Source organism: Carcharhinus amblyrhynchos, chromosome 2 (genome assembly GCF_965287045.1).
Source record: "Carcharhinus amblyrhynchos chromosome 2, sCarAmb.v2.hapA, whole genome shotgun sequence".
NCBI lineage: Eukaryota > Metazoa > Chordata > Chondrichthyes > Carcharhiniformes > Carcharhinidae > Carcharhinus > Carcharhinus amblyrhynchos.
Genome location: NC_137325.1, coordinates 78,175,629 through 78,420,915, shown reverse-complemented (window position 1 = coordinate 78,420,915; position 245,287 = coordinate 78,175,629). Strand labels below are relative to the sequence as shown.

General features: G+C 41.5%; 1 protein-coding gene across 1 annotated transcript; it reads right to left on the bottom strand.

The window, feature by feature from the left end:
- Positions 1 to 16,615: 16,615 nt before the first annotated feature.
- dync1i1a (dynein cytoplasmic 1 intermediate chain 1a) lies at positions 16,616 to 239,985 on the bottom strand. The gene is made up of 17 exons (XM_080216678.1): positions 239,851 to 239,985; positions 219,679 to 219,796; positions 216,829 to 216,943; positions 213,270 to 213,360; positions 204,054 to 204,113; positions 203,547 to 203,659; positions 147,507 to 147,593; positions 135,557 to 135,719; positions 132,665 to 132,764; positions 126,566 to 126,691; positions 87,203 to 87,349; positions 85,545 to 85,658; positions 73,138 to 73,271; positions 56,537 to 56,681; positions 37,205 to 37,345; positions 23,775 to 23,900; positions 16,616 to 17,251 (listed from the first exon to the last, which is right to left on the bottom strand). The coding sequence occupies exons 2-17, from the start codon at positions 219,784 to 219,786 to the stop codon at positions 17,132 to 17,134; spliced, it is 1,890 nt and encodes a 629-aa protein (XP_080072804.1). The 5' UTR covers positions 219,787 to 219,796; positions 239,851 to 239,985; the 3' UTR covers positions 16,616 to 17,131.
- Between the last annotated feature and the right edge of the window lie 5,302 nt (positions 239,986 to 245,287).

Genomic DNA, 245,287 nt, shown 5'->3' with positions numbered 1-245,287 from the left:
CCATAAGCTTTCTTCGCAACCTTCTCCACCTGTGTTGCCACCTTCAAAGACTTGTGCAGTTGCACTCCAAGGTCCCTCTGCATTTCTATACTCTTAATAGGTCTACCCTTTATCATATAACTCCCCTCTACATTATTCCTTCCAAAATGGATCGCCTCGCATTTATCAGGATTAAATTCCATCTGCCATTTATCTGCCCAATATACCAGCCTATCTGTATCCTGCTGTGTTGCCTGACACTCCTCCTCACTGTCCACCAATCCTGCCATCTTTGTGTCATCTGCAAACTTGCTGATCACACCACATACGCCCTCTTCCAAGTCATTTATATATATTACGAATAGAAGAGGTCCCAGTACTGAGCCCTGCAGCACACCACTGGTGACAGACCTCCAGACCTCCTTCCACTACTACTCTGTCTCCTGTTACCTAGCCAGTTCTCAATCCATCTAGATACCTGTCCTTGTACCCCAATGTCTTATACAACTTCAACAAGACGTCCCAACTCTGTATTCAATGTTCTGACCAATGAAACCAAGCTTGCCAAATGCCGCCTTTAGCACTCTGTCCACCTGTGACTGCACTTTCAAGGAGCTATAAACATGTGCCCCTAGATCTTTGTTCTCTAACTCTCCCCAACACCATAACATTAACTGAGTAAGTCCTGCCTTGGTTCAATCTACCAAAATGCATTACCTCACATTTGTCTAAATTAAACTCCATCTGTCTTTCATCGGCCCACTGACCCAATTGATCAAGATCCTGCTGCAATTGGAGATAACCTTTCTCACTGTCCACCATGCCACCAATCTTGAGGTCATGTGCAAACTTAATAACCACGCCCCCTATATTCTCATCCAAATCATTAATATAAGTGACATATAACAGTGGGCCCAGCACTGATCCCTGAGGTACACTGCTGGTCACAGGCCCCCAGTTTGAAAAACAATTCTTTACAACCGCCCTCTAGCTTCCATCAAGAAGCCAACTTTGTATCCGTTTAGGTACCTCACCCTGGATCCCGTGAGATTTAACTTTATGCAACAACCTACCATGTGGTACCTTGTCAAAGTCCATGTAGACAACATCAACTGCCCTCATCTACCTTCTTGGTGCCCCTTAAAAAACATCAGTTAAATTTGTGAGACATGATTTTCCACTCTCCAAGCCATGCTGACTGTCCCTAATCAATCCTTGCATCTCTAAATGCCTGTCGGTCCTGTCTCTCAAAATACCTTCAAATAATTTATCCACCACTGATGTGAGGCTAACTGGCCTGTAGTTCCCATGCTTTTCCCTGCAGCCCTTTTTTTTTAAAAAAAAGGCACAACATTTGCAGCTGTCCAATCTTCAGGCACCTCACCTGTGACTATTGATTCAAATATCTCGGCTAGGGGACCCACAATTTCCTCTCTAGCCTCCCACATCATCCTGAGATATACCTCATCAGGTCCCACAGATTTATCTACCTTGATGCGCTTTAAGACTTCCAGCACCACCTTCTCTGTAATAAGTACACTCCTCAAGACATCAATATTTAATTCCCCAAGTTCCTTAACATCCATGTTTTTCTCAACAGTAAATACTGATTAGAAATATTCATTTAGAATCTCACCCATCTCATGTAGATGTGCACATAGATGACCTTGTTGATCCTTAAGAGGCTCTACTCTCTCCCTTGTTACTCTTTTGCCCTTTATGTCTTTGAAGAAGCTCTTTGGATTCTCCTTTGCCTTATCTGCCAAACAATTTTGTGTCCCCTTTTTGCCCTCCTGACTTCTCTCTCAACTCTACTCCTACGCCCCCTATACTTTTCAAGAGATTCACTTGATCCCAGCTGTCTATGCATATCATGTGCCTCTTTCTTCTTCTTGACCAGGGCCTCAATATCTCGAGTCATCCAGGGTTCTTGACTTCTGCCAGCCTTGCCCTTCGCTCTGAGGAATGTGTTTATCCGGAACTCTGGTTAATAAACTTTTTAAAAGCATGCCACTTACTAGACATCCCTTTTCCTTCCCACAGACCCCCCCCAAATTAACTTTTGAAAGTTCTTTCCTGATGCCATCAAAATTGGTCTTGCCCCAATTTAGAATATTAACTTTTGGGACAGACCTATCATTCTCCATAGCTATCTTAAAACTAATAGAATTATGGTCACTGGTCCCAAAGTGATCCCTCACTAACACTTCTGTCACCTGCCTTCCTTATTTCTCAAGAGGAGGTCAAATCTTGCCCCCTGTCTACTCGGGCCATCCACATACTGAATGAGAAATTCCACTTGAATACACTCAACAAATTTCTCTCCATCCAACTCTCCAGTACTGTGGCTGTCCCAGTCAATAGAACAAAGAAGAACAAAGAACAACACAGCACGGGAAACAGGCCCTTCGGCCCAACGAGCCCGCACCGCCGTCCCATTGTCTCAGTGACCTATTCATGATTTTAGTCTACGCCTAGTGTGCGAGGATCAGGGAGGTCCAATATAGGGACAATTTGTTACCCAATCAATCAGCCTAAAAGCGCATCTTTGGGATGTGGGAGGAAACCGGAGCACCCGGAGGAAACCCACGCAACCACAGGGAGAACGCGCAAACTCCCACAGACACAGACCCAAATCCATGTGTCCGCACAGCAACAGAGATAGTCTCTGAGCTGTCATGTTGCCCTCGAGATGGTCCAGTTTAAGCACACTAACGACATGAAGCAATAGGCAACTCCCGAAGCAACATCCAAGAGCAGCCCACTACAACCTGCCGCATGCATGCCCCTTGCTGGTCAACAAGGTGGACTTAAATGCCTGTGGAGACAAAAAATTCATTATTAAACAGGCAAAGACTGTAACGTCCCTGAGGCAAAAACAGAATCCCAAGCCTACAATGTTTAGTAAGGCCTGCTATATCCCCCTATATGTAGACTGCTCATGTGGCTGTCTAAGTGACTCTTAAACAACCCTAGCGTGCCTGCTTCCACCACCTTACTTGGCAGTGCATTCCACACCCCCACTACCCTTTGCGTGAAAAACTGCCCTCTAATATTTGTCTTATACCTAGCCCCCCTCACCCTAAGCCCGTGACCCCTCGTTTTATCCATTTCTAATAGCGGAAAAAGCTTACCACCATTTACTCTATCTATCCCCTTCATAATCTTATAAACCTTTATTAGATCCCCCCTCAGCCGACGTCTCTCAAGGGAAAACAGCCCAAGTTCGTTCAATCTTTCCTCGTAAGACAGCCCTTCCATACCAGGCAGCATCCTGGTAAATCTCCTCTGCACTCTCTCCAGGATCTCTACATCCTTCCGGTAGTACAGCGACCAGAACTGGACGCAGTACTCCAAGTGAGGCCTAACCAACGTTCTATACAACTGCAACATCAGACTCCTACTCTTATATTCTATACCCCTTCCTATGAAGGCTAACATACCATACGCTTTCCTCATCACATTCTGCACCTGCACCGACACCTTCAGGGACTTGTGCACTTGCACCCCCAGGTCTCTCTGCATATCTATACTCCGGATAGTTCTACCTTTTATCGTATAACTCCCCTCCACATTATTCCGGCCAAAGTGCATCACCTCGCATTTCTCCGGATTAAATTCCATTTGCCATCTATCTGCCCAATCTACCAGCCTGTCTATGTCCTGTTGCATTGCCAGGCACTGCTCCTCAGTACCCGCCAATCCAACCATCTTAGTGTCATCAGCAAATTTGCTGATCACACCACCTACCCCCTCTTCCAAGTCATTAATATATACTACAAATAGAAGAGGTCCTAGTACCGAGCCCTGCGGCACACCACTGGTGACAGACCTCCAATTGGAAAAGGAGCCTTCCACTACTACCCACTGTCTCCTCCTCCCAAGCCAGTTCTCCACCCATCTACATACCTGGCCTTGTATCTCATGAGCCTTCACCTTTTCTATCAGCCTACCATGAGGGACCTTGTCAAACGCCTTACTGAAATCCATATAGATGACATCAACGGCTTGTCCTTCGTCAACCGTTTTTGTCACCTCTTCAAAAAATTCCACTAGATTCGTAAGGCACGACCTCCCTGTAACGAAGCCATGCTGCGTATCCCTGATCAGATTGCAGCGCTGCAGATGTTCATACATCCTATCCTTGAGTATCCTCTCCATTAGCTTGCCTATAACTGAAGTCAAGCTCACCGGCCTATAATTCCCTGGGTTATCCCTCTGACCCTTTTTAAACAACGGTACTACATTTGCAATCCGCCAATCCTCTGGGACCTCACCTGTGTCCAAAGAAGAGACAAAGATTTGCGTCAGAGGCCCAGCAATTTCATCCCTCACCTCTCTTAGCAGCCTAGGATAGATGCCATCAGGCCCCGGAGATTTATCCGTCTTTATACTGTCTAAAAGTCCCAACACCTCTTCCCTCGTGATGACTATTTCCCTCAACGGATCTTCAAACTCCTCAAGCACAGCACCAGACATCAGGCCCCTCTCCTGCGTGAATACCGACGCAAAGTATTCATTCAAGATGTTGGGAAAATTAAAATCCCCGACTATTACCATCCTATTTTTCTTGGAGCTGTCTGTAATCTCCTTACATATTTGCTTTTCAATTTTCTGCTGACTATTTGGGGGCCTGTAGTACAACCCTATCAAAGTGATTTCCCCCTTCTTATTTCTCAGTTCTACCCACGTAGACTCAGTGGCTGAACCCTCGGGTATATCCCCTCTCAGTACAGCCATGATGCTTTTCCTAATCAAAAGTGCAACTCCCCCTCCTTTCTTGCCTTGTGTTCTATCTTTCCTATAACATCTGTACCCTGGAATATTAAGCTGCCAGTCCTCTCTTAGCCACATTTCAGTAATTGCTATAATATCCCAGTCCCATGTACCCATTAATGCCCTGAGTTCAGCTGCCTTGCTGGTCAGGCCTCTTGCATTTGAAATAAATGCAGTTTAATCTGGACTTCCCTTGCTCTCTGTCTTTCTTCTGTCTGGTACTAGGATTACTGACACTGCCTTTACTAATTAATGTGCTCTCTTTAATTTCCGCGTTGTCCTCAAACTTCTCTTCTGTCTCCCTACTGCTTTGGATCCCATCCCCCTGCCAAACTAGTTTAAACCCTCCTGAGTGGCTCTAGCAAATTTCCCCACCAGGATGTTAGTCCCCTTCCAGTTCAAATGTAACCCATCCCTCTTGAACAGATCAGCTCTGCCCCAGAAAAGATCCCAATGATCCAAAAATCTAAATCCCTGTCCCCTGCACCAGCTCTTAAGCCAGGCATTCATCTGCCTAATCCTCCTATTCCTACTCTCACATGGTACCGGTAGTAGTCCTGAAATTACTACCTCCAAGGTTCTGCACATTAGGCTTCTGCCTAACTTTCTATATTCAAATTTCAGGATCTCATCCCTTTTCCCACCTATGTCATTGGTGCCAGTATGTACAACGATCTTATATGTACAAGAGTTGGAAGTGGTTTTAATTCTTCTAACTCTTCTTGGGTAATTGTTCTGGTAAGACGGTCAGAACCATCCAAAGACAGGCTGATTTAAATTGAATGGTTCCCAATGCTGGGTAATAACCTGTTGAACTTCCTAGGCAATTCGATGCAGTCCTTGAGTAGAGATTTCTGCAGTGGGACCCCCGAGTGCATCCTCTTTGCTACTTGCCAAGTATGACCCTCTGATATCAGAAGCTAAAAAGAGGACCTTCAGCCCATGTACGCACCAGCCATCAGGCACCTATCTTCTACTACTTTCCAGCCCTTTCAAATGCTCACCTAAATGCTGTTTAAATGTTGAGGGCCAATATGTCCTAAAACTAACAAGGAGCATGCCACATTAACAAATTTATTTTATCCATTTAGATTGTTAAATCTGGGTTATCATTCATTACAAAATCTAATGAGTAAAATGTGATCAAGCTCTTGAAAGGGAGAAATGTGAAACAATTGCTGTGTTCTAAATTTGGGTACATATAGCTAAATTTAATGATTTCAATGCTGAGACACAAACTGTGCAAGTATGTTAATTGGCAAACAAAGGAAAATCCATAGAAGGTATTCTAAAAATTTTAATGTGATATAGAACAAGTTTATACCTCTGAGGCAAGAACTCTACTTAAAAAGTAGATTAAAGAGTTAAAGAATTAAAGAGATACAGTTAAAGTTTAACAGTTAAAGAGATACGAAACAACATAAGCGATAGCAAAAAAATCATTTTTAAATTCAAAAGATAGGCACAGATCCCAACGATTAAGAGACACAAAGAACATAAAGGCTGAAAAATAGCGCCACAAGAGGGGAATATGAAAACAAGTTGGCAAGGGATGTTGAGCGCAAAATATTTATGTTAGGAAAAAGAGGTAGTTAAGTGCAATATGGTGGTCCTTCAAAGTTGATAAGTAATATTATCAATGAAAATAAGTAAATGGACATGTAAGGCAAGATTTTAATTCATTGCAACCTATCCACTTGCACAGAGTTAAAATCGGGTCCATTGAATAATAACTTTGCATCAGTAGTTAAAATAGAAGAATACCAGGTGTCCTAAGGAAAAAAATTACTGAATGAGGGACATGGTCCCGAGGAGTAGTAATGAAGAAAATAATGGCACTAAAAAGTAACAAGTTGTTAGATGGATTCCATTCCAGATAGGATGGCATGAATTGGATTGAATGTTTTGAAGAGATTCCTAAAGTAGTGGAGAGGGGAATCTTTGATTGTTCTTTAGATGGACACAAGGCATTGATAAAATTACTCAGATACTATTAGCTAAACATGAAGCTCATGAAATTGAAGGCAAATTGTTGACCTGGTTAGGAAATAGGCCGAGTGGCAAGGAACAGAATAAGGATAATAATTAGTGGGCTGGAAATTTCCAGCTGTTCATTACAGCAGGACCAGGGAATCCCACTGGCTTGAATGGAGATTTGGCTGAGCGCCAAATTCTCCATCCTGGCAGCAGCAGCAGCAGAGCATGAATGGCCAGAGAATTCCAGCCATGGAGTCCGACAAGGATTTTAATAGGACCTTATCTCTTTGCATTTATTAGCAATATAAATGATAGGATAGAAGCCACATGAACAAATTTGCTGTTAACACACAGTCCCAAATCTTCTAGCCTCTGGATCATTGGAGGCCGAATATACTATCCCAGTTTGGAACTTTGAAAGAATCTGAGATGCTACAGTGCACCTTGTAGATGGTACACATTGCTGCCTCTGTGTCACTGAAGGAGGGAGTCAATGTTCAAGATGGTGGATGGGGTGCCAATCAAACAGGTCACTTTGTCCTGGATGGTGTCAGCCTTCTTGAGTTGTTGGAGCTACACTCATCCAGACAAGTGTAGAGCATTTCATCACATTCCTGACTTGTGTTGTGTAGCTGATGGATTAGAGAAGGAAAGCAAGTTACTGTCTGTAGAATTCCCAGCCTCTTACTTGTTGTTTTAATCTCAGTTTTTATATGGAAGGTCCAGTTCAGTTTCTGGTCAATGGTATTGCTGCTGAACATCAAGGTGAGGTAGTTAAACGCTGTCTTGTTGGAAATGGTCATTGGCTGACATTTGTGTAGGGTGAATGTTACTTAATAGAAATGCAAGCATCAAACATGGTGCCAGGACCAAATTACTTGCCAGCTATAGAGAGCTGAACTCAAAGATAACCGGGTTGAACGGATTCCATTCCTGTTATTTCTACTTCAGTGCTGGAGATAGTTGCGTGCTAGTTGCAGGTGCAAATCCCATAATGCCCTTTAAATCTCCAATAGGCCAAAAATAGGATTTATACCATCAAGATTTTAGTCTGGGTTCTCTCCCAACCTCCTCCAATGATGCTGTCAGGTCCAAGCCCAGGAAGGGTGTTAGCCTAATTAGCATATATAAACATAGATTATAATTTGCAGGCTTGATGCCGCTATTTCCACCCTTAACATATCTTCCCACCTAGTCAGCGTGATGCATGCCAGTACAAATCACTACTGATTTTCAAAAAACCAAAACCATCCTGGGGACGCACAGGTAAGTATAGCTGTTGGCTGATGAGGGACATGCCCAGTCTTTGCCGTGGCAGTCTGGCAATGCCAACTTAGTGGGTAGATGTCACTCCAATGCTTTGGGGAAGTTCACCTTGTCTGGGGTGGGGGGACTTTATTTTTTGTGCAGCTCAAGGTACCCTTTATAGATGGCGCCTTGATCTCTGCATTGGACTGTGCCAGAGTGACACTGCAAGCCAGCCCTCTCTTCCCCATGCCCCCCACCCAACCCCCGATTCTCTGTGCACTGAGTACTAGTGAATTAATGAATTTGGAGGTAAAACACAAACTGAAATTGACAGTGACAAATTTTGGCACAATTCCAGCTGGTGGCCTTGTAAAGATATTCAGCTAATGCCTCCATCCCCCTTCTGGAAGGTCTGAAAGAAACCAAAATGCATGCCCATTCTAGGAATTGGCACACTTCTGGGAATTTATCATTTTTACTTTAAATCATAAAACATCAATTCTAAGATGCTTATACATTATTAGATTTACATAAGCAAACAAAAAGACTGAAATGAAAAACATACAGTAGTATGATCTGAGTGTTTCTCCATTAGGTAACTTCTGGGTAAAAATTGTGACCAAAATTTGTTCACCAATAATTTATGAAAGCTAAAGTTTGAAATTTTGTTATGAGGACCCTAATCCAAATAAACCTATATTTAAGTAAACCTCTGTGTATTTGCCCCATTTAGCAATTATTAGTGCATTATTCACCAGTATATATTATCTGGCACACACTTCAGATTCATCAAATATATATTTCAACCTAAAAACACTTTTTCTTAATCACTTTTATTTCTAATTATTTCTAACATTGAAAGGTTTTCCTCTTTTAGACAAAGTACAGAAATAGTTGTGTAAACTTCTACATTTAATTTGTGCTATTCTCGATCCCAACAGTGCCCAAATCATCCCATAATTTAAATACTATGTTCACTTTTTGGCACTCACTTGATGAAGGAGCAGTGCTCTGAAAGCTCGTGCCACAAATAAACCTGTTGGACTTGAACCTGGTGTTGTGAGACTACAGGCATGAGAGAATCAGTCAAATCAAGAAGGTGACTAAGACAGGCCACAAATCCTCAGTATCAAACAATTGAGTAACAAGGAAGGAATGGAAAAACTGGACGATTTTTAGTTTTGTAAAGAGGAAACTTAGAAGGATACTTACAGAATAATATACAAGATGGCCTAGTGGTATTATCGCTCAACTATTAATCCAGAAACCCAGATCATGTTCTGGGGATCTGGGTTCAAATCCCACCATGGCAGCTGGTGGAAATTTGAATTCAATTAAAAATATCTGGAATTAAGAATCTACTGATAACCATGAAATCATTGTCGATTGTCGGAAAAACCAATCTGATTCACTACTGGCCTTTAAGGAGGGAAATCTGCTGTCCTTACCTCGTCTGGCCTACGTGTGACTCCAGAGCCACGGCAGCAACTCTCAACTGCCCTCTGAAATGGCCTAGCAAGTCGCTCAGTTGTATCAATTGCTACGAAGTCTCAACAAAGAAATGAAACTGAATGGACACCTCGCATTGACCAAAGCACTAGAAAAGACAACGGCAAAACAAACAGCCGTATCGACCCTGCAAAGCCCTCCTTACTAACATCTGAGGGCTAGTGCCAAAATTGTCTCTCAGACTAGTCATTCTCATGGAATCATATCTTACAGATAACACCCCAGACATCACCATGACCATCCCTGGATATGTCCAGTCCCACCATCAGGACAGACCCAGCAGAAGTAGTGGAATACAGTCAGGAGGGAGTTGCCCTGGGAGTCTGGACCACATGAAAGTTAAACATGGGCAAGGAAGCCTCTTATTGGTTACAATGTACTGTCCTCCTTTAGCTGATGAATCAGTATTCCTCTATGTTGAGCAACACTTGGAGGAAGCATGGAGGATGGCAAGGGTACTTAATGTACTCTGGGGGATTTCAATGTCCACCACCAAGAGTGGCTCAGTAGCAGCACTACGAGCTGATTGGATTCTAAAGGATATAACTGCTAGACTGGGTCTGCGGCAGGTGGTGAAGGAACCAACAACAGGAAATAACTTGACTTCATCCATACCAATCTGCTGGCTGCAGGTGCATCTTTCCATACAGTAATGGTAAGAGTGACCACTGCACAGTCCTTGTGGAGTTGAAGTCCTACCTTCACATTGAGAATAACCTCCATCGTGTTGTGTGGCACTATATCCATGCTAAATGGGATAGACTTCAAACCGATCTAGCAACTCCAGACTGGGCATCAATGAGGCACTGTGGCCATCATTTCTGGATACTGCAAACGCAGTGGGCCCTGATAACATTCTGGCAATAGCACTAAAGAATTGTGGTCCAGGGCTTACTGCTCTCCTAGCCAAACTCTTCCAGTACAGTTACAACATTGTGGAAAATTGTTCAGGAATGTCCTGTACACACACAGGACAAATACAACCCTGCTAATTACTGCCCAATCTCGATCATCAGTAAAGGGATGGAAGGGATCATCAACAATGCTATCAAGCAGCACCTGCTTAGTAATAACCTACTCAAAGATGCCTAGTTTGGGTTTCGCCAGGATCAGTCAGCTTCTGACCTCATTATAACCTTGGTTCAAACATGGACGAAAGATATGAATTCCAGTGGTGAGATGACAGTGAAAGTCCTTGACATCAAGGCCGCATTCGACCGAGTATGGCATCAAGGAGCCCTAGCAAAACTGGAATCAATGGGTATCAGAGTGCAAACACGCTTGAAGTCACGCCTGGTACATAGGAAGCCGGTTGTGGAGTGTCAGTTATATCAGTTCCAGGATATCTCTGCTGAAGTCCCATAGGGTAGTGTCCTAGGTCCAATAATCTTCAGTTGCTTCATCAATGACCTCCTCTCCATTAGAAGATCAGAAGTGGGGATGTTCACTGATGATTACACAATATTTGGCACCATTCATGACGACTCAGATATTGAAACAGTTCATGTTCAAATGCAACAAGATCGGGACAATATCTAGGCTTGGGTGGCAACTAACATTCATGCCACGTAAATGGCCATCAACAATAAGACACTCATAACTACTGCCCCTTGACATTCAATAGTGTTACCATCACAGAATCTCCCCACTGTCAACATCCTTGGGGTTACCATTGACCTGAAATCATCTGGGCTCAGCACATAAACACAGCGGCTACAAGAGCAGGTCAGAGACTAGGAAGATTGTGGTCAGTAACACTAACCTCCTGACTTCTCAAAGCCTATCCACCATCTACAATGCGTAAGTCAGGAATGTGATAGAATACTTCCTACTTGCTTAGATGAGTGCAGCTCCAACAACACTCAAAAGCTTGACACCAGCCAGAATGAAGCAGCCTGCTTGATTGGCACCACATCTACAAACGTTCAATCCCTCCACCACAAACAGTCAGTAGCAGCAGTATGTACTATCTTCAAGCTGCACTGCAGCAATTCAGAGAAGAGCCTTAGACAGCACCTTCCAAACCCATGACCACTTCCATCTCGAAGGACAAGGGCAGCAGATACATGGGAATACCATCACCTGCAAGTTCCCCTCCAAGCCATCATGCTGACTTGGAAATATTTCACCATTCCTTCACAGTTGCTGGGTCAAAATCCTGGAATTCCCTCCCTAATGGCATTGTGGGTCAACTCACAGAACATGGACTGCAGTGGTTCAAGAAGGCAGCTCACCACCACCACCACCTCGAGGGCAACCAGCGTTAGGCAATAAATGCTGGCCAGACAGCAATGCCCATATCCCACGAATGAATGAAAAAAAGGTGGCAATAAGTAACTTTTTAATCCGAAGCATGACTTTGAGATATGCCAAGATATTAAAGCAAGGGATATAGACTCAAATTGTTGGAAGGAAGTTCATGATTGATCCTAGAAAAGAATGATCAACACATTGAATGATATTCAGGATAGGTTAGTGGAAGTGAAAATCATTTCCACTAACCTATGATAGGTTTGGATGATAGCTAGAATGTATCAGGGAAGTTGAAGCAAGTTACTTGAATGGATCACTTGGCTGCTATGTGATTTGAAGTTGACATTCAAGCATATAAAAAGAACTCTAGCACCATCTCAGAACTGTGTTCTGAGTGAGTGAGATTTCTTTCCTATGTACCATAGTTTCTGCAGAGAGCATAAAACATTGGTTACATGTTAATACAGGACTTTTGCAGCTTTGCTGAATTTGTTTCTTGTACTTGGAGTAAAGATTGCATGGTGCTTAAAGCTGTAATTTACTTTGAAATTCATCTAATTAATACATGTTGTCTTTTATTTCACCTTTTCGTTCCTAAGCAGAAAGCATGAAAGGGATTCACTACCACAAACTAGATTTAGCTTAACTGGCCGTAATGGAGACCATATTGGTGGCTACAAGTTAGTCATTTCTACATTTTCTGGAGTTGAACGCAAATTTGGACTTTATCTACCACGATTTTCATCATCCAATCCACCATGATGCTGTGATCGCGAAGCAAAACGTAAAGACTTTGTGGCAATAGGTAGTGAAGGTATGAGGCAACACATTTTAGTTAACAGCTATTTGACAGCTGTCAACGTGAGATGCTTTTACTTGTCAATTTGATGCAAATCTAGTTAATTGATACAGATTACATGAATTGTTTCTGTTTTGTGATTTATTAAAAAAGCTTTACTTTTAACATCTTTATGTTTTATGTATATTTGTGTAAATAGTAACCTATTTGAAAGGATCCAGTTGCTGATTTAATCTAGAGTACAGTTGATTGGAATTATTTATTTGGTTTAGTATTGGATTAACATATACTTAACAGAAATTATGATCTTCAAATAAATATCCATTTTAATCAGTGGAAATTTTGAAATTTTAAATTTTTAATTGTAATGTAGAAATAATTTGATTGTATTTGAGCAAGAATTGTTCTAACCCTGACTGGTATTGAGCTGTGAAACCTGCATTTCATTGATTTGCAGTTTGATTTCTTTAGAATGAACCACTGGAACATCAAATATAGCGATTTATTAAATGTGAAGGAATGTTCACTGTTGAACTGAAAGTGATGTTGCTAAAGTCATTTGTAAAAATTGTGGTGGACTGCAATTATTTAAACATTCCAGTTGTGTTTGAAGTTTGTTTAACTGCTTGTTAGGTATATATATAAACACAAAATTTGCAAAAATTGTGCATGCTTTTTCAAAATGTTTTAATAGCGCAGGCATTTCTGGCATTCTTGTAACCAAGTTCAAAATATATGTTCCAGAATTTCTTATTATTCAAGGATTGTTGATTACTTCAAACCTCTGCTTCAAAATCCTCACAGCTAGCATGTGTGTCATTCAATTTAAGGACCTAAGGGATACTTACCAGAGCTTTATTTTTCTACTGCACACATAAGAAAACCCAGTTACAGTCATACTGACATCCTATCCCAAAACTTATGACATGACAAAATAGACCCTATATTCTTGTATTCATTTTAATTCTCTGCACAGACCAGTTTAAATGTTATATTTCTATTATCCAAAACTTCTAGCATTTAAGAGCCTGAATCATATTTTTGGAATAACTTCTATTTAAAAGAGGCCAAATTTTGCTCAAGTGGCCATCCTTTAGACTTGCATTTGATCATAAACTTTCTATAGATTTTTGCTCAGTAAGGTGCTGTCTGCAGAATATTCAAAGATTCTCTAAAATTGTCTGAAGAGATTCAAAGGCTCTCAAGTGGCAGCTGGGATCAAGTCAAACAATGATCAATGAGGTTCACTAATCAGATTGAAGAATTGGAAATGGCTCATGGTGTTACTGATTTCATTGTTATGGAAGATGAAACATCTGGCAAAATCTGCATCAGTTGCCACATTTTTGTCCAGTGCATTTGTGGAACTATGCAGGATGGGCTGAATCAGTGTTGAAAGAATTTGGTATAATGCCTGGCATTTTTGAATTCACAAGCCCTGTTAACATTCTTCCTTGAATACAAATAGCCAAAGAAAAACAAAGAACAAAACACCACAGGACACAGGCCCTTTGGCCCTCCCAAGCCTGTGCTGCTCATTGGTCCAACTAGACCATTTGTTTCTATCCCTCCATTCCCAGTCTGTTCATGTGGCTGTCTAGATGAGTCTTAAACGATCCCAGCATATCTGCCTCCACCACCACCCTGCTTGGCAGTACATGCTAGGCCCCCACCACCCTCTGTGTAAAATACGTCCCTTTGATATCTGAGTTAAACCTCACCCCTTCACCTTGAACCTGTGACCCCTTGTGATTGTCACCTTCGACCTGGGAAAAAGCTTCCCACTGTTCACCCTATCTATGCCCTTCATAATCTTATACACCTGTACTAGGTCACCCCTCATTCTGTCTTTCCAGGGAGAACAACCCCAATCTCTTGTCATAGCTAAGACCCTCCATACCAGGCAACATCCTGCTAAACTTTCTGTACTACTCTCCAAAGCCTGTGGTTAGGCCACATTCAGAGTACTGCATCCAGTTCTGCTCACCATCCTACCAATGTTCTATACAGCTGTAACATCGGACACCAATTTTTATACGCTATGTCCTATCCTGTAAAGGCAAGCATGCCATATGCTGCCTTCACCACCTTCTCCACCTGTGATGCCACCTTCAGGTCCCTCTGAGTGTCTATACTCTGATTCTGCCATTTACTGTATAGGTTCCCCCCTACATAGTTCTATTGAAATGCATCACTTCACATTTATCTGGATTAAATTCCATCTGCCATTTCTCCACCCAATTTTCCTGCCTATCTATATCCTGCTGTATTCTCTGACAATGTTCATTGCTATCTACAAGTCCAGCTGATCAATCAGCTGTTCAGATGCAAAAACAACTTGCATACTAGCAGAATTATTTAAAGAACTTGGTGTACAAATTTCAGCTGGTGTGTTTTTGACTTTGCTATAGAAATGAAAGTAGGGTGTATGGTTTTTGTAGGAGTTCACACAAGTTCCTTTACTCAAGGTTTTTGCTCAGTTCAATGCTACACTCTCTTCTCAGGCATGAACATTACAGTTAGGTTCTTTGGGACAAAAAGAACAAAGAACAACACAGCACGGGAAACAGGCCCTTCGGCCCAACGAGCCCACGCCGCCGTCCCACTGTCTCAGTGTCCTATTGATGATTTTAGTCTACGCCTAATGTGCGAGGATCAGGGAGGTCCAATTTAGGGACAATTTAGTACCCAATCAATCAGCCTAAAAGCACATCTTTGGGGATGTGGGAGGAAACCGGAGCACCTGGAGGAAACCCATGCAACCATGGGGAGAACGTGCAAACTCCCACAGACACAGGCCCAAATCCATGTGTCCGCACAGCAACAGAGATAGTCTCTGAGCTGTCATGTTGCCCTCGAGATGGTCCAGTTTAAGCACACTAACATGAAGCAATAGGCAACTTCCGAAGCAACGTCCAAGAGCAGCCCACTACAACCTGCCGCATGCATGCCCCTTGCTGGACTTAAATGCCTGTGGAGACAAAAAAAATTCATTATTAAACAGGCAAAGACAAGGAGATAGAGCAGAGGTAACAGGGAAGAAGCTGTTTACAGAAGATGTAGAAAACTCAGCAGCCATTTACACCCAAGATCTTCACCTTGAAGGATGTCAACTTCCACTTCAGGCAGAAGTGGCTGCAGCAACTACAATTCAGCTACAATCATGATTTGGGCATTTATGATTGAGAAATTAATAAAGGAATGTTGATGGACTTGCAGAATGCTTTTGATGAGATTAATAGCAAAACAAAAGCACGTGGACCAGAACACAACATAGTGTAGTAATAAATGGCCCATTCTCATGGTGGCAGGCTAGAATCAGTACTTGGGCCCTGTTTACAATCGTGCTGATTTTGATCATAGGAGAAAGGTGGAAGAGAAGCAGAAGGGAGATGAGGGAAAGAGAGAGAGAGGAGGGGAGAACTAAGGAGGTGGAGGGGAGTAATGAAGAATGGAGCAGAAGGGATGAGATGGGGTGGGGAGGGGAGTGGGGTAAGGAAGGGTGTGGAGTGGAGATTGGGGCAAGAGGGTTGGGGGGGGGGGGGGGGAAGGGTTGAGAGGGTCAGGGAGAGAAGGAAAGGAGGGAAGGATTCAGTCAAATGAATCCGCTTACTGCTTCTAATACTTTTATATCTTTCTTAAAAAAGGACCAAAAAACTGTACACAATACTATAATGTGGTCTTATCAATGCTGACGAACAGCAATCTGCTGAGTATTGTACAGTTTTTGTTGTATAAAAGCAAGCTTTGTCTAGAAGATATTGCAGCCAAAGAATTGATCGGATCTTGTATCAGCCACAAAATCAAGTTTCATTTAAATAGAAGCAGCTAAAATTGATTTTAAGCACATTTTCATGTCGCACAAGTATAAACTATGCACATCATAACAGAAGATGCATATTGTTTTTAGGAATGGACCTTTAAAACTCATTTGAATGAGACAGGCTACCATACCATTTGGGAACATGATCTTTTGGGAAATATTAATTTCTTTAAATGAAGGTCAACATGGCCTTTAATACCTTTAGTGGTGAAGAAAATAAAAAAGGTAAGAGACACAAAGGAGATACAGGCTTGTTCTAGGATAGTTTATTTTAATGTATTCCTAGTATTTTCCATGCAGTAGATTAATAAATATGGAACAGCAATGCTCATATAGTACAACCATTCATAATGTGCATTACCAATGTGAAAACACCACATTTGAAATTCTTGGCTCAGTGTTACTCACGACATCTGCACATCATCATATCTGGTGTCAAATGGGTTTAACAGATCTATGCCATACATGCATGTGAATTACAAGCTTAACTATGGGCTTCTAGTCATTAAATACAACTAACTAGTTAAAAGGCATCAATGAATGCATTATGCAATTTCAGTATTTATGGCACTCATTTAACAACAGAATTGATCAGTAATTTCATAATGCTATGTTGCTTTTAAACACACTTTACATATTGTTAAACATACTAGAAGTGTGAAACAGTAAAACTAATAATAGCAGCTTTTCATCATAAATGGCACTTTACACTGGCATTTCTTAGTTTAGCATCATTGGATTGGCATGGTGGGTACAGATACATTGTCTTACAGCTGTACAGCCAATTCAACAACATTTTCCTCCTCAGCATCTGCCCGGTTAGCTCGGATCTCCACCAGTGTCCTAGCAAAACGAGCCCATTCATCACTATGAGGAATTGCCAATTGCTGTGAATGAGAAGGAATGGAATTACATAATCTTTCTAACAAAAAAAATACCTAGCCCTTAATCCTGAAGCTTTCAAAGAGGTAACTCATCTCCTAATGCATTTATATGCTGACTGTATTAATCCATTATACTTTCCATTTTAAAAAAATGTTACTGGTCAAGATTATTTCATTCACATGTTTGTGTATATTAGGATTCTCAATTGGCACATAAATAGAATAACAGGTGTAAAGGCTCAAACATTTATTTGGCAATGTAACATAATATCAAAGTTTTAAAGCACTACCCTGTAGTAAATGTCATTTAATTATGATAAAGAGCCATTAATTGCAGACAGTCCTGTTGAGCAGTTTGGTTTTTTTTAAATATTTACACTACTGTTAGGAATTAGGTAGCCCATTGTTCTTTCATCTCAAGAAGTGGGTTTGAATTTAGCTAAAACACATGAAAGTCCTTGCAACAAATGTCACGTGGCACTGGTTTGGCCAGTCTCGACCCATTTCCAACGGATGTGGGCTTGTAGCACTAATTTATGAATTGGCACAAATTTAGGTAGATGGCACAAATTTAGGTAGATCCCACAGGATGGTTATTGTGGAAAATTAATGCAACGCTGGTGCAGTGGTAAATAGGGCTACATTTCCTATGACTAAACAACAAAAGATCTAGGTGAACAAAGGTTTTGTTATCTTTCATCAAATTTATGCTGGAATGAAATTTGAAGCATTAATTCTTGTTCATGACATCAGTTTATTCAGCAATTTCAAACCAAACACTGCAGCATCTGCATTTACAGCAACCTCAGCAGACTTGTAGTTTTGAACAATGTACATGGACCAATAAACTGGGGGTGATTTTCCAGCTCCATACACTCGAGTGCAGATTGCACTGGGGTCTCTGCAAGGTCAGAGAACCGCTAAGGAGACAACTAGTGCATTTACTGCCCGGAAAGAACACCATTTGGGAGTCTCCCAGCCCCTAGTAAGGGCAGAAACCAGATCAGCATAACTAGACATGATTAATCAGTTTCAAACCAGATTCTCTCTGCTCCCAGCATTCGCCAATCCTCAGGTCAGCGGGAATTCAGTGGAAATAACTATCGGTCTCTACAAATGGAGTCCAGGCATGATGGCCACACCAGGGGACTGGCAGGCCAGGCACTACCCCAAGCATGCATGCAGGCAGTGTGCCAAGGGGTCAGAGCAAGGAGGAGCGGAGCATATAGGGGAGCCCATTGGGAGGCCCCAATGCCAGTGATCTATGTTCAGGGTGAGGGGAGATCAGGTGGTGATTCAGGGGAAGGGGAAGCATGCCTTCAATGAGGGATGGGGGGGGTGGGGAAAGCAGGTGGGTTCAGTTTCAATTTCAGATAGGGCACCTTTTAAAACAATGCCATATATCTGTGAAGCCAGGTTTGTTGGCATGTTTAGCTCTGCCCCCTTTCCAAACTGCTACAAAACTGTTCTCTCCACGCCCCCCCCTCCAAAAAAATGATCAAGGGGAAGATGATTGCAATCCCAGTCCCACTGCACATGTAGTGTAAATTGCACCGGTTTTCTTGCTCAAAATGACAAGTCATTTTTTGGTAAAATTCCATCCTCAAGATACACGCCGATATATATGGAGTTTTCTTGCCTAATCCCTCAATTCACAATTTTAAAAAAGTTACAACTGTAGGGATACAGCACTGAACTATGTATATGAGCTGCCTTAGCGAATAATGGTAGACCATTCAAATGTGGAACGCCACAGCCAAGTCACATTCCATTCTCTCAGAGCCCGCACAAGTATTTCCCAGCAAGATCACTTTCTCTTTGACGTTTATGCAAAACAGGAAATGAAGCCATGGACTGTCAATCAGGATCAGAGTGTTAATGTTTGGGTCAGGATCAATGGATGCTTGAGGTGCACTCAACCATAAAAACAATGAACAGAAATGAAAATAAACATAGATGGCTGGAGGATTGTAGCAATCCATTGAGCTGGCAGCTGAATCTTTTACAAGGCACTGCACCTTGATGTTTTTACAGATCAAAGGCTTCAAGAGCAATTTCAGCTATGCAAACCACCCCCCCCCCCCACCCCGTGAAATTGACATCCCTCTGTTAGAGGACTTCAAAGAGGTCTGCTCTCATCTGCCAGGAGTAGAAGGGACAGTGCAGCCATGATACTCCCATCTCAGGAGAGTGGCGAGGTCAGCCCCTTGCCCTTAGCCCAAGTCCAACCAACTCCCAAGACTCTTGAGGGGCACTTCTGCTGCTGCCTGACATCAGCAGACTGGCAAAAGACCACTGAACTTACCTCTGTGCCCCCATGGAGCAGAAGGCTTTGTGTCAGTGCCAATGCACTATTGATACTACCAAGGTCCATGGCCTGAAGGGGTCTTGGGGAAGGGGCTCAGGTCAGACAAACCTCGTTCCTGTGTAGTGTGAGGGTGGGGTGTAGAATGCCTCTCATTGCTGAGGAGCTAATTACAAAGAACACCACAGCATGGGAAACAGGCCTTTTGGCCCAACGAGCCCGTTAAAGTATTGAATTTGCTATGGGCAGGGAACACAATCAGGGCTGGCAGTGTGACCTGGGAGGGTTGTAATGAGATTGGCAACTGGCATGGAACCTCTCTGTACTGACTCAATTTTCCAGGCCATCGCAATACTCCCCAGCAGCTAGTGGACCCGAGAATTATTCTCTCTAGCCCCCCCGACCCCACCATTAGTGAAAAATAGCCAACCGAAGTATTGGCCTAGCAGTAAACATGCACATAATTCTGTATAAAAAAACATGAACCTTGAGGAATATTTTAAAAGAATCTGGTTCATTATTTTTCAGCAAAACTGTGCAGATAATATGTGGGTGACTTTTGATTTATTTTAAAGATCATTTGACAGGTATTGTATTCAGGAGATTCTAGCAGAAAGATCAGTTTTAGCTGTCTAGTCACTTCTAAAAAATTCTGTACCAAGGGTTAAGTTTTCCAAAAAGAAAAAAAACACATGCTACTTAATGAGTTGCTGGGAAACATGCCATTAACTGGAAAGGAAGTTTGATATTTTGGTAAGACAGAGTTTAATCGTTGTGCGTATGATTTTATTGACAAACATCCAAATTGAAGTGCTTTGAGGACAGATTTAATGGGTTATTGGCATCTATGTCCTTCCTGATTTAAAAGAACCCTCCTGCATAATTTTAACTCAATCCAATTTTTAAATCCTATAATATTAGCAGGCACTTACCTGGGTCACTGAATACTTTCCTACAGGTAAGAATCAATTTAATTTAATATTTTAGTTAGTCCTGCTGACACTCTGGAGTTAGCTTATTAAAGTTGGGAACAGTGTGAGAACATTTGGCAACCAACTGGCAAATCAGGACCCTCAAGCTGGCAGGGCCACCAACAATATAATTAGATTCCTTTTTTGTTACTACTTGTCCCGAGCTATAGTATATCTTGAAAAAGGTAAAGCAAATACCATCAATTAACATTTAAATAGTCAACTCATCTGAATATGTGACAAGTAAAAAAATAAGCAATGCATGAAATTTATGAAGCAATAATCAGCAGAAATAAAATATTAATAATTTAATAGGATTATGAATCATAAGTATAATATAAACAGAATAAAGAAAAAATAATTAGCAGTAAAAGGTGTAAAGCAAATAGTCTTCATATTTATTTTGTGTCCTGTAGATAATTCTACATTAAAATTAAACCAGACTACTCAAAAATGATCTTTACAGTGTGATGAATCCAGTTTAATTACTCCGTTATACTTGTCTTTTCCCTATTAAAATCGGTCTTGTCAGAAGATAGTTTTAAACCTGGCTTTGAAAGTCATGCCAAATCTTTTACTGCAAAGAAAACATTTTGAATTCAAGGTTTAAAAAAATGCATTGGAAAGTTAAACTTGACATGTTAAAGTAAATTAGGTAAAAAGTCTGACAACACCAGGTTTAAGTCCAACCGATTTATTTGATAGTAAACTCCAACGCCGGCATATCCACATCAAAAGTAAATTAGGACAATGAGTACCCAAATGTGGTCCATTTATGCTGTTCCAGTGTTTCACATTGAGAAATGGCTACTAAAGTAGTAAAATATATTCCTAATTTGGAATGGTTTATTTTGTATGAACCTGCAAAGGTAGGATTAATATTTGCTGCATCTGTCTAAAGCTTGTTATTACGATAAATGGCAAATGGCAGAATAGTAACTTAGAATGATGCAAAATAAAAACACTCAATGGAGACAACAAAATTAATGGAAACATTTTCAAAATTTTGAAATTTCCCCTTTTTCACAGTCAAGAGATTGGCAAAATGGATTACTGATTAGGTTATTCATTACTTGGAATGGTATGCTTTTCCATTGCATTAATGATCAAATTAAATAAAATTCAGTGTTTGGGAACAAAAGGCCTTATGCCTTAGATGACAGACTCAGGATTTTTATTCTGAGGTTTCTATAAATCATTGCAAAATCTGAAATCAGTACAAGAACGTCTTTTTAAAAGATAGAGCAAATAACTTCTCATGTTTTAAAAAGTGAACAGCAGAGTTTTACATTGTTTACGTATGTATGGTTCTATTGTCCAATGATCAGTAAGAAATAATCTAGAGTGTTATTTGATATCCAACGTTTGCTCTTCCAATCAATGTTTCTATCATTGTTTGAAGAGTACAAAGCCTCACTAGTCATTGAGATTCAACTTAAATCTGTCAAACAGACATTAACGTGGTCAAGTTGAGCACACTTTCAAAATGTGGCAAGATCTAGCAGGAATAAAAGATATATAATGACTGATTTGAAATTGAAGATTCAACCTTTAAAACCTGAATTGACAAAATGAGAACTTGTAACATCTTGTAACATTATTCCAATATTCTGTTATTAATTGTGGCTGAATTGCACAAGCAAACATTCTATATTTCTATAATTATTTATTACATTGCATCCTTAAATGAATAAAAAAAACTAAGTGCAAATAAAGTACTTCAAAATGAAAAATGGTAATTCATATTTCAATTTTTGTCTGTTTATTCTCAGGAGGTCTGGCAGCATCTGTAAGAGAAAAGAGCTGACGTTTTGAGTCCAGATGACCCTTTTGTACTGATTTCAGAATTTGCAATGATTTGTAAAAATCTCAGAATGAAAATCTTGAGACTGTCATCTTAAGGCTCTGACAAAGGGTCACCAGAATGTGAAACGTCAGCTCTTTTCTCTCCTTACAGATGCTGTCAGATTTGAGATTTCCCAGCATTTTCTCTTTTGTTTCAGATTCCAGCATCTGCAGTAATTTGCTTTTGTCTGTTTATTGTTCCAATAAATTAATTTTTGACAAATGTACATAGGAAAACAGATACAATGCTGAAAAACTATATTTGTATTAAGGAGAAAATGAAGTGAAACATTATTGTAGCCTTGTACTGTGAATCTGTGCAATAGAGCAAGTTAGAAATAACTAGTTACATCAGCATTAAGGATTCTTCATATAAGAAACAAATCGAAGAAAGCATACCTTTGGAGAAAATTACTGGGAATGTTATCTGAGAAAGCAGCAGCAATTGGAATGACTAAGTGCCTTGCAGTTTGTGTCTTTTACATTTTTCTAGATAATCTAGTTTGTGGGAAAAATGTAGTCTTGAAATCCTGTGGAGTGAGTTAAGGGGCAGTACAGATTTACAGCAGTTAAGTGAAGAACCTTTTAGTCAGTGAAAGCAGCCAATTTCACAATGTTTATCATGTAGTTTTAATAGAAATACTATAAATATTAAATCAATCATTGGTGACATCTAATCAGTACTCTCCAAACCCTTTTCATTAAATGGTCAAATAATCACCGACTAGGCTTCCTTTTTCTTACAACTCAAATTTTATGAAGATTCTGCTTTGGCAGATGATTACACTGCAACATTAATTAAACAAAAGGGATTTTAAATGTTAAATAAAATGAACAGATATTATCAGAATATTTAGAACCCTGCAGGTTAAATATCTCAATTAAAAAATACATATTTAACTTAAAAATAAATCAGCTTGCATCATAAATACATTTCAAGCATATTTTTCATGAGCTATATCCTACTCAAGTATAATGGATAGAAATAATCATCACCTAATGCCAAAAGTTACAGATCTGAAATCAAGTCATGCCATCACTGATGGGATGAGGGCATTGTTGGCTGAGCTAACATTTATTGCCCATCCCTAATTACCCTTAACTGAGTGGTTTGTTCATTATCTGCATTGAGAATCATTAGCAGAAAATGTCAGTCAACACATACAACAAAATCAATGCTAAATATAATTAGTAAAAAAAAACAAAGTAATATGCAAACTCATATCTAGCTTTTTAAAAAATCTTCCAAATAGAACATTAAAATTAGTACAATAATTCAAGATTACATTTTTTTTTGAAAGATGATGTAAAATTTCAAATAGATACATGAATGGACAACCAATGAAATCAGATCAATTAAACAGATTACAAAAATGTTATAACAAATAACAAGTACGTTAATTACCTCATTAACATCATAAACCCACACATGTCCTTCTGAATCTCCCACTGCCACCTCCCTGCCAGTTGATGCCCATCTGACCCGATTTAATGCAGACGTTCCCTCAACAGTTGCACTTGCTGTTGGCACCTAAAAAGAAGCAATATTAAAAAGTTAAACCGCATTATAGGCTAAGTGACCAATGCACAAGAAATAGAAATACCAATACTCCACTAGTTACAGCCTGCTAACTTGAAAGTGCCCTATTTATCCCTACTTTCTGCTTTCTATCTATTAACCAACTCCCAATCCATGCTAAGATTGGGACTCCATAGGCCCTCAAACTTGCCTGTGTGGCAGCTTAGTATATTCATTATGACAATCCAAGTATATTAGTTCCCCTTTATCTATATCAAACATGATTTCCTTTCATAGAACTATGTTGACTCTGATCATACTTTCATTTTCTAAGTCTTTAATAACAAGATTCAAGCATTTTCCCAACGTGTGTGTCAAGTTAACTGACCTTCCTATTTTCTCTCTTTCCTTCTCTATTTTCGATCTCTCTATAGTAGTGAACTGCCCTCCATACTGGAGGGAGGCGAAGAGTGTTAGTTTCTCAAGGGCTAATATTAGTGCCACTGTTATTTTTGAATATATTAATGACCAGGATTTGGGTATACAGGGCATAATTTCACAATTTATAGATGAAAAAACACAAATGTAATAAACAACGAGGAAGGTAGTAACAGACCTCAGAAGGATATGGACAGATTTGTGTAACAGGCAGACACAGAATACCTTGAGACACCTTTTAGCAGGAAGAATGAGAAGATGTAATATGTGCCAAATGGCATAAGTTTAAAGTGGTTGCAAAACAGACTGGGTATATATACATAAATTGTTGAAGTTGGCAGAACAAATGAGGTTGTTTAAAAAGAATATCAGGTCCTAAGATTTATTAGTAAAGGAATAAAAACAAAAGCAAGGAAGTTATGCTAAACTTTTATAATATTAAGCCATAACCTAGACTATTCGATTCTGAGCAACACACTTTATGATAATGAAGGATGTTAAGGCCTTAGAATGGGATGCTAAAGTGATTTGTTAGAATTGTACCAGACATGAGGGACTTCAGTTATGTGGACAGACCAAAAATGCTGTTGCTGTTTTCCACAGAACAGATGCAGAATTTGATAGGTATGATTGGCAAAATCATGAACAATTTTGATAGGGTAAATAAGGAGAGATTGTATCCAATAGCAGAAGGGCCAGTAATCAGAGAACACAAACTTAAGCTGATTTGCAAGAGAATCAGTGGCACCATGAGGAAGCAATTTGTTTTCTTTTGCACACAGTGATCTGGCATGCACTGCTTGAAACACTGTTGGATCAAATTCAAGAGTAGCATTTGAAAGATAACTGGATAAATACTTGAGAAATACAATGGGACAGAACAAGAAAATCAAACTAATTGGATAGCTCTAGCAAAGAGCCATCACTGGCACGAGGAGTCACCTGGCATCCTTCATTGTTACAGTACGCTATGATTCCAATTGATATAAGTCATCAGCTCTAGGGACTACTTCTAAAAATTGTTTCTGCAACGATTTCCCTCTCATTTGCTGCAGGAGCACCAGATTGCCGTTGACTTATAGCTTTATAAAGGAATTGCCCAATATGTAGGGAACACAGATGAAATAGCAATTAATAACTCTTGTGCTGTGGTGTTAATTTCCTCTCCCAAACACTCTCTCCAGCTCCATGGAGGATGGTCATTCATGTGGCTAGGATGTTTCATGAGTGAAGCAATTTCACTTCACATTAGTCCTAAATGAGCAACCTCTTATCCTGAGATAGTGCCCCATATTTTTGTTTCTGCTGGTCATGGAATCTTTCTCACTGTCTGCCACGTCAAAGCCCTTCACAATCTTGTACGTTTCAGTGAGATCATTTCTCATTCTTCTTGTTTCAATTTTTTCAAATATCTTTTTATTGAAGATTTTTCAAATTTTTATAAATAACACAACAAAAACTGATGTGGATTGTTCATTGTAGCCCATGCCTCCCACCATATAAACAATGGAAGGATATGTTAGAGAATGGGGATGCCAGGATAAAGCCTAGAGTAAATGGCAGAGTAGTGCACAGCCTCACTTACAGCATTAGAGAGACATTTTTAAAGTAGCCATTGCCATTGCTTATTCAGCCAAAAAGAATACAGTATATTGACACAGGTGTAAGAAAGGCTGATTAGCCAGAGATTCTCACACCATGCTTGGGCATGCATCAGAACATACTTTCCCCATCTCCAACTCACTGGAGGCACTATCGATATATAACGGTTTATTTTCCCAGGATACGCAATCTGTCCAAGCCTTTACAGAAATAAGCCAGAAATTCTTAATCCCCAAAATAGAAATACAAAAAATATGCAACACCGTATTCCAAGAGGATTTTCCTCGAGGGGCCAAATGGCCTATCCTTGCTCCTAGTTCTTATGTTCTTTTATGTTTACCAATTTGAGGATTCATAGGACCATACCCACAATCTCTACATTAAGACGCTTGCCCACCTCGCTGCAGTGATGCTACTCATGTTCACCATGATTACAGTAAAGAATACCATATAACATTCTACCATTATAAATGCAAGGATTATAACAGATGGATAAATATCGCACAGCTGTAGTGCCATACAATCTATGCAGCACACTTCTCAAACAGAAGTTGTTCGTCCATCGTCATCAATAAGGACCTCGACACCATTAGTCATTTTGAGGCTGGCTGCGGTGCGTCTGAAGATGACTGATCAGGCCAATTCTAGCACGGAATATTCTGGCACATATTGAACAGACTTGTGTAGATACTGTAGTTGTTGCGCTGGTGGCTCTGGACTTGCGCAGCTCGCGCTTAAGTTGTGCTTCAGCAATACACCTTGCTTTGTAAGCTTGACAGCCTTTGTGGATGAGGCAGCGCCAGGTAGGGCGGTTTTGTGCTAGTATTTCGCAGGTGGTTGTGTCTATATCAAGCGACTTCAGGGATGCCTCGAGTGTATCTTTGAAATGTTTCTTCTGGTCTCATGCGAGCATCTTCCAGCAGAAAGTTCCCCAGAAAGGAGCTGCTTGGGTATGCGTTCTGACATACAGATGACATGACCTGCTCACCAAGTCTGCGCTCTCATCAGCAGTGTGTGGACTGATGTTAGACTTGATCTAGAAAGAATTTCAGTGTCTGGTACTTTGTCTTGCTATCTATGTGTAATATTCTGCAAAGACAAGTTATGTGGAAATAATTAAGCTGTCTTGCATGCCTTCGATACATAGTCCATGTTTCACAGGCATACAGGAGGGGAATGAGAACCGTGGCACTGGGGACCTTCAGTTTTGTTACTGGGCTGATTCCTCGACATTCCCATACAGTGGAGCGCAGTCTACCAAAAGCAGAACTTGCCTTTACTATTCTGCAGTTAACTTCTGTATCAATAATCACTGCTTGGGAGAGGGTGCTGCCAAGATATGTGAACTGATCCACTGCCTGTACTTTGTGATTATGGGTTCTGTGTACACTGCATGAGGAGCAGGCTGGTGCATGACTTCAGTCTTTCTAATGTTGATGGCAAGTCCAAAGTTGTCACAAACCGTGGAAAATTTGTCCATACTGACTTGCATCTTTGGCTCTGAGCCGGTATGCAGGGCGCAGTCACTGGCAAAGAGGAAATCTTTCAGAACAGTCTTTTTCTTTGGTAATAGCTTGAAGTCTCCTCAGATTGAAGAGCTTCCCATCCACTCTGTACTTGAGGCTGATTCCAGCAACACTGTCCTGGAAGGCAGCATGGCAGTAAACATCATGCTGAACAGTGTGGGTGCGAGCACACAGCCCTGTTTGACACCACTGGTGACTGGGAATGCCTCAGAGGATCCTCCGCCATCCAGTACTCTGGCCATTATGCCATTATGAAACTGGCGTACCAGCTGAATGAATTTGGGGGGCAGCTGAACTTTGACATGATTCTCCACAGGCCTTGTCGGCTTACAGTGTCTAAGGCTTTCACGAGATCAACAAAAGTTGTGTAGAGCTTGCGATTCTGCTCCTGACACTTATCCTGAAGTTGGTGCACGGCCAAAATCATGTCAATAGTCCCACAGCCTTTCAGGAAACCACAGTGTGATTCTGGAAGCAGGCCCAGCTCCAGATGAATGACCAGACAATTTAGCAGGACTGTTGAGGGTTTTTCCTGTGATGGAGAGCAGCGAGATTCCTCAGTGGTTGTCGCAAATTTGCCAATTGCCCTTCCTCTTGTAGAGGTGTACGATGGAAGCATCTTTTAAGTTCCTGAGGAATGGATCCTTGCTTCCAAAAGGACTGGAACAACTCCGAGCTTCTTGATAAGTGCAGGACCAGCAGCTTTATAGATCTTTGCGGGTATGGCATCTGCTCCTGGGGCTTTGCCACTGGATAGCTGGCTGACAGCTTTCGTGACTTTGGCTACTACTGGTGGGTCATCCATGGTGCAGGGAAATCCTGTCTATTGTCGGTTGAGGATGGCAAAGTGTTCAGCCCATTGCTACAGGATCTGAGCCCTTTCTGTAATGAGAGCTGTACCATCTGTACTCAGGAGGGGGAAACAGAAGTAGTTTGGTGAGGGATGTAGTCCAAAGATAAATCAACATCTCTGGTTTCAAAAGGATAACAGGTAAAATTTGCCTCAGTGTTCACTTACTAAATCCCCTCATCAATATGATCAGTAACAATAGAAGATTCATAAGGAAATGCAACAAGGGATATAGTCCAGGATTAATGATCAGTCGTTGTGTTTCCAAATCATTGCCTTAGAGTTTAGAAAGGCCAAAGCTTCAGTAGGATTGTCAAAATTCCTCAAGGATCCAATGTATGTAACCCTCAGGACAGCAGGATATAGCAGGGCATACTGCATTCTGAAAGCTTTCACACATTTTCTAACTTCACTGAAGCCTCTGTTGTATCGTTGCTCAGAAGTCTTGCAGAAGTGAGAACCGTTGCTCCATCATAGAGCAAGGCTCCAGCATGTCTGGCTACTTCCAATACTCTAATGATCTCTGAAGTTATGAAAATAGACCAGGTTGATGATCATCCCTGGGCCTCAAGTTCAGGATATGATGTGCTCCTGCAAGTTTCACATGCCTGGTTTTTGTGTCGAGATTAAGAAAAAGCGATAACCAGTTCTCAAACAAAATTAAATGGGATCTTACCCATAGCTCCTTCTGAAAAACTGATCACATGGATATTCTTCCCGCTCTTGTTCTCCAGATCGATCAGGATATCTGATGTACCATGTAGCTGTTTTTCCCAAGGACTGTAAACAGGCCTCACAGCTGCATTCTCCACAATAAGGATGCTTTCTTCCTCTTCGTGGTCAAATAATGGAGGAATCCATCCATGACATGAGTGGCTCCATATCTCTGCATTGTAAACACATGGCGTCCTTCATTGAGAAAGGGCGAGTAACGAGCCTTAAGGAGAGACAGATTGGATGTAGAGGTTGAAAGGGACATTCAGTCTATGACCTCATCCACAAGGTCAGTGGAGCAATAGGTAAATGAAATGGGCAAGGCACCCATCTCTCCATCACCAGGATAACTACTTCAGGTGACCACAGAATTTTAGGTGAGGCCTCAAAGTGCAGAGGTGTATCAGGCTTGAGGCAATGGGGTTCTTCTCAGGGTACATCCTCCATGTCTTCCACCATTACAAAAAAGCTGGGTACCACTCTGATGACTCAGCTGACCCCTGCATAAATGCAGATGAACCCAGAGGTACTGGCCCCAATCAGGCTCACAGGCACAGCAGATGAAGGCCACAGCTATCAAATACACCAGAGCTTGAAAGACAGCAGCCTGTCTCCACATTAACTCAATTTGCAGGAGACTTTGTAACAGTTTCTATAAGTATAAGCACACACCTCCTAGATGCATGGAGTAACAATGGGGATTCACTGAGTGATAATTTACATAAATACTTGAATTTAGTTTAATTAAAAAGTCAATGCTGTTGAACGGTGATTTTTTTTCCTTATAGCATCCATTATACAGATGTTTAAACCACCCATGTTATGTTCTGTAAAGGCGAGGAACTCAAAAGCACCTGTTCTAATGATGGTCTTTGTACATAGTGGTCACAAGAATGCATAGGAGGTGAGGGTCTTCTGTGGCAAATTAGTAACACAAGTCTCTGGGACAGAATGTGTTAGCTTCTCATCTCTTTCTGCTTGTGTTCAAATAAAACACATGAGGTATCTCCTTGTCACGTGTATCAGTCTGTTGCCTGGGCCGCCTAATTATCATTCTCCTCCTGAGGACATGGCTCGCTCAGAGTCTCTCTCATGCTCCATGCTACTCCCCTCTGCGCTGCCAGAATGATGCAGGGTATGCATAATGCAGGGCTCCCCCAGATCTATGATGGCATTGATATCTCATCTTCAATAGGCCAATGCTCTGCTTGATGGTAGCTCATGTGACTGTGGTTATATTTGTTTTCTGTCTGTTGGGGCTGCATTCAGGGTTCAGAAGCCACGTCTTCAGTGGACACCTTGTGCCCCAGGATCCAACACAAAGGCTCGCAATGACTTAAAGAGCTCAGGCAAACAGACTACTTAAGGATGCAACTTCCAAGAAACCTCTCACACAACAGCACAAAACACAGTAATCACACAGAACCTAAGCACTAAGCGAGTAAAATCCCTTCCTATTAGTAAAGGTGCCCAACTGCTGTAAGGGAGCTTTTGTATATCTGATGACCCTCTGCACCTGCAGAAACTCACCGTCACCTCAAATCTGATTAACCCCCCTCGGACTGACTGATCCCATCAATTGTGAACTTGTCTAGCCCAAAAGGTACATGACATCCAAAACCTTCTTGATGCAGCAATGGGTTGCTGAGAGGCCACATGCATTTTTGAACATTACCTGGAACAACCAACTGGATGTAAAAATTAAGTACCAATGTCACCTTTGAAGAAATTGGGATAGTGGCAATTGCCCAATGCCTATGTCCTCAACTCATGTTGCATTATTCCATTTTGCTTCAGCACCTTCTCCCTGGAAAGGTGCAGTTGGTGTAGGTGTTGTTGATTCAACATCTCACTGAAGCTAAGTCTCTGCTAGTAGAACTGCTGAGCCACAAAGCACCTTCTGTGACCAAGTTGGCTATTGCAGGTCCCCTTATCCCTGCAAATGCATAACATGGGGCTATATGTCTATCTCTGGGCCACTCACATCCCCTTGGAGGATGAGTCAGAGCCCAAAAAACACCCATCAGCTGAAGAGGCCACCATTGCTTTGATCCTTGTCCTGCTCTTTGACCCACTACCAGCAGATTTATAGGACATTGAAGACAGCTTTGCAGTAGCAGTATAGCTCTTCGGCCCCTTCCTCTGCAGAGCCAAACATGTGGCCTAGCTTAGTTGAGACAACATGCTGCAGCCAGGTTCACTGACCAATCTTTTATCCTGACACCACTGGCCAATTTCTCACCTACTTTCACTTGACTGGCCTCCAACGCCGTGTTCCCTGTGCACACCAGATAAGATCACAATTCTCTACAAAAGTTGATCTGCTGTCTCCTTACGTAAAGCTGATTGCAGGAATTTGTCAGAAATCCTAATTCCCCTCCTCCCCCAACTCCCTACCCTAAAAACCAAATGAAACAGGAAGAATTTTTTTTTTATATACAAAGTGTTTAGGATCTGGAATGCACCGCCTGTATGCATGGTGAAGACAGACTCAGAGTCAATCATGTTTTTCAAAAGACAATTGGATATCTATCATCTGAACAGAAAACATTTGCACGCAACAGAGCAAAAATGAGGAATGGCAATAGTTGAGATACTATTGCAGAGACTCAAAACAGATACGAAGGGCTGAATGGCCTTCTTATATGCTGTAACCATTCTATGATCCTATAAAGATCAGGAATAGAAATAATTGCTGACAGTTACACAGTTTTCAGTTCCATGACAGGACAGTTACAAAGCAGAGAGCGATAATTTTTTTCTGGATATTGATGAAATCGAGATAGTTGCATTGAGATAAACTATCAACTATTATCTAGTTGAATGGCAGAGCAGGCTTCAGGGGTCGAATGGCCTACTCCTATGTTTCTATGCAATCCCTCAAATACTGAACCAGTGTGTGCAAGACCAGGACAACAATCAGCCGTGGGCTGATAAATGGCAAGTAACATTTGTACCATAGAAGTGTCAGGCAATCACTACCTCAAACAACAAAGAATCTCCCCTTGATTAGTAACAATATTACCACTGTTGAATCCCCACCATAAACATCCTGTGAATTATCACAGACCAGAAACTGAATTTGACCAACCACATACATATTGTGCTTACAAGAACAGAGGCTGGAAATTCAAGTAACTCACCACCTTATTCCTCAAAGTCTTTCTAGCATTCACAAGGCAAGTCCGCTGTGGAATGAAATACTCTCCACATGTCTGGATGACTGTAGCTTCGATAAGAATCTCAACACCACCAGGATATAACAGCCCTACCTGACCGGCAATCCATCCACCACCTTAAACATTCACTCCCTTCACCACTGTGTCTGTAGTATGCATCTGAAGGATTCACCGCAGCAAGATGCCATGGTACTGGTCAAATCCACAACCTCTTTGGAACATTACCACTTGCAAGTTCCCCACCTAGCCACAGACCATCCTGACATAACTATATTAACATTTCATAAGCCTAACAGAAAAGAGTATCACTGTTCCTTCACTGTCTTGGGTCAATTCCACACAACATTGCTGTGGATATATCTACTGCATATCTGCAATGGTTCAGGAAAGCGGGTTGGCAGCACCCACTAAAAGGCAATTAGGGAAGGGTAATAAATGTTGACCCTGGCACAATGCCTACATCCCAGGAACTAATTAAGATAACTTGCTCGGGCAGGGCATCTTACGCCATATGTCTTCAGTTAAGCTTTTCCCTGGATCCATCAGTTTAAAATTTATTGGCGCCTCAATTTACTGGAAATGTGCATGGATACAATCATGGTAAGGGTAACATGGCATCTGGGACCATAGTGAACAATGCGACCAACAGTGTAGCTCCTTAACCTATTAGATTTAAGGACTGAGAAATAAACAGAGGGAGGGCTGCAAAGCAGTGTGAATTAGCGTCAAATCCAATGCAGAAAGTGAAACAGGAAAGAAAAAGATTGTATTAGAAGAGAAAAAAGTCAAAGAAAAAATTGAAAAGTTTTGTTTTTCAAACTTTCAACAATTCATTACTGAAAGGAATTAAACTTTACAGTTCAAATTTTTCACATTGACAGTTGTTAATTATTACATGAAGTGGGTACTTGCACTATTAATTATGAAATCAAAAACTTTGTCCAAATCCAGCAAAAGCATGAAACTTAGTGGGCATAGGATGAGTTGATATGAAGCAAATGACAGTGGTATAACTCAATCAGCAAATTCTGGATATTTATAATTTATGGTACATTTCTTAATCCCCTGGCTAATTTATACAGTATTAATGAAGTGTGGTTTTGATGTGCCTTCATTTTTTTTCCCTTACTGTGTTACCCTCAAGTGAAAAGTCTGACAACACCAGGTTTAAGTCCAACCGATTTATTTGATAGTAAACTCACTAGCTTTCGAGGTTTCCCTCCATTCACCTGAAGAGGAGGGAAACCTCGAAAGCTAGTGAGTTTACTATAAAATAAATCAGTTGGACTTAAAACTGGTGTTGTCAGACTTTTTACTGTGTTTACCCCAGTCCAATGCCGACATATCGACATCATTACCCTCAAGTGGCCATGAAGGTCAACAACTGCAACAGAAATGATTAATTTCATTTCAAACTAAAATAGATGGATTTTAAATTATGGTTTGAATGGACACCATGGGATCTTCTGGTCCTGCCACTATCAACGGGTTTTCCTGTTGTATGCACCCTTCATTGCCATGGCGGGAGGTCCCCACTGGTGGAACCATAAGATTTCGCCAGAGGGAATTGCCAGAAATTTCATCCCATGAATCAATAACTGACCTACTCCTGAATGTAGATCCATGGAGGAAAAAAAACTGTACCCAAAAAGGCAATCTTTCATTCATCAAATTAATCATCATAGATTTGATTAGTTTAAAATGTCAAATATAAATGATTTAATTCAAACAGCAGTATTTTCCAATCTAGGTAATAAAACATTTCTACTGATTAAGATTGATATTTGATGCAGAACAACAGAGAACAATAAGGCCTGCTTCAACCAGGTTCCTACTTGAGGAGCAGCAGATGTAACAGCAATTACGTATGAGGCTATTAACACAATGATCAGCAATGTTGTTTCCCCCCACACAAACGTGTACCTTATCTTCCAGGACAGTGAGATAGCTAGAATTGAAAGCTGCAAAATTAACATTTAAACAGTGGTGAATTCTTGCACATGCTCAGTTATTTCAAAATTGATGGTGTTGTAATTTCAGGTACAATGGATGCCAGGATTTTAAAGCATTCAAATCTTTACAATATGCAAATTATTACAAATTTTGTATAAGATTCATTAAAATTATAGGTCATTCTGACTGAGATAAGCTACATCAAAACTAGTGTCATTTTTCAGCCATTTGAATTTCAAATATACGGGAGGAACTCTCCCTTTTGGCTCACTGCGGGTTTGATGTTGGCGGGCATGGAAAATCTGGTGACAGCCAGGAAGTTGGAAGCATGCTGACGTAAAATCACATTGCAATTCTGCCAATGACAGGTTAATGGCAGTTTAGTTGTTCATTTGCAATGCCATTTGAATTCATTTACATCCCATGAATGCTCATTGAAACAGCTGCTTGCCAACATCCCATCATGAGAATGTGTATAAGGTAGATTGAGAAGAGGAAAAGATTAAAATTGAGATGTGTAACTAGAAATCAGTTGAGGGATAAACTGGTTATGGAAAGGGCCTGAGGCAAGGGTGACAAGGCTCACCAAAACTGATGATCACATTAAAGAAACTGCTAATAGGTTATTGTGGTTCTGGCTTCGGAGGGCAGGGCCTTACCGATTGGCCTTTTGTTCTTGAAAGTAATCTCATTAGAAACTTTAACAGCCACGTAAGGACATGGCTATCGCCTTTTGTTCTTGAAAGTAATCTAATCAAAACGTAACAATACAACTACGCCCTTATTGGCTAACAGAAGTACGTGGATGTATCTCCGTTGTGTATAACTGAAACTGTTTTGTAAGCCAGACAGAGACTCATGAACCAATGCTTGATGTGTTTGGTCTAATGATCTCTCCTCCGATGCAATAAAAGTTTGTGGAGAAGCCTGTCTCTCGTTAATTTTTGATCCAACTTTCAAAAGCGAATTCCACAATCAGGCCGTCCAAGCTTGTGTCACATCAAATCACACTGGCATCTAATCCAATTCATAAAGAGTGGCATGCAAAAGGTGGTCCTCAGTTTGTCAAAGACTTTGAGGTGAGTGCAAAGGCGGCTTTCTGCCGTAGTGCTGGCTGTTCACCATTCTGTCAGGGCAGACTGGTTCCTGACTTCCATCTCTATGCCAAGCTGGCCTTCAATGGATGGTGCTGTTTCATGGACCCTCCTGTGTCACCATCTCAGATCAGTACTGCACCTGGAGTTTGGAAATACAGGTGGTCTCCTTTCCTCCTTCCTCACTCCAAATAGCACATGTAGCCATCACAGCAAAAGGTCTAAAGTACGAGTGGGGTTGGATTTCAAGGAAGGGGTGAGGGTAGAACGAAGGCTCACAATGGCAGGCAGAAGAGAAAAGAGACGAATGGAGAGGACGAACAATGGGAGGCTGAGGGGAAGGAAGCTGGACCCCGACAAGCCTGCACAAAAAGCTTACAAAGGGGGTCAAGTTGTTTACAGGTAAGGGATAGAGATGGTGGGTAGGAGTTTAAGTGGGGCATGAGTGCCTTGCAAGTGATGGGCTCAGGGGGAAGGTGTTTGAATCGAGGAATCTGGAGGCTACGAGCCATTTACTTCTGGGTTGCTGACATCCTGCATGATTTGAAGATGGGTATGCTGGAGAGAGTGAGAGGAATGTGCTGGACTAGTATTTAAATATGGTAGAAGGGCCTTCGAATCCATCAGCCAAGTGATGGGTGAATTAGCCACCAGCCGACCAGGAGATTTGGACAGAAACTCACCAATGATAACTAATGAGGTTCCAAGTGCAGAATCTGGTACAGGAAAGACACAACTGGAGGCTCCTGCCAATACACTTGGGAGAATAGGATAATTCCACAGAGTGGAGGGGGAAAGTTGTAAATTCTGTAGTACTAGTTTGGAACTAATATGTCTATAAAATTGAGAGGCATAGATAGGGTTGATAGAATCTTTTTCCAGAGTTGAAATGTCTAATACTAGGTGGCATGCACTTAATGTGAGTGGGGGAAGTTCAAAAGAGATGTGAGGGGCAAATTATTTTGTGAGATAGGTGTCTGGAATGAGTTGCCAGAGTTGGTGGTGCAGGCAGATAAAATAGGGGCATTTAGATAAGCACATGACTATGCAAGGAATTGAAGGATGTGGACCAAGGGTAGCCAGAAGGGATTAGTTTAATTTGGCATCACATTCAGCACACATTGTGGCCAAAGGGCCTGTTCCTGTGCTGTACTGTTCTATGCTCTAACTGAAAAGGTTAAATATTTAAACAGTCAAGCATCAAAAGGAAAGGTTTTATCGAACCAAGAGATGACAAATTGAACTTCTAAATGTTCTTTTGCAATTGACATTTACTAGATTGGCACATTCCACAAAATATACCTGACAGTACTGTAATCTCCTCCTAAAACATGGTTGATGTAGAAAAAGCCTTTCCCACTCATATCCTGCAGCTGTGTGGTTCATAATTAAAAAGGCTGAACTGCTTCCTGCTGTGGACACTTCAAAAGATCTTTTCGTCTTTAGTTGGTTGACGTCCAGCTTGAAGCGACTTGCCCACATTTTTTATTTATAGTTGATGTAACATTAAATAAAAATCAAAATAATATTTACATTATAGATAAGTAAAACTAATATTAGGTTTAATAACAAATTGCTTGCTTTCAGCAAACACCATCACACCAAGAACAAATTCAGGTATCGTTGTGCAAATTTTTTTTAATTTACTGTATCTTGCAAGTTAACAATCCTAATATTGAATTTGAGAAAAGATGAGATTATAATATAATGCACATATTCGAATCTGTGATAGGAATTTGAATGCCAACTCTAATTTCTTTAAAATCCAGTTTTCAAATAATTTTGTTCTGATAAATTAGTCAAGTGTTTTCATTTTCTATAATTCAGTGAACAAGCAAAGAATGTTGTCGAGAATTACGACCCTTCACTAACACTTCAACACAAACTGTAAGAGTTCTAATATTTTCAAACATATTTTAAGAAGGTGATTAAATCACCAAAAGGTTCATTTCTTCCTCACCTCGGTGTCATTATTGAGGTTCCAGAGGTCTAATCGCCCCATCCCATCCACACAGGCAAATAGTGCAGGATGCACTGGTGACCACATGACGTCGTAGACATAGTCTGCATTGTCTTCAAAGGAGTAGAGAGGCTTGTTGTGCTGTAAGGCGGAGAGAGCAAGAAGACTTTGTGGCGCTAGTGTTGCCTGAGGCTGTCTGGCAAATCTAATTAAAAACTTTGCACATTTTCAAAGTGTCATAAACCAATGAGATGAAAGTCTGCAAAGGTGTGCTGTAACTTCAATACAACAGCTGTCCAGTAAGATAAATATTTTAAAAATGAATAGCCTAAAGACTGCATGAGCATTCCCAAGACAGGTAGATGTTTAGGCCTTTAACTCACAATTCATCCACGACAAGTAGGAGGTTACATGTCCAAATGAATCAAACTGTGGTAAACCTGCCAAGGATTATGGGATGCTCTAAATGAACCAGGCAGTGGAATTTTACTGCAGGCTTTCAGACAATAGCCTGCCATTATAGATACAGAGTGCCATCTAGTGAAAAAAGTTATGCAGCAGTAGCTGCTGTAATTGAGGTGAACCATTTCCCTGGGGGCCATTTGCCCTCTCCCCTGCTTATCTCCATTCCAGACATTTCATCTCCAGTGTGGAAAGCTGCAAAGACAAACTGGCCAACATCAAAGACAAAACGTTCAACTTTAAAGATCAACATACTGGCCACTGCTATTAGCTGTCATCTTCTCTCAAGACATTTGAATGAAAAGTGCTTCTCCTCCTCCTCTTGTGCTCACCCACCCCCACATCCCTCAATCTACCCTGCTATAGGTGAAAAACCTTTTGGAGTTAAACATGCAGTGATAGCATAAGCTGCACATTTTCCCTACCCAATAGGGTCTTTATTGCTGCACAGTACCTCAGATTACATTCATCTTTAGCATGAATTGCTTTCACATCAGCGATACAATTTTAAATTTTTTAGGAATAAACAGTAAATTACTCAAAATTTCATGTGTTATGGGCATTTATCCCAGAAAGATAAAAATTGACCATATTGTGTTGTGATGGTATTTCATTAGTCAAGTGCAAATAAGTTGCATTGTAAAGAACACCGGTGAGAAAATCACATCTCACATCAGCTTCTGCCACCTCAACTGGGGTCAGAAAGGTCACTGGCTCCTGAATAGTGTACAGTAGTGTTTTAATTTTATCTTTTTTTGATCGATAGATAACAAATAAACAAAACAAGCAATGTTAACTTTAGAATTGTTCAATTTAGAATGCAGTTAAAGTTAATTCTTCAAAATCCTGCCATTTCAGAAATTAATGACTGTTTGGATGTCATTCTCAAGTGCAACTGTAACGGCATAATGATAAATATATGAACAAAGCACTTAAAAGCTTTCCGTCGACATATCATCATGATCTGTATTAGGGAGTTGGGGCACAAGTTAACTGCTATTGCATTACCTACACTATATAAAAATATTTTTAAAAGATCCCATTCATTAATTGCAAGTACAACCTCACAAAAATCTGGTTTGCTTTGAGTCACATTGGGAAACATCAATAAGGTTTATAGCAACATATTAGGACTGTCAATGTAGTTCTTAAAAATAAAATTGCCCCAAAGTAAAATAATCCAACTTTAAATTCATATTAGGATTATGTCTGAGTATTCTATTGTCACAGTTTCCAGAAATGAAGCAGCATCCCCTGCCCAAGATAAATCCAGTTGCTTTATTACCACTGCAATGGAAATGACCAATCTCTGCCAAAGGTTTTGTTAATATCCAACTGGTCAGTAGAACACAGCTCCTTTATCAACAGTAGTTGATACAGTACAGGTGAAACACGTTACAATTTGATAGTGTACTCCGATTAAAAATACCCAAACGTTCAGTTTTTTTTTCACCTTTAAAAGTTTACTCACCTCGGGGATCCGGCCTCATTGTTCCGTGGGAGCACTGAAGAGAGGCTGCGATTTGCGAGTGGAGAGCTTGTGGGTGAGTACAGCGACTTTTTCTTTCTTTTAAAGACTAACTTTGTTTTAGTGGGTTTTAGTGAGTTCAGTGGGGTTTTTTTTGCTTGCTTTAAGTTTTACCCCGGAAGTAGTTGCGAGGGCACTCGGGTCAAGTTTTTTTTCAGCTACTATAAATTAGACCGGAGGGGATTCCTGATACTCTACATAGGTAGAGTATCCCAGCCCTCCCCCCTCCTCTAACCTAAAAAAGAGAGAGAGAGGGGCTCTGTCTGAGAGCAGGTAAGACTGCTTTTGTTTTTGTGTGTGCTATAAGGGCTTTGGCTCACAGGGCCAAAGAGATAAGTTAAGTTATAAGTTTTTTTTTACTTTTTCCTCTGGGTTGCTAAAAGGGGCAAGTATGGGTGTGAGACCTGTATGTTGTTGCCAATGCAACATGTGGGAGGTCTTGGAAGCTCCTGGTCTACCAGACATCCACACCTGTGCTCAGTGTGTGGAGCTGCAGACCCTACGGAACCAGGTTAAGGAGCTGCAAATGCAGCTCGAGGACCTTCGGCTCATTCGGGAGAGTGAGGAGGTTATAGATAGGAGCTATCAGCAAGTAGTCACACCAGGGCAACGGGAAGAGGGCACTTGGGTAACTATTAGGAAAGGGAAACCACGGGTGATGGAGAGCACGCCGGTGGATGTCCCCCTTCAAAATAAGTACTCCGGCCTGAGTACTACTGGGGGGGACAGCTCATCTGAGGGAGGAAGCAGTGGCCAGGTCTCTGGAGCTGAGCCAGTAAGTCAAAAAATCAAAAAAGAGAGCAGAAAGATAGTGCTAATAGGGTACTCCACAGTGAGGGGGGCGGACAGGCGTTTTTGTGGACGTAGACGGGAGTCGCAGATGGTGGTTTGTCTCCCTGGAGCTGGGATTCGGGATGTCTCTGGGCGCGTCCCAGACATCCTGAAAGGGGAGGGTGAGGAACCAGAGGTTGTAGTGCATATAGGTACTACTGACGTAGGCAAGAAGAGGGAGGCACTCGTGAAAAGGGACTATAGGGAACTGGGTAGACAGCTGAGGAAGAGAAAAGCGAAGGTAGTAATCTCAGGATTGCTGCCTGTGCCACGGGAGAATGAGGGAAGAAATGAAATGAGGTGGAGGCTGAATGCGTGGCTGAGGGACTGGTGTAGAGGGCAGGGATTTCGGTTCCTAGATCACTGGGACCTCTTTAGGGGTAGGTGGGACCTGTACAGTAAGGACAGGTGGCACTTAAATCCCAGGGGGACTAATATCTTGGCGGGAAGACTGGCTAAGGCTACCGGGGGGACTTTAAACTAGAAAGGATGGAGGGAGGGAATTGTGATGGGGAAACTGGGACGGAGGAGGTTAGCTCCCAGGTAGGGGAGGACCGCAGGCAGTATGGGAGGGAGGTTAGACAGGGGGTGGAGAAGGGAAATGCCCAGACTGAGGGGCTGAAGTGTATATATTTTAATGCAAGGAGTGTAGTGAATAAGGTAGATGAGCTTAGGGCGTGGATTGCTGCTTGGGAATGTGATGTGGTGGCCATTACGGAGACTTGGATGTCTCATGGACAGGACTGGGTACTTCAGGTGCCAGGTTTCAGATGCTTCAGGAAGGACAGGGAGGGTGGCAGAAGAGGTGGTGGAGTGGCACTGTTGATCAGGGACAGTGTCGTGGCTGCAGAGAAAGAGGATGCCGTGGAGGGACTATCTACAGAGTCTCTGTGGGTGGAAGTTACGAACAGCAAAGGGTCGAAAACTTTGCTGGGTGTATTCTATAGGCCGCCCAATAGTGACAGGGAAGTTGAAGTGCAGATAGGGAAACAGATTCTGGAGAGATGTATTAATAACAGAGTTGTTGTGATGGGAGACTTCAATTTCCCAAGCATCGACTGGAATATCCCTAGGGTAAGGGGTTTGGATGGGGAGGAGTTTGTTAGGTGTGTTCAGGAAGGTTTCCTGACACAGTATGTGGATAAGCCTACGAGGGGAGAAGCTGTACTTGACCTGGTACTGGCGAATGAACCAGGGCAGGTGATGGATCTCTCGGTAGGAGAGCATCTTGGGAATGGTGACCATAATTCTATCTCCTTCACAATTGCATTGGAACAAGATAGGATCAGGCAGGCTAGGAAGGTGTTTGTCTGGAGTAAGGGGAGATACGAAGAAGTCAGGAAGTTACTTGGACAAATAAACTGGAAGGAGGCGTTCTTAGGGAAAAGTACCGAAGGAAGGTGGCGGATATTCAAGGAATGTTTGTCTGGAACTATGCATGACAACGTTCCGATGAGACAAGGGGGTTTTGGTAGGTTGCGGGAACCGTGGTGCACGAAGGCTGTGTTGAACCTAGTCAGGAGGAAAGGGAAGGTGTACAAAAGGTTCAGGAAACTAGGAGAGGTTAAGGATCTTGAGGAGTATAAGGACTGTAGAAAGGAGCTTAAAAGGGAAATTAGAAGAGCCAGAAGGGGTCATGAGAAGACCTTGGCGGGTAAGATTAAGGAGAATCCCAAGGCCTTCTATAAATATGTGAAAGGTAAAAGGATGAGAAGAGAAGGGATAGGACCTATAAAAAGGTGAAGGGGGAAAGGTCTGTGTGGAACCAGAAGAAATGGCAGAGGTGCTTAATGAGTACTTTGCCTCAGTATTCACGGTGGAAGCTGATCTGGGAGATTTTGCTACGGATTTGCAGCAGATGGAAAAGATTGAGTTTGTGGATATTAAGGTGGAGGATGTGTTAGAACTTCTGAATCAAGATAGATAAGTCGCCGGGACCAGATGGGATGTACCCCAGGATACTGTGGGAGGCGAGGGAAGTGATTGCAGAGCCCCTGGCGACGATCTTTGCGTTGTCAATGGAGACGGGAGAGGTTCCAGAAGATTGGAGGATTGCGGATGTAGTCCCTATTTTCAAGAAAGGGAACACAGATAGCCCGGGAAATTACCGACCGGTGAGTCTGACCTCAGTGGTTGGTAAGCTGATGGAGACGTTTCTGAGGGACAAGATTTACGAGCATTTGGAGAGATTTGACATGATCAGGAATAGTCAGCATGGATTTGTCAAGGGCAGGTCGTGCCTTACGAGCCTAGTTGAGTTCTTCGATAATGTGACTGAACACATTGACAAAGGAAGTGCAGTGGACGTGGTGTACATGGCCTTCAGCAAGGCGTTTGATAAGGTCCCCCATGCAAGACTTCTTGAGAAGGTGAGAGGGCATGGGATCCAAGGGCCTTTGGCCTTGTGGATCCAGAACTGGCTTGCCTGCAGAAGGCAGAGAGTGGTTGTGGATGGGTCTTTTTCTGAATGGAGGTCAGTCACCAGTGGAGTACCCCAGGGATCTGTTCTAGGACCCTTGCTGTTTGTCATTTTCATAAATGACCTGGATGAGGAAGTGGAGGGATGGGTAAGTAAGTTCGCTGATGACACGAAGGTCGGTGGTGTTGTGGATGGTCTGGAAGGATGTCAAAAGTTGCAGCAGGACATAAATAGGGTGCAGGACTGGGCAGAGAAGTGGCAGATGGACTTCAACGCGGATAAATGTGTAGTCGTCCATTTTGGCAGAACCAACGGGATGAACGAGTACACTATCAAGGGCAGGAGTCTTAGTAGTGTTGAAGAGTAGAAGGATCTTGGGGTCCGGGTCCACAGGACTCTTAAATCGGCCTCGCAGGTGGAGGAGGTGGTCAAGAAGGCGTATGGTGTACTGGCCTTCATTAATCGAGGGATTGAGTTTAGGAGTCGGGAGGTAATGCTGCAACTTTATAAGACCCTTGTCAGGCCTCATTTGGAGTACTGTGCGCAGTTCTGGTCGCCTCACTATAGGAAAGACGTAGAAGCTATTGAAAGGGTACAGAGGAGATTTACAAGGATGTTGCCTGGACTGGGAGGCATGCCTTATGAAGTTAGGTTGAGGGAGCTGGGTCTCTTTTCCCTGGAGAGACGAAGGTTGAGAGGTGACCTGATAGAAGTTTATAAAATGTCGAGAGGAATAGATAGGGTGGATTCTCAGGGGCTATTTCCCCGGGTTGAAATGGTCGCTACGAGAGGACACAGATTTAAGGTGCGGGAAGGAAAGTACAGAAGTGATGTTAGGGGTAAGTTTTTCACTCAGAGGGTGGTGAGTGAATGGAATCGGCTGCCGTCAGTGGTGGAGGAGGCGAACTCGCTGGGGTCTTTTAAAAGACTTCTGGATGAGTATATGGGGTTTTATGGGATTGGGGGTTATAGATAGGTCTATAGATTGGTAGGTGTTGATGTGATCGGCGCAACTCATGGGCCAAAGGGCCTGTTTGTGCTGTAGTGTTCTATGTTCTAAAATGTGTTAGTATAAATTCGGTCTGAAGATAAGACAAACTGATTATATGTTTGCGATTTGTTTTTTTAAGGCAATGCATTCTTTATATCAGAGTTTGATAAATGAGACAAACAACAAAGAGATGATGATCAGTCTGGCTTTCTGTTGCAAGAAAATCAAAGCATCTGGCAGAGGAAAGAATGTGTTGTGACAGATACCTGAACAACCAGGATGTTGGTTAGTCAGCCAGTGAGAAAAGGGGTAGGTAAGGAATTTTTACTTAAGCTTTACTTTTACTTCAGTCTATTGGATCATAAGATCTAGCAACTCAATGTCAGAGGAAAAAAAAGACACCAAGTAAAACTTTGGGCTTTTAAATTAAGTTACAAAAGTCCTTAGCCAGATTGCAACACCAGTATTCTGGTTCTTTAAAACTCCCTCTAGCTCTTCAACGATGGGAAAAAAAAACACAATCTCTTGCTAACACACTCCTCCACAAATCAATTCTGCTCTGCAATGTTTTTGTCCAACTATAATTCTCCAGTATTGGACTGTGGTTATGTCACCATAATGGCCTCCAAAAACACTCAGCACAGCAGGCCAGATTCCCTGATTTGTTATTTCTAAGATGGCAAATTCTATCACTTAATGCAGCCTACTAATTCACATGCCTCAAATCTGTTAAAATATTTCCATGAAGATTTGAATCCAAATGTTAAATGATGGGAGTTAAAAACTATTGGTGGAATTATGAAAAATGACAAAGCATCATTTCTGACATGAAAATTGGTACAATGCCCAGCGGAGCATCCAGATCACTATCTTGAGGCACTTTGAAATTTTCTTTCCTCCTCACACAAAAGACGTCTCACCTCAGATGCAAACTACCTGATTCACCACCCTGAGGGTCATCTGAGCACTGCAATCAAGGGGATGCTGCATTTAAGCAGCTCCACAACACACACTCTCATTCAAGCCAGGATAATGGCAGCCAGATTTCCAGCTCCCACCTCATTCAATGACTGGATGTGGTAGAGAAGAGACGGGCAACATTCTACCCTCGGGTTAGGTGGTGGCCTCCCAGCAAGGTGATGAATCCTGTCTGGGATGCAGTGACAGCAGCAGTCAGTGCCAGCAGCATGATAAAAAGGATGGGGGTCCAATGTCAGAGAAAGTTGAATGACCTCCTCTGATTTGGAAGAGTAAATGCCCCATCTCCCTTTGGCATTCAACCCTTGGGTCATCTCTGGAGTGTCACTATGAACTTACAAGTTGCCACCTTGCTGGTTTCCAGCACAGAAACTCACAGCATCATCTTCAAACAGCCTTGGCATTCATCAGATCCCCTACCTGCCTACTGCAGTGCTCATACATGCTAGTTGTTCTCAACCTCAAATCTGCCAGGCATCTAACTCACAATATCCCTTTCAGTGTCCCTGCAGAAGACAGGCCATAACAGACACAAGAGAGAGAAAATGGGCAGTGCTATGTCCAAGTTGAGGGTTCTGACACCCTTTGAGGAAAGGGCTATGGAGCTTGCAGGGAAGGGCCAGAATGGGCCTGCACCAAGAGCTCAGTTGGTTTGCAACATCTTCCACACGAGCAGTCCCAAGTGACTTATTTACTGTCCAAACCCCTGACCAAGCAATGTACTGAAATCATGTCCCTTGCCTTGCAGAATCAGCAACCGATGAGTTTCAGGCATCAACAAGCAAAGCCCCCCTCCAGCCACCAGCTCAGAGGAGATCTGAGAGGTACGAAGAAGATGCATCACAGATATCACCCACACCATCTACTATCACAGATGAACCTAACAGGCAGATTTCTGAATCACCAGCTGGTGAGCACCACACTGCTGCTGATACACATTAGGGGGACACAGGAACATCCCAGGAATCGAGCAGTCGGAGGTTTGCTGGATCTCAGGACATAGCTATGTTCCAGTCAGGTGTTGTGCCTTTGGTCATATTCCTCCCTCCGCTACTAGATATGCAGAGGTGGAGCTGGAAATATGTGGAAGGTTTGTCAGTAATCCTGCGACTGTGAGGCCAAACAGGGGAATCCCAGAGCCTTCAGTCACAGGATATGTTGCCAGCGTTTCGTGACACCCAGGCCATCACTGCAAGGGTGGTGACTGCAGTGGAAAGCCTGGAGCAAGATGTCAGAGCCATGACTGGCAAACTCCAAGGCAGGGCTTAATCTCCGAGGACCATAGCTGAGGGCACCAAGACCATAGTGTAGACAGAGGATCATTGTTGACAGCTTCAACACCATGGTGCAGACACTGGCAGGCCTCCTGGACTGGCAGTGCCAGATGACATAAGAACATAAGAAATAGGAGCAGGAGTAGGCCATCTAGCCCTTCGAGCCTGCCCCGCCATTCAATAAGATCATGGCTGATCTGTCGTGGCTCAGTTCCACATTCCCGCCCTCTCCCCATAACCCTTAATCTCCTTGCCTATCAAAAACCTATCAACCCGCGTCTTAAAAATATTGAGCGAGGCAGCCTCCACCACTTCAACGGGCAGAGAATTCCAGAGGGGGCTTCTGGTGCTCACTCATGTTACCTCTCTGTCCCATGGAACAACCCCAGGGCTCATGAGCCCCCAGAAAGAGGGGGAAACACCGAAGACCATCCTGGGCCCTTTCACCCAGGAGACCCTGGAAGTGACTGGCCTTCTGAATCCCCCCCTTCCTCAGACCAGTGCTTCTCAGAGATAGTGGGCAGAACAGGGTGACGCAGCAACATCAGGGCCACCCAAAGTCAACCAGGTCCCTCCAAGTGCAGGTCCTCCAGGGGATGCCCACCAAGGGCATTGAAGGCAGCAAGTTGTGGAGGGCAGCAGGCTACCTCCACTCTTGATGTGCATCCTGGGAATATACTTGGATGTAGTGGGAGGGCTCGAAAGGTAAGGAGTTTTAGGGACACAGAGTGGGCATGAGTGAACTTAGACACTTATTTGGGGTTCAAAATCATTTGTCATGAAAGCACATCACCTTGTGAACAAAAGGTTTTAATAACATTTAAGGCTTCTGACCCTTCGCCCACTGTGATAGATCCTCACCCCATCTGGACACAATTTTTTCCAAAACCCTCAGTATAATGTGAACAGTAAGGTGAACTCAAATCAAAAGGAACATACATCTTGGAAGGATTCCGGCATTAATCAGTAAAGCCTAAGCCTAGCCCCTTATCCCCCTCTAGAGCTACAGGTCAGAGGGGTGTGGCTCTGACCATCACTTGCACATCGGGCAGTAAGTCAGCATGGTGGCTGCTGACAGACGGATATGAGCAAAACCTGAGGAACTTGAGCTTTCTTTGCTGACAGAATCATCACCACCCCAGTGCTAGGCATGCACAGGGTCTACCCAGCCCAGCACCCTGATGAGATGTTTCTTAAGTGGGCACCCTCCCATAGACACGGAGATGGTCACAAAGATCTTGGGTGGGGGGGGGGGGGGGGGGGGGGCGGCTGGGCAGTTGTAAAGCTACCAGACAACATGGTGGTCCAAGTCTACAAACTGGAAAGCAATGAGGGCATCCATGCAAACTTTCACTCTGCCTGGCTCCTCTTCAGGCTCTCTCCCAACTCACTCCTGGACTTCCTCCTCGTTACAGGAAACGTCCCACTCCTCCTGCTGTTCAGTGAGGATGTTTCCTGCTGCTGTGCTAAGTTATGGAGGACACAGCAGACAGTGACATGCGGGGGTCCTCGCAAGACTGTTCTGTAAGCACCTCCCCCCCGCCACCACTGTCAAGGCAGCAGAAGCACATCTTCAGCAGGTTGACGCACCACTCAGTAACAACCCAAGTGCCACTGTGAGCCTCATTATAATAGGTCTTTGCTTTGGTCTCAGGCCTCCTCATAGGTCTCATTGAGGACAGCTGATTGAAAATAGTGCAGCACAGGAACAGACCTTTCAGCCCTCAAGTTTGCACTGATTATGACGCCTGCCTATACTAAAACTGTATGCACTTAGAGTCCGTTCCCATCCTATTCATGTATTCTTCTAGATGCCCCTTAAATGCCACTATCCTACCTGCTCCCACGTCACCGGGCAGCGTTCCAGACATTCACTCTTAAAAAAAAATCCTGCCTCTCACATCTCGTCTAAACTTTTCTTCACACACCTTAAACCTATGTCCCCTAGTACTTGACTTTTCTACCCTAGGAAAGAGCATCTGACTACCTACTCTGTTCATGCCACTCAATCTTATAAACCTCTATCAGGTCTCCCCTCAACCTCCATCGTTACAGCGAGAACAAACCAAGTTTATACAACATCTCCTCATAACTAATACCCTCCAGACCAGGCAACATCTTGGTAAACCTCTTATGTACCCTCTCCAAAGCTTCCACATCCTTCTAATAGTGTGGCCACCAGAATTGTACATAATATTCCAAATGAGGCCTAATTAAGGTTCTGTCTAGCTGCAGCATGACCTGCCAATTTTTATACTCAATGCCCCAATGAAGGCAAGCATGCTGTATGCATTCTTGACTACCTTATCCACCTGCGTTGCCACTTCGTGATCAGTGAACATGTATGCCCAGATCTCTCTGCCTGTCAATACACCGAAGGCTTCTACCATTAACTGTATCATTACTACATGCATTGCACATTCCAAAACACATTATCTCACATTTGTCCAAATTAAACTCCATTTGCCATTTCTCCACCCAAGTTTCCAATTGGTCTATATCTTGCTGTATCTTCTGACAATCCTCTTCATTATCCCGCAACTGCACCAATTTTTGTGTTGCCTGCGAATTTAATAATCAGACCAGCTACATTTTCCTCCAAATCATTTATATATACTGCCAAACAACAAAGATTCCAGAATTGGGCACCACTAATCACAGTCTTCCATTCAGAAAATCACCCGTCTACTGCTACCCTCTGTTTTCAATGCCCAAACCAGTTCTGTAACCATCTTGCCAGCTCTAATCCCATGTGACTTCATCTTTCATACCAGTTTACCATAAGGTACCTTGTCAAAGGCTTTACTGAAGTCCTTTTTTTAAAATTTTAAAATCAAATTGTAAGTCATTGTTTAAAGCAAGGGTAGCACTATTTATTTTATGTAAAAAAGTGTTCTAAATTTAAAGGGTTTAGTCATGGCAGGAAAGCTCGAGGCTGTGGTTTGCTCCTCCTGCTTTACGTAGGAGGCTAAGCACATTTCTAGTGCCCTGGACCAGCATGTGTGCAGGAAGTGTGTCCATCTGCAGTTCCTGGAAGCTTGAGTTTTAGAGCTGGAACAGCAGCTGGAGACACTGTGGAGCAGCCACGAGTCTGACAGCATTACGGATAGCACATTTAAAGAAGTGGTCACACTGCAGCTGAAGGGACTTGAGGAAGGAAGGGTATGGATGGCCACCAGGCAGTACAAGAGAGACAGGCAGGTAGTTCAGGAGTCCCCTGGGGTCCCATTCATAAATCAGTATTCCGTTTTGGAGGCTGACGAGGACAATGGCTCCTCCAGGGAGTACAGAAAGAGCCACGCTTCTAGCATCATAAGCAGCCTGTCAGTACAGGAGAGGCAGAAGAGAGGAGAATTCTATTGTCAGGAGTACAGGTTGGCACTATTGTGGATGTCAGTGTGACTGTAGGATGGTGTGTTGCCTTCCTGATGCCAGAGTCCAGGATGTCACTGAATAGCTGCAGGGCATCCTGAAGGGGAGGCTGATAAGGCAGAAATCATAGTATGTGATCTTCCTGATTGTGTCACTGGGGGTGGGTCTGGAAACATTGCATTCTGAAATCTCAAAAACCGTATTTAACGTCTCGGGATATTTTGTAGCCATTAAGCAGGATTTGTGTTTGCAGCTAACAGAACTGCTAAATCACGTCCTATACATTTGGCATGGGAATCCAGCTTTCCAGCTGGTTTAATGCTTAACCCTTTTACGAGAACATCCAGCATCAGAAGAGATCTTGCTCAAAACAAGCATATTTTCATAAAAATGCCATTTTACAAAACAGACATGGCATCGCAAATACCTTAAAAGCTGTTGTATTTTTGTTAAATATATGAGCAATAAAATTGCTTATACTACACACACACACATACATTAAGGCACATAAGTGAATTGTAGGATGGGAATGCACCATCTTAAAAACTGGTGAAAGCAGACTCAATATTAACATTCAAAAAGAGCTTGGATAAGTATTTGAGGGAAAAATGTTCAGGGTTTTGGGGAAGGACAAAGAAATAAGATTTTTCTGAGAAATGGAATAGGCACGAGGGACCAAATGGTTTTTTTCTGCACTGTATCATTCTATGATTATTAATACATAATTGTGGAGATTGCCACATCTATTAGGCTTTAGTAAAAAAAAATGAATGAAACAATTTACCATATGAATTCATCCATGTGAATAACCCTCTCATTGTTCGTTGGAGCGAGCGGAATGAAGGTTGCACACAGAGTTAAGGTAAGTGATCACCTTTGTAAAGATTTTCGCGGGTTTTTTAACGATATTTCTGCTTTACAAGTTAGACAGGAAGTGGGCCGTGGGGCTTTGTGGAAAGGGATTTTTTTTACCGTGCGAAGTATAAAAGGGGGATTGCTGTAGACAGTGGGCAGTGGAGTGAGAGGGAAGCAGAGTGAGCTGTAAGGGCTTTGGAGAAAAGGGCAAAGCAAGTTTAAATTCTTAACTGTGTTTAGAAATCACTAGGAGACTGTGACGGAGGGGCATGTGATGTGCTGTTTCTGTACGATGTGAGAGCTGGTGGACCCCAAGGTCCTTCCCAGTGACCATGTCTGCAATAAGTGCTGGTTGCTTGAAGAACTCCAGCTCAAAGTAGACGAACTGAACTCTGAGCTCCAGACACTGAGGCTCATCGGCCGGTGGCCGGGGGGGGGGGGGGGGGGGGGGGGAGGAGAGAAGGAGAGGGGAGGAAGGAGGAGGAGGAGGGAGGAAGGAAGGAAGGAGGGAGGAAGGAAGGAGGGTGGGGGAGGGAGGAGGAAGAAGGGTGGGGGTGAAGAGAGTGGGGAGGAAGGAGGGGGGAAAAGAGTGTGGGGAGGAAGGAGGAGGGGGAGGAGGAGGGAGGAAGGAGGAAGGAGGGGGGAGTGGGGAGTGGGGAGGAAGGAGGGGGGGACCCAAACGCTGCAGCCTCTCAATCTGCACAACAGGTTTGAGGTTCTTGCTCCCAGTATGGACAAGAATGAGGGCTGTAAGGTTGACGAGCAAACTGCCCACGGTACAGTGATGCAGACACAGGACAAAGAGGAAGAGGAGGAATGTAGTGGTAATTGGGGATAGCGTGGGTAGGGGTATAGACACTGTCTTTTGTCACAATGATAAAGAATACAGAAGTGTGTGTTGTCTGCCTAGTGCTCAGGTCCAGGATGTCTCATCTGGCCTGCAGAGGAACCTGGAGTGGGAGGGTGAGAATCCGGTCATTGTAGTACATGTGGGTGCCAACGACATAGGCAAAATGAGGATCTTAAAGGAGATCTTTTTCGGTATTCAGCAGAAATATATTCCGATGGTAAAGAAGGAATGTAGGAGAAGGGATAACCAGCCATGGTTATCGACAGGAAATAAAGGAGAGTATTAAATTAAAAGCTGATGCGTTTAGAGTGGCTAAAAGTAGTGGGCGATTAGAAGATTGGGACAGGTTTAAAAATCAACAAAGAATGACTAAGAAGTTGATAGAGAAAGGAAGGATAGACTATGAAGCTAAACTAGCACTAAATATGGAAAAGGACAGTAAGAGTTTTTTCAAATATATAAAGAGGAGGAGGCTGGCTAGAGTGAATGTTGGACCCTTAGAGGATGAGAGGGGGGATTTAGTGGTGGGAGATGAGGAAATGGCTGAGGCCCTAAATAAGTTTTTTGTCTCAGTCTTCACGGAGGAGGACGCGAATAGTTTGCCGGATAATAAAGATAGAAGGATGGTAGGAGTTGAGGGCCTGAATGCGATTACTGTCACTAGAGAGGTAGTGCTTGATAGACTAACGGGACTGATGGTGGACAAGTCCCCAGGACCGGATGGAATGCATCCCAGGGTTCTGAAGGAAGTGGCACAGGTGATAGTAGATGCCTTAGTGATTATTTACCAAAATTCACTGGATTCCGGGGAAGTGCCGGAAGATTGGAAAATGGCTAACGTTATGCCGCTGTTCAAAAAAGGTAGCAAGCAAAAGGCAGGGAATTATAGGTCGGTCAGTTTAACGTCTGTAGTTGGAAAAATGCTTGAATCCGTCAAAGAAGAAATAGCGAGGCACCGAGAAAGGAATGATTTGATAGAGCAGACGCAGCATGGATTCGTTAAGGGGAAGTCGTGTTTAACGAATTTATTGGATTTCTATGAGGATATGACTAGTGTGGTAGACAGAGTGGAACTGGTGGATGTGGTGTTTCTAGATTTTCAAAGGGCGTTTGATAAGATACCTCACAAAAGGTTGCTTCAGAAGGTTAGGGTGCACAGAGTTGGGGGTAAGGTGTTAGCGTGGATAGAGGATTGGTTGTCTAATAGAAGGCAGAGAGTTGGTATCAATGGGTGCTATTCTGATTGGCGGTTGGTGACTAGTGGAGTGCCGCAGGGGTCGGTGCTGGGGCCTCAGCTATTTACCATTTATATAGATGATCTGGAGGAGGGGGCTGAGTGTAGGGTGACGAAATTTGCTGATGACACGAAGATGAGTGGAAAAGCAAATTGCACGGAGGGTGTGGAAAGTCTGCAGAGGGATCTGGATAGGCTGAGCGAGTGGGCGAGGATATGGCAGATGAAGTATAATGTTAGCGAGTGTGAGGTTATCCACTTTGGTAGAAATAATAGGAGGGATTACTATTTAAAGGGCGAAAAGCTGCAGCATGCTACGGTGCAGAGGGACCTGGGGGTCCTTGTGCATGAGTCGCAAAAACCCAGTCTGCAGGTGCAGCAAGTGATCAAGAAGGCAAATGGTATGCTGGCCTTTATAGCGAGGGGGATAGAATATAAAAGTAGGGAGGTCTTGCTGCAACTGTACGGGTACTGGTGAGGCTGCAGCTGGAGTACTGTGTGCAGTTTTGGTCGCTGCACTTGCACAAGGATATTTTGGCCTTGGAGGGAGTGCAGAGGAGGTTCACTGGGCTGATACTGGAGATGAGGGGATTGGACTATGAAGAGAGACTAAACAGACTGGGTCTGTACTCGTTGGAGTTTAGAAGGATGGGGGGGATCTTATAGAGACGTATAAGATAATGAAGGGGATGGATAGGGTAGAGGGAGAGATTCTTCCTGCTTAGAACGGACAGCAGGACTAGAGGGGGGCAGTTTAGATCAGAGTTGAGGAGGAACTTCTTCACTCAAAGGGTGGTGAATCTCTGGAATTCTCTGCCCGTTGAAGTGGTGGAGGCTACCTCGCTAAATATATTTAAGTCACGGGTAGATAGGTTTTTGACAGACAAGGGAATTAAGGGTTATGGGGAGAGAGTGGGAAAGTGGAACGGATCCACTTCAGATCAGCCATGATCTTACTAAAAGCAGGGCAGGCTCGAACGGCTAGATGTCCTACTCCTGCTCCTCTTACGTTCTTATATGCTGATGTACCTTAATGAGTCATGGTTTGGATAAATCACAAACCAAAATAACAATTACTTCAAAAAAACTCAATATATTCCACTGAACAAAACATACCTTTCATCATGAAAACCCCACTTACAGTACTGCAGGTCTTATAGCTTAGAATCCAGCCAAATAGGCACCCAAGCACTGACAACAGAGCGTGGTGATGACACATCCCTGCACTGGCAACAGCTACTGAGTGCAGACAAGTACTAAAGTTCAAAGGGCGTATCACTAAATCACAGGGGCATCTTCAAAGGCATTTGCGATTCTATCAGTCACCAAATTATTGAAACTGCCTTTCTGATTTTTACTTCTTCAAATTGCATGCTGGGTTTATTGAGGTTAATGCAGTGGTTTGTACATTTGCTTACAAGCACTCATAGGAATGTAAAATAATACTAAGTATGCTGGCATAGTATTATGTACTGGCATCAGGTCCAAATGTGCTACAAACGCATGTATTGGGGGAATCAAACTGAGGTGGTACAGTAGTCTGGCAAGAGTGATTAAAGGCTATTCTATGTAAATAGTGAAAATGTTGCATCTATTAGCAGGCTTGAGTCTCTAATCTGGATGGAGATGAGAGATGCAGACTCGAAGATTCAGAGGACTCATGTACAAGGGGAGAAATGGTTAATAGAGTGTGGTGGTCAGGGAGCCACTCGGCCAAGGTGAGAGGTCACATGCAGGTCAAGGCAACAACCGGTTGAATGGTTCATAGATAATTTTTTTCTGTAGGCTGGATTTCCTTGAGTGCAGAGTGAACATAAGAACATAAGAAATAGGAGCAGGAGTAGGCCATCTAGCCCTTCGAGCCTGCCCCGCCATTCAATAAGATCATGGCTGATCTGTCGTGGCTCAGTTCCACATTCCCGCCCTCTCCCCATAACCCTTAATCCCCTCTCTTATCAAAAACCCATCAACCCGTGTCTTAAAAATATTTAGTGAGGTAGCCTCCACCACTTCAACGGGCAGAGAATTCCAGAGATTCACCACCCTTTGAGTGAAGAAGTTCCTCCTCAACTCCGTTCTAAACCGCACCCCCTTTATCTTGAGGCTGTGCCCTCTAGTCCTACTATCCTTTCTGAGCGGGAAGAGTCTGTCCACCTCTATCCTATCCATCCCATTCATCATCTTATACGTCTCAATGAGATCTCCCCTCATTCTTCTAAACTCTAACGAGTACAAGCCTAGTTTATTCAGCCTCTCCTCATAGCTCAACCCCCTCAACTCCGGCATCAGCCTAGTAAACCTCCTCTGCACTCCCTCCAAGGCCAAAATATCCTTGCGTAAGTATGGCGCCCAAAACTGCACACAGTACTCCAGCTGCGGCCTCACCAATGCCCTATACAGCCGCAGCAAGACCTCCCTACTTTTATATTCAATCCCCCTCGCTATAAAGGCCAGCATCCCATTCGCCTTCCTGACGACCTGCTGCACCTGCAGGCTGGGTTTTTGCGACTCATGCACAAGGACCCCGAGGTCCCTCTGCACCGTCGCCCGCTGCAGTTTTTCTCCATGTAAGTAATAATCCTTCCTACCATTATTCCTACCAAAGTGGACCACCTCGCACTTGCCAACATTAAATTCCATTTGCCAGTTCCTGGCCCATTCGCCCAGCCTATCTAGATCCTTCTGTAGACTCTCCACACCCTCCGCACAATTTGCCGTTCCTCCAATCTTGATGTCATCAGCAAATTTCGACACCCTACACTCGGTTCCCTCCTCCAGGTCATCTATATAAATGGTAAATAGCTGATGCCCCAGCACCGACCCCTGAGGCACTCCACTAGTCACCATCCGCCAATCCGAATAGCACCCATTGACCCCCACTCTCCGCCTCCTATTTGACAACCAATCCTCTATCCACGCTAACACCCTACCCCCAACTCCATGTCCCCTGACCTTCTGCAATAACCTCTCGTGAAGTACCTTGTCAAACGCCTTCTGAAAATCAAGAAAGACCACATCCACCGGCTCTCCTCTATCCACCGCCCTAGACACATCCTCATAGAACTCCAGTAAATTTGTCAGACACGACTTCCCTTTAATGAAACTGTGCCGCGTCTGCTCTATCAAGCAATTCCCCTCAAGATGCCTCGCTATTTCCTCCTTGATGACGGATTCTAACATTTTACCTACCACAGACGTTAAACTAACTGGCCTATAATTCCCTGCCTTTTGCCTGGCACCCTTCTTAAACAACGGCGTAACATTAGCCATTTTCCAATCTTCTGGCACTTCCCCGGAATCCAGCGACGTCTGGAAAATAACCACCAAGGCATCCACTATCACCTCCGCCATTTCTTTCAGAACCCTCGGATGCATTCCATCCGGTCCTGGCGAGTGCCCCATGACAAGTCCATATTACAGCAAGAACATCAAGCAGGCATTAAGCTTCTTACTTGTACATACAAAGGATCTAATGCCCATTTCAGCTGTGGGTAAAGGATACCTTTTGATTTTGTTATTACCCTAACATGGCAGGTGACATTCTATTTGTGCGACAGTGCATGTACATTCTCCAGTCTATCATGTTGGGGACTTAGGCAGCAGCCTAGCACCTAGAAAATGGTTGTTACAAAACCCTATTTCTAGACTGTAAAATTTCCCTTTTTCAAAAAGAAAACCACAGCAGGCTTCCACCTTTTATGTTTTCAACAAATGCTTTAACATTTTCAAATAACCGTAGCGGTTTTCAAAATATTATACTTATTTCTTCTGTGGGGATTTTGTTCTAGCAATATTACGAGAGTCCTCTTGCCAGCACCATTTATCTTACCTGCACCCCACAACATGATTGCAACAACTTTTCGTAACTTATTTCTCTTACTCACTCACCCAACCCATGACAAAGTTTACCCTCACTTGAAGTAACATCTTTTCCACCACAGGAAGAGATCAAAGAAATTTGAAACAAAGTTAAATAAGTTACAAAATGAAGCCTGTATCTGCACTTCAAGACTGGTGTCACACTGATACAAAACCCACAGATGTGGGTTTTTGCACCATTATGATTCAAGTAGGAGGAGGTTTATATCTCACATTCGAGAAGACTGCAACAGAACCACATGGAAATTAAATTCATCATTTAAAATGGTTGGGGGGGGGGGGGGGGGGGGAGGTGGGAGGTGGGAAGAGGAGGAGGAGGAAACACATGCAGAGACCATTAATGTTAAATTTTTGCACTGTGGAGTTACCAAAACATCCTAGCTAAAAGAAACAAGCTCCAAATGCATGTTTCACAGAATATGACAGCTGGAAAATATTCATATGAAAGTGAAAAACCAAATATCCCAAATTGTTTGAACACCTGACAATGTAGGAGTTGCATAAATGTCTGATTTTTCAATTAATTAAAACATAGGAAAAGTGGAAGTCTCTAATTATGATGAACAATATCTTGGAAAAATATCAAGGCTTGGAAAAGAATCATGCAAGAATGTCATGAAACTTAGTTTCTAAGTTTTAGATACATGAATTTCTCTTACCTTTGTGGTCCACAATTTAACTGTCCAATCAAATGAAGAGGTGACAAACAGATGAGAGAAATCGATCTGTCCCACTGCCATGTGGCAATTGATACCGGTTACTGGACCTTGGTGACCCTCGAACATTTCACCAATACCAGCCTTACTGGAAAACAAGTTTCAGGCTCAATAACTCTCTTCCAGGTAAACATATACAAACTATAAGGCACACAGCTGTAATCTATCATCCATAAGTTATCCATTCATTGACCCAGTTTTGCCCATTTGGTTCAGCAGTTGAAGGATCAGAATACATAGTTCAGTTGCTTCAGCACATCACATGCATTATTCAAAGGTGGCTCAGTTTATTTCATTATACAGTTGATATATTCCACAATCCATCAGAAAAATTGTTTAATTGATTCTTTAAAAATCTCACAAATTATAAATAAGTTACTTTTGAGAGGAATTGAACTCTGGGAGGAATTCCTTGAGAAAATTCAACGATAATTTTTAATGCAAGTACTAAAGTCCTGAAAATATCCACCTTTTGAATATTGAGTTCATCAAATAGTTGTATTAAAATGAAAACAATCTTACCAGGACAAGATGGCAGTATGGGCTGGTGGTTGGCTACTGCTGGTGCTTGTTCGAAGGAAAAAACTTAAGGAAATACAGGTATAAAGTATTTGAACTTTCTATTGTATTTTAGGATGGGCATACTCTTTCTTTGCACCATCTTAGAAATGCCTAGCTGTGGAGTCAGTCTGTTAAGCTGAAAGGTTTAGAGCAGGGATATGGCAGGCAGTGCTAACAAAAATTGATTTCAGTCAATTAAAATAATTAATAACTTGGTAAAGGTATCAAGAAGATCATACTTCAATAAAAAGGTAGCTGACTTGCAAAAGTCTTAAGCACATGAGGACTGAGAGAAGACATCCATAAATAAATAGAAATAAAGGAGGTAGAGGAATTCCTTTCGAATTGCACCACTCGAAGTCAGCACTAATTCCTGTGAAAAATCATGAATGCTATAATGAGAAACTGAATCATATTCATAAGAACATAAGAAATAGGAGCAGGAGTAGGCCATCTAGCCCTTCGAGCCTGCCCCGCCATTCAGTAAGATCATGGCTGATCTGTCGCTGCTCAGTTCCACTTTCCTGCCCTCTCCCCATAACCCTTAATCCCCTTTCTTATCAAAAACCCATCAACCCGCATCTTAAAAATACTTAGCGAGGTAGCCTCCACCACTTCAACGGGCAGAGAATTCCAGAGATTCACCACCCTTTGAGTGAAGAAGTTCCTCCTCAACTCCGTTCTAAACCGCCTCCCCTTTATCTTGAGGCTGTGCCCCCTAGTCCTACAGTTTTTTTTGAGCGGGAAGAGTCTCTCCACCTCTATCCTATCCATCCCATTCATCATCTTATACGTCTCAATGAGATCTCCCCTCATTCTTCTAAACTCTAACGAGTACAAGCCCAGTTTATTCAGCCTCTCCTCATAGCTCAACCCCCTCAACTCCAGTATCAGCCTAGTAAACCTCCTCTGCACTCCCTCCAAGGCCAAAATATCTTTGCGCAGGTGCGGCGCCCAAAACTGCACACACTACTCCAGCTGCGGCCTCACCAATGCCCTATACAGCTGCAGCAAGACCTCCCTACTTTTATATTCAATCCCCCTCGCTATGAAGGCCAGCATCCCATTCGCCTTCCTGACCACCTGCTGCACCTGCAAGCTGGGTTTTTGCGACTCATGCACAAGGACCCCGAGGTCCCTCTGCACCGTCGCCTGCTGCAGTTTTTCGCCCCGTAAGTAATAGTCCTTCCTACCATTATTCCTACCAAAGTGGACTACCTCACACTTGCTAACATTAAATTCCATTTGCCATTTCCTGGCCCATTTGCCCAGCCTATCTAGATCCTTCTGCAGACTCTCCACACCCTCCGCACAATTTGCCGTTCCCCCAATCTTGGTGTCATCAGCAAATTTCGACACCCTACACTCAGTTCCCTCCTCCAGATCATCTATATAAATGGTAAGAAGCTGAGGCCCCAGCACCGACCCCTGGGGCACTCCACTAGTCACCATCCGCCAATCCGAATAGCACCCGTTGACCCCCACTCTCTGCCTCCTATTTGACAACCAGTCCTCTATCCACGCTAACACTCTACCCCCAACTCCATGTCCCTCGACCTTCTGCAATAACCTCTTATGAGGTACTTTGTCAAACGCCTTCTGAAAATCTAGAAAGGCCACATCCACCGGCTCTCCTCTATCCACCGCCCTAGACACATCCTCATAGAACTCCAGTAAATTTGTCAGACACGACTTCCCTTTAATGAAACTGTGCTCCGTCTGCTCTATCAAGCAATTCCCTTCAAGATGCCTCGCAATTTCCTCCTTAATGACAGATTCTAACATTTTACCTACCACAGACGTTAAACTAACCGGCCTATAATTCCCCGCCTTTTGCCTGGCACCCTTCTTAAACAACGGCGTAACATTAGCCATTTTCCAATCATCCGGCACTTCCCCGGAATCCAGCGACGTCTGGAAAATAACCACCAAGGCATCTACTATCACCTCCGCCATCCATGAGCAGTGAAAAGTTTTCAGAAAATTCAAAGATTGAGGCAGGTTGAATAAGATAAACAAGTTTCATCTATAATTTCACAAAAACATTAAATGCCGGAAAATCTCAGCAGATTTGATAGCATCGGTGGAGAGAGAATACAGCCAACAGTTCGAGTCCAGCTGACTTTGTACTTTTGTATGTTCATACATCTTAGTGAGAAACTTGCTGTGGAATTTGGACGGTCGATAGAGATCAATTATTCTAAATGAGAGGCAAGAGAACTGGAACTAAGATTAGATGCTCAAAGGGTGAGAAAGTATAAGAGTGGTAAATTTACCCTGGGGGGTAAATTTGCAAAGGCTATGCAGGGAGGTTTAAACTGATTCGGAGGGGGGGTGGGATCCTGAGTAGAGGGGGTGAAAGTGAGGGGGGCATAGATGGGGACTGCAATGCACGGCATCGCGGGGGTGGGGTGGAGCAGGGTTTGAAATGCGTATACTTTAATGCGAGGAGTATTCGCAATAAAGTAGATGAACTTGCAGCGTGAATCAGTACCTGGGACTTTGATGTTGTGGCCATTTCAGAGACGTGGATAGAGCAGGGTCAGGAATGGTTGTTGCAGGTTCCGGGGTACAAATGCTTTAGTTGGAGTAGAGAAGGAGGTAGAAGGGGGGGGAGGGGTAGCATTATTAGTCAAGGACTGTGTCACAGTGTCAGAGAGGAAGTTTGATGAGGACTTGTCTGTTGAGGTAGTATGGGCAGAGATTAGAAATAGGAGAGGAGAGGTCACCCTGTTGGAAGTCTTTTATAGACCTCCTAAAAGTTCTAGAGAGGTTGAGGAAAGGATTGCGGAGACGATCCTGGTTAGGAGTGAAAGTAATAGGGTAATTGTTATGGGGGACTTTAACTTCACTAATATTGATTGGAATTGCTATAGCTCTAGCTCGTTAGAGGGGGCAGTTTTTGTACAAAGCGTGCAGGAAGGTTTTTTGACTCAGTATGTTGATAGGCCAACTAGAGGTGAGGCTATATTGGATTTGGTGCTGGGAAATGAGCCAGACCAGGTGCTGGACTTGGAAGTTGGTGTGCATTTTGGTGATAGTGACCACAATTCGGTTACGTTCACCTTAGTGATGGAAAGGGATAGGCATGAACCTCGGGTCAGTAGTTTTAGCTGGGGGAAGGGTAATTATGAGGCTATTAGGAGAGAATTAGGAAGCATAGGTTGGACTAGGAGACTACAGGGACTGGGAACGTCCGAAATGTGGAGTTTTTTCAAGGAGCAGCTACTGCGAGTCCTTGATAGGTATGTCCCTGTCAGGCAAGGAGGAATTGGTAGAGCTAGGGAACCATGGTGCACTAAAAAAGTTGATTCGTTGGTTAAAAAGAAAAAGGAGGCTTATGTTCCGATGAGACTTGAGGGATCAGGTAGTGCACTAGAAAGCTTTACATTGGCTAGGAGGGAGTTGAAGAGTGAATTAAGGGCTAAAAGAGGACATGAGAAGACTTTGGCTGATAGGATTAAGGAGAATCCTAAGGCGTTCTATAGGTATGTTAAGAACAGAAGGTTGGTTAGGGCAAGATTAGGGCCAGTTACAGACAGCAGAGGGAAGTTGTGTGTGGAACCGGAAGAGACTGGTGAGGCATTGAACCAATATTTCTCTTCGGTGTTCACGCAGGGGGACATGAATGTAGCTGAGGAGAACACTGGGTTGCAGGGGTGTAAACTAGACAGTATTGCAGTTGATAAGGGGGACGTGCTGGATATTCTTGAGGGTTTGAAAATAGATAAGTCCCCTGGTCCGGACGGGATTTACCCTAGGATTCTCTGGGAGGCAAGAGAAGTGATTGCAGAGCCTCTGGCTCTGATCTTCAGGTCGTCGTTGGTCTCAGGTATAGTACCGGAAGATTGGAGGATAGCGAACGTTGTCCCGTTGTTTAAGAAGGGGAACAGAGACTTCCCCGGGAATTATAGACCGGTAAGTCTTACTTCTGTTGTGGGCAAGGTTTTAGAAAAAATTATTAGGGATAGGATTTATAGTTATTTGGAGAGTAATGAATTGATTGGAGATAGTCAGCATGGTTTTGTAGCGGGTAGGTCGTGCCTTACTAACCTTATTGAGTTTTTTGAGAAAGTGACCAAAGAGGTGGATGGGGGAAAGGCAGTTGACGTGGTATATATGGATTTTAGTAAGGCGTTTGATAAGGTTCACCATGGTAGGCTTCTGCAGAAAATGCAGATGTATGGGATTGAGGGTAATCTAGGAAATTGGATCAGGAATTGGCTAGCAGATAGGAGACAGAGGGTGGTGGTTGATGGTAAATATTCGTCATGGAGTTCAGTTACGAGTGGTGTGCCTCAGGGATCTGTTTTGGGGCCACTGCTGTTTGTAATTTTTATTAATGATCTGGATGAGGGTATAGTTGGGTGGATTAGTAAATTTGCTGATGACACCAAAGTCGGAGGTGTGGTAGGTTGTGAGGAAGGGTGTCGTTGTTTGCAGGGTGACTTAGACAGGTTGCAGAGCTGGGCCGAGAGGTGGCGGATGGAGTTCAATGTGGAGAAGTGTGAGGTAATTCACTTTGGTAGGAATAACAGATGTGTCGAGTATAGGGCTAACGGGAGGACTCTGAATAGTGTGGATGAACAGAGGGATCTAGGTGTATGTGTACATAGATCCCTGAAAGTAGGGAATCAAGTAGATAAGGTTGTAAAGAAGGCATATGGTGTCTTGGCGTTTATTGGTAGGGGGATTGAATTTAGGAGTCGCAGCATCATGATGCAACTGTACACAACTCTGGTGCGGCCGCACTTGGAGTACTGTGTGCAGTTCTGGTCCCCACATTACAGGAAGGATGTGGAGGCTTTGGAGAGGGTGCAGAGGAGGTTTACCAGGATGTTGCCTGGTATGGAGGGGAGGTCCTATGAGGAGAGACTGAGGGATTTGGGGTTGTTTTCACTAGAAAGAAGGCAGCTAAGAGGGGATCTTATTGAAACATATAAGATGATTAGAGGTTTAGATAGGGTGGATAGTGATAGTCTTTTTCCTTGGATGGAGAAAGCTAGCACGAGGGGGCATGGCTTTAAATTAAGGGGGGGTAGTTATAGGACGGATGTCAGGGGTAGGTTCTTTACCCAGAGGGTGGTGAGGGATTGGAATGCCCTGCCTGCTGCAGTTGTAAATGCGCCTAGTTTGGGGGTGTTTAAGAGATCCGTGGATAGGTTTATGGATGAAAAGGGATTGGTTTAGGTTAGAGGGTCATTGTTTTTTAACTGGTCGGCGCAACATCGTGGGCCGAAGGGCTTGTTCTGCGCTGTAATGTTCTATGTAAGGGCAGACCAAAGTGTGATTCCATGAAAAGGGTAAAGCTTTGGAGGACACATTACTGGAAGCATTTCCATGGTAACAAAAAGCAAAGTACATAGAACCATTTGTGGCTTCGAAAAACGGTGAAGTTGGAGGTCACCATAAAATCTACAAACAGTACAGAAATTGACTACACTGCAGCAGAATGAATCTCTGACCAAGAAGCAGGCCGTATATGAAGTTGAGAAACCAGTAGGACAGTTATATAATTAGCAGGTAACAGCAGCAGCAGGAGAAAGGCTGTAGGCTAGACAAGGTCACCTTAAAACATAAGCAACACTGCAGACATCTGGACTTTAAGTGCAGTTCAGTGGAGAAGAGTCGGGAGACATGCATTTGGGAGCCAAATTTGACCAAAAATCCAGTGCTCACTAATGAAAACAACAAGCATGTATGATCAAGGGGAGGGCAGTGAGCTCACATAAACAAGCAGTTAATTAGTAATTAGGGCTGAAATGCACCCATAATTAGAAGCTAGGGAGTGTAAACTGTGAAGGAAGGGTTGCACAGCAAAAAACTCCAGGGAGTTGTCAACTCAGCAGCTATCTTGAAGCAAACATTACATTCAGATATTCAAATATACAGGATAAAATGACAGAAAAATTCAGTTAATTTAGGACTGGCATATCTAAAATGTAAAAGACTGGACGACTGAGTGAGTTGACAAAAGAAATTCACTGGCAGCTGTTATTTGAGTTTTCAAAAGATCTTTGACATGGAAGGGACTTGGTAAACGCAAGGTAAATGGGATTAAGGGAAATATGATAACATCAAAGAGTTATGAGAAGGGCAAAAATCAGAGAACAATGATTAATGGATGTTATTCAGATGGTAATGATGTGAAAAGGGTTGTCCCCGGGGTGTCATTAAATAGAAATAGAATGACTCAGCAGAACACCAAAACTTGCAGATGACACATCTTCATATATTAGCATATCGCATCAGTTAACCCTTCTTTTCTAGAGCAGGAGGGCATCATTAAGAGAGCGATCAAGGACTCAGGAGAAATGGTAGAACGTGGAGTGCTGTCAGGAACACTATCTTCTTTGAGAAACCCAAATAAATATTTGAAGCAGAGGAAGAGATAGCAAAATGGGAACTGAGCAGAGTGGCAGGACAAGTTTAAAATTACTCAGATAGAGATGCTGTGGGTAAATGATCACTCTGTGTTGTGAACATTTTTCGTTTTGTCTCAACCAGAAACAAATAACGAATCAAATAATTTCAGCAATAGTGAAAAAAAAAAATGTAATCATTCCCAAAATACCCCAACCATCCCCCCAACCCACCAAATACTCTTCCTAGAATGAGGTGGGGAATTCCAGTTCATATGGAACTTATTTCCTTATTGACCATCAGAAAGAAAAAAAAAACACTAGACAAAAAAATGTCAAATCATGACTATATAGAAAATCCAACCAGAGATTTCTAACTGAAGATAAATGAATCCTTTTCCCTCTCCCCATTCAGGTCCTATGATTCTGCTGTTTCATCAGAGCACACCAGTGGCATGGTATCAAAATCAGATTTTGCATTGCATTTTCCTTAATTTTGCACCTAGGAAAATAAGCAGAAGTTGTATATGCCTCTAATAATGATTTATACCATATCACCCAATTACAATTGCTTCCTAAAAATTCTTCTGCTTTTTCATAAACTAAGGGGTCTTCAAACATTTCCTACCACGTTGAATCAAATAGCAGTTTTACACCATCCTCCCACAAAAAACTTGCAGTTCATATATTTGAAGATTTAGGACGGAAATGTTTGGTATGGTGGATTTACCGATTTTTTTTTTCACAAAGCAGTTTCCTTTCAGATTTGTGTCTTTGAGTTTCATTGTAAATTGTTACCATAGATTTGGCAAGAGATACAACAAAATTCTTGAAAAAAAAAACTAATGGTCAAAAGGAGATTATAAGTAATTCATGCTAATATTGTAAATTCATACATCAACATCTTGTGAAATGCTTTGATCAATATGTTATTCCAGCATATGCTGCAGTAAAGACTGGAACAGGAGTTCCTATTCTTCAAAATAATATGTGCACACTTCCAAATTCTTTTTGGTTAAGATGAACCACATTCACCATGGCAACAGAACATAGCTCAAGTCAAACAGGGCAGGGGGAAGTCAAAGATAGGCAGCTGCTTGACTTGATCCATTTAGCATGAAGTGCGGACATTGTCCTTTTGCTGCTGCTGTTATGGGATGCCTACCTGTAATATGTCGATTAACTCAGCCCTGGGGCATGAGCATTATTATGAGGAAGCCAATGTGGCGGCCAGTGCAGGAACATTTATATTGAATGAGACCTCAAAAATATTGATCGAGCTTGCATTCTGGTGAAACTTTGCAAAATTGACGGAGATGATAATGCCATTATGGAAAATGATTGCGATTAATGGATATTACAAATTTGGGTCCTGTCTTAGATTCCTTTAGGTTTAGAGTCAGTTTCAATAGTGGCTGGAGCTTCTTACATTCAGGAGTTTTCCAATACTGATCAATATCTAACAATATGATAATGTGAGACCGAGAGGAATGTGAAACAAGTGAAACACTTTGAAACAGACTGGAAGATTTCAATAAGTCTGGATCACTATGAAGCGGATCAGGATGTGGAGCAGGTCAGTGTCACTGTGAAGCAGACAAGGAGAGAGGATGCAATAAGTCAGGATCACTGAAGTAGACCAGGAGGAGTGTGGAGCTGGTCATTATCACTGAATCAGGAAAAGGAGGAGGATGCAATAGGTCAGGACACTGAAATAAGCAGAGAGATCATGCAACAGATCAGGAGTGTGAAACAAGAGTATAAAGCAGGTCAGTATCACCTTGAAGCAACCTGGGAGGAGTGCACAACAGCTCAGGATCACTGAAGTGAGAGAGAAGGAAAGAAAATCAAACTATAACATCAAAGTTGTAAGCTGCAGTTATTATTGTAGCTTTGCTTTCCTCTCACCAAACTTAGGAAGTTAGTCTAAAGAACTGAGAAATAAAACATTCAGATTTTTGGTAAAGTAAAACATTTCAATGAACCTCTTCATATTTAAGTGACAATGGAAGTGAAGTGAGTAAGAGTCGTTTCCTTATTTTTTTTCAAGATTTGAAATATATAAAAGTGTGGTAGGGCAGCCCCACCTCTAGACTCACATTCTGTTCTATGTAAGAACTTCAGGATATTTCATGTGCCCTGAACAATCATTTGTGTAGGAAGTACTACAGCTGCGACCAGATAAGCCTAGATTTTGGAGTCTGAGCAGCACCATATGCACAAGATTGAGACCTTTCGTTGTTAGCATGTTTATAGATGCAGTGAAGATAAAATCACCATAGTCCCCAGATGACCATAGGCTGCTTTGCTTATGCAAAGAAGGAGAGCTGATTGGTGGTGATTTAACCTGAAGATCACACATCTCACAGCAGGCAGCCCTTCGTGAATAACCTCAGCACGTACGGGAATTCAGCCTGCTTTGGTGTCGCTCTACATTGTGAGCCAGCCATTCAACAAACTGAGCTAATCGACTCTCCGCATTTCACCTTGCGGCATAAGATAATATGGGAGAAGAGGAAGTGGATGACCAACAAGCAGCCAAGAACAAATAGGCCGATAGTGCATTCAGTCAATTCTGAATACTGAGAAAAGTGATGATTTATCAAGGGAGTGCAGTTGGAGTCAAGTCACCACAACTGGCTCAGCTACACAGGGGAATTCATTGAATTGTCCAAATTATTTGATTTGGTAAACCATGAAGCATTGTAGATTATGCTTCTCTTGATCCTATAAATATTTTTGTAGATTATGCTTCAAAGATTTGGTTGTTGAAGAAACACAAGAAATAGGAGTAGACCACATGGCCCAGACAGCCTGTTCTGCCATTCTATACGATCATGGCTAATTTTGGGCTTCAAATCCACTTTCCGCATTGTTTCCGTTTTCCGCAATTCCCTGAGATCTCTAAGATTTGTCTCTCTCATGATTAAGTATAGCTAGCGATAGAACATCCACAACCCTCTAGGGTAGAGAATTCCAAAGATATATAACCCTTTGAATGAAGTCGTCAGTGAACAGTCCCTTATCCTGAGACTGTGTTCCTGTGTTGTAGATTCCCCAGCCAGCAGGAAGGATCCCAATATCCATCCAATCAAGCCCCTTCAGAATTTTGTAGGTTTCAATTGGACTATCTGTCTCCTAAACTCCAAAGCATATCCTAAACATTATAAAATAGACAAAGCATTTCTTGGGAAAAAGGAGCCTTTTTCCTCTTTTAGGAAAGTGCCGATCACCAAATCACAAACAGAATTGCAAAGATACTACTCTATTTTCAGTATTGGTTCAAATTTTGAGCATTATTATTACTACTACTACTACAAAGTTAATGCTAGCAAACCAATATTGTATGTTGCATAGATATGAAAAAAATACAGAAGATATCTGTAGCAATCATGATTTAAAATCTGTGCTAATTCTTTTCATTTTGCATGTTTTCTTTGAAAAGACAAACAGAAAATCTACTTCCAGACTTCTGTCAAAATTGCTTTGTAGCATGTTCCTTGGAAATACAACAGAGCAGCCTTCCTGATAGTCTCCCTATGGAAAAGCATTTTTGTTTTTTTTTTACAGACAGCTACAGCATTAAAACCAAGGACAATATCTGAGAACATATTGTGCTCTGCAACAAACCAGCAGTTATACTTTACCAAGGCAACTTGCAGCTGGAGAACTGACTGAAACTGAGTGTTGGATTCAGGGAGCATGTCATTAAAGTGACTCAATTGCTGCTGAATCTGAACAGCATCACATAATGTAAGCAATTATTACTGAAGTATTTAAGTACACATCAAAGTCTGACCTCTTAGTAGCTTTGAAGTATGCCTTTACAAAGCCAATTTTTTCAAAATCTTGAATTAGACAATCCAATAATGAATCACATAATAAATCATCAGTGTTGTTGAGGCCTTTCTATGCAGTTTGTAGAAAGCTTTTTGTTTATAATTACTAGATAGATATTAAACTTTTGAAACCTAATTTACAAAATACACTGATAAACTCAATATTATAATTGTATTAAACACGCAATAGATTTCATATTAGATGCCAAACTATTAACATAATGAATGCAATTGCTTCTGTTGTTACATATACTGTTATAGGGAACTTTGAGACACAGCTTGTTAGCACAGAAAGTTAGTTTATCCATCTTCATGTCATATTACCAGTCAAAGTACCCTTTGGTTTTCTTATCCAACCCCATTAATTTGTCTGGGTTTAAATCTAATTTGCTACCTCTTCCATGCACTTACATGGCTTTCAGAGGTAAGACTCATACGTAATGTGGTGCACAAGGCATCTCAGTCATGTAGGGCAAGTTCGATGGACCAATGGAACAGTTCCTGTCTGTCATTATTCATAATAGCTGTCTGTGCAGCCAAGCTATTCATTTTCCTAGTTGAATTAGGAAGCAGAGTTTCTGCAGGGGTTTGAACAAGATGACTTTATACCCAAACTGCAGAAAGTTCTGGTTTATCTTTGACCACTGATGTAGTGTAGGCAGGTACATAATGTGTCTTTGCTGAGGCACTAGAAAAGATTGGCCAGCATTCTACTGCAAGCAGTAATGGAAAAAGAAGCGTGTTTTCCAGCAGAAAAGGAGGGATTTTTTGCCCATGGATCAATGATAACATTAAACACTCAAGGTAAATAACAGCTCATTCCTAAAAAAAAGTCAGGTCTGCCAGGTGTTCCAAAATAAAATGAGACTCTTGGCTTCCACCTCAAACACCAAGTAAATTAAGGCATTGATGATATTTCAAATAATGCACTGTCAATCTACAACCAATTGAGATTAATAAAACTAGTATAATTTAGTAAAGGCAATACAAAAAATGGTGGCACATCGTTATTTTCCTGTGTGGAAAGCATTTTGAATATATTGTACTTTTCCAACAGCAATGTTATTACCATGATTGCTTTAATACATCTTCTGAAGATGTTACAATTCACAACCTATAAAGCTGTGGAGATAATTCACATCAAAACTCCTCAATACTCCTTACTACAATTTATTTCCTATTTAAAATTGACAAATTGAAATCAGTGACACAGTGTGTTATAAACAAAAAGCATAAAAAGGGTCATGATCTTTATTCCATGGGTCAGACAACAACTACCTTGTATTTACTCACCTCAAGTTCTAAGATGAGCATCCTCATGGAAGAGAAACTATATTCATAGTTCATTATGTACCTACTCCATCAGGGTAGGGATGAACCAGAAAATCCTGAAACCCAATAAAGCCATTATCTTCAGCCCCCACTTCTCAGCCATGGCTCTTTCCTGGGGAATTCCTTCTAACTTTTGCCTCAACAGTTTGCAATTTAAAATTCCTTATATAAACCATCACCAAGACTGCCTCCTTGCACCTTCAAAATATCACCGTTACTATCCATGACTCACTCCAGTAAAATAAACTACCCATTTATTCCCTCATCAGTTCCAGGCTCAATTCATCCAAAACATCCTTCAGACTCCAATCTTACAACTCTGGTCTGCTCGACTGATGTTCATTAAATCTTCAGTCATTACATTTCCTCTCTGAAATTCTTCCCAGTTGAAGCCTTGCTTCATCCATCTTTGAAACATTTCTCTTCAACTGCATTTTTGGATAAATCTTCCAATTTAAAACTCTGATTCCTTGTTTCCTATATGTAAGTGTATTGGAACATATTCTATACAAATCCATTGGCCTATAGAAATGGTGGCAAAACTGTCAACATCTGCTGGCAGTACTCTTTTGAAACTGACAACTTCTGAGTACCAGGATCAGGGATATCAAAGAACTATGCAGGGCATTCTGAAGGGGGAAGGTGAACAGCCAGGCATTGTGGTCCACGTTGGGACCCACTACTCTAAAAATTTGCATCGTACATCTCCTTTAAACCTTGTCCCTCGCACTTTAAACCTACGCCCCCTAGTAATTGACTCTTCCACCCTGGGAAAAAGCTTCTGACTATCCAATCTGTCCATGTCTCTCATGATCTTGTAGACTTCTATCAGGTCTCCCCTCAACCACTGTTGCTCCAGTGAGAAAAAAAAAAGAAGTTTCTCCAATCTCTCCTCATGGCTAATGCCCTCCATACCAGGCAACATCGTGGTAAATATTTTCTGTACCCTCTCCAAAGCCTCCACATTCTTCTGGTAATGTGGCGACCAGAACTGAACACTATATTCCAAGTGCGGCCTAACTAAAATACTGTAAAGCTGCAACATGGCTTGCCAATTTTTAAACTCAATACCCCAGCCGATGAAGGCAAGCATGCCATATGCCTTCTTGACCACCTTCTCCATCTGCATTGCCACGTTCAGTGACCTGTGTACCTGTATACCTTTGCCTATCAATATTCTTAAGGGTTCTGCCATTTACTGTATATTTCCTAACCGTATTAGACCTTCCAAAATGCATTACCTCACATTTGTCCGGATTAAACTTCATCTGCCATCTCTCCACCCTAGTCTCCAACTGGTCTATATCCTGCTCCATCCTCTGATGGTCCTCATCGCTATCCGCAAATCCACCAACTAATCAATTCAGTTACATTTTCCTCCAAATCATATATATAAACATATATAGGGCCGAAGGGCCTGTACTGTGCTGTAATGTTCTATATTAAACAGCAAAGGTCCCAGCAGTGATACCTGAGGAACTCCACTTGTCACAGACTTCCATTCAGAAACACACCCTTCCACTGCTGCCCTCTGTCTTCTTTGATCGAGCCTGTTTTGTATCCACCACGTCAGCTCACCTCTGGTTCCATGCAACTTCACCTTCTACACCAGTCTGCCATAAGGGACCTTGTCAAAGGTCTTACTGAAGTCCATGTCGACAACATCCACTGCCCTACCCTTATTGATCATCTTCGTCACTTCCTGGAAAAACTCAATTAAGTTCGTAAGACATGACCTCCCCTTCACAAAACCCATGTTACCTGTCACTAACGTGTCCACTTATTTCCAAGTGGGAATAAATCCTGACTCGAAGCATCCTTTCCAATAATTTCCCTACCACTGATGTGAGGCTCACCGGCCTGTAATTACCTAGATTATTCTTGCTACCCTTCTTAAACAAAGAAACAACATTGGCTGGTCTCCAATCCTCTGGGACCTCCCCTGTAGCCAGTGAGGATACAAAGATTTCCTCCCTTGCCTCTCTCAGTATTCTGGGGTATATCCTATCATGCCCTAGGCACTCGTCTACCTTAATGTTTCTTAAGAACCCCAATACTACCTCCTTTTTGATCTCAACATGACAAACTATACTGAAGGTCAGAAGGATCTTGGAGTGTAGATCCACAGATCCCCTGAAGGTGGCAGGGTAAGTAGACAGACAGGCGGTCAAGAATGCATATGAGATGCTTGCCTTTATTAACCAAGGCACAAAATACAACAGCAGTGAGATCATACTGGAATTGCATAAAATGCTGGTTAGGCCATAACAGAGGCATTGCATGCAGTTCTGCTCACAACATTATAGGACAGATGGGATTTCTCTGGAGAGGAATAAAAAGTGCTGATAAACAATGCATTTATATTTCTGGTTTGTTATACGAGAATATGTGAACCTCTGCTGACGGATGCTTGGAAACCTTCTTGATTTGATTCCAGATTTGAATTAATGTTAGGAAAAGGGATGCTCATGCCACAGGAGATGATTATATATTTTTGGGCAGCTTTCTTATTGTCAAACCATGGAAAACCATCCTCTTAAATTATCCCCGACTCCTCCATCCACTCTCCAACAATAAATGCAACGAGCTCATGGGCCCCTTCCACCTTCTTCTAGTTTAAATCCCCTCATGCCCTCTCCAGGCTCAACATGTTCGAACTCTAACGAACGGTCATTCAGACTTGAAATTTTGGCTCTATACTCTCTCCATAGATGCTGTCAGACCTGTTGAGTTTCTCCAACATTTTCCATTTTTGTTTCAGATTCCAGCATCTGCAGTGTTTTGCCTTTTTCTAAATCATGACTTCTTGCCTGCCAAAGAAACTCCAACTGTCTCTTCCTGATCTCAGTACATTCTTATGGTCTCAGCTCTTACTAGAGCTTTTCATTGGTAGTGTCACTTGTCCAAGATATCTTCAATATTCACCTCAAAAGTCACAACCCTGTATGCTTTAGTGATCGTCCAACACTTGCTTTTGCAAGTCAAAATTGGTGTAACGTAGCATTCTAGGATTTTCAGTTTTGTTTTCATGGCTAGTTTTGAATTACTCAATCTTTTTTCCTTTTTTGAAATACATCTTTGACCATTTCAATTCTTTTGAGTTATTTACGGTAATATTTTTCCTTGGTAACCAAATTTGTTTACCATTTGATTTTTTCATTCTGCACTATGATCTTACCTTCTGGTATGATTTTGTTTTTGCACACTATTAGACTTTTTGTTTTCTCACAATCTATGCTCTGTCCTTCTTTCTCACTTTTACTCATTACCATTATATCCAAAATCTTGTGTTGTTTCTGTTCAGAATTGACAGTAAGAACAGTGTCATCAACATCCCTTATATCATTATGGTTGGAAGCTCCAATTAATAATCAGGAAGGTCTTCAATCTCTCACATTTTCAATATAGAAACTGAGTAAAATCTGGGGACAAATGCTCCCTGAACCTTCTTTAACCATCAGAAAATTGCTTAGATCATTTCCAATTTTTATGTTTCCACATACTAATCTCTGTAAAATGCAGGTCAGTATAAACTTTGCTGACCACGTCCTCATTTGCACCAAGTCCTATTCAGTGATGTGCTCACGCGCCTATATCGGTTCTTGGACAAGCAATATCTCGATCTTAAAATTCTTATTCTTGCTTTCAAATCCCTCCATGGCCTTGCCCCTCCCTTTTCATTCTGCACTATGATCTTACATTCAAGCGTGGTTTTTTTCTTGCATACTATTGAACATTTTGTTTTCTTATAACTTATGCTCAATCTTTTCTTCTCACTTTTACTCACTACTATATCCAAAATTTTGTGCCGTTTCTTTTCAGAAGCGAAAATCCCTTATAGTATTATAGTTAGAATCACTCTCCAGCCCACAACCCTGAAATATTTGAGCTCTTCTGATTCTGGCCGCTTGAGCAATCTCAATTTTAATCGTTCCATCACTAGTGGCAGTGCATTCAACTGCCCAGGCCCTAATCTCTGAAATACCCCCCTAACCTTTTCTGACTCTTAGAGCAAGCTTTTGGCTATCTGTCCTAATACCATCTTTTGGGGCTCAGTGCCTAATTTGGCTTTATGATACTCCTGTAAGGTACTTTGTGATGTTTTATATTAAAGGTTTGGTATGAATAAAAGTTGTTGACAGGAGCGAGCACCATGGCTTTGCCTGCACAATATGGTGCGGTAAGTAATAGTTACACTACTTCGTTAAAACTAACTATTCTGATATTCCAGCATATTGATCTTACAGTTATTAGGTTAAAAAAAACCCATCTGCAAGAAAGGTTTCTGGTAATCAAAAGGATTCATTTTAAAAAAAAACACACTTATTAGATGGCAGGTTTGTTAAAAATTGTAATGCATTACAAGTTCCGTGCTTGTTCTTAATACAATCAAATGAGTGAAAAGGAATGTATGAATGCATATTAAACACCAAATAGTAATAAACATTACCTGCCATGCCGACACGCAGTATAAATCATTCCTTCCTCACTGCCTACAACAAAATTATTGACATCTCCTGTTGGGAACGCCATGCTAGTGACAGCCACAGGCTTTGACTTGTTGTAAACCAGCTCCATATTCTCCTAATTAAAAAGATTTTAAAACGTTAGCATATAGAATTGTGTTCTTTTTCCTTTCCTCAATCTTTCTCTTTGAAGGCTTTTTGCATGTTGAATTATGGAAGACATGTGTCGAGCTGTAATCATGTGTAAAACTTCCCAGGAAGGTGTGGAGGACCCAGATGACCCTATTTTTTGATGCCAAAATGGATGTTTAGGCCTACGCTTGACATTTTATGCTGTGTATAAATTGATCCCCATTTTTGAAAGATTTTTCAATTGAAAGATTGGGGACTGAACTTGTGTCTAATGACTAACCAACCACTAACTAGACTCAACCACAATATCTGAATTAAGTAAAAATTGTACAATTCCATATTTTGGAATGCATCCCAAATGCGGGTGGGGGTGGGGGGAAAGGATAAAAAGAGTAAAATTGTCAGCCTCCTAGAATATTCTTTAAAGTACATTTTATGCTTAATCCAAATTTAAAATGTTATATTCCAAGTTCTGCACTTAAATAGTAAATTATAGGACAGGAAATGATTTTACTGTGTACAGAGTTATACTAGCTTAAAAGAGTAGCCAATCTAATTAATGCTTGAATTTTTAAAAATATTTAAAAATTACATTTTTGTTAAACATAATGTTGCTCATGTAAAATGAAAAATGTATTCTACCAATAATGTTTATCAGGATGTCATCTCCTGCACTGGTGCTACAGTGGGAATTATGTTTGTTACTTTCTATATTTTTTTATCTATTACCTGGAGATCTTTTCTGCAAGTATTGCTGTTAATTTAGTGTTCTTTCTGGCATACCCAATATATTATTTTGCCCAATATTTACCATACATTTAAATGCTGGAGAAAACCTGCATAAGTTGTCCTGTCTATGACATTCTCCAAAGTTATTAATTGTGACCTTTCCTATCATTGTTACAAGACTTATTGGGCTTGTCCAGTTGTCTTGCAAAGCTTAGAGACCATTAAATGGGTAGACTTTTAATACTGTACTTGATATCATGATGTGTCAGTAACAGTGATGTGACTGGAATACAGATTGGCCCAAAAGCTTCTGAAACCTGTCAATAAACAGCATCTACTATTAGTTAAACTTATGCATGCCTGTTTAGTCTCTATATACATGGCAAATTGCTGGATGTGTGAACTGGAAACTGCAAAATGTTCAATGTGGCATCTGGGATCTGAAAGAATTGGGCAAGCAAATCTACATCATCTTAAATCAACCAGGTTGAAGGGTTGTAAAATAAACCATGCAAGTTAGAATGGATGAGTTCAATGTCAAACTAGGTACAGAAAGGAAGGATGGATGGATATTTGGATTAAGCAAGGGAAAGGACAAGGAGAAGATAAACTCTCAAAATCTCCAATATAATTAGAACCTGATGGAATCAATCTCAGTAGCTAACAATTATGGTATTAAAAGGCAGCTGAGACTTGAAATGACTTGACCTAGCTTTTCATGACAAACTGTTTCCTATCTATGGGGTCAGTACAGAACTTCACTCCGCTCAATGCATTTAAATGAGAAACCAGGCAGCAAGATGTCACGTTCGAGAAGCTATCAGTGGCATGACATTTCCCTGACAGAAACTTCTCCATTTCTATATCCAATAATGTTTCAGGCCTCACTCAAAGTTGCTGTGGCATTTGCAACTTAGAAATACAGTGAGCACTCTGAGCCTTTTAAGATATTTATCAGTTTTTGGCCAATATGTTCAACAAATCATTTACAAGGTAAATGAAAGAATCACAGAAGGATCCTTTCATGGAACACTGGAATATAATTGAAGATAATTTACATTTTGCACGAAAGTACAAAAAAGCAGCATACGACTCAAGTTGAACATATATTATGTTTCTTCAAAAGGAACTCTTCAAAATGCAGCTAATGAAAATACAACAACTTACTCCAACTTATAAACCAAAGAAAAGGTTTAATAAAGAAACATCATTACTCCAAACTTGGGACCTCGCCCCGGGCCACTCCAATTCTACACTGTTCCTTATGTATAGTGATTCAGCCGGTCAGCTGACTATTATGTCACTCTGTAATTGGTTCCATGTTTTACTGGGTCAGCTGACCCTTACATCTTGTTCCCAATCCAATATAAAATTGTCACCAGTTACATTCTAACACATTATCCATGCACAACAGAAAAACTAAGATCAAGATATAGCAATGGGAGCATTTGAAAGAAAATTTCATGGCCCTTTTACAAACCAACATGAGTTAGGAACAGGATTAGGGCATCTGCCTCTGAGTCTGCCCTGCTATTCCACATGAAGATGAATGATCAAACTGTAATCTCCAACCCATGCCCAATAACCTTTCACTCCCTTCCTCATCGAGAATCTATCAACTCTGCCTTGAAAACATTCAAATACTCTGCTTCCACTATCTTTTGAGGCAGGGAGTTCTAAAGACTAGCTCAAAAATTTCCTCTCATCTGTCTTAAATGGGTGACCGCTTATTTTTAAACAGTGACTTCTTGTTCTAGATTCTCTCACAACAGGAAACATCATCTTCACATCCATCATGTCAAGAATCCTCAGAATTATATGTGTTTCAATTAAGTTGTCTCTTCCTCCTCTAACCTGAAGTAGATTCAAGCCTAGATCATCCAATCTTTCTTCTAAAACAGCCCACCAATTCCTGGCATCAGTCTGGTAATTTTTTTCTGAACTATTAATGCATTTATATCTTCTGCTAAATTAAGAGACCATTGTACTTCATATGTGGTCTCACCAGTGTCCTGTGCAATTGAAGCTGAACCTCCCTATTATATTCAACTCCCTTCATAATAAATGATAACATTTTATTAGCTTTCCTAACTACTTGCCATACCTGCATACTAGTCATTTGTGATTCATGCACAAGGACCCCCAGACAGCCATGAATCTTGGGGCTCTGCAATCTCTTACCATCTGGGTACTATGCTCTTTTTTCTAATCAAAATGGACATTATACTCCATTTGCCAGACCTTTACCCCACTCACTTAACCTATGCCCCCTTGTAGCCTCCTTATGTCATCTTCACAACTTGCTTTCCTATCTACCTTCATATCATCAGTCCAAGGTCATCAGTTTCAAAGTCCAAAGATATGCGAGTTAGGTGCATTGGCTAAATTACCCTTTAGTGTCGGGGGAGTATATAGGGAAAATGCATGGGGTTGAGGATAGGACCTGGATGGGATTGCAATTGGTGCAGACTCAATGGGCTGAATGGCCTCCTTCTGGACTATAGGATTCTATGACCAGCAAATTTAGCAACCATACCTTTTGTCCCTTTATTCAAGGTGTTTATATAAATTGTAAAATGTTGAGGCCCCAACACTGCTACCTGTGGCACACCACTCATTACATCCTGCCAATCAGACAAAGACTCATTCATGGCTACCCTCTGTTCCTCGTGAACTAGACAATCTTCAGTCCGTGTCAATGTTACCCCCTACACCATGGGCTTTTATTTTCCACAATAACTTTGAATATGGCATCTCATCAAATGCCTTCTGGTATAGTACATCCATCAGTTGGCTCCCCTTCATCCACAGTGACTCCTTCAATAAATTAATTGGTTAAACAAGATTTTCCTTTCACAAACCATGTTGATTCTGCCTGATTGCCTTGAATTTTTTTTTAAGTGCCCTGCCATAACATCGTTAATAATACCTTCTAACATTTTCCCCACGACAGATGCTAAGCTAACTGACTTACAGTCTCTTGCTAACCGTCCCCTTTCCTTTATGAATAAAGGAGATATAGGACCAATGCTCACTTTGCTAACTCTCACTTATCTATAGAAACAATTATCCTTCCTTATATTTCAAGCTATCTTTCTCTTGCACTCTAAGTTTTCCCTCATTAATTTTTCATTCTTTGCTGTTCTTTATATTCCATCCAATTGTTACCCAATTATTGTAGAAATGATAGCATTAGATTCAATACACATTTAATATACAATTTGCATTTAACTAGGTTATGTACCAATGAAACATGGCTTAGTAGCATTAGGAAGACTGAAATGCTGTTTAAGGACCAACTTTAGGAAACAGATCATTAAAACAAAATAGAGAGCTTCCTTGACCATGCATCAAACATTCACTACAGATACACCATTGTGAATAATCAAGTGACAAATCATATTTAAATCATCAGAAATCTACTGATATTAGAAAACAAAGGGTGCAATAATTGGCAATGTTCATATTTTACTTAACCAGTTAAACTCCTCATGAAAAGAACTGATTATGTTGGAGATGGGGAAGAAAGACATGATGGTTAAAAAAAGCCATTTTCATTACTTCAAATTCACACTCAAATCATCTGTTTCAACATAAATTTACTTTTCTGTTGATTGTTGTTTACAAATGAAATTTGAATAATTTTTCAAACAATGTCCCTTTTTAGTTTCAACATATAAAAGGACACTATATAGAGAAAGTTCTGAAATATGGAAATCTGATCTTGCTTTTGTAAGCATTTGAATTGAAAATATTTCTTATAAAAGCTTCCCATCTGTTGTGCACATTTTATCAGCCTTTCATCTACCAGTACATATGCATTACATATCATACAACCTCACGGCACACATTGGTTGCCTCATTTGTAAGGGATTATTAGTTGATCTCCTACACATTTACACATGCTGGGTGGAGGTTGAGGTGGGGAAGGTGCCTGATCAGGAACAGCAGCAGGCAGGCTCAGCTGATTTGAAGCATCCAAATCTCATTTGCACACTGTCTGAACATAATACCCTATCTCTGAACTTGCACCTTTCTTTAGTCTCCCCAAATGCATTCTTTTAGATCATCCCGTTATTCTACTCACTCACACCAACGCCCCTTGTGGTCCTCATGCTAGCTGAGTTTGAAAACAGTTCGCTTTCCTCAGGGACTGGCCTGCTCCCATTCAAAACATCTGAAAAATATTATCTTGACCCTACTGTCCTTCACCAATACTGACCTCCTCTCGAAACTCCATTTCCCCGAACATTCATACCCCAAATCTGTGCCCTCTTTACTGCAACTCCATATTTGCATCTCATCCTTGTACCAGTGCCAAAGCAGCTTATTAATCAAGATCATAAAATTACATCCTCAGGCGATTGTGAACTATTCCTCCTTATCTTACATGAATGATCTGTGGACTCTGACACAGTTGGCCACACTACCATCTCCTTGTTCATTGTCCAGCTAAGTGGAATTGCCATCACCTTGTTCCACTCTTACCAATCTAGTCATAGCCAGAGAATTTCCTACAATGGCATTCTTTCTTGCCCCATGTCATTACCTTTGGGCCTACCCTTGACATTCTCCAATTTCTCATTTATATTCTGTCCCTTTGCAACATTACCTGAAAACATGTGGGTCCAAATATTCCACAAATCAGCAATCACTGACGAATTGTTCTCTGTTCGAACATTCCCATGCTTCAAAATTTTTCTGCACTTCTTGTTAGGTTTTAAAAGTGCAACTCCTCTGGAAGCCCTGAAATGCCGCATCCTTCAGAGAACTGCATTCATAGATACATAGCCCACAGGAAGACAACTCATCCCTTTTTAAATGGCACTAGCTGCCATATGATATGTTTTGAAGTCCAGTGTGAATGTTTGTTGTATGAATGGCTGAATGGATAGGTGGGTGTTGTGTAACGTAGATGAAGTGGCAGAAGGGGTAGTCAAGTCAAGAGCTAGTCTTGCGGTGGGGCTATTCAGGTCTGGCCAGGGGATGTAGCCAGGTGGGCAGTCTAAGTGATTGGGGGTTTTGGTGGGGGAGGGGGGGGGGGTCAGTTCTGTAGTAACCCTGAGTCTAACATTTTATGGTTAACTATTCATGTATGGCCAGAACTGTCCAAAGTCATTGACTTTAGCTCTGAGATGAAGACATTTGTAGAGGGTCCTGGGAAACTTCCCAGGCAATTCACACACAGGTGGTCATATCAGGATTTCTGTGCAGTATCAATCTACATCTTTGGTCATACAATCTGGAGACTAGAAGATCTGGACCAAGATATCAGGTCCCACCTATAACTGACATCCAACTTAATCTTACTACCACTGATCTCAGTTTCTCCATTTCCTCTGCGGTCAGAGTACTCATCTCACATCCAAGCCTGAATGAGCGGAAATATTCTCCAACTGGACACCAAGAACACCAAGCCTTGGTTTTTCACTCCCACTGTAAACTCCCTAATCACATTACCTTTCCTGGCCATCTCAAGCGGAACCAGCAGAAAAATGCGCTTTTTTCAGGAAAATTGGCATGCAGAAAATTAATGCATAATGAACTCTAAATTCTAACTGTAACATTTGCTTGTTTAAGCTCTTGTAACTTTGTAAATACATGTGTAGCTGTGAAGTCTGACAGAAGGGAGGAGCAGTGGAGGGAGGGTGCACGGGCAGAAGGGACCTAGGAATATGATGAATCCCTGGTTTGCAAGCTGTTGTCTGCACTGAGCATGTTTTAATACCCATTTCTCAGAAAATCCTCAACTGAAACAGAAAATGTTTGCAGATTTCAGGGAGGTGATTGTGAATTGAAAATTCTAGCTGAGATATCAGACTGCTGATGGATCTGGCTTAGGCTATTAGGACATTAAAGCTGATTGGGAAATAACTCAAACGCCACACTGTGGTGAAGCTAAGGTAGAAAGACTGATGGAGAAGGAGCCAAAAACTGGATTGACAGTCTATGTGTTCTAATATTTTAGTTGTCTAAAGTTCTCCCGGCAAGCACTGAGACTACCATAATCATTTCCATCCTGTTATAAAGTTAAGTGATTGGTCGAGCCGATAGGCAGAACCTACAGCAGTGTTTCCATGCATTTCTCTGGTTTATTCATTCTCTGGCAAACTTCATAACAGCTAAGCATGTTGTACAGGGTTGAGCCACAAGGAATGTTGGAGCAAGTTGTGCACAGTTGTCATTGGTGGTCCCTTGAAATCAAGAATGATATCTGTCAGGCTTGGTGAATTTTGATCACTGAGGAACCCAACTCTAGATTTATAAGTTCTTCCCAGTGGGGCATGTTGTACAGGGGAATGGCATTCGCAGCCCTGGGTTGGCTTCCCTCTCCTTCTTCTGCAGCCTCTGTTCTTTCTCACAAACCTTCTCTTGAGATGTTGAGATTCTTGAGTGTTGTTGGACTGCACTCATCCTAGCAAACGAAAATATTCCATCACACTTTTTTCTTCATCTTTTAGATTGTGAATAGGCCTTGGGAGTTGAGAGATGAGTCACTTGCCACAAACTATGCCACTTTTCATCTTCTGTTCTGTCACAGCTTTAGCTGGTAGTGATACCCAGAATGTTGAATGTGAGGGTTTGACTGGCAAAGGCAGCTGGTTAGATTATTTTGTTTGAGATGGTCATGTAGTTGCATACATTTGACTGCATTTGACAAATATCAGTTCTCAAAGTCTTCTACACTCTTGGATTTGATTTATTATTGTCACATGTATCAGCATACAGTGAAAAGTATTGTTTCTTGCACACTATACAGACAAAACATACCATTCATAGAGAAAGAAATAGAAGAGTGCAGAATGTACTGTTACAATCATAGTTAGGGTGTTGAGAAAGAGCAATTTAATGCAAGATAAGTCCATTCAAAAGTCTGACAGCAGCAGGAAAGATGCTGTTCTTGAGTCGCTTGGTATGTGACCTCAGACTTTTGTGTCCTTTTCCCGACAGGAGGTGGAAGAGAGAATGTCTGGGGTGCGTTGGTCCTTAATTATGTTGGCTGCTTTGCTGAGGCAGCTGGAAGTGTAGGCAGAGTCAATGGATGGGAGGCTGGTTTGCGTGATGGGATGGGCTACATTCACAACCTTTTGTAGTTCCTTGCAGTTTTGGACAGAGCAGAAGCCATACCAAGCTGTGATATAACCAGAAAGATGCTTTCTATGGTGCATCTGTAAAAGTTGGTGAGTGTCGTAGCTGACATGACAAATTTCTTTAGTCCTCTGAGAAAGTAGAGGCATCAGTGGGCTTTCTTTACTACAGTAATCGGCACAGGGAGACCAGAACAGATTGTTGGTGATCTGAACTCCTAAAAACTTGAAGCACTCGACACTTTCTACTTCGTCCCCACTGATGGAGACAAGGGCATGTTCTCCTTTATGCTTCCTGAAGTCGGTGACAATCTCCTTTCTTTTGTTGGCATCGAGGGACAGATTATTGTTGCTGCAATTTGGCCACACTGTCATAGGTGTATAAGGAGTATAGTAGGGGGTTGAGAACACAGCCTTGCGGGCACCAGAGTTGAGGATGATCATGGGGGTGTTGTTGTGGCCTATCCTTACTAATTGTGGTCTGAGAGTTAGGAAATTCAGGATCCAGTCACAGAGGTGCCGAGGCCCAGACCATGGAGTTTGGAGAGGAGTTTTGTGGGAATAATAGTGTTGGAGGCTGAACTGTAGTCAATAAATAGGAGTCTGACATAAAAGTGTCCTCGTTATCTTGGTGTTCCAGGTTTGAGTGCAGAGCCAGGGAGATGGCATCTGCTGTGGATCTGTTGCGGCGGTAGGCAAACTGTGATGGATCCAGGCAATCTGGGAGACTGGAATTGAGTCGTGCCATGTCTAACCTTTCGAAGCACTTCATAATGATGGATGTCAGAGCCATCAGCTGATAGTCAATAAGGCACGCTGCTCAGTTTTTCTTAGGTCCCGGGATGATGGCCGTCTTCCTGAAGTAGATGGGGACCTCAGATTGTTGTAAAGAAAGGTTGAAGACGTATGTCAATACCTCCACCAACTGATCCGAGTGCATGTCTGGGTACCCCATATGGGCCAGTTGCTTTCCATGGGTTGACTTTCAAGAAAGCTGCTCTGACATTTGCAATGATGATCCCAGATGCAGTTTCATCCAGGGCGGAGAGCGTGCTCTTGCTGACCTCTTGCTCAAAACAGGCATAGAATGCACTGAGCTCATCAGGGACGGGTGCATAGGAGCCAGCGATTTTACATGCCTTCATCTTGTAGCCCGTTATGTCTTGCAGACTTTGCCGTAGTTGGCAGATGTCGGTGTGGCTAGCCTGGGACTCTAGGTTGGTCCAGTATTGTCTTTTGACATCTTTGAAGGATCTCCTTAGATTGTATCCGGCTTTCTTGTATTGGTCAGTGTCGCCTGACTTGAACACCTCAGACCTGGACTTCAGCAAGCAGTGGATATCTTTGTTCATCCATGGCTTCTGGTTGGGGAACACGGATTTCCAAACTCTTTGCTATAAGGATACACACTCCTTACTTTGATAGCAGTAGTTTGCTTATCCCATTCAACTCACGTCAGACAATTATTTATACGAAAAAAGAGACAGGGCATATCACTAACTAAAATGTTGTCAATTTGAGAATTATTTACTTAGTCCTATTCTGCATTTTATCTTTTAGCCACTGCTCTCTGCATGCCACCACTTTGGATCAAAGACTTCACCCTTTGTAAATCTCATATACACTTTATCAAACTGTGAAAAGTTAAAATATACACATACACTGAATTCCCTTAAATCTATATTCTTAGTCATGGATAACAACACCAAAATCCATTTAAATATTCCTCTTTGGGAACTGAAACCATCCTTGGTGACTCAGGAAAGATTCTTCTCCAGAGGGAATGTGGAAGAAGTACGGGTTGAAGGAGGGTGAGATTGGTGTGGGATACAATGAAGTGATCAGATTCTGTCTTACCTACAGTTGAAACAATGGGAATACATAGGCCAGAAGACATGACAAGATTAAGAGGCTAGCATGGATGTAGGTGGGAGTTGAGGGGTTGCTCCGTGCAAGGGTAAGGGAACAAAAATATTAGAATTATGTAATAAATAAGTAGGAATAGGGCTTTAGTCTTTGATAGAGCTAAGGATTTAAGGTTTAGACAAAGTGAAGGGTCACAGGGGGAAGAAAGTGTTTCCTCTAAACTATGGGGGTACACGGCAATCAGGAACGTGCTTTACAGAGAACAAATTAACCATGCATGTACACAGCTGTGTGTCAATCTCAAAGGATCCATACAATGCAACAAACTAGCTACATATAGCAAACTGGAGTTGGGAGGAATACTGGTGCCAGACGAGTAGAGGGAGAAACAAGCTTAGTTTTCATAAGAATCAAATTACCATCGGCTGATAGAAGGTACAATTATCTCTGCCATTCTTTACTATAAAACACCTTCTTCCTTTGACTGCACATAATTATACTATTTGTTAAGGTGAAAGGTTTCTTAGGGGATAACATAATAGTATTTTGTTTAATAGGCTACCTTGGAAACAAAGCCTAGCATCAAGCTATCCAATGTAATGGCAATATTACCTAAACATAAGGTCAGGATGTTATCATTATTAGAATCTGTTAAAAGGAAAACACATTTATAGAGCCTAAAAAGTCCTAGGCGCTCACTAGAGTGTTAGGGGACAACATTTCATGTCAAACCACAAAGATATTTTAGGACAGGAGACCCAAATCTTGGTCAAAGGAGTAGGTTTAAAGGAGACACTTAAGAGGAGAGATATATTCAGAGGTTTAGGTAGAGAATTCCAGAACCTAAGGCTTTAGCAGCTGAAAGCATGGGTGACAAAGGTGTATAATGAACATGGAGATACTTAAAAGTGCAGAGGTTTTGGAATGTAATAGGGCTGAAGGAGGTTACAGAGATTAGCGTGTACGTCAGATTATTTAAAGAGATAGAATAGTTTAACTTAAGTACTTCACTTATACTGTCAGCATAAACGTTCAGTGCATGCTGACTAAATATGTATTTATCATGAATATGAAACAGATGTGCTGCAAGCAAAAATCAAGCAATCTTATCCTCTGCTATGGCAATCCCCTGTACAACATAAGTGAACATTTCAGTGACTCACTAATCAATTAATACATTCTGAACAACAGTTTTTAAAATGACAGATCTATTTAGGTAAGGACGTCTTTTTAAGCAATTGCTGTAAAGTGCGATTTTCTTTAATATAAAATTATATAGTCTTGTGGTTTTGATGTACACTTGAAACAGAGTATTTATCATAAACACATTTACACACTGATGACATTCATTTGACTTTCACTTGTTCATCCTTGACTGATACATATTTGGACATTTTAGATTACAACTCACGTCTGTCAAAAGGCAAAATACTATACATTAAACTGGACAGCACAGCAAACACTGATTTGCTGAACAGCAGGTTTTATTATGCACTATGCACTGAAATTACATTATTTTAAACAAAACCATCAAAGCACACAAAAACCAAACGTAGGGAGAGGTGGAAAAATATACTTTTGTCAGAAAGCATTGCCATTTCCATACTATTCGTCCTACAAAAACATTTCTGTTGCATGTATTTGTAATTCAATTCTTCTAATGACATGATGTGTAAATGCTTTGAATTAAATACAGAATTTAAAGATCAGTTACTTCATAAAAGAATCCCAGTATACCAGTGAGATACTGAAGCTCCACATTTCTGAAGAACTTGGGGTCAATACTTCCATGATGTGGAGGTGCTGATGTTGGACTGGGGTAAATACAGTAGGAAGTCTGACAACGCCAGGTTTAAGTCCAACCGATTTATTTGATAGCAACCTTTCAAACTTTCAGGGTTTGTCCCTTCGTCAGGTGAACGGAGAGTTCTGGCAGTCAATACTTCCAGCCAGAAATATGGAGCTCATCTGAAATGGAACTGTTACTTCCCCTATGGGGGAATTGTCAGGGGAAGACAAATCAAACCCTCTTTTTAATGGCATTAACTGCTGCAATCTGTCAAGTAAAGAGTTTAAATGTCCCAAAGCTACTTTGAAAAGTTAGGAAGAGAAGGTTGTAGAGTGAAAAAGGTAAGTGGGTAACAGGTCAGGGTGGCAGGTGAGTTGGGGAAGTACTCAGATCAGGTCTGGAAGGGTTATCAGATGTGGAGATAATCAGGTTACAGTTGGTGTTGGGGACTAGGTTGGGTAAGGGAGATGGTTAGGTTAGCTTGCTATGTCATTATGCAGAGGAGTCAGGTTGGTCAGTGGGGTTGTGTCAGAGCGGGGCATGAGGGGGAAATTAAACTCTCATTATAGTAAATGTTTTACAATGAATCTTGCCATTCCATATTTCATTCTATCACTTACCGTCAACAAACATTTCTTTCCCTGTCATGACATTATAAATTCACTAAAATACACATATTGATAAGAAAAAATATTCATGGCAATAATCTACTTGTTAGTAACAATTTTTCCTTTTTGTTTAAAATGAGCAGTTTAATCAGAACCAAACAGTTCAAGAATTAACTTACTTGTGGTTGAGTCAACATATCTAGGCTCCAGGAACACATTTTTCCATCTGTGGAAACTGTGATTAGATTGTGAGCATTTTGTGTTCCAACAACATTCACACAGTACACAGGATGCTGAAACAAAGCAAGTATGATAGTGAAAAACCATTGAAAAGTGAAGTTATACATTTTGATCTAAAAAATGCCATGATTTTTATCCTTTGGTGCTACTTCAGATCTTATGTTAAACCAGCCTTTATGCTAAGCACATTACCTTGAGTAAGTTAAAACCTAAAATGCAAGCAATGTTGGGAAGATTGAAATTTCATATTAAAGCTTCAAGTCACATTTTCTTGAATAAAATTCACGTCATCCTCATTTTTGAGCAAAGTTATTCACCAGATGTTATTTGTGTGTATATTGCATAGCTTTCCCTCTTGTTTTACAAAATCCTAAATTTCAGATTTCCCCTTGGGGTATTGAGTTTCAGAATCTTGCCTTTTTTTAAATTCACATGTAATTTTGATAATAATGTTGTAATCAATCATGATATTTGAAATGATCATGGCAAGAACTCTGATGTCATTTCTTGTATTTTATAAATGAACATAATTCATGCAGTCACATTATGTTCTGTACTATTAGTTATGGTTGCACAGAATTTTCATATATTTATTCCAACTATTTGACTGTTCATGGTGTAGTACAGAGGAGTCATGATAAAGGATAGTCTTCAAGTGAAATGGGATTCAAAGGTGGACCAAAATTGGACCAGAATGCAGAATCATAATTCAGTCCATTTTTAAAGCAATGGGTACTATGGTTATTTTTACATAATACCTTAATTTTTTTAGATTTGATCACCCATGGGAAGATGCATTCAGGGAATCAAGACTAAGGCCAAGGTCTTACGATCTCATACCATCCGACTTTTGGCAAAGTGAGGTGATAAGTTCAGACAGGATGCGAAAAATCAGGTTCGCGTCTGGTTTTCCACCTCCTTCGACCTTACTGTTTTGGGCATGAAACTGATTTAAATATTAATGACACACTTTGCATTTGCCTGACATTATCGTCCAGGCTCACTTACCTGTACTCTCTCACTGGCAGAGGTTCTCCCAAAGAGAGTCATGCATTGTCCCCAGCAGACCCGATTACCTCGCCTGGGGATTGGAGGCCACTGAAGCCCTCAAGGTGGTTGTGTGCAGGTCCTGGCAATACCCACCAAGCCAGAGCAGGGTCTGGCCCGGGGGGGGGGGGCAGGTTTTGCTGGAGTGGGAGGGGTGGGTGTTCAGGAGGGAGGGAGGGACCAACCATGTCCTTGGGAGGGAGGGTTCCAATGTCTGTGTGGGATTTATGAGAGGCTTGCAAACTGGGCAGAGTAGTGAGATTAGACCTACTGCTCATGTAGAAGATGTGTACTGATAGAGACTAGTTGGATCAGATGGTGGTGAAATTTCTGTTCTTTAAAGAATACATGCATAATTATTTGCTGAATGAAATGCAATTGGGAAATTTTTAAAAATGTTCAATAATAATTCTGACAAAAAGTCAAAAAGACTCAAAATGTTAACTCTGCTTTTTCTCCTTACAGATGCTGCCACATCTGCTGAGCTTTTTCCAAGTATCCTCTGTTCTTAATTCAATAATACATTCAAGTGCAAGAATATTTTACTCACAGTGTGAGCAGCAGCAGAAAGAGGTGTTCTTTGAACTGGAGTTCGTCGGTGACTGCGGTTATCCCAAAGAACTATTTGCCCGGAGTACGTCCCACCAACTACTAAGTTTGGGTGGAATCGGGCAAAGCAGACTGACATTACAGGAGACTGCAACAAATAATATATTGAAAAACAATTAGTTAAAATATAGTTATGATATTGAACTATAATTACTCAGCATTAACAGTCAAAATTACTCAAAATTAACAGTCCTAGCAGGATCATTGAGCATAAACTACGGAGAAGTGATATTACCAAATAAAAATGGACTCTTTCACCTTCAGGATGCCTTCTGGCCTCAGGAGTTATTTATTTCATTCTCTCTAATTATCTGTCCAACTGCATTTTTAAAAAAACCACTGGATTTTTAAAAAACATCTGAGCAAGCAATTATTCTACCTACCAAAACCAAGATGGTTTAAGCACAAACTTGACAGCCAACCAAATTTTCCTCAATTAACTTACTAACTATCCAAGGCAAGACTCAATAGAACTGTAATTCATGTTAAATTTGAATGGACAATTTTTCCATGTCCATTAAAACTTCAAGCACTAAATCCTTTCTAACCTTAAAGAAAAGTTGGTAAAATAAAAACATTTTCATGCATGGAGTTTAAGCCAAATTATCTTAGAGGTTACAATGGACAGGATTTTCCTGCTCTGCTTGCTGCATGGATCATCTGGTCCTGCTGGAAGTCAATGGACTTCTAGCTAGCCTGCTGCATACCCAGTGACAATGCCTGCCATGGTGGGGCTGGAAAATCCCAGCTAACAATTTTAGCTGGCTTCATATTTGTCTCTCTCAGTATTAAATGTTTTCTTCTCTATTTAGCTATTCTGGCACATCATAGCTTCCTCTTAAAAAGCATTTATGTTATTTGCTTCATGTGAGTAGCAAGTTCCATATTCTAACCACTTTCTGGGTAAATAAATTTTTCCTGAATTCCTTATTGGATTGGTTTGTGACTATCTTTACTTACAGCCCTTAGTTCTAGACTGTACCACAAGTAGAAACATCTTACCTTTATCTAACTTAAAAAGCACTTTTTTAATCTTAAAGACTTTTATTAGATCATCCCTCAAACTTTCCTCTTCTGAAAAAAAGGAGCCTTAGTATGTTCTGTTTAGGTATTATTTTTCAATTCTGTTATCCTTTTTGCCTCTCATCGATGTTTTTATATCCTTTTAACAATATTTGTACCAAACTGGTCACAGCACTCCATATGTGGTCTCAGTAAGGCTTGATACAAGTTTACGATGCCTTTTAATTCTTTTCTCTAGAAATGAACTTCAATCCTTGGTTTACTTTATCATTAATCTTTTATTGGCAATTTTAGTGAATTGTTTATCTCTTCTAATCCAAGCTGTATTGTGACCTCATTATTCTTCCTATTAAAATGCATCACCTCAACTATCTATATTAAATTTGTCAATTGCATGCTCATTCTGAACATTTAATAACTTGCATTTTGTCACAAATTTTTTCATGCTAACTTGTATTCCTCAATTTGGCATGATACAAAAAATTCTGAAACTGTATGCTGAATCTCAACCCAAAATAGTTCATATAAAAGAACAGCAGCAGTGGTCCATGCACTGAGACTTATGGTACACTACCTCTCATTTTTGCCAGTCTGATTAATTATCTTTAATAGTCTTACTTATTTTTGCACCCCATCCACAAATCGATCACAGTTTCCCAGTACTGCTGTCAAGAAATAAGACATAACATGTCAGATTTTTATGTTTACGCACTGCAAGAAGTAACCAAACCTTAAGATATTGAACAATATACTCAGTTGTTTAAATTTTAACTCGACATCCCCCAAATTGAATGTCACCCCAAATGGGATTCTCTGAAGTGATGTATTTTAAAGGTGCCTCTCTTGTCCAAAGTTGTCATCTTTCATTGCCTATATCATAAAATATTAATACAGGTAAAAAGAAGTTAAAGCAATAAAATCATAGAAACCCTACAGTGCAGAAGGAGGCCGTTTGGCTCATCAAACCTGCACCGACGACAATCCCCCCAGGCTGTAACCCCAAATATTTGTTTTGCTAATCTTCCTGATACTTTCTATTTTACCACTGTGTTGTGCCCGTTTTTTGGGTGCGGAAACGTGGTAAAGTCTGATGTGAGGCCATTACATTGGCCTCAATCAATGGCATTAGCAATACATGCCCGCGGCTGCGCAGATTGCCACTTTACTGGGAAATGGCCACAATCCAATTCACACCCAAAAATGAGAGGTGGTGTACCATAAGTCTCAGTACATGGACCACTGCTGCTGTTCTTTTATATGAACTATTTTGGGTTGAGAGTCAGCATACAGTTTCAGAGTTTTTTGTATCATGCCAAATTGAGGAATACAGTTAAACATGAAGAAATTTGTGACAAAATGCAAGATATTATTAAATGTTCAGAATGAGCATGCAATTGACAACATTGATTTAAGTGCATCTGCACGCTTTCAACTTGAATTAACGAACTGCCCACCCAACTTCATTAGCATTCCCCTGTACCATCGGAATTACGCTGAAACGAACCTCCTGAATAAAGTCTGAATCGGGCGTTCCAGTTGCTGAAGAGGCGAGTTCAGAGCTTCCAACGGCTCTCTAAGTCAGATCGGGGCAGGAGTGGGGTGGGCGGGTGGACGTGGGTCAGATCATTCTCTGTTTGGAGATGGGGGAGGGAAGCCCGGTCATTGTCTGGCTAGGGAATGGGGGTTGGGGGTGGAGAGGCCCAATCGCTCACTGGAGTCGGTGGGAGGCATGGGGTTGCATATAAATCTCTACTGGGGGCAGGGTGTCCACTGCCACTCTGTGGGCAAATCGGTAGGGGAGAAGGGAGCAGAGGGTCGCAATTGGTCTGGGTAACAGGGGTGTGGGTGGATAAGGGGGACAGTGATGTCTGTGGGGACCATCACTTCTGCTTTTTGTGGTCTGGGAGCGATCTGACAAGGTCATGCTTTTCCAAATTTTTTTCTAACTGCACACAAGCAGTTCAGAGCTCTGATCATTCCAGGTGCGCTAAGCCCCGCCCATAGCACAAATGGGGCTCACGATTTTTTTTCAGGCTGAGTGCTAATGGGGACGCCTGAAAGCAGATTCCCAAGTCAGATCTGAATTGCGCCCAGATTCAGCACTTAGAATGAAAATATAGGTTTCAAATGTTTCAGAAGGGACAGGGAGGAAAAAAAAAAGGTGGGGGAGTGGCACTGTTGATCAGAGATAGTGTCACGGCTGTAGAAACAGTGGTCGCCATGGAGGGATTGTCTATGGAGTCTCTGAGTGGAGGCTTGGGACAGGAAGGGGTAATTAACTTTACTGGGTGTTTTCTATAGGCCACCCAATAGTTACCGGGATGTTGAGGAGCAGATGGGAAAACAGATCCTGGGAAGATGTAATAATAACAAACTTGTCATGATGGGAAATTTTAATTTCCCAAATATCAATTGGAATCTCCCTAAGGCAAGGGATTTAGATGGGGAGGAGTTTGTTAGGTGTGTTCAGGAAGGTTTCCTGGCACAGTATGTGGATAAGCCTACAAGAGAGGCTGCACTCGATTTGATATTGGGAAATGAACCTGGACAGGAGTCTGATCTCTCAGTGGGAGAGCATTTTGGGGATAGTGATCATAACTCTATCTCCTTTACATTGGCATTGGAGAGAGATAGGATCAGGCAAACTAGGAAAGTGTTTAATTGGAGTAAGGAGAATTATGAGGCTATCAGACAGGATATTAGAGACACAAAATAGGAAAGAGATTTTCTCAAATGTACAGAAGAAATGTGGCAAATTTTCAAGGAATATTTGTCTGGAATTCTGTACAGCAACATTCCAATGAGACAGGGAAGTTATGGTAGACGAAAGGAACCGTGTTGCATGAAAGCTGTAATGAATTTAGTCAAGAAGAAAAGCTTACGAAAGGTTCAGGAGCTAGGCAATGCTAGAGATCTAGAAGAGTATACAGCTAGTAGGAAGGAACTTAAGGAGGAAATTACTAGAGCCTTAAGGGGTCATGAGAAGGCCTTGGCAGGTAGGATTAAGGAAAACCACAAGGCGTTCTACAAGTATGTGAAGAGTAAGAGGATAAGACGTGAAGGAATAGGACCTATCAAGTGTGATAGTGGGAAGGTTTGTATAGAACCAGTAGAAATTGCAGAGGTGCTCAGTGAATACTTTACTTCAGTATTCATGGTGGAAAAGGATCTTGGTGGTTGTGGTGCAGACTTACAGCCGACTGAAAAGCTCGAGTATGTAGACATTAAGGAAGAGGATGTGTTGGAGCTTTTGAAAAGCATCAAGTTAGATAAGTCACCGGGACCAGATGGGATGTATCCCAGGTTACTGTGAGAGGCAAGGGAAGAGATTGCTGAGCCTCTGGCAATGATCTTTGCGTCATCAATGGAGATGGGAGTGGTTCGGGAGGATTGCGGATGTGGTTCCTTTATTCAAGAAAGGGAGAAGTGATAGCCCAGGAAATTATAGACCGGTGAGTCTAACCTCAGTGATTGGTAAGTTACATAAGAACATAAGAAATAGGAGCGGGAGTAGGCCATCTGGCCCTTCGAGCCTGCCCCGCCATTCAATAAGATCATGGCTGATCTGTCGTGTCTCAGTTCCACATTCCCGCCCTCTCCCCATAACCCTTAATCCCCTCTCTCATCAAAAACCCATCAACCCACATCTTAAAAATATTTAGCAAGGTAGCCTCCACCACTTCAACGGGCAGAGAATTCCAGAGATTCACCACCCTTTGAGTGAAGAAATTCTTCCTCAACTCCGTTCTAAACCGCCCCCCCTTTAGAGACAGGATTTATGAACATTTGGAGAGGTATAGTACAATCAAGAATAGTCAGCACAGCTTTGTCAAAGGCAGATCATGCCTTACGAGCCTGATTGAATTTTTTGAGAATATATCTAAACACATTGACAAAGGAAGAGCAGTAGATATGGTTTCTATGGACTTCAGCAAGGAATTTGATAAGGTGCCCCACGCCAGACTTATTGAGAAAGTGAGGAGGCATGGGATCCAAGGGGACATTGCTTTGTGGATTCAGAACTGGCTTGTCCACAGAAGACAAAGTGATTGTAGATGGGTCTTTTACTGCATGGAGGTCAGTCACCAGTGGAGTGCCCCAGGGATCTGTTCTGGGACCCTTGCTCTTTGTGATTTTTATAAAATGACCTGGATGAGGGAGTGGAGGGATGGGTTGGTACGTTTGCTAATGACACAAAGGTTGGAGGTGTTGTGGATAATGTGGAGGCGTGTCAGAAGTTGCAGCGAGACATTGATAGGACACAAGACTGGGCGGAGAAGTGGCAGATGGAGTTCAACCCAGATAAGTGTGTGGTGATGTATTTTGGCAGGTCAAATAGGATGACAGATTATAATATTAAGGGTAAGACTCTTGGCAGTGTGGAAGATCAGGAGGATCTTGGGGTCCGGGTTTATGGGACGCTCAAAGCAGCTTCACAGGTAGAGGCTGTGGTCAAGAAGGCATATGGTGTACTGGCATTCATCAATCGAGGAATTGAGTTTAGGAGTTTAGGATAACGCTGCAGCCATATACGACCCTGGTCAGACCCCATTTGGAGTACTGCGCTCAGTTCTGGTCACCTCATTACAGAAAGGATGTGGAAGCCATAGAAAGGGTGCAGAGGAGATTTACAAGGATGTTGCCTGGATTGGGTGGCATGCTTTATGAGGATAGGTTGAGAGAGCTTGGTCTTTTCTCCTTGGAGACAAAGGATGAGAGGCGAACTGACAGAGGTGTATAAGATGTTGAGAGGTACCGACTGAGTGGATTCTCAGAGGCTTTTTCCCAGGGCTGAAATGGTTGCCACAAGAGGACACAGGTTTAGGGTGCTGGGGAGTAGGTACAGAGGGGATGTCAGGGGTAAGTTTTTCACTCAGAGGGTGGTGGGTGCATGGAATCAACTGCCAGCAGTGGTGAAGACAGACTTGATCAGGTCTTTTAAGAGACTTTTGGATAAGTACATGGAACTTAGTAAGATAGAGGGTTATAGGTAAGCGAAGTAGGTAGGGACATGTTTGGCACAATTTGTGGGCCGAAGGGCCTGTTTGTGCTGTAATTTTTTTATGTTTCTAAAATGGTAAAAATCAGGCCCTAAAGGTCAATTTAAATGAGGCCAATCAACCTGATTCTGCACATCTTCAGAGCAGCTGGAGGAAACCAATGTGGAAACAGGGAGAATATGTAAACTTCACACAGAAAGTTACTCAAGGCTAGAATTGAACCCAGGTCCCTAAAGCAGTGAGGGAGCAATGCTAACCATTGTGCCTCCCTCTATATCGTATCCTACTGTATCTTGACTTGCCGAAATTAAGAGAAGGCAAGCCAGGTACTTGATATGTCTGACCTGAAACTTGCAAATATTTTCTGATCTGTACAGTTTCCCTATCAAACAAGTACACTGGGACTTCAGACATTGATTAGTTACCAGTAATTTTACTTCGTGATTTTGAAGGGGAACAGTTCCACTTTAGCAGAATAGTACATTCTACTCTATACTGCTACCCTTACAAAATCTCAACTATAATGTATATTAGAATTCAGAGAGCAATAACTTTCAGACAATCTCCTAAAGTGAGGGCTTGCCACAACAGACAGTCCTTGAATACAAGTTTGCACTGACAGACTTCACAATTACCTTCAAAAATGTCTACCTCACCATTGCAACAATTGCATTTTTGAGTATTGTATGTGCTCCTCTATAATGCAACAGACAGAATATTGGGCACATGCGTAGCTTAAGGCATGGGATGTTCATGTTCTACTCCCATGGTTGTTATACTTGAAGTTGGTGCATTTAGACATTACAGAAAAAAATAATTTGAATCTGAAACACTTATCCAGAAATGCTATTGAAAAATAACTTATTTTGTTGTCTTGACGCAGTGGCCTGGATTACTGGACTTAATTCTGGGCATTTTCACCATTGCACCTAGTTTGGAGTTGCCAGCTTTTTCCTGGAAAAGCTGCCACACTATTCACAAATTTTTGAAGTTGGCATATGTATTTACTATGCTTGTCACCTACATTTAAGAAAAGTCAAATTACTTATAGCATGCACCAAATTTGTTTTTAAGGTTACCTTAGTAAAAGCTGAATAAATATTTCCCTGGTTGATGTTTTAAAACACATTCAAATGAGTTTAATATTCCAATCAAGACTTTATTCACGATGGGAAAGATTTTAAATAATTTTCTGTCAATGGAACAAATTGAATGAAAAGATGAACTTATAGCAGTGCATGCAACACAACATTTTTATAGAGATAGATCCTTCAAGAAACTTGGACCACACCAGGATAAAATACCAGGGGGTGGCAGATTAGGCAGGATGCAGATGGTTTGTGGCTATTTCTAGGTTTTTTTTTTGAAAAGAATTGGAGACCTAACAAACCTCCCTGATGTGGTCTGAGTAGCTGCTCTGTGCACAGAATCCCACAACATTCTGACAAAAGTCTTTCTATTGCATCCAGTTAATAGACTGGGTCTGTTATTCCTTTAAAACATGGATAACTGTATTTCATATTTATCCAAAGTTGGTATTACCCACATGTACTGACAAAAAAAAGACCACCAACATGCTCCAACAAATGAGCTTTCATGGTAACTAAATTAAAGATTTTATAAAAGACTTGATACGGGTAAGATACAAGGCCATAATACTGAAGTCATATACTTCTCATCATAAAACGTCATTCATCATTTTGATACAATACATCACCATCTTTAACAAAGATGGAGCCCAGCATACCTGAGCAAAAGGACAAGGCTGAAACTTTTGTAAATATTTCAGCCAGAATTGAGGGGAAGACCTACTTTGGCTTCATCTCAAAGTCCCCACCATTACAGATGCCAGACTTCAGCCAATACAATTTACTCCACGTGATAACAAGAAACTGTTGAGTGCACAAATTACAGAAAAGATGATGGACTCCAAAAACATCCTGATGTTCCAGAACTGGCTGCAGTTCCAGACAAGATGTTCCAACAGTGTAAGTCACTGGCATCTAGCTGATAATTGTGACACATTGTCCAGACTTGTTCTATCCACAAAAGCACACAAATTCAATCTAACCAATTACCAGGCCATCATACTCAAAATGATCAGCAGTGATGGAAGATGTCATTGTCAGTGCTATTAAGCAGATCATTGATATTCAGTTTGGTTTCCCACCAGGATCCCTCAGTTTTAGATACATTGTACACTTGGCCCAAAATGGGCAAAGGAGCCAAGTTCTGTTACTGAGGTGAAACTGACTGCCCTTCACATCATAGTAGCAGTTGACCAAATCTAACATCAAGGGGCCTTTGTCAAACTGAAGTGAATGGAAAAGGACTAAAGGAAGATGGCTGTGCACATGAGAAGACAATCCTCTTATCCCTAGGACATCACTGTTGGAGTGTCCCAGATCAGTGTCCTAGATCAGAAATGGAATTGTTTGTTGCTGATTGCATAACATTCTTTCTTTTGCAACTCTCCATTCAATGAATCTGTCACAGCTTGCATGCAGCCAGATCTGAACAGCATTCAGGTTTGGGCTGTTAAGTGGCAAGTAACATTCATTTCACAGAAGTGCCAGACAATCAGCACCTCCAGCAAGGAGCCTAACCTACTGACTTTGATTAGGTTGCAACAAATCAAAGAACGGTTATAGGAAAAGGTCATTTGGCCTGTTGAGTCTTTGCTGGTTCTCTGCAATTTAAATCATGTTGTTCTCCTGCAGTTCTCCAAATTTTCTGTCTTCAGGTGTTTATCTAACCCTCTTCTGAAAGCCATGATTGAATGTGCCTTCTCAAGGCTCTCAGTCCTAATCATACACTGCATAAAAATGATTTTCCTAATGTTGGCTTTGGGTTTTTTTTGCCAATCATCTTTAATCTAAGTCCTGTAGTCAGCTTAATTGGGGCTTGGAGAAAGCAGAGAGAACGTCTATCAGCAGCCATAAAGCAATTGTGAGGCCGAGAGCTGTACAGGAACTATGGGAGTCAACTGGGAGAAAGCAGTTTATTGTCTTTCAAAACCTGGATAAGTAGCATTGAAGCTAATAGGAACTAGAAGTGTTCCTGATTTTTAAATCTCTCAGCAGAAATGCAGTGGAGCTGAAGCTTGAGCTGAGAAGTCCACAATCGTGAGGTTTTTGAGGGAAGGTTGGAAGGTCAGTTAGCCAAAAGGCAAATGGGACAATTCCCTTCAAATCTCATCTCAGAAATAAGTTCTGAAGAGAAATCAAAGTGAATTCTAAAGACATGTGGCGTACTTGATAGTCTCAAAAGGAGAAGGGAACGAATGCACAAGATCATGTAATGGATCAGGGTACTCTTACGTAGAAATAAAAAAAACAGCACTGTCTTGTTGAGGTTTTGGGGTTTAAATAAGGTTTATGAAATATAGCGTTAAGTTTGTAGTTGCTTTGTTTAATTCTTGGGCAGTAAAAGCTTTGCTTAAACATGAAATCTTGTGGCAGAATTTTGTTCAGTTAACAACTGAGAGTTCAAAGTTCTTTTGGAAGTTAATGGTCTCCCGCAAGTCCGTAACACTGTTTAAGGCAAGAGCTCAATATGGTAGTGGGCATTATGTCAACTGTCTTTAGGGTGTAGAGTGCAAAATTACTCTATAGTCGCAAGACTTTAAACAGCAATTACTCCTCCTACAATTTTTACTATAATATTTTTAAGATAGTTAATTATACACAATAAGAAGGGTGAATAAATTTGAATTTCAGATGTAGGATTCTCCAAACCTCGTGATCAAATACCGAGTAGAGCGAGAAACCTTATGCTATGCATTAAAGAACTTGTCACATGCTAACATATTCCCCCTCAGACTAGCTACAGACAAAGAATTTGGGCTCAAAATTACCAAATTCTAGAATCCCCAGTCCTGTCAAAATTCAGTTTGTTTCCAATATGACCAAAGTCCAGGACTGTACCTTGGGCTAGCAAACAGAACATCCTCTTTTCAGCTAAACACCACTTCTTCCGATCCAGAACTTTCAAATAGCAGACATCTGATTCAAACTGGCATATCTCCTGCATGCTATATTGCTGTGGGTTCTCAGCTTTGGAAATGCTAGTCATTATGGATTGGAATATAATGAGCACTTCATAAGAAACTGCCAATTTTCCAGCTCAGTGGCAGGAAACTGATGGGGAGGCAGCAAGCTTCATGGTGGGGGAAGGGGAGGATCTATAGTTGAGGTGCAAGACAACCGTGATTGAGGCAACAATGAACAGAACCAGGGAGTGGATGCATTCAGGACCACAGAAATGCAAGTAAAATGTGTCAATATGTGAACAAACTCTACAGTTTAAAGTTAACACCCAGGCATGAAGAAATTAGCAAGATATCACTATCTTAATGCACAGAAAATGCATGTAATATGCAAAACTATTAATATATTTTAAATGGCAGGTAGCTTTTGGGAGGCAACAACAGTGCAATTCAGTGGATGCATCGACTTCTAAGAATAACATGTAAAGATTTTGCTGAAACAGAATGTGGGATTAGTTACTGCTCTGGTTGCAGATAAGAATGCTGCTTTGTATTATTGACAGGTCAGCTAAGAAGTTGGGAAATAGTGTTAAACAAGTATATTCTTAGAGGCATGGAGAGAGAAACAACATTTTAAGATAATTTTACACCTCAGATTGACAGCAGAGTGCTGAGATAGAAAACCAAATTTTATTAATTGAAAGCATTATTTTATAATGGAATGTTGGTGATCAAGAAGGCAAATGGAATGTTGGTCTTTATAGCGAGGGGGATAGAATATAAAAGTAGGGAGGTCTTGCTACAACTATACAGGGCACTGGCGAGGCTGCAGCTGGAGTAGTGTGTGCAGTTTTGGTCACCGCACTTGCACAAGGATATATTGGCCTTGGAGGGAGTGCAGAGGAGGTTCACTAGGCTGATACCAGAGATGAGGGGGTTGGCCTATGAAGAGAGACTAATTAGACTGGGTCTGTACTCGTTGGAGTTTAGAAGGATGAGGGGGGATCTTATAGAGACGTACAAGATAATGAAGGGGATGCATAGGGTAGAGGTAGTGAGATTCTTCCCGCTTGGAAAGGATAGCAGGACTAGAGGGCACAGCCTCAAGATAAGTGGGGGGGGGGGCAGTTTAGATCAGAGTTGAGGAGGAACTTCTTCACTCAAAGGGTGGTGAATCTCTGGAATTCTCTGCCCGTTGAAATGGTGGAGGCTACCTTGCTAAATATATTTAAGTCACGGGTAGATAGGTTTCTGATAGACAAGGGAATTAAGGGTTATGGGGAGAAAGTGGGAAAGTGGAACTGATCCACTTCAGATCAGCCATGATCTTATTGAATGGCGGGGCAGGCTCGAAGGGCTAGATGGCCTAACTCCTGCTCCTATTTCTTATGTTCTCATAACAATTGAATATATTCTTAAGAAAGGAAGTTGTTTATGATTTTGTCGATCCACAATGCTAAATGCTACAAGCCCATTTTAACCAGTGCACATCTATAGAACTTCTGTGCACGGTGACCCAGTCTTTATTGCAAGTCCTCTGTTTCACATTATTGAGTGTGATAAAGCTCAGGAGGGAAATTTTGTCAGATTAAAGAGTCTGCAATGTTTGATGGTGAATCAATATTTTTAATTGTTCAAAACAACACTGCTTGGATGATTCCAGCAGCATCCTGAGTAGCAAGCCATCAAGTTATGCAACATGAAGACCTTGAAGTCAGAAATAGGCTGCTGTAAATGCCAAGAGGCAAAACTGTGAAAAGTGAGCTCAAATGAGCAATATCTTCTACTGATAACATTCATAATAAAATCAGATAAATGACAAGTGAGATAACTGTTGGGCTCATTTAACAGAGATGACATCAACTGACCCTTCCTGTAGGTTCCTGCAGTCCTGCACTGAAGTAATGTTTTTTAATCCTTACAGGAAAAAACATTTTTTTTAAAGAAACAGACTATTCAAAAACATTACACATGAAAATGTGCACTTAAAAAAAAAGCAAATTCATGTTGAAAGTGAGATTGACTCTCCTAGTTCTCTTTTGGGTGAGGTTCAAAAGACAAGTTCTGATGGTTATGGATGACCAATATTTTCTCACAAGGACCTATTTGTATCTGCAAACAGGGCAAAAATACCTATACAACTTTTAACTGGAGCTAAATTTAGGCCATGAGCCCTTCTGCTGGGAATAGAAACTTGAGTGTGAAAGGGATCATTGCAGATGACAGACTCAGCTGTCTAACAGGGCAGTCAGACTCAATTGGCTTTCTGGCACCATATCAAACACTGGCTGAGCAAACAGTGAGGTTCAAAAGTGCTATCTTACTCAGTGAAAGCAATATGTTCCAATCTCATTGCACAACTGCTCTCTTCTATTTGATTGCAACTCAACAATCCCACTGAACTTCAGGAGAACAAATCTGTAGGAGCATTCAATAGAGTGGGCATAAAAGGTAAGAGATTGAGTTGTTAGAACTAATATATTAGATTGTATAGAGGACAGACTGGCAGAAGACAGAGACTCAGGATAAATACATAATTTTCAGGTAGAGAAACAGTAATTGGCAGAGTGCCACAAAGGATCAGTGCTGGAACATAAGAAATAGGAGGAGTAGGCCATCTAGCCCCTCGAGCCTGCCCCGCCATTCAATAAGATCATGGCTGATCTGTCGTGGCTCAGTTCCACATTCCCGCCCTCTCCCCATAACCCTTAATCCCCTCTCTTATCAAAAACCCATCAACCCGCGTCTTAAAAATATTTAGCGAGGTAGCCTCCACCACTTCAACGGGCAGAGAATTCCAGAGATTCACCACCCTTTGAGTGAAGAAGTTCCTCCTCAACTCTGTTCTAAACCGCCCCCCCTTTATCTTGAGGCTGTGCCCCCTAGTCCTATTATCCTTTGAGCGGGAAGAGTCTCTCCACCTCTATCCTATCCATCCCATTCATCATCTTATACGTCTCAATGAGATCTCCCCTCATTCTTCTAAACTCTAACGAGTACAAGCCTAGTTTATTCAGCCTCTCCTCATAGCTCAACCCCCTCAACTCCGGCATCAGCCTAGTAAACCTCCTCTGCACTTCCTCCAAGGTTAAAATATCCTTGCGCAAGTACGGCGCCCAAAACTACACACAGTACTCCAGCTGCAGCTGCAGCCTCACCAATGCTCTATACAGCTGCAGCAAGACCTCCCTACTTTTATATTCAATCCCCCTCGCTATGAAGGCCAGCATCCCATTCGCCTTCCTGATCACCTGCTGCACCTGCAAGCTGGGTTTTTGCGACTCATGCACAAGGACCCCGAGGTCCCTCTGCACCGTCGCCTGCTGCAGTTTTTCGCCACGTAAGTGATAATCCTTCATACCACTGCCAACATTAAATTCCATTTGCCATTTCCTGGCCCATTTGCCCAGCCTATCTAGATCCTTCTGTAGACTCTCCACACCCTCCACACAATTTGCTTTTCCTCCAATCCTGGTGTCATCAGCAAATTTCAACACCCTACACTCGGTTCCCTTCTCCAGATCATCTATATAAATGGTAAATAGCTGAGGCCCCAGCACCGACCCCTGAGGCACTCCACTAGTCACCATCCGCCAATCCGAATAGCACCCATTGAACCCCACTCTCTGCCTCCTATTTGACAACCAATCCTCTATCCACGCTAACACCCTACCCCCAACTCCCTGTCTCCTGACCTTCTGCAATAACCTCTTGTGAGGTACCTTGTCAAACGCCTTCTGAAAATCCAGAAAGACCACATTCACCGGCTCTCCTCTATCCACCGCCCTAGACATATCCTCATAGAACTCCAGTAAATTTGTCAGACACGGCTTCCCTTTAACGAAACCGTGCTGCGTCTGCTCTATCAAGCAATTCCTCTCAAGATGCCTCGCTATTTCCTCCTTGATGACGGATTCTAACATTTTACCTACAACAGACGTTAAACTAACCGGCCTATAATTCCCCGCCTTTTGCCTGGCACCCTTCTTAAACAACGGCGTAACATTAGCCGCTTTCCAATCTTCTGGCACTTCCCCGGAATCCAGCGACGTCTGGAAAATAACCACCAAGGCATCCACTATCACCTCCGCCATTTCTTTCAGAACCCTCGGATGCATTCCATCCGGTCCTGGCGACTTGTCCACAATCATTCCCTCCAGTCTGTCGAGCACCGCCTTTCTAGTAACAGTAATGTCATTAAGACCCTCCAGTCCTACCACCTTTCCATCTCTAACACCCAGCAAATTGTTCACATCCTCCTCTGTGAAGACAGAAACAAAAAAGTTATTCAGGACCTCCGCCATATCCCCATCCCCTACCACTAAGTCCCCCTTCTCATCCTCTAAGGGATCAACGTTCACCCTAGCCAGCCTCTTCCTTTTTATATATTTATAAAAACTCTTGCTATCCTTTTTTATATTAAGCGCTAGCCCAGCTTCATAGTTTCTCCTACCCTTCTTTATCATCTTCTTTGTCAATCTTTGTTGACATTTAAACCTCTTCCAATCCTCTTCTCGCCCACTACTCTTAGCTACTCCAAATGCCTCCGCTTTTAATTTAACACTTTCCTTCACCTCCTTCGTTATCCACGGCTTATTACCTCTCCTCCTACTGTCCTTTTTGACCATCGGAATAAATTTCCGCTGAGCACCAAGAAAGATCTCCTTCAAGATCCTCCACTGCTCCTCAGCAGACCCTCCCTCCAACGCGCTCCCCCAGTCCACATTCGCCAATTCTTCTCTCATCCTACCGTACTCCCCTTTGTTCAAACAAAGGACGCGCGTCCGGGAACCCACTTTCTCCTCCTCCATCTGCACCAGAAACTCCACCATACAATGATCACTCTCCCCAAGAGGATCCTTCACCGCAAGGTCCCTAATTCTACCCGCCTCATTACATAACACCGGATCCAAGATAGCTTGCTCCCTCGTCGGCTCCAACACACACTGTTCCAGGAAACTATCCCGGCAGCATTCCAAGAACTCTTCCTCGAGCCCCCCGCGTCCAACATGGGTCGACCAATCTATAGTAGATTGAAATCCTCCATAACTACGGCTGTCCCATTCCTGCACGCCGCACTTATTTGCGCGTTAACAGCCCGCCCCACCTCCAGATCATTATTTGGGGGTCTATAGACGACACCCACCAGCGTCTTCCTCCCTTTGCTGTTCCTAATCTCTACCCACAACGATTCCACCCTCTGCTCCTTGGCTCCAATATCATCCCTTGCTACCACCCTGATGCTATCCTTAATCACAGTAAAAAGTCTGACAACACCAGGTTTTAGTCCAACCAATTTATTTGATAATACTCACAAGCTTTCGAGGGGACTGCCTCTTCGTCAGGTGACCTGAGAAGGTGACCTGACGAAGAGGCAGTCCCCTCGAAAGCTTGTGAGTATTATCAAATAAATCGGTTGGACTAAAACCTGGTGTTGTCAGACTTTTTACTGTGTTTACGCCAGTCCAACGCCGGCATTCCCACATCATGGCTATCCTTAATCAGCAGAGCTACACCCCCCCCCTTTTCCCTCCTGCCTATCCTTCCTAAACACTTGATATCCCTGGACATTCAGCTCCCAGTCCCTTTCACCTTGCAGCCACGTCTCTGTAATGGCCACCAGATCATATCCATTTGTGCTGATCTGCACCACCAGCTCATCCACTTTATTCCGAATGCTTCGTGCATTCAGATAAAGTGCCTTCATCCCAGCCTTCACCTGGACCCTATTTGCCGTAACGCCACCAACCATACTCACGCCCCCTACTCCCTCTATTATTGGGACATCCTCGGCCTCTTCCCTTACATGTACCCTCTCCTCAACTTTAGCCCCCGTAACGTTACCTACCGTCGCACCCCCCCCCCCCCCCAATTAGTTTAAAGCCCTGTCTACAGTCCTCTTTACTCTATTCGCCAGCACTCTGGTCCCAGCACGGTTCAGACCAACCCCATCCCGCCCGAACAGGTCCCACCTACCCCAATACTGATGCCAATGCCCCATAAATTCAAACCCATTCCTCCCACACCAATCCCTGAGCCACCCATTCACTTCCTTAATCCTATCTACCCTACGCCCGTCTGCACTCGGTTCAGGCAGTAGCCCAGAGATAACTACCTTGTCGGTTCTACTCTAATTCCATTCCCAGCTTCTCATACTCCCTCCCCAGATCCTCAGTTCGCATTTTGCCTACGTCGTTGGCACCCACATGTACCACAACGACCGGATTCTCACCCTCCCACTCCAGGTTCCTCTGCAGCCCAGATGCGACATCCCGGACCCGAGCACCAGGCAGACAACACACCCTTCTGTGCACTTTGTCATTGTGACAAAGGACAGTGTCAATACCCTTCACCCCACTATCCCCAATCACTACTATGTTCCTTTTCACCTTCTCTTTGCCTATGTCCTGCTGCATCACTGTACTGTGTGCAGTTTGCTCACCAACCTCACCTCCCTCATCCTCGTCCACACTGGAAGCAAGAGCCTCAAACCTGTTATGCAGATTGAGAGGCTGAGGCCTCCTCTCCCCACCCTCCTTCCTCCTCTCCCCACCCCCCCTTCCTCCTCTCAGCAGCCCCCTCTTGTTCCTGACCCTTAGAGTTAGCCAGTCTAGGGGGGGGGGGGGGGGGGGGGGTGGGTGGATGTCACTTGCACCCCATTGACAATGGCACCCTCTCTCCCCTTGATATTAATGTCTTGGATGAAGGAGCCAATTTTACTGTCAATACAAAGAAAGATGGGAAGCTGGTTTGCGAGGAAGACACAGGAGCCAGGGATTTTGCCAGCAGTGAATCATTCCCATCACAACCAGAACCATGCACCACTTGCGCTTTCTTTTCCCCCATAACACACAAGTTTAATTAAAATTGAAGTGCTGCAGCATGCTTAGAAAACAGAGTTCAGCATGTTTTCATTGCTGAAATCAGACATCAGCTGACAATGCAGTAGGTACAGGTGGGCAATAAAAGAGTTAGAGTCAAACAACTACATTATCATTAACACAAGATTTGAGAGTATAAACATGGCATAATTTGTTGTTTTAATCATGTGTGTATCATCAGTATTTGTTGAGATTAAGTTGTCAGAGAGCACAGTCGTGGTAGCAGGGGAATTAGGGACATTTCCTTCATTATTGAAAGGAACAACATTGTTTTTTCACATTTTATTGACTGTTCATGATAGTGTACATTGTATAGGCCTCTTGTGGGACATATGAGCATACAAACATATGAAATAGGAGCTGAAGTAGGCAATTTGCCCTCCCTCACCCCAAGCTTGCTCCACCATTCAGTAAAATCATGGTTAATCAATTGATGTTTTCAATTCCGCATTCCCATCTACCCTGAAAACCTTTGATTCACTTGCCTAACAAGAATCTATGCAATTCTTAAGAATTTCAAGGCTGTGCCTGACTAATGAGAATCCAGTAATCATTAACACTCAGCATGGAAGATGGTCCATGAATTGGAAGGAAGATTTAATTTGATTTTTGCTCCCTCTCCCAGTCAGGGTAAGCCAGATAACCAACCAGGTTTTATGGATTATGCTTTTGATATTTGGAAGGTTAGAGATTGGGTGACATGTTTAATGGTGCCTTCTTGTTACCTTTTGAGTAACTGTTTCCAGAATACAACAGTCCGAGGTGATCCTTCTTCAGAGATTTACAACTCAAGAGACTTGAGACATCTCTGCATCTTAATGCTAGTGTCTCCCCAGTGCAAAAAATCCTGATATCTACAGAACCAAAGCAATTGATCAGCAAATTTTATGACATAACGTGTAGGATTTTACAGCCTTGTTCAAGCGAGACTAGAAATTCCTGCCCGAGGTCAATGGACATGTCCATTGCCTGCCCCTTGTCTACTCTGATTCTGTGGTGGGAGCAGCAGTTGAATTCTGGCAAATATGTTCTAGATCCATGGTGGATATGCAAGAGACTCTGCAATTTTGGGGAAAATAACTCAGTGAATACTGATGAGGATATCAGGGACAGTATCTAGGAAAATGTAAATAGAATCTCAGTCTAAAGAATGAGGGAGATCCAATTTAAAACATTACACCACATTACACTAAACTTAAGATAAAAATGGATCCTCACTATGCCAAATTGGTGAGAGATGGCTACACACGTTGTGTCTGGTCCTATGACAACACACACTTAGCCAAACTGTTTCAACACATCTAGAACACTGGGGTCTACTCAACAATGTGGAAAAATGCCTAGGTATGTCCTGTCCACAAAAAGCCAGACAGATTCAACCTGACCAATTACCACCACATCATTTTACTTGATCAGCAAAGGCATCATCAACAGGGCTATGAAGCAGCACTTAGTGATGCTCGGTTTGGGCCATTCAGCTCTTGGCCTCTTTCGAGTTTTGGTCCAAATACAGACAATAGGACTACAGAGCTGAACCCCAGGTGGCTTGAGAGTGACTGGCTTTGATATCAAGGCAGCATTTGACCAAATACGGCATCAAGGAACTATAGCAAACCAAAATCTCTCGAATAAAAGGGAAAAATTCTCCACTGGCCAGATTCGTACCTTGCACAAAGCAAAATGGTTATGGTTGTTGGTGGTCAATCATCTCAGGCATGAGTGCAGCAGTTCCTCAGCTCAACCACAGTCAGTGGCTTCATCAATGACATTCCTTCCATTATAACCTCAGAAGGGAGGTTGTTCATTGACAATTGCATAATATTCAGCACTACGTGGAACTCATGTCCTGATGCAGTCTGTGTCCATGTGCAGTAAGACCTGGACAATGTTTAGGCTTAGGCGATGAATGGCAAGTAACATTTTATCACAAGTGCCAGGCAATGACTATCTTCAACAAGAGACAATTCAACTATCTCTCCTTGATATTCAATGGCATTCCCATCACTAAATTCCTCACCATCAACATTGTGGGGCTAAACAGAAACTGAACTGGACCAGAAACGCAAATACTGCGGGAAAGAGGTTAGGAATTCTGCAACTCACCTCTTGACTCCCCAAAGCAGGCCTACTATCTATAGGAGGCACAAAGCAAGAGTGTGATGAATATTCTATAATTGCACAGATGAGTACAAAACCAATAACATTGCAGCATGACACTAGGACAAAGCAGCCCACTTGCTAAGCACTCCATCCAATACTGACACAGTGGCAGCAGTGTGTGCCATCTAAAGATGCACTGCAGCAACTTACTAAAAATCTTTCTACAATACCTTCTAAACCCACAACCTATAACACCAAGAAAGTCAACTGTAGTAGATGTATGTGAACAGAACCGCCTGCAAACTACCCTCAGACCACACACATTCTGACTTTGATCTATGTCATTATTCCTTCACTGTCACTGGGTAAAAATCCAGGTACTCCCATCCTAAGAGCACCATAGGTGTCCCTACATGACATGGACTGCAGCAGTTTGTGGTGGGACTCATCATTGCCTTTTCAAGGACAATTGGGGATAGGCAATAAATGCTGGGGTAGCCAGGAACACCCAAGTTCCATGAACATAGAACATTACAGCGCAGAACAGGCCCTTCGGCCCACGATGTTGCGCCGACCAGTTACAAAACAATGACCCACTAACCTAAACCAATCCCTTTTCGTCCATAAACCTATCCACAGATCTCTTAAACGCCCCCAAACTAGGCACATTTACAACTGCAGCAGGCAAGGCATTCCAATCCCTCACCACCCTCTGGGTAAAGAACCTACCCCTGACATCCGTCCTATAACTACCCCCCCTTAATTTAGAGCCATGCCCCCTCGTGCTAGATTTCTCCATCAGAGGAAAAAGGCTATCACTATCCACCCTATCTAAACCTCTAATCATCTTATATGTTTCAATAAGATCCCCTCTTAGCCGCCTTCTTTCCAGCGAAAACAACCCCAAATCCCTCAGCCTCTCCTCATAGGACCTCCCCTCCATACCAGGCAACATCCTGGTAAACCTCCTCTGCACCCTCTCCAAAGCCTCCACATCCTTCCTGTAATGTGGGGACCAGAACTGCACACAGTACTCCAAGTGCGGCTGCACCAGAGTTGTGTACAGTTGCAACATAACGCTGCGACTCCTAAATTCAATCCCCCTACCAATAAACGCCAAGACACCGTATGCCTTCTTAACAACCTTATCTACTTGATTCCCAACTTTCAGGGATCTATGTACACATACACCTAGATCCCTCTGCTCATCCACACTATTCAAAGTCCTCCCGTTAGCCCTATACTCGACACATCTGTTATTCCTACCAAAGTGAATTACCTCACACTTCTCCGCATTGAACTCCATCCGCCACCTCTCGGCCCAGCTCTGCAACCCGTCTATGTCTTCTTGCAAACTATGACACCCTTCCTCACTATCTACCACACCTCCGACTTTGGTGTCATCAGCAAATTTACTAATCCACCCAACTATACCCTCATCCAGATCATTAATAAAAATTACAAACAGCAGTGGCCCCAAAACAGATCCCTGAGGCACACCACTCGTAACCGAACTCCATGGTGAATATTTACCATCAACCACCACCCTCTGTCTCCTATCCGCTAGCCAATTCCTGATCCAATTCCCTAGATCACCCCCAATCCCACACATCTGCATTTTCTGCAGAAGCCTACCATGGTGAACCTTATCAAACGCCTTACTAAAATCCATATACACCACGTCCACTGCCTTACCCCCATCCACCTCTTTGGTCACTTTCTCAAAAAACTCAATAAGGTTAGTAAGGCACGACCTACCTGCCACAAAACCATGCTGACTATCTCCAATCAATTCACTACTCTCCAAATAACTATAAATCCTATCCCTAATAATTTTTTCTAAAACCTTGCCCACAACAGAAGTGAGACTCACCGGTCTATAATTCCCGGGAAAGTCTCCGTTCCCCTTCTTAAACAATGGGACAACATTCGCTAACCTCCAATCTTCCGGTACTATACCAGAGGCCAACGACGACCTGAAGATCCGAGCCAGAGGCTCTGCAATCACTTCTCTTGCCTCCCAGAGAATCCTGGGGTAAATCCCATCCGGCCCAGGGGACTTATCTATTTTCAGACCCTCCAGAATATCCAGCACATCCTCCTTATCTACTGTAACACTGTCAATTCTACTCCCCTGCAACCCAGTGTCCTCCTCAGCTATATCCATGTCCCCCTGCGTGAACACCGAAGAGAAATATTGGTTCAATGCCTCGCCAATCTCCTCTGGTTCCACACATAACTTCCCTCTGCTTATTCTTATGAAAGAATAAGAAAAATCTTTCATAATGGAACACATCAATAATGGAAAGAAAAAATATTCACCCTTGTGGAGCCATTTACTGCCCTCCATTGGGGTGCCTTTGCCTGGTCTAGGTGTTCTGACAAAATACTACTCCAGTGGCTGAAGCACCGTTGGTAGAAGATTGCTGAATTTCATTGAGGGTGACTGAAGACACTATGGAGGATGACCTTGAGCAGCTTTTGGCTTTGAAGGCCCTGCATTGAACTGCAACACCTCATCATAGGTGACAGCAAACAGAGCAAGCTGGCTGTGAGGCAACAGCAAAAGCACAGGCACTGGTGAACTAGCAGTGACAGCTATCCAAATGCTGTCATCCTGATAGAGGTCCACAGATTCTTCTTCCATGAAGCCTCTGCTATTCCCTTTGTATGGCATCTCAGCAATCCTAATAATTTGTTGTAGAATGGAATGCTGACCTGCTGAGACAGCCTGTTGCACATCGAGATGTGCCCTCGTGACAGTAGACACAAGCCCGAGCCTTTTTTTTGTCTTTATGAAATGCAAGTATTGTGAATAAGGTCAGCATTTTTTGGCCATCTCCAGCGGAAGATGCTGATGAACTACCTTGTTGTGGACAGTAGGGGGATTAATTTAAATAACACTAATTTCTTCTCTCACTACCTATTTGCAGAAAGATGCTTTTGATTTGCTTCCTCTTTTGAATGGCAGCATATTTTCCAATTGCTCAATTTAAGTGTGATCCAATTTCTATTAACTCCACAGCAAACGTGAGATAGCATAGGATGAATTCAAAGCGTTAGATTATCCGCGCACCTCAAGCCACAAAGGCAGTCACAACATATGCCCCTTGGCATTCACACAGTAAAACAGGGATAAAGAAAACAAAGATGCAAAGTGCAGGGTCCACAGAGGAAATAAATGATGTTTCACGTGGGTTCCAGCATTCAGAATCAAAGTCCATTGAGGCATTCCTTCAAGGTTGGCAGGTTGAAAACCAATGCTGTACAATTCATTTCTCTACTGGAGCTGACCCCACACAATGAGATAAGTGTGTAAAGATGAATCAGTTTTGTAGGCAATGGTACAGAATTTTCAGCAGAAATGCTGTAGATGCAGCCAAGTATTCAAATCGGGACAGAAATGGTTTGCAGCTTCATCCTCTGGGGAATTCACATGTGTAGAGATGCCTGTGTTGGACCCCAGTAAACACAGTAAGAAGTCTCACAACACTGGGTTAAAGTCCAACAAGTTTATTTGATAGTAAACCCACTAGCTTCCAGGGTCTGCCCCTTCATCAGGTGAGTGGAGAACTCTCACACTGATGTTGTGAGACTTCTTACTGAATTCATACATGATCAGACATATCCCACTGCCTTGTCCATTGCATACTCTTACAGGTCCAGTATCTGAGCTGGAGGCTGTGAATTTAAGGTTACATGGCCATGCACGTACAGGAGGTTGAGATTAGTGAAGTCATAAGGTTTCAAGGTCACAGTAATGTAATGGCAGGCAAGAAGATGGTTTGATGTGTCTACTTCAACACCAGAAGCACCCGGAATAAGGTGCTGAACTTGCAGCACGGGTTGGTACCTGGGGCTTCGATGTTGTAGCCATTTCGGAGACATGGATAGAGCAGGGACAGGAATGGTTATTGCAGATTCCAGGGTTTTAGTAAGATCAGGGAAGGTGGTAAAAGAGATAAAGGTGTGGCATTGTTAGTCAAGGACAGTATTACGGTGGCAGAAAGGACATTTGATGAGGACTCGTCTATTGAGGTAATATGGACTGAGGTCAGAAACAGGAAAGGAGAGATCACCCTGTTGGGAGTTTTCTGTAGGCCTCCGAAAAGTTCCAGAGATGTCGAGGAAAGGAACGCAAAGATGATTCTGGATAGGAGTGAAAGTAACAGGGTGGTTGTTATGGGGGACTTTAACTTTACAAATATTGACTGGAAATGCTATAGTTCGAGAATTTTAAGAGGGGTCAGTTTTTGTCCAATGTGTGCAGGAGGGTTTCCTGACAGTATGTAGATAGGCCAACAAGAGGTGAGGCCACATTTGACAATGTGGTATTGGGTAATGAACCAGGCCAGGTGTTAGATTTGGAGGTAGGTGAACACTTTGGCGATGGTGACCACAATTCGGTTACGTTTACTTTAGCGATGGAAAAGGATAGGTATATCCTGCAGGGCAAGAGTTATAGCTGGGGGAAAGGAAATTAAGATGTGATTAGGTGAGATTTAGGATGCATAGGATGTGGAAGGCGACTGCAGGCGACGGGCACAATTGAAATGTGGAGCTTGTTCTGAGAATGTGTATAAAAGGTAGATTGAGAAGTGGAAAGGGTTAAAATTGAGATGTGTAACTAGAAATCAGTTGAGGGATAAACTGGTTATGGAAAGGGCCTGAGGCGAGGGTGACAAGGCTCACCAAAACTGATGATCACGTTGAAGAAACTGTTAATAGGTAATTGTGGCTCTGGCTTCGGCGGGCAGGGCCTTACCGATTGGCCTTTTGTTCTTGAAAGTAATCTCATTAGAAACTTTAATGGCCATGACGTGGCTATCGTCTTTTGTTCTCGAAAGTAATCTAATCAAAACGTAACAATACATCTATGCCCTTATTGGCTAACAGAAGTATGTGGATGTATCTCCGTCGTCCTATTTCTTATGTTCTTATGTGTATAACTGAAACTGTTTTGTAAGCCAGACAGGGACTCACGAACCCATGCTTGATGCGTATGGTCTAGGGATCTGTCCTCCAATGCAATAAAGAAAGTTTGCGGAGAAACCTGCGTCTCATCAGTTTTTGATCCGACTTCCGAAAGCGAATTCCACAGTTCAAGGAACAGCTACTGCATGTCCTTGATGAGTGTATATCTGTCAGGCAGGAAGTGGTCAAATGAGGGAACCGTGGTTTACTAAAGAAGTTGAATCTGTTGTAAAGAGGAAGGAGACTTATGTAAAGTTGAGACATGAAAGCTCAGTTAGGGTGCTTGAGAATTACAAGTTAGCCAGGAAGGGACATGAGAAGTCTTTGGCAGGTCGGATCAAGGAAAACCCTAAAGCTTTCTATAGGTATGTCAGGAATAAAAGAATGACTAGAATAAGATTAGGGCCAGCCAAGGACAGTAGTGCGAACAGTCTGAAGAGATAGAAGAGGTGCAAAATGAATATTTTATCAGTATTCACGCAGGAAAAAGACAATGTTGTCGAGGAGAATACTGAGATACAGGCTATTGGACTAGATGGGATTGAGGTTCATAAGGAAGTGGTGTTAGCAATTCTGGAAAGTGCAAAAACAGATAAGTCCCCTGGGCAGGATGGGATTTATCCTAGGATTCTCTGGGAAGCTAGGGAGGAGATTGCAGAGCCTTTGGCTTTGATCTTTAGGTCGTCTTTGTCTACAGGAATAGTGCCAGAAGACTGGAGGATAGCAAATGTTGTTCCCTTATTCAAGAAGGGGAGTAGAGACAACCCTGGTAATTATAGACCAGTGAGCCTTACTTCTGTTGTGGGCAAAGTTTTGGAAAGGATTATAAAAGAGATAGGATTTATAATCATCTAGAAAGGAATAATTTGATTAGGGATAGTCAACATGGTTTTGTGAAAGGTAGGTCATGCCTCACAAACCTTATTGAGTTCTTTGAGAAGGTGAACAAAGAGGTGGATGAGGGTAAAGCAGTTGATGTGGTGTATATGGATTTCAGTAAAGCACTTGATAAGGTTCCCCACGGTAAGCTATTCAGAAAATACGCAGGCAAGGGATTGAGGGCGATTTGGATCAGAGATTGGCTAGCTGTAAGACGACAGTAGTGGTTGATGGGAAATGTTCATCCTGGAGTTCAGTTACTAGTGGTATACCACAAGGATCCGTTTTAGGGCCACTGCTGTTTGCCATTTTTATAAATGACCTGGATGAGGGCGCAGAAGGATGGGTTAGTAAATTTGTGGACGACACTAAAGTCAGTGGAGTTGTGAACAGTGCAGAAGCATGTTGCAGGTTACAGGAACATAGATAAGCTGCAGAGCTGGACTGGAAGGTGGCAAATGGAGTTTAATGCGGAAAAGAGAGAGGTGATTCACTTTGGAAGGAGTAACAGGAATACAGAGTACTGGGCAAATGGTAAGATACTTGGTAGTGTGGATGAACAGAGAGATTTCTGTGTCCATGTACATAGATCCCTGAAAGTTGGGACCCAGGTTGATGGGGCATATGGTGTGTTTTATTGGTAGAGGGATTGAGTTACAGGGCCATGAGGTCATGTTGCAGCTGTACAGAACTCTGGTGCGGCCGCATTTGGAGTTTTGCGTACAGTTCTGATCGCTGCATTATAGGAAGGATGTGGAAGCATTGGAAAGCTGCAGAGGAGATTTACCAGGAAGTTGCCTGGTATGGTGGGAAGGTCATATCAGGAAAGGCTGAGGGACTTGAGGCTGTTTTCGTTAGAGAGAAGGTGGTTAAGAGGTGACTTAATAGAGGCATACAAGATGATCAGAGGATTAGATAAGGTGGACAGTGAGAGTCTTTTTCCTTGGATGGTGATACAAAGAACAAAGAACAACCCAGCATGGGAAACAGGCCCTTCGGCCCAACCATCCCGTGCCGCCGCATCCTCCTACACCTACCCTGCCCTGCATGTCTGCGAGTGGAACCCCTAACTTAGCCAGATTCAGGGGAGAATAGTGTCAATTTGGTAAACCAATCAGCCTAAGAGCACATCTTTGGGGTGTGAGAGGAAACCGGAGCGCCCGGAGGAAACCCACGCAACCACAGGGAGAATGCGCAAACTCCCACAGACACAGGCCCAAATCCATGTATCTGCACAGCTAGCAGTGCTCGTCACCGAGCTGTTGCGGCGCCCGTCTACCGGTCCAGGATCAAGCACACACACCGACACAAAGTACTAGGCCACTCCCGGAACTTCCAAGAGCAGCCCACGCACGACCCACCGTGTGCAGGCCCCTCGTTTGACAACAAGGTGGACCTCCACCTGCGGAATAAAAAGACAATAACGTTAACATATAAGTCTGCATTTCCGGTGTCTCCCGAGGCTCTGATCCTATTTAATACCCCCTACTATAACCCTCCATCCTTGTTTCGCTCATGTGTCTAAGTAAACCTTAAACGAGTTCAACGTTCCTGCCTCCACCACCCTACTCGGTAGCGCATTCCATACCCCCACGACCCTCTGCGTGAAGAACCTTCCTCTCACATCCAAATTATACTTCTCCCCCCTCACCCTTAGATCATGACCTCTCGTAATTGTACCCAGTCTAGGGAGCAGCCTCTCACTATTGACTCTATCTATTCCCTTCAGTATCTTATATACCTCTATCATGTCTCCCCTCAATCTCCGTCTTTCCAAGGAGAAAAGTCCCAGTTTCTCCAACCTTTCCTCGTAACTCAGTCCTTCCATGCCAGGCAACATCCTGGTAAACCTCCTCTGCACCCTCTCCAGAGTGTCCACGTCCTTCCAGTAGTAAGGTGACCAGAACTGGACGCAGTACTCCAAATGCGGTCTAACCAACGTTCTGTACAATTGAAGCATTTGACGGCAGCTCCTATACTCCATACCCCTTCCTATAAAGGCTAGCATTCCATAAGCTTTCCTCACAACCTTCTCCACTTGTGTCACAACCTTCATAGGCTTATGAACCTGCACTCCCAGGTCCCTCTATTTCTATACTCCTAATCGGTCTACCTTTTATCACGTAGCTCCTCTCTGCATTATTCCTTCCAAAATGCATCACCTCGCATTTGTCAGGATTAAATTCCATCTGCCACCTATCTGCCCAATGTACCAACCTATCTATATCCTGTTGTATCACCTGACATTCCACCTCAGTATCCGCCAACCCTGCCATCTTGGTGTCATCCGCAAACTTGCTGATCACACCACGTACGCTCTCTTCCAAGTCGTTTATGTATACTACAAAGAGGAGAGGTCCCAGTACTGAGCCCTGCGGCACACCACTGGTCACTGGCCTCCAGCCCGAAAAAGGTCCCCTCAATAACTACCCTCTGTCTCCTATTGCCCATGATGTGGGTATGCCAGCGTTGGACTGGCGTAAACACAGTAAAAAGTCTGACAACACCAGGTTTTAGTCCAACCTATTTATTTGATAATATACTCACAAGCTTTCGGGGTTAGCCCCTTCGTCAGGTGAATGGAGAGTTCTGGCCTCAGACAGAGCATATAAAGCACAGACAGTTTAGAGATTACTGATTAGAATGCGAATCCTTACACCTAACCTGCTGTTCAAGACCTGAAGTGGCTGATAATGTGAGTGGAAGGAGCACTGATCACAGTTTAAAGAGATGTGTATTGTCTCCAGGCAGTACAGTAAGTGAGGATTTGCAAACCCAGGCAAGTCACGGGGGTTACAGATAGTGCGACATGAACCCAAGATCCCTGTTGAGACCGTCCTCATGTGTGCGGAACTTGGCTATCAGTCTCTGTTCAGCGACTCTGCGCTGTCGTGTGTCGTGAAGGCCGCCTTGGAGAATGCTTACCCGAAGGTCAGAGGCTGAGTGCCCGTGACCACTGAAGTGTTCGCCAACAGGAAGGGAACAGTCTTGCCTGGTGACTGTCGAGCGATGTTCATTCATCCATTGTCGTAGCGTCTGCATGGTCTCCCCAATGTACCATGCTTCGGGACATCCTTTCTTGCAACGTATCAGGTAGACAATGTTGGCCGAGTTGCAAGAGTATTTACCATGTACCTGGTGGATGGTATTCTCAAGCGGAGAAGCTACGACATCTTCTCCGGAGTCTTCAACATATCATTGATGAAGACGAACATCTCGCCAGGGCTATCCCCACACCCCCACTTCTTGCTTTCAGACAACCACACAACCTCAAACAGACCATTGTTCGCAGCAAACCACCCAGCCTTCAGGAGAACAGTGACCACAACACCACACAACCCTGCCACAGCAACCTCTGCAAGACATGCCAGATCATCGACATGGATACCATCATCACACGTGAGAATACCGTCCACCAGGTACATGGTAAATACTCTTGCAACTCGGCCAACATTGTCTACCTGATACGTTGCAAGAAAGGATGTCCCGAAGCATGGTACATTGGGGAGACCATGCAGACGCTACGACAACGGATGAATGAACATCGCTCGACAGTCACCAGGCAAGACTGTTCCCTTCCTGTTGGCGAACACTTCAGTGGTCACAGGCATTCAGCCTCTGACCTTCTGACCTTCGGGTAAGCATTCTCCAAGGCGGCCTTCACGACACACGACAGCGCAGAGTCGCTGAACAGAGACTGATAGCCAAGTTCCGCACACATGAGGACGGTCTCAACAGGGATCTTGGGTTCATGTCGCACTATCTGTAACCCCCGTGACTTGCCTGGGTTTGCAAATCCTCACTGTACTGTCTGGAGACAATACACATCTCTTTAAACTGTGATCAGTGCTCTTTCCACTCACATTATCAGCCACTTCAGGTCTTGAACAGCAGGTTAGGTGTAAGGATTCGCATTCTAATCAGTAATCTCTAAACTGTCTGTGCTTTATATGCTCTGTCTGAGGCCAGAACTCTCCATTCACCTGACGAAGGGGCTAACCCCGAAAGCTTGTGAGTATATCAAATAAATAGGTTGGACTAAAACCTGGTGTTGTCAGACTTTTTACTCCTATTGCCCAGCCAGTTCTCAATCCACCTAGCTACCTGACCTTGTATCCCATACGCTTTAACCTTTTCTACCAGCCTACCATGATGGACTTTGTCAAACGCCTTACTGAAATCCATATAGATGACATCAACGGCTCGCCCATCGTCAACTGTTTTTGTCACCTCCTCAAAGAATTCTACCAGATTCGTAAGGCAAGACCTCCCTCTAACAAAGCCATGTTGCGTATCCCTAATCAGATCGCAACGCTCCAAATGCTCATACACCCTACTCCTAAGTATTTTTTCCATTAATTTCCCTACCATCGATGTCAAACTCACCGGTCTATAATTTCCAGGGTTATCCCGACTACCTTTTTTAAACAGCGGTACCACATTTGCTACCCTCCAGTCTTCTGGGACCTCACCTGTGTCCAAAGAAGAGACAAAGATTTGCGCCAGAGGCCCAGCAATTTCATCTTTCACCTCCCTAAGCAGCCTGGGATAAATACCGTCAGACCCCGGAGCTTTATCCGTCCTTACGCTACCTAAAAGCCCTAGCACTTCCTCCCTCATAATAGATATTTCCTGCCACTGATCCACAGCTCCCTCCAAGACACTACATGACACCGAACCCCTCTCCTTCGTGAATACCGACGCAAAGTATTCATTCAGGAGCTCCCCCATTCCCTCTGGCTCAATACATAACTCCCCACTTTTGTCCCTAAGAGGACCAATTTTCCCTCTAACTACTCTCTTGCTCCTAATATAGGAATAAAATGCCTTTGGATTTTCCTTAATCCTACCAGCCAAAGCCATTTCATGCCCTCTCTTCGCCCTTCTAACTCCCCTTCTTAGCTCCCTCCTACTCTCTCTATATTCCTCCAGCGCACTCTCCGTACATAGTTGTTTCGACCTAACATACGCATCCCTCTTCTTCCTCACCAAGTCTTCGATACCCCCTGTAATCCACGGCTCTCTAATCCTACCTTTCCCATCCTTCCGCTTAACCGGAACATGCCTCTCCTGCAACATTTTCAGTTTGCCCTTAAAAGCCTCCCACTTGCCAACCGTGGACTTGCCAGCTAACAGTCCCTCCCAATCAGTGTCCTTCAGCTCCCTCCTAATCCGGCTATAGCTCACCTTCCCCCAGTTCAGCACACTCCCGTTCGGCCGGCACTCATCCCTTTCCATTTTTATCCTAAAGTAGACGGACTTGTGGTCACTGTTAGCCACATGTTCGCCTACCTCAACCCCAACCACCTGCCCCGGCTCGTTACCCAACACTAAATCCAGTATAGCCCCTTCCCTAGTCGGGCTAGTTACATACTGCTTTAGAGACCCTTCCAAAACACATTTTACAAACTCCTCACCCTCCGTACCCCCAGCTCTAGGCCCCCTCCAATCCACTCCAGGAAGATTAAAGTCACCCACTACAACCACCCTATTCTTCCTGCACCTATCCAAAATGCCCCTGCAAATGCCTTCCTCCACTGACCTCGGGCTGTTGGGTGGCCTATAGTATACCCCTAGCATCGTAATCTCTCCCTTTTTATTCCTCAACTCCACCCACAGCGACTCAATCCCTAACTCCTCCATATTGTTCTCCCTCTGCACTACTGTGATGTTTTCCTTTACTAACAGCGCCACCCCTCCACCTCTCTTTAACCCTCCTCTGTCACACCTAAAACACTTATACCCAGGAACATTCAGCTGCCAGTCCTGCCCTTCACGTAACCACGTCTCCGTTACAGCCACCACATCTAACTTCCTCACAAACATCAAGGCCCTAAGCTCATCCGTTTTTCCTGTCACACTCCTCGCATTGAAACAGACACAGTTCAACCCACCAGTGTCCCTCGGAACCTCCTTCTCCCTGATAATTTTCCTTTCACCCAACTCTCTCCCAGCCACATCCCCACCCCCCCTCCTTATTAGTTTAAACCATTCCTAAACACACCAGCTAACCTCCCTGCTAAGACACTAGTTCCCCTCCCATTCAAATTCTCCCCACCCCTCCTGTACAGTTGCCCTTCTCTCATAAATACCTCCCAGTGGTCTACAAAAGTAAAGCCCTCTACCCTACACTAATCCCTCAGCCATGCATTCAGCTGCACGATCTCATCATTCCTAGCCCTGCTGGTACTAGGCTAGCACGAGGGGACATAGCTTTAAATTGAGGGGTGATAGATATAGGACAGATGTCAGAGGTAGGTTCTTTACTCAGTAGTAAGGGTGTGGAATACCCTGCCCGCAACAGTAGTGGACTTGCCAACATTAAGGGCATTTAAATGGCCATTGGATAAATATATGGATAATATTGGAATAGTGTAGGTTGGATGGGATTTAGATTAGTTTCACAGGTCGGCGCAACATCAGGGGCCGAAGGGCCTGCGCTGCCCTATAATGTTCTATGCTTCTTCCTAAGTAGTCTGCTGTTCTTCCTGCCCTTCTTCCTGAGGCTGCAGCAGATGACCAAGTAGCAATTCTTGATTACTGAAAGCACAAACACGTTGGTGGGTAGTTGCCAGGGAATGAAGATGTAAAGGAAAGTCAGAGTTCCACAGTCAATGCAGAGGCAATTTTTAATTCATGGGACCTTTCAGATTGACAGGGAGTGAGTGACTGCAGTATATGCACAAGGGAGCAACTTAGCATCAACCTCACTTTTGGGTGTCACAGACTCTGATCCCATTGATTTCATGGATGATATCCTCGAGGGAGCAGAAGGGCTGCAGGCATACAAGACCTCCTCCGATTCTGTAGATTTTCTGCCTGTTGTGGGTCACCTTCTGGAACAAAGAGGGAGGATGATGTGTTTATTACAGCTGAATGATTGCAAGTTTGCAGAACCATGTAATGGTGTACACTGTGTAATTAAGTGGAAGATGTGTGTGAGTGAAATGTAGTGTAAGGAGTTTTAGCGTGCAGTGCTGGGTGGTGTGTGGTGCACTGAATAGTGAGAGAGGTGGGTGGTATGGCAGGTGTGAGATGCAACGTGAAGACACATTCACTCAATTTGACCACTTGAAAATCATTAGACATCTTTTGACATTTCTGCTAAATCCTGGGTATTGCAGTCTGGGCATTTATTAGCCTTGCCACTTGTTTCCATTCCTTTCTGAGGCTCTGTCTCAAAGACTTCCTGCTGTAAGAGAAACATGTCCTCATCCCTGGCCTCCACACATCACCTCTGGGGTGGTGTCACTGAAGTGGAGAGCTATTTCGCTGGCATGGTTTGACATCATATCTGCATATTCTATTGTGATTATTCAGCAGTCTGCAGTGAATTGCTAAAGCATTCTTCTTTCAAGGACTGTGCTCTCAAAAAGGATAGGTTACCTGATGCACGTGACATCAGCAGAACCACGGAGATGTCGTCATTGTGGGAGTTTCTCATGAACGTGCCACAATCATTGCACTTGGCATCAAGGCAACATTTCAGTATGGCATCAGGGAGCCTCAGCAAAACTGGGTTCAATGGGAATTAGAGCAAAATTCTTAACTGGAGTCATTGTGAGTACAAAAGACGACGACTGTGGAGATTGGAAGTTAATCACCTCAATGCTAGGACATTGTTCCTTAGGCCCTTAAGAGTTCCTTAGGCCAACCATCTTCAGCTTCTTCCTCAATGGACCTTCCTTCCATCACAAGGTCAGAAGAGGGGATTTTCACTCATGACTGTGCAATGTTCTGCAACACTTCCAACTGCTCAAATACTGACTCAGTCTATATCTAAATGCAGCAAGACCTGGACAATATCCAAGCTTCTGCTGACAAGAGGCAAATAACTTTCATGCCATACATGTCATGCAATGACCATTTCCAATAACAGAATCTAAATCATTCCCCCCTTTGACTTTCAATTGTATTACTATTGCTGAATTCCCCTATTAATAGTCTGGAGGTTACCAATGACCAGAAACTAAACTGGACTAGCCACATACTGTAGCTATCTGTGAAGGTAAAAGGTTAGTTCTTCGGTGAGCAACTCACCTCCCAACTCCCCAAAGTCAGTCCACCATCTACTAGGCGCAAGTCAGAACTGTAATGGAATACTCTCTGCTTAGCTGCATGAGTGCAGCTCCAACAACACTCAAGAAGCTTGACACCATCCAGGACAGAACAGCCCACTTGACTGGCACCACATCGATAAACATTCACTCCCTCCACTTCCGAAAGCGGAGTGGCAGCAGTCTGTACTGTCTACAAGGTTCACTGCAGCAACTCACCAAGGTTCTTTAAACAGCACCTTCCAAATCCAGAGCCAATATCATTTAGAAGGACAAGGGCAGCAGATACATAGGATCAACACAATCTGAAGATTTACCTCCAAAGCCTCAAGATGTTCCTTACTAGGAAACACATTGTTGTTCACTCATTGTTGCTGGGTCAAAATATTGGAACTCCTTCTCGTACAACATTGTGGGTATACCTGCAACATATGGACTGAAAAGTGGTTCAAGGTGGCAGCTCACAACCACCTCCTCAAATTAAGGATGGGCAATAAATGTTGGCCTAGACAGCGATGACCATGTCCAATGAATGCATTAAAAAATGTTAAAAAAATAACATTATGGCAACACGGTGAATGCATAAATCTTAAATGGTGCCCACCTCATTTTAAACTGGAACAGGATGGCCACAATTCCCAACCCCACTTTATTTACATCAGACCTTCAACCCATCAGTTCTTGTAATCTACAGATTACATTTTATTAGGCATTTTATTCCTATATTAGAGGCAAGAGAGTAGTTAGAGGGAAAATTGGTCCTCTTAGGGACAAGAGTGGAGAGTTGTGTATTGAGTCGGAGGGAATGGGGGAGCTCCTGAATGAATACTTTGCGTCGGTATTCACGAAGGAGAGGGGTTCGGAATCGTGCGGTCTCTTGGAGGGAGCGGAGGTTCAGTTGCAGGATATAGTTATTACGAGAGAGGAAGTGCTAGGGCTTTTAGGTAGCGTAAGGACGGATAAAGCTCCGGGGCCTGATGGTATTTATCCCAGGCTGCTTAGGGAGGCGAAAGATGAAATTGCTGGGCCTCTGGCGCACATCTTTGTCTCTTCTTTGGACACAGGTGAGGTCCCAGAAGACTGGAGGGTAGCAAATGTGGTCCCGTTGTTCAAAAAAGGTAGTAGGGATAACCCTGGGAATTATAGGCCAGTGAGTTTGACGTCGGTGGTAGGGAAGTTAATGGAAAAAATACTTAGGGGTAGGATGTATGAGCATTTGGAGCGTTGCGATCTGATTAGGGATACGCAACATGGCTTTGTTAGAGGGAGGTCTTGCCTTACGAATCTGGTGGAATTCTTTGAGGAGGTGACAAGAACGGTTGACGATGGGAGAGCCGTTGATGTCATCTACATGGATTTCAGTAAGGCGTTTGACAAAGTCCCTCACGGTAGGCTGGTAGAAAAGGTTAAGGCGCATGGGATACGAGGCCAGGCAGTTAGGTGGATTGAGAACTGGTTGGGAAATAGGAGACAGAGGGTAGTTGTGGAGGGTACCTTGTCGGGCTGGAGGCCAGTGACCAGTGGTGTGCCGCAGGGCTCGGTACTGGGACCTCTCCTCTTTGTAGTCTACATAAATGACTTAGAAGAGGGAGTAGGTGGTGTGATCAGCAAGTTTGCTGATGACACCAAGATGGCAGGGTTGGCGGGTACAGAACTGGATTGTCAGGTGATACAACAGGATATAGATAGGTTGGTGCAGTGGGCAGATAGGTGGCAGATGGCATTTAATCCTGACAAATGCGAGGTGATGCATTTTGGAAGGAATAATGCAGAGAGGAGTTATGTGATAAAAGGTAGGCCGATTAGGAGTATAGATGTACAGAGAGACCTGGGAGTGCAGGTCCACAAATCCATGAAGGTTGTGTCACAAGTGGAGAACGTTGTTAGGAAGGCTTATGGGATGTTAGCCTTTATAGGAAGGGGCTTAGAGTATAAAAGCTGCCGTCTAATGCTTCAGTTATACAGAACGTTGGTTAGACCGCATTTGGAGTACTGCGTCCAGTTCTGGTCACCTTATTACCGGAAGGACGTGGAGTCTCTGGAAAGGGTGCAGAGGAGGTTTACCAGGATGTTGCCTGGCATGGGGGGACTGGGTTACGAGGAGAGACTGAAGAGACTGGGGCTATTCTCCTTGGAAAGAAGGAGATTGAGAGGGGACATGATAGAGGTATATAAGATACTGAAGGGAATAGATAGAGTTAATAGTGAGAGACTGCTCCCTAGACTGGGTACGAACACAAGAGGTCATCAATTAAGGGTGAGGGGGGGGAGGTATAATTTGGAGGTAAGAGGAAGGTTCTTTACACAGAGAGTTGTGGGGGTATGGAATGCGCTACCAAGTAGGGTGGTGGAGGCAGGCACGTTGGACTCGTTTAAGATGCAGTTAGATAGGCATATGAGTGAAACGAGAATGGAGGGATATGGTAGGGGCTATTAAATAGGGTAAACCTCGGGAGACACCGGAAGGGCAGGCTGTATAACTAATATGTTTTGTCTTTATTCCACAGGTGGAGGTCCACCTCGTGTCAAGCGAGGGGCATGCACACGGCGGGTTGTGCGTGGGCTGCTCTTGGAAGTCCAGGAGTGGCCTAGTACTTCATGTCGGTGTGTGTGCTTGAACAAGCGCCAAGCTTGATCCTGGACCGATAGACGGGCTCCACAACAGCTCAGTGACTAGCACTGCTAGCTGTGCAGATACATGGATTTGGGCCTGTGTCTGTGGGAGTTTGCGCATTCTCCCTGTGGTTGCGTGGGTTTCCTCCGGGCGCTCCGGTTTCCTCCCACACCCCAAAGATGTGCTCTTAGGCTAATTGGTTTCCACCAAATTGACACTATTTCTTCCCTGAATCTGACTGAGTAGGGTCCCATTCGTAGACATGCAGGGTAGAATAGGTGTAGGGCGATGCGGCGGCGCGGGCTCGTTGGGCCGAAGGGCCTGTTTCCCGTGCTGGGTTGTTCTTTGTTCTTTGTTCTTTTTACCTATCAGCCTTCTTCTTGGATTCACCAAAGTTGCACTTAGTTTACAGAGAAAATTGTCTCTCTTTCTCCTATTTCTTATGTTCTTACATTCTTATGTTCAAAACTGTTTTACAATAAATGCAAAGCTGAAATTCAGCATCATATTGCTATTAGTGATATCTCATGCTACCTTGTCATCTTTATTTTTATAGTTAATGTGTTATCCTTCATGTGTGCCATTAGTTATCTTTAGGTTTGACTATGCTAACATACACCTGGCTGGTATCTCACATTCCAGCAAGTTCTGTTCCCCATCACCCATACTTGCTGACCTACACTGACTTCCAGTGGAACAACATCTCAATTTTAAATTACTTATCTTTTTTTAAAGAACTCCATGGCCTCACCCCTCCCTACCTCTATAATCTTCTCCAGCCTCTCAACCCTCCAAAATATCTACACTCCTTTATATCTGACGTTTTGTGCATACCAATCAGAATTGTTCCACCATTAGTAGCCTTGCCTTCAATGACTAGGTATCAAGCTCTGGAAGTCTCTCCATTCTCCTCCTTCTATCTCATTTACCCTCTTTAAGACACGTCTTAAAATCTTCCTCCTAACCAAGCATTTGGTCATCTGACCAAATGTCTTCCTATGCGACTCAGCCTAATACTTTATTTTCTAAAACTTGTGTGAAACACCTTGAAACTTCCCATTATGTTATAAACATTATATAAATATACTTTTGATGTTGTTACAAACCTTTTTTTGTTTGAAGTGTTTCTTTAACACATCACAATGATGAGAGAAAAAACAGTGGTCGATTCAGTTCGATTGCAATGTAGTTTCTAAATAATTTTATCATTGACACCAATTTGCATAGTCATGAAAACTTTTTTTTAAGCTCAAATTGACCCAGTATTTTAGGAATGGATTGAGAGATTTAAAAAGTTCCTTTGAAAAGGACGTTTATATCATCTTGATTTTCATATCCAAGGCTCCCTTAGAAAGGGAAATGAGGGAAGTCAACAACAATTTAAATATCTTTTCTTGTGTGTGAAAGGTAGACGTATATAGAAGTTTCTATAGGCAGAACATTCACATTAACTAAAATGACTGTCTTAAAACAACATCTGTGCATAATTTTAAAAAGATGCACAAAAACAAGGCCTGTCGCTTCTCCACACGGTGGGCATAAAGTGAGGAGGACTGGTTGAGGAAGTGGTGCACCGCACTTTCAGCCAAGATACGTTTTTCTCACATTGCAGCACCTTAAAGCATCATCAACAATAGAAAAATGGACAGTATTTTCTCTCATGAGAGAATGACAATTATTAAAAAGAACAACTGTGATTCTATGAGAGAAGTCTCTGCAAATATATCATCTCCATTTAAAAAGTATCACTTAAAGTTAAAGGAGGGGGTAGAAGTTAAAGGAACCAAGGGCTTAAGAGAAGTTAGTAAAGTTTCAAGACCACGTAATAGAACTGAGTGTAGAAGGCAGCTGGAATCTGACCTCAGGCAAAGCAAAAAAGATGACAAATGAGACGGGAGGTGAACAACAGAGGACTGAGGGTGTTGTACCCAAATGTGCGCAGTATATGGAACAAGATAAATGAGCTTGTTGCACACATTGAAGTTGGCTGGTATGATGTTGTGGGCATCACACACAAATGGCTGCAAGAGGATCAAGGCTAGGATCTAAATATCCAAGAATATGTGTCCTATCGAAAGGATAGGAGACGGGCAAAGGGGGCGGGGTTGCATTGTTAGAAAGGAATGAACTTAACTCGATAGCAAGAAGTGATATAGGATCAGAAGGCATAGAATCCGGGATAAAGTTGAGGAATCACAAAGATAAAAAGACCCTGATGGGAATTGTGTACAGGCCCCCTAGCAGTCATCTGGATGTGAGGCAGGAAATAAATCAGGAGATAAAAAAGGCATATTAAAAAAGCAATATTACAATAATCATGGGGGACTTCAATATGCAATTGGACTGGGAAAAATCAGGTAGGTAGTGGATCCCAAGGAAATGAATTTGTAGAATGTCTAAGAGATGTTTTTTTGTAACAGCTTGTTAAGAGCCTACTTGGGAGCAGACAATTCTGGATTTGGTTATTTGCAATGAGGCAGGCTTGATTAGGGAACTTAAGGTGAAGGAACCCTTAGACAGCAGTAACCACAATATAAAAAGAATTTACCCTGCAGTTTGAAGGGGAGAAGCTGGAATCAGGTGTAACAATTAAATAAAGGTAACTACAAAGATATGAGGAAGGAGCTGACCAGAATTGATTGGAAAGGAAGCCTAGCAGGGAAGACTGTGGAACAGAAATGGCAGGGTTTTTTGGGGGTTATTCAGGGGACAAAACAGAAAATTCATCCCAAGGAGGTGGTGACTAGTGGGTCGATGCCAGGACCCAACTTTTCACAATATACATTAACGATTTGGAAGAAGGAACTGACGGCACTGTTGCTAAGTTTGCAGATGATACAAAGATATGTAGAGGGACAGGTAGTATTGAGGAAGTGGAGGGGCTGCAGAAGGACTTGAACAGGTTAGGAGAGTGGGCAAACTGAAGGCAGATTGAATACAATGTGGAAAAGTGTGAGGTTATGCACTTTGGAAGGAGAAATGGAGGCATAGACTATTTTTAAAATGGGGAAATGCTTCGAAAATCAGCAACACAAAGGGACTTGGGAATCTTTGTTCAAAATTCTCTTAAGGTTAACATACAGGTTCAGCTGGCAGTTGGGAAGGCAAATGCCAGAGGGCTAGAATACAAGAGCATGGATGTACTTCCGAGGCTGTATAAGGCTCTGGTCAGACCCCATTTGGAATATTGTGAGCAGTTGTAGGCGCTGCATCTAAGGAAGGACGTGCTGGCCTTGGAAAAGATCCAGAGGAGGTTCGCAATAATGATCCCTGGAATGAGGAGACCGTCATATGAGGAATAGTTGAGGACTCTGGGTCTGTATTCATTGGAGTTTAGAAGGCTGAGGGGGATCTTATTGAAACTTATAAGATACTGCGAGGTCTGGATAGAGTGGATGTGGAGAGGATGTTTCCACTAGTAGGAAAAACTAGAACCAGGGGCACAACCTCAGGCTAAAGGGGCGATCTTTCAAAGCAGAGATGAGAAGGAATTTCTTCGGTTGGAGAGTGGTGAACCTGTGGAACTCTGTGCCACAGAAGGCTGTGGAGGCCAGGTCATTGAATGTCTTTAAGACAGAGATAGATAGGTTCTTGATTAATAAGGGTTATGGGGAAAAGGCAGGAGAATGGGATTAAGAAAAATATCAGACATGATTGAATGGCAGAACAGACAAAGGGCTGAATGGCCTCATTCTGCTCCTAAGTCTTATGGTCTCAATAAAAATATTTTTGGTGCTAAAACACATTTGTGCGATGGTCCCTCATTTTGTTTACAAAATAGATCTTACCTGACAGTGAAATATATATTCTGGTGTGATTTTCTTAAATTTCATATTCCAAACCAAAGCTACCCCATCTGGCTCATGTGGAGCATCTTCATTGTTATTATAGGAAGCAACCATCAATTCAGGATACTAAAACAAATAAAATATTATGGATCATCAACACAGCAATGGGTTAGATTCAACATATTCAAAACATCAAATGTTTCTGTAGGTTTATAAATAACTCTAGCAGAATGCAACTCAGCTCAAACTTAATTCACTGAAATAAGTTTTGCCCCTATTCAGTTTCCATATTAACGGAGTCTGTATGTATGTGCATTCTAGTAAAATTGCTACCCATTTAAAAAGGGACAAATGCTGAATTTTTTATTGTTCTGCCCGTAAACTGCAATGGAAAGAATCTCAAAATTGAATGAAAGCCAGTGTTTCCAGGAACAAAGCATACATCTGCTCAGTAGCAACCTCATAACATCCGTTCGAGAAATTATACTAAAAAGAAAACTCATCCAAGTTCCGCTGCACTTCTCTAGAACATACATTGTTAGAGTAGAGAAGATTGCATACTCAGATTCTGAACAGGCAGGTAAGGCAAGAGAACAGTCACTGCAGGCATCTTTTTGATCAGTCTTTCACTATTTGGTAATGATATTAAGAATGTAGTACATATTTGAGTTGCTGCAACAGGGCAGAGCTTTATATTCCACCTCCAATTAATGGTATGGCGGGGAGGGGGGCTGAAATAGACTTTGGGTGGTCTTTCAGCTTCTCCCCTGCCCTATCCACTATTTTATGGGAGAACACCCAGTCTTAACCAGCTGCTTCTTGCACAGCCTCAAAATTAAGTTTAGCGGTGTGTGGGAGTGGGGAAGCCCAGCAGGCTGCCTTCCAAGGGTCAGGGTTGGGGTGGCTGGGAGAACCTTTTCCCAATCAGGTGCCCATCCCCTACAACAAAAAGGTCTACACCCTACTTCATTTCCTCCCCCTGTCAGTCTCTCCACTATCCACACCCAACTCTCCCCAACAACCCTGCCCCCATCTCCACTTTCACATGAGCAGCCTGCCTCCCAGCCTCCTCTCCACCCTTACCTGATCCTAGACTCCCAGTCTTAGAGTATCAGGACTACTTGAAGTCTGGTCAGTTCTGGACACTGCTGCCACTGGCGTTTCTTGGATGATAGAGTTGTTGGCCAAGCAGATTGGCTGGCATGTTTCCCATCCAGGTGGTTTTCAACCAATTAAAATACGCATGAATGCTATATAGCTGCAGGGCTGTGATCACCCATACCGGCACTTTGGGTGGTGAAGTGGGAAACACTGCTTTCTGAAAAATCTTGAATAGATACTGTTCTGTGCAGCAATGACCAGGAGCTCAGAAGTATTATCTATTCAGTCACAAGGTTAAGGATGTATCCTTGCAGCTGGAATTTGGGAGTGGGAGGTAGCATCCCTTTTGTCATCGGACATGTCGGAACCACAGTTAGCATTACCATTGCTGTATCTCCCACTAGCAACATCTTGGGGTTACCATTGACCAGAAACTGAACTGGACTAGCCGTATATAGTGGCTACCAGGGCAGGTGAAAGTCTAGGGATCCTGTGGCAAGTAACTCACCTTATGACTTCTCAAAGCTTGCCCATCAACAAGGCACCAGTCTGGGTGTAATGGAATATTCTCCACCTGTCTGAATGAGTGCAGCTCCAACAACTTTCAAGAAGCTTAACAACATCCAGTCGCACAATTGGTACTCTTTCTACAAAACATTCAATCCCTCCACCACAGCTGAACAGAGGCAACTGTGTGTGCTATCTACAAGATTCACAGCAGGAACTCACCAATGTTCCTTAGGCAACACCCTCCACGCCTCCAACCATTTGTAGGACAAATGCAGCAGATACCTGGGAACACCTGGGTAGTCCTCCTGCAAGTCACTGACTATCCTGACTTGGATCGATCCTTTAGTGCTGCTTGTCAAAATCCTGGCATTCTCTCCATTACAATGGGTGTGACTGCATCTCAGGTTTTACAGCAGTTCAAGAAGGCAGCTTACCATCATTTGAGGTCACCTGGGCATCAGCAATAAATATTGGCCTAGCCAGTGATGCCTGCATCCCATAAATGATTTTTTAAAAAATCAAATGCCTTCAAGATAAGCAGTGGAATTAAGTAGGGCTGCATCTCAATATCAACTCTCTTTGGCGTATTTTCCTCCATGCTGGAGGTGTACCCTTTCGTCAACTCAAATGAGAGCATCTACCTGCATACCAGAGCTGAAATCAAGCTTTTCAGCTTGGCAAGTCTGCACACCAAGACCAAAGTGCATAATGTCCTCATCACAGAATTGTTACAGCGCAGAAGGGACAATCGAAGGGAAGGGACACAGAACAGACTCAGCTTGTTGTGTCTGCACAATTTTGCCAAGTAATCAATTCTGTGAGCTGCTGTTTGTTAATGACACCACCCTGGCATCCCAGGCTGAAGTTCCTTTCCAACAGCTTGTACGTCTGGGCTTGCACTGATGATCAGTGTCAGGAAGACAGACCCCAGGTATAGAGTCCACCTTTCATCACTATCGGCAACCTCACTCTGGAGTTCGTTGACAGCTTCACATAAATTGGATCAATAATTACCAACAACCTGTCCTTTGATACAAATGAACACCAGGACTGCCGAGGCAGCTGTCATGCTAAAGTTGTGTGTGTACCATCAGGAACATTTTGATTTTGGAAAATGGTTCACCATCAAGGATGAAGATCACTCTGGAAGAATTTATGCTTTAAAAGATACTGTTGCTGAAAGGGTTATGCCAAGTCTACGATTGCTGTTCCTGGAGGAGATATCCTTCTACAAGAAAAGGTAATTTTAAAGAAGCTGAAAACCTCTTGAACCTGGTGGTCTATGCGCAAAGTGAGTTACAAGGCTGTTTATGGCCACGAAAAAAAACCATGCCTGGAAAACCATGCTTAAAAAAGTTAGTTTTGGTTTCACTTTGAAAGGGAGGACCAAGTGTTTGAGAAAAGACAGGAGCCTTTTTGCAGCCGAGAGCCAGTCTACAGCCAGAAGTGAATCAAAGCTGCTCCCAGACTGCTGTATGAGCTGGGATTGAGCATTCCTCAAGTCTGCTTGAAAAGTAGTGCAAGAGAGTCATTAATCATTTTGCAGATCAGGGCTGAGACACCAAGCATATAATCTGAAAGCCATTTCAAGAACTCCACCATCTTTTGTTTTCTCTTAAACTGTTGATTTTTAAACTTAGGCAGAATTCCTCTTTTTTTGGTACATATGCAACTTAGGGCAACTTGAAAGAGTAATTAGTACACATCAATATTCCAGACTGTTGTTAATTGCCTTTGTATTTGCCAAGACTGGTTTTATCATAAATTTGTTGTTTGCTGAAAGAAGCCTGGTTAAAGTCTCTTTTGTTCCGGGTAACAGTAGCAAAGGTAAACAATTGGTCTTTTTGGTGAGGAAACCAAACTTTTAGACTAATGATGCGTGCAACCTTTGGCATAGTGGGGCTAGTCAAGTGATACACACCACCCTTTCCTGGTTGTAACAATACCAACAGCAAACTAATGGAATATATAAATCTTGACACATACCAGGCCTGTGTTCTCAGCACACTTCTTTACAGTAGCCAAGCATTGACAACCTAAACAAGCCAAGAAACGCAGCCAAACAGCTTCCACCTTGTTTAACACAACCAAATATTGGGCATCTCCTGGCAGGACAGAGTGCTGGATCTGGACATAGAGTGTGGGATACCCAACATGTTTTTTCTCTTGAATTAGTGGCAACTCCATTGGCTGGGTTTTGTGAGCTGAATGGACGATGGCCACATTCTCAAAGATACACTCGTTATGAGTACATGACCAAAAAAGTGTCCCACATCTGCAATGCCAGACGTCTGCAAGCGAGACTTCAAGTTGACTGGGATCAGAGTTGATGCATGGGAAGGTCTTGCTGCTGACAAGAGTCAGGAAGGGTGTGGAAAACACAGAAGGCAAGAGAAATGGATTAGGTGGTGGAAAAGAGCCGGCCAAAATGAAAAACATCAGGCAGCCTCAGGCCAACGCTATTCGTCTGTCTCATCTGCAGAAGGGACCATCACTCATGAATTGGCCTCTATAGCCACAACTGACATAAATATACATTATGCAAAATGTCAATAGGTTAACTTTTCATTTCAAATCTTTTTAAATTGAGAAAAGCAACAACATGCACCAGTTTTGAATATTTAGCTTTTCAGAAATAGCACTTAAAGCCATTAAATTAGGATAGAAGTTAACAAGACTTAAATATCAAGATTGGCTTAGTAAAATATGGTTTATTATTTCATCAACTAAACCCAACAACTATGCACCCTTTTAAACATGGAATCTACTGAATGCTGAATTTAACCATTTCTGGACTAGAAGCATTACCCAATACCTCAAATGGAAATGGAAATAGGGGTTACTGAAAGCATATATAATCAATTTCCAATGCAAAATTTCTGCATTATTTTCAAGTGGTAAATTGGTTAAAAACAAATTGCTCTCAAATGTGAAACCCATAGCCCCAACAATAGCTACCCCACCAAAAATTTTAGATTATTTTCTCAAAGATTAGACAAAAACCTGCTGTGCTTCACATCTGTGAAATTATGATGCATGCACATACTGTACATCATGTTGACATAATTGTTCTGGAATATATACAGCCAAGGACTGGATTTTCAGCAAAAGTAATGAAGGATGTGCAGTTTTGATTTGGTTTTTACGGGGATCTGGATCTTTAGTTCCAAAAGTGAAGATGTTATCTCGAGCCAACAACTCATCCAAAACTCAGTTGGATCTCCTATTTGCAATAGAAACTTCCAGGCACAGATTAGCCTTTGCAGTCGACAACGTACTAATTAGAAAGCTACCAAATATCCCAGCTGGTAAACATGGTCATCTTCACCTCAAAGGGCGAACAAGACATTTTAAGGAAAAAAAATGAAGGTCCTGGAGACAGTACTCAAGAGATATACTAGAATGGGTCCAAGGTTAAAGGTTATAATAATGCTATTATCATTAAGAGCAGAGGAGATTGATGGGGGTGTTAAAAAAAAACGAAGTGTTAAGCAGAGTGAATAGAGAAACTGTTTTTAATGACTGGCTTTTAATGGTTTTTAATGGCTGATCTTGGGTTCATGTCACACTATTTGTAACCCCCATGATTTGCCTGAGCTTGAAACATCTCACTTACTGTCCTGTCTGGAGACAATACACATCTCTTTAACCTATGCTTAATGTTATCTTCACTCACATTGTCTGCACCTTTAAGACTTGACTAGCTGTAAAGGCTCACATTCTAAATCAGTATTCTGTAAACCGAGTGTGTGCCTTTATATGCTCTGTTTTGTGATCAGAACTCCACACTCATCTGATGAAGGCGCAGCGCTCCGAAAACTAGTGGCGTTTGCTACCAAATAAATCTGTTGGACTTCAACCTGGTGTTGTGAAACTTCTGTGGCTGGTTCATAACCAGAGTGCATAAATTTAAGATGATTGGCATAAGAATCAGGGATAGCATCGGGCAAAGCCTATTCAAATGCACTAAGTGTACAAGGATTTGGAATGAAACAAAAACACTGTGCCAGAGCCCTGTTAAAAGTTGACAACATTGCACAGACATTAGAATTGTTCCAGGAATTTACCCGGGAGGTTATGAGGATTCCTTTAAATATTGTTGGAAGTGACCGTTATCCAAATTCTGCTGGTTATGTTTTGCAGCCAGCTTGGTAAATCACAATACAAGTGGAAACCAAAATGGAGGCTAGATCATGAAAGCCAGCATAGAACTTTTACTTAAATTTCTATTGATCAATTTCATGGAACAGAAGCAGATGAATGGGCTTCTGGCTACCAGTGTCTGTTTTCACACACTTTTTGAAAATGGGCACTACATGAGCCTGTTTCCAATTCACTGCTACTTCCAGAATCCTTTCAGTAGTTGTTAATGCCTTGTAGAAAGACCACTAACAGTGTTTCAGCTTGAGTAACAATAAATCTTTATGAGCAGATTTAGAATGTATCATCCCTTGCACAGATTACAACTTACACAAAATTCATATCTACCTGAAGTGACCAGTCCAAACAGGTTACAACTCTATGTTTTGACCAGTGCTCATCATAAAACTGGCGGTTGAAAGCAAGGTTTAACCCAGCTTGGAAGTCTCTGCATGAAAAATAAAACACAAAATAAAATATTAACCAACAATAGCCAAATTCATAGGTTCATAGATGATTACAACACAGAAGGGGCCATTTGGCCACCATGTTCACAGCATGTCTGACAAAAGTCACTCACATTCCAGCACTTGGCAAATAACCCTGAGTTTACAGTAGCACAAGTGAATATCTAAATACTTGTTACGAGAGTTTCCTATCCAATAGCCTCTTCAGGCACTGAGTTTCAATCTCTAGGTGAAAAAGTTTCTCCTCAATTCCCCTCAGTCTTCTAACTCTTGCCTTAAATCTATGCCTCCTGGTTATTGACTCCTCTACTAATGGAAAAAATGCCTTGCTATCCAACTTAATTATGCCCCTCATAATCTAATATACCTCTGTCAGGTCCGTTTTCAATCTTCACTGCTCCGAGCCTGTTCAATCTTTCTTTGTAGCTCAGGTCCTCCAGCCAGGAAAGCATCCTAGTAAATTTCCCCTGCACCCTCTCCATTGCAAATACATCCTTCCTGTAATGTAGTGAGCAGAACTGCATGCAGAATCCCATTGTGGTCAAATCAACATTTTATACGGTTCCAGCAATGATCTCCCTTCTCTTTCATTCTGTGCCTCAAAGTATCCCATATGCATTCCTAATCATCCTGTTGCACTGCACTCTCCCTCTGTCCTTCAGTACTTTCCGGAGTCCTACTATTCTTAGCGTAATCCTTTACCTTGTTAGCCCTCTCCGAGTGCATGACCTCACATTTTTCTAGGTTGAATTCCATTTGCCACTGTTCTGCCCATCTAACCAGTCCATTGGCATCCTCCTAGTCTGCGGCTATTCTCCTCACTCTTTACCCCCCCATCACTTTCCATGTCATCCACATACTGCTGACATTTAAAGTCCAAACCATTGATGTACACCACAAATAGCAAGGGCCCCAGCCAAAATATCTTGGTGTAAAGATGGTATGGAATTTCCCAGAGTATTGTTCCCCCCCGCCCCCTTGCAATCCTCAAGCAGTCCCTGTGGTTGTCTCTCACAATTAAACCTTGAGCATGAATGCCAACTATTTATTCTAAATTACAGCCAGATCTCATCCTAATCTCAGTCTGGGAATCTAACTGATAGCCCCTTCCTGTACCAAGGTACTGAGGTGAATGTAATGCTCCAAATATTTATAGAGATAAGACCATCTAGGCTAAACATTATACAAAGACATGCATTTGCTCTGGAACCATCAAGACCTAACTTAAATATTTCCATACTACATGTGTTGTACTTGGGAGGATGATTTTAATTATTGGAAATGGAATGAGATTTTGATGGGTTACAAACACTTCCACATATTCAGGTAACCAAAATGCAGTGCTTCAAGATTGCTCCAAGAGCAATTCACTTAATTACACAAAGGATCTTTGTACACAACTGCGTCTGCAAAACCACATCCAAATTGTACTGATGTTAAAATGATAGTCATAAATTACTAGCAACTTAATCTCTGATGTGCAAAGTGATAGAACTTAGCAACAACCTGTTCATCAGTCCTTAATGTTTGGGTTTTGCCAGTGTCACCCAGCTTCAAAACATACATGGAAAAAGAGCTGAATTCCAGAGGTTAGACAAGATTGACTGTGCTTGACAATAAGTAGCATTTGCTCATTCAATTCAAGTCCATGGGAATCAGGAGGAAAATTCTCTACTGGTTGTGGCATACCTAGCACATTGGAAGATTTGTGGTGGCTGTTGGGACAGCAATCATCTCAGCTGCAGGATATCACTACTGCAATTCCTCAAGATAACGTCCAAGGCCCAACCAGCTGCTTCAACCAGTTTCTTCCATCATAAGGTCAGAATTGGGATATTCGCTGATGATTGTGCAACCTTCAGCATCATTCACAACTCCTCAGATACTGAAGTAGTCCGTACTCACATGCAGCAAGACTTAGGGTGATAAGTGGCAAGTAACATTCATACTGTACAAGTGCCAAGCAATGACCATCTCTCCTTGACATTAAATGGCATTACCATTGCTTAAATCTTCCATCATTACCATCCTGGGGGTTACCATTGACCAGAGACTGAACTGGACTAACCATATAACACTGTGGCTACAAGAAAGCCAAGTCAGAGGCTGTGACGTCTGCAGTGAGTAATTTACTTCCTTATCCCCCAAAGTCTGTCTGCCATTTACAAGTCAAGAGCGTGCATGAATATTCCAAGCCTGATGAATGCAATTCCATCAATGTTCAAAAAACTCAACAGCATCCAAGACAAAGTTTGGCATTCATTCCAACACTACAAACATTCATTCTCTCCATGTCACCATTTACAAGATGTGTTGCAGCACTTCGTCAAGTTTGTTTTAACAGAACCTTCCAACCCATAACGTCTGCCGCCTAGAACAAGGGCAGCCAGCACATGGGGCCACAACTACTTGCAAGATTTCCCTCACTCCTCTCCAGACTCATTTACCATCCTGGCTTGGGATCATATCACTATTCCTTCACTGTTACTGGGTCAAAAACCTGGAACATTCTCTCCCCCCTGCCCCCCCCCCCCAGCTGCATTGTGGGTATACTTACAACACATTGGACTGCAGCAGTCCAAAGTCCAGCTCAGCACAATCTTATCAGGAATGGGCAATAAATTCCCAAGAGGGAATTAAAAATATGCATCTAAGATGACACTGCCTACTGACAATTATCCTCACTGGAGTAATGCAGGTTACACATCTTATGGTTTAATTACATGATAATTCCTCCAACAGATGTATTAGAATTTCAAAATGATAAACATACCCCTCTTTTTCATCCAACTCCTTGCCACCATAATCAAAGAAGAGGCTAGAATCTTCAGCAAGAGCACGTTCAATGATACGTATGTTGTGGTCGAAGAAAATCAAAAATTCCTCCGAATGGAGAATTTGCTGCTTCTCCTCTTCAGTGAGTTCTCTCGGTGAAGCTTTAAAAAAAAAAGGCCAAAAGTCTCAGAAATATTCAAAAGGATTAACAAAATTTTTTGATTATTACAATATAGCAGACATTAAAATGACCACAGAAGCAACAATAATTATTATCCTGCCAGTCTTTCAGTACTCATCTGGACAAGTCCCAAACTTCATGGTTTGGCTATGGTTTAGTTGCAATGATGCAGTGTTGGTGAAAATTGATCAGAGATCTGGAGTACTTTTTCAAAAAGTAATCAAGCAGATTATCAAACTGGAGGGCTGGTGTACAATTACCGCACATTTTTGTTAAGAAATATAAATCGCACATTATTATTTTCTGGTTTTTGTAGAAATTGCAATTATAATCTAACAATGCAGTCTTTCATCTGGATTTTTTCAGGTGGTCTCTGGACAATATTCTAAGATAGGCTGTAATGCTGAAACAGCTGGTATTATCTACAGATATCAGTAAGTGCACTGCTTTGTATTTACATGGATTACAGGAGTAGAAACTGCCAAGACCAAATGGTTGCACAAGTGAAACCTTTAATTTAGATTGTTAACATTTTCTAAAAATGTGCCAAAAAGTTTATACAGGTGTAAGAATCATTTCATTCAACTGGTGTCAAGGTGGTATGGAATTTCCCAGAGTAATGCTGCTGGGGCAATGGACATTTTCAAACTACAGAAGACTGTTGAAGAATCTTCAGGAAGTTGGATTTTTACCTTTAAGTTACAACCATTGCTTGGCAAGGAAGTGCTTGAAATTAATCTGTTCATTGTTCAAATTGTCCTCAATATCAGATTTCTACCGAGTAGAGATTTACTAGATCATTCATTTTAATTACTCACTGTGCTTGCTTTATTATTTGAAACTACATCACTTAGTACTTTTAAATTGATAAAAACAATTTGTTCAAGTAGAAGAAACATTTAACTACTAAACCAAGCACGGAAGTGTCAGTGATCATAACAATAATACGTTAAACTCAGTGGCCCAGAGTTTCCATTTCAGGTGCAATTATGGTTTATGATTCCATAATTCATCTGCATGATTAGAAGTGCAAGATCTTCCATAAAACAGCAAAGACAGGCAGCATTGTAAAATCTAATTGTTTTCCTTAAAAAATATAAGTGTGGTGTTATTCACTTTCGAAGAGAAAAGCAAAACTATCTTTAAAGGGCATGAAACTTCTATCTTGTTGTTCAGACTGTCTTGGGAGTTGCATGCAAGTACAGAAAGCAATTCAGAAATGAAATGTCATGTTGGCCTAAAATGGACGTAAGGAAGCTTTGCTACAATTGTACTGAACTTGAGTGAGACCACACCTGGAATACCCTGTGCAGTTTTGATTGTCATACCTCAGGAAGAATACATTTACCTTGCGAGTAAACACCAGCTAGGTTTCTAGAATAAGAATGTTGTTCTGAGAGAGACTGAATAAATTGGGCATATTCTCTCTGGAATATAGAAAAATGAATTATAATCGCATGGAAACATGAAAGACAAAGGATTTGACAAAGCAGACACAGATGGCTTTCCCTGGCTGAGGCATCTAGAATGCAGTCCATGATTTAGGAATGACAGCAGGAGAGATTTCTTTACTCAAAGGACTGTGAATCCTCAGAATTATCTAGCTCAGAGGGTTGTTCCACAATTGAGAATAGACTGGATGGGATAGATGGATGTTTGGTAACTCAGGGAATCAATAGATATGAGGAGGGGAGGTGATGGCCTAGTGGTATCATCACTAGACTATTAATCCAGAAATTCAGCTAATGTTCTGGGAACCTGGGTTCAAATTCTGCAGAGGGTGGAATTTGAAAACAAAAAAAAAAGCTGGAATTAAGAATCTATTGGTGGCCATGAAACCACTATCAATTGTCTGAAAAAGCCACCAGATTCACTAATGTCCTTTAAGGAAGGACGTCTGCCATCCTCACCTAGCCTGGCCTACATGAACTCCAGAGCCACAGCAATATGGTTGACATTCAAGCTGCCCTTGGGAAACTAGGGATGGGTAATAAATAATAGCCAGCCAGCGATGCCCATGTCCCATAAATGAATTTTTAAAAATGTAGAGTTGAGGCAGAAAATCAGCCATAACCATATTGAATGGCAGGGCACCTTTGGGGGCGGGGGGAGGAACAGCTGGTCCACTTCTGCTCTTATTTCTGTAGACGGGACTGTGATAGGCATTTGCAAGGTTATTGACGTCAAACTGTGTGACCACAACAGCTACTTACTGCATATTACCTTGTGCAATGGTTCTTGAAATCTCACATTTCAAGATTTTTTCTGCAGTTTTCTTGGCTTTCATTTTAGTAAATCAAGCATCTCTTGTCAGAAATGAGCTTAAACAGACTATACATTTTTCTAATTTCACAAGTCCATTAAATTTCCTTTTGCATCATTTAATATCTTCATCCAATGTTTCAATATACTTTGAGAATGCTTTAATTTCCCCAGATACCATGCAGTTAGTTGTACTGACAAATATTTTTCTTCACTTTCATTTCTTTTTAAAATTATTTAAAAAAGGTCAAATTTCAAAACCTTCGTGGGGCAAAGAAGTGAGTCTCTTTCTGAAGAGAAGATGTGGGAGTCAGAAAAATGTAGGTACCCTTTTGTAGTATTAGATGAGGAAGTGATGGGGAAGAGACAGAATTAGAGAAGGAAGGGAGAGAGAAAGGATAGAGATTTTGTTTTATGTTAATGAGACTAAAGTATAACTTCAGCAAGAAGGCAAAATGGGATGCAGCTAATTGAGCACACCTTACAAACCATGTGTAATGTTCCTCACACTGAAGTTAGTGAAAAAGAAAACTGGGGCAGCATTTATAAAGTGGTCAATTAGCTATCACCTGTTCTTTCCATGTAGCATTCAATTGCATCTGCAACATCACTTTGATCATCAGAAATAAAATGGTTAATTTTTTTAAGGTAGCTAATTATCCCCATTTGTCGACAGAAAAAGGACAAACATGGAAACCAATCAGATAGATTCTAATTTCGAACAGAGCCAAAAGTAAACAAAAAACAAAGCAGATAAGTGGTTTCAATTCTAAACATTGAAAAGGCAAATGATGGGATTTCATCTCCATGCTTGCCCTGGAATCGGGGCGGGTGCAGCTCAGAGAATAGAATTCTCCATTAGCCACAGGCAGGATTTTATGAGCCTTGCCAGAGCAAGATCGTAAAACACCAGCTAAAATCCCTGAAGGAACCGGGTAGGCGAGAAGACTGGAGGGAGGCTGGATTTCTGAGTGCCTGTGACATCTTAGTACCCATCCTTTTTGAAGAAATTTATGGTGGTTGCTTGAAAAATAGCAAAAGACAGATTTTCATGGAGTTTTCAAAGAGGTAGTAGTAAGGATAGTAATGACAGAGGAGGAGAAGATGGGGTAATGAAAGCAAGGAAGTGGCACAGTGTGAGAAGAAAGCATGAGTGGTTGATAAAGATGCTGAAGGAAGCCATCAAGACAATAACTTCCCTGCAAATCTCAACCCAAGTACATCCTGAAGGAATGGCAGTATGCCACGTCACTCACCACTGAAAAGGAAAGACAGAGAAAAGAAGAGGACAAAGTTAGAGAAGAACAGTTGAGCAAAGAAGTATGCCAACCAAGAGGTCATAAAGATTCAATAGCATACAAATATCAGTTATAGATAAGACAATGACCATATTCTACATTTATAATGCTGTAGAATATCAAAGCAGTGAACAAATGTAAGATATGTTGTTAATATATTAATTGTGTTTAATTACATGCAGCTGGTGGGTTTCAACTCCAGGTTTACTTGTGCTCCAACAAAAAGCAACAGACTAAATTATTGATATGTTTATATAACATTAATTCATCAGCCTGCACGTTATAAAGTATGCTAAGATTGATTCTAGGTCTATCCTTCACCACCTAGCTTTCTGGAGAATAACACATCTGTATTTTACTGCTTTCTCCTTATGTTGAACACCTGAATTTTCCAAAAGATCATCAAAGTAATTTTGGGACATAACCAGTGCGGTTTTTTTTATTGTCTAAAGATTGTATTTAACGTTTGGAGGGTTACCATTGACCAGAAACTTAACTAGACTTGCCATATACATACTGTGACTAGAAGAGCAGGTCAAAGGCTAGGATTCCTGTAGCAAGTAACCCAACTTCTGACTCCCAAAATCTATTCACCATCTACGAGGCACAGGTCAGATGTACGCTGAAACGTCCACTTTCCTGGATGAGTTTGACTCAAACATTCAATAAGCTTGACACCAGGGCAAAGCAGTCAGCTTGATCAGCACCCCTTCCATAAACTTTCACTTTTTCCACCGCCAATGCATGGTAGCAGCAGTTTGTACCATTGACATAATGCACTGCACATCAAGCCTCATTAGACAGCACCTCCAAATCCCCAACCACTACCTTCTAAAAGTAGAAGGGCCCCAGACACATGGGAATACCACCACTTGGAATTTCACCTCCAAGCCACTCACTATCCTAACTTGGAAATAACAATGAGGCAACAGTGGTATATGTCAAAATACTAGAACTTTCTTCCCAGCATCACAGAGTACACCTACACCACATGGACTGGACCGGATCAAGAAGGCAGCTCACTATCAACTTATCATGGTCAACAACGTCCACAACCCATGAATGGATTTTTTTTTAAAATCACTGATTATATTTGATTTATGAATCATGACAACATAAAGATTCTATTGCCTTGGTGATAACATTGTAATTATGTTACTTCACTCATCCTTGATCCAACCTATACATTGGTGAGGTATAAAACCTGTTTTTATTGGAGTAGCACTTGGAAGGAGTTGCTTTTGTTTCAGCTTCAGAAACAAAATTAAATATTAGACAGAAGTATCAAGTAACAGGTTAAATTTTTAAAACCCAGTGAATATTGGATTTTATTATTCAGGAAGAAACTCCCAACACTTTCCAGCAACGTTGCAGCAGTGAGTGTATTAAGTCCATTATAATTGCAACCATAGTTTTACATAAAAACTATTAACCATTCAGCACATTTTAAATAAAGTATTGGTAATTATTTGCCAAATGTATTTATAACTAGAAGTTGTAGTTGTTTGAAAGGAACATTTCCAAGATAGTTTTTGCATGATATTTCCATTTGCAATACTTATGTACAGATTTAATAGCTGTCTTTAGAATTTATTTTTGCTTTCAAGTTTTTTTTAAACCTAATGCTTAAAATGGCCGAAAATAAAAGTTAAACAAAATATTACCGGGATTCATCTTTTTTCTTTCTGTAAGAAGCAGTGAGCAATAGAAATATCTTTATAATGTGACCACAACACTAGTTGTCTGTTGGTACAAGTTGAATATGAACTGATCCTTAAAATTAGTAAAAGTCACACCACTTAAATGCCAGTGAACATTTGGCATTGGACTGTTCAGCAAAAAAAAACTACACCCAGAGACAGTTTTAAAACCCTTTAGCATTGTAACCACAACCTCCAGCCACTATGTTTTCTGTGTAATCTTCTATCATTTTTTCCTTCAGTAACTAGTACTCTTGTGTGCACTTTGATCTTCATTTTATGACTCTCCCTTCTTTCTTCTAGAGAGAAGCCAGTCGATGCACAAATGGTTGATCAAAGTAGGTTTGAGGAACACTCAGACAGGCCACCATGTCCTGACCAAACCACTATCTGACAAAGCACCATTTTCTTTGGAACTGTTATTTATTCCACAGCAGAGCACAATGATTATCTCCTTCACCTTTGATGTTTAATGGAGCTCTAGCCATGTACTGAACTTGCTTACATACAGTGCAAATGATTATAAATGACAAGTCTAGAGGACTCAAATTTACTCAGGTCAATAATCCAAAACAAAATTTAATGCAACCCATTGAACTTCGAAAGAGAAAGAATTTCCATCAGCAATCTTCAGCTACATCGCCTTTGATTCTTCAGTTACTAAAAGCTAATGAAACAAGCCATCTCAGTTTCCCATTGTTGTACACATTCATATCAACACATACATTTGCATTATAAAGAAATTTTATATAAGCCGATTTTCCATGGTATTATTCAGTGTTTAGTAACACATATTATAAAAAGTTACAAAGGACAAGTAACCTCTCAAAATTGAGATCAGTCTAAGACCTGACAGTATGGAGACACGAAACAATAGTTTCAGTGAACTGGAGATTAGGACATTGGGAAGCTGATACAGGTTTCCAGGATTAATAAAAAACATGGTTCAAAGAATATCAACGCAAATGCTCAGACTTGGAATCACTACAAGGAGGATTTTAGGAATTGGGAGCTTTTGGGATGAAGGGTCTGAGAGCAGTGCGACGATTCTTGATTCATGAAGATCAACAATGCAGGCCAATGGTTTGTAAGCATCTAAAAGGGTCCTGTCAGTCAACAAGACTGAGGTGGCTGTTCTTATAAGTTTGAAAGTGTGGAAGACTGGCAGTATTTGAGGAGCAAGATTTAGATAGCCACGTGGTGGCGAGAGGCTCAAGGAAAACAGCATTCAAACTAACCTTTTGAATAATCAAACTTCAAGCCCACACGATGGGCAGAATTTATTGGGGCCTGAAAGAGCAGGTAACATGGTGGGCTAGGGGACTTAATTAGCCAGGAACTAAAATCTGGGTTGCACATTGTCAGGTTGAGTTGGTGAAATAAAGTGGGCAACATGTCAGTGGCAGAGCTGCCAAGACGCTGACCAGTACTTCATTCACCATTTATTTACATTCACGAATATTCATTAATTGGGAAGTACATCAAATTTAAGCCTTACCCTCATGTTTAAGTCAGTTGTGCACAAGAAATTCCTGGCTCCTGTTTGAGGCATGCAATGGGGTAAGTTGTTTAATCCTTGGATCTAAGCTGAGGTTTTGTCTTAGTCTAACTCAGTAGCACAGGTGAGGTGACCGCGGATAATACAGGAACAGCAAGGACAGGTAGTGTGTGGGTGGACAGTGTGGTGCACAGCACCTCAAGTTTTAGCACAGCAAGGCATTGGCATGTTCTGCGGCAGGGTGAGAACACATGGCTGAAGAAAGTCAGGCTCCAGCTGGAGGGTAGGGTCCGCAAGATGCAATGCAAGAACTCACCAAGTCTCCTGAGACAACAGCTTCTCAACCCACAATCGTTGTAGGTCAGCAGATGCAAATTCCCCTCCAAGTCACACTGACTTCAAAAGTATACTGTTTTATCCCTTCATTATCACTGGCTCAAAACCCTGGAACTTCCTCCCTAACAGCACTGTTTGTGTACTTACACCACATGGAACAAACAAAATTACAGCACAGGAACAGGCCTTTGGCCTCCAAGTCTGCATTGACTAAGCTGCCCAACTGAACTGAAGCCGCCTACCCTTCCGGGGACCATATCCCTCAATTCCCATCCTATTCATGTATTTGTCAAGACACCCCTTAAAAGTCACTATCGTATTTACTTCCACTATCTCCCCGGCAACGAGTTCCAGGCACTCACCACCCTCTGCATAAAAAAAACTTGCGTTGTACATCTCCTTTAAACCCTCCCCCTCACACCGTAAACCTATGCCCCCTAGTAATTGACTCATGCATTCTGGGAAAAAAACTTCTGACTATCCACACTGTCCATGCCCCTCATAATCTGGTAGACTTCTATCAGGTCACCCTTCAATGTCGTTCCAGTAAGAACAAACCAAGTTTCTCCAACCTCTCCTCATAGCTAATACCCTTCATACCAGACAATATCCTGGTAAATCTTTTCTGTACCCTCTCCAAAGCCTCCACATTCTTCTGGTAGTGTGATCACCAGAATTGAACAGTATATTCCAAGTGCAGCCTAAGATTCTATAAAGCTGCAACATGGTTTGCCAATTTTTAAACTCAGTGCCCCGACTGATGAAGGCAAGCATGCCATAACTTCTTGAATATCTTCTCCACATGTTGCCATTTTCAATGACTTCTGTACTTGTACACACAGATCCCTCTGCCTATCAATACTCTTAAGGGTTACTGCCATTTCAAGGCAGCAGTTCAGTATCACCTTCTCAAGGGCATTTAAGGATGGATAAAAAATCCTGGCCTAGTCAGGATGATCCATATCCCATGAATTAATTAAAAATACAATCATTATTTTATTACTATTTGTGGAACCTTGCTGTGTACAAACTGGCTTCCATATTTCCTTACATCACATGGGAGGGGCCACTTCAAAAATGCTTTAGTTCATAGCCAAAGATTGTGATATGTTACGTATTTTAAGTTCTACCTTTCTTCCAATAAGTCAAAGACATTATACTCCTACTCCTTAAATTTCCACTGTATTCTCATTCCCATCTTTTTGTCTATGGATTAAATGCTCAGCATCTCTATGCCCTTCAGCCCCTTCACAAATCACTTGCGCATAATCCTCCATCCACTCTCATGCTCTCCATTTACAAATGGCTGTCTAGAGGTCCCTTCCTAATCAATTTGCTTCTGTCATTTACTTACTCATGCTGTCTCAATGAGACGTTTTTGCTTTCACAATGCATATATAAATTAGAATAAGGATGTCTCCCTCTCCCTTTCCATCTTTTACAAGCAATAAAACATGGGGGGAATAATTAGTTAGTTTTAAAATTCAACTGTTTTTTTCCTGAATTTACCTAACATTTATCTAACAAAGAGAGCTGAACTCAATTTCTAAATTTTCTAGATGCAACAAAAGCTTCAACAGGTGTGAGGTCAATATTGTCACCATCTTCCCCTCACATATATTAATACTTGCAACTAGGAGAAAAACGATTGAAACAGTTCGAGACTTTTCCAAATTGGTAGGCATACATTCAACTACACTCTCTCTCTCAACCTGCCTCCGGTTCTTGAATTCAAGGACTAGATTTTCACAAAATTATTAAAGACTCCAGATACTGAAGTCCCACCCCCACTGCTGACTCCTATTTGTGCCATGGGGGCGGGACATGACCCACACATGGAGCATACTCAGTAGGGCCCTATGAACTCAGTGCTGAGTTCAAATAGACCCCATTTTCACAGTAGTGAGCTTTTTATCCCAGTGTGCAAGTAATGATTTTTTTAATATTAGATGTAAACACCATAAAGGACAGATAACATCTGCAGCTGTCAGGTTATTTAATCTTTAAAATGACATGCTTGTGTCAATGGGTTTAAGAAAGTCCTTGCCTGCAGTTTTAATAGATGATTATTGATACAGTAGCCATTGCTATCATAACATTATGATAACATTACTGCTTGACTTCTATCATGACCTGTTATTATCACAATGTCAAGACCGGCAAGTTGACAGCTTGATTGACAGCTCCAAGAGGTTATTGGGGGATTAGCCATCTTTGATATGGGGCTAGGAATATGGATATTTGTTTTTCGGAATTAAGTAATTGAGGGGATGTAAATGTATTGAATAGAGTTTTACGAATAAATTTTTTTTTGTATGAGGTCAGCAATAGATACTTAGAACTTTATTTTATTTAATCTCAGCATGACTCCTAATGTCTGCCCACGTGGATAATGACATGGAACATAAAGGGTGGTGAGTGTATTGTTATCAATTGGCACTAAGCTGGCATTGAAATTATCTGGGCCATGGGGATAGCTGGAGGGTACACGGGCTAGAGGATTTAATACTCAACATAGCTGGGTTAAGATCCTACAGAACTGTGGCGGGCCTTGTAACCAGTCAACTGAGGCTTTTGTCAGCCCCGTGGCTGCTTCTAACTGCAGCACCTAAATATGACCTCCCCAGAACTAAGGTTGTATCATTTGGAGCACTTCTTCCCAAGGTGGGCACAGTGAGCCAAGCTTTTCCTGACTCTGCACAGCTACCTGAAGAGGGAAAATCCAAGCCCAAGTTTCAACTACATCAAAAACCCAATACTTTCCTTACCAATATTCATTATCCAGAAAGACATTTGCCAAGCCATTAGGTTGCTCCTGTTTAAATGCTCACTAACGTCCATATAAATCAAATTGACTGTTGCCACAAAAATTCTTTTCATCAGCTACAAATGTGACAATAGACCCATTTCTTTACCACGGACCACATCATGAGCAACACAGATGATATGCATACAGCACAGCTCATTCAAATTTACTGTTGTCAAAACAACTATATTCAAACAAACAATCTGAGGTAAAGTAATTTATAAGTACTTATTTCTACTGTAAATTTTTATAATGTGGTTGAGTGAAGAAGCCTTCACTGCTAATTTGATTTCCTTTGTAGATCCGATTGCTATCACTGCTTCTCTCATCACAGAAGTGCTGTAGCAGCAGAAAATACAAAGTCAACCTGATCAATCTGTTGTAAGTGTACTGCTGATATCACCACAGTGCAGGTAGTGCCCCCTCCTGTCAGAGGATGTTGCTACAGCAGTTAAACAGGAATTCCATCTGGTTCTTAAAACAGATTTGTTTCCTCCAATACGTCACATTTATGTTAAAGTCTTACATTCATTTTTGTATCATCTTTGCACCAATATGAAAGTAGCCCTTTTAGCAGAGATGGTTGTGCTGAAAACGTTCATCCAAATCATGGCAAACAGAATATCGGGTTTTCCCTGAAAATGCTCATTTTTTTTCTCTATCCAACTTGGTAACTTTTCTTTTGAGACATTTCCATCCTAATGCCATTTTAAAAACTGTTGAATTAGATTTAAAAGTTTAGTTGATGTTTGTAAAACTTTCCGGAAATATTGACTCTTGAGCATGTTATTCTGAAGTCACACTGTCTTAAATTTTAAAACACAAATAATATAAATTGAAATGTATTGAATATTTAACTTAAATAATACCCTAATAAATAAAACAAACTGGTAAATGGTTTGATTGCAACACGTAAATGTTCTGACATGAATACAACTGACAAGTGAATTAACTCTGTGTACTATATGTAGTGCAGGTTCGAGAATTTGCAGATTTATTTACAGATTTAAAGGGAAAACAAAAGCTGCTATCAGCTTGAGTGAGCATGAAACTATTGTGATAAAACCTCAACTGGTTCACCAATACCCGTCAGCAAAGAAAACCTGCCAGCCCTAGTTGTCCTGCTCCATCGGCGACACCAAACCTACTCCAATATGGTTAGCCTTCAACTTGCCACTGAACTAGGCTGACAGTTGTATCAAAACTTAGAAATTAAGCATGACCTTCTCAGGATAAGTTGAGATGGGCTATAAATGGCTCCCACATTAAATTATTTTGCATTCAAGGTAGAATTTGGATCCATTCTGATTAAATGCAGTTAGAATTTATGAAAAACTTTGACTTATCTACTGAGAGGGATATGCATTGTTAAAATGAAGTGCAATGACGACGAATTGGCACACTGTTGGAAGATCAAAGGTTGGTGTGGAGAACTAATTCTTCCTGTTAACAATTTTACTGAAAAGTTAAGCACACAATGGGTTAAAGTTAGCAACCAAAACTTAAAAAGTGGCAAATTTAAAACATAATTTTCTCCAATGCATGTTTCAAGCATATAAAACTCTCAATATTGTGCTAACATTACTCATTTCAACAACACTGATGCCATAAATTACTCAAATTCTTGAGCTGAAGGGATTGACGTAATTTTAGTGGTAACTGTTTAGCGAGCTCAGACTTGAAAAGGGTATAAAGATTAACAACATTAAAGGGAAACAATATTAGACAGCAGTCTAACCCCAAAATGAATGCTTGAACTTGTGGCTGAAACTTTCCATTGTACAATAAAATCAACACTGAACATGGTTTGACATATAGAACACAGCGATCCACTTAAGATGAAATGGAAGGAAAGATAATGGTCTACCTTCTTTAGTTTCATCTTTCTGATCTTGGTTTTCCTGCTCAGGTTCAGTTCCTAGATTCAATTCTGGAATCTCGTCATCTTCATCCTCTACAAGAAAGAAGGTGAGGAAAAAAAAAATCAGAATTAAGTCCGTTTGCGCATTCCATATCAGTTGCTAAAATTTTTCCTATAAGTGCAACAGATAACATAACTGAAGGTGAAGGTTCTTCATAAACCGTGGGAACAAAGGATAAAAATCAAAATTATCAATAAAGCCAATCTTACTGTGGCCAGTTGACCAGTGAAAATAGGCTAGTGGTAGACAGTAATCAAAAACACCATTAGGCTGGATTCGCCAGCTGCACATGCTTCAACACCAGAAATTCGTGCCCAAGCTCAACAGACCTTTAAATGGTCAAATTTTCTGTCTGTGATTCCTAAAGCAAGTTGGGAGAATTTCAGCCATTAGCTTTGACAACCAGTCTTTTTTCTTAAAGTAATACTCAAATTCTGTGCTACCACATAACAATTATTAATTTATTCAAAACTGCAGAATTAATACTCTTGTTTGACAAAAGATAATGAGCTAGATTTTCCTGGAAATTGGCAAAGAACAAAAACAGCCCAGGAAACAGGCCCTTCGGCCCAATGAGCCCGCGCCACCATTTTAACATTACCAGTCCCCCCTCCACCCATGACCCTTATCTATTGTTTATGGCATTCCACATTGAGGGAAACTAATTTAGGGACAATTTATTACCTCCAATCTTTGGGGTGTGGGAGGAAACCAGAGCACCCAGACAAAACCCACGCAAGCATGGAGAGAATGCGCAAACTCCCACAGACACTGGCCCAAATCCATGTGTCTGCACAGCAAACAGTGATAGTCACTGAGCTGTCATGTTGCCCAGCATCTGGTCCAGTTTAAGCACACACTAACGACATGAAGCACTAAGCTATTCTCAATCATTCAAGAGCAGCCCTAGTACGACCCATCGCATGTATGCCCCTCATTGGACAAGGCGGACCAACTTAAAACCTGTGAATTAAAAGAGAAAAACATTATCATACCACATCCTTTTACATTACCAGGGACATCCCAATGCTAATGAACTTCATTTAAAGCAATCTCCTATATCCTCCCATCTCCAACCCACTCATGTGCCTGTCTAAGTAACTCTTAAACAACTCCAGTCTGCCTGCCTCACCACCTTACTTGGCAGGGCATTCCATACCCCTACTACCGTCTGTGCGAAAAGCCTCCCTCTAATATCTGTGTTATACCTCTCCCCCCTCACCCTAAGCCCGTGGCCCCTCGTACTGTGTCTCTAACATAGGAAATAGCTTACCTCTGTTTAATCTATACCCTTCATAATCTTATATACCTTTATTAGAACCCCCCTCAGTTGCCATCTTTCAAGAGAAAATGGCCCCAATTTGCTCAATCTTTCCTCATAACCCAGTCCTTCCATACCAGGCAACATCCTGGTAAACCTCCTCTGCACTCTCTCCAGAGTTTCCACGTCCTTCTGGTAGTAAGGCGACCAGAACTGGACGCAGTACTCCAAATGCGGCCTAACCAACGTTCTATACAACTGCAACATTAGACTCCAGCTCTTGTATTCTATACCCCTTCCTATAAAGGCTAACATACCATAGGCTTTCTTCACCACACTCTCCACTTGCACTGCCACCTTCAAAGACTTGTGCACTTGCACCCACAGGTCTCGCTGCGATTCTATACTCCTTACGGGCTTACCTTTTACCATATAACTCCCCCCTACATTATTCCGGCCAAAATGCATCACCTCATTTATCCGGATTAAACTCCATTTGCCATACATCTGCCCAATATACCAGCCTATCAATATCCCGTTGTATTGCCAGACACTGCTCCTCACTGCCTGCCAATCCAGCCATCTTAGTGTCATCTGCAAATTTGCTGATCACACCACTTGCTCCCTCTTCCAAGTCATTTATATACACTACAAAGAGAAGAGGTTCCAGTACTGAGCCCTGCGGCACACCACTAGTGACGGACCTCCAGCTAGAAAAGGACCCTTCCACTACTACTCTGTCTCCTCTTAGCAAGCCAGTTCTCAACCCATCTAGATACCTGGCCTTGTATCCCATGAGCCTTAATCTTTTCTACCAAACTACTATGAGGGACTTTGTCAAACATCTTACTGAAATCCATATAGACAACATCAATGGCTCGTCCTTCGTCGACCGTTTTTGTCATCTCCTTAAAAAATTCTACCAGATTCGTAAGGCAAGACTTCCCCTTTACAAAGCCATGCTGCGTATCCTTAATCAGATCGCAACGCTTTAAGTGCTCATACATCCTATCCCTAAGAATCCTCTCCATCAACTTGCCTACCACTGACGTCAAACTCACCGGCCTAAGGTTACCAGGGTTATCCCTCCTACCCTTTTTAAACAGCTGACAGCAAGTGGAAAATACAGTTTTGAAGCCACTGACTACAACAGCAGCTTTTTCCACTGTTTAGTCTCATGTTTAGAAATTAAATAGCATGGGGAGAATTTCACAATGCATTTCTGGAGTATCTGATTCCCCTGTCCCAACAGCAATCTAGTCCCTAAAGGATTGGGCACCATTTTTAAAGGCCCCCCCACACCAGGTTCACTATGGAACCCCCCCATCACCCACTACCACCCTGGCACTACCCAGGAATGACCCTTTCCACCCTGTGCGATGCACTCACCTGAGCTCCCTGGGAGGTCTGCTCACCAAGTGCATGCCTTGGGAAATAAGTCAGGTGTTATGCCAGAGTGGGGGAGGAGGGACGATTCAGGTGTACAGGCCTAATAATGACGTGTTGATTTATTCAAATGATGTTCTCAGTGTTCATCTCATTGACAGGAGTAGGGAGACAACCAACAAAACCATGATGCGATTGGGAGCAGAAAGTCCCAGTCAATGATTTATATTTCACTGGAAAATAAGGGGTCACAATTTTCTGGAATTCTTGTATTATTTAGGTTTCTTAGTTCCCTATTGTTATCAACCTAACACTCTATAAATAGCAAATTGATAGCACTCCCTAGATTATAATGATGATAAATTAAATAATTACCTCATTCAGCTATAATGGAATTGTAGTAGTAATGTCTGCTATAGGGTAGCTTATAATTTGACATGAATTGTTACGTCTATGCTACAAATGTTAGGTCTCTAAATGAGAGAGATTGACGGCTACGCAAGCAAACATGAGCCTGAAAAAAAAACTGTGAATCTGCTCACCTATTACCCAGTAACTCATTGTATATACAGTTCTCACCAACTTAACTATTCAGCTTGCTTCTAGGCACAATGCTATGCTGAACTAAAAGGTTAATGACTTTGAGCTGTGTAGAGTTTGAACTTGGCATTAGGGCAACCAAAATGAGGTCAGAAACAGATGTAAATTCAGATGATTGGGGAATATTAATACAACCCATTCAAAGTACCACAATCTGATAGAAGAAAATAAAAACAAGAAACCAGGTTTCATGCAGATGTTTTAAGCCCCTTGATGACTCCTGAAATTAACAGTTCTGTTCATTCCTTAGCTATCATAAGCCAAAATACGTTTTTCACCTGGAGATTAGATTAGATAGACATTTAGCAATTACATTTTCAGAAAGGTTAACAAATGTTAATTACAATGCAGCCTATCACTGTTAAACCAAAGAGCTATGATTTTCTGGAATGCTCATGTTATCTGGACTTTCTAGCTCCCTGCTCATAGCAATCTAACATTACACTGTAATTTGCTGGAATATAAACATTGTGAAAGGCACAGTCAATGGCTTCCTACATTACTACAGCAACTATACTTCATTGACTGGAAAGTGTTTTGAGACATTCAGTGGCCATGAAGCATTCTATATAAATGCAATTATTTCTCCTTAATCCCTGCACCTACCCACTCCCCACTTTCCTGCTCTTCTTCTCCCCACTCTTTGTTCCCCCTCCCCCCCACCCAACCTCAGCAATCACATAACTGAACAAATGCCAAAAGTCAGGCTGAAATGTGGCACCACACAGTAAGTGAACTGCAACTTCTGAAATTACGTTAAGTTAACTATAGTTTTGAAAAGATTTCGAAGGCGATAAAAAGTAATCTATAGTGTTTGCATAGCCTCACTACAAGTGCTCTCCCAATGCTTTAAGTTTAAATGCACAAATCTCAAATGGGTATCCTCATTTAACGAGTAGCAATGCTTCCTGTTGATGACTCTCAGGTTCCTCAAATGGAATCTTTAGGACCACATGGCCCCCACCTATAGATCCCTGAACTCTGGCAAAGTCAGTAATTGTGCACAACTTGATGAACCTTTCTCTTGCTGCCCCAAGGGCATGTTTTAGTTATTGTCAGATGCCCTGTGAAAGAGAATATCTGTCAGGTCCTCACAGCTCTGAGGTCAGAGTTCTTCACTGATTGACTGAAAGAAACCAGAGCCATAGAAATTCAAGGCCACTGTCACCTTCATTGCCAGTGAGAAGGCCCTGCAGAAAGTGCACTGGTTTATTCATGGAGAACCTGTGATGACTAATTGATTTCTTATTGACATGCAATCTGCATATGAAGAGCTCCATAGATATTGCATCTAAAAACATTTGTTCTCTGCACACTGGGAATGGGGTTGTAGCCTGATCAGTTCAGTCTCCGGCCATGTTGCCTTAGGCAGCATGTTGCTCCCTCTGCTCCTCCTCCAGATTATCCATAATCAAAACAGGGCAGTTCCTTCCTTCTACATGTAAGGAAGGTGAAGGAGGACCATCACAAATCATCACCTTCCTTACACGTAGAAATGCGGCGCTAGGAGTACCGGAAGTAATTGATTTTAGACACCAACAGGAGTCTGGTTGGCAAGAAAGAACTGGCAAAAATGGGATATTTGGGAAAACTACTCTTAGTATAATTTATAGACAGTTGGACTGAGGCTCAGTTTTAATAGACTGTTGGCCTTCCAGGCTGAAACTCGTGCCTTGACCATAAATCACACAAAACCAAGTCACCCAGTCTAAGAGGCTGTGCACAAACAATACTGTCATTAGCCATCACCACTTACTGACTACAGTGGAAGGCTCAGTAGAGAATACATTTTTAGCTGCTTTAAATGAGGCCAACAGTGAGGTAGTGCAAATGTGTCAGTAACCTAACTCACCAGACTATCTTCTATAATTATGTGTTAGCAATATTTATAATAGATTATTAATTGAATAGTGGTCACCAAATCTTTTACAAATAAATGCGAAGAAAGTCCAAAAAGTCTTAAAGACCATTTACTGCTTGAACTTACTTTGTTTACTATTGGAATATTATATGCATCATATATTCAAACACCACTTGTGATGACCTCCTTAACATGTTGCACTCTCATTAAAGGGCCCAATTTTAAGCACAAAAGTCTGTTAGGTAATCAGGGGTATTAATGCAAAAAAAAAATCAGGAGATCATTTTTACCCAACTAATAAATATTGGTGAAAATAAGTTTATTGAACGTAAGGATTTTAAAATGTAAACGTAGCTCTCTGCCTTTTTACATCCTACAACCCCCCACAAACCCCCATTCTGCAAAGTCTGCTATCACGAATGAGTAAAATTCAATCCAATGTTTTTGAAGCTTTTTGTCGTCTCAGGTTGTCATGTTGGTTTTAACTATTACTGGTATCAGATAAAATGTAATGTACAAGCGTGGCAAAGTTTTAACAAACAATATTAGGAAACACCTCATAATAAATTACGCAAATTCCAGGTTAGGGCTCAGAATATACCTGTTTACTACGTGTTTTCCATATATTAACTTGCAGAATTTCAGAATTCTGATTAATGCACAATCACAAGTGACAGCACGGATGGTTTTTGAACGTGACTAATGGAATAAAGAGCAAATATGTTCAAAAACATATCTGGGATATTGTATAGGGCATGAGAAAGGTCATGCAATGGAATGGCGTTACACGCTCTTATAAGAAACTTGCCCCTGTGGGTTACATTGGCTTGGGATCATTACCCATACCATCTGAAGTTGAACAAACACGTCCACAAATGTTAGTTACATTATTAAGCATGGTTGTTTTCCAAAAAGATACAACTCCTTACGTCATTGGCTGGTTTACATTATTTCTGCTGTAATTTTATCTAACCATATTGATCAAAGGAATGTGCATCTTCAGATTAAGGAAGTCTCAATCAGATTCTTAAGTGACCCAAATTCATTAGTGGCTCACTTTATCTTGGCAGAATGCAGCTTTTGTCATTCTTATTAATGGCATTTCACAGTATGGGCTGAACTTTCAAGAGGGAAAAGAAACTGCAGTAAGGAAAGCAAGATAAAAGCAAAATGGAAACTAGCTTTAGTTATTCTGTTTAAACTTCTGATAACATTTAAAAATGGAAAAGAATCAATTTTGCACTGTAAAAATGGGAGCCTCATACGGAGGAGATTCAGGGGATGCATCTATCTAAAGACTATGAAACCAGCATCTGTGCAAAAAGTGGCCGAACCACTGCCTCCCACAACTGAGCCACCTAGTTTTTGAAAGACCAGACAAAGAAAGACATTAAAAAAAGCAATGTTCCTTCAGTGTTATTTCTGAGATCTGAAAAACACTATATCCTCTGACCTTAATTTTAAGTTACCCAAGGTAAAACCTTTGTAGTGTGCTGCAAAAGCTTTAATCATCATCCCTTCCATCCATATAATTGCACGACACACAGAACACTTGTCACAGCCTACATTTTGCAGGACTTAAGTCCAAATTGCACAATGTGACAGTGGCAAAAGATATAACAGAACAGTGACACTAACATAGCTGACAATTTTAAAGATAGCTGCAATTTTGTTTTTTAAATACACATTTTACCAACTATCATTTTAAAACAACATATCTAGCAAAGTTTAGCAACTGTGTCACAATTTCCTCAGGATTTCAGCAGAAGAGATAAATTCAAATTGAATTGTTGTTCTCATATGTTGTTTTGAAAATAATCACAATTCACAACAGGATCATTCAGTAGAACTATTATTTTACAAATAGGGCCATAATCAAAATTAAAAGGTCAAAAAAAGTTATATCCTCATCCAAGAGTGCATTTCCTTCTATTTCCTATGTGTTATGGATGTTTTTGCAAATGGAAAGTAATTTCCAGTGGAGTTCCACTGGGACACTTGCAGTTTGTAGTATATATTGATAATTTAGACTTAAACGTGAGAGCCATGGTCAGGAAATTTGCAGATGACATGTAAATTGGCCTTGTAGTTGGTGAAGAGGATAGCTGTTGCTTCCAGAATTATATCAATGGTCTGGTTGAAGGGATGGAAAAGTGGCAAACGGAATTCAATCTGGAAAGGTGTGAAGTAATGCAACTGAAGAGGGCAAACAAAGGAAGGGAGAACACAATAAGCAAAAGAATATGGGAGATACTGAGGAAGTAAAATACCTTGGAGTACACGGTCGCAGGTACCTGAAAATGGTCAGACAGGTGGATAAGGCGGGGAAGAAAGGGTATGGAATACTTTCCTTTATTGTGTGAGGTATTGAAGGCAAAAATAATACTGAACTGCCTAAAATGCTGGTTAGACCATTGCTGGAATTCTGTCTACAATTCTGGTCACCATATTCCAAGAAAGACATAATTGCTTTGGAGACAGTACACGGGAGTTTTACAAGAATGTTGCCAGGACTTTAAAATTGCAGCTAAAAGGAGAGATTGGATAGGCTAGGGTGGTTTTCCTTCGAACAAAGAGGATGCTGAGAGGTGACCTGAATGAGGTGCTTAAAATTATGAAGGGCCATGTGAGGGTAGATAGTAACGATCGGTTTCCCCTATGTGAGGGGTGAAGTACTGGGGTATAGATTTAAGGGGATTGATAGAAGAATTAAAGGGGAAACGAGGAAAAAGAAATGTCATCCAGAGGGTAAGGGATGTCTGGAACTTTCTGCCTAAATTGGTGACTGAGGCAGAAATGCTCAACTTATTTAACAGGTATCTGAATCTGCGTTTAAAGTGCTGTAACCTATGGACTAGGTGCTGGAAAGTGGGATTAAAATGGCTGGCTGTTTCCTTTTCTCTTTTTTGGCCAGTGGACCTGATGGACTGAAAAGCCTCTTGCAACATTTTTATGGTTCTGTGTGGGCATCGCAGGACAGGCCAGCATTTGTTGCCCATTCCTAATTGCTCTTGAACATAGTGATTTGCTGGGCCATTTCAGAGGGCAGTCAAGAAGCAATCATATTGCTATGTGTCTGCAGTTACATATAGGCCAGAGCAGATCAGGATGGTATATTTTCTTCCCCAAAAGTATTTTAATGGACCAGATAGGTTTTTATGAAAATCAGTGACAGCTGTCATAATACCAGACTGCTGAGGGGGCCAGTGCACATGCGCCATTCTCCTAGTGTACTAGGAGATCGGTTGACTTGCACCTCCCCTCCTGACGTTGCCAGTCCCGACCACCCCGCTTCCCAGTTGCTGGCCTCCATATTGTAATCAGCCTCGCTCTGTTCCTGGCATGAGGCTGATTACACGAAAAAAGCCCAGGAAGATCACAACCAACAAGTTGCCAGTCATAATTACTGTTTTTTCCACCTACTAACATTTTCCGGCCGACTACGCTACTTGAGCAGCACAGCAGGCCAGGAAAAAAATCAAGCCATGGACATAAGTGCGCATCCAAAGATTAATATCTCCCAGGATAAAAAATTGGTGCTCGGCTGGAGCCCCATATCAACTTGTAGCTCTTTTCACTCATTTTATTGCAGAAGCTCCTGAATCACCTCCTTCTCAATTTGCTTACTATTGACCACCACTGTGGTAAAAATAGGTTCTGCTTCTGTTTCATTCACATTAAAAATGATATTAGCTTTCTCCTCTGCCTGGTCTGAGCTGTCTAGATGATGCGCGGCTGATTGAGGTTTCTTTGGATTTAAATTTACATACTCAGCTTTTGCCTTGCTCTTCACACTCCTGCATTTCTTCACTAAATGCCCCTTGTTGCCAAACAGCATCCGTAAATTTGTAAATGATTTGTAAAATGTGATCTTCCACACCAAAAATATTCCATTGCTTTCACTTTTTTGCTTGCAACCTCTTCCTTCATTTCATGCAGCACCCCAGCCTCAGCACCAACAACAGTCTTCTGAATACCTGTGGCCTTAAGGCAGCCATTTCCACACCCTGCAAAATTCCCAGAGCTTTAAGAGTCAGTGTGGCTTCCCCAACAACTGACACTGAATGCTGCAGACCAACCTAAGTGTGTCTTCTAAAACTGCTCTAAAATCAGTGTTCTGAATGCTGGCATAATTCTACCACAAAGTTAGTTACCAATTGATTTTTTTTTTGAAAATAGCTATGAAAATGTGAATCTTTAAGCAATCATTAAGGGCTTCAGGTTTTGGCGATTCTGAACCAGAGCAACCGAACTGGCAAATGAAATCTCCCCTGGCTTCCATGGCATGGAGCCAGATTCATCATCAACTTAAGTCTTCGCCCCTCACGTACTCAGGAAAATCAAGTGCTACTTCACCTCATCTTCTATTCCACTTGCTTAAAAAGGAATGTTGCAACTTCTCCATGCATTCAGCCCAGTCCTCATTTCTTTTGTTCTCAATGAAACTGACAGGGCAGAAAGGAAGGAAGGTGTTTCCCTAACTTGAAAGTCAAGGAATAAAAGGTTACATTTTCAGAATAAGCCTAAGAGAATAAATCTATTTACCCAAAGAGTTTCAAATCTTTAAAATTCTCTATCTTAGAGAACTATGGATGATCAGTAGTTAACTATATTCAAGACAGAGATTGATAGGTATTGGTATACTAAGGGAGTTTCTTTTATTCTCATCACTAGCTAGGCCAGGATTTATTGCCCATACCTAACTTCCCTGAAAGGTGGTGGTGAGCCAAGTTTGCAGCACCTCAGTCCATGTAGTGTAGATATGCACAATGCGCTGTTAGGGAGAAAGTTCCAAAATTTTGACCCAGCAACAGTAAAGGAACAGAGGTACAGTTCCAAGTCAGGATGGTGTGTGGCATAGAGAGGAACTTGCAGGTGACAGTGGTGTCCCCATGCATCTCTATCCTTTTCTTACTAGGAAGCAAAGGTTACAGTTATCAAAGGTGTTGTCAAAGGAGAGATTACAGTGATATATAGGAGAATCTTTGTTGTCTAGATGGAATTCCTGAGGACATTCAATAATAATTCCACATAGGAAATTCACAAAAATGAGCATGCAAGGTAGGGTGATTTTGCAACATGGGTCAGTAATTAGTTGGCAAGTAGAAGAATGGGAAGAAAGAATTCAGTATTTGGTCAGATGTGACGAAGTGTTCTAAATTGAGGGGCTTTAATTTTTCACCACCTTTATTAAGACTTATACGAAGTAATAACCAAATTTAAAGATGGTTTCAAACTACTTGGCATAATGTGTTCCCATCCACAGCAGTTAAAATTACAAATGGACACTGATAGACTAGGTAGACAAAATTATAGCAGATGGTGTAGAATATGGGCAAGTGAAGGATCCACTTCAGATCCGAGAAAGACATGTCAAAGCGGCTCTTTTTAAAATGGAGAGAGACTGGGCGCTATGGAGGAATAGAATGGTTTGGATGTCCAGGTATATATATCACTAAAATCTACTGTACAGGTAAACAAAATAATTAAATGGTCAAGAGAATGTTGCCATTTGTCTCAAGGGGATTCATATTCAAACTAAGAAAGTGATTATCCACTTGTTCGGGGCCTTGTACAAATCCAGTCTGGATTACTGCATTAGGTTTGGACACCAAACCTCAAAAGTTACATACAGTTCTTGGAGAGGCAAAATAGATTCAAAAAGGATCATGCTAAAGGATTAAAACACCTGGCTTATATTCTCTTGACCTCAGAAGGTTGGCCAAATCAAGGTCCTTAAAGTGATTAAGCTTTAAGCCTACTGAATCATTTTAAGTTAAAGTTTATTTATTGTCAGAAGCAAGTTTACATTAACACCTCAGTGACGTTACCGTGAAAATCCCAAGTCATCACACTCCAACACCTGTTCAGGTACACCGAGGGAGAATTTAAGAATGGCCAGTGCACCTAACCAGCATGTCTTTGGACTATAGGAGGAAACCAGAGCACCTGGATAAAACCCACAAAAACACGGGGAGAACATGCAGGCTCGGCATAGACAGTGACCCAAGTGGGGAATTGAACCCGGGTTCCTGGAGCTGTTAGGCAATAGTGTTAGAAAGAATGTGTTGCCTCTGATGGAGGAACCCAAAACAAGTTATAACTGGTACTAGGCAATTTAAGAATGAAATCAGGATACCTTTTTTCCCTAATCTAACAGTAGTGATAATCTAGAACTTTGCATCTAAGAGACTGTGGATGCCTAGTCAACTGAAGATTTAAAGTTAAGTAATACATTTGTTTTGGTTAAGGGTATCAAGAGGTATGGAATAAACAGAACTGAGACACAGATTAGCCATGATCTAACTGAATGCTGGAACAGAGATGAGGATCCGAGTATGCTGCTCTTGCGCTTAAAAAATGCAACAAACCTAAAATTTTCATCTTGAATACATTTGGCAACAGAATTTTCAACACCGCTCAGCAGAAAACAGAAATCTGCATTTATGCCAAATTTGATGCATTTTCACAAAGCCAGAAACAATTCTTCAAATTCTTACCTACAATGAAAGTTGTAGTTTCTGTATGTGATGTAATCATTTAACTGAACTTTTTTGCTACAGGGCAAAATATTTGGATTTTCTTCATAAAACTCTCTTTCCAAGGAACTGATGGCAGGGACAAGAACCATTTCAATTTCCCATAATGTCTTATTTGTGTGTTCATCAGAAAGGAACAAGTGACTTGTTATGAAATGTTACAAAGGATTGAATTTGCACCAGCTTTGGAAACAAGTGTGACTACTTCTTGATCATTGATCATTTTAATTAAAGCAATTTTGCATCAAAATATCTGGAATTAGCATAAAGAAAGTGGAAGAAGAGTTTTACAGCTGCAAACTATGGATTAGAGTCATACTTTCTGTAAAATGCAGTAAGATTTTAAAGAATATGCAAAAACAAAAAAAAAGACTGGACTGGCATAATGCCCAATGGTTCATCAAATAAACATTTGCTTGATCTTGATATATAATCGTGATGTTTATTATGAGGTGCCCTCTCTACAATGTGCCAGGACTCTGCTTCATCTACCAGAATATTGCTCCCCAGTTCAATGAAATCAATAAGTGGTTTGGGTAATGGGTCCAACATTAATTATAGCAGCATAATTATTGGTTATCTGTTGATCGCTATCCATGACTTCTCCTGGTAAGTGCATTTGTAGACAGAATCGAGTTCAACTACAATACTTCTCCAGTTCAACAGCCTGCCAATACTCAGACTTGGACCACACATAAAGGTTGGCCATCTGGTACAGTACTGTGTGGTCAAATGGACAATGGCCTGAACAATTAAGCTCAGCATTAAATTGGATACTTTAAATTAACATAACCAAAACTGCTTCTCCAAGGTTACCTCAGGTCAAAAAGCTAACAGGGACACATACCAGAACTGTCTCACACATCGAACAGGGGTATTTCACTTTAACAAAAGGGAGTCATCACGACCCGAAATCAGAACCCAGATCGCTTACAAACTGAATAGACAGGCTCATAGTTTACAATGAAATAGCTGTTACAGTTCAAAATCCATCAAGAGGTGCTCAGAAGGCATTAAGATTGTGTATTCCCTAGCTTCAGCCAGCCTCCAAACTATGAACTATATCCTGAAAAGAGATATGTACATCTATGCTGACCCAGTCTAACCTCATTGGGTGTTGTGACCTCCCCCTTTTCCTGTCACCCCATTGTCTGAAAGCCAGAGAACATTCAAAGAAAGGCAAGAGGATAAAAACAGCCATTTTCAAGACAAGCTCCTGCAAAGACTCCACCAAACCTACTGTGACCTAGAACGATGCAAGAGCATGTGCAAGATCTATCTTTGTGCTAAAAGGACTCTGAGTTCATCTATCAGCATGAGCTCAATGAATTGAATCCAACAGCCCAATCGATTTCACCAGACCAGATACTACATATTTCTCAGACAATTAGCCTTGTTTGGGGAAAGTGAACTTAATGTATCACATAAGAATTGTTTCTTTAATCTGTAGGGGGGGGCCTGTCAACCAGTGCAGCGAGGCAGTAAGGTTGCAAGAGGCCAAAATCGAGTTCATTCCTGTTTTCTCGCCTCACAATTTTACTGGCCACTTTGCTAGCAAGATCGGCTTCATGTCCATTTAAGTATTAATGACATGCTTTATGTCATTAGGAAGTCCCAGATGCCATCGTCTGGGCTCACTTGTACTCACCTCCTCACCGGTCCGACAGCTGATCAGATCAATCTTCTCTATTCTAACAAAAAGAACCCAAGTTTACACAACCTCTCTTCATAATTCTCCATCCCAGGCAGCATCTTGGTGAATCTCCTCTGAACCCATTCAAGAAAACTCACAGCCTTCTGATAATGTGGTGACCAAAATTATACACAGTACTCCAGCTAAGGCCTCAAAGTTCTATACAACTCCAACATGACTTCCCTCTTGTTATCAATGCCTCAACTGATAAAGGCAAGCGTTCCATATGCCTTTTTCACCACCTTACTAACATGCCCTTCCACCTTCAGAGATCTGTGGACAAACGGGCCAAGATCCCCTTGATCCACAGAACTTCCTAGTGTCCTACCATTCGTTGAATACTTTGTCAAATTACTCCTTCCATAGTGCGTCACCTCTCACTTTTCAGGGTTAAATTCCATCTGCCACTTACCTGCACGTTTAACTATTCCATCTATATCTTCTTGTAGCCCAAGACACCCCCCCTTCACTGTTAACCACCTGTCCAATCTTTGTGTCATCCGCAAGTTTACTATTCCTACCCCTACATAGTCATCAATGTCATTTATATAAATGACAAATAACAGGGGGCTCAACACAGATCCCTGTGGTATGCCACTGGACACTGGTTTCTAGTCACTAAATCATTATTCCATCATCATCCTCTGTCTCCTACAACTGAGCCAATTTTGAAGCCACTTTATCAAATTACTTTGTATCCCATGTGAATTTACTTTCTTTACAAATATCTCATGTGGGATCTCATTAAAGGCTTTGCAATCCTTTTAAGCTACATCGGCTGCACTAGCCTTGCCTACACACCTGATCACCTACTGGCTGAACAGTGCCCAAGGGGCGGTACAGCCTGACACGTCATCCTGCCAATGCCCAGCTGGCACCATAACTGTGTCAGGAGTGCCAGAGTGGGCCTGAGTGGGTGTAACTCTAGAACGGGGAGGGGAGTGCAGAGCGGGGAAGAGTTCCCTCAGTTCACTAGATCAGGGCAGCTGCGAAATGGCACCTTGAGCAGTCTGCAGTTGACTTCACCAATGATCTTAGGCTATGCCCCCCCCCCTTACTGGTGAGAACTGCACTTCTGTCCAGAAAAGTTTGCATTTTTAAACTTACCCAAAACAGGTCTGAAACTGTCCAGTTTTCTCACTTGTTTGGCACTTACGAATTTTTTCTTAAGATTACTCCCAAAATGTATTTTCATTCCTCTTAAACAACTGTTATCTCTATAACACAAAAACACATCCCAAACCCAGACCATTCTACCCCCTCTCCTCCAACCAGCCTCTAGATTAGAGGAAGGAAATGATGAGCCCATCAGCCGACACCACTGAACCATGCACCATCTGGGCTATGGGTGGGCAGGAAGACATAAGCAGTGTGCACCCACATTCGCTACTCTAGCTTCTTTACTTCTCCTGATTAAATGCAAACAGCAAGTTCTCAGCTTCACTGTTGTCTAAGCGATTAAAGTAGAAGCCAAGAAGTTTTGACTTCAAATAGCCATGAAAATAAATTTCCTTAAAGTTCCTGCCATTCCACTGTGAAGTTCAGCAGAAGTTCTGCTTCTGCATGTAAATGCAGTTTTCAAAGAGCAGTTCGGCAGAACGAGAAGCTCTGAGGAAACGTATCTTCAATGACTCCATGGGGCAGAGTAAATTAAAAATCATACCACCAGCCGGCACAGACATTTGGAGCCACACTTTTGTGAAGGGGGTAGATATTGGGAGCAGAAAAATTTCCAACTCAACAAACCAGTCTTTGCTCAGGAGGTCTTCACCCCTATATTTTCATTCCAGGTAGGCAGAGATAAGGACAGGCCTGCTGCCTTAAGAGGCAGACCCAAGGCAGCAAGAGACAAGCAGGTGGCAAGGCTGGCAGACCAAAATGCCCACCTCCACTTACTGGGAAATCGGCCCAGTCAAAATGAAGATCAGGTGATCACACACCCACCCCACAATTTCTCCTCTGCCCTTCTGTGACCCCTTCCATATCCACTCAGCCAGTATCCACTATGTACAGAATCAATGGGGTACTGCCAAGTCTACAATTCTTTGAAATAACCCTGAAATTGACTTAATGAGCAGAAGGTTTGAAATGGACCTTTGGAAAAAAACACAGCTTACAAATCCTGAAAAGTGTTAACAACCATTCATGATATCAACATCAGAATAATTTATCTACTTTAGTTCTCTTAATCTTATACATAAACAGAGTAGCGAACAAAGCTTCAAAGAAACAGCAAGTTATTACAAGGTCTGAAGTGGATAAATGCTTCTGACATTGATGATATAAATGGCTGTAATTGGCTGATAGCTTTATGGGAAGGTAAAGTGGACAATGCATTTATTTGGGAATGTTTATTATTGTTTTTTTGATTGATGACTCAAGTTAAAGTTCTCTCGTGATTCAGCATTCCTCTGACTGGGAAATCGACTCCAGTGAAATTTATTTGAGGATGGGATTTGAACTACCCATTTGCTCAATGGAGGAGGCAGTGACAGGAGTGCTGCATGTGGGCTAGCTACCCACACCAGTGAAAATTGACAGAAATGGGATTGGATGTAGGAATTCCCAGAATTCAGTCTCCGTCTCTTTTTTTTTAAGGGCTCCAATGCTAGATGGATTCGGTGAGTCATGTGAAAAATATAGCCTTTTGCTCCAAAGAATCTTAGCTGTTTTTTGGGGTCTGTAGTTAGGATAATATGAAAGGGAGGGAGGGGGGTGAGTACAATTAGACACCCCTAAATTATGATACTAATAATTATGAAGCTATATGATCTTACCAGTGATTTGAATTGGTTTAAAAATGGAAAAAAAAACTTCTGACGTGAAAAACTTAAGACCATGGTTGAAATTCTCTGGTCATTCATCTTCCGCTGACAGATGGGCCTCGTTATATCATTGTATATTTTTTTTAAAACAAATATACAAAATAGGAGCAAAACTAAGCCATTGGGTCCCTCAAGCTTGTTCCACCATTCAAGATAAAGGGTTAGAACGGAGTTGAGGTGGAACTTCTTCACTCAAAGGGTGGTGAATCTCTGGAATTCTCTGCCCGTTGAAGTGGTGGAGGCTGCCTCGCTAAATATTTTTAAGACGCGGGTTGATGGGTTTTTGATAGGAGAGGGGATTAAGGGTTATGGGGAGAGGGCGGGAATGTGGAACTGAGCCACGACAGATCAGCCATGATCTTATTGAATGGCAGGGCAGGCTCGAAGGGCTAGATGGCCTACTCCTGCTCCTAATTCTTATGTTCTTATGTCCTTATGTAATAACATTATGACTGAATCACGTGTGATGAGGTCCACATTACCAAACTACCCCCAATCTTTTGCCTGGACATAAGGAGCTGAATATTATTTAAATGGAGAAAGACTGCAGAAGGCTGCAGCACAGAAGGATTTGGAGGTCTTCCTGCATAAAAAAGCTTGCAATTTCAGCAGGTCCTAGAGAAGGCAAATAGAATGTTGGCTTTTATTTCAAAGGGAATGGAATATAAATGTGGAAGTCTTGCTAAAACTATACAAGGCACTGGTCAGGCCACACCTGAAATATTGTGAACAGTTTTGACCACCTTATCCAGTGACAGATATACTGGCATTGGAGGCATAATTATAAAGCTTTGTGATCTTACCAGTGTTCAAATTGGTCTCAAAATGGAAAAAAAAAACTTCTGATGGGAAAGACTTAAGACCATGGCTGAAATTCTCTGATCATTCATCTTCCACTGCTAGTGAGAATGGGGAATTTGGCACTCAGCCAAATATCTGTTCATTGCAGCAGGACCAGAGAATTCCACTGGCACAAATGGCTGGACAATCCCACCCCATGTTACCTCAAATGCAGTAGATTTTTCAACTGGAAACTGAAGTTTGTTCTAATTTCCCATCCCAACAATACATGATATTTGGCCTAACAGGAACATTTCTTCCATACAGTATGTAGCATATTACATCTCCAGAAAAAAAGTAAAACACAAATTTATGAAAGACAATAATTGGTTCCACATAATCTCTTCTCATCAAATGGTGGGGCAGTAAGATTTGAGATCTCCTCTGTAACAGCTAACATGTCAACCCATGGTATATCATGTGAAAAGAACGGTCAGGTTAGGCTCCCTGTCAACTTGTGTTTTTCCATCTTTTTGAACAGAATACTAGATAAATCTCCAAAGACTTTGAAATTTGATTCTGAAGACCCAAGATTCAAAGCCTGGTTTACTGCTTGTGTACCTGTAAATTACCATTAGAGGGAAGTGTGTTTTATGAAAGGATTTATTAGGAACCATTTGTTGATCAGATTTAATTCAATAAAAGGTAAGGTGTAATCTATATAGGTTTCTTGTAATTAAAATATTATGGAAAATATACAGATGCACATAATCGGCTTTTTTCCATGATTTCCACATGCACCTGGAATGCATGTGCATCTCCCAGAGCTGGAGAACAGTCGGAGTCCAGACCGCGCTGGAAACCGGAATGAAGACAGGTAAGTCAATTGAATTTTTTTTAAAATATAGTTTAAATGTGGTTTGCATGCAGTTATTGGGAGCTTGCCAGTCCTGATTAAATCTCCCACCCTGCCAGGAATACTTCATTCCAGTGGGCTTTAGAGTAGCTCCCCACGTTCAGGGAACTAGTAGGAGACCCTGTCAGAATAAAGGGGGCAATCATTGCCCCCTTGGCATGGGCACCCTGGCAATGCCAGTCTGTGCCCCTGGCACTGCCACTCTGCATTGCAATCGGTCTGGGCTGGGGGAAGGCCAACAGAGTGGACTGGGGAAGGGGGGTCTGCACTAGACATCAGGGCACTCCTGGGCTGAGGACTGGGGTCAGGACTGGCCGCTGCCCAGCGAATGGGGAGACCGACAGATCGGGACCATTGCGCATGTGCAGAGTTCAGAACTGTCAGACTCTGGTGCAAATAGATCTTGCCGCGCGCCGCCCCCCCGCCCCCGCTGCGTTTTTTAGAGATTCATGATTGGGATCTCTGCAGTGTACACAGAGTGGGGAAATTAGACTGTGAAGTTGAACTGAGAAAACAGTCACGATCTAGAACAGTTTTTCCATCAATTCAGCACTTTTGGCAGAATCGCTCCAGTGAATCCTGAACCACATACTAGACAACCAGCTAACTGAACCAGCCAATCTCTTGAGCACTTTTGATAGGTAGGAAGTGGCCAATGGTTACCTCCAAATTCATTCACTTCTTTCATTCAAATTATTTCCAACATTTGCCCAGTAAGAAGTTCTCCACAAAGTTACCTTCAAATACATGTCATTGGGAAAATATTATATAGGATGTATTAACAGAGCATTTAGAAACAATAATAATAGAATCAAGCAGAGTCAATATGGCATCATCAAGGAGAAATCATGTCTGACAAATTTATTAGAACTCTAAGGTGGTAATGAGCAGTTTAGATAAAGAGGAACCAGTAAATGGATTTCCAAGAAGTGTTTGATGAAGTACTGCACAAAAGGCTGCTCAGTAAGATCAGGGCCCATGGCCACATATTAACATGGATAAAGAATTGGCAGCTAAGAGAACAGAGTTAAGATAAGAGGGCAACCTCTAACCAGGGAGCTGTCACAGGGATCAGTGCTGGGGCCACAATATGTAGTAATGAATCGGAGGAGAGAAGTAAATGTACTATTACCAAGTTTGTGGATGACACAATAGGTGGGAAGGCAATAGTGAGGATGACACAAAAGGGGCTACAGAGGGACAGAGGTCAAGTAAGTGGGCAAAAAAACTTGGCAGATAGGATATAATGTAGGAAAATGTGAAGTTATGCATTTTGGTAGGAAGAATAAAGGAATGAGTATTTTGTAAATTGAGAAAGACTGCAGAAACCTGCAGCACAGAGGGATTTGGGAGTTCTCCTGCACAGTCACAAAACGTTAGCATGCAAATTCAGCAGGTAATAGGGAAGGCAAGTGGAATGTTGATCTTTATTTCGAAAGGGAATGGAGTATAGAAATAGGGAAGTCTTGCTAGAACTATACAAGGCACTCACATCTGGAATTCCAGAAACAGCTTTGGTCCCCTTATCCAAGGAAAGATACTTGCATTGGAGACAGTCCAGAGAGGGTTCACTAGGTTGATCCCAGGCATGGGAGGAAAGACTTTCTTACAGATGTAGGTTGGATCTTTGCTCATTGAAGTTTAAAAGAATGAGAGGTTACTTTATTGAGATATAGGATTCTCAGGCGGCTTGACAGGATAGACGCTGAGAGACTGTTTCTCTTTGTGGAAGGGTTTAGAACCAGGGAGCAAAATCTCAGGATATGGGGTCGCCCATTAAAGACAGATGTGGAGGAATTTCTTCTGAGGGTAGCAAATCAGTGGAATTCTTTAGCACAGGTAGTTGTAAAAGCTGAGTCATTAAGTATGTTCAAATTTGAGAGACAAATTCTTAAATAAAGATTAAGAGAATCAAGGGTAATGGAGATAAGCGGAAGAATGTAGCTGAGATCTATCATATCAGGTTATGATATTATTGAATAACAGAAAACTCAACAGGCTGATAGCCTTACTTCTGTTTCTAAATTTATAGTCTATACTTTGCCTTCTGCTTGTCATGATATTTCCACACATCTATTTGCTCAAACAATCCCTCACCTCCCCTGTTGATGCTTGTGTCCCCAGCTAATACTTTCCTATCTCCCAGTGCCATTGTTCCACTAGTATCTTTGTTCTTTCAAGCCCAAGGGTTACAAAACTTGTTCAAATTTAGCATACAATTGACTGAGCTGACCAAACCTCTCTGGACCATATCAAGCATGTCAGGCCTAATTACCCTATGACAAAACTAGCCAATCTCAAAGATCGTGCTGGACAGCAAATGTAACACCGAACTACTTTGATCCACTATCAATTGCATCTTTAAACTCCTCTCCTCGCTTCTACTACACAGTCACTTCAACAAATGCAACTTCATGGTAAAGATTCTTTTCTAAAAGGTTGAGACAATTCATTTAGTTGTCTGTTTTCCTCTGTCCTTTTCCAGCAATTTCTTCGTCAGAGTAAGCCCTGAACTTTGATCTTTCCAGAATCTTTTTGCTTGTTTCATCTCATCCTTTCAGAGATCCCCTCCTATTCTCTTAATCTTATTCACAAAAACTGGAGCAGCACATTCAAATTTGCATTCTCTGTAACAAAAAAAAACAATTGGTCAAAGTATTGAAAACTTCAATTGATTTATCATCCGAAACCTTATCAGGAAACAGAGTTCCAGCTACCAATAATCCTTTGTGTGAAAGGATTATGAACTTTGACTTCATGCCTAAATGAGCTAGCTAGAATTTCAAAATTACTTCCTTTTCTTCTGTATTTGACAGCTTTGACAAAGGGTCATCTGGACTTGAAACGTCAGCTCTTTTCTCTCCTTACAGATGCTGCTAGACTTGCTGAGATTTTCCAGCATTTGTTCTTTTAGTTTCAGATTCCAGCGTCTGCAGTAATTTGCTTTTATCCTCTTGTTCTGTATTCTCCCACCCAATGAACCTATCCGATCAAGACCCTTAAGTATTTTGAAGATTTAAAGAAGATCACATCTGAACTATAAAGAGAACACAGGCAGGTTAATGCAAAATAATTTCTTAATTTTAGCCTTCAAGTCCTAGTGTAGATTCACCAGAATTATACCGTCACCATTTCAAGGTCAATCTGTTCTAAAATGCAATGGTTAAAACTGAACTCAGTAATCAGATAGGTACAACTAATTGCAGTTAGCGAGTTTTTCTGTACAGAAGAGAATCGCTGCAGCAGCAGATTGCTATCGGCAACTAATCAGTAGTTCATTAGGAAAGAAAGTCAATGTAGCGCCAGCAGTTTTTTCTTTAAGGGGCATGTAAAACACAGCCAAGTACATCAAATGCAACAGCACACCCAGCAAGATCAAAAAGGGAACAAGTTTAGAAGTCAGCCAATTTTTAAGTTGAATCGGACAATATTTTAAAAATCACACATCATAGCCTTTAGTGCCCTGTAATTAACTGCATCCAAAATCTATTCATTGATCTCAGGAAATCTTTCCTAGTTCTAGGAAGCGGCAAGTGATTTACAAAGATAAAGTGACTTCTGTAATTGCTCTCAAGAAATGACTGTTCAAAATTACTTTGTCTCAACAAATTCAAGACCATAGCTATAATAGGAAGCCAAAGCTTTTACTCAAGGTGAGTTTTTTTTAAAATAACAGTTAACGTGTAAAAAAATTCCTCAGCATATCAAAATTTTTTTGAACATCCACTCATCAGTTAAGATCAAGTAAATGTTTCATCTTACTTCGTATTTCAAATGGGGTAATGCTACTACTTACTGTTTTAGATGTACTACATGGGTTGAATACAACATAAAATGCAATATGGTTAAAAGTCTAATCATTCTCAGACCTTTAATGTACATTTGGACCAGAAGACATTATTTCAAGTTAGGGAACAGAAACTGATAACCCAGGTGCATAGATCTGAATAATTGCCCAAACCCATTTTACAAACAGCGCTGGGAAGAATCTTATCGTATTTGATTCATTCCGGAGCCAGTATTTTCAGTGAACCAGAATGTTCAGTGGAACCATTACAACTCCCTTTTGGATAAAAGGGTGGTTTACTCTCAGCTTCTGGAACAACTAGAAACCAGCCTGGAACTGGCAATACAAATGAAATTTTCCTTGAAAATCATAGCAAATATCTCGCGGCTTTTGCGCCAGCCAGCGTTCATGCAATAAACAGCATTCAAGTTGAAACACTAAATTCAAGCTTCCCATTAATTTCTGGGGATTCCTTTTGTCTTCCCTGCCCTCTCTCCCAGATTATTATCTCCTCCCCTTCCTGCTTATCGCCTTCTTGCCTGCTATTCTGTTGGTGTTTCGATTAAGTGAAAAGCAAATTGTTTTGAAATGCACTTAAAATTAAATTTAAAAGGCACTGTATTCCTTTCCTTTGGGTCTTTGAATAATAGAAAATTATATGATTATACCCAGTGCCCTTATATTCGTGCAAGAACCTAACTGCTTTATGTATATGAAGCTTATTACTTTAATTATATTTTCTGTTCCAGGATCAAGTTTGTTCCATTAAATGAAATGAAGCAATTTATTTTCATTGTCACTGGTCAGAGTGTTGCAAGAAACAAAAAAAAACTAAATTTGCCAGAATATTTCACAGCAAATATTTGTACTGGACCGGTTGTACAGAAGAAACAAACAAAATGAGTAAAAGCCACTTGGTTCGCAGAGACCTTGGGTTCTCAGGCCTGTGATCCAGTTCCATCGCCATAATGATGGAACAGGACTTCCGATATACCAAAGATTAAAGAGTTTGACCTCTGCATCTGCAAAGTCAGACGACTGACAGACACCCATTTCAGTATTGGCACAGCTGGGGCAGCCACTAAGTGGATCAGGATAATGTAGCAAATCACAGTCGTGGGAGGTCAAAGCTGGTCAGTTCAGTTGAAGATTTTAGTTAGCAGCTGAGAATGGATCCATTATAGGAAAGCCAATTTAACACTTGTGTTCAGAGTTGCAAATCCGAAAACACTTTTGAAACACACTTGCTGGTACAACTTCCACCACTGCAAAGTACATTATGCCTACCCCTTGTGGGTGCACATAACCAGAGATCATATAGGAAGCATTTTCAATAGGAATCCAGACAGGTTACACCATCTCAAAAAGCGCTCCATTTGCCTCTACTTTAAAAAAGTAAGACTACGTCAGGCCAGTTCACAAATTACCCACTTTTATAGGAAATCTCAGTGCAGTGTCCAATGACTCAGGAATCCAACCCTGTCTATTTTGGCTCTGTTGATCTGAATTTGCTGATTTTTGGAGCTCATCTATCCATAATGATTCTCCCAACCCCAATCCAACTTACAGGAGATGTACTGATTAACTTGCTGTTTTACCCTTTCTTGAAGTAGCAGGGATGGATGCTGTTGCATGATGTAAGCCTTGGTAATTTTCTACACTGTACTCTGTGGGGTCCTACAGACTTCAACTTAAATAACTTACCTGCAATGGGGGGAATATGAGTTTGAAGGGAGGCAATGGATAGTGGTATTGTCACAGGACTAGCAATCCAAAGATCTAGGAGACCCAGATTTAAATTCCATCATTGTAGAAATTTGAATACAATAAAAAATATGGAAATAAAAATCTGATGATTACTGTGAAATTATAGTTTATAAAATACCCATCTAGTTCACTAATGTCCTTTAGGAAAGGCAAAATGCTATCCTTACCTGGGCTGGTCTACATGTGACTCCTGATTTGCAGCAATGTGCTGCAGCAAGCCACTCAGATCATTTTTAAAGTTTATTTATTAATATCACAAGTAGGTTTACATTAACACTGCAATGAAGCTGTTGTGAAAATTCCCTAGTCGCCACATTCCAGCACCTGTGAGGGAGAATTAACCATGGCCAATCCACCTAACCTGCATATCTTTGGACTATGGGAGGAAACTGGAGCACCTGGAGGAAACCCAAGCAGACACGGGGAGAAGAGTACTGTGTGCAGTTTTGGTCGCCGCACTTACGCAAGGATGTTTTGGCCTTGGAGGGAGTGCAGAGGAGGTTTACTAGGCTGATGCCGGAGTTGAGGGGGTTGAGCTATGAGGAGAGGCTGAATAAACTAGGCTTGTACGCGTTAGAGTTTAGAAGAATGAGGGGAGATCTCATTGAGACGTATAAGATGATGAATGGGATGGATAGGATAGAGGTGGAGAGACTCTTCCCGCTCAGAAAGGACAGTAGGACTAGGGGGCACAGCCTCAAGATAAAGGGGGGAGCGGTTTAGAACGGAGTTGAGGAGGAACTTCTTCACTCAAAGGGTGGTGAATCTCTGGAATTCTCTGCCCGTTGAAGTGGTGGAGGCTGCCTTGCTAAATATTTTTAAGACACAGGTTGATGGGTTCTTGATAAGAGAGGGGATTAAGGGTTATGGGGAGAGGGCGGGAATGTGGAACTGAGCCACGACAGATCAGCCATGATCTTATTGAATGGCGGGGCAGGCTCGAAGGGCTAGATGGCCTACTCCTGCTCCTATTTCTTATGTTCTTATGTAACATGTAGACTCTGCACAGACAGTGATCCAAGCCAGGATACGAACCTGGGTCCCTGGCACTGTGAGGCAGTAGTGCTAACTACTATAGCTCCATGCCGACGAGCAATAAATGCTGTCCCGGTCAGTGAAGTCCACATTAAGTGCTTAATTTTGAGAGTTTGGTACAGTTGTACTTATCCAGATAAGAGACAATGGAGAAACATTGAACATTTGGAGGCAAGTCACTCTGAGGACATAGCCTCAACCCATTTTTGCAGTCAAAAATTACTGGTCAAATGGTGAGCAGCTTATGTTACATGCTTTCTGAAAAAAAAATTGTTCACTGTCATATTTAAAAGGGTTGCAGGTTGCTTTACATTGAAACACATCAAAAATAGCAGTTTTTTAGTAAAACCTGCTATGTGTTCATTTAGAATCTACATGTTCAAACCATAAAACTTTTCCCTTGCTGTTAAAACCCACAACCCCTAACATAGTTAGGGCATTACATTCACCATTTTTTGTTTGGTAGTAGTAATTTAAATTCCTGCAACCATATGGCTTTAAACAACACAAAAATTACAATAATTTAAAATTAATCGATTGTCTTCCATCTTAAAACTTTTGCTTGATGGCCTTAGCCATTCAACAGAAATTAGATTCTTTTTTCCATAGGATTGTGACTCTTGTTAATTGAAAGCAGATTGAGTTATATGCAGGGCACATAACTTCTCAAGGTGCATCTGTAAAAATCAATCTGCACTATTGGAATATATTTCATTAAATTCTATCAGTCTTGACCCAGCTGTTTTTCAAAATTTGAACTGTTAAACCATCCGAATAAATTTGTCTAGGCAACCAAACTTGCTCATAATTTTCCAGAGTCCTTCATGATGACAGTGGCAAAGTTTTGGTTTCATCGACTAAGGTAATTTATAGGTCAGCATTTTGTTCTTGGCATTTCTCCTGCAGTTGGTAAGCAGCAAACACCATGTCAATGGTTCCCCTATCTTTTCTGAAACCACGCTGGCTCTCCTGAAGTAGACCCTGCTCAAGATGCAACATCAGCCAGTTTAGAAGGATCTTTCCAGCAATAAACAGGAGAGATTTTCCTGTGATTGTCACAGGCTGGCGGTTGCCCGCGTTTGTAAAGATGCCTTAATTGTTGGCATCTAAAGTGTTGTGGAAGGACCCCTTGCTCCCATATGGAGTGAAAGAACTGGGTGAGCTTTCAGCAGCTATGATCCACTGTATTCATTGATCTCCACTAGAATTTGATCACCTCCAACGCTTTACCACTTGTTAATTGCTCTACATCTGTTTCCAGCACAGTGGGTGGACTGCCTAAAGCATGGTTGGTGTTGACTTGAGACAACCTACTTATAGCTTTGTCACTGGGATGTGGGATGGCCTGTTGTGAACGTTATTGAAATGCTTAGTCTCTCTCTACAGGATTTGAGATTTCACTGTGAGTAGAGTGGTCCCATCAGCACTGAGTAGCTGAGAAGCTGGCTGGTGGAGGACCATAGACCATCCTGACAGATTTGTAGAAGCACTTTGTGTCATTTTTCAGTATAGGCTTGTATTTCATCTGCCTTTTAACTCAGCTACATGTTCTGCATCTCAAGAAGTCTGCAGTAGACAGTGCTGCGGTTGTTATAAGATGATATTGTGGCTGTGGACTTGTCATTTAGGTATGCTCTGTGTAACTTGGATTTTTCTTCAAGATGATGTTCAATCTCAGTGTCATTATTCATATTGCTATTGGTGGGATTTTGTTTCCTGCAAGCTATAGTGTACACAATATTCTGCAGGAAAGCCCAGATTTCCTTGATGTTGTCTGAGGGGGTTTGATGAACACTTAGCCTCTTCGCTAGATCAGTGAACTGCTGTTGGATTTAGTTGATCTTCTTCCCTTGAAGGTGTTGCTTTGGCTGAAGGTTCAGACATGACAAGTCTATGGTCAGTCTAGCAGTCAGCATCACACATGGTCTTAATCACTTTGATATCCTGTTTGTCATTTCTACTTGATAATTCCGTAACTGGTGAGATGCCAGTGCCTAGAGCAAGAATGCTTCCAGCACACCTTATTTTGGTTTGGAAGCCAGGAGACTGTGTTGACATTAAGAATCTCAGACTCAGAATTACAGGAACAGAAGAACATTGTTATTGCCTTTCCCAACTTTGTTTTTGCCAATAATACCATCTTGATTTGGTAATCTGTGCTGACACTGGCACTTAAGTCACCAAGTATGATCAGCTTGTCTGATTTTAATGCCACTACAGTCAGGGAGTGGAGGTCTTCATAGAATTTCTCTATTACTTCAGGATTGGTCATTGTGGGGGCTGATGTGCATTGATGACGTAGCTTGCTTCTTGTCTGCCAGTAGGATCTTGAGTGACATGAGGCGGTCACTTAGACCTTTGGGAGGCTGGTTAGCTTGTTCACCAGTTCATTTTTGACTATGAAGCCCACACCAGTGCTCTTTGGCTCCACCACTCCAGAATAATGTGCATCTTGCCCTCATTTTTTCCGAATTGGCCATCCTCTGCAAGGCATGTTTCACTCAGTGCAGCAATGTCAACATTGAATTGGGCTAGCTCTCTGCCCACTAGGGCAGTTCTCCATTCCTTTTTATAAGCTTGGGCAATGTTCATAAGAGTGTGCATATTCCATGCATCAAAAGTGAGATGTGTCAGATTTGCTTATCCCAATTCAAAATTATTCTTGTTTTTAAATAAGAGTTTAGATATTAAACTTGTAATCACAGTCAACGAACTGCAAATGTACTGCAGCCACTGAATCCAAATATGGATTTGTTTCCTTGCCCGTGAATGTCTGCAAATTCAACTGAATTTTGGCTGTCATTTTGCAGTGTTACATGTCATCCTTATATCTAGTCCTGCTCCTAACTGTTGTGTAGCCTGTTGAGATTGATAAATATAGAGACACCCAACATTGCTATTAAAGTGAAAGAGAAGAGAATCAGCACCAGTCTCTCTCTTCACTCACACATCCACCTCCATCCAGTGGTGGGTCAGAATCTAAATGGCTGGGGAATGAACAGGATATAGTGGGTGACCAGGACATCTTCAATGTCTTGTCTTGCTCTTCAACATGTTGCTGATTCTATCTTCCTGCACACTGCACCTGTTAGTGATTTCCTCCTATTGCCTTCTTCAATATATGCAACAACTCTCCAAATACCATCATAGATCAAACAGAAGATAGATAAAGCACCTTCTAAAAACAATTGCTAAATAATCCTCTGTGGTAAAAATTACACTGACAACCAATTTAAGATAGTCAGTCAGGCTCACAGTGTGGTGCATTTACATGTACTGGAAGCTACATAAATTAATACACAGGGCCCTTTCCTTTGCAGACACAAAGAACATGTACACAAATTATAGCTGCTTCAGCAAAACAAAATAAACGATAGCCATTTGTTCATGCTGCTGGGCAATGCCTTGACTGGAGTCAAGCTGCTCAATTTAAATTTCAAACGATGCTTAGCGGTTAACTGTCAGTAACCGTCAACCGGTCCATTCTCCATGGTAACATCTCAACCGAAGTTCATTTGCCAGCCAATCAGTATCCTCTTCTATACAGCATAAATTTGTTATTTCCCTTGACATTAGAATTCTTGCGATGCCCTGATGAGCACAAGACAAAAGGTTTTGACAAAACATTTTTTGCAGCAATATTTTGAAAGTGTACTCACTGTTGTAATATGGAAAACATGGCAACCGATTTGCACAGAACATGCTCCCATAGACAGTAATGTGCTAATGACACAGAAAATCTGTTTTGGTGATGGCGATTGAAGATAAATATTAACCAGGATGCCCGGGATAAATACCCAACTCTGCCAAGTGGGATTTTTTACATCTGAGTGCGCAGATGGAATCTTGGTTATCACTTTCAAAAGACAGCATTTCCAGCTTTGCAGTACTCCCTCAACACTGCATTGTGATGTAAGCCTTAGTTTTTGTGTTCAAGTTCTCAAGTGCAGCTAAACCCTACTCTTTCCCTGGTACTGCTAAATGCCAGAGGGTACAATGTCTGTGGGGATATCTGATCTCCCACCATTTATTTCCTTGTCTGTGAATGTCTGCAAATTCAACCATATTTTGGCAGTCGTTTTAGTGTTACATGACACCCCTATTCATGGTCCTGCTCCCTAAATATTGTGTAGCCCGTTGAGATTGATAAGTAAGTATAATAACATTCTGTCATCTTATGGGGGAGCTGGAACTGTGTGTTGTATATTTTTATACATTCTTATGTATTTTAGCAATCCTTTGATTTCCAGTGGCACAGAGCACATGGCAACACAGTGGGTAGCACTGCTGCAGAAGATTATTGGAAACCCCAGAGTGGCAGTGCATAACAACAAATACTAGAAATGTGTTAAATGCCATATAAATCAGTAGTCTTCAATTTTTTTAAAAAGAAGTTTTAGTGTCACAAGTAGGCTTACATTAACACTGCAACAAAGTCATTGTGAAAATCCCCTAGTCGCCATACCCTGGGCACCTGTTCAGGTACACTGAGGGAGAATTTAGCACAGCCAATGCACCTAACCAGCATGTCTTTCAGACTGTGGGAGGAAACTGGAGCACCTGGAGAAAACCCACACAGACACAGGGAGAACGTGTATACTCCACACAGACAGTGACCCAAGCCAGGAATCAAACTCAGGGCCCCTGCTGTTGTGAGGCAGCAGCACTAACCACTGTGCCAACGTATGCCCTGTGTCACTGGAAATCTCGAAAGATTGCTAAAATACATAGGAATGTATAAAAATATACAACACACAGTTCCAACTCTCCCATAAGAGAGCAGAAAACGTTGGTATACTTATCAATCTCAACAGGCTACTCAACATTTAGAGAGCAGGACCATATATAGGGATGACACGTAACACTGCAAAATGACTGCCAAAATATGGCTGAATTTGCAGACATTCACAGACAAGGAAATAAATCCATATTTGGATTCAGTGGCTACAGTACATTTGTAATTCATTGACCATGGTTACAACTTTAATATCTAAACTATTATAAACAAGAATAAAGAATTCTACATTTCCATTAGAAACGATTAATGGTATGCAGGATTCAATGACAAAGTTTAATCCTTTCCAGAAACTTGCAATTTGGCTAATGTAGTCAGATATCCTGTCCAATGACATTTGTTCAATCTAATTGAGCTTTTAGAAGGATGCTTTAGAACCTTTTAGTGCTGAAATTTTATTCATTAGATTAAAATAAGATGCATTAGCATTTTGTCATTACTGGAACCTCTAATAACATTTTCTTATAAGTTACATGTTCAGTTCGACCAGTTGCAGTGTATAAGTATGCATTTGACTGTTAATTTGTCATAGAATTTTAAGGCACAAAGATAGGTCATTCAGCTCAAATGATCTATGCTCCACTCGAACCTTCTCCAACTTCATCTCGCCTTATTTCCAAACCTTTATCTGTGTCCTTTTCTAACTTCTCCTTAAATACAATGATGTTAGTCTCAACCATTCCAAGTTTCATATCATCAGCAACTATCTTGTATGCGATCTTCTAGTTTTGGACAGCACAAGTGGAAACTTCTCTACAGATCATGCATTGAAAATTGTATTATGCATTTTGTCCATACACATGTACCAGCTGAGGGAATTCAGAATGGAATAAAATTAATCTATGTTTTAAAGAGAATATGCAACTCTGAATGTTTCTTATTGAACATTACTGTCTCTTCCCAAGAACTTCAAAATGGCAATGAGAATGATGAAAAATAAGTAAAATTGCTCTCAGGTATGAATCTTTTGCACAGTGTTTGTCTACTTTCTGCAAACAGTATTGAAGTTAGAGATTTAGAGAACACATTGTCTCCTGTGTTTATCTAACAGCTTCAATCCAGCTCAGGATTAACAACAGGGAAATCTGCAAAGTGTGAACACACACCAATCTCAACAAAATAACATTCCAATCAAAAAAAGTCTGATCATTACAGAGCAAGAGTGATTCCAATCCTTGATCATGCACTATCACCGCATTGCTAATCAATATGATGTTTCCTATGTCTAATCTACCATTTTATAATATGACTCAGAGCCTTCATCCACATTCCCGCATTGCGGAACCTGCTTTAATCCTGCAACCACTTTTGCCAATCACTGATAGCAAACAGGGCCTTACTTTTCTACTATGGAGGTGAAGAATTGGAAGGTATTTTTGAGACACTTAAATGCACACTAGCAACAATTTCACATCCAGGAAAAATATAAAATGCAAAATAATTGTCCTCCTACACACAGCAAGAAACAAATGAGACAATTGATTAATGTTGCATGGGACTAAGGCAACTTGTAACCAAAAGTGACTTTGGTAACGTTGAAGTTAACAAGTGGGAAATCAAATTGCAAATAATTGAAGGTTGCCACTCTAGTCAACCATATCTAAAAGCACTACCGAAAGACAAAACTGTCAGAACTGTTACAGTTGGCAAGGTCACTATTACTTTGAGTCCAAAAGCTACTGAAGTTGAGGCTCAAAAACATTAACCATCAGTTCAACCCCTGTGAATACTGTAAACCACTCACTCGACAGGAAATCACTTGCAAAACATCAACAGCAGTCTCACAAAGTTACAATTAGTCCAAAAGAACGTTTCCCCTGTGACAATGTTTGTCCACACTGGGCATAGTGCCCTGCTACTGGAAAACTCAACCACTTTGCTGGTATTTCTTGCTCATTGGCAAAATTAACTATCAAGACCAATTCTAACAGAAGGGTGCCATGTACATGCACCCCTCTCTTCAAACCAGGGAATAGAAAATCCTCTCTTACATCAGTGACAAACCACTCAGTTCTGGGGACTTTTGAAATGCGGGTTTTATTCAAAGACACTAGAATGAATGCTGTATTCCATACCATATAGAATCACAGAAGTTTACAGCACAGAAACAGGCCCTTCGGCCCAACTTGTCCATGCTGCTCCATTTTTTAACCTCTAAGCTGGTCCCACATTTGGCCCATATCCCTCTACACCCATCTTAGCCATGTAACTGTTTAAACACTCTTTAAAAGATAAAATTGTACCTGCCTCTTCTACTACCTCTGGCAGCTTGTTCCACCTCTATGAAAAAATTGCCCCTCTGGACACTTGTATCTCTCCTCTCTGGCCTTAAACTTATGCACTCTAGTTTTAGACACCCCTACTTTTGGGAAAAGATATTGACTATCTAGCTGATCTATGCCTCTCATTATTTTATAGACCTCAATAAGATCAGCCCTAAGCCTCCTACACCCCAGAGAAAAAAGTTCCAGTCTATTCAGTCTCTTATAACTCAAATCATCAAGTCCCTTAGCATCCTAGTAAATCTTTTCTGCACTCTTTCTAATTTAATAATATCCTTTCTATAATAAGGTAACCAGAACTGCACATGGTATTCCAAGTGTGGCCTTACCAACGTCTTGTACAACTTCAACATGACGTCCAAAATCCTGATTTCAATGTTCTGACCAATGAAACCAAGTATGCCGACTGCCTTCTTCACCACTCTGACCTGTAACTCCACTTTTAAAGAGAGACGAACCTGTACTCCTAGATTTCTTTGTTCCACAACTCTTCCTAATACCCCACCATTAACTGAGTAAGCCCTGCCCTGGTTCAATTGACCAAATGAATCACCTTACATTCATCTAAATTAAACTCCATTTGCCATTTGTCAGCCCACTGGCCCAATTGATCAAGACCCTGTTGCAATCCTCGATAACTTTCTTCACTATTCACTGTCACCTACAAACTTACTAAACATATCTGGAGAATATCACCCCTTCACACTGTCCCCATAACCCTGTGCATTTACCCTGGCTAATCCATTTAATGTACACATTTAATGATACTCAGAAGCAACTTAGCACATCCAATCCACCTAATCTTCACAACTTTGGACTATGGGAGGAAACCGGAGCACCCGAAGGAAACCCATGCAGATACAGGGAGAACGTGCAAACTCCATACAGTCATCCAAGGTTGGATTTAAACTTGGGTCTCTGGCAATAATGCTAAATTGAAAGAGGAGGGATGAACCTACTCCTTGGGTCTCGCCCATAGAGTTAATCATTAATCCAAAAACAGGATCCAGATGATGATCTGCATTGATGTGCAGTCACCAAAAGCCCAGGCAATAAAACTAGAAAGATACTTGACACCAAAGATTGATGATATAGAAAAAGTGAATAGTTGTTAAATGTTTTGCTAAACTTGACTTCACTGCAGAATACCACCAAATCAAACTTGAAGTAGAATAAGGTGTAACAGTACTTTCCACACACAGATTTTGCCGTTTCAAGAGGCTCAACTTTGGAGTCATTTAGGCATCCGAGATATTTCAGCGTATGATTCAGTCCGTATGTCTAAAGACAGAAGACATGCTGAACATCAACGATGATATTCTTATCTACAGTCGCACTGAAAATGAACCTGGGATACACTTGCATATTTGCCTACATCATCTTACATTGCAACTTCATCTTGAACAAAAAGAGATCCTTGTTCAATGAAAGCAGACTTGAATTCTTTGGTCATGTGTTCAACGGCAAAGGAGCACCACCTGACCCACGAAAAGATGAAGCCATTGCAAACATTGTGGACCTTACACAGTGGAAGTGCAGAGTTTGCTAGGACCCAAAGTGTAATTTCTCAGTTCCAAACCTGGTTACGTTATCTATCCTCCATGCAATCAAACAGGAGAGACCAAGTTGCAGAGGACCAAATCTCACAAACAGGCTGTACACTGGATCAAACAGTTGCCTGTTTCAACCCCAAGAAAACTATTCACCTAGTCATAGATGCAAGCTCAGTTGGGTTAGGCACAGTTCTTGCACAGAAAGACAATGCAGGCAGCCAAATTAATCATGATGGCAAGCATACTGCTAACATCCATAAAGCAACATCATGAGAGAGAAGCACTCTCAATCACGAGATATCTTACACCTTTGCATTGCAGCAAGCGAAAAATAATAACCAACTGTAGACCACTAGTAGGCTTGTTCAACAATCGACATTGCAAACAGAGCATTGGATACTGAAATTATACGAGTACGAGTTCCATGCTGATGTTAGGAAATAGAGATAGTTTAAGTCATTTATATTCTTACTGTGTTAAAAAAGGCATAGTTTTAAGTTTAAGCTCAATTTGTGTTAAAGACAAGGCTACAAGGTACAGATCTGAAGATGTTGGCTTGAGAGAAGTCAGACATCCGAGGTGATACCAAGATTGGTGATACCCTAATACAGCCTGTGAAGCAGTGATGTTCTGTTAGTGTGGTTAGGTACCACATTGTCTGGAAGCTTGAACACTCATGGCAATCCAGGGCAGAGGAATACAAAAAGGAGGTTGAAACCCTGCCTGTGGTTCCTTGGTGAAGGAACTGGAAAAAGATTTGTGACAGAGAAAATTGCAAGGCATGTTCTTTGAAAACGAAATTTAGAAATCCACGTGTGAAAGTCAAAGTTCCAGTAAGACAAGTTGACTCGCAGTGCAACAAGCATCTGGGGGAATTGGTGAGAAATCCATAGAAGTTGTATTAGGTGACATCTGTCAGTTTGTTTCAGAGTGTACTGTGTCAGACTACACTTTGCCTGTTGGCTGACAAGGACTGTGTACTTACTGAGAACATTAGAGTACAAGATATATTTTAACTTGAGTTATCCTTATAAATCTGTATACATATCTATAAAGCTTTAGCTGCGGTGAAAGAGTTTTGTATTATAGTTTATCTTTTCTTGTTTAATAAATGTTTTATTCTTTTGTGGTAAGTTAATCAGCAGTTCCATGACTCTGTTCATCCACATCTCTAAACAAAAAATGTTAAGATCTATTGTATCAGGTTCCAAAAGGACACCTAACTGTCCAGTCACATCATCAGCTGGGATCGCAACATTGCCCATCAAGCAGACAAGCTGAACCCGGCGGACAATCTTTTGCAAAATCCATTATCAACTTGTCATGAGGAAAAAGAGTGCCAAAATCATCTCAATAATTTTGTCTAAACATGGTGCCAAAGTCACAAAATCTAGCTGACAAAGCGTCAACAAAGGTGAATCTCAAAATGGAATGTCAACATTGAGAACAAATAGAAAACAAAATCTCTCTCAAGATCCTCTCACTGGTGGAAATTAGTTCACCGTTAGAACCATATCTGATCTCATGTTATGCAGCAATTCTACTTTTATTCCATACTCTGAGGGATGTGTTGATAATATAGTATATGACAGTCACAAAAAAATTGTCATAGGGAAAAGGTATGGTTCCTTGGAATTAAATGCATGCGAAAGCACAAAATCAGCGTTTGCCATGACAAGTTACCACAACAGTCAAAGCTTTGTGATCCGCCCAAGACATCTGAAAAACTCCCTGGACCACAATTGAAATTAGCATTGATTTTGCATATTTGCCGAGTGACAAACACTGGTTTATTGTCACCAATGACCACAGCAGATTCCTAGTTATAAAAATAACTATGTCAACTTCAGCAAAACAATTTGACCAAATTTGCCCTTGTTTGGAATCCCTCAAATCACAGGAAGTGACAATGGACCCCCAATTACAAGGAGACTCTCCACTCAACTACTAGAACACGTCCAGCTGCACTCATCTTTGCACATCTCATGTGCATGTTTTCCTGAGCTATCCCACAAAGGTAATGATTAACACGTGTACAAATGTGATTGAGAACAGAAAGATCAAATGGAAGTAAACAGCAAAACATGAACTTTAGAACACCACTGCTGAAGCCAGGAAAGAAAAGTGTTCATAAAATCTGAGGGTCATGTTAGAAAGCAAACAGTCCCCTTATGACATCCAGCCATTTGCTGTGACAAACAAAGGATCAATGATCACTGTTAAACATAGTTTACAAATCACCACATGGAATTTTTTAATGATCTGCTATTCTGTGCCTCTAGAATGCTTCATAACTCTTAATTCCGTCACGTTTGTATTGGTTTCCTACCACCCCTCACAAAACATCGATTTTGTAGTCACATGACAAAATATAATTGGAATAAAATCAGCTTGCCTTGTGTCAAAGCATCAAATCTGATTCCAACATCAATATTGCAAATGAAGAACATGAATTAAAAAAGATGGCACCTGAAGTAAAAGGTCCACCATACTCAAGTGATTAAAGTGAAATATTTTCAGGATAAACAAATTTTTCATCTTCGTGTATGTGACTGAGTGCATTGTTAAATCAATGCAAGTTTGCGTATGTAATAGTGCTATTTGTGAAGTTCAACATTGCACAGCCTAACAACCTTCAGAAAAAAATACTAATTTGTCTTCAAGCAGTACCTTGTGTTCTTAAACCGTGTCCCCGCGTTCTAGTCTCCCCAAGTCGAAACATCCTCCCCGTATCTATCCTGTCAAGTGCCCTCAGGATCTTATACAAGATCAGGTTCCATTCTAAACTCCAAAGGGTATAGGATCAACCTGTTCAACTTTTCTTCACAGGATAAGCTCTTCATCCCAAGGATGAGTCCCAGTGAACCTTCTCTGTACTCCTACTACAATTGTGTCTTTTTTCAAAAGAAGGAAATCAAAATTGTACACAGTACTCTAGATGTTGTCTCACCAATATATCAAAAGGGCTTTTTAAAAATTATCAAGATATCACAATCCAAATAGGTACTCTGCAACCACAGTCAGCAATTGATAGTGAAAGATGGGTGAATTAACAGGAGGCTTGTTCTGCATTTCCAGCAAGTTATTTCACATTCCAGAATTTCTGCTTTCTTGTATCTGTAATTATAGTGTCAGTATTCACATATATAATTTAAGATGAGCAGAAAATTAACTATTATCTGAAAGTCAATTATGAACATTGAATTTAAGAGGAACAGGTCATTCAGCACCTGGAGCCTGTTCCATCATTCAACAGATTGTGGCTTCAACTCCACATTCCTCCTATCCCAAATAACCTCTGACTCTCTTAGTAATCAAGAATCTATCTATCGATCCCTGCCTTAAAAATGTTCAATAATCCTGCCTTCATGCTCTTTGAGGAAGAGAGCTCCAAAAGGCTCACAACCCTCAGAAAAAAGTCTCATCTCAGTCTTAATTGGGAGACCCCTTAAACTATATTGCTTTGTTCTGGCCCATTTTTTTCAGCATCTACCCTGTTCCTCTCAGGATCTATAGGTTTCATCAATAAGATCACATCTTATTCTAACCTTCAATCAATACCGGCCCAACCTGTGCAAACCTTACTCAAAATAACTCCCCCACCATCCCTGGTGTCAGCTGAGTATTAGTGAGCTCATACAGAACTTCTGCAAGCATTCAGACTGGCCAGTCCTATGGATTTTCACATTCCTGATGGATCTCAGTATGCATCCAAATCAGCCAAAACTGATGGGAATAAACTCTCCCCCACACTGGTTGCAAGAATCCTCAATTCAAATGATCTTCAGGAGTCTCATTCAAGTTTATTAGCATAGCTCCAAGACAGAAATCGTGTACTCCTAATATGACTCAAATTGGTAATTTCACTCAAGCAATATGGTGTCATACAGCAGCAACTATTTATGTAGCATCTTTAACATAATAAATCAATAAAACGTCCTAAGGCATTTCAAAGTAACAGTTTAGAACAAAATACAACACAGCTACGATAGGAGACACCTGGTCAGATGATCAAAATCCCAGTAAAAGAGAAGGCTCAAAGAAATACCAGAAGGAGCCAAGTGAGGTAAAAAGACAGAAGTGTAGGGAGTAACCTCCAAGCTTGAGACTTGCACAACTGAAAGCACAGGTATCAATTGTGGAATAATTACAACTGAAAAGGGGAGTCATGGTTAAAGGGGGAGCAATAAGGAGAGAGGAGGGACATGGAACCGGTGTTGAGAATTACAGAATTTATGGCAGAGGCCTAGGTGATGGTTTCAGTCTTCCCAATGTATTGTTAGAGCAAGTTATGCCCCATCTGGGCTGAGGGCTGGATTTAACATTCTACAGTTTATTGGTTTGAAGGCAGGGCCAAGCTCAAAATCCACCAGGCAGCATGCCAAATGACTTCCCACTGCCTTTGCCCCCCCACCAGAATTATATCAGCAGTGGAGGTGGAACAGACAGTCTACCCTCAAGTGGGCCAAATGTGGGCAATTAACAGCCTCCTCGCACCAAAGAGGCCATGCCAAACAGAAAACCCAGCAGGTTTCCTTGCCCAGGTTGATGGCAGGCAGGCGGGCGAAGAGGCTTCTTCTTTAAAAGTCCCCAGGCCCAATGGTTTAAGTACTTGCTTCACGCCATAGCCTCTCATATCGCAGTCTGAGAGAAGGAACTTGCCTCGATTCTCCAAAGCCTGCCCACTATCGACAAGGCACAAGTCAGGAAGGTGATGGAATATTCCACTTGCCTGGATGAGTGTAGCTCCGGCAACACTCAAGAAGCTCAATATTAACCAGGACAAAGAAGCCCAATTAATTGGCATCCCTCCATCACCAAAAAACAGTGGCAGCAGCATTTATCATCAAAAAGTACCACCACAAGGCTCCTTTGACAATATCTTCCAACCCATGACCACTATCATTTAGAAGGACAACAGAAGAATTGGAACACCAACACTTGCAAGTTTCCCTCCAAGTTATACACTATCCTGACTTGGAACTATATCACTGCTCCTTCACTGTCACTGGATCAAAATTCTGGAATTCCCTCCCAATGTGGGTGTACTTACACTTGATGGGCTACACTAGCTCAAGAAGGCAGCTCACCATCAACTTCTCAAGAGCAATTAGTCAGAGAGAAAAGAAAAAACCCACAGCAAACCCTACAGAAAGATCATATAACAACTAATCCAGCCCAACCATGGTGCCCTTAAATTTTTGGACAAGGGTATTGTGCCCAGCATAAGTAATATTTAAGAAAGGAGAGGTGTAATTACAGTTTACAATGTAGTAGCTCCTTTCTTGAATCATCAGAATTAAATCCTACTAAATCTCTCCTCTGTCAGCTTCCAGGGCTTATCTACTGTACCCCTCCAAGGTGCAATGGTCTTTACCTCAACTGCTCCATGTGCAAATCATTTCATGGTCTAGTAACTGTGTAAGGAAATTCCTTTTTCCTTCTCTCTTCAATTTTAGTAACTATTTTGATGCAATTATATAACGCTTTTAAAGTAATTAGGATTTCCCAAAATGATTCACAGTAGTGTAATCAGATTAAAATGGGGACCAGACAAAAAGAGATATGAGGAGTGAGTTTTATGGAGAAACAAAAATATTGAAGGGCACGCAGGCTTTGGAGGCTGAAGGCTACTAGTGGAGAAGGGTGGGAGCAAGGAATGAGGGAAAGAATGCATAACAGACCAGAGTTAGAGGAACAGAAAAATTTGGAAAGCAGGGTAGTGACAGGAGGAACTGTAGGACTTGAGGTTATGTGATAGGGAAGATCAAGGCATTAAGAGATTTGCAGCAGATTGAGTTGAGGCTTTGGGTGAACCAGAAGTCAAAGTAAGTCAAGGGCAAGGTTGGAAAGAGCCTGGTACAGGATAGGATACAAGTTTTGCATTAGCTGAATTTAACGAAGGAGCAGAGAACATTAATATCAGCGATGATTCCTGCTTACCTACGGTCCCAAAATGGTCTATTCATGCTATCAATTCACACAAGGGTTTTTTTTTGGAAAGATACTCTTGGTATTATTGTCTGTGGTTTAAGGCGGCTGATAACTAGCCCAGCATAAAGATGCCGAAACTTGACTTTTTAAGACACTATACTACTCTGCAAATCTGATCCCAGTCAGGGTTGAGCATTTCTCAAACAACCACACATTTCTCCAATCTCAGGCATTGCTCTTTTGTGACCCTGCGGTGAGAAGAACAGTCTTAAATGCTTTTTTTGCCCATCTTTCTCTTTTTGTATTAGGATGCAGCTCCCCAGATTTAAATTATACTTTCTTTCACTGAGCTACCAAGAAAACTCATCCAGAGATGGTTTAAGTAAAACAAAAAGAGTGCTAAAATCTGAAACAAAATCTGATGAGTCCGCCAACAAATCTGCAAGAGAAACAACGATGAACATGGCTGGTCTGACCCTTCATTACAACTGAGGGACCAAATACCTGAAACCTTCCAGGATTCCAACAACCTTCTGTCTTTAAATAGTCATTAAAGTTCACTACATTTATAAAAAGTTCAGACAATAGGCAAGCGGAATTGTAATTTAAAGTTTCCTGAGCTAGGGCCTCTTGCAGGTGGGCTTGTTTTATATTCAGAGCATTAGCATTATATTTTCAAAGTTTTTACTAGGGCAAGGTTACCACAATGATGGACAACTTGCATATATCGGCAGATGTGGGATACAGGAAAAGTCGAAAGAGAACAAGCAACAAACACACACACACACACCAAAACTCTGTTGCAAGCATAGCTAAAGGCAATATCCAATCAAAGGGTTGTCACTGGTGTACTCAACGAATAAATGAGCTGCTTTGACAGGAAATTCCAACAGCAATTTTAATTCTGATCAGGCTTCAGGAAGTGGAAAGAATAAAAACACATCAATTATAATGACAGGAAGTCTTAAATAACATGGCAAACAGCTGCTGCCAGCAAACGATAGCTTTTTCTGTTATTTAAAAAAAGTAACATAATACATGTAGAAAGTGAATATTCTTACCAGGGTAGGATTTATTCCCAAAACATAATTATTTTAAAAAAGTTTTTTTACTTTTTTGACAAAGCTTCTTTTGCTTTGTAGGATGGAACATAGCTTCCTTGCAATCTCCATCACAAATGTTCACTAGCCAGATCTGGACTTCTAAGTTCAAATAACAAGAAGTTATAATTGGGGTTTTGGAGAGGTGGGGGGGGGGGGGGAAGTAAAGCTGGATTTTTTTTTCCTCTTCTAATGTTCTTTGCATAGTTGGTTCCAAAGTGTTATAAATGATGTTATGCTTGCAAAGTGTTTTGCAGCATTGCGGCTGCAGGAAATTGCAGTTTTGTTTTGATGTTGAAAACTAGAAGGGCAAGTACCAGAAAAATCAATTATTTCTGAAAGCGATTTTCCATTCGCCTTTTTGACATTTGCAGGCAGTTTACCCTTGCCATGTTCAAGTTTAACAAGGTATCTCAATGTTTTTATGAATTATTACTACAAAGATATGGGAAAAGATCCTAGCTAACAAAGTTGGGCTCCTAAACCTTGACAATCGCTTCCAAGGTCTCTGATGATATTCATTATCAAAGAAATGATATTGAATTTATATATTTTCAAAGTTAAATTCAAGGTAACATCTGCATGTCTTTTGAAAAACTGCAACCATGAGGATCTGGACAAAATTACACAAATACTGTTGTGCTGGATTTCATTTATATTTATGGTATTAAAATGCTTTTTATCATTTTTATATTTTTTAAATGGAGGCTAATTCATAGAAACAATCGAGCTCCACAGCATCGGGCTACAAATTAAGACGCAATTTTCATCAGTTTCCCACTAACTAGGCACTGTGCTTCATGGTACACACAATGGTTAATTTCATTTTTTAAAAGATTTCTTAACTTAAAAAATGGATATGCATTAAATTCCTACGCCTGATAAAATATAAGAACATAAGAAATAGGAGCAGGAGTAGGCCATCTAGCCCTTCGAGCCTGCCCCGCCATTCAATAAGATCATGGCTGATCTGTCGCTGCTCAGTTCCACTTTCCCGCCCTCTCCCCATAACCCTTAATCCCCTCTCTTATCAAAAACCCATCAACCCGCGTCTTAAAAATATTTAGCGAGGCAGCCTCCACCACTTCAACGGGCAGAGAATTCCAGAGATTCACCACCCTTTGAGTGAAGAAGTTCCTCCTCAACTCCGTTCTAAACCGCCCCCCCTTTATCTTGAGGCTGTGCCCCCTAGTCCTACTGTCTTTTTTGAGCGGGAAGAGTCTCTCCACCTCTATCCTATCCATCCCACTCATCATCTTATATGTCTCAATGAGATCTCCCCTCATTCTTCTAAACTCTAATGAGTACAAGCCCAGTTTATTCAGCCTCTCCTCATAGCTCAACCCCCTCAACTCCGGTATCAGCTAGTAAACCCCCTCTGCACTCCCTCCAAGGCCAAAATATCTTTGCGCAGGTGCGGCGCCCAAAACTGCACACAGTACTCCAGCTGCGGCCTCACCAATGCCCTATACAGCTGCAGCAAGACCTCCCTACTTTTATATTCAATCCCCCTCGCTATGAAGGCCAGCATCCCATTTGCCTTCCTGACCACCTGCTGCACCTGCAAGCTGGGTTTTTGCGACTCATGCGCAAGGACCCCGAGGTCCCTCTGCACCGTCGGCTGCTGCAGTTTTTCGCCCTGTAAGTAATAGTCCTTCCTACCAAAGTGGACCACCTCACACTTGCCAACATTAAATTCCATTTGCCATTTCCTGGCCCATTCGCCCAGCCTATCTAGATCCTTCTGCAGACTCTCCACACCCTCCGCACAATTTGCCGTTCCCCCAATCTTGGTGTCATCAGCAAATTTCGACACTCTACACTCGGTCCCCTTCTCCAGATCATCTATATAAATGGTAAAAAGCTGAGGCCCCAGCACTGACCCCTGGGGCACTCCACTAGTCACCATCCGCCAATCCGAATAGCACCCGTTGACCCCCACTCTCTGCCTCCTATTTGACAACCAATCCTCTATCCACGCTAACACCCTACCCCCAACTCCATGTCCCTCAACCTTCTGCAATAACCTCTTGTGAGGTACTTTGTCAAACGCCTTCTGAAAATCTAGAAAGACCACATCCACCGGCTTTCCTCTATCCACCGCCCTAGACACATCCTCATAGAACTCCAGTAAATTTGTCAGACACGACTTCCCTTTAATGAAACCGTGCTGCGTCTGCTCTATCAAGCAATTCCCTTCAAGATGCCTCGCAATTTCCTCCTTAATGACAGATTCTAACATTTTACCTACCAGACGTTAAACTAACCGGCCTATAATTCCCCGCCTTTTGCCTGGCACCCTTCTTAAACAACGGCGTAACATTAGCCGTTTTCCAATCATCCGGCACTTCCCCGGAATCCAGTGACGTCTGGAAAATAACCACCAAGGCATCCACTATCACCTCCGCCATTTCTTTCAGAACCCTCGGATGCGTTCCATCCGGCCCTGGGGACTTGTCCACAATCAGCCCCTCCAGTCTGTCGAGCACCGCCTCTCTAGTAACAGTAATGTCATTAAGACCCTCCAGTCCTACCACCTTTCCATCGCTAACACCCGGCAAATTATTCACGTCCTCCTCCGTGAAGGCAGAAACAAAAAAGTTATTCAATACCTTAGCCATATCCCCATCCCCTACCACTAGGTCCCCTTTCTCATCCTCTAAAGGACCAACATTCACCCTAGCCAGCCTCTTCCTTTTTATATATTTATAAAAACTCTTGCTATCCTTTTTTATATTAAGCGCTAGCCCAGCTTCATAGTTTCTCCTACCCTCCTTTATCAACTTCTTTGTCAATCTTTGTTGACATTTAAACCTCTCCCAATCCTCTTCTCGCCCACTACTCTTAGCTACTCTAAATTCCTCCGCTTTTAGTTTAACACTTTCCTTCACCTCCTTCGTTATCCACGGCTTATTACCTCTCCTCCTACTATCCTTTTTGACCATCGGAATAAATTTCTGCTGAGCACCAAGAAAGATCTCCTTAAAGATCCTCCACTGCTCCTCAACAGACCCTCCCTCCAACGCGCTCCCCCAGTCAACATTCGCCAATTCTTCTCTCATCCTACCGTACTCCCCTCTATTCAAACAAAGGACGCGTGTCTGGGAACCCACTTTCTCCTCCTCCATCTGCACGAGAAACTCCACCATACAATGATCACTCTCCCCAAGAGGATCCTTCACCACAAGGTCCCTAATTCTACCCGCCTCATTACATAGCACCAGATCCAAGATAGCTCGCTCCCTCGTCGGCTCCAACACACTGTTCCAGGAAACTATCCCGGCAGCATTCCAAGAACTCTTCCTCGAGCCCCCCGCGTCCAACATGGGTCGACCAATCAATATGCAGATTGAAATCCCCCATAACTACGGCCGTCCCATTCCTGCACGCCGCACTTATTTGCGCGTTAACAGCCCGCCCCACCTCCAGATCATTATTCGGGGGCCTATAGACGACACCCACCAGCGTCTTCCTCCCTTTGCTGTTCCTAATCTCCACCCACAACGATTCCACCCTCTGCTCCTTGGCTCCAATATCATCCCTTGCTACCACCGTGATGCTATCCTTAAATCAGCAGAGCTACGCACCCCCCCCTTTTCCCTCCTGCCTATCCTTCCTAAACACTTGATAGCCCTGTACATTCAGCTCCCAGTCCCTGTCACCCTGCAGCCACGTCTCTGTAATGGCCACCAGATCGTATCCATTTGTGTCGATCTGTGCCACCAGCTCATCCACTTTATTCCGAATGCTTCGTGCATTCAGATAAAAAAAATCTCCTGTTCAAGTGTCTTTTGAACTAATGGGCACTTCTATTATTTGAATTCACTTTAGATTTTCATTGGTCATCAGTGACCTTTCTCTACATTAAAATGATTTGATTTAACACAACTATCCACAGGCACTTCACTACGCGGTTCAATAGTTTGCAATTCTACAGCTAAAATAGATTCAAATGAGAGCGCCCATTTGGTCATTCTTAACCTCACCTAGAAAAATCTATAATTTCCCAACTGTAACACTAAAATATCGCAAAAATGATGCTGGGGTTTCAACCAGCATGACAGACAATGTCCTTTAGGGAAGGAAACCTGCTGTCCTTACCTGGTCTAGCCTACACTTGACTCCAGTCTCACAACAAAGTGATTCACTCTCAACTGCCCCCTGAAGTGGCCGAGCACGACTCAGTTCTAGGGTGAATAGGGATAGGCAATAAACACTAAGAAATCCCACAACACCAGCTTAAAGTCCAAAGGGATTTATTTGTAGCAAAAGCTGCAAGCTTTCGGGACAGTCTGTCCCTTCGTCAGGTGGCTGGGAATTGTCAAGGTGGCTGACGAAGGGACAGGCTGTCCCGAAAGCTTGCAGCTTTTGCTACAAATAAATCCCTTTGGACTTTAAGCGGTGTTGTGGGATTTCTTTCTGTTTTATCCCAGTCCAACGCTGGCATCTCCACATCAATAAATGCTGACCAGCCAGCAATGCCCATGTCCCACAAATGAATTTTTTTAAAAAGACGCTCATTTTAAGTGTTGATCATTCTTTGTGAGGAGGAAAAAAAGTGAAAGTAGTCTGAATTTCTCTCAATCAATTTGAATTGGTGCCCCATGGTCCTACTTTTAAAGTCACATTTCAAGGAGTGCTGTACATTTGCCTTTTTCCATATCATTTACTATTTTACATGCATAAGGTCCCTGCTCAATTGCCTCCTTTCAAGGCTGAAAATTTCAATTTTCTCCAGTCTGTCCTCAAATCAATAAACACTGGATTGTTATTCAACTCAAAATTTTCATTTGTTTGATTAGAGAATCATATTCGGCCAACAGCTAACTTACAACAATACATGCAAATACACACGGTAAAGGTTACTGGGGGTTAAATTGGATACTCATTGGAAATGGGCATGAGGATCATGGTGCACAATTAACATATGCCCATTCAATGTAAATCAGACTGTAGGCCAACATTATGCTACCTGCTGCTCATTATACTGCTTTCTGCAGACAGCCAGCATTAACTGCACAATTCAATGGTTGCACACAAAAGGGGGGGGCTTGCAGTTAGCCATCATCTCTGAATTGCACTGTGGCAGTACATGTTAATTCTGCAACTTGATCCTCACGCCCATCTAGATAAAAGAGTCAACGAAAGAGGAGGTCCTGTAGCCTCAGGGGAATCAGAGGCCCTTTAGACATATGCTCAAATAGCAGTGGCAAGAGATAGCAGAGGAATTCAATGATAGGATTTTAGTCAAAGGACACAGATGCAGTGCAGGAGAAAGTTTAAATGGTCTCAGAGTAGGTATGGCAAGCAAATACATCTTCAAATGCTCAATCCTAACAACTGCACCACTAACCCTGGTCACTGCTCAGTTCACCACACCATCACTTCCCTACCAATAATGTATATCAGTCAGGAGTTACACCTAACTGCTTCATGTCACAATCACACACCCAGACCTCAACCCAACATGTCACAGCCTGGGCGTGCCAGCAGTCATTCAACCATGATAACTATATACCCACAGAGATTGCAAGATAGCCATTACCCTCTGTCTTGAAGGAGAAATTGCCCCACACATACTAACCATAAAGGGGAGATATAGCTCTGTATATTCTAATCCTCATTGGTGCTGGCTATTACTACATATAAACAAAGACTAAGCCATTCAGCCACTTGAGCCTGCTCTTGCCATGGCTGATCTGATAGCAACCACAAATCTCCATCCTGTCTGCGCCCCCCCCCCACCCCACACCCCCATCCTCGATCATTCCCTTACATACCAAGGGTCTACCCACCTCTGCCTTAAAAATATTCAAAGCCTCTGCTTCAGTCACCTTCTCAGGAACAGAATTCCAAAGAATCAAGGCTCAGAGAAATAAAAGGCTCATCTCCGTTTTAAATGGGCAGCCACATAGTTTAAGATTCTCCCACAAGGAAACATCAACTCCATTCCACCTCTGAAGGCCCCTCAAGATTGAGGCCATGCCTAGTGACAGGGTTAAGACATTGAAGATTATGGTAACATACACAATCCTCTCTCTGACACAATAATCTCTGCTGACAGAAAAGCTGCTTATCCTTCCCACAACTTTATTCTTACTCTTTTCTGATGCATATCAACTGCATAGATAAGGAGAAAAAGAGACCAATGAATATGAAGTCACAGTAGCACAAAAACTTTACAGATAAGATGACTGCAACTGTAATGATATTGTAGATAATTTAGAAATCAAAATAGAAGAGCCTGCACATTGTGCAGAATTGATCTAGAGTTGAACAGAGGAAAGGGACAGTGTTGCTGAAAGTTCACTGAAGGATGATAAAGTTTAGAATTTTCTTCTGCAATTGGCATTTGATCAATGATCAATATTAGATCAGACAGCTATATACTTTACATTATCCAAAGGTATTAAGGGATAATGGGCAAAGATAAGTTAGGTTGCAGATCAGTTAAGATCTCATTGAATGGCAGAACAGATTCATAGTTAAATGGCATACTCCTGTCCTGAAGTTTCTCAACACTCGCCAGATGATTCCCTGTTCACTACCGAAAGTTTAACCAGCTTTAGGAAACATCCAAATTTCAGAAATGCAGTAACTGCCAGAGGAAATAAGCTCACAACTAATCTGCAAGTAAGTAGCTGATGATCCCTTTTAATAGAGCAGGTGAGGGAAAAGGGTCCAAGTATGAGGTTAAGTGTGGGCCTAGGTTAAAGGGCAGAACAAAATAGGAGCACTGATGTTAACTCAGCATTGCACAGAGACAAACATCGTAATCTACTGGCTCTGCATATTTTCAGTGGATGGATACATGCACTGACTTCTTTATCAATATGGCAACTGGTATATTTCATACCAGAAATATGCATGCATGTGTGGACACCATTTTAGGACCTCAAGGAGTACTACTGAATTTCACTACCACTACATTTTGCTCAATCTGGGAAGCATTTCTAATTCAACTAAATATATAAACATAATTGCCAGACACCATGAAAAAAATTGCAATTGTTCACTACAGGAATTAAATAACTGATTTGATATTATTTAACTGAACCAAAATCTTTTTTTCATGATTTTTGTCACTTAACAAGACGCATGGATTTGAAATCATTTTATACAAGTTGCTGCACATTCTTACATTCATATTAAACAGGACTAAGAAACTGCTTTCCTTTTGAAGGCTTTGTCCAAGTTTAGTTTCAAAACTTAACTTCTAACCTTTGACCGTTCATGGTGATGTCATTGGAAACTAATGATCACTATCTTCTGCCTAGATCTCAGTATTTTTGTCTTATTCCCATAATTATCTGGGCATTTTTGTTTTCATGGACAAGCATACCAATTCAGTAACAAGTTACGTATGTAAACATAGAGAGAGAAATTAATCAAATAAAAAAAGGGAAATGAGGCTCTTGCCAAAGTAAGGTTGAAAAATTAACTCATTCTGAAAACGTTGCCAGTGATTTGACTGATTGAACCCATTCAAAATGCTGGTCAACTCCAGCTAATTTTTCTCAGCCTTGATCATGCTGTGGCGGAAGAGACCTAACAATAGGACTCCAAACCCATTTTATAATTGCTTCTATTTTATGCAATTCAGATAGCACAAACTTCCATTTTATACAGTTCTAATTCCTATAGAGGATACCAATTATTAAATGAACCCAATGCCAAATACTGGAGCAGGGAGGTAGAACAAGTATTAGTCGCCACATTAGAACATGGCCTTATCAGCAATCTCAAATAGGACCCCAAGCCATTTGCTCAACATGCTAACTTGACGCTGAGAATCGAGCTCAAAAACATCCTTCAGGATAATGGCTACCTGATCAGATCATATTATGCTGTATACAAACTCATGAATGGGTCTAAGGCTGTAATTTTCAGCCCTGAAAATATCTGGTTTACCTCAGATTACCCTGGAAGAGCAAGATATCTCAAAAACAGATGAAGCTTGCAGTTTCAAGTTGCTACTATGCAGTAGCAACATAAGTGCAATTCACCACTGACAGGCTGCTGCCAAATCAAATGACATCCCACCAACGACACAAATGATCAATGTGATACATGAATTTCAGCAGTGTGATAATAGGCATGTAGGCCATATGTCCCAAATACTGGCTAAGCAGTATGTCCCTTCAGCTGTTAGCAATGAAGTACAAATCATACCCAACCAACCCGTGTTTGTAAAACATAAAACACGCAATGTCAAACATTACATGTGATTCCACGATCACGATTCTCAGTATGCTAAAATTAAGATTGTCAACTGGGCTTGTAATGTGGCACATCTACACGTGTTAATATACATTAACACATTAATACATTAATATACGAGGCCCTGTTCTTTGCAGACAGAAAAAACATGTTCACATATTGTGTTTTTTCCTCACTAAACAAAATAAGTGATAGCCATTCATCGGTTCATTCCACAAAGCGTTACCTTGGCCAAATCAGTCAAGCTAAGTGCTTTAAATTTCAATCAATGCTTGGCAGTTAACAATCAACTAGTGCATTCTCTATGGCAAAACCTCTACCAGAGTATGTGTAAACCAGATGCTTATCATTTAGCACACTCCTCTAATACAGTATAAAAGATTTTGTTTCCTCTGATATTGAGGTTTTGGGATTGCTCTGATGAATGCAAAATGATAAGCTTCAAAAAAAAAAGCTTTTTGTCAGCAATACACAAATTCAAATTTAGTGTGATGCACTGTTTGTGTGGTTACCTTCCTCGCACTACAAACCAAGGGCAAGTAGTATTTGATTTACAGGTTGTAAGACAAGTGACTTAAATGTGCTGGCAGTTCCATTGTTGATTGTCACAATGCCAGCAAACTTACACTACATTTGGAGTGCTAGAGGCAACATGGCCAAATGAATTAATCTATTTAATTTTTTTATAAATCTTAACAGATATAGATTCTGCAAAACTAAAGAACACATTATCCTCTTCTGAATTTGCAAATTGTTTATCAACATCTACTTCTATTGCTGCTGCTTCCGGAGTCTTGCTGGTTTGGTGACATTGTTTGTTTGACTTCCTCAAGTACCTTTTCTGCAGATTACATAAAAATATATGTCTGTCCATTTAAACATGCTAAATGATAGATAGATTTAACCTTTTTGATAGTTCTACTTGGTTTATGTCATTTGCAATATTAAGGGGAAGCTGGGCACATGCATAAGAACATAAGAAATAGGAGTAGGAGTAGGCCATCTAGCCCTTCGAGCCTGCCCCGCCATTCAATAAGATCATGGCTGATCTGTCGTGGCTCAGTTCCACATTCCCACCCTCTCCCCATAACCCTTAATCCCCTCGCTTATCAAAAACCCATCAACCTGCGTCTTAAAAACATTTAGCGAGGCAGCCTCCACCACTTCAACGGGCAGAGAATTCCAGAGATTCACCACCCTTTGAGTGAAGAAGTTCCTCTTCAACTCCGTTCTAAACCGCCCCCCCTTTATCTTGAGGCTATGCCCCCTAGTCCTACTGTCCTTTCTGAGCGGGAAGAGTCTCTCCACCTCTATCCTATCCATCCCATTCATCATCTTATATGTCTCAATGAGATCTCCCCTCACTCTTCTAAACTCTAACAAGTACAAGCCTAGTTTATTCAGCCTCTCCTCATAGCTCAACCCCCTCAACTCTGGCATCAGCCTAATAAACCTCCTCTGCACTCCCTCCAAGGCCAAAATGTCCTTGCATAAGTGCAGCGACCAAAACTGCACACAGTACTCCAGCTGCAGCCTCACCAGTGCCCTATACAGCTGCAGCATGGCCTCCCTACTTTTATATTCAATCCCCCTTGCTATGAAGAGAGAAAGGAATACAAAAATATGTTGCCAAGGCAAGATTCAGTTAGATGGACGGATGAGCTTATGGCCTACAGATCAAACAGAATTTATGGCACAGAAACAATTTGTGTGCTGCTTGCTGTGATGTGTGACCTTGCCTTGTATATCCACTGTAAATGGAGGCCCAAATTTCCATGCCTAGCTTCCACAGCCAATCAATACAAACGAAGCCTTGCAATGCTCAGTGCTACTAATGGATAGAGAGCAAAGTAATGTGCTTCTTTAACTCTGACTTCACAAACTCTGACTCAACCCCATCATCTAATGAATCAAAAACCTTAAAAATAATTAGTTTGCAATAGCAGGAAAATAAGAAGCCAACGCTACAAAGAAGCAATTAGCGAATCACTTTCTCTTAACAATTGCAACATCTCACTGCATCGAAGAAACTAGCTAATCCAAATTGACCTTGGTGTTTAAAATCTACACTTCAAAAACTATCAAAGGACACTAACTTGTATATTCTTGCACCTTTTTATGGCTTCAAAGAACTGCATGAGGGCCAAATACCTAATGTTGCATTTTTATTATTTTTCCTCAGGTTTGCTCTTTGACTGAAGAAAATCTTGTTTGTTTAGCTCTTATTGCTCACAACCTAAATAGTTAAATACATTTTGATTTAGAAAAAGACATTTCCTCCTAAAAAAACCTTTTTTGTTACCAACCTAGGGGGTTAAATAGGGAGAGCTAGTTCACTTTTCTCACTTGGTTTGATCTGTTTCTGCAGTTGGTAAATACATACGCAATGTAAAAATAAATTCCAGTTCTCCCAAAAACAAAAATAATCCATAATACCATTATGTAGAGTAACAGATTATTCACAATCAAAAAGATGAAAGTACTTTTTCAAAAAAATTTATCAAACTCATTAATGGTTTGAGAAAATAATTCACTGATTCTCCTTAATGTGCTGTGGGAGAAGTGAATATCTGCCTCAAACGGTCTTGATGCCATAAATAATCAACTTCTATCCAGCCACTTCAAAAAAATGATAAATAGCTGACATTATAAATAAGGTTGTAATGCTTATAATATCACCCTTCAAAAGTAGGAATTCAACTATTAAAGAACAAGAACAATGAACAAAGAAAATTACAGCACAGGAATGGGCCCTCGGCCCTTCAAGCATGCACCAATCATGCTGCCCAATTGAATTAAAACCACCCCTTATCTTCTGGGGACCATATCCCTCCACTCCCATCTTATTCATGTATTTGTCCAGGCACTCTATAAAAGTCACTATCGCATCCACTTCCACTATCTCCCCCAGCAGCAAGTTCCAGGCATCCATTACTCTCTATGTAAAAAAATTTGCCTCATATATCTCCCTTAAACCTTGCCCTTCACACCTTAAAGCTAAGCCCTCTAGCAATTGATGCTTCCACCCTGGGGAAAAGCTTCTGACGATTCACTCTGTCCATGCCCTTCATAATCTGGTAGACTTCCAACAGGTCGCCCATCAAAGCTCACATATTTTCCATAATTAAGGTGGGCAGCTAAACAATAGAATTAAAAATAACTGTCAATTTCTGTAAACTATTTTCTCATCGTATTTCCTCACTATTCTCCACAGAAGAAATAGAAAATCTAAACAAAATTGGCTGCTGCTGTACACTACAAAATTTCAGAATTTGTATAAGCTTCGCATTCTCACTTAAGATTTACTGAATAAAACATGGGGACACTACCCACAAGGTTTGTGAAAACATAACAAGAAAAATCAACTGAAGGCTGTATAACATTCAATTTACTATCCAATTAAATGACTAATTTCATTGCATAAGCAGCAGAAGGGGTTCCCTTGTTTAAAAAAAACCCTAAAAATACCTTTGATCAAGACATTTAAGTCACCATATAAACAAAGAATGATAAAACCACAGATCTCATGCCCATTTACAGCACCTCACTATAACATGACTCACTACAAAACATCCTGATGGCATGACCTTGGGTCAATAGCAGTTTAAAAATAAACTGATGAGAAATTGAGCACCCTTACCACAAAAAGGTCAAATTCTTTGCAATTTGTTAGATGGGAAGTGAGTTACAGCTCACGAAGGGCAGGATTAGACCCAAATTTATTCCGAGAGGTTTGCGGGGGGGGGGGGGGGGGGGGGGCAGTGGCGGCAAGCTTCAGCTTAGTAATTGGGGTCAGGACTTGTTCTTAGTGAGGAAAGGCAAAGGCCAAGTTAATACTTAAATGAAGGGGAGAGAGAGGCTAGACTTTTGTATGTTTGTTGAGGGTGGTGTGGGGCAAGGCTATCTATCTTCATTCTCTGTGGGAACAAATGGAAGGCTATGGTTATTAATTATATAAGTTGATTTGTTAGGCAAGTGGTGGACATTAACAACAGATTCACTTCTAGCCAGATCTATACTGTGGTTGTTGAGGTAGGAGATGTTTGCTTGTTATTTGTAAGAATCAAGACCGGGATTCTCCCAAGAAAATTCTAATTGCTGAATTCGCATAAAAACAAAAAATCCCCGTTAGTTTTTCCAGCAGAATTTTCAAAATGAGTCTCCCACATTGTGCACTGCAGGCTGCCCTAGCATGAATCATTATAAAAATTTCACTGGAGAGGCCAGCAAAGGCTTGCTGCAATTCACATGGCAGAGAGATTAAAAAGACAAGTTTTGGTCCTTGTGGTTTTTAAGTCAGTCTTGTTAGGGAATAAGCAGAGGAAAAAAAGGCTACCCTACCTGACTCTTTGTCTGCCTTGTCAGAAATTGCTTGTGGCTATCAACGTGTAGCCAAAGCATGTCTTCACACGAGGGCAGTCCAGGTCAAGACCCCATAAGCTTTATCTTTATTTAGTAATGCCCATCTTCTAAAGCCCATTTCTACAGTGGGGGACTTTATCTGTTCATCCTTTTGTTTGTCTATAGTGCATTGGTGTGTTTGCTGGGGGAATTGTTTAGGAAGGGATAGATAGTTATACTTGCAGAATACAACTGTGTTTGTACCGGTTTTTGCAACTTGCTAGAAAAAAATTTTGTTTCATAATAAACTAATAAGTTCATTGTTTATTGAAAGCAGCATGGTTAAAGTCGCTTTCATTCTGGGTGCCAATAGTGAAGGTAAACAACAGGCCATTTTGGTGAGTAAACCAAACGTTTAAATTAATGATACAGCCTGCAGAATAGCGGGCTAGGTAAGATGCATGCTCCTTCCATCCTGGTCATTACACTTTGTAAGTAAACATTAAATTGTATAAAATGGCTCCCATCGTACCTTCACTAACTGGCTTTCTGAATGATAATGGGTTGTTCTCTTTGCGGTAAGGGGGATCGTGTTTACTTAGTTTAGGTTTAGTTGAATTTCTTCTATATTGTGTGTATGGGGAAGAGTTCGTATCAACATTTTTAAAAATTATGCCCTTTACAGTTCCATGGTTGCAAAATAGGTAGAAATGCTTTAGGGCTCCCATTCAGTGGGAGATTATGTTGCACTTTTTCACGTGGGGAAAAGGTGGCTAGTGTAATAATCTCTAGTCAAGAGAAAGGCTGTACCCTGATTTTAGCCCAGTGGGGTTGGTTCCGACCTAACGTTAGTGTATTTTCATCCAATATACTATCCTTTCTATAATCTTTCTGAAGTCACATGTGAGCCGCCACACAAGAAAGTAAGTTCCAAGTATATAAATAAGATAAAGAAGAAGAAACAAGTCAAATTTAACAATAACTCTAGGGGATACTAATACTTTTCAAAAAAAACTCATTATTTGCAAATGCTTTTTGTTTGGAAAATTTGAAAAAAGCAAATCTGTTAGACAATAATGATTACATTGTTGTTACCTAATGTTGCAATTTAAGCAGCCTTATTTTACAGAAACCTATCAACCATCACCACAAGAGGGTGCAATATTCTTGCTTTTCATGGTTACAAAAGATGCTATAAAAATGACAATTATGGCATACAATGTTGTATTACTCCTATGAAAATACTACATCCAATAAGCTGTTGACAACGATGGCACATATTATAACATACAAGTGGATATAAACAAGTTACTGTAACGTGAAACCCTGTAAGGGAGTATATAATCAGACACCTCAGTAAAACATCAACACATTATTAACTTGACATTGGCAGCAATTGTTGATCGTAGACAGATGAAATGTCTTGTTTGCCCCGTATGTCAGTGTTAATGTTCCAATTGATTCATCAGATTTAAATATATTTAATGCTCTGGCTTAAGCCATCAACCTGCACTTTAGGAAGTCTTTGAAATTTCTCTTCTTTAAACATGCCAGAAGTCAAACCATGTTGGTTAGCAATAATTTTGATCAGATTGAAGAAGCTTGTTTATGCCATCTTGAATGCAACAGAATTGTTTCTGGCAAAGCTGATATTTTTCCTCAATTAGGGGTCAAACATCGTTTTTCTTCAAACTTACTATTCAAACTACAAATGATATTTAAAAAATTGAACACATACTGGGAACATTTTCATTGCTTAAAAGATTAAAAAGTAGGCATCTTCAAGGAAAAGTATTTCTCTCAAATGTTCAGCATCTTCATAATATACATAATGATAATACTCAGTAATCAGGGAATTAAATATGCCATATATTTTAGCTCAAAGAATTAGCAAAAAAGTGTTTTTCAGAAGCCAAATGCCTTCTACTAGATAATGCAGTGGCACAATGGTTAGCACTGCTGCCTCAGCGCCAGGGCAGCAGGTTCAATTCCAGCTTTGCGTGACTGTCTGAAGAGTTTGCATGTTCTCTGCCCAATGATGCGAGGTTAGGTTAATTGACCATACTAAATTGCCCCTTAGTATCCTAAAACATGTACGTTAGGGGATTAATGAGGTAAATACATGAGGTTACGGGGATAGGGCCTGAGTAAGAATCTCTGTCAGAGAGTCAGTGCAGACTTGCTGGACCGAACCATCTCCTTCTGCACTGTAGGGATTCTGTGATTCCACTTGGAATTATTATTAGGTCAACCATTAATCCTGACTATTCCACAGCAACGCTGTAAAAATTCAAAACTCATCCTTACCACATGTATTCATAGAAATATAGAACAGTACAGCACAGTACAGGCCCTTCGGCCCTCGATGTTGTGCCAAGCTATGTCTGAACCCAAGATCAAGCTATCCCACTCCCTATCATTCTGGTAAGCAGCATTTCACTTGCACCTACTTCAATTTGGTTTATTGTATTAGCTGCTCACAATGCAATTTCCTCTACACTGGGAGACTAAATGCAGAATGGGTGACTGCTTTACCGAACACTTTTACTCTGTCCACAAGCACGATCCCAAACTTCTTGTTGCTTGCCATTTCGACTCAGCATCTTGCTCCCATGTCCACATGTCTGTCCTTGGCCTGCAGCAATGCTCCAGTAATGCCCAATACAAACTGGAAGAACAACATCTCAACGTTGAGTTCAACAACTTTAGATAGTAAACTTCCCCTCCAACTTAAACACCATCCTCCCTTGTAGTTTCTTGTTAGTTGTTCTCTCTGGCCTGCCCCAACACAACACCACCCCTTCCCCACATGGTCACCTGTCCTTTAGTGTTCAGCTGCTCCAATTCTGCTATCTTACCTAGCACCACCATTAGCATTCTACATTCCCCATCATTAACACTCCATGACAAATCTGTCAATATTTCCTTTGCCCTGACTTGTACCCTAGTCATCAATCCTGTCCCACCTCCTCTGTCCCCTTTCCAACTACATAACTCTGTACATTTCTACTTTTTAGTTCGGCAGAACTGTCATTTAGACCCAAGAATTTTAGCTCCGTTTCTCTCCAAAAATGCCAAGTGATCTACTGAGTTTATCCAGCACTTTTGTTTTTATTTCAGACTCTAGCATCCACAGTATTTCACTTTCATCACAGGATTCCTGAACTGGCTACAAGTCTTAGTTTTGTTTTTAATGTTAATTTTAGTGGGTGCATAGGAGACAGAGAACAAATCATGAATGAAATACAAACCAAATGTAGATTTCAAAATGTGTCACGTACTTTGAAGACATTTGGAAAACACAAGTTACCTTCAGGTTGGTGAGCAACAGGCGTTTGCGTCTCTTTGGAGTAAGATACCACTTCTCGGGGTAAGACGTCAACTTGGGTAATTTTTGAAATCACAAGTTTAGGCATCCGGCGGCTGCATTAAATCATGAAAGTCGTCATATTTTCAAATATTTTATATAAAAACCACCATTTGTTTAAAATCAAAACAAACCACATTTCAGAAACGAGGGAATTAAACTAAACAAGTCTATAGACCAGATTATGCAAAGTTAGGGGTCTTACATTGCAAGACAGATGCTCCTGCCATAGTTAATCTCAATCACAATTTTTCTAAAAGGGATATGCATACCACATCTATAAATACCAAAAGATGCTGCATGTTTGCCACTTACTGTTATTGCATGAGTAGAATTTTAAGTGGATGGTTATAGCAAGATGACCTTTAATAATAAATTATATTTGAATTTCTTTGTAAGGAAGGGTAAAACATTGGATAAATATGAAGAATGGCAAATACAAATACATACCTGAGCTCAGAGTCAGACTGCAACTGGAGCACAGAAGGATCGGTATCCCATTGCAGAGCTCTAAATGGTTCACCCAACATAAAAATGAAAGGAGACATACATTAATTGATTAGAATACAAACTGATGAGATTACATGACTAACACCTGACTCTACCATCATTACAGTATTTCAATTTCTTGTTTAACGAATTAAGTTTAGCTATTCTCAGGTCATAAGTGCTGGTCAGGCAGCTATGGGGACCCAGCACAATAATGATGGGGGAGCTTTAGCCCCTGACTTTGTTCAACAGGTACAAGGTGCTTACCCCCTATTTAAAAGGAGATTGGCAAGGTGGATGAGCATACTGTCTTTGGCAGAGCACAGAGGAATGTGGTAGTCATAGCAAACAGTATAGTCAGGCTGATAAACAGTTTTTTTTTTAAATCTTGGTGGAGGTTTTGCCGCCTGCCTGGTGCCAGGATTAAAAGACTCATCAAGTGGAAAGGGGAGGATCCAATTATTGTCGTCCATGTAAGAATCAACAACATTGAACCAGAAATGACTTTCTGCCACCCAAGAGAAATTGAGGAGTTAAACAGTCCAAATTAAAATGCAGAACATCAAAGTTAATCATCTCTGGATTGTTACCTGAGCCATGATGTGGAGATGCCAGCTTGGATTGGGGTAAACACAGTAAGAAGTCTCACAACACTAGGTTAAAGTCCAACAGGTTTATTTGGTAGTAAATTCCACTAGCTTTCAGGGTTTGCCTCTTCGTCAGGTGAGTGGGAGTTCTGATCACAAACAGAGCATATAAAGGCACACACAGTTTACAGAATACTGATTAGAATGAGAGTCTTTACAGCTAATCAAGTCCTAAAGGTGCAGACAATGTGAGTGGAGATAGCATTAAGCATAGGTTAAAGAGATGTGCATGCTTGACAATCACCAGGCAAGACTGTTCCCTTTCTGTTGGCAAACACTTCAGCGGTCACAGGCGTTCGGCCTCTGATCTTCGGGTAAACGTTCTCCAAGGTGGCCTTCATGACATACGACAGCGCAGTCGCTGAGCAGAAACTGATCGCCAAGTTCCGCACACATGAGGACGGCCTCACCTGGGTTTATGTCACACTATCTGTAATCCCCATGACTTGCCTAGGCTTGCAACATCTCACTTACTGTCTTGTCTGGAGACAATACACATCTATAACCTATGCTTAATGCTATCTCCCCTCACATTGTCTGCACCTTTAAGACTTGATTAGCTGTAAAGACTCGCATTCTAATCAGTATTCTGTAAACTGTGTGTGCCTTTATACGCTCTGTTTGTGATCAGAACTCCCACTCACCTGGCAAAGGGGCAAACCACACCCCCCCAAAAGCTAGTGGCATTTGCTATCAAATAAATCTGTTGGACTTTAACCTGGTGTTGAGACTTCTTACTGTTGTTAACTGAGCCACATAGCAACCAGCATAGGGTTAAACGGAGAATTAAACATGTGGCTCAAAGAGTATTGTGGGAAAGAGATTGCAAATCATGGAGCATTGCATCAATACTCTGGAAAGAGTGAGCTATTCCATTGGGATGGGCTCTATTTGAACCTGGCCAGAACCAGCAGCTTGGTCAATTGTATAATGAGAGCTGTGACAGAGCTTTAAACTAACAGAGGCAGAAGTGTTCAGCTGAAGGGAAATTTAAGAGATCCATAGAGAAAGCTGAGATATTTGAACAATATATGGATACAAACAAGTAGAGTGGGACAGGAAGGGGCAGAAAGTTCTACATCAGTGAATACAAGTAAAAAGTAAATTTAAAGATCCTTTGACTGCATGAAGCATGTGCAAAATAATAGACGAATTAGTGGTTTTAAAAAAAAAAGAGGTATATGGATTAGATCTAATCTTCTTTGCAGAACTATGGTGACAAGGTGTTCAAGATTGAGAAATAAATATTCCAGAAGACGTAACATTTTGGAAAGACAGACAGAATGACAAAGGTGGTGAGTTACCCTTAAAGGTTGGCATGTAGACATTAGCAGAAAAATGGTTGGCCTCTGAAGATCATGAAATAGAATCAGAATGGGTGGAAATTGGGAATAGCAAGAGTCAAAAAAAAGGTGTCGTTTATAAGCCCCTTTAACAGAAATTATATCATTGGGCAGATCAAACAACAAGTTATTGGAGCCCTTAACAAAGGAAATAATAATTGTGGTGAACTTTAATCTTCATATAGACTGGCACAATCAAATTGGCAAGATGAGTTTGACAAGTTTCTTGGAGGTGTACGTAGTGGGACAACTAGGCGTAAAGTTATGTTAAAACTATTACATCATAAAGCAGGTCGATTAGTAACATTGGCACAGTGGTTAGTACTGCTGCTTCACAACACCAGGGACCTGATACGATTCCTGGCTTGGGTCACGGTGTGTGAAGTCTGCACATTCTCCACGTATCTGCATGGATTTCCTCTGGACGCTCCAGTTTCCTCCCACAGTCTGAAAGATATGCTAATTAGGTGCATTGACCATGCTAAATTTTCCCTCAGTGTACCCATAAGGTGGCAGAGTGGCAACCCAGGGATTTTCACAGTAACTTCATTGCAGTGTTAATGTAAGCCTACTTGGGACACTAATAAATAAACTTTTTTTAAAAAAGATGCATTGGGAAATAGTGACCTTAATACCATTTAATTCTATGTTAAGTTTGAAAGTGACATTTCAATTGCAAGCAAAAAAAACTTAAAGTAAATTACACAAGTATGAGGGGAGAACTGATCAAGATTATTGAGTAACTATACTAAAAGTGTTTGGAGGTAAATAACCAGTGGAGAACATTTAAAGAAACAATTCAAAATGTTCAACAAAAATACCTTCTATTGAAGAACAAAAACTCCAAGAACCCCCCATCTGGGCTCACTCAGGAAGTTAAGCAAAGTGTTAGATTAAAAAAGGTTTAAAATGTTGCAAGAAATAGTAGCAAATCTGAGGATTGGGAGTGTTTCAGCAGCCAGCAAAGGGTCATCAAAAACAGAAAGAAACATAACGAGAGTAAACTAGCCAGAAATACAAAAACTCTAAAATGTATTTTTATAAGTATTTAAAAGGCAGGGAAAAGCTGACGTCATCCCTTCAAAGGAGAGATGTGAGGAATTAACACGGGGAATGAGGAAATGAGAGAGATATCGAACAACTATTTCGTATCTGTTATCATAGCGGAAGACACAAATCCCATATTAGAAATTGAGAAAGTTAAGAGGCTAAAATCTAACAAATCCCTCAGACCTGAAGACCTACATTCTAGGGTGTTAGAAGAGATACAAGAGCAAAGATATGACTATGCCAGCTATGATTTTTCAAAATTTCTTAGATTCAGGGATGGTCCCACTAGATTTGAAGTTGGCAAATATTACACTGCTCGGGGGACGGGGGACAAATACAGTGAACTACAGGCCAGTTAGCCTAATATCAGTTGTTGGCAAAATGCTGGAATCTATTGTTCAGGGAGTCTTAGAAAGGCAGAATGTGATTAGAACAACTCAACATGGTTTTACTAAAGGGAAACCCTGTTTGACAAATTTACTAGGGTGTTTTTTTTCCTTGAGGATATAAGTAGGTAAAAGGGAACCGCTCAATGCAGTTACCTGGATTTACAAAAGATATTTGATAAGGTGCCGCACCAAAGGAAAATAGGCAAAATAAGTGCCCATGGAATGGAGGATAACATAGCAGCACGTATAGAGGATTGGTTAATAGGTAGAAAACAGAGGGTGGGCATAGCCAGGGCTTTTTCAGGTTTGCAAGCAGTGAACAGTGGGTTGCCACAAGGATCAGTACTGGGACATCAGCTTTTTACAATCTATACTAATGAATTAGTTGAAGACAGTAATGCATCTAAGTTTGCTTATGATAACAAGCTAGGTAGAAGGCAATATAAACAAGTTAGGTAATTGGGCAACAAGATGGAAGATGAAGTGCAATGTGGGAAGTGTGGAGTTATTCTCTTTGGTTGTAAGAATAAAAAATTTTTTTTTAGAAGTGAGAAACTTACAAGTGTTCATGTTCAAAGAGATTTGGGTGTGATTATACAAGGATTGCAGAAAGTTACTATGAATTTGCAGCAACCAAGGGAAAGGCGGAAAAAGAAAAAAAAAAATCACATGTTGACCTTTATTGCAAGCAGATTGGAATACAAGAATAAATAAATCTTGCTACAGTTGTACAGGGTTTTGGTGAGATCACATCTGGAATACTGTGCGCCGTTCTGGTCCCCATATTTAAGAAAGGATATACTTGCATTAGAGGCTGTATGACAAAGGTTCACTAAATTGGTCCCTGGGACGCGGGGGTTGTCCTATAATAAGAGGCTGAGCAAATTGAGCTTACACCCTCAAACTAGCCTCATGTCCATGACATAGTCTTTATATGTTTGGTGTATTCCTGAATGAGTCCTCTCCATAGCTGTCAATGCATCAGAAACCATCAGAGACTGGGTACATAATGCAAGTAGCATTGGCAAGATTATGAATTCACCAAGTGCAAACTGTCAATTGTCATATCATACAGACCAGGGCAGTATTCTTCTCAAAATCCTCAAGCCCACTGTTAATTTCCATTTCATTTAGCCACCAACAGATCTATTATCAGCTTCCCATCTACAGGATCTGCTTTGTTATAAATCAAATTTTAATTTTTAAAATAATTACAGCTTCATGATATCTAAACATTAACATCTTGGGACTTACCATTGACCAGCAAATCAAGTCAGATAAACACTAGTTTATTGCAATCTACATCAACTAACTCCCCTTCTGACACCCCAAAGTATAAACACCATCGACACAGCACAATTCAGATGTGAGATGGAATACTCTTTACTTGTCTGGCAGAGTGCTTCTCCAACAACACAAGAAGTTTATTATTATTCAGGACAAAGCAGACCACTTGACTGACATCTCATCCTCAAACATTCACTCTCTCAACCGTCCATTGAACCATAGAATCCTTAGTGCAGAAGGATGCCATTTGGTCCATCAAACATGATCCAACTCTCACTAAAATACCACAGCCCACAATCTACCTATCCTATGCATCTTTTGGGTACTAAGAGACAATTTAGCATGGCCAATCCACCCAATCCGCACATCTTTGGAGCGTAGAAGAAAATCGGAGCATCCGGAGGAAATCCACACAGACAGAGATAACTCCACAGTCTTCCAAGGTCAGAATTAAACCTGGGTTCCTAGCACTGTGTGGCAGCAGTGCTAACCACCGTGCCACATCTATTGATGCACAGTGGTAGCAGTGTGTATCATCTACATACAAGATGTGTGCAGGAACTCACCAAGGCTTCTTGGACAATATTTTCCAAACCCATGATGCTACCATCAAGGAAGACAAGGGCAGCAGATACCTGGGAACACCACCTACAAAGTTCACCTCCAAGTAACTCACCATCCTGACTTGGACATATAGCACTGATAGTACTGTTAAGGTGAGAGTTTCTATTTACGTACCTACACCACATGGACTGCAATGGTCAGGAAGGCAGCTCAATACCACTTTTTCAAGGACAATTCGGGATGGGCAATAAATGTTGGCCTAGCCAATGACACCCAAGACCCACAAATTAAGTAAAGATAGGCAGCTGACTTGATCAATGCCGTCCAGTATCCGTCTTGTGAAACAGCTGCCTTCCTTGTTGAAAAGAATTTGATTGCTGTGAGAATTATTAAAATTTTGATTAAAACTCCTTTTATTATTTTTCCTCAGTCTTTGGTAACATATTTCCAGCAATTTTGCCAATCAAATTAATGTGTGCTCTACCATCTGCATCTTAAATAAACTTTAACCTTCCAAATAAAGCTGCTCAGCAGAATGAAGCAATATTAATTGATCTCCATTAGTCTAGCCTTTACAGCCATTCTCATAGACTCATTGTTACTCCTGATGTTTGGTGGCACTTCATAGCACTAGGCAGATTTCACATTGGATGTGAACTTCCTCAAAGTGGCAACCAGCATCAGATTTTCAGCCTGTCTTTCCCAAACATCCAATTCAGGCCAAGGGGAAGGAGTTCCAGGGGGATTCTGTACAACAGTTACCTAGAAGTTAGAAATGGTTTCCATTTTCTAGATAACTATTGGTGTAATCTGGTCAGAACCACCCACAGTTTGCGTTTTCAAATCGCATTTCTGGCTGGTTCCCAGCAAGGACAATTGCCCCGAGGATGTCTGACCTCCTGGTCAATCGTAGCAAGAAGTCTCACAGCACCAGGTTAAAGTTCAACAGGTTTATTTGGTAACCACCTTCAGGCCAATTGCCATGCAAACCATACTTGTGAAGTTGAGGGGTTGCCCAGAGCATGTTTGGCGTAGCCCCCCCATGCCATCTCCACCCCCTCCCCCCAGTCTATTTTCAAAAGTCAATCAACACTTATTACTTACCAGATCTGTTTGTTTGTTTAGTGCATCATCACACCCATATTGCTTTTAACTCTTTGGGGAACATTGAGGGAAATGGTGGAAGGATTTCTGAGCTGATTATTAGCCCGGTGAACACTCCTTCCATGGCCAACTATTTCTGGCAGTGGGCTTCAGCCCACAGCTTCTTGTTCAGTGACAGGGGCACTACCACTGCAACACAAGGTTTCCTTGTATTCAGATGCCAGGGGTTTGGGTACAGCCTGTTGGCAACAACCAAAGGCCTTCATGATTTACTCAGTCAAGTAAAGGCGATGGCTATCTCCAGAAAGAGAGAATTTAACCACCTCCTGACACCATCCAATGGCACTACTGCTGTATTTTAGACTCATTCATATATGGCTGTTGCCACATGTAACCATATTAAAAAGGGTCAAATACTTTTTTTGAAAATCCATTATTTTCATAGAACCCCTACAGTACAGGAGGTCATCATTCGGCACATCAAGCCTGCACCAACAGCAATCCCACCCAGATTCCCTCTCTGTAACCCCACATATTCCCCTCTGACAATAAGGGGAAATTTGTTTCACAGCCAATCCAACTAACTGCACATTTTTGGACTGAGGGGGGAAACTGGAGCACTTGGAGGAAATCCATGGGGACAATGTGCAAACTCCACACAGACAGTCACCCAAGGCTGGAATTGAGCCCAGGTCCCTGATGCTGTGACATAGCAGTGCTAACCACTGTGCCAGAACATCCACTCAGTGCCACTGTCTTGTTCCTAAATATCTTTTGGCAGGCACCAGGTGGCTCATATTATTCCACTGAAATCTCAAAATGCCAATCATCTCTATTGCCAACAAAAGTAATCTTTACTCCAAGTCTCAACTGCACAAAGACAACAGCCCTTTGTGAGCCATCAGCCAGCCCAAGATATCCATGATATATTGACCACAGATTAAATGCATCCCCAAGGAATATGGTTACATTACATCTAGAGAAAATCTCACCTCCTCTTGGATGATTGCCCAGGTCTTCTTATCAGCCTTGATGCATTGTCTGAAAATGTGAAGGTAATTTTCCTGCTAGCCAACATGGCTTAATTGCTATAATCTATGCATTAGGGAGCAATTGCAACATTTGAGACTTACTCCTTATGTTGTACCTTCCCAGTTCATCAAGGCAGCAGATGGTAAAAATGTGCCAATCAGGGAATATTAGCATGACTACAACATCCTCAAAGACATTGACAATATTGTTGATTCATGGGGTGAAGTTCATCATCATTTCTGAATGATGTGTGGCAAAATTTCTGGTCTGGATGTGTTGGTGGTCATGGAGAATCTCACAATGTTGTCCATGCAATTCAGCATAAGATTATCACCTTGGCAAGGAAGGCTAGTTTTGATGAAGTGGATGACGCTGATGTTGTGGAATTGCTCATCTCCCACGTCCATTGAAGACTTAATTCATCTAATGAGTCATTGGGCTGAAGAGGAAGAGCACACTGAAACATCACCCCACATGGGAAGACTTTTGGCAGTATAGATTGAAGACCACAACAAGTGCCCAATGTCTCTCAGTTTGATGGCCATCCAGGAAAAAGCCAAAAGTCTGAATAAAACTTACAGAATAAGCAGGGTGAGCTTTCTCAGTCAAAGTTTTGGTGTTAGTCATGGAAAGATACAGTATTTTAAGGAGCATTTCTATCTGCACAATATTGAATAATCCAGCAAAGCAACTGGTGCTGATACACAAGTGGCTAATAAATACTCTGCCCACAGACACAGACACAGACACCCAGGTGGAGGGAGAAAATGGCAAGTGGGTGAAAGGGTCCACTGGTTAGTGAGAGTATTCCTGGGAAGAGTGAGCATGGAGACAAATATGATTGTAGAACACAACAATATGTTGAACTCAAATTTCATTGTGGTGGGGCTGTAAGGTTACAAACTTCAGCAGCACATATACTGGTATGATAGGGAAACACACGGAGGATTAAATTCAGAAACAGAAGTGTGAAGTGATAAATTTAGATAGTAAGGACGAGAGGCAATTTGAACAAAAATGATATGTTAAAGGAGTTAAAGGAGCAGAGAGGCCTGGAGGTGTGCGGACATAAATCATTTAAGGTGGTAGGACACGATAAGGAGGATAGGTGGGATAGGGATGAAATTACTTGGATAGCTCTACCAAAGAGGCACAATGGACTGAATGGCCTCTTTCTGTGCCATAACATTCTATGGTCTAATTATTTCCTGCATTTCTAGGTAGCTTGAAACAATAATTGAGCAAGTGATGTCTTCTTGATAGTTAGAATATCTGTAGTTTCTCCCCTTTAAACATCTTTTCAAGTTCCCACCCATACTCCCAGTGAACTTTAGCAAAATGTTCATTTTTGCATTCTCACAATGGCTAAACTTATTTATGGATGACGACAGATTATTTTCTAATTTTGTTTCAAATTTGCAGCATCAGTGCTTTTATTTGTAAATATGACAATTGTTCTAGGATCCATTGAAAATTAATCAAATGTATTCAACCCACGTCTTTCCATGTGTAACTGAAGTGAACTATTAATGAAGTAGGTCTTAACTTCCTTACCCTATAATGTGTCTTTCCTAGCATTGTCAAAAAGCACTTACATGACGACTGCCCAAAATTATCCTATTACTTTGCTTTCATTCTTTTCTTTCAGTCTTAACCAAACTATGTCCCCATGAATCATAGATCAATGACGTGGACAATAATATTAATGGCATTTTGTCAAAATAATTACCAAAACAAGTTACAAAAACAAAAAGTGATTACCTTCCACCATGTCCACCGTCTACTGAGTCTTGGCTACCAGCTTCACTGGGCGTGCTCACTGATTTCGAGGAAGGAGACATAGGGGTTGGGACTAAATAATGAAAATAACAGGCATCCCATGTTACTAATTGCAGTGGTTGCACTGATGGTGAGCAACATCAGACAAGAAACAAAACAAGAAAAAAAAAAGAGTTTAAACAAGTGGGGAATTTGGCAGAAAATGGAATTGAAATGGTAAAAGCCAAAAGCATAAAGAAAAAGAAGAGGGAAGAAAGCCAAATGAATATTTAATTTGTTTTTTTGCTAAAATAATCACTCAAAATGATTTTGGAATGCGCACATTGCAATCATATTAAAATGCAGCAGGGTTTCAACTGTCACCATAAAATTACTGTAGTAAAACTATTTGAATTGCACATGCAAATATTCTTTGAAAAAGGATTATATTACTTTTTGCAAACTTTTCAGAGTCAAATGCCTATAGGCAAACAATGGAAGCTAAAACAATTTGCCAAGAACAAATATGAAACAGAATTTTTCTATTATCAGTTGGTACAAGTTCCAAGATACAAAAATAATTTGAAATAAAAATTAACATGCAGAAATCCCTCAGGCACATTGAAAAAGGTGACTTTATATGTTTGAACTTTTAACATTGCTGATGATGATTATTTAATTCCATATCATACAAATTAACAGATTCCCGTGGTCAACATTTCCTTCATAGAAGCTGCAATTTCCTTTGTTTATACAGAATATTATTGATTATAAAACGGGTGTAATGCATATGTACTCAAACATATTTAGAGCTAGAACAAAAAAATTTGTTCCAATGTAGTTAAAAGATCTGTTAACAGACATTCACATCACAATTCCAAAATGTCCAATTTTATTCCAATCCATCTTAATGGAATGGTGAAAAAGTAGTCAGGTGATTCTTTGATTATCAAAGAAACATTTTTTAAAAATGCTATACTCCATTTTCAGTTACACTGAATTTAAGGGGAATGGTAATAATGATTGCTCTTTTAGGATGCCAGCTTAGGCAATATGGGCTGTGAGGCCTCATTTTGTGCTGCATAATTCTGCAGCTTAAAACACTGCTCCATTTTACATGCATTTCTAACAGGCTTCTGACAAAGTATATATCATAGGAACAGATTTTGTGAAGTGCAGCTGAAACCCTGTCAGAAAATACATAGCCATTTATGTATTTAACTGTAAACCATGCTTCTGGGTATTTGTAAAGGCAAAAAAAAGGATGATCATGTCTGAAAACTATGAACTAAATCAAAAAAGAATTGAACAAATAACAGAACGAAACATTCACTGCAATGGTCTTGTTAGGAAAAGCAGGTATGAATCAACTAAAACATTAATGCATTTAGAAGAATAGATCAATATAATGATCTTTTCAGCCACTCACTTGTTCATTTTAACTTAATGTTAACATTTATTTAATATTTTTGATCACAAGAATTAATCTAAAATCATGGTCAGGCTAAAATACAGATGGCTGTTGCACAGTTATAATATAACTGTGCAACAGCCATATTCAGATCCAAGTTTTGCAAATTTGGTTCAAAGTTAGATCACAAGCATAAAAGCACGTATGATCCGATTTTCAATAAATAGAATCAGTGGCCGGAATTTTACCAACCCACCCATCATGATAACGGAAGCGGGCGAGGGGCGGAACACGGAAAGGTCTATTGAACTTGGACATGATTTTATGGTCTTGAGATGAGCCAGGCCGTAAGATCTCGCCCAATATTTTTTCCACCAATTCTGTAAGTGCCTTATTTTTGTCACCGTGCAGCTTCTTAAACAATTTTAACTGCAACTGCATAAATGAGAATATTTCTAGAAGGCTGCATGATTGTTACATGAAAAACAATGGCAGCAAGATGCATAGCATGCAATAAGAACCACCATTCTAAAATTAATATTGATTTTCCTACAGCAATGTAACAGTTCAGTTTTTTTTACTTCTGAAAGATCTTTCTTCATTATTTAGCAGAATTTTCAATTTCCAAATACATTTATTTGATCAGGACACCATTTAAAAGTAGAATGTATGTCTGCAATTGAAAAGAAAGAATTCCCAGAAGTGTCCGGCCGCTTTGAAAGCATAGTCACTCCCTAATTTCTATCCAAAGGTTAGTGACTTTCATTACACAGGAGAAAAGCCAAGGTGGACACAAAAGAAAATCTGGTTGAATAAACAGGCTTCAAACTCAAAGCCATAATAGTGGGTCACAACATGCATGAATGTTTTAGTGTTCAGCTGCAGTACTTGGAGGAAGAAGTAGTGTAGCAGAATAAAGGCAGCTAATGTGCCACAGGTTCACTCATCCCCATGTCTGGTTCTGATTAACAGCAGCATTGGGAGGGGCTGGACATTGCTGTGTACTGATTCTAGGCAGAATCATAGGACCTCTCCATTGGCATTGCCTGGCCTGCTGAGTATTTCTACCATTTGAAATGTCCAGCATTTTTACTTTTGAATAAAAATAAAATGATTACTTCCAGTTTTGTTATTGATAATTCTTGAATTAGGAGTACAACTACAAATGAGTCAATTGTATTTTATCAATATGTTATTACAGTCCATTACCTGATTATTTTCTTTCAATGAATCCAAGCTCAAATTTTAACTTCAGGCTTAGAGAATAGTTTACATTAAACTGCTGATATTTCCCAATTATATTTTGTTAGCTCCCCCACCCCCCCCCCCCCCCAATTCTTTCCCATTTTAATTCCCTCCCTTTGTGTAAATTTTGCCAAGTTGTATCATTTGTACTTAATTTTTTCCTTCTCTCAAATTTCCTCACTGCTCAAGAGGAAGTTTTCTGCAGTGTGCCAACTTCAGTATTTTCATTTTAATTTCCAAACTCTGCACTTAACCAAAATTGCAGTGGACGTTATCATTTTCCAACCAGCACTCCAATCACTAGAAGCGCTTTTCAATTGAGCTATAAAATGATACTGCAACCTCTTAAAAAAAAGATACTTACACCCTTCAAAACATGCTAAATTGTTTTTATTAAGTTCTATTTCTTCCTTCGTCTCCCCACTAAGTTTTATATTCTGCTTTTCCACTTTACAAATGGAGTATGCTAGAAAACCTTTCAACTTTTTTTTAGGTTTACACAAAAAAAGTACTAATGTGTGAAGTGTTCACAGATAGCAAGCTTCATGCCCCTTAGAGATTTAGACAAAAATATATATTTTTGTAGACAAGAATAGAGAAGCAAAAATCGAACTGCAATAAACCAAGTGAGTTGGTATAACCTGCTCATTTAAAAATTAAATATGAACAGATTAACATGATTTGCAAATTTTAACTAATTTTAAAGCAGATTGAAAAATCCAAACTCATGAAACTTTCACCTATCTCAAGAAAAATAGCCATGGAACATTATTTAATTGATTATATAGCATTTTTCCTTTTACTGCCTTATATGGCACATCGTCCTAGAATATTGAATTTTGCACAACAAAACAAATGTCAGTGTTAACAAGATCACATTATATAATAAGTGAGCAAGTTCCTTACCTAATGCTGGCTCTGGGGCTATGCCAATACTCTGTAGCAAAGCCTCCGTCTCTCTCCGCTTGCGGTCAAGATCTGAGTCCTCAGGGGGTGGCTCTTTTTTCTGTTGCATCTCAGCCTGAAAGAATAACAGGAAACTCAATTAAGTTAGCTTTCTATAGGAATTTTTTCCTCCCTCATGTCTGGAATAAATTTCATATTCAACCACAGAATGGTATAAAGAGGTGAATATAAAGCATTTTAAAATAAATGTTATGGCGCAACATATTCAGGATTGTTGTGCCTCCGTGACCATAAATACAACATTCACTGTTGTTGAAAATACAAGGAGAGAGTTTAAAGGAGTTATCTCCAAGACTGGATATGGCAAATCCTTATTTCATTTATTTCATTTCAAGCTTCCCCTTTTACATTTTCAGCATAAACTTGTAGAACAAGCAGGCCAGACTTTGACTTGTTATGCTAGTAATTATTCATATTGCTTATATTGCTATTCAACAAATATGCATACAAATGTTACTTTAATGCACTCCTAAATATTAACTTCATCAATAATGCTGACTAGCTTATTTTGCAATCCAATAAATGAATGTTTTGAGTTTCACAAAAATTAAAGTTCTTGGTTTTCTAGAAATAAAGTGAAGTTGTGTTCAGAACTGGTGATCAGAATGAATGAACGCAGAGTGAAGATGAGCAGCAAGTTCTGGTTCTGAGATCAGGAAAGAACTGGGGAGAAAAGGCCAAATATGGGAACTCCAAAGAACTTTGGAGCTGGAGAATTTTCAATCCACCTATAGATCCTTTAAGGAAGTTTATGCAAAGCAATCTATATCCAAGTAGTAACAAAATAGGCTCTTATGCAATTATAATACACACCATTCTTATGAGTAGCACAGTGATTAGCCATGCTAAGCTTCCCTCTAGCGCCCAAAAATGTGTAAGTTACAGGTATTCGCTATGGTAAATGCATGGGATTATGGGGATAGGGCAGGGTATGGGCCTGTTTTGGATGCTCTGTTGGAGAGTCAATGCAGACTTGATGGGCTGAGTGGCCTCCTTCTATAGGGATGCTCTGATTCTGGTTTAAAAACACAAAGGACCAGGCTGTTCACTGATGCACAAATTTCACATCCCAAATGATGAGCGCTTTGAAGAAACAATTCAGATTTTTTAATTTTTTAAAATGCAGGCTGGATTTTAAACTGGAACGCTGCGCAGATATATTCTTTTTTCCACAAGAACAATCCAGACAGGCTGAACTGCCACAGTAGATAATTTTGCATTCAGCGAAGTTGAATTGAAGACGATTAATCCCTGGTGAGCACGAAAGACCGACCGCAGGAGGAATTCTTCTTCCGTTTTGAAACTAAGTGCCACGGCAGAGTGGGAACGCGGCGCAGCTCCCACTGGCGAGGCTGATGGGAGAACAACAGACTCATTATGTGCCATGTCCAGTAGCAGGGCAGGGCAGGGCTGGATGGCACATAGTTTGCTTGTGTCCAGGTGCCATATTGAAAGAGGTGCCCAACATCACTGAGTCACTATTGAGGAAAGAAGGCGGACCATCTGAAAACAGGAGCACTCTGGGAGACAAGATTTTCAACCTCCTCAGAGCAAAGATGGATCTCCAGGAACATTGAGACTAGAAGATGAACCCCCTCCAGGGCACTGAATGTGAAAGGTCTACCTGCAGATGTATCCAACACCCACTGCTGTAAGGTCATAGGCTGCCTCCATCCAGATGAATGTGTGCAATTGTCTGAATTGCTTCACGTTTTTCTCTAAGTGCAGGAATAGTTTCACTAATTTATCTTGTTTTTTGTTTAACCTCAGAAAATCCGTCTGAGTAATTTTCTACAACCTCAGCATAAAAATGGTACAGAATAGGAAAGGCATATCCTATTTAAATTCTTAAAGAAAAATCAAACCTTGTTGTGACCAAACGAGAAGTGGGAGAATAAAGGAGTCATTTCATCCCTCCTCACCAAGTTGTAATACTCCATTCCTTTGTTATCAAATGGCCTTGACAATTCTATCTCCAATGATAGAAATACACAAATTAGTCTAACAATTTCAATAATGCCAGCCTTCTATCAGTGGCAGTCATTGTTGCTTCTATTTCAAAGAGCAGCTCAGATGAAATTAATTGGTCATTTAATGATGGCACTGATATTTTCTATTACATTAGTGTAAGGAAATATTTCTACAAAATGAATTTTCCAATCTTTGTCCATGTAGTACCAATTATTCCACTAACAATAGCACTACTACAGATGGAGTTGGGAAATTTTACCTGAGCTTTTTCCGTTTCCAACGCTTTTTTTTAAACCAAGTTTCCTAATTTGATAATCAATTCTATTTGCTTCTTCAGCATCTGAGAGGAGGACTGACTTCATCTCCTACATGGAAATTGAGCTGAATTCACACAAGAGAATCCCAATTCATAAGGTGGTCTTAGGCAACTTTGAAGTTCTATCTGCATTAGCAGTCTGACTTCACAAAAATAACTTCTTGATGGGCAATTTAGTGTGATCAAATGAAAAACGTTCTCTCTCTTTCCGAGTGAAATTAACTTGTCTTAATGTATGAATCAGATCATAGGAAGGATGTAGGGTGGATGCAGAGAAATACTATCAAAGCATGTGGAAAAGACAGTAGGTACACGATGAACACATTAGACAGCATAAAGAACATACTAGGATTTTACAATTTCTATTGTGCATGCAAGGAACTAATAAGTCATTATTCCAATTACAGTTTAAATTTAGTGATCCTTGTGATTGGATCTAAATCAATAGATTTCCTACTTTGTTGCTTATTTCAAGCAATCTGCATTTTTCCAAATTAACAGACCTCTTTCTTTTTCCTTTCTTCCTCTTTCCTTTTTTTCTCTTCTCGTATCTGAGCCAGTCGTTGCTTTTTACGCTCCAGTTCCGCTTTTAAATCACTTTTATCTGACATTTTGGTATATCTGAAAGATCCAAGTTCAAAATTAAAAATGTACCATCTTTTAGGCTTTGTACTGTATATGCATCAAATCAAACCATACTTTAACAAACAACATGTTTTGCATTTGCCGTTTAACACCAATAAAATTTCATTAAAATTGGAACTTTGATTCTTCCTTAGTTAGTGAGCTTGCTGAAGGCAGCTGGACAACGTCTCTAAACCCAGCCAATAGACAAAACTTTAAATCATAAATAATGTGAGTAATTTTAAACCTAATTTTCCATTTTTTGATAAGATTAAATTGGCATTCCACACTATATTCAATAGTTACTTCAATAGAGAATAAAACTGGAGAAGATGCAAAATCAGCATTGCACCCAATCTAGTTAGGTCCCCCTTCAAGGGGTTTTAGTTAAAATTGCACTCAGAGGCAAGAATTAAATTCACAAGTTTGTTTTTATTTGTTCAATTAAGTGACAGCCAGCATCATTGGGCCAGCAGAGCCAGGTGGGCACAGATCCAATGTTAAATGGTTAGCACTGCTGCTTCACCGCTCCAGGGTCCTGGGTTGGATTCCGGGTGCAGGTCACTGTCTGTGTGGAGTTTGCACATCCTCCTCGTGTCTGTGTGGGTTTCCTCCGGGTACTCTGGTTTCCTCCCACAGTCCAAAGATGTGCGGGTTAGGTTGATTGGCCATGCTAAGAAATTGCCCCTCAGTGTCCAGGGATGCGTAGGTTAGAGGGATTAGTGGGTATAATACGTAGGGATATGGAGGTAGGGCCTGGGTGGGATTGTGTTCAGGGCAGACTTGATGGGCTGAAGGGCCTCTTTTTGCACCGCAGGATTCTAAATGGGCTACCAGAAGCTGCTGAGGACAATAGAGGAGCCAGAATGAACTAATGGCAGCAGCAGGAAGACATACCACGTGGGAGTGAAGTTCAGGGAGGCAGCAAACCCCCAGTTACTCTGATGAGTGCCTGTTTGTTCTTGGAGGCAGTGGCAGTCAGAAGAGACATCCTCATAACAAAGGGATGGAAGGAGATCAATCCCCTCAGCAAGAAGGCCTAAGCAGAAGTGGCAGCTGAGGTCAGCATACATGATCTGGTCTGAGGCACGTGGATCCAGTGCCAGAAAAGATTCAGTGACCTTCTGCATTTAGCAGAGGTGAGTTTCAAGCAGGCACAGGGTTTGGGGGAAGCATGCCCTTCCATAGTCCAATCAAGCAAGTGAGAAGTAGGGAGTCTCAGAATACACTTTTGCCCATGCATCTCAAGGCTGGAGAGAAGATCTGAAGCCCTGGATCCATCAATGAGTAAGATGTGCAAAGGGTAAGAACATTTACAAGCCTCACAGGGGTGATCAGGGATGGGGGACATAATGGCATGGGTGCTGGAGATGAAGGATTGAGCACAAGGAGCTCTGCACTTGCTTGCAGGAGAAATTTAGCCACATTAGCCTTAGCAAGGTCACTCTAGCATGGCACAATGCTACATGCATTCAAGTAGCCCCAATATCAGCACCTAGGATGCCAGGCATTTGGCTATTGTGCCTGTTCTTGTAGAAAACTGACAATGTCCCTGCAGTTGAAAAGAACTGAATGTCAAAAAAAGGGCCTGGACTGGCAATATGTTCCCATTTCTCACAATCCTAACACTAATGGAAGGAGGAGACTCAAGAACTGACAGGGTAGCATGATGGCCACTCCATCACAGACAGTGAAGCAGAGCTCAAATATCAAAGTCTAATTAATTAAAGTAATTAGCATATTGTTACAAAATGCCATTCTTGTTGAACATGGACATTATCTTTGGGAATAGATGATAAACGTCTTATAGAGAGGGCATGAAATAAATTTATGTGAACTGCTATGACATTGGACCATTGTCTTGAATTATTTACGAATAGATATATTGAATAAAACATGTTTTTTCAAAAAAAAACAGAACATGCAAGTCAAAGATGGCTGAGAATGTAAATTATAAGAATATAATTCAGCAGCTGTCTGGAAAATTCTGAAATGGATGATACTCAGTTCAAGAGACCACAAACATCACACCTTATTTCAGACAGCGACACTTCAAAAGGGAGAGATACAGGAAATGTTTTAAATTCAACTTTTGCATTGTAAGTTATATCCCAGACTGATCAGCTGACAGGGATATTCGCAGACATCTTCGACCTCTTTTTACAACAATCCGAAGTCCCTATCTGCTTCAAGCCAACAACCATCACCCCAGTACCTAAGAAAAACCAAGCAGTGTGCCTTAATTACAATCTGTTGGTGGCTCTGAAATGCGTCAAAAGGCAAGTCATGGCATGATTGATTCAATCAATTCCAGCCTCCCAGACTACTTGGATCCACCATAGTTTGCCTACCACTGCAACAGGTTAACAGCAGACACCATCTCCCTGGCCCTGCACTCAACCCAGGTAATAAAGAAATCTATGTTAGACTCCTATTTATTGACTACAGCTCAGCCTTCAACACCATTATTCCCATGAAACTCATCTCTAAACTCCACGGCCTGGGCCTCGGCATCTCCCTCTGCGATGGATCCTGAACTTCCCAACTATCAGACCGCAATCAGTAAAGATAGGCAACAACACCACCTCCACAGTCATCCTCAACACCAGTGCCTCACAAGGCTGTTCTCTCAGCCCACTACTATATTCCTTATACAACTGTGACCGTGTGGCCAAATTCCCCTCCAATTCAATTTTCAAGTTTGCTGATAGCACCACCATAACGGATCAGATCTCAAACAATGAAACAAAGTACAGGAATTAAATAGAGAATCTGGTGAACTGGTGCGGCAACAATACTCCCTCCCTCAATGTCAATAAAGCGAAGGAGATTGTTATCGACTTCAGGAAGCATAGAGGAGAACATGCCCCTGTCTACATCAATTGGGATGAAGTAGAAAGGGTCGAGAGCTTCAAGTTTTTAGGCGTCCAGATCACCAACATGTCCGGGTCCCCTCCATGCCAACACTATAGTTAACAAAGCACACTAACGCCTCTACTTGCTCAGAAGACTAAGGAAATTTGGCATGTCAGCTATGACTCTCACCAACTTTTACAGATGCACCATAGAAAGCATTCTTTCTCAGCTTGGTATGGCTCCTGCTCTACCCAAGACTACAAGGAACTACAAAAGGTTGTAAATGCTGCACAATCCATCACGCAAATCAGCCTTTCATCCGTTGAATGGTTTGATAGAGCAGACGCAGCACAGATTTGTCAAGGGGAAGTCATGTTTAACAAATTTATTGGATTTCTACGAGGATGTGACTAGTGCAGTAGACAGAGGGGAACTGGTGGATGTGGTGTTTTTAGATTTCCAAAAGGTGTTTGATAAGGTGCCTCACAAAAGGTTGCTACAGAAGGTTAGGGTGCATGGAGTTGGGGGTAAGGAGTTAGCATGGATAGAAGATTGGCTGTCTAATAGGAAGCAGAGTTGGTATCAATGGGTGCTATTCTGATTGGTGGTTGGTGACTAATGGAGTGCCGCAGGGATCAGTGCTTGGGCCTCAACTGTTTGCCATTTATATAGATGATCTGGAGGAGGGGGCTGAGTGTAGGGTGACAAAGTTTGCTGATGACACGAAGATGAGTGGAAAAGCAAATTGCACAGAGGGTGTGGAAAGTCTGCAGAGGGATCTGGATAGGCTGAGCAAGTGGGCGAGGACCTGGCAGATGGAGTATAATGTTAGCAAGTGTGAGGTTATCCACTTTGGCAGAAATAATAGTAGGAGGGACTATTATTTAAAAGGCAAAAAGCTGCAGCATGCTACGGTGCAGAGGGAACTGGGGGTCCTTGTGCACGAGTCACAAAAACCCAGTCTGCAGGTGTAGCAGGTGATCAAGAAGGCGAATGGAATGTTGGCCTTTATAGCGAGGGGAATAGAACATAAAAGTAGGGAGGTCTTGCTGCAACTGTACAGGGCACTGGTGAGGCCGCAGCTGGAGTACTGTGTGCAGTTTTGTCACCGCACCTGCACAAGGATGTATTGGCCTTGGAGGGAGTGCAGAGAAGGTTCACTAGGCTGATACCAGAGATGTGGGGGTTAGCCTACGAAGAGAGACTAAATAGACTGGGTCTGTACTCAGAGTTTAGAAGGCTGGGGGGGGGGGGGGGGGGGGGGAGAGCGAGAGAGAGAGAGAGAGAGAGAGAGAGAGAGAGAGAGAGAGAGAGAGAGAGAGAGAGAGAGATCTTATAAATATGTACACGATAATGAAGGGGATAGATAGGGTAGAGGTAGAGAGATTCTTCCCGCTTAGAAAGGATAGCAGGACTAGAGGGCACAGCCTCAAGATAAAGGGGGGGCAGTTTAGATCAGAGTTGAGGAGGAACTTCTTCACTCAAAGGGTGGTGAATTTCTGGAATTCTCTGTCTGTTGAAGTGGTGGAGACTACCTCACTGAATATATACAAGTCACGGGTAGATAGATTTCTGATAGACAGGGGAATTAAGGGTTATGGGGAGAAAGTGGAACTGATCCACTTCAGATCAGCCATGATCTTATTGAATGGCGGGGCAGGCTCAAAGGGCTAGATGACCTACACCTGCTGCTATTTCTTATGTTCTTATGACTGTCTACATTTCCCACTGCCTTGGCAAAGCAGCCAGCATAATTAAGGACCCCGTGCACCCCAGACATTCTCTCTTCCACCACCTTCTTCCCAGGAAAAAGATACAAAAGTCTGAGGTCACGTACCAACCGACTCAGGAACAGCTTCTTCCCTGCTGCTGTCAGACTTCTGAATGGATTTACCTTGCATCAAGTTGATCTTTCTCTATACCCTAGCTATGACTGTAACACTCCATTCCGCACTCTCATTTCCTTCGTTATGAGTGGTATGCTTTGACTGTATAGCGCACAAGAAACAATAATTTTCACTGTATACTAATACTTGAGACAATAAAATCAAATCAAAGGCTGAACATGATGTGAGTTGAAAGAATGTTATTCTAGGTAATAGATATTTGTGTTTTCCACTTCCAGAAATATAAAGGGGTTAAAAAGCAACTACAATCCTGGTCTGTGGTAATCTGGCATGCTGACAATACTGTGCTAGTGTATCCTGTGAAGGTCACAGCTGACAAACATCCACTAGGCATCCTCCACTTGCAAGTTAAAAGAAAAGTCTCTCTGATTGCTGAAGTCATAAGTTAACAAAAGCACAGTCAAAAAGGAAACAGAACAATTCCTTTCAGCTAACCTGCAGAACCAAGAATCTCCAAACCAACTGCTCAATTGCCAAAGGCAGTGTTATCAAAAATCAACCAACTTAGCAACTAGAATGTTTCACTATCCACTCCTCATGGAGGAGCCAAAGACTGATATGTATCCTTTTTGGACTCATTTCTTATTTCCAATTTGTATGTGTGTTGCGCTTTTATTATTTTCTTCTCACGTTTCACTTGTTTAACTCAAGAAAGCTTGGTTAAATTTTAAAGCATAAATACAACTGGACTAGGTGACATATCTATGAGGGAAGGGATCCTTTTTAAATTAACTTTGTTGTGACCAACCAAGAGGTTAAATAAAGCAGAGGCAGTTTACCCTACTCACCTCAGATACTTGGGGGTATCTCATAACAAATTGCAGGGCCTTGCCCAAGGATCATTTATAATAGAACATCGGGAATGGTGCTCCTGTGACTGCCACTCAGATCTTGATCTGAACACAAGCCAATTCTGAAGGCTCATGTTTGGAACACATTTTGATCTCTGTTCTCTTCTGCAGATCAATTAGAAGAAAAGAATTGCTATCTCCAGGGGAACATCTGATGACCTCTGAAGAGGAGGAAGGACTAACAAAGGGTGCAGATTCACATCATCCCCTGAACCTTCCACCAGCACAGGTAATTTCAAGTCGATGGGCATTTTTCATGCTTACATTCTGGGTCACAATCTGGTGAGAGCACCATACAAGCAATTGACCAGCTTTCAGAGATTCTAACACCAAAGGCCACTGACAAGGAACTCTGGAAAGCAAGACTAAAGAAAAGCCCCAGGCTGATGATGGGCCTTTGGAGTTGTTGTGGCCACACATTTAGTGTAGATTCCAGAGAATATGCACATCTGGCTTGGACAATGGATGACTCCAACCAGGCCATTAATGCTGTCTCTTATTTGCATGCACAGCCTCCTTAATTGAGAGATGGACAATTCTTCTGAAGAGCCACATCCAGCAGACCAGGTCAGTGGATGCTGGAGTTGTACACAGACCTGCATGTTAACGCGTTGTCTGTGAGATTAATGGAGCAGTGGCAAGGCAAAAAACAAAACGAGAAGCCCAAAGTCTCCAGTAGTGCCTCATCTATCACAGGTTAGCAGAGAGTGTGTCTTGCAAGGGAGAAGTGGCAGACTAATAGAATCATAGAACGGTTGCAACAGCAGAGAACAACTTCTATCTCATCGTTTCTGAAGGAGCAATTTGTTGAGTGCCTCTTTTCCAACTCCACCCCATCGCCCTAGAATAGTGTGTACATTTCTAGGTGCCACACTTTAGAAAGGATGTGAATGTATTGGAGAGGGTGCAGAAGGTGGTTTATATGAATGGTCCCAAGGATAAGAAACTTCAAATATAGAGCTAGGTTGGAGAAGTTGGGACTGTTCTCCTTGGAGAGAAGGCAGCTAAGAGGAGATTTGATAGAGATGTTCTATAATCATGAGGGGCAGGACAGGGTAGATAGGGAGAAACTGTTCCTGCTCATATAAGGATTAAGAACAAAAGGGGCACAGATTTAAAGTGAGTTGCAAAAGAAGCAAATGAGACATGAGAAAAAAAAACTTTAAACAGTGAGTGATTCAAGTCCGAAATGCACTGCTGGGAAGTATAGTAAAGGCAGATTCAAGCAAGACATTAACTTATTATTCTAATGGAAAAAATGTGCAGCATTATGGGGAATAGGCAGGAGAATGGCACTAAGTTATAATACTCATTTGGACAGTCGGTACAATTTCATTGCTGTTGCTGCTTCTGGGAGTTTCTCTCAAGACGTCCCTCCTCAGCCCCTCTGCCAGTGACATCAGCACCTCAAGTTGCTGCAACATGTCAGGGTCCACCAGGTCTTAGGCAACCAAAGGGTGGATTTCAAGCCATAGAGCAGCAAGGTCATCAGCGTCCTTCACACAGCATGGTTTTAAGAAAGGGAGATCATATCTGACAAATGTAGAGTTTTTTTTTGAGGATGTAACCAGTAAGGATATAAAGGGGAAGCTGCAGATCTCATATAGTTGAATTTGCAGAAGGCATTTGACAGGGCGTCACAGATAAACAAGAGATTTGAGGGTAATATATTCGCATTGCAGAGGATTGATCTATAGCTAAGAAGCAAAGAGTAGGGCACATGGAGCATTTTTGAGTTGGTTAGGTGTGACTAGTGGAGTGCACAATTTTTGTTACAACCACATACCATTCTGACCCGGATTGCCACCTGCCACTAGTAAAATCTGGACCTGGCATGGTGACATTCATGCTGACCCCACCCCAGTCAAAAGCCACCCAGTAGAAAATCCCAAACATTGGGTTTGGTCTCCTTAAAGCAGAGAAGATTAAGAGAAGAATTGATGTGAGTGGCCAGAATTATGAGGCAGTTTGAGAGAATAACAGAAAATAGAGTAAATAAAGAGAAGCTGCTTCCAGATAGATCAATAGCAGGAAGACACAGGTTTACAGTAATTGGCAAAAGCACTAGACAAATCCAGAGGAAACCTTTAATAAAGGAACAACCTTAGTGAGTTGAGATCTGAAATACTGAGATCTGGGTGTTGGAAACAAGTTCAAAAATAATTATCAAAAAGGGAAGTGGATAAATACATGAAGTGAAAAAAAACTAAAGAGCTATGAGGGAAGTGCAGGAATGTAAAATGAATTGGATAGTTCCACACAAAAGCCATGAGCTGCACCAGTATGTTGGGCCAAACGGACTCCCTCTATGTTGTATCATTCTAGGAATGTTAGCAAGATGCTTTCTATAACATCTCATGTATTTTTGCCTGGAAAGTTGGAAATTTGCTGGCTGAAAGTGGCTATCCAACTACCATGGACACACAGATAGAGATGCATCATGGAAATATCCCTCAAATCAACCAAATTTACTATGAACGAACGCATGAATTGAGAGAAAGAAATGTCAGAAATAGAAAAAAATTAATTTATTCAGCAAGTTGCTTAATTGTAGATATTTAAGTATTCAAGTTCTGAATTACCTCCATTGGGACCAGGTTGAGTGGGGTGGATTTCTGTTCACATTATGGCAGGTCAAATGGAGCTGTTGGGCTCTTCAATAGTGAAATTGGACAGAAAGACCAGAATTGGGCAGCTAGACTTGGACCAGAACAAATTCTTATAATTCAGGTCAAAGGGCAGTGTTTTATGAAGCCTAACTGGACCATAGGTTTTGCACTTAGAATTTGGCTGGGGTGAACATGTGATGTTTCACTTCAGGTATGATTCAAATAACCTGTAGGGAAATTTTATCAAACAAAGTTTAAGTATACAGTTAATAAGTATAGAAAGAGAATTTGCAATAACTTTTACCAATTATAAACAAAAATCAAAACAATCATGGTATTGTATGGCCCTTAACAAGTATATCTAAATTGTTCCAATCAAACAAAACATCCCAATACTAAATCCTTCCCACAGGTTCAGTACAAAGTACCAATGCTCAGGTGATGCTGAAACAAAGTCCTTTGTGTTGATTTAAAAGGAACATTTTAAAAGGAAGAAAGCCAGGTAAAGAGGTGGAGAGGTATTCCAGAGCTTAGGGCAAGATGACCAGATCACCAAGGTTGAGCAATTAAAAGTGGGGATGCGCCAGGGACCAGAATTAGAGGAACACATGATGTGGGACTGAAGGAGTTTATAGAGATAGTGAAGGCGAGTCCATGCAACAACTTGTAGAAAACAAATTTTAAAATAAGCTGATCATTTAAGAATGAAACATTTTGACTCATCTAACATTTTAGCATTCAAAAATGCATGCTATTAGTGAAGAATAGCTTACCACCTTAAGTTGAATGTTTTTCAGTATTGTAAACTTCATCAGTTTAAAATAAGTGGTTGAATAAACAGGCCATGGCCAGAACTTGAATTTGCTTCAAGGACTGGAGTGGCGGTGGAGCGGCGCTCTGGCAGTGGGTCAGGGCTGAGGGGAAGCACTTCCAGTCCACTGGCTGCAGTGTCAGGACGGGGAATGGACTTCCTGCAGTATTTGGTGGGGGGCTTTGGGGAAGGGGGAGTGAATTAAAGGTCAGAGGATGGACACGTTTGCATTAAGGGCTGGGGTGAGAGGTCAGGGGTCAAAGTGACCCTTCCCAAGGGGCAGTGAGGTCAGGCAAATATCTCCCCCCGCAGAGCCATCACAATGCACAGAGAGGCCATTCAGGCCATCGTGTCCAGCATGGTCAATCCACCTAACCTACACATCCTTGGACACTAAGGGACAATTTAGCACAGCCAATCCACCTAACCTACACATCTTTGGACACTAAGGGGCACTTGAGCATGGCCAATCTATCTAACTTTTTTAATCATTTATGGGACATTGTTATCACATTTATAGTCCATCCCTAGTTGCCCTTGAAGAGGCAGTTGAAAGTCAACCACATTGCTCTATAACTCTGGAGTCATGTAGGCCAGAGCAGGGTAAGGACGGCAGATTTCCTTCCCTAAAGGGAACTAGATGGGTTTTTCCGACAATGGGTCATCAGTAGATTCTTAATCCCAGATATTTTTTATTGAATTCAAATTCCACTGTCTGCCATGGTGGGATTTGAACCCGGTTCCCCCAGAACATTAGCTGAGTTTCTGGATTCATCGCCCAGGGATAATACCACTAGGCCATCACTTGTGCCTTAAATCTGTTCCCTTGCTTTCTCGATCCTTTTACAGATGGGAACAGTTTCATCCTATCCTACTCTGAAGGTCTCTGTAAAGACTCATTGGCTACCATTGCAGTGTTAATTCCCAGAGCTTCTCAAAGAACCCAAAACGTAAATCATATAATCCCTACAGTGCAGAAGGAAACCATTCAGTCCATCAAGTCTGCACTGATAGTGGAGACAATCGCTTAAGATTTAACCTGTTAGGGGGATGAGAGAGATCTGGAAGGGGCCGAGATGCTGCTGTTAACACATGTTCTCAACAATCCAGTCATAAATTTAAATAATTTGTGAACAGTTTTGGGCCCCGTATCTAAGGTAGGATGTGCTGGCCTTGGAAAGGGTCCAGAGGAGGTTCACAAGAACGATCCCAGGAATGAAGTGCTTGTCGTTTGAGGAACGGGTTGAGGACCCTGGGTCTGTACTCGTTGGAGTTTAGAAGGATGAGGGGGAGGGATCTTATTGAAACTTACAGGATACTGCAAGGCCTGGATAGAGCGGACGTGGATAGAGAGGATGTTTCCACTAGTTGGAAAAACTAGAACCAGAGGACACAACCTCAGGCTAAAGGAACGATCCTTTAAAACAGAGATGAGGAGGAATTTCTTCAGCCAGAGAGTGGGGAATCTGTGGAACTCTTTGCCGCAGAGGAGGCCGGGTCACTGAGTGTCTTTAAGACAGAGATAGATAGGTTCTTGATTAATAAGGGGATCAGGGGGTTATGGGGAAAAGGCAGGAGAATGGGGGAAATGAGAAAAGTATCAGCCATGATTGAATGGTGGAGCAGACTCGATGGGCCAAGTGGCCTAATTCTGTCTCTATGTCTTATGGTAATTAAAACACAGGTTATCCACCTTATGAATTCCACCTTGATTAGCCTACTATTCAGCTAGTATGTTTCTTTTAAATAAGGATTTGATCAGTTTGCACTGTGCAATGTTATGAACAAAAATATCACTGACTATATAGCATGTGAAAGCATCATTTTCCAACCTTTGAAATAACATTGCAAATGTGACTGCTCCATAATAGTTGTGTTGGAAAAAATTTATTTTGGACAACAGAACTGAGCATGCAGTTGTATATAATGTTAAAACAAATAGTTGATCTTATATTTCACTTTACTTGATGACAAAAGTTTTGCACAAAGGCTAAATAATTTCACTAGTTTAAAGCCCACTGCCACACGCTTGTTTTGTATTTCAACCCCAAGAATACATTCTTCCTGTCTGTATTAATTCAACCATGACATCAAATTTATGAGTACATTCACACAGTAATCTTCTGCAGTATAGTAAACAGAATGTTTGAGAACAGAGGACATGGCCTCTCTTCATGTTACTGTCTGCTTTTGCCCATCTCTTTGTTCTGTTCTATTTCTCTTTTCCTTTTTTCTTTTCAAGTGAGAGGTACATGATGCACAGGAGCCATCACCAGAAATTGGCTTTGGTAACAGTTTTACTCAAGAGTGAGAAAGATTGGGATCAAGCTTCCACGCAAAGACTTGGAACACAAATTTAGAACAGTACCAAGGGAGTGCTGAACTGGCAGCGGTGCTGACCTTCAGATCAGACATTAATCCAAGCATCTACCCGTAAGTTCAAAAGGACTTAAAAGATCCAGGAATCTATTCAAGGAAGAGCAGGGGACTCTCCTGGTGAGATGAACATCATTTACCATGCAAACAGATTAACTGATTATTTTAGGGTGCAATGGTTTAGTGCACAAATTGCAACTAATCCACTTGCTAATTTTCTATGGAATTGCATATGACCCCCAAACCAAGTGTAGCCTTCAAGTGAAGCAGTGTTGAAAGGCTGCAAGTGAACAGGCCAGGGACCGGAAATTAATGTAATGTCCAACCTAAAGTCATGCATTCTGTCCTTATTTTGTATATTACCTGGACTAGGTTTTGTATGGCAATTTGTTATAGAAATTAGCTGAGAACTACAAGTCAACTTCTGTGCTATCACAGATGGAGGGTTGTCTTCAAATGCTTTTTGGGTGCATATCCAAGAGAACTTAATATCACTAGGCTAGCAGGAAATTATCACTAGACTGTTAACCCAGAAAGTCAGCTAATAATCTGGGGACCAGGGTTTGAATCCCGCCAGGATAGATGGTGGAATTTAATTTAAATTTAAGAAAACTGGAATTAAGAACCTACTGCTAAGCATTGTCAATTGTTGGAAAAAAACCATTTGGTTCACTAATGTCCTTTAGGGAAGGAAATCTGCCATCTTTACCTGGTCTGGCCTGGCCTCCAGAGCCACAGCAAGTGGTTGACTCTCAACTGCCCTCCAAGGGCAATTAGGGATGGACAATAAATGCTGGCCAGCCAGCAACACACGTCCCACAAATGAATAAAAAACTACCAAGTAAACATGTATTTTACAAATTGTTGCAATTATAAATATGTTTGTAAGAATTTGTGTATCTTAGCAATTTTCATATAATGTGGTGTATTTTATTGAAAAATCCACTTATAGGCTAGAAATCCACTAGAAAATATATTTTTATAGCATATAAATCTTTATTTTCACATTCTGGTCATGGAGTTCACAAAATAAATCACTTAAAATGCTTTATTGAAATGTCAGTGCACACCCCATAACCATAATTTTTTTCTCTATAATAAAGGTTTAAACAAAATAATTTTTAAAAATCTGATGCATAGTTAAATTTATCCACTTAACTGTTTTGTGTCTTTTCATTACTTTATTCAAGTTTTTTTGTTAAACCTGAAAACACACTTTTCCAGCCAACTGAGCTCATATTAAATGAAAACAAATTGTGGATATGCTCAGCAGGTCTGGCAAAATCTGGAGAGAAACAGAATTAACAGAAAAGGGGCGGAGGAGGTGGGGCAGAATAGAAGACCAGGGATAGTCAGGGAAAAGGAGATACTGACAAATTTGTCATGGATATGTGGATAGCACAATGGCACAGTAGTTAGCACTACTGCCTCACAGTACCAGGGTCCCAGGTTCAATTCTGACTTGTGTGGAGTTTGCACATTCTCCTCGAATCTGCGTGGGTTTCTCCAGGCACTCCAGTTTTCTCCCACAGTCCAAAGGAGGATTAGGTACATGGGTCAATTTGGCATCGCCATAGTGTCAGAGGGATTAACGGGGTAAATAAGTGGGGTGCAGCAAGGGAGGCTGGGAGACTTTGTGATCAGTACAGACGTGACAGGTTGAATGATCTCCTTCATGCTTGTTGACGGAGCTCACATTATTGCCTTAAGTTCTGAATTGAGAGAGCTGAACTGTAACGTGGACCTGTTAATTATGCAGATGTGAATTTTGTACAAGGGTCTGGCATTTACAGGTTTAAAGTAGGACTGAATAGCACTGCCCACACAGGGATGCAAGAAGACACATGGCCCAGAGTTAGGGTTAGTGTTAGTGTTAGTGTTAAGATCTGGACGTGGATATGGCTGATTGCCTGTACCCTTTACTGTACACATGCTTATTACGAGTAATTAATAAAGACTTGCTGTTAACATACAGAAAACTACAGACTTCCTGAACAGATATGTCTGTAACCAACACCATTACATCAAATTCACTCAAACGTTGTGGTTGAAGTTGATAGCTCTGACACATTTAAGAGAAGCCTGATGAAAGAAAGAAGGAACAAAAAAAGGGATTCAGGAACACTGTGGCAAGAGTGTAGTAGACGCTACAAAATATATTAATGGTGCTGAATAGCCTAATCCTGCACGGCAAATTCCACATAGTTCTATAATTTCTTGCACTTTTTAAACTTCGTGTTTATCTACAGGACAATTTAAATGTGGCTAAAAAAAGCAGGTCACATGCTAGGGAATCCTGCAGTGTGTAATTCACTACCTGACTCCCCAAATCCTGTCCACCATCTACAAGGCACAAGTCAGGGGTGTGATGGAATACTCTCCGTATGCATGAATGCGTGCAGCTCCAATAACACTCAAGAAGCTTGACACAAACCAAGACAAAGCAGCTTACTTGATTGCTACCCTTTCTACAAACACTCACATCCTCCACTACCAATGGATAGTGCAGCAGTGTGTACCATCTACAAAATGCACTGCAGGAAAGGGTCATCAGCACTTTCCAAACCCATGGCCACTACTATCTAGAAGGAGAAGAACAGCAGATACCTGGGAGCACCATCATAAGGGCATTTCACTCCAAGCCAGTCATCACTCGGACTTGAAATTACATCACCGATTGACGAAGAGCTGTGAATGTCATCTACATGAATTTCAGTAAGGCATTTGACAAAGTCCCTCATGGCAGGTTGGTGAAAAAGGTTAAGGCTCATGGGATTCAAGGACAGGTGGCTAGATGGGTTGAGAACTGGCTTGGCAACAGGAAACAGAGGGTAGCAGAGGAAGGGTCTTTTTCTAGCTGGAGATCTGTGGCTAGTAGTGTTCCGCAAGGTTCTGTACTGGGACCTCTGCTATTTGTGATATACATAACTGATTTGGAAGAGGGAGTAACTGGTGTGATCAGCAAGTTTGCAGATGACACGAAGATGGCTGGACTTGCTGATAGAGATGAACAGTGTCGGATAATACAGCATGATATAGATAGGCTGGTAAATTGGGCGGTGAAATGGCAGATGGAATTTAATCCAGATAAATGCGAGGTGATGCATTTTGGAAGAAATAATGTAGGGGGGAGTTGTACAATAACTGGTAGGACCCTTAAGAGTACAGAAACACACAGAGGGACCTAGGTGTGCAAGTTCACAAGTCCTTGAAGGTGGCAGCACAGGTGGAGAAGGTGGTGAAGAAGGCGGTGAAGAAGGCATATGGTATGCTTGCCTTTATAGGAAGGGATATAGAGTATAAAAGCTGGCGTCTAACGTTGCAGTTGTATAGAACGTTGGTTAGACCACATTTAGAGTACTACGTTCAGTTCTAGTCGCCGCACTACTGGAAGGACGTGGAGGCCTTGGAGAGAGTACAGAGGAGGTTTACCAGGACGCTGCCTGGAATGGAGGATCTTAGCTATGAGGAGAGATTGGGCAAATTGGGATTGTTCTCCCTGGAAAGACAGAATGAGGGGAGACCTAATAGAGGTATACAAGATTATGAAGGGTATAGATAGAGTGAACAGTGGGAAGCTTTTTCCCAGGTTGGATACAAAAATCATGAGGGGTCATGGGCTCAAGTTGAGAGGGGCGAGGTATAACTCAGATGTTAGAGGGATGTTTTTCACACAGAGGGTTGTGGGGGCCTGGAATGCACTGCCAAGTAGGGTGGTGGAGGCAGACACACTGGGGTTGTTTAAGGCTTACCTAGATAGGCACATGAGCAGGCTGGAGATGGAGGGATACAAAAGAATGTTCTAGTTGAAGATCAATAGCCTCAGGACGTTCCTGGGAATTAACAGATTCCTATCGGCTGTCCAACAAATTTTAAGGCTCACCTGCCTCTTACATTGGAGCTATTGGGGATCCTCCATTAATGTCCAGTATAGTCATTTGTATGTTTATTGATGTCTCCTTTTTACATCCACAGGCGATTCAGTCCACCTTGTCGGCCAACAAGGGGCATACACGCAGTGGGTCGTGTGAGGGCTGCTCTTGGATGTTGCTTCGAGAGTTGCCTAGTGCTTCATGTCCATTAGTGTACGCTTAAACTGGACCAATTGACGGGCAACACAACAGCTCAGAGACTATCACTGTTTGCTGTGCAGTTACAAGGACCCAGGTCGGATCTCTGGTTTGGGTCAACATCTGTGGGAGTTTGCACATTCTCCCCGTGCTTGCATGGGTTTTCTCCAGGTGCTCCAGTTTCTTCCCACACCCCAAAAATGTGCTTTTAGGCTGACTGGCGTCAATAAATTGTCCCTAAATTGGATCTCCCTTAATCTGGCACACAATTTCCTAAATTTGCACCCCTTTATTGTGGAGTCCACAAGATGTAGACAAAAGTTGTAGGTAGAAGAAGGACTTGAATAAGGCACTCAGTGTTAAAATGGGCAGCGCAGGCTTGTAGGGACGAAGGGCCTGTTTCCCGTGCTGTGCTGTTCTTTGTTTTTGTTCCCTTCACTGTTGCTGGGTCAAAATCCTGGACCTCCCTCCCTAACAGCACTGTGGGTGTACCTACATCACATGGACTGCAGCAATTCAAAAAGGCAGCTCACCACCATCTTCAAAGGCAATGAGCAATAAATATAACCAGTGATGCTCACATGCCACGAATGAATTTTTAAAAAGCTCAAGAGTGCAACTGAGAGAGACATTTTCCTCATTCCGATTAGTCTTTTTTAAGTTATGTTTTGAGAACAAGCAAACCCACAAAGAAAACAGAACAAGAAGCAAGGAAGGCAGCAGCAGCTTCTGGCCACCCACACTTGGGGATAAGAAGTGATTAAATTTAGGGTCAGAATAAATGAATGACGACTAAGCAAAAGGGAGGTGAGGACAAAGAAGGAATGAATTGTGATGGAGATAGCACAGTGGTGATGAGCTGGGAAGTACAAAGCAAGTAGGTATAGGGAGATATGAATAATTGGAAGGGTGAGCTATTGAGGACTATATTTTCCCTGAAACCTTCACATCAAATGTAGCAAAAGAAAGCTCTTACTCTTACACAGTCATATCACTCATTTTTGCCCAGGCAGATAAAAAAGAAACTAGTGATAGGAAGAAGCAAAAAGATTCAGGGAGAGAAGCAGAATTGAAGAGAAAAAGTAACAAAAAGGCTAACTAATAAGACAGTGACCATATTCTCCAATGTACAACATTACAGCTGATCAAAAAATACCCAATTAAAAATCCAATATCAACATTCTTTGACTTACTGCTGTCACATCTTTGTACCATTTTTCCTCATTATAAAGCAAGTCCACAATTTTAATGTGTTTTACTTATATGAATGTATCATACTTCTACACTTTAGCTGTTGGATGGCTGTAAAACAAACTGTTTCTCTCAATTCAGACGCTATTGTATATTTTCTCACTGGTTCCTCCAGGCAGACAAGTGAAAATTTAAGATTACTCTTTTGTTCCTTTCATTCATGAAGTTATTTTGCATTCCCCTAGATGTATCTGTTAGGAGAATTTAGCTGACCACAATTCAAACCTTCAGGCTTCTTGGTGTGTGGCATCATTAATAGCTAACCACACCTCTTACTCTGTGAGCCACTTTCCCAATCATACCCTGAATCCCTTGTCACTCATAGGGCACTCTGTTGGCACTGGTGTGCACACCTTTCTATTGGTTCACTAACCACACTAAGATCACGGATTCAAGCCCCATTCTGCTGATCTTCTGATCACAAAGTCACATGTCCCAGCAGCTGGCACAGCATTAGCACACATTTGTCAAAGGGTTGCAGGCCTTCTCTCTTAACCCTGCAGTACCTGCATCCCACCATATACATCAAATGGAAAAGCAAATACATTACTAGGCCAAAGAAAAACACAGATTGAACCACTACAGGAGTAATATTTTGTAACATTCACTTTCAGCTTTGCTTTTGTATGTCTGTTAAAGAACTTCCCACTTGAAGCAATATTCTGTGTTTTCTTTCTTTGTAAGAAATCTCTCAATACCAGGTTAAAGTCCAACAGGTTTACTTGGTAGCTCAAGCTTTCTTTTCTCTGTCATTTACTCGAGGGAAGAATCTATAGAATCCCTACATTGGATCTGCAACGACTCTCCAAAACAGCACTCTACCTAGGTCCACTCCTCCACCCTATCCCCATAACCCCAAATATTGACCATGACCAATCCACCTAATCCGCACATCTTTGGACCACAGAAGGAAACCAGAGTGCCTTAAGAAATCTGGGGAGAACATGTAAACTCCACACAAAGTACCCTAAGACAGGATCAAACCTGTTTCTGAGGGGCAGCAATCCTGATCATGCCAACCATTGTTTAATGAGCATCCCCTTTCTGATGACTATTTTCAAAGTGCAGCAATCTAGGTTTTTCCAGGCTTTTCACAAAATTCTGTTTCTAACCCAAGGGAACAGGTCCATGCGACTTACGGACTCCTTTCACATCTGCATACCTCCTTAATGCATCAGAGATCAATACTGAAGGTGTGGTTCGACCAAGGAACTGAATAATTTTATAACAACTTCTTGTTTACAATCAAAAAAAAATGCTGGAAAATCTCAGCAGGTCTGGCAGCATCTAAGGAGAGAAAAAAGCTGACATTGAGTCCAGACAACCCTTTGTCAAAAGATCTTTTGATTTCAGATTCCAGCACATGCAGTCATTTGCTTTTATCTAAATTACAATCTACTGTTTTGACTGCACAATCCTCGATTTCACTTGCTTTATTGATTGCTGCACACAATGAATTTACCTGGAAACACTAAGAATACTCAGGATAAAAGTTAATTTGACAAATCTAAAAATGAGTAAAGAGACAACAAACAAGGTATTAAGCACATGGAGCAAAATTTCACTTTGATGTTTTACAGTACTTGCAGTGGTACTGTCACCAACTGTATTACATCAAACAGGCATTTGACCTGGATGACAACTCTTTGCATTTATATAGTGTCTCAACACAGTAAAATGTCACAAGCAGTTTCACAGGAGCATTATCAAACAAAATTCGTCATTAAGTCACAGGAGGAGATATTAGGGCAGTTGGCCCAAAGCTTTTTAAAGGGGTAAGGAGGGGTAAAGGGAGACAGTTTGAGAGCTTCAGGTCTTGGAAGCAACGGTGGAGCAATTAAAATGTGGAATGCTCAAAAGGCCAGGAGTGGAGGAGTGTAAATGTAAAGTGAGAATGTTCAGTATTACCTTCTGATATTATGTAAATGAAACTGCTTTACAAGCAGCAAAAATTCACTGCATAGTATTATAATTCATTTCAGTTAGAGGTAGACCAGAGGATTACAGAAGAAATAGAAGCAGGAGTAGATCATGCAGGCTTTTGGGCCTGCTTTGTCATGGTTGATCTTGGAGTTCAACTCTCTTTTCCTGCCACTCTTCATTTCCCTCAATTCCCTGGGCCCACAAAAATCAATCTATACTTGCCTAAATGTATTTAATGATGGTGGATTCACAATCGTCTGATGTAGAGAATTCAAATATTTAGAACCTTTTGAGTGAAATTATTTCTCCTCTCAGTACTAAATGGTTGCCCTCTTATCTTAAGACTGCTCTCTCCTTCTTTTTCACCCCCCCTCCCTTTAAGATTCTCCAACATACAGAAAAAAATTTTAGGCATCCAAATTTTACCCAACCACCCTATCAAGGCCTTCAGAATCTCACATTTCAATGAAATTGCTTCTCATTTGTCTAAACGCCAGACTTTATAGGCCCAATTTATTCAGTTTCTCTATTGTATAAGTACTCAACCATAGTTCAACCAAGGCCCCAGCTGGAAATAAAAGATCTCATGGCACAATTGCAAAAGAAAAGCAGGGGAGCTATTCTAGTTGCTCTGGTCAATATTTGTCCTTCAATTAACTTCATAAACACAGATTATCCGCTAATTTCGATATTACAGCTTGTTATATTTCAAATAACAGTGACTGAACTTCACAAATATTTCATGGGCTGTAAAGTGCTTTAAGGAGTCCTGTGGACCCTGCAAAATAATTCAGGTAAGTCAAGCACCAATCTTCTTTTCTAAAACACATGTTGGCAATTTCAAGTAATAATTCTTCCTCTGGATATTTAATCCTTAAACAATTCCAATATTACTCCATCACAAATATTAAAATAACGGTTCTCTAATAAACCAGGTAAGCTGCATCTCCTGTTGAAAATGAGCATTATTACATTGGTCTCTCGAACAAGCACACCTACATTGAAAAAAAAAGGCATCTTGGGACAAAGAAGCTTAATTGCAATTTGGGAAGCTTTCACCCCGCGTATTCCATTTCCAAACGTTAAATCAATAGGTAACGATGCAGAATCAGTACAATAGTAAAGGCGTCAAGTGCTACATAGACGCTAATGTAATGGGCGGATGATGCAGAAGGACCATACCGCAAGGGTACACACAGCAGCACAGCCCCAAGGCCAACAACTCGGCGTTTACTTAAAACACCATCATTGATGCTGGTTTCCAAAGTAGAGGGAGTGTTTTCCGTCCCCCAGGGAAGACAAGCGAAGGGACAATAAAACGAATTAGCACCAAAGGCACAGAAAGGATGGGATAAGAAAAATTACCATGATACAGCAAGATTCAAATATTATCTCACCTCTATCAAGTCAGCTCAATTAAAGACAGACGTGTTGAACTTCAATGTTTTCCTGTTGAAATAAATAAGCTGAGAATTATTGCAAAGTGCAGAGGTACATACAAACACTTGCAGCAATCCCTCCCTCCCCGTCTGTCAGCAGCTCGTACGCGCATGGGCACTACGTTCCAATGATGCAAGATGTATCTTTCCTAGGGCCATTCTGCGCCTGCGCACAATCCCATTGTTGGTGAGCCGCAAGTGAATGGGATGGAAGCTGGTGCTGCTCTGGGTAACTCACAAATCCTGGCATCATCATGTTGGTGTCCCCAGTTAGTTTAAATGTCAGCTAAATGAGCGCTAATGTTAAATTAACCCCTCAAATTCTTTTGAAAGTGAGAGAAAAAAAAGATTGCAATCCATCAATTAATGAGATTCACAATTGGGAATTTACACAATTTGGAATTTACACTTCTCTGCTCCTTTAGGAAGGAAAGAACATTCCAGTTCACTTGTGGCAAAAATTAACTGCTTCATTTCGCAGCTGGTAATGAGTTCAGTATGACTCTGGAATAGTCAAACTGTTAAGAGTCTGCTTGCCAGATAGTTTTTCAAAAAGTGAACAGAAATAGGCATGCCAGGAGGCAGAAATAGAGAGGGAAAAAGCCATGGAGGGATTTGAAAACAAGGATGAGAATATTAAAATTTAGGAATTGCTCAACCAGGAGCTAATGTAGATTGGGGAGCATAGTAATTTATTGCCAAGGAGGTTGTAGCAGGGTACATAGGAAATCTTAATGCAATTATACAGAGTCAACATGGTTTTGTGAAAGGGAAATCACGTTTGGCTTGTTTCAGTAGAGTTTTTTGAGGAAGTAACATGAATAAAGAGGAACATGGATGTGCTGTAAACTTGAATTTCCAAAAGGCATTTGATAAGATATATCAAAGATTACTACACAAAATGAAAGCTCATAATGTATTGGGTAATATATTATGAAGACAGAGCTGGTTCCTACAAGAAGCAGAGAATGAGGACAAATGGATCATTTTTGACTTAGCAAGATGTTACTAGTGGAATGCCACAGCGATCGAGTTAAGACCTTAGTTGTGTACAATCTGTATAAATTACTTGGACAAAGGGACAATGTATGGTTGCTAATTTTGATGATGCCACAAAGATAGGTAAGAAAGTAAATTATGAGAACATAAAAAGTCTACAAGTGGATTTAGATAGGTTAAGTGAATGGGCAGAATACTGCAGATGAAGTATAATGTAGAAAAATCAGAACATACCCCTTTTGGCAGGAAGAATGTGTTATGACATGGCCAGTAGGAAGTGTCAGGCTGCTAAAATCTCAAAGAGAAACTTAGAACAAGAGGCCAGAATGGTTTGCAATTTGTATATAATGAGGAGTTATCGGAAGTCAAGATAAGTAAATCCCAGATCACCCATGGTGATTTAAAACATTTATTTTAAGAAAGAAAATAACATTTAAAGACACAAGAACACCTTCTTCACAAACAAGGCATATATAGACATAAACTCAACTTATAAGATAATGGCTGGAATATGAGTCTTTACAGGTAATCAAGTCTTAAAGGTACAGACAATGTGAGTGAAGAGAGGGTTAAGCACAGGTTAAAGAGGTGTGTATTGTCCCCAACCAGGACAGTTAATGAGAATTTGCAAGCCCAGGCAAGTTGTGGGGTTTACAGATAGTATGACATGAACCCAAGATCCCAGTTGAGGCCATCCTCATGTGTGGAACTTGGCTATCAGTTTTTGCTCAGCAATTCTGCGTTGTCTTGTGGCGTGAAGGCTGCCTTGGAGAATGCTTACCTGAATGCCTGTGACTACTGAATTGTTTCCCAACAGGAAGAAAACACTTCTGCCTAGTGATTGTCAAGCAGTTTCATTTACCCTTTGTTGCAGCATCTGCACGGTCTCCCCAGTGTACCATGCCTCGGGACATCCTTTCCTGCAGCGTATCAGGTAGACAATTTTAGCCAAGTCACAAGAGTATGTACTGTGTACTTGATGGATGGTGCTCTCACGTGAGATGATGGCATCCATGTTGATGATCCGGCATGTCTTGCAGAGGTTGCTGTAGCAGGGTTGTGTGGTGTTGTGTTCTCCTAAAGGCTGGGTAGTTTGCTGCAGACAATGGTCTGTTTGAGGTTGTGCAGTTGTTTGAAGGCAAGAAGTGCAGGTGTGGGGATTTTGCCTGGGCTTGCAAAATCTCACTAACTGTCATGGCTGGAGACAATACAACCTCTTTAACCTTTGCTTAACCTTCTCTCCAGTCACATTGTCTGTACCTTTAAGACTTGATTACCTGTTAAGACTTGCATCTTATAAATTGAGTTTGTATCTATATATGCCCCGTTTGTAAACACAACTCCTCACTCATCTGAAGAAGGAGTGACACTCCAAAAGCTTGTGCTACCAAGTAAACCTGTTGGACTTTAACTTGGCGTGGTGAGACTTCTTATTGTTCAAGATCTCACAGACATACACAGCAGTCTTCAGTCTCACTTCAAATGTGTTGTTTTCCCTTTGATCTTCCATTCTATTATGGTTTCAATGATTCTTTAGAAATCCCTCTTTCCAGAATTGAACTTCATTGATCTATATTGATAAAGTAAACTTACTATTTGCCTCACACATTTAAGATCTCCCAACTGTAGATGTTTTCTTTGAAATCCAGTCAACTTTAAAATCATTTCTCTTATCTGCCTAACATAAATTCCTGGCCAAGTTGTTTCCCACATCACCTGTTCATTACCATTTGAACCACTTGCCTTCACGCCTTCTATATTGATGTTTTCCCCTTTGCAGGTCTAACTGTCTCCACCATAATTAAACTAGTCACACCCATACTCAAATACACAAGTTTGTTTCCTAGTATATGATAATGAGATTGCAAAATAAAAATTAAGAATTGAAATTTTTCTCACAAATAGAAAAGTAGTACATTATTTTAGACAAAAATTGCAAAAACAGTCCAGAGGGATCTGGATGTCCTTGCTCATGAAAAACAAAAAGTTATTAGGAAGGTGAATGGAATGCTGCTGTTTATTGTAAGGGGAATGGAATATAAAAGTCAGGAAATTTTTCTACAATTGTATAGGAAATTTATGAGAGCACATCTAGAGTATTCTATACAGTTCTGGTCTTCTTCCTTGAGAAAGTGCGTAGTAGTATTAGAAGCTGTTCCGAGATGGTTCATTTGATTGATTCCTGGGATGAAGGGATTATTGTATGTGGAAAAGTTGGACAGAATGAGCCTGTATCCATTGGAGTTTAGAAAAGAGCAAGATAATCTTATTAAAGCATATAAGACCCTGAGAGGAATTGACAGATGGATGCTGATACAAAGAAGAAAGAACAACACAGCACGGGAAACAGGCCCTTCGGCCCAACGAGCCTGCGCCACCATTTTAAAATTATGCCCTCCTCTACCCATGACCTTTGTCTACACCTATTGGGGAAGATTGAGGGAAGACTAATTTAGGGACAATTTGTTACACCAGTCAGCCTAAGAGCACGTTTTTGGGATGTGGGAAGAAACTGGAGCACCCGGAGAAAACCCATGGAATCACGGGGAGAATGTGCAAACTCCCGCAGACACCGGCCCAAATCCATGTATCTGCACAGCAAACAGTGATAGTCACTGAGCTGTCATGTTGTCCGTCAGATGGTCCAGTTTAAGCGTACACTAACGATGTGAAGCACTAGGCAACTTTCGAAGCAACATCCAAGAGCAGCCCTCTCACGACCCACCGCGTGTATGCCCCTTGTTGGTCAACAAGGCGGACCGAATCTCCTGTGAAGTAAAAGAAAAGACATCAATAAACATGACATCAATAAAAAAGACATTTATGGAATCCTCAGAAGCGCAGAAATAAAGCAAATGAGCCACAAAATATGTTGGAAGGTCCATAGGAATCAATTGATTCCCAGGGACATCCCAAAGCTCTTGGTCTTTATTTAGAAAAGTCTCCTGTATCCCTCCATCTGTAATCCGCTCATGTGCCTGTCTAACTAAGCCTTAAACAACCCTAGCATGCCTGCCTCTACCACCCTACTTGCCAGTGCATTCCAGGCCCCCACCACCTTCTGTGTGAAAAACCTCCCTCTAATATCCGAGTTATACCTCACTCTCCTCACCCTAAGCCCGTGGCCCCTCATAATTATTGTATCCAACCTAGGAAAAAGCTTATCACTGTTCACTTTATCTATACCCTTCATAATCTTATACACCTCTATTAGATCTCCCCTCATTCTCCGCCTTTCTAAGGAGAACAGCCCCAATTTGCCCAATCTTTCCTCGTAGCTCAGTCCTTCCATACCAGGTAACATCCTGGTAAACCTCCTCTGCACTCTCTCCAGGGTCTCCACGTCCTTCCAGTAGTAAGGCAACCAGAACTGGACGCAGTACTCCAAATGTGGGCGAACCAACGTTCTATACGACTGCAACATTAGACGCCAGCTTTTATACTCTATACCCCTCCCTATAAAGGCAAGCATACCGTCGGCCTTCTACGTCACCTTCTCCACCTGTACTGCCACCTTCAAGGACTTATGTACTTGCACCCCCAGGTCCCTCTGTGTTTCTATACTCTTAATAGGGTATACCATTTATCGTGCAACTCCCCCCTACGTTATTTCTTCCAAACTGCATCACCTCGCATTTATCTGGATTAAATTCCATCTGCCATTTCTCTGCCCAATATACCAGCTTATCTATATCCCGCTGTATTGCCTGACAGTGCTCCTCACTATCAGCAAGTCCAGCCATCTTTGTATCATCTGCAAACTTGCTGATCACACCACTTACTCCCTCTTTCAAGTCATTTATGTACATTACAAATAACAAAGTACTGAGCCCTGCAGCACACCACTAGTTACAGACCTCTAGCAAGAAAAGGACCCTTCCACTACTACTCTCTCTCTCCTATTTCCAAGCCAGTTCTCAATCCATCTAGACACCTGTCCTTGTATCCCATAAGCCTTAACCTTTTCCACCAACCTACCATGAGGGACTTTGTCAAACGCCTTACTGAAATCCATGTAGACGACATCCATGGCTCGTCCTTCGTTGACTGTTTTTGTCACCTCCTCAAAAAATTCTACCAGATTCGTAAGGCACGACCTCCCCGTACAAATCCATGCTGTCTATCACTAATCAAATTGCCACACTCTAAATGCTTATACATCCTATCCCTAAGAATCCTTTCCAACAACTTCCCTACCACTGACGTCAAACTCACCGGCCTATAATTACCTGGGTTATCCCTACTACCCTTTTTAAACAGCGGTACCACGTTTGCTATCCTTCAGTCCTCTGGGACTTCACCTGTGTCCAAAGAAGAGACAAAGATTTGCATCAGAGGCCCAGCAATTTCATCCCTCATCTCCCAAAGCAGCCTAGGATAAATGCCATCAGGCCCC

Excerpts from the sequence above, each read along its gene's own strand:
- dync1i1a (XM_080216678.1), bottom strand. The coding sequence starts at position 219,786 with ATGTCAGATAAAAGTGATTTAAAAGCGGAACTGGAGCGTAAAAAGCAA. Across the intron at positions 132,765-135,556 it reads GAGTTGGATGAAAAAGAGGG|AGACTTCCAAGCTGGGTTAA; the intron begins GTATGTTTATCA and ends TTTTTCATGCAG. Across the intron at positions 37,346-56,536 it reads TTAAATTGTGGACCACAAAG|CACAACAAGCCTCTCTACTC; the intron begins GTAAGAGAAATT and ends TCCGCCTTACAG.